General features: G+C 37.5%; 10 protein-coding genes across 20 annotated transcripts; 5 read left to right on the plus strand and 5 right to left on the minus strand.

Annotated features, from left to right (window-relative positions):
• The first annotated feature begins 2,205 nt into the window (after positions 1-2,205).
• On the plus strand, positions 2,206-38,298 carry qki2 (QKI, KH domain containing, RNA binding 2). 4 transcript variants are annotated; one of them, XM_039665181.2, is made up of 8 exons: positions 2,206-2,945; positions 15,490-15,629; positions 21,483-21,599; positions 26,697-26,840; positions 30,202-30,289; positions 31,238-31,525; positions 32,945-33,019; positions 37,616-38,298. In XM_039665181.2, exons 1-8 carry the CDS (start codon positions 2,804-2,806, stop codon positions 37,630-37,632), a joined length of 1,011 nt encoding a protein of 336 aa, XP_039521115.1. In that variant the 5' UTR covers positions 2,206-2,803; the 3' UTR covers positions 37,633-38,298. The 4 variants fall into 4 exon arrangements, with proteins under 4 accessions (XP_039521115.1, XP_039521116.1, XP_039521117.1 ...); XM_039665182.2 differs by having other exon boundaries at positions 31,241-31,525; XM_039665183.2 differs by lacking the exons at positions 32,945-33,019; positions 37,616-38,298 and adding an exon at positions 32,244-32,418.
• An 8,834-nt stretch (positions 38,299-47,132) lies between these two features.
• On the plus strand, positions 47,133-51,759 carry timm23a (translocase of inner mitochondrial membrane 23 homolog a (yeast)). The gene is made up of 7 exons (XM_039665192.2): positions 47,133-47,503; positions 47,636-47,694; positions 48,106-48,199; positions 48,286-48,370; positions 49,126-49,184; positions 49,926-50,036; positions 51,248-51,759. The coding sequence occupies exons 1-7, from the start codon at positions 47,395-47,397 to the stop codon at positions 51,358-51,360; spliced, it is 630 nt and encodes a 209-aa protein (XP_039521126.2). The 5' UTR covers positions 47,133-47,394; the 3' UTR covers positions 51,361-51,759.
• A 664-nt stretch (positions 51,760-52,423) lies between these two features.
• On the minus strand, positions 52,424-55,272 carry LOC120474691 (chymotrypsin-like elastase family member 2A). Its single transcript, XM_039665191.2, has 6 exons — positions 54,871-55,272; positions 54,501-54,610; positions 54,324-54,418; positions 53,910-54,190; positions 53,546-53,709; positions 52,424-53,458 (listed from the first exon to the last, which is right to left on the minus strand). The coding sequence occupies exons 1-6, from the start codon at positions 54,989-54,991 to the stop codon at positions 53,279-53,281; spliced, it is 951 nt and encodes a 316-aa protein (XP_039521125.2). The 5' UTR covers positions 54,992-55,272; the 3' UTR covers positions 52,424-53,278.
• A 1,558-nt stretch (positions 55,273-56,830) lies between these two features.
• LOC120474689 (uncharacterized) lies at positions 56,831-64,217 on the minus strand. 5 transcript variants are annotated; one of them, XM_039665188.2, is made up of 3 exons: positions 64,126-64,217; positions 61,978-62,074; positions 56,831-60,132 (listed from the first exon to the last, which is right to left on the minus strand). In XM_039665188.2, exon 3 carries the CDS (start codon positions 60,117-60,119, stop codon positions 58,716-58,718), a length of 1,404 nt encoding a protein of 467 aa, XP_039521122.2. In that variant the 5' UTR covers positions 60,120-60,132; positions 61,978-62,074; positions 64,126-64,217; the 3' UTR covers positions 56,831-58,715. The 5 variants fall into 5 exon arrangements, with proteins under 5 accessions (XP_039521122.2, XP_039521120.2, XP_039521119.2 ...); XM_039665186.2 differs by lacking the exon at positions 64,126-64,217 and having other exon boundaries at positions 56,831-60,129; positions 61,978-62,613; XM_039665185.2 differs by lacking the exon at positions 64,126-64,217 and having other exon boundaries at positions 61,978-62,611.
• syt15 (synaptotagmin XV) lies at positions 64,167-71,383 on the plus strand. Its single transcript, XM_039665190.2, has 8 exons — positions 64,167-64,334; positions 65,578-65,767; positions 66,680-66,822; positions 66,930-67,225; positions 68,491-68,661; positions 69,178-69,289; positions 69,370-69,549; positions 71,111-71,383. The coding sequence occupies exons 1-8, from the start codon at positions 64,328-64,330 to the stop codon at positions 71,257-71,259; spliced, it is 1,248 nt and encodes a 415-aa protein (XP_039521124.2). The 5' UTR covers positions 64,167-64,327; the 3' UTR covers positions 71,260-71,383.
• A 1,482-nt stretch (positions 71,384-72,865) lies between these two features.
• On the minus strand, positions 72,866-77,761 carry LOC120474711 (rap1 GTPase-GDP dissociation stimulator 1). Of its 2 annotated transcripts, XM_089122314.1 has the most exons (5): positions 77,247-77,761; positions 77,069-77,173; positions 74,506-74,628; positions 74,249-74,374; positions 72,866-73,341 (listed from the first exon to the last, which is right to left on the minus strand). In XM_089122314.1, the coding sequence occupies exons 1-5, from the start codon at positions 77,290-77,292 to the stop codon at positions 72,866-72,868; spliced, it is 876 nt and encodes a 291-aa protein (XP_088978440.1). In that variant the 5' UTR covers positions 77,293-77,761. The 2 variants fall into 2 exon arrangements, with proteins under 2 accessions (XP_088978440.1, XP_088978441.1); XM_089122315.1 differs by lacking the exon at positions 77,247-77,761 and having other exon boundaries at positions 74,506-74,653.
• Positions 77,762-78,553: 792 nt separating this feature from the next.
• Positions 78,554-82,146, minus strand: LOC120474708 (uncharacterized). The gene is made up of 4 exons (XM_039665251.2): positions 81,996-82,146; positions 80,045-80,731; positions 79,583-79,712; positions 78,554-79,492 (listed from the first exon to the last, which is right to left on the minus strand). Exons 2-4 carry the CDS (start codon positions 80,676-80,678, stop codon positions 79,081-79,083), a joined length of 1,176 nt encoding a protein of 391 aa, XP_039521185.1. The 5' UTR covers positions 80,679-80,731; positions 81,996-82,146; the 3' UTR covers positions 78,554-79,080.
• A 6,594-nt stretch (positions 82,147-88,740) lies between these two features.
• LOC120474699 (neurotrypsin) lies at positions 88,741-126,758 on the plus strand. Its single transcript, XM_039665212.2, has 14 exons — positions 88,741-88,880; positions 92,594-92,636; positions 102,625-102,867; positions 104,269-104,407; positions 105,385-105,563; positions 107,834-107,981; positions 111,486-111,664; positions 112,050-112,191; positions 112,483-112,694; positions 118,198-118,339; positions 118,447-118,728; positions 120,004-120,126; positions 122,501-122,781; positions 124,128-126,758. Exons 1-14 carry the CDS (start codon positions 88,821-88,823, stop codon positions 124,460-124,462), a joined length of 2,508 nt encoding a protein of 835 aa, XP_039521146.2. The 5' UTR covers positions 88,741-88,820; the 3' UTR covers positions 124,463-126,758.
• On the minus strand, positions 114,442-117,187 carry LOC120474710 (cannabinoid receptor 2). The gene is made up of 2 exons (XM_039665253.2): positions 117,124-117,187; positions 114,442-117,046 (listed from the first exon to the last, which is right to left on the minus strand). The coding sequence occupies exon 2, from the start codon at positions 117,021-117,023 to the stop codon at positions 116,079-116,081; it is 945 nt and encodes a 314-aa protein (XP_039521187.2). The 5' UTR covers positions 117,024-117,046; positions 117,124-117,187; the 3' UTR covers positions 114,442-116,078.
• A 2,215-nt stretch (positions 126,759-128,973) lies between the features above and the next one.
• Positions 128,974-196,437, plus strand: ndst2b (N-deacetylase/N-sulfotransferase (heparan glucosaminyl) 2b). Of its 3 annotated transcripts, none has more exons than XM_039665209.2 (14): positions 128,974-129,146; positions 181,868-183,276; positions 185,958-186,045; positions 186,143-186,297; positions 186,434-186,619; positions 187,807-187,935; positions 188,031-188,213; positions 188,987-189,083; positions 189,388-189,511; positions 189,943-190,117; positions 192,219-192,389; positions 193,519-193,628; positions 194,673-194,775; positions 195,631-196,437. In XM_039665209.2, exons 2-14 carry the CDS (start codon positions 182,242-182,244, stop codon positions 195,754-195,756), a joined length of 2,682 nt encoding a protein of 893 aa, XP_039521143.2. In that variant the 5' UTR covers positions 128,974-129,146; positions 181,868-182,241; the 3' UTR covers positions 195,757-196,437. The 3 variants fall into 3 exon arrangements, with proteins under 3 accessions (XP_039521143.2, XP_039521145.2, XP_039521144.2); XM_039665211.2 differs by lacking the exon at positions 128,974-129,146 and adding an exon at positions 129,200-129,326; XM_039665210.2 differs by lacking the exon at positions 128,974-129,146 and adding an exon at positions 180,780-180,796.
• The last annotated feature ends 48,041 nt before the right edge of the window (positions 196,438-244,478 follow it).

The raw sequence follows: 244,478 nt of genomic DNA on the forward strand, positions 1-244,478 counted from the left end.
TCTCTATTTATTTAGCCGTTGTGCTGTGGTGATGGGAGGCCCTGGGGATTGTCTGACTCCCATGCTAAATAGCCTACATTCCAATCCCTTGATGCCCAGGCTAATACCATCCTCACTTTCATCTCCACGGCCTGGCAAATTAGCACCCATCTGACTCCCCGTAGTGAAAAATAAGGGTATAAAGGGTCGCATATAGCATCCCGGAAGAATGTTCTGACCACTGGAATATCTGTTATATACTCATCCACACTGTGACTTGACAGTTTTCTGCTAGGAAATGTTTTAGCCATAAACCGTGATCCTCAAAAAATCCTGTTTGTTAAAAGGATTTATCTAAAAAAATAAAATAAAATAAAAAACTCAATTTTTCCAGTTTCATATACTTAAAACAAGAAAAAAAAAAGTCCAATAAAATAAACGGGGGAAAGAAATTTTTCTTTCTTGTTTTAAGTATAAATGTTGCGATGTGGTATATACATATTTTGTCTTGAGGAAATTGATCTTTGGGGTATTTGGGGTATTTTTAGTAAAAAAAAATATATGCTGATTACATTTAAAAAATAAATATTTGTTTAAAGCGTGTGCGTATAGTTTAGCATGCTAACCCATGCCACTCTTCACGATCACTCAGTGTACAATCACAAAGGCAGCAGGAACACTAACCTTTTCTCCTGTCTTTGGATCTGTTTCTTTTTGCATTTACCATATTGCTCAAAATGTCACATGGCACAAATCGGATCCCAGGTCAGCATTTCATCATCAAACTGTTCCCTGTAGGAGGGCCTCTCACTCTGGCCTTTTGCTGCTGTGAGAGCAATAGCTGAAGTCTGTGTTCATCTACATAAGAATGCTGCCCACTTCACAGAGGAAAGAGGAGGGCCGTGCAAACTGATGAAAACTTTTCCTGTTCCCCCAAGCCCTTTCATTCCTCTCTTTCCTTTTTCTTAAGACTTGGCTGAGATGTTACACACACACACACACAGAAATAAACCTTCTTAAAATGTGGCGTTTGAACATAACACATGCTTATAAAACAAGGTCAGTGAGATAACTGAGCTAGTCAAACTTGATTTTTAAGACCATGATATCCACCATGCTTCCACCAAGATAATGTTATCTCTGAGACAGTCAATGCTTAAATATTTAGTAATGCATTGGAATGCAGAAAAATACCCACTTTTTCCCTCATGTCATCACTTCGGGGTTATTGAGTGTGTTATGAGGGCAGAATGTATGAAAATGTAGTAGGGCCTAAGGTTTAGGATAGGGCCGTCAAACGATTAATCACGATTAATCGCATCCAAAATAAAAGTTTGTGTTTACATAATATATATGTGTGCACTGTGTATAATTATTTTATATATATAAATACACACATCCTTATATATATTTAAGAAATATTTTCATGTATATACTGTATATAGATTTAGCCTGTAGCCTATATAATTTATATTATATATAAATAGAAATATTTTATATATAATTCATATTTTTCTTAAATATACATGAATGTGTGTGTATTTATATATAAACAAAATAATTATACACAGTACACACACATATATTATGTAAACACAAACTTTTATTTTGGATGCGATTAATCGCGATTAATCGTTTGACGGCCCTAGTTTAGGATTATAAAGTGCATCTTGGCTAGTTGTCTTGTCAACATATCTCAGTAACTTAGCTAAGCTTATTAACATTCTCACTATGTTATGAAAACGTTTTTTTCTTAATGTTTTCTGAACATTCAAAAATAAAGTTTTTTTTGAGCTAACATTTTGATGACGTTATGAAAGACCAGATCAATTTAAATAAATGTCATATTAACATACTGGAAGAACGTGTGGTCATAACTTTAAGAGAACATTGTCAGGAATGTCCAAATACATATTTTGCATTTTCTCGCTATAGCACTAAACTGTATTTTGAATGGGAATGTTGTATTAAAAAAGTGTAACAACTAGGCTCTAGTCCCTGGCTGGCTGCCCATATACAAAGACTCTGTAGAAATCATAATGATTTTAATGAAAGAAAAGCGTTGTGAATGGGAGCTCCTCCTAAACCTCAAGTACACTGTGTGTGTACAAGTTTGAGAGAGAGAGAGAGAGAGAGAGAGAGAGAGAGAGAGAGAGAGAGAGAGAGAGAGAGAGAGAGAGAGAGATTGTGCTGGTTTCTTCTCTCATTGGCGACTTCGCACGATGGCAATGTTGAGCAGTGTAGGGTTGATGATCATGTGACTGACAGACAGTTTTGGGAGAGAACGGCACTGACTGAACACAGAAACATCAGGCGAGACTAAAGGAGTTTCCACAGCGCGAGAGATAGAGCCTACAAGTTATCATTGCCACTGCTTTAAACCCGTTTTTCAAGAGCTCTGAAACACAGCGACGGTCGGTGAAAAAGTCCTGGGAGGAGAAGAAGCTGTTTTCAACAGCCAGGATAGAGGTTTGGTGTGTGGTGTCTATTAGAACACACTCTGTTGAAGAGGAGAGGCGAACAAATCTCAGCGGGCATGCGGGAGTTTTTGGAGTTATTTGACTGCAAACATTCTACGAACAAATAAGAACTTTCGCGCAGATTCGTTTCGTTAATTGCGTCATCATTTTTTAACGGATGATTGAGGGCGATACAAAGTTGGAACTTTGTGTTTGAAAAGTAGTCGCAACATCGGGTCAAAAGTTTGGAATAAAGCGGAAAACAAATCAAACCCCTCCGTTTGCGTTTTTGGTGGGGGGCTGTCGTGTTTTTCCAAAGCTTAGCGCATTTTTTATAGCTTTTTTTGGGAGCCAATATTTTAAACATGGTTGGGGAAATGGAAACGAAGGAGAAGCCTAAGCCGACTCCTGATTATCTGATGCAGCTCATGAATGACAAGAAACTGATGAGCAGCCTGCCAAACTTCTGTGGTATTTTCAACCATCTCGAGCGACTGTTAGATGAAGGTGAGAGTTCTGGTATTTTATTAAAAGAATGAATGAATGTGTTTGGAAGAATGATGTAGGCATGCTAAAAATGTCAGTGTTGTTTCCGTTTCAGTTCATCTTTTAATCACTTTTATTCATTCCAGTGATTCGAGTTTTTTATTCGTTATCTGATTAATTTAGTTAACGTTAGCCTCTACACTTAGCAAGTCAATATGTTGTTACGCCAATGGGTGGCGACAAGTGCATATTATTATTCGCGAGTCTTTGAATCATTCACTCCCGATTCGTTGAAAGCATCAAGTTTTATGATACTTTATTAAAATCTCTGTGCTTGCTAATCTATGAGTTTTGCCACCTATGCTGCAAAAATATTGAGAGAGTCAAAACAGTAGGCTAATTTCGACACATAATTTTACTCTTCTTTATTGTGAACAAGATTAACTCTGTGTCGCTTCATTAACTTTGTGTGAAGGAATTATTCTTCACAGCTCATACTTTAAAGGCAAGCTATTGGCTTGCCTTGTGGTTTAGTCAGTATTTGAAACCAGGAAAGCAGTCAAAAGAAAGGGACTTTGATGAACGAAAGATATCTCTCCAATGAAGTAAACGACAGCCATTTATTTGAGGACATATAGGGCTGTCAAACGATTAATCGCGATTAATTGATTAATTGCAAAATACAAGTTTGTGTTTACATAATATATGTAGGGGCGCTGTGTATAATTATTATATATATAATACAAACAGAAACACATGCTTGTATATATTTAAGAAATATTTTCATGTATATACTCTATGTAGATTTATATATAATTTATATTATATATAAATATAAATATTTTATATACAAGTATACATGCATGTGTGTGTATTTATATATATATATATATATATATACACAAAATAATTATACACAGTGTAAACACAAACTTTTATTTTGGATGCGATTAATCGTTTGACAGCTCTACTTATTTAAAAAATAAAAAATAAAATGATTTGTTCATGAACTAAAGAACACATTTGCTTCACCACAGAAAGTTATTCATTCTTTCAGACTGTAACAATAATGGTAATGACCATGTTTTGATTTTTAACAGGCTTCAGGAAAATATTAGACCGTATAATTTCTTGCCTAAACGACCATAGATTTTTTTAGATATAGAGTTTCCTCAGTTACATGACCTGGAAATGTCTTTAATCACATCCAAACACACTGAGATATTTTGCAGCACGCTTATTAAATCAGCACAAATGCATTCAATTACAAAATGTCAGCTGGATGTACTCGGATTTGGGGAACTGATGGCTGTAATCGAGACTAACCTATTGTTTGCTTTGTGAATTTAGAGGTATGGCTATTTTTAACTCGTACTACAGTGGCACGACATCTGTCTAGCCTCTCCAGACCAGGATGGTATTGTAAAATAAGTTTTGTACTTAAAGTGAAAAGCTTGCGTTTGCTCCGAGTTGACCCTTCTTTCAAATTCAAATGCTGCAGAACGCATGCAACCGTTTTCCTCTGAGAATGCAGGGGAAGCTAAGGATGTGATAACAGAACCACTTCTCTCTTTCTCCCTCTCATTCTAATCAGCCCATGGCCCTGTTTTATTTCATTCCCAGTGTATTGCTGATAATCCAGTGTAATAATGTAAATGTTATCACTGCAATACTTTCATGGAGAGAAAGGTGATCTGTTAGATAGATTTGTGTAGCCTATAGAGAATCTTGCAAACCACATTAGAGTGGATTTCGCCTGTCTGATTCATTGGTACAGTGAAATCTCTTTAGATTCATTATAGCTCACCCATAGCTTGTGGCATATTGAAGTATGTGTCATAAATGACCTCACAAAACACGAGTTTTCAGTTCCTCTGTTTAGAGCTAATTTAGCCTTATCTATTCTCTTCAGTTGAGCATATCACAAACGGGTTGGCACTCTTGAAATGTTGATTGTCAGGTGGAATTGCAAAGTTTAGCTTTCTTTGATCTAGCTTTCTTCTCACAATCACAGTTTCTGAATCACCCACTACATTTTGTATAGCTTTAGTGCCTCATATATTTTCCTTGAATGAGGATCCCAGTTCTGTCAGGTTATTTTAAAGAGGTTACTGTATAATAAGCTTGGTATTTTGCTTGAGCATAGGCTATTTTTTTCCACGCACTCATTAGATTTTATGATGCCAGAGAACTCCTGTAGTTTTCAAATGTGTTATTTTTTTTACCTAAAATTTAAGGCTTCCTAACAGTTTTTTAGTTGCTCTTATAGGTTTATCTTTGTATTATTTAAAATGTACTGTTTATAGCTGTTGTTCTTATGTGTATTACTTGTTGTGTTCTAGATTAAGACAACAAGTTAAAACATCATATTTTTATAACCCATTATTTAATATTGTGCATTGTGGTGTGTTATTGGTTCTGAGAATTGTAAATCTCCAGTGTTGGTTTTCCAAGTGTTGCTCTTTTTCTTCTCACTTCTTTTGTGTTCCCTCTGAGGAACATATTCTGCTGGTATGCAGCTAATTTAATTATTTGAGTAATTATGCCATCATTGAAGGAAAATATCTGGGAGTGAATCCAGAAGCAGTGTTAAACCTTTCTTTGAAAACACTGGCTTTTCTTTATCTGATTTAGATATAAAAAGAGACTTCGGAGCCCCAGGGGGCCTACTAGTGATTCAAAGATGAAACTGTTGCAAAATGTGCTTTTTTTTTTTTTATTTATCCCCCACTGGAACTGTTCTGTTGCCACTTGTTGTTGCGTAATATAAATGACATTGGGCTTGTGTTAAGAACATTGCTCAAATGTGATTTTTGGAGGTACAAAATATGGCCAAAAAAAGTATTTTCACTTTTTTCAATAAATGGAGCGAAAATAGATAGATGGTTCAGAAAACCACCCTCCACAGGAGGTCAAATAAATTGTATTTTAAAGGTTTTATTAGAACCCCCATATCGTTTAAAACGCCAGATTTTTTTTCTATCAACAAAAGTTAAACTAATCTTGAAATTAAACAGGCAATATGTGTAAAATAAGTTACATATATATATAAAAAAAGACACTATCAATATTCTATCAAAAATACACTTTAAAGAAACATTGAAATGAAATAGACAAAATGTATATTGTTACCACACTAAAAAAGTTGATATTAAGTACAATCAGCTTGGATGTTTAAGTCATTCCAACTTAAATTTCATTTAGCATGACAACATGCTGTCATAACTTATTGATTATATATTTTTTACAGTGCATCCCAAAGTTTGCATCGCTTTTATAAAGTGCCTTGAACAATGTGATTTCATTTTATTTTTTCTGAAACGGTATCTTTTAATGCTTGTCACTTAAGTTAAGAAGTAAGAGGATACTTTATAAAGACAGTCCACTTCGTGTATACAGACAGGAGCCATCTTTGGAAACAGTCTTGACCAATCAAACCATGAACGACGTGCTGAGTGATCTGAACTGTATGAACGGGGATCGACTTATCGAGACTATTTTCTAAGATGGCTCCTGTCTGTATACACGAAGTCTTTATAAAGTATCTTCTTATTAAACGGTCTGTACACTTACAAAGTTCTCAATGCTTCGTTTTGCATGTGTGGAGCCACATTATGTTACTGTGTCAGTGTGGGGCTATTTTGAGCCTTGTTAGTGGTATAAACTAGCGATTTCTTTTTACTTAGTAAATGCCCCCAGTAGCGTTATACGCTAAACAGTTTTTAGAGATAAAACTCTTTACATTCGATTATCATGAAAACAAATCTGACTTGGTACCAATGTTTTATTAGACCAAAGGTTAATTTTCCAACAGAGTTCTCCTTTTAGTTTTCTCAATGTCTTCATAGCATCATGTATTTCCTAAAGGGGTGAAAGTTGATCCATGCAAATGTGATAGGAAAGTTTGAATTCTCACTAGTGCCTCTTGACCTCTGGTTATCCTCTCATTATGGTCTTCTCGGTTAAACTGTAAAGTGTGTTGCTCTGGTCACCCCGTCCAAACGTAGACTGGCACACGAGCAGTGAAGAGACGCCTCTCTGACCTATATGCATCATATGACCGTGACAAGGGCACACACAGAGTGGAGTAGAGCAAAGATCACATGATTCTTCATGAGTCTGTCATCACTTCATGACTGGTAGAAGTGCTGAATGTTCCACAGATAGAGATCAAGTGAATGTGTGTGTGTGTACCTGGTAGCCTATTAATGTGTGTTCTAGGAAACATTTTTTTCACTGTGTCCATGTATCTATTATTTAACAAAGTTCATAATTGTTCCATATATTCATGCTCCCCTAAAATGCCTTTCAGTATGAAAGTGTGTAAGAGAGTGTAGTTATCTGACCTTTTCGACTCAGAATACATGTGACACACATGGTCTTTGATTTTGACTGCATTAAGCTATTACCTTCTTAGCCAGATCCCATGACACAGAGAGAGCGAGATGCTGAAAGTCCCAGGGGACCAGGGTTTGGGATGAGGGCACACCGACTAGACCGCTTCCCTCAAATTACTGGAAAGTGCAGTCAGGACAGATGTGTCAAAATTAACGTGCACTAAAGGATACTTCTGAAAGACTTTCCTGTTGGGAACTGGTAAATGAAAAAGGCTTAAATCACTAAACCCAATGAAAAGCTCCATCACAGTGTCACACCAGATATTATAGCAATAGAAAATATTGCAATTAGAAAACGTTTTATTAACCCTTATGCTGCATTAGGGACATTTTTGGTCTTTTGCAGTTTAATTTCTTTGACCATTTTGGCTGTTTTAATGCAAATGGTATGAAATTTGGCAAAATTGTGACTTTTTGGATACATGTAAAAAATGTGATCCCATTTTGCAAAATATGTATAACACACACTGTGTAGATCAAATAGTAACACTCAGCACCATAAAGACCAAAAATGGCCCATTGAAACCCATTAAAATGTTGTTTAAATCTGAGGCTGTCAGTAATACATGAAACATGATTTTTGCACAAACATCCTTTCATTTTGAAGCAAAAGCATTATATTTGCATTATATAGTGTATTCCACCAGATGACGTCACTACATATTTATTCCCTATGGGTGGAAATGCACCTTATTTTAGGCAATAGGCAATGTTTAATAGGTGGCCATTTTTAGTCTCTAACGCGCTAAGTGGGATTTTTTGCAAAGTGGGACCGTGATGATCCAAATCTAAAGTTTTCTCTTTGCATTTAGTTTATTGAAAATAATTGAATTTTTGTGTTTTTTCCTCTTATACAAATCGATGGTTTCGCAAACAAAACTGGTAATTAAAGGGTTAAAATCCTGAAATTGAATACATTTTTGGTAGTTATGATGTGGACTGATGCTGGTTAAAAGATTTAACTTGGTAAAAGTGGAAAATAATAATAATATATAATATTTTAGGCAATGTTTAATATGTGGCCATTTTTGGTCCTTAATGCACTCAACGGTGTTAAAAATCTAATGCAGCACAAGGGTTAATAAAGCAATAATTTATTATTACATTTTCACTACTGTTTAAAAGTCTGGGATTTTTTAAAAATACTTTTATTCAGCAAGGATGCATTAATTCCACAAAAATAACTATAATAATCAAATATAAAAATATATTTCACATAAATGCTGTTCTTTTGATATTTCTATTCATCAAAGAATCCTGAGATTTTATGGTTTTATTTCAGTTAGCCTAATAGCTGTATTGATTTGCATTGAGAGATGATCTTATGGAAAGTGCCCCATGCCAATCTCTAGGTATGTGATGATGATGTGGGGCTATTTTAATTCCAAAGGCCAAAGGGAACTTTATCAGGATGCATTGTATCCTGTATACATGAAATAACTGGCCTTTAAAAATAAAAATCTCTCCTGATTTATGCCCCCTTTATTTAAAGGAAGAACATTTATTTATTTACGATACGTTATTCATTCACAAAGAAAATCGGTGTCCTTAAAGGTTGGAGTTTTCCTCCTTTTTTAAAATTAAGGCATTAAGATTCATTTCCAAAAGATGATTTTTTTTATTCTTTTAAGTCAACTTTAGCATGGGTGTATGTTCACTTATGCTAAGCACTGTATATGTTTTGTCCCAACATATTGGTAATTTGTTGTTTAAGCACTGATCCCATTCCGACCCATTCCACTATTTTCGAGTGGAAACATTTAATTTTTGTCTCAAATCTGTGAAAAGAACAGCATTTTACTTCTTTGACAGCACTGACTGGAGACAAAAACCTTACTGACCTCAAACTTTTGAACGGTAGTTGATATTTTATTATATTTATATTTTTCAAGACATGATTTTATCCATCAGGAATTTATTGGATCATAAAAAGTGGTCACTTTGACTAGTGGTTTAAAAATAAGAGGGTTTAGAGATTTCCGCCGAAAAAGGAAATTGTTCAGCACAAGTTCTTACATTTAGATTAAAGATGACAAAAACAAATGTTTTTCTGTGGAATAAAAATCATAATTTGCCTCAATTGTTTCTCTTTTCCCAGAGAAAGCTAAATAAATACTCATCCACAAAGGGATTTCACAGATCTGGCTTTTGCTAGGGAGTTTTAGAGGTGAATCTCAAACAATATTGGGGAAAAATGTTTTAAATGATGTTTAAATATGACTAGATCTGACTCCCTGACCACCAGACAGTTTTTCACAATGGCTTTTCTGGGTGAAACTGCTTTGTTTGGCAGTGGCAGACATGGCCTTGAGCTATAAAGTGACAGTCTTAATGCCGTTTTCAGGTCAAATCTTAGCTTCTTTGTCAATCCTCGTGTCTTGTGTCCTTGCGTGAAGGTGCTTTTCAGTTGTTTGTTTTTCTTTGTCTCCATTTTGGCCGTTTTCTTTGATAAGATAAATGTTGATTATCAAGCGTGTCAGTGATCTCATCAGTCTCCTGCTCTTTCCTGGCAGCTTAGCTTGCATCTGTAAATACTCAATACTTATCTCACCCTTAACTGCCGGTTTGCCTTGCAGTCGTCCTGACACCACCAGACAATTCCTCTGTCTCTCTCAACCTAAACTCAATCAGCAATCATCCAATCACAATAGCATGTTCCTGCTGACCAACACAATCACAGTGATAAGCGCAAGCTGCACATTCAAATTTCCTGATTGCTAGGAGAATCAAGATGACCTTGATTGGAAATTCTTGTCATATACAAACATGTACTCACCCTTGTGTAGTTCCAAATCTCTTTTCTTATAGTCAAAAAAAGCATTTGATTTATATCAATCATCTTAATTTATTTCAAACATTACAAAATTCAGTTTATATTTATGTTTTGAAGTCATTTTGATAGTTTTGATGAGCAGATTAGTCTATATTCTCAGAAAATCCTTCACTCCTCTGTACCTTTTGAGTGAAATATGGTGCTTTTCAGTGCTTCACATGTCAGGTTGGATGTCAATGACATCATCAGAGCTCATCATTGACATCATGCTTGATTTAAGACTGAGCTATTTGGCAGAATGCATGATTTTCGGTGAAACATTACTCAAATTTGAGTCTGTTCGTCATGCATGGCTATCACAATTAAATAATGACAGATTTGTTTATGCATGGAGGAGATGTCAACACAGCAAGCATTCAAAATGCTGTTAATTCATTTATGTACGTTGGATTTTTAAGTCATTAATTGTTGGTGAATGACTAGTTGCAGTTGAAATAGATCTGCTTTCAACACAGGTATTTGTTCTGAAGCTGAAGTCAGTATTTAGTTTGAAGATAAATTGTCAGAGCAAAGGGAATATTGTTCTTTCATGTACACATTTGTTTTTACACTGTCACAGCCTGACAATGGCAGTAAATGTGGTGTCTGCTCTCTGTGTGAAAACGGAGTCGTCGGACAGTTTCCTGGCAGGCGACGATTATCCAGATGGTTTCACGGTTTGCGGTCTACTCTTTCATCCCTCTTGCAACCTTTTCTAGTTTTTTTTTTCTTTTTACCTTTATCATGTTTCCTCTGTTCATCTCAGCGTCTCTCATCTCTCCCACACTGCCACAGATGGTCAATTCGCTGCCTGCGTTTTAGAGACTGAAATAATCTGTTTCTGTTCCAAAGTCTTAAAACTCTCTGGTGCCTGACGTGCATTTTACCGTTGAGGGGTTACATTAAATATTAATTAAATACAATTATTTAATTTAAGACTACATACGTGTGACATGCCTAATATTATTAGGCGCAATAAGTGTGTAATCACGATTTCAACTCTTCTGCAGTTTATATGGCCAAATACACATGAAATTATGTCAGAATGCCCATCTTGGTGTGTTTTCACTTAAACACAGTCAGTTATGTCAGAGTAAACAGTTACATAGAAGGAAAGTGAGCATTTAACCATATTGGAGCCATGCAGCTCTTAAAGTGACAGCAGCCTAATAAACTTTTTTCAATCTGTGTGCTTAATGTTAATAAAACAACAATAGACAAAGAAAAAAAATAACTCACTGATCTTGATGGTTTAACTTTTGTTGCTTTAATAAGAATCAGTGTATATTTAATTCATACAGAGAAGAGTAGGCTGTTTTATTTTTATATTTGATTATTCAATTTCTGTTGTTTTATAAGAACAAGCCTTAACCCCCCTTGGTTTATACTGACATTAAAATGACACTTACTTTTATAATGCTACTGTAAAATATTGCTGTTTACTTTCGGAAGTTGAAGGGATGCTTTCTTCTCACAAAAAAAAAAGTATATTGGTTAGGTTAAATCATTTTCAGTTTTTAAATAATTTATTTTACGCACTTAATGCATTATCGTATCACACATCAAATATCAAAATATTTAACACATCATTGCATATCACATTTTTCTTTAATATTGTGCAGCTCTAATTTTGATATTTCAAAATATATTTTCATTTATTCATGTGAATTTTCAGCATCATTACTCCAGTCTTCTGTGTCGCATGATCCTTCAGAAATCATTTTAATATGCTGATTTGGTGCTCAAAAAAGATTTATTATTATTATCAATTTTAAAAAACATGCTGCTTAATATTTTTGTGGAAACTGGACCCACTCATTCATTCATAAAAAGTAAGTACTTGTGTACTTGGTTGATATTTCTGTTAAGTATTTGAATTGACAACCTTCCATAAATCATATATTCATAGTGTTATCTTTCTTGTTATCTCCACTTCTGTTGTTTTGTGTGTGTGTGTATGTGCACACATCTTTTCAAACCTTATGTAATGGGACACACTATGAAGTAGTGTTTGGTTGAGTAAACACTTTGTCTTTATCCAGCGTCCAGCATGGTCTGGAGACCGCCAGCTCTCACAGGCAACAACACTTTTGTTCACTAAACGACCAAGGAATGTGTCTGACATCTCACATTAAATCATGCTTGTGTTTCTGCCAGCATGTATCTCTGCTTTCCAATTCTTTGGTTTAAAAAGTCAAAAGTTCCAGAAAGTGTAAAAACTGCATCCAAATTTGCCTGTTTGAAAATATGATATAGGTGTAAACTTTCCATGGCTGACACTGAAAGTGTGAAAAAAAAATACCAAAGTTGTCAGAAGAAGTCATTTAAACCAGACGCGTGACAGTGTGCCATTAGTAAATAACAGCAACTGAATAGGTTATCCGTAGCGATGTGTGTTTAGAGTGCAGGATCTGCTAGCTTTATGGAGGTGATATTTATGTCGCAGTGATGTACTAGTTGTTGCTCGCTCACAGCCATACCAGACCAAGTGTATCATACTGTAGTATTGGACAGACTCATATGACCGCAAACAAACTGTAATCAGAGTCGTCTTGCTCTCTCTCTCTCTCTCTCTCACACACACACACACACACACACACACACACACACATAAATGATGGTCTGCAGTAGGAAGGACTATCTCACCGTCTGTGTATGTTGTGGTTGGCAGTGTTGACCAATCGCATCTAATGTTTGTTTTTAGTGCACTTGAAGCTTGTGCTAATAACAGCCAAACTGGGGGTGGAAAATGATACGTCTTATGTCACCTCAGCTGTTCTTCAGACAAAATACATATGGTTAAAACAGATAGTATTTATTTTTATATTTTGCATTTCTATACAATCTCAACCAAATAGTGATTGTTTCCATATAGGTTCTAAATGTTTTCACATTGATATTTACCAATTGAACACAAATAAGACTGATTTTCATTTTAAAGGAGTAGTTAACTTAAAAAAAAAAAACTTTTGCTGATAATTTACTCACCCCCATATCATCCAAGATGTCCATGTCTTTCTTTCGTCAGTCGAAAAGAAATTGAGGTTTTTAATGAAAACATTGCAGGATTTTTCTTCATATAATGGGCTTCAGTGGGAACCAAACGGTTCAAGGTCCAAAAGACAGTTTCAGTGCAAACTGCAAACTGTTCAAAAGGCTTTAAACGATTCCAGACGATGAATAAGGGTCTCATCAAGGGAAACTATTGGTCATTTAATAAATAAATAACAAAGTTTAAGTTTTATAAGCTCAAATGGTCACCTTGCTCTGTTCTGTGATGAGTGTTCATGACTCTCCTGTTCTAACTCGTTAATCAAAGTGAACAAATCTTTTTCCAAGTCAATTTGTTCATTTCGTTCGTTGAAGGAATCAAATGACATGAAAAAAGATTTGTATATTATCAAACAAATCATTGAGTTTTTTTTTTTTTTTTTTTTTTTTTTTAATGGACAATGGACAAAACTGATTCCCGGAATTAGACTCCCTGTTAAAGCCATTTGTTTTTTTCCTGAATTTTAAAAACATAAAGGCCTGGTTCCACAGACGGGGCTTAGATTAAGCCAGGATTAGGCCTTAGTTAAATTGGGACATTTAAGTAGCTTTTATAAATGAAAAAAAAAACATTACTGATGTGCATCTTGAGAGAGACAAATCATATTTTAATTATTATTATTCATATAATAATCATATTTTAAGATATGCCTGTGCAAGTTTCTTTCGGTTAAGACAGCTCAGACATGCATTTTTGTTCGAGACTAGTTTAAGCCTGATCTGTGAAACCGGTCACTAATAACAGCCCAGGTTCTGTCATCATTTACTCAGCCTCACGTTGTTCCAAATGCATAAGACTTTCGTCATCTTTAGATCACAAATGAAGATATTTTTAAATATTCTCTCATGATTTTTGTCCATCGATTAAAAGTCCCTTCAAACAGAGAGATTTAATGCATCAAAAAGTTCATCCATATCCAAATGAATTGAGCTTTTAATGTAAGTAATCTGAAGAGACACGATCACTTTATATAATATAAGAAACAGATCTCATTTAGGTCATGTCGGTTCTGAAGATCAATGGAAGTCTTGTGAGGGCGAGTAAATGATGGCAGAAATTTAATTTTTGTGTGAACTATCCTATCCCTTGAACTTAAAGGGGTAAACATTAAAATTGAGATATCCACAATGTTGCTTTTTATTACTGCCAGCAGAATTATAGTGAATAATGTATTTATCGCCCACCCCTTGTGATTCATGGGATAAGTCATACTTAGTCCAAAGTGTCGAGACTGTTGGAATGTTAAGCCGCAGTCACACAAAACCCAATATAAACTTCTGACTGACTGTTTAATCCCCTTTCAACACTCAATGTAAAGTGACCTATTATACCAATTTCATGAGTAAGTCCCAGAATGTGTAAATTAATCGGCTTTGAGCAGTTAGAGCTGATGTTTGGATTTGTGCTTCATTGTGGGACCTCAAATGGATGGTTTTACTCTGACGGTTTATTTCATCAGCTTTATTCTGAATGATAGCATATGAACAGATGAAACCAGTCCTAATGTGACAGTGCAGTCTGGATCCATTTAAACATAATAAATCAGAAAACGCTGTCTCTCATGGCAAGGATCGGAAACATGGCTAGATGGGGCAGTGCCAAGAGCATGTGTTGCATGTAATTGAGTGTAAATGTGCTTACATGCCTGCGTTCACTTATGTAAGGCATCCTGTTAGTTCTTCGGGAGGGGGTGGTGGTGGTGTTGCTGGAGTTCAGAAGACCACATCCCGCTGAGTACTGTTGAGTTATTGCTTATGAGATCTTGTTGAGGTTCTCTGCTTTACTCTGGGAAGCTCCTATGGGAGCCCAACAAGCTACAGCTAGATCAGGGTTATATTTAGGTCATTTTAATCTGTAGGCCTGGGCCATGCTTTGATGTTGTCATTTTGAACCATATTGTGCATCGGTGTAAATCCATTCGAATATACGGCTGCTTCTTCCCAATATCCTCTAAAGAGCTTTAGTTAAAATTATAATATTGCTTTAGTTATTGCTTGAGTCTTTTAAGCTAGTCTCTTTGGAATTTCTTCAGTTTGGACCTGCAAGCATTCAAAAGGCTGGTGTCTTACTCTTACTCACTCTTTGTGAATGCACATCATGTTGCGCTAGCTCCTCCATGGCTGGCTGGGCTCTCATGCCCTTTGGGAGTTGTTTTTATATTTAAATAGTTGCATAAACTCGTCAAGACTTCTGCAAGTCATTTTTAACAAAAAAACGACTTTTCTTTGTTTTTAAAGATATACAAAAATAATGGAGTTATTTTTTATACCAAATAATGGAGTTTTTAATGTGTCTGTTTGACAGAAATTGGACGGGTACGGAAGGACATGTACAATGACACAATGAACGGCACAGATAAAAGGACTTCCGAGCTCCCAGATGCTGTGGGGCCCATTGCACAACTCCAAGAGAAACTTTATGTGCCTGTAAAAGAATTCCCAGACGTAAGTATTACTTCAATGCTATTGTAACTTAAATCAGGTTTTTAGAAATGTTTAGTTAGTAGCAACAGTGTCAGGAAAAAGTAAAGAAATGAGCTTGTTAGTGGGGCAGTACCCGTATGCCATCTTACCCTAAAGAGCACATACCTTAATGCTGGGTTCAGACTACACTATAGCAGGCAGATTTTGGCCGGATCCATTTGAGGTGTCGCGGTGATTCATAAATGACACGCGTCACATCTGTAAGCAAGCACAGAAGCTCTCAAAAGCCATAATCAATGCCGTGTTGTAATGATGGCGCTTAAAGAAGTTAGGGCACTTTTAAAAAAACTTTTGCTGATAATTTACTCACCCCCATGTCATCCAAGATGTCCATGTCTTTCTTTCTTCAGTCGAAAAGAAATTAAGGTTTTTGATGAAAACATTCCAGGATTTTCTCCATATAATGGACTTCAATGGGAACCAAACGGTTCAAGGTCCAAAAGAGAGTTTCAGTGCAGCTTCAAAGGGCTTTAAACAACACCAGCCAATGAATAAGGGTCTTTTCAAGCGAAACAATCGGTCATTTAAAAAATAAATAAAAGTTTAAGTTTTATAAGCACAAATGCTCGCCTTGCTCTGTTCTGTAATGAGTGTTCGTGAGTGACTCTCCTGTTCAAACTCGTTCATCAAAATGAACAAATTTTTTTTCGAGTCATGACTCGAAGGGTCCTAGATAAGACCCTTATTTATCGTCTGGTGTCGTTTAAAGTCCTTTGAAGCTGCACTGAAACACTCTTTTGGACCTTGAACCATTTGGTTTCCAATGAAGTCCATTATATGGAGAAAATCCTGGAATGTTTTCATCAAAAACCTTAATCACACAGTGACAGTGTACAGTCATAACAGTCAAAAATATTGTGTTGTCTAAACCTGGGATAAGATACTACTAGGTACTAATATGCACACATAATATACTAATAGGCAGTCTTTAGGGGTAGATAAGAAACAATTCTGTCTCATTAAGGCTACTGCACAGAAACAATCTGTTGTACCCCTAAAGATTTATTTCTGACAGTGTATGTTTTCTACAGAATCAACACATTTATGCCAATGGTTTGTAAAGGCAGCAAGTAAAAAGTAGAAAACCATTTCTGACAATAATATCTCCCGTAAATGCTGCACAAAGTCCTTGCTGTTTTTTTTTCCAAACTGTTGACTGTTGAGTTGCAGTTTACAGTTGAATCTCCATCAGTGTGGGCATGGTCATGCAACATTAAGATCAATAAAGCTGCTTTGCTGAAGATTATTATTTTGATAAGATTGCCACTTCATGGTATTACTGGAAAAGTAATGTACCGAAACATTTTTACCTCCTGAAAATGTTTATGAGGGATTAATATGCACCCTGATGAGTGCATGTAAATAAAGAGAGAAACATGGTGTTAACACGTTTTTTTATTTATTTATTTTTTTTTAGATTACTCAAATGCTGGAAAATTGGTAGTTTGTCCATGAAAGCACAAGTCTATAATCAAAGGTGGATTTTTTTGCACATTGATTGTTTTACTTTAGACGTCGACTCAGGGGAGCATGAGAAGCGTGCAGCAGATTGATCCAATTAACTCATCTCTACCAGGACAGCAATAATCAAATGGTAATAATTAGCATGGTAAATATTGCTTAATACGGCAATCCTAGGCATTGTTTTACTCGCAGCCCGTGTTTCTAATTTGAATACATCGTGACTTCCAAATCTCGATGCAAGGGCAGCTTTCACACTCTCCTCAGAAAACATAATTTATGCAGAAACGGTCATCAGGCCCGAGAGTGGATTACGCGAGGAGTCCAATCTGAAACATTTGGCTATGAACTGAACAAAGTGTTGGGATGTACGTTTTCACAGTGGGCGATTATCTGGCTCGTTTGATCTTGAACAGGTTTAGGGTTGAGTCTGAGTTTAAGGAGATGTTAAGTAGACAGAGGAGTGTTTCTGTCTGTCGGCTCACGATTCTGCCATTTTACAGAGCTGATAAGAGTGATAGTGGGGTCAGGGTTAATCGAGTTTGAATGAGAGATGCGTTGCTGGGGCTTCTCTCTTATCTCTCGTTTAGTTATAATTAACCTCTGTGCATTGTCCTCTATATTAGGGTGAAGCCCAACCAACGACTGACAGCACTTGAGCGAGTGCGCAAAAGTAACTTGTTTGAAAAGTTATGTAGAGAAATTGGATCTCACAAAATGTAAAATTTCATTGTGGTGCGGTTCTTGTTTCAAGTAAACACATTTTGAAGAAAGAAAAGCTTTTGGATAGATTAGCCTGATGGATGACAAAACACAGGAACTTACAATTTGATGTCTGGTGTCTAGTGTATTAAAATGTGATACATTTTGACAACCTGCTCAGAATTTCCCATTGCTGAGTGACTTATTGAGGTCACAAATTCATAAAGCAACAATGTCATTTGGAGTAGCACACCACCAGCATCAATAGGTCTGGTTCATGTTCACATTTCAACATAACTGTAAATCAGCTAGAGTCGGCTTCAGGGATAGTTCACCCAAAAATGAAAATTCTGTCAGTATTTACTCACCCTCATGTTGTTCCAACCCCGTAAGACTTTCGGTCATCTTCAGAACACAAATTAAGATATTTTTGATTAAATCTGAGAGCTGGATCAGTCCTGCATACTAGTCCATAGGCTTCTTGAGGGATTGAAACTTCCCGGCCTCAAAGTTATTAAACACATTGTTAAAATAGTCCAAGTGACTTCAGTGGCTCAATCTTAACTCTATCAAGAGATGAGAACACTTTTTGTGCGCAAAACCCCCCCAAAATAATGACTTTATTTCAACTATTCATTTACTTCTCTCTAGGCCTGGAGCCAGGTTACTAGTTTAATAACGTAAAATTCTGTTATTATACGTTATCACACACATGACCAGCTTCGGCCAATAGTGAGCCTACGTGTGACGTTGCTCTACGCTATCACACTATGTTAACTGACTAGAGGTGCATAGAGTAGGATGTGAATAGTTGAAATAAAGTCGTTATTTTTGTAGTGTTCTCGTCGATTGATAGAGTCAAGATTGAGCCACTGTAGTCACTTGGACTATTTTAACAATGTCTTTAATAACTTTTCGAGGCCGGCAAGTTTCAATCCCCTAAGAAGCCTATGGACTAGTATGGAAGAGTGATCCAGCTCTCAGATTTCATCAAAAATATCTTAATTTGTGTTTCGAAGATGAACAAAGGTCTTACGGGGTTGGAACAACATGAGGGTGAGTAAATACTGACAGAATTTTCATTTTTGGGTGAACTATCCCTTTAAATCAACATTCAATTCCATTTCCAGTGTTCACATCACAGAAAACCTAATGTTTGCAAGGTTTTAAACAAATGTACATGATTCAATGAAACAACATGCAGGTCCCAGGCACTCAATAAATGGATAATGAGGAGAAGGCGAAGGTTAAAAAGCCTTTATTGAAATGCTAAATTTCATTATAAAAAAAAGTTAAGTTAAAAAAAGTTAAAAGTTATAATGAAATAAGCCATTTTCAATAAAGGCTTTTTAACCTTTGCCTTCTCCTCCTTATCCATTTATTGAGTGCCTGGGACCTGCATGTTGTTTCATTGGATCCTTTCCCTATCCTAAGAGCACCTATCACAGATATACTTCACCTGAGCGCCTGGTTGAATCTCTTCATAAATGTACATGATTAACATAAGATACTGTTCTTTTTGTTGCTGTAGTTGCTTTGCCTCTACCTTACACTTTGTTGCCTGTTGTCTTTTAAAGATCAGTTGGGGCCCAACAAATCTTATCTTATTTGCGACCATCAATCATCAGGCTTGTTTTGAGAGTGACTTCGCTCCCCTGTAATAGAACCAGAATTCCGATAATCCCGCAGGAACCTGTCAGGGTTACCACCATCAGTGCCAAGTGCGGGTGAGAGACATGCAGGTCACTGGCCTTTCTGTCCTCCATCGCCTTCTGGAGAGAATGATCTAGAACATTATCCCTGCCTGCATAGCCTGTGTGAAAACAAATGTGGACTTTGATGAGGAGATGGGAGGGGTGGGGAATGATGATTAGATTTCTATTCTGCATGCGCTCACTGTTTCTATGTAAAGACCATTCAGAATGATTCTCAGGCCGTCGCCTCAGTCTGTCATCCGCTTCCCACTCTTTTCTCTCTAGCTGTCGACTGGTAATGAGGTTTTTCCAATGCTCCATTGTTGTTCATTAAGAGCCTTGAACTTGTTAAAAATCACACAAAAAAGACACCGGTTACTTTTTGTTCGGATTCTCTGACTTACTTTGTTTTCTTAAAGCTATAGTCTACCCAAAAAAATATATTTTCTTTATTTTTCCCCAATGTCCACTTATAATGTTGGTATTGGTAAAGCATATTTTTGTGCTGTTAAACAAAAATATATCCACCCTTTATCCAACTCTTCGAAATGAATAGTCTTTTTTGTGTGTGTATTGGCTGTTGTCTCTTTGTTTTGGAAATTACGGTTACGTAGACCAGCGGTGACTCATCTCACTGTTACACGGCTTACCAATCAGAATGACTGGAAGGTAGCAAGAAACATCTTGACTGACAAAAACTAAGTTCACGAAGTCAACAGTTGCACAAACATTGGCTAAAAATGACAATAACACAAGGACACAGACAGACAGACAGTGCCATCCACACAGTAGTGTGATGAGCTCAACTCTAAATATACAGCACAGAGAGCCAACGACCCCCAGCAGCTGTGAGCGGCCCGTGAAGACATGAGCTTTAAAAGGAAGAGAATGCATTGTGACCCTGAGAGAGATGCAGCTGCCTGGCTTATCACTCAACCCTTGTGACAGATAAGGTTAAATGCTAAAAGAGCGGCACTGCCATGGCCCACAAATGCCAAAAAGCACAATGTTCTGGCCTCGTGACTGTTAAAGGGGCAGCGCAATAAATCACGAATCATAGCTTTACCAATCATTTAGTATGCTTGCCTGGTGGTTTCCCTACGAAGACGGCGAAAAACATCATTTATAATGTTTACGGTATTCGATTGATTGCGGAAACGGTTCAAACTAACTTGGTTTTTGAAAATATTATGTCAACGTAAGAATATAAAATCATTGTTGCTTGTTCATAGTCCCACATGTCAGGGTTGTTTTGTTTGACTTTTGAAGTAGAAATCAATTGGAACATGAACTTGGATGGGACTAAAAAACAAACAAGCAAGCACTTTTGCGTACGTCCTGTACCTTCTAAGTCATATTGGCTGTTAAATATGTTAGGTATTTGTGTTTATATGACTCTTTGACCCCTCTGTTAGGTTAAATTTGTTCCATGTGACTTGTGTCAGTGCAGGAATAGGGTGGAGCACGAACGGTTAAGGCTTCCCCGTGGCAAATGGTACATTCCAAAACCCCATTTGGTCTCTAGATGTCCCCCTTTCAATAAAAGGGGATTAAGCATTCCTCACATTCTGCTAGGGTTTAAAAAGTCCCTTTGATTAAATTATACAATTATGTTACCATGCTGCAGTTTACGTCGAGCTCTGCCAAAACTTCCATATGGGTGAACCATTAAGCTGAGGGGATGATGGTCCGTGTTTTGTAACCTTGAGGATGTGACTCTGGCTGCCTCTGCCTCTCTAGTTTTTAGAGGTTTTTTAGGAAGTTTTTAAAAGTTAAATAGTTTTATAATGACTAAAATATCAGAGCTATGCGGATTAAAAATGAAAAATGAATTCAGTCACGGCGAGACTGCAAAACAGATCCGTTTCGGCTTTTCAGCACTGGGATGCTCATACCAGATGTGTAAAATGCAGATGTTTTCCACTGAAAGAATTCTCCTTTTTATGTCTCTTCACAGTTTAATTTTGTGGGAAGAATCCTGGGGCCCCGGGGCCTGACGGCCAAACAATTGGAGGCAGAGACGGGCTGTAAGATTATGGTGCGAGGCAAAGGCTCCATGAGAGACAAGAAGAAGGTAATTTTACTTTTTCTGTTTTGTTTCTTTTTACTGTTTCAATACCTTTTTATTTTTAAAATATTTCTTGTCTTTTTCTTCCCTTTTTACATTTTTGTTCTTTTTTTCCACTGTAATAAAATATATGATCAATAGGTAATGACATGTTTTCACATTAATTAACTATTTATTATTTAATTTTTACATTTTTGTAAGTTATACAAGATTAAAATATTATAAAGACTCAAACATCCAAGTTGATTGTACTTAGATATTTGTCAGCAATTTATTTTAACTTTCTTTCTTTCTTTTTTTCTTTGGAAGAGCTTGTGAGCCGTGTTTTGACTGCATGTTTTATAGTGACGGAGACCATATATTATCTTTGCGACAGCGCATAACTAATAGATACCAAATGGGAGGAGACAAATCCAGGCAATTCCATTTTAATGGAATTCCTGACGGAGTCTGCATGGCCTTCCTAACTGTAGAACTGAGGCAGGCGATCTGCCTCCAAGGCTGCCTGACACAGAGGAAAAATGACTCGCATTAAAATGAAAATGAGTGCTATTAGAGGAGAATGCTATGTTTTTCAAGCTCAAATGATACAGTTTCACTTCCTTGCAGTGTCTCATCCTACACCATTTAGTCCAAGTTTTTAGGTTAGAGGAAGTATAGACATGTTGCAAATATCCAGTTCTTTAAACTCAAGAATCAAGAAAAGAACAAATAAAAAAAAACAACAAATAATGCTAATGTAAGGGTTCTTCCATAAAATTTTCAGGAGACATTCATGGGAGTCAACAAAGTGTCATTGAATTGACTGCAACACTTAAGTACTGACCACATATTGTGCATAAGAAAGAGAGAAAACAAAACACTAACTAATAATGGGACATCAGCACATTACTGCGTTCTGGGTCTCACAAACTCAAATAAACATAAAAGTCACATTTACCATAAATCAATAATGAAAACACACTTAAATACACTTAAAACACACAAAACAATTTAAACGCATTCAAATTAACACACGACCCCAACACATATTGTCCCAAAAACTACATTTCCCATAATTCCCAACCGAATATATAAAAGACACCAGGAAAGGCTGTGCCCTTTTAATTCCAAGCCTTTGTTCCATGCTGCAGTCATGGATTCCCGGCGGAACCACGGTTTAAGATGTACAGTACACATTCAAACAAACTTAAAATGTCAAACCCATATCTTGGTTGTGGTTTCATTTACTCATTAGCTTGCACTTTAGAAATAATGGTTATTGGCTTTGTCGCTCTTTGAGGTTTAATGCGCACACAACGTAGGTCCTCTAGTTCCAGTGTTTGGGTAAATATTATTTAATGAAACAGAACAAACAAAATATCAATTTTGCATACAAAAAATTAAATACAAAGTAAACTAGAACCATTCAAATGTAATGTTCATTCAGTGTGGCCTTAGCCATCACAGCTACAAAATGTTGTTGTGCTTTAATGGCATTGCATTGGTGCTTTTCTAAAGTGCTTGATGTCATCCTGTTTGATTTCAATGTGGTATACAAACACTAGCAACTACCGTTTTCAGTTCAGGCCTGTTTCCCACTCCCACACACCAAGCCTGTAGTAGTGATCCACAGATGGATCATAAAATGTCTCCTTTTTACATAATAGAAATCACTTGTTTCATCAGTTTGAGATTTTTGAGGATACACCATCTGTGTTTATTCCCCACAGTGCAACTTCTACTTCCTACACAGGCATGCACATAAAACATTAACAGCATACACAGTAAAATATTGGGTTAGACGCATTGATGAGATTCAGATTGATGGGGAATTAATGGAACACAATAAGCTGAGATGCCTCTGGCAAAGTGCCGTTCTCTCACTGTATTGCACAACCTATGTCTATCACACCAGAGATGCTTATAAAGGCTGTTTCGTTCTGTGGGTCAAGACGGAAAAACAGACTGGTGGCTCAGCATTCTTTGCCAGACTTGTGTTGCACATCTAGGAAGTGCAGAACACACAATTGAAATGGAAAGTTTAAACCTCAGCTGTTTCCTCAAGTTTGACATAATTGTTTTATGACAGCAGTGCAAAAAGCTGTTGTCATAATAGCACGACAAAATTAAATCTGTGAAGTTTTTGAGTATTGTGCTAAAATGAATGTTAGATTGTAAAACCATCAAGCCCTCTAGTGTTCTTCAAACTTATTTTCTGTAACACAGAAGCTACTCTGACAGCAGAGCGAAACCTGTGCATAAATCTTGTGAAAGATTAAGGCAATCAAGGAAGCGAGAAAAATAAGAAAAGTTACAGCCAGGGGCAAACAAGTCATGCGTCAAATGGAGATGCCATCTGCATCTGTTCTCTTTCTCCAAATTAGATTTACTGTCACATTTCCTGGAATAAACAAATAATAGGGTTAGGTTTTTTGGCTGTGAAAGGTGTTTGTAATTAAAGCAATTTATCCATATGTTAAAATGTTGTTGGTTATTTACTCACCTTCATGTCATTCCAAACCTGTTTGACTTTCTTTTTTTTGTGGAACACAAAAGTATAAGCTAAGCTTTCCTTCAATTTAACTAAGTGGATGGGTACCAGGAACTGCCAGGTTCCAAAACAAGCAAAAAAAAAAAATTTAAGTAGTGTTACGCTTCAAGCCATTTGATTATCTTTATGTGGGGAACATTATGGCTTCATTTTATGGAAAAGAGCAACTTGAATATACTAATTTTGAAGTAAATGATGGCAGATATATATTTTTGTCAATTATTACTATAGAGCAGTGGTTCCCAATCCTGAACTGGGTGTGTCAGATAAAGGAGACGTATAAAATGTGCAGAGCTGTAGGTCCTCAGGACTTGGATTGAGAACCACTGCTATAGAGTATCACAGTCCCGCCAACAGCCCGAGAGAGCGTTGGTGCCGGAAGTAAATTTCCCATTCATTTCTCCCATTGACATTTTGTAAAATCCATATCTAAAGAGTATTAGAGCATGTCTGAGGATAATCAGCTACGGCTGAACTCATAAGCATACAACATATCATTTCGAGTGAAACAAACGAAGAGAAAATCCAAAAAAAGTCAAGGGTAAAAGCCTGTGTACATATTTTCATTTCCGAGCAAAGGAACTATTCCTCCCATAAACCACCGCGCCTCACTTAAAGGGATAGTTCACCCAAAAATGAAAATTCTTTCATCATTTACTCACCCTCAAGTTGTTCCAAACCTCTATGTGTTTATTTGTGCCGCTGAACACAAAGGAAGATATTTGGAAGAATGTTTTAATCAAACATATCTCATTCCCCATTGACTTCCATAGTAGGAAAAAATACATACTATGGTAGTCAATAGGGAATGAGATCTGTTTGAATAAAACATTCTTCCAAATATCTTCCTTTGTGTACAGCAGAACAAATAAACACACAGAGGTTTGGAACAACATGAGGTTGAGTAAACGATGATAGAATTTTCATTTTTGGGTTGAACTATCCCTTTAAGTCGACTGAAGCCACTGTGAAAGAGCCTTTTGAGTGACTTCCAAATCTGACGACGGCCACGTGAACTTTTTCCTCCAGTGAATTTTATACAGTGAATGTGCAGGGAAACTCCTTTTCCTTGATTTACTGAAGCTTTTGGCTTATATCTCAAATGTCAATGGAGAAATTGTATCGAATTTTTACTTCCGGCACCGGCTGTGAGCGGGACAATGATGCTCTATAGCAATCTGCTATGTTTATAATTTCACATGACATGACTGAATAGCCTGTTTAGGCTGTACGCTGTAATTCGAATCATGCAAAAACAAAATAAAGATTCTAAGTTTGAACAGACCAAATGCACCATTAGGTTCTCAATCCTATGAAAGCTTGCTAAAATCATGTTGATGTGAACTTTCTGTAATTACAGCTTGTGATGGATTGGTCTTTTATGTTCACTGTTGATCTATCTATAGCTGTTATTAACTTTTATTAACTTTTTTACACTGTTATGCACAAAACTGCCCAGCCACCAAAAGTAGGACAGAAGAAGATGTCTATGCATTGTGCTGCTGCTTAGACTTTTTCAGAGTCAAAATTACAGTTATTTTTAGCACATAACCAGCTGTGCTCAAGATTGCAGCCTTATCGGATGCACATATTTGATCATCTAATTACTCTATATTTTAAGGAGGTGGCAGCCACTCATTAGCAAATACAACGCCACCAACTGGGATCTGAGGCTGGCGTCACCCGGTCAAGGATAAGGCTGGGCCGTCTACGTCTTTGTTACTCTCATTCAAACTTTTCCCTTGAGGCCATGGTGATGTCTGTGATTGCTTGAAGTGGGAATCTCAGAAGGCAGCGAGCGAGTTCACAGTAATGGATTGTTCTGTAGGCCTGAGCGGAGTCGTAAACATAAGCCCCGCTGTGATGAAAAACCCTGCTGGAGACAATGCATTCAATAAGGCTCAACGCCCCATTTCTATGGCAACAGGATTGTCACTGCTGTTGGCGGTCTGAATCCTGCGATAAACCGACAGTCACTAACTGTTGCAAAGTGTCTGTTGATGTTTTAGGTTATTTCCATGTTTAGCTGTACAGTTGGAATAAGAGTCTGGAAAAGTTTCCTTAGAAACTGTGGCACTGCGTATTCACAGGAAGCGGTCTGTGCACTCATAGGCAATTGATCCAAAGTCTTACAAACGCCCCTGGCAAATACTTTCGAAAAATGTCTTTTTGGAAATGTGGCCTGGCCGGTTGTGCACGTTCTCCGACACGTCTTCCAGTTGCTCTTATGTGGGCGAATCAAGTCATTTGCCAATCTCACCCCACCCCTTTTCTCACTATCATTTCCTGACTTATTTTTTAGCCTTTTTGTTATTTTAAAATCCTCCCTTGCTATTCACAAGTTTGAAACCTCTTGTCTGTCTGTCTGAAGAATTTTCTCCCTTGCAATTCATGAGTTTGAAACCATATGTCTATGTGTCAGTTAGTTACAGATTTAAATTTTGCTTGCATTCAAATTCGAATTGCAATTCTGTGTTCTGTTTGACATATCAATTCAAATTCGGGAATTAAAAAAAAAAAATCTTAATTCAGCTTTGTTCTCAAACGGTTCTTCTGTTTCATTTGAACAGGAAGAGCAAAACAGAGGAAAGCCCAACTGGGAACACCTGAACGAAGACCTGCATGTCCTCATCACTGTGGAAGACTCTCAGAACCGTGCTGAGATCAAACTCAAGAGAGCCGTCGAGGAGGTCAAGAAGCTGCTAGTCCCTGCGGTGAGTATTTTGTCCCTTTGATCTCCTGACCTTGTGTGAATTTATTGAGAAGAGGTTTAAAAAAATGTTTTGAGTGGAAAAATCACATTGATTTGCAAACAAGACTTGGGCACTGCTAAATATATTTACTCTGAGGAGAACACTCATAATCGAAAGAGCTGCGCTCAGCAGGTTTTCTGTTTCACGGCTAGTGTCTCTCCATCCTCAGACAGGTAAATGTGAGCAGGGAGCAGAAACAGAGGAGTTGCTTTCCTCCATGAGAATAAATTTGGAGACATTGAGCACACATGACTCACAAAGGTGAGCACCGTGTGCAGTTTTTAATAGGCTTAATTACCTTTGCTTATAAATTAATGAGGAGCTCAGGACTGAAGGGTCAAGACTCAAAAGATCCCCACAGGGGACCAACAGAAGTCTCAGCATTGCCCTGGGACGCAGAGCTGAATGCCAATTAACCTTTGGGTCTAAAGGAAGTGACAGCAGGTTAGGAAAAAGTGCCATTAGAGGCCTAGTGAGATTTGAGAGAAATGTTCTTTTTCTGTCGTGTTTTTCACAAGTTTTTTTTTTTCCATTCATGAAATAGCTATGAGGTCAGACATTGAAATATAGCAATATTATTGCATCAGAGACAATTTTAATCGTGAAATCAGAATTGGTCATGTTTGCTTCATTACCATTTCCATGTCGTCTGAAACGATTTTGCTTTGTCGCGTAACAAAATGTAACTTTTTTTCAGTCAATGACTGATATTATTCTTGTTCAATACCTGTAAAATGGGCTGAATAGTTTTTTTTTCTCAGTTATTGTTCCATTTCACTCAAAAATGATTTTGAACAGATCGTTTAAACAATGATTAAAACAGAAGAAGGCTCATTCAAATATGAATAAATACTATAATAGTATTTAAATAGTAATGAAATAGTACTTTTGCAAATGTTATTTTGTTAACTTTAGAGAGCAATACAGAAAAAGCATGTCTTGAGTCTGTGGTATTTCTTGTGAAAAGCAGCTATTTAATGTAGAAGACGGAATAGAATTAGAGATTAGAATTCAGGAATATTGTGTAATTGTGGATTGTAATCCCTCCTCTGCTGTCAAAGAGAGAGGGTTTCTGGACTCCCTGTGGTGCTACTATGGAAACGCTCTTGGGGATGCACTGATCCTTGATTGACAGTTGTGCCCTTTCCCTGCAATGGAATCCTGAATGAAGAATAAGCTCTTTATAAAGTTTAGCACTGTTTACTCCAGGGTGCTCTCGTTTTAAAGGTAAACCCACTGCGTTTGTGTTTGTCTTCATCAAACCATCCAGGGGAAGTGTTCAGCTTTTTTTTTCTTATTGGCACTGGATACTCATTTAAAGCTGTGAGAAATTTGTAGTTGGTTTTTGTAATTAAGTAGTGTTAAAAGATAATGTTTTGATTTATTTATTTTAAATTCAATTTGATCTGTTTTGGTTTTAGGCAAGTCAGTGTCATGCATTTCTTCACCATTTTCATATTTCAAAAATGTCGAATGTTTCACTGCCAGTGTAGATAAAAGTTACTGTGGTGTTTGTTTTCTAGCTCAAGGCCCAAAACATATGGAAGGCATCTCTTCCTCTCAGAGACTAGAATCTCTAGTCTTTCTGTCTCACTTGGGAGAAAAATGAGTCTCTGCAATTATATACCAAGATATAAAAGAATCCCCATAGCAACAAATCACTCTCTAAGCAAATTCATACCATTCATTTCTTTCTTGAATTGAATGGTGACTAAACTAAAGCTTTGCATCCAGTATGTATATATTTTTTAGAACCTAAATATATGTATCAGTGACCATACATTAACAGTTTGTGCTAATATTGTGTATTTACCATAGTAACTGTAGTTTCTGTAGTCTTAAACTGAAATACCACTTTATTTTACTTTCTGCTATTTCCTATATTTTTGATGATTGTGGTGGCTCAAACCAACCATTGTATAATGAAAAACTATAGTATGAATGGGGGATATACATTGTTTATCTTGTGTTTAGTTTTATTCTTACAATGTATGTGTATGTTAAGTAAAGTGGGACGGTAGGCCTACTTGTGTGTGTTTCAACCATTTTTGAGAAATTAGCTCGGTTGACTTGTGCTCTTCCACCATTTTAGCTAAAAGCGAGAGAGAAGTTAATTTCTCAAGAATAATTGAAATTGTTCAGCAATTTTTGTAAAATTATAATTCTATGTATTATGTATTATCTATATAATTTATTTTCACTAACATACAGTCGGAATAGTGGTTGATATTCACTAGCTTCGGTCAGTTGGCTGGCAGATCTCAGCAAAGCAAGCAGAGAGAAGTGTGGTACACACACACACACACACACACACATTCTCACACTGATCCCACTTTGAAAAGCTCCGCTTTTCTTTCGCTTCTCTGGTTGCTGACATAGTTCATATTATTCTGTGGACTGTCTGCCATGCCCCTCCCTGACCTGCTCTGAACACAGACTTTACTATCTGAGAGCTTGACGAAAAGTTAGTTGCTGATCTTTTCACTTATTTAGGCTTGAATTTGTATACAGTTACTGTCAATAGATCAATAGATCAGTGCATTTATGGCTGTTATACATGTCATGCACAGATAAATAATTAGGTGGAAAACAAGTGTAGACAATAGAATATTGTCCACAATATTTGAAGGCCTCATAACTAAAAATTATATATATATAAAATTTATTTATTTATGTAAGATTTTATTAATTTACATGACTTTTCCAGGTCTATAAACACATTATTTAAAATTAGGCTATACAAGTTTAAGACTCTGGGAATCCTGGTTCTTCAAAAAAAAAAAAAAAAAACTTAAGCGGGTAAACCAAAACAAGAAATTGTAGTTTGTAATTATTTAAATACTTTTGTCTTATTTTAATAATTGTAAGTCATCTTGTGGCCCCCAAACCCTTTGGAAGTTTGCCGAGGCCCTCTGATTGAGAACCAGTGGTTTATATATGAACCACTCCATCATTAATCGACTAAAAAGTGTCCACTTCAGGGGAAGTAAACTATGCAGAGGGGGAAACGGCTTGTAGGATGAGCCGATGGAAAACGGGCATGCACAGAGGCGTGGATCGCAGCATTCGCTGCTGAGAGTAATGCTATCTGTTTTTTTAACCTCTTGCTCTTTGGGGCTGGCTTGTTTTAACAGTGGCAGAGTAAATCATCCGCTAGCTGTTGGCAAGTGTGAAACGTTAGCTTACCCACGCCACTTCACTGCCTGCTTCTCTGCCTACCTCTCAAACATTCTAGTAGACAAGTCATGTAGAATCCAGCTTTTTAAAGTAAGTTAAACAATATAAAATAATTCTAAACAACTTTTTTCGTGTGTATGTGCAGGCTGAAGGTGAAGACAGCTTGAAAAAAATGCAGCTGATGGAGCTGGCCATTCTCAACGGCACATACAGAGACGCCAATATCAAGTCGCGTAAGAATGACATCATCAAACATCAACCTGTTTATCTGTCCAGATTCTCTTCCCCTCTATATTAAACTCATTTCCTTTCAGAGTTTTACTTTTTTGCAATACAACTCACCTCTATTGGGTTCTTTATCTTTGTTTACAGTGCTTGCAAGATATTGGAGCACCATATTGATATTCCTTAAACATTATGATTAGAGTTTTGTTAAAAATCACTCTTTTCTTGTAATTAATTCAACTCGAGCCACTTAGTGTACATCTTACACTGTACATCATTTCAGTTTTAGATCTATTTTGGGGTTTTGTGAACTTGATTTAAAAAGAATGTTTGAATATTGACTTAAATAATAATAACCTAAACCAGGGATGAGCAGCTTCGGTCCTGGAGGACCACTGTCCTGTTCCAACCCTAATCAAACACACCTGAACAAGCTAATCAATAGCTGTGTCCCATTTCGAGTTATTTTAAATTGTCTGAAAAACAAAACAGGGTTAAAAAAAATCCGCAAAATCCTGGCGCACAATCAATTCTAGAGTAGGCAAGGCCGACAAAGATCCATCTGTTTTATCCTTCATTGCACGGGAAACAAAGGACACATTTGAAGGAGCCTTCGAATTGGGACCGCCTTTGTCGTGCCACCGTGACCCAATCAGCCTTCGAAAGATGCAGCCTCTGAATAGGTTATATCTTCAGGAATGCTAGAAAGCAGGCATGCGAGTTTTTTTATCAGGGTTGGAGCTAAATTCTGCAGGACAGTGGCCCTCCAGGACCAAAGTTGCCCATCTCTAATTTTTTGTTGCCATGTGGATGAATGAATACGCAAACTTGTTGTGTGAATATATTTGCATAAGTTTGCTTTTTGAAATGTGAAACAAGGTAGATTGATTAGCACCTGAGTTTCTTTTCCCCTCACCTCTTTGTGTATTTGCTCTTGTGCATCTCGTTCTGTTTAGCAGCCTTAGCCTTCTCCCTGGCCGCCTCAGCACAAGCTCCCCGCATTATCACCGGCCCCTCCCCGGGGATGCCCACTGGGGCTCTGCGTAACCCTGCACCCAACGCACCCACCCTCATGCCCCTCATCCGACAGATCCAGACCTCTGCCCTCATGCCCACGGGCACGCCGCACCACCTCTTACCCCAGACCCCCGAGTCAGGCATCATCTATGCACCCTACGATTACCCCTACACCCTAGCCCCAGCCTCCATTCTTGAATATCCTATTGACTCCAGTGGTGTTTTAGGTAAGAGATTTGATCATTTGTCTTTATACAGATGATGCAATTACCATGTTTTGGAGTTATGACTGGTATGATATACACAAAATGCATGGTATTTGTCAACGGTTATTCTGTTTCATTGGTTTATATTAATAATAAGGTAACACTTTATATAATACTTTGAAACATTTTAAGGAACTCTTAGTATTAATGTAATTAATGTCTAATAATGGCTGGATAAAAGCACTTAATTACATTTTCCGATTTCCCATGATGTAATATTCATGGATTATAAGTTGTTAACATAGCATTATCTAACTCTTTACGTATGAGCTAATTAATCAATAACACTTTTTCTATGACAGTGACAATGAATGAAGAACTCACTATTTGTATATAGTCTATTAATGTATTACCCTGGGTAAATAAACTATAAATTAGTAGTTTGCAAATTATATTATTGCTTTGTATCTCTGTACTTGTAAAGAATTACCAATAATAATACATTTTATGTTAATATATAATTTTATTTTATATAAAAAATACATAACATTTTATATTTAAGTATATATATATATATATATATATATATAGAATATATATATATATATATATATATATATATATATTTTATTTTACATATTATATTCTGTATGTCCAACCCTGTTTGGTGTACACAGTTTGTCCTCATTTGCTCAGAGATCCAGTAGACTAACTCCAGCGTTCTGTCTTGTCCTTGTAGGTATGGCTTTCCCGACAAAAGGCTAGTAATGCTCAGGGGTTTTACACAGTCTTCAGCCCATACGAGTGTTAAAAATGCTTTGCTTTACAGCTGCCTTGGAACAAAAGAGCAAACGAAGAAACTGATTTTTATAAGAAACAAAAGACTAAAGATCATTACTACTCATGTTTACACTGGTCATAACTGTTTTGTTGACTTATTCATAGATTAAACAATTGATATTTTCAGATAAATACTGATAATTAAGCCTTATTACATTCCTCTGTTTGAAAGTAATCTATATTTGTTTAGCTTGTAATATATGCATCACTTAAAAAAATTTCTCCTGCAACTGTATCTTAGATATTTAGAGAGTGATCAGTATTATTGCTAATATAACGTGCTTGTGTAAAACATTCTCCATGAAAGCCTGTAGTGAATTCATTATATCTGAAGGGTCTTGTGTAGTGAGAGGAATACAAGGGCTCTATAGTTTAAATTAGTCAGAGCATTAAGCAGCATTTGTGTTTTTATGGAAATACTTATGGACATTGAGAAGGGGAACAACATATGATGTGATTTCACAATGGAGAAAAGGTCACTTGTGCCTTGTAATTTGGACTCAATTTTGTGAAACAATTTTGTGTGAAATGTCGTTTTAATGTATTTTGATGAATAATCTGTTAATTCTTGTTTTGTTGGCAATGTTGCGCTCTGAGCAGGTGCAGTGACTACTAAAGTACGAAGGCAGGATATGCGCGTCCATCCTTACCAAAGGGTAGTGACCGCAGAACGAGGTTAGTTTAGCTCCAGTGTTCAAACTGTGCTCTGTGTGTGTGTGTGTGTGTGTGTACTTTTTCTTCTTCGGTATGCTGATTACACTCTTTTTCATTGCATCTCACTCAATACAAAGAGATGAACTGTTTTAGCAACTTCTAACCTGCCAAACAAAAGCATCATTTGAGATTTCAATGTTGCTGTTGTCGGGTATAGTACATGCCAGTCATGCTGTGCAGGGTTTGTTTACTACCTAAACCTGCCAGACTAGAAATGCATTGAAACTGAAGGTGTTATCATCTTACTTTTATTATATGTTGAGCATGTTCTTGGGGTCACTGAAGCAAAGGTTAAAAATAGAATACTTGAACAAACAAAAATATTCTAACTGATTTACAAGGGGTCAAAACATTCCAAACTCAGAGATTTCAGCTCTGTTCCAAACTCTAGTGAGCTACCTTCAAAAAGAGCATCCTAACAACCACGGAACACTGTTAATGTATTTGGAACACTCTGCTTAAGCAACACGTAACATAAATTGCATTCTACACAAGAGACTCGACTTGCAATTGATTCCAATAGTTTGCAGTTAGCATGTTGCTAAGCTAACAGTACAAAGGGTGTTGTTTTGATTTGAACATTGGGGGTGTTGACGTGTGAACTGTTTTAGTGGGTTCTCAGAGAATGCTCCCTTATGATATTTATTTATTTAATTTAGCAAAATTGTCTTTTGTAGTATCTTCCCTATAATCCACACATGCAAATTTGGTTGATAACGTAACTGCAATAAAGAAATAGACTATAGTTAACAATTACTTGTTTACATAGGATGTGTTTTTATATTTAAGCATCTGGAACGTTATCAGTTTGACAGAATTTTCTACTTTAAAATGCCATGGGAAGTCAAATTAACTTTCCATTTTCTTATATTGAAATGATTTATTTCCCATTCCTTAACAGTTCATCAGGCTCATAATGATTACAGCTATGTCTTCTCTTGGAATATCTGAAGGCCAGGTTTTTCCTGTCCGTCGTCATTAGAACAGAACACATTTTACATGGGGAAAACTGCTTGTTTGGTCAGTAACTCAAGAACGTCCATACTTTAAACTTGTACTTGCCCTAATGAAATGTATCATATAGATTTTTTGTAATTGTTTAACTATAGCATTTGTTACGATAAGACTAGAATTACATGCGAGACCACTGATGGCTCCTAAATGTTGACTTTTTTTCTGTTTTTATTCATCTACAAATAGGAAACCCCCCCAAAAAATGGTGATAAATTCTAGTATGGGTGGTCATGAGTAGTTTAAAAAACTTTATAATTTATGCAACTTGACTGTTTTCTCCTGTCTTTTTAGTTTATGTAGCAGTTTTAGATCATGTTTGACTTTCTCCATAGCGTTTTAAAGTTGTTAATTCTCAAAAGAATACAAATGGACTGCACATTTTATCATCGGTGTTGCGATAGGAACAGTTCGCGTAACACAGTATTAGGTGATTTACTGCAACGACACAATGCATTCTGGGATTGCCTTTTCCGTGAAGGATACATACCATTCCGCCTTATGCTAAAATGAGTCAAAACGAGGCTATCTTTTGTCCTCACATTGCGAATGTCCTTAAAGTCAATATATTACTTTGCTCATAACAAGGCAGCTCACCAGGCTTTGGAACAGACTATTGGTATGATCTGATAACTTCAGCACTTACATGCATTGCATATTGAGACAAACATGACCTGAAGTTTAGTTGTGGACGTATGTAGATGAAAAACTAGTGTGATACTGTTAGAACCACTTTGGGTTCACAGAACCTACATGGAGCAAAACTGACTGTCCACTGCACTCCTTACACTGATGACGTTGTGATGGCCTTCAGGCTCATAGTCAATGAAGGGTAATGGAGCTCACCTGTTTGTTTGCTTCGGTTTATTCTTCATTTGTCATTCCTTTAATATTCTTTCATAGTTTTAGTGTATTTGAAGATCATTTTATGCCTCTTGAATACAGTGTCCCATTTAATTCTACTTTCCAATCCAGATCCTTTTTTGGCAGCTTACAAAGAGTTTTTCTGAATAATGGAACAACTTTACAAGATTTAGGTTTTGGAGGAAGATCTAAGAAGTCTCACATAATGAAACATAATCTTATTTATCATGTTTCAACCTGGCCAGACAAGTATAAATAATGTTTAAAAGATAGGTGCAATTAGAATTTTCCCCAATTTATGATACAGATGTATACTTTATCATATTAATTGAGAAACTTCAAACTACTGAATATTATTTCAGTATCTCATCGCAGTATTTCTTCTGTAAAGATGCCTTTTTTCGTCTTAAGAATCTTTCCTCAACTTACATATTTTATTTATACATTTTAGTGCAGTTTTTTATGTTCAGATCAGTTGATAATTGTATTTTAAGTTAAAAGTAGGGCTGTCAAACGATTAATTGCGATTCATCGCATTCCAAAATTAAAGTTTTTGTTTGCATAATATATGTGGGTGCACTGTGTATAATTATTTTGTATATATATACATATATAAATACACACACATGCATGTATATTTAAGAAAAAAATATTTATATAAAAATATTTATATTTATATAAAGTATATATATATATATATATATATATATATATACAGTATATACATGAAAAATATTTCTTAAATATATACAAGCATGTGTTTACTTATATATATATATATATATATATATATATATATATATATATAATTATACACAGTGCACCCACATAAATTATGTAAACACAAACTTTTATTTTGTATGCAATTAATCGCGATTAATCGTTTGACAGCCCTAGTTAAAAGTAATCATTTCTGGCCCGGGTCACTGAGCATATTCGTGATGTAAAATCTTTCAAATGCCGTAATATGGAATAAACTGGATCTAAGGGAATTACAGCACCAGCTTTTAAAGATTGCTGTAATGAAACAACTCATATTGCAAACATGTGGATGTGCCAAAACTGTACATATAATAACTATGACTCCTGAAAAAAACTTTAAATGTGAGAATCTACTGATCAATATAAGTGAATTTCACTCCCATAAGACTTTAACATGTCATAATTTAATAGACCAATACAACTGACCAGTTTAATGCATAACAATTGTGAAATTGCACAAAAAGTCAAATCTACCTTGTCTGTCTTACTGCCCACAGCCACAGAAAGATCTGATCATTTGTAAAAGATTTCCTTGGATGAAATATTCCTAGCACTTGGCTTGGACAGTGTCACATGAGATAGACTAGACAGTTATGGAGGTTAAGACTTGTTTGAGAGTGGAAGTCATCATATGCACTACGTTTTGAAAGTAGTTGCTCTGTGCATTATAAAGGTGCTTATGATTCCTTAAACTCTCCATTCAAGAAATTCCTCATCATAAAAATATGGCACAAGTATTTTGCACTGAAGAGTTTAAAATCACCAGCTCCTAGTCTGCGCTACTCGGACAGAGCAAAGTGAAACAAGAAAAAAACGCAAAAAACCTCATGAGATGTTAGGTTGTTTATCAAAGCGGGACGGTTACACACCGTGCCTGCCTGTTAGCACAAGAACAACAGATGAACTGACGAAATATTCCATTTTTGGTTTGTTTGTTTCTTTGTTGTTTTGCAGTAAGCTTCTTTTTGAATTTTGTCAAATGTATGGAAAACCGGTTATCGTGTGTGATCTTTTAAAGATGAGTTTATGAAAGCAATATGTTGAACTATAAAGCAAGAACATTTATGAAATTCTATTGTATTTGTAAATGAATAGGGAATTTATAAACATGTAAGCTTAGAGAACAATGCCATGTTATTTTTCCATAAGGGGTACATTTCATTTTTAGGATGTCATACCTGTGACAGTCTTGATACTGTCTTATAAGGTTTTAGGCTCAGCTTGCGAAACAAGTAGACTGTGTTCATTGTGTTTGTAGTGTTGTTTTAGCCCCTAAATTTCAGCCAATGTGCTTTAGTATCATTCTGTTTGATTAGCATTCTGTATATTTTTTTTTTGTAAATAGTCCAATTTTAAAGGCAATAAACTTTGAGTTAAAAAAACACAAACTTTTTGTGCTGTCTAGAAATCTTTTGATTAGCCTGTCACTCTCTGATTTTACTTCTCTCGTCACATCTTTGTAACTACTCATGAATCCATATCATTATCACTAGCAGCTTTGTGGCTTTTGTATTGAAGCAGCACTCTAATGCTTAATAGCAGTCAGAGGATCCTTGCATCTCTTAATCCGGGATTGATATCGGTTTTTCCCAACACCCAAACTCTGTTGACTGCTACTAACTATTAAGTGCTGTTAGTTTAATTCGTAATGACTGTAATTGATTTGCCTTTTTGCTTCTTTAACCATTTTCACCCGAGGGATGGGTTCTGGAGTTAAATCATGAGGCTTTCATGATTTTGCCGTGTTAATGTAGACTTTGAGCAGTTTTCTCTTAGTAATTAGTAATGTCATATTGTCATCCAACCGTCACTAGCTGAAACTAATCTCCTTCTCTATCTTTTTTCTTTTGTGTCCTTTTTATGTCCTTTTTTTTTTCGTTTCCCCTCTGTCTGTCCATTTTTTTTTCTCTAACAACCCAGCCGCCACCGGCAACTAACCAATGACCCTCTGAACTCTTCACCCAATGATGACCTGACCATTGCCTGCCTGCTGACCAGTTCTCTGGCTCTCGTCCTTCGCTTCTATGTTTTGGCAGCCTGCTGGTGAGCCCAGAAGCAGCTTTAATTCGCTTAACACAGCCGAGAAGCCGTGATGGCCCCCACGGCACCACCCGCAGAACCGAATCACTTCCCTTCTCAAACTGAGGACCTCCTTGGTCAGGTGACCTGGGCTTCCCAGCCTGCACTGAAGTGGCATAAAGCAATAACACTGTCTGGGCGACACCTAAAATCCTAATGTTAGCCTTTCACACTCACACACTAAATAAACACACATCTTTATTTGATTCTAAAAAATGAATCATTGAGCATATTGTTTAACTGCAGTTCTCATACCATCCTGAAGAGTTAAACCCTGCAGTTTACTTTAAAACTGTCTTAGAGGTCCAAATGTCCGTAAGGGATGTAAAAGCCATGCTTGCCTACCAGCGTTTTCTTCAGAGAGCTGTCGAAAAGCATTCAGTCAGATGAGGAAGTGTACAAACACAACATCAATTAATATCTTTTTGATACGAGGGTGCTGCACAGGAAATGATTATATATATTTTTCACAGGTGATCCTTTTTTATATTAAAAAAAAAAACAGTATTGTCAAAATGTGATGAACAAACAATGCTTATTTCCTTATGACATATTTAGAGACCAAAACGGTGTCTTTTTTAAATAAAAACAAACAAACAAGTGCCTTATTTTACACTATCATCAATTATCAACAAGTATGAATGTCCATCAATGTGTTATATGCCAACATATCAGGTATTTCTGTTCAATTCCTCTTTATCGGTGATCATGAAAACAAGAGGTGTACTGAACAATGTTGCAGGCGTTACACTCAAAAACTAGTGTTATATGTGCGTTTAATATCTTTACGAATAATGGTTAATAGAATTTTACCCTGTCACACTACATTTGGTACTTCTTGAGATCTTTACGCTCACAATCTGATTGTTTGTGAAAATATATGTGTATGTTTATAGAGCATCACTACATCTGTTATACAGCAATGAAGCACATCGATATGAAACTATTACTTTTCACTCAGCTTATATCTCAAGGAGCAGTTTTTAATTCAGCAGGTTGAAATAGATAATGGTTTGGGGTTAATTAGTCATTTTATTCGTTTTGAAGAATTTAAATGTTCGAGAAGTTGTGTGCAGACATGTCACATTTCCTTCCTATGCAAATGATTTTCAGTTTTATTAAAACGGCCGAATAAATGTCCTTCAGTTGGTCTTCCAGTACCATTTCAGAAACTAAAAGCCTATTAACAAATTATGATTACATTTTGTTTTTTTGGTTATCATAACTGGATTTTGAGAAGATGCATCTCCTTTTTAAAAAAAAATAATATTGGTTTTATTTATGCAGAGCAAATGCAATACTTTTTAGATGTTTGCATTTGTAATCATGTTGCATGTCATTTTTTTTATATTACTATTAATCTGGATATTGGTAAAGGAAAAATCCTGCAAATATATTTAACGGATGGAATTTGTTTTTACGACCAGGAACTGGAGTTTTTTGTGTGTTTTTTGGTTTAGTGTTTGCCTTCCATGCAGTATTACTATAGACCATGTTGACATGTGTGAGCATGTTTACTGATGTTTGTGTGAGTGAGTATTTGTGTATTGTATATGCCAATGAACTGCAACTCGCCATTCAAGCTTATTATTATTGTCTTTTCTTTTTCTTTTTTTTTTGGTTGCAAACCCAAGCAGCTCCCTGCATTGGAAAATATACAGTCCTATTTATAACCATTGTAACATTTTATAATGTATTTTTCTATCATATTTTGTATGTGAGAAATAACATTAAATCACATTTCCAGATATGAACAGTATGCCTTATTACAAAAATTGATATGAGAGACATATTTTTTTTCCATGATGATATAAATTCCATAGGTGGTGGAAATGGAAAACCCCATTCGATGAACAATATTATTTGGTTCCAGCTATTTGCTGGGGTGTTTGGTTTGTCATTGTTGCTTTGCCTCTGTGCCTTCTCATGTAAATTGTAAGCTATTAACTATCTCTAGTTATATAATTTGATTAATCTTTTCTTGCCGATTGTACTAACATTTGATGATTTCTTTACATTAACCCTGTCAATAATTTCTTTTGTCTGCTTTGAATCTTTAGAACAGGATTTGTGTGAAATTAAGCAAAAGAGTGTGTTACTGACTGAAAATGCTGGACTAAACTCTGTAATGAGAAGCAATAGCGGAATATTAAAATCATAGTTTTAAAAAAGAAACTAACTTGGTCGCTCTTTCTCTTGTGCTTTTTTTTTTTTTTACATGTGCCAGAACACTTTGCCTACTAATCTGATTCAGGTCCGCTGTAGATAATGGAGAAGATCTGGGTTCAAACTTCTCTGTACTGTTTAATTGATCATCCTGAACAAAGCTGCATTTAACAGGAAAGTGACAGGATGATTATGGGGCAGAAAAAAAACGTCAAATCTGTATAAATGGTACGGTTGCTTGAGTTGGACGAACACCCACCTCTTTTTCACACAGTTTTATTATTCTCTCTTTCTCAACACTCCATTATGTGTGCTTGTTTTTGCATTGTAGCCATCTGTTGAGCTGCTTTGGAAAGTCATATGTCACCAAGAAAAGCCACAGATATATTACCGGTAATTGTCTTTCAAAAGGAGTCCATTGAAACATAATTCAAGTAAAACTTTCTAGATTCATTGAAATGTGTAAGAAAACAAAAGAAGCTAACATCATCTTTTGTAAAATAACAAATAGGCTAGTCCAATAACACCCACTAACTGGAATATTTTTCAGCTCATCTGCACCCCTGTCTAACTATAGTAGCAAACATCAGGCTTATAAAATGTATGTTTTAAATCACTTCCTCATTTTAAAAGTGAATATCCTCAGAGAAATCACAGAGGTCATAAAACTTTCTATACGTCATTGGTTCAATGTTGAGAGGAATTGGAGTCGTGAAGGAAATCTGAATAACCTTCTAAAAACGGTTTTTCAATTGTCTGAATCTTCGCACATTGTTTTAATGAGCTGCTGTTGTGTGTAATGGTCTGTGTTTAGCTGATAAAGCTAATCAGACATTTTTAGTTCCCACAAGACCTCATCACTGCACCCAAGAGTCCTAGTAACTAGCTTTTGTTCCCTTTTCAGTTTATAGCAAAGTCGCCAACCATTAAACAAATCTGGTCATATCCAAAAGAACAGCAACAGAGCTTAATCTGTGACTGTCACGGTCTGTGACAACAAATATTGGTTTAAAAGAATAGTGTAGCGGCCTACTCTAAAAGGAACAATGTAATATTTGTTTGTCCTCATTTTATTCTGAACTCAAATGGTATTATTTTTCCTTGGAAAATAATTTAAAGAATCATAATTCTGTTGTTTTCTAACGACCACAGTTCATATCGAGCTATTAGAGCTATTAATGGTTCACAATCACAACTTGGGGACTGAATGCTATAATGTTTTCTAAAGCTTTTTTGGAGAGAAACTGACCGAAAGACAAAGCTTTGTTGCAGAGCCGGCCCGAGCCTTTTGGGGGCTAAGTAGAATAAATCAAAAAGTTTTAACAGTCTCAAAACATATAAAATAAATTATTTGCTAAAATTATGACAAAACTGAGAAATTAGAAATATAAGAGCAAAGCTTCAACAAAGATCTACTTAGGCCTACTATTGTTGAAAACTAAAATATAACTATTTCTCAACTGTCTCAATACAGTGTAACTGTCCTCAAAATCTGTATTATTATAACAAACTTTGTTGGATAGTACGTGACAGAATCCAACAAAGTCTGTCACTATAATACCGGCAATAATGTTCTGGCGCTCGTTGTATGTGTGTATGTTATGTATTTTTCCCCTCGGGACTTGCCGTAGATGGGTCGTGAGCACTTGCTACTGGAGTCGCGGGTTTTTGGAGTTAATGAAGTGGAGAAGAGTTCAAACTTCTTACTTCTATGTTCATTATTTATTCAAACTGCTACCCTTACACCTTGAAGGTTAAGTTCCCTTGCGGGCTATTTTCTCCAACTTAAACCGAGACCGTGACAAGGCGCAGTTGCGCACGAATTGTCTGTGCACGCGCGAGGTGTCTAGAAGATTATGCCTTTCTCTCACGACCCTCGCCAGTCGCCATTGTGTTTTTCATTTGTTAAAAGTAGCATACTTGAGATGACGTATAAAGGTGAGTAAATTCCCTAATGAAACGATTTTCATTTTAGTTCTATACTGTTCCCTTTATAACACAAAAAATGGACGAGCACTGAGAGGGAGAAAATTAAATGTATCGAAAAGGAGAGAGCGCGATTAATTCGCTCCCACTGAAGGCAAACTGTTCATTAAACGCCATACGTTTTGTGTTAAATGGTTCCTGCCTTTCTTAAATTACTAGCTGCAATGTTAGGTAATCACTCCCTCTTTCCTTTTTTTCCCTCTCATCCTCGCTCCATCTCTAACCTGCAATTAAAACTTCAATTTCTTGTCTGATCCTACCTCCTTAACTTTACAGCGTTGCTTACCTCATCAAAACTCATATAAGTAATGGAGTGTAATGCAGCAGATGAGTGGAATGAATAACAGTTTTGCTGAGGGCCAAAGAGGAAAGATGAACTGGGTAAGTCCCTGTATAGAGCCTAGAGAGAGACACAGTATCCTCTTGACTCGTACTCTGACTTCCCCCTCAGAGGCTGTGATGACCTTTACAACCTTTATGCCCAAAAAACAAACTCGGAACTCTCTGTCCCAACTTACCAAATGAAAATAGAACCCTTTACTTCCCTCCTTCCTTCCTTCCTTCCTTGTCAATCTACCGTTCTTATTGGATGCCGATGGCAGGCCAAACCCACAGTCAGTTTAAGGAAGAGGCGACAGATTCCTTTTGTAGATAAAACGAATAGGGATGTTGCAATGCAACTCAATATGGTGTCTGTAAAAAAAAAGAAGTAGAAGGTGGTGTGATTTCCATTTTGCTAGCTTCAACCACACACCCTCCCTAAAACATCCCAGTAATATCTGTCAGATACTGAACTATGCTTTATTGGTTGTTTAAAAAAAAAAAAAAAATCCTACCGCAGTTCCGCAGTACCCAATTAGACTAAGATTATTAATGGAGTTTTTAGCCTGATTTCCGCTAAAGAAGCTATTGAAACAAAATTAGGCAATAGGGAGTCTCACTACAGCATAAAAAATGAAAAGCTTTGCAACCTTTCTAACACCTGTAGACCAGTGGTTCTTGGAAAACTTCCAAGGGGGCTGCAGAATTACCTAAAATTACATAAATTCATTATTTATTATTAATATATTAAAACAACCTAAAATAAATAAATAACACTGTCAATATGTAACAAATATTGTTTTTATTGAATAAGTTCTTAAACCTCTGGGTTCACAATTAATGAATGTACACTGACACTCAGTTTTAATAATTTAGTCATAGATTTAATCATTTATAATGTCATTAGGTGAGCTTTGAATATTGAGTATTGTACACCACTCAAAAATGAACCTCTAAATAATGTTTCATAAATATCATGTTTTTACTATTAATAATTTTGTCATTGTTTATCAGCTTTCGACTCACACTCCTTCTATTTAGCTTTGAATGATGTCTTTGAATGATTTCATCAGCTTCCCTCACAGTTTTGTTGAACCAAGGGGGGTGTCAGCATATGTGAGGGTCTTCTAGGAAACAAACCGCACTTGATCTTAAACAATGACGACCACAAAGACATGTCCAGCATGAGGATATGGAGAGGGTGGGGAATGTCCTCCCAACGGGCTCAGCCAGAACAAATCTCAAGGAACACTTCCTTCTGCTCTATTAAAGATCTGTTTCCACAGACACTTCCATCAGTGTTTATGTAAGAGAGGAAGTCATCGCTGTTTACCTAGCTTGTGTAATTGTTTCTATTCATAGCTAAAGATCTGAGAAATATCAGAGGTGGTGATGGTGGGGTGCATATAAAGGACGCTGCAAATTAAACAGGATGACACAACAGATGTTACGCCACAGCGGAGTCGCACAGTAGGGCGCAGTTACACGCTTCCATCCAGTGAGTTTTCCAAGAAAAGAGTTTACTTGCACATGGTGTGTTTGAACTTGTAGGTTGCTTCTCTGTCTTCTATTGGTGTCCCCGTTCCTCTTCCTCTCGTTCTGTGGGGTCCCCCCTCCCCACCCTTCCTGTCTGCTCTCATGGGATGGGGCTTGGGGTCTGGCTCAGTCCTGGCCCCCCACACTGGCTCCACAAGGCTGGACGTTGTCCAGACTGGTGGGAGAGGACAGCAGAACTTGGCAGGCCACAGTGGAGAACATTCGCAGCCAAGCCAAAGTCCTAAAACACTGCCAGAGAATAACGTGGAGCTTGAAATGAGAAGAGCTATGCCAAGGGACAACTATGCCTCTCGGCTTTTAATTTGTATATCTGGGATATTATACGGCTGATGTAAATCTATTGCGAGTGTCAGCTGGGCTTTAACTAAACAAATCCACATTAAGGGGGGGACTGATGAGTTTGGGTGGATTCCAAGTTTCCAGAGACTTTAAAACAGGTGATCCTGTTTAACTCTTGAGTTGTTCGATATATAACATAACACATTATACTCGTAATACTTTTACATACAAAGTTTGAAATAATGATATGTTTTTGAAAGAAGTCTCTGCAATTATTTGATCAAAAATACCGTAAAAAAAATATATACATTTTTACGTTTAGGTATTTTGAAATTTTGATTTGGTAGGTTTTAGCACTTTGTCCACTGTGTGAACACACACAAATTTCATGGACATGATTCAAAAGGTTAAATGGTCCTGAAAGAAAAAAAAAATCACACTTGTATTGTTGAGGGTCAAAATGACCGCATTGGAAATGAATGGGAGACAAATTTTATCTAGTGGAAGCGTTTGGTTCTGCAGCCAAACCAAATTTGACTGAAAGCTAATTTTTTGGGATGTCAACTTCAAATTTGGAACAGTTTGTTTAGATTTATGGCGTATCCCATATTTCTTATAAAATTAAGTTATATTTTTGTGCATTTGTTCATAACAATAAATGTAAAATTATATAACTTTTTTCAATCCCATGGGGTTAATAAAATTGTGGAAACTGATATTTAAAAGTTTTAAGTACTTTTAAAAAAGAAAAAAAAGAAATGAATACTTTTATTCAGCAAATACCTATTACATTTAAATTTACAGTGTTACAAAAATATTTCTATTTCACAGAAATGTTGTTCATTAAACTTTATTAATCAAAAATGTATCATGCTTTCCACAAAATATTAAGCATAAGCGGTTTTCAACATTGATAAATTTAGCACAAATAAGAGCAAATCAGCATTCTAGAACGATTTCTGAAAGATCATGTGACAGTGATGCCTGGATTAATGGCTAATGGAAATTCAAAACTAAATAAATCTGTTGAATCTCAGACAGCAACAGTATGTGCCCTGCTTGTTTACTCTTTATGAGAAAAAAGTGTGATGGCTTTTATGTCTTCATCTGAAAGGTTTCAGAGGACCCCTTTGAACCCCCACCCCCTCTTATCCTCCCCTCTCATCTCCTCAAAACTAGTTTAAGGAAAAGAGGCTTTCATATCTCCATGGAAACACACCCCCTTTGGGGTCCTTGTGGAGTTTTTTTGTGTGCAGGCTACTCAACATTTGTTGTGTTTGAGTTTAGCCACAAAAACTCTCAATATGAGAGGCCGACAACAAAGTGTGATGATAAAACACAAGCGTGATGAAAAGATAATCTGTGAGATGCATTCATTATGACATCACTGTCATTTCCCAGTGCAACCAGTTCCTCGGGGTGCCTGTCTCTTTTGGACTGCCTCTGGTTCTCTCAGCACTGTGGGCTGTCTATAGTAGTCCTTCCACTGACTGTGAATGGTCTTTTTGTTGGGGAACAGTGAGCCATTTCTGCTCCCACAGAAAGCCCTGGGTAATTTAGTGTGGATGCCAGGAAGTCTGAGCTCACAGAATGACAACAATGGCAAACGTTATTGCTCCACCTCAAGGGGTGGAAAAGAAAGAGACAGGAAAAAAATTAGCAATGGTGATAGAATTCTGCTTCAGCATCCTCCCACCCAGCAAATTCCTCTTAAATCTCATCAGGCTAGGAGGATCAGAAGACAACCTTTATGGTGCTCAACAACCATTTGTGCTTTCAAGCATGCATTGCGGGACATGCTTTATTGTGGCACATGATTCGGTGTGAGGTAGATGTTTCCCCCCACACAAACTAACAAATCAACTGAAAGGAAGAAGAAGAAAAAAAACTATCCAGCTGAAGAAGAAGTTGAAGAAAAAAAGAAAAGTTAATGTAACTCCATCAGAGGCCTTTTGAAATTTGTCCTTGTCTGCCATCTAGTGGGAAAACATCATCAGTGGTTTCTGAGATTTTTCTCCAATCATGTCAAACACAAAGTCTATTTATGTCCGTCAAATATTTTTAAATAAATATTTTAAAATAAAATAAACTATCAATCTGAACAATTATGACTGTTACACATAAAATCAACATCAGATACAAAAGTAGCTTTAAATAATGAACAGGATTTCATAGCACTCAATCAGAATGCATTACTGTTTTAACTTGTTTTAAACAGTTTAAACTGTTTTAACATATATATACATTAATCTCTGATACAGCAAAAAAAAAAAAAAAATTACTACACTAAAAATGGTTGTTTTAACCCATATTTGGGTCAAATATTGTAAAAGACATATTTGTTTTAAATTTTTGTTGGTTTAATTTTTTTTTAATTCACAGACAATGCTTAAGCTAGTCCGAGATGTTTGAGCTGATTTAACTGAAAGCAACGGTAGCAAAGGTTTTTATTTCTAAGGCACGTTTATAAAACTACTTAAATGCCCTAATCAAACTAAGGCATAATACTGGCTTAATCTAAGCATTGTCTGTGAAACCAGGGCTAAATGTTTAAATCCAACGGTTGGGTCCATAAAACAACCCAGCATAATATAAATCTGACAGCTATGTCTTACTTTCATTTTTCTTCACTAACTTTTTTATTTTATTTATTTATTTAAACATTAAAAAAAAAAAATCATTGTCATTGTAATGAATTTTAGTTGAGTTTGTTTTTAATTACAGAATCTTTCTTCTGAAATGAAAAACAAAAATCACCCTTTACTTGCGCAACAAAACAAAATGTCGCAAAATGTCGTACAGCAAACTGGTAAATTCACTGACAGCTCATTTCAAGTCTCTTAAACACAAATATCGCATACTTTCCATGTTTATATTGCATTCGGTACTTTAGATATACAAAATATGCAAACCAATATTTATTTAATTTTAACGGTACACCTACATATATTACTGTTTTGTTGAAATCTTCGAGCTTTTATTACAGTCTATGGAGCGATCACACGAATAATTTTACGGCAGTGTTACGTCAGCAGTGTCCTTACACTTTACGGCAGGGCAGCATGTGGAGGTCAGAGATGCAGAGACTCACGACCAGAAATTGAAAACTCCCTAATTATCCAACACCAACACTTGACAACAATTTTGCACAGTGACATCTATGTGGAATTTTCAACAAATGATATACAACACAACCTGTCGGTAAAGAAAATCGTTTAGTGTGCCTAACGTTAGCGTTCATCGGTTTTACCGGGTCGGTAAGGAAGAGGCAGGATCATCGAGGCGGTTTTCTCTGAATCATCTCTAAAGAAATGGATAATAATAACACGCCGGAATCAGGAGGATTTAAAGGGGGACTCGGGAGTCTTTTCGGTGGAGGAACCCCGGAGTATTCAAATACTGAGCTCGCAGGAGTACCATGTAAGTTACGTGATAAGTGTCTAAGCTTTAACGTTAGTCTTTAACAGTCCGATTCACTTTAAGGTCAAGTGATTTGCTACTAGAATCTATATATTTATGATAATGTATGTATTTGTTATCTATCATTCTCAGTGACTGGGATGAGCCCTCTCTCGCCGTACCTCAATGTTGACCCTCGTTACCTTGTCCAGGTGAGTGTGAATGAGACCACAGCTACATTTCAGGTCTATTTAAGTTTGCGTGGTGTATGTGTGACGTGTGTTCTGATTTTACGAAGTCTAGGGCATGTTAGAGTTATAAAGGATTGAACTGGGTCAAACTGGAAACTTGTCATTGTAGGTTGTTTAATGGTACAAACAATTAATTAAACAGCAATGGACAATTGTAGCATACATAACGATCAGAACATTGTATTGGCCTTGATTGATTGATAAAATGCAGATATTTATTGTAAGACCTGACATTATTTCTTGAATGTAGATTTAACTTTATATTAAAATCTTCTGTGGTTGTATTGTGTTTCCTTTATGATATTGGAGTTATAGTAATACACAAAACATTACAATTAAGGTGCTTTTATGGTGCTTGTCTTGCTCTGTTAGGACACAGATGAGTTCATCTTGCCAACTGGGGCAAATAAAACACGAGGCCGCTTTGAGCTGGCCTTCTTCACCATCGGGGGATGCTGTATAACAGGTGAGGCCTGTCTCTTCACAGTCTTTGATCAGTCTTATCATGTCTTTAATCTGCACTCTTTTTAACTTTTGCTCGTTACTTTGAAGGCGCTGCTTTTGGGACAGTTAATGGTCTTCGTATGGGCCTTATGGAAACTAGAGACATGCCATGGTCTAAACCCAGAAACGTACAGTAAGTGTCTGTTCTTTTGTAATAACTTTGATTAGAAATTATTTAAGTCACTGCATAATTTCATGCTGATAGGATGATGCTTAATTATGAAAGATAAGATGTTTACAAATTTGCTGCAATGCAGTGTACATGCTAAAACAGGGAAAAAAAGATTTAGAGCAACATAATTTTGGAGGGTTAAAATCATTGACGGAGTGCTTTTCATTAGTTAGTGTTTTGACTGTCAGTCTCTTGGTTTAAAAAAAAAACTAACAAAAAAAAACAAACAATTTTACACGTAATGCTAGCCTGGATGCCAGCCGAACCCTGCCCAGAACATTTTTTGGTCGGGAAGTTCGGTCTGGACTCGATCCATTGAGGAGTAATTATGATTGGTTCAGAAATTGTCAGGCCAATCAAATTGCCAGGGCGGGCTTTACATGATGAAATACATGATCTGCGGTTACGTAATCATCACGTCATCAAAGAGCGCTTGGGTTGAACTGGTTTCCCTCAAAGTTGACTGCAGCTGGAGAATTGAGATGTATAGATTCCGCTATTGCGTCTGTTGTAAAAGAAATCGGCATGGCTTTAATTTTAAAAGATGAACAGAGAACTGCAATCAAGGCAGTTGTTGATCGGAAAGATTCACTAAACATTCACTAAACGTCAACATTCACTAAAACTGTTTATCCATTATTTATTACCCATTGAATCCTATTGTAATATTGACCTTTGTAATGTTTTTTTTTTTTTTTTTAATTAATTGTTTTCAGGATTTTGAACATGGTCACACGACAAGGGGCATCATGGGCCAACACACTAGGATCTGTGGGTAAGAATTGCATTGAATTCAAACAGATTGTGTAAAAGAATATCTCAACCTGTTTTGTCATTAGTTAAAGGGCCTTTTTGCACCTGGTCACTTCATTATTTTTTTGTTTTCTGATTGGATAGCTATCCAATCGGGAATAGACCAGGTTGCACTCTGAAACGATTTTGAGACGGATTTAAATCCGATCATTCAAACCACTTCAGGAGGGCGTTCCAAATGAAACTGGACAAGTGTAAATTCTTCTGGTTGTTGAACCTACAGTCAATTTTACAATCACAAAATGTTAAAAAATATATGCATGAGAGCACATTTGGCATTATGAAGACCCACAAATATTCCCCCCAGTATACTGTATAATACTAGTATGTATTATGTAGTAGTATTTAGTACTGACACTAAAACTCAAAATACAAAAATATTGTATATATTGTTACACCCCTAGAGACTAAATGATCTGACCAGTGCTGATGGTGTACTTTTTCCTTTTGTGGTATTTGATCTTGAAATTATTTTATGATAAATAATGATCAAATCTGTTGCTTTTGTGAACTCCATTAAATGTGAACTCCGTTAAATTTGCATATAATGCAGGAATTGAAGATAGGCTTTATATTCACCTTGCGAAGGGAAATCTATGTGGCCAGGTGTAAATAGAACTGTTTTACCATAATACAGCTATCCAATCAGTAAAAACGGATAGCTATATGATAAATAAAAATGCATTTTGTTTTTTCTCTACAGCTCTTTTGTATAGTGTGTTTGGTGTGGCCATTGAGAAGGCCAGAGGCGCAGAGGATGACATCAACACAGTGGCAGCTGGAACGTTAACAGGAATGCTTTTTAAATCTACAGGTAAGGAAAAGTCACATTGACTTCAGTGCTCAATATTGCCCCTTCAGTGTCCACCCAAAAATGAAAATTCTGTAATTACTCACCCTCTTGTTGTTCCAACCCCGTAAGACTTTTGTTCATCTTCAGAACACAAATTAAGATATTTTTGATCAAATCTGCAAGCTGTCTCACTAGGTCACGATAACAAATTTTGCTGGACTATTCATTTTCCAAGAAATTATTGTGATAAACGATAATATTGTCGTTCTGAGACTATTTACGTCTAAAATAATGATAATGTGAATGCGAATCGTTTTATTCTCCCGCAACCCGAACACACAGAGTGAGTGCATTACCGCCCGTGCTCATCCATCAAATCTAGTGCCGTACTGAACTCTATTGCGTTGGGAGTGCACGTCTCTAGATCAAGGGCCCGGCCCAAGGATAGTGTCAGGAAATATCGGCCCCAGTCTTGGGTCAAGTTCGGGCTGGGGCAGAGAATCTAAGCTCTAGTTCACGCTAAGGAACAGAGAGTTGTCATCCACTCTCTTTGGTAGAGAGAGAGAGAGAAGGAAAACAAAAAGGCATGCAAATGGAAATTATTGCGGTCCGAAAGATTATCGAGCTAATTTTTTTTTATCGTGCGAGTAATTGATTTATCGCGACAGGCTTATGTCTCACTCCTTCATAAGCTGCTAAGTTAGTGCATCTGCCGGCCCAGAAAGGTTAGTTAGACATCGTTATTACAAGTGACTACAGTGGCTCAGCATAAAGTTTATCAAGCGATGAGAATATTTTTTGTGTGCAAAAAACCCGACTTTATTCATTTTCACAACTATTAATTTTCTTCCATGTGGGCGTCTGGTGTGAGTTCACGAGAGCACTACGATGCATGCGTGAGAACTGAGAAGATGACACAGATGGGTCTCGATGTAGTGCTTAAAATGGTTCTGAAGTGTGCATTTCTTGGATGTACTAATCTTGAGAAATCAACGAGAAAACGTAAAAATCCCTTTCCAATGCTCCAAAATAAATTTCTTACTTTTCACACTTTCCCATCAAATGATTGTGAGTGTCAACTTACCAGTTCTCACGGATGCGTCGTCAAATGAATAGTTAGAATAAAGTCGTTATTTTTGGGTGAACTAACCCTTTAATCTATTGAACGTAATATTTGTTAATATTATAATAATCTATTACATACTGTATATTTTTATATTTATTGTGTTCAGGTGGACTCAAAGGAGCTGCTAGAGGAGGTCTCATTGGTTTAGCCATGTCAGGGCTGTATGCTCTTTACAACAACTGGGATCACCTGAAGGGGTCAACACCTTCGCATTACTGAGAATGACTGAGAGCTCAAACCATGGACTTATTTTGACTCTGAACCCATTCTTAGTCTTTTCACCCCTTTTCGGAGATGCTTCAAATATCTTTTTTAAAGAAACCCTTGGACCACCACATGTGCACAGATTTCTTCAGAGTTACAGTAGGTGTAATATTTAAATGGAAGAGCCAGACTGCCTCCAGCTGTGTGGACTAGCTGTGAGTTTGCTGGTGACATCTCAGTCATAGAGTTGTTTAAGTACATGTCTTTGTTGGTGTAAATTGCACAGATGAACTCTGTATCCTTTAATTATGTGGTTTAATCTGTTCTCATTGTAGATTGATGCACTTTATCAGTGCTGATTAAACTGTCCGCTTCCTCTCTTCAACCATCTAAAATAAAATGCTAGTTTCCACACTTTGAGGTTCTTAATTTGTATTTTCAACATGACATCATGACTTTTGCGTAAACATATACGCCACTTTCGAGTCAGGTGGCGTGTTCTCTACGCATTTTGAGCTATCCGCGTGTATGCGTATATGTCTACGCCATTAACGTCCGCGTCATTCCGCGTGTCCGTACACGCAGTCAAATCTCCAGTCATTAATGCCATTAACCCCAGTGACGGTTAAGTTTAGGGATGGGGTTGAGGTAAGTCATATCTTTTTTTTACCTAGGATGGTAAGGGAACAGTCATAAATGCCATTAACCCCAGTGACGGTTAGGTTTAGGGACGGGGTTGAGGTAAGTCATATATTTATATAACGTTAAGTCAATGGCGTTCATAAACACGCTGAAAGGCGATTATGCGTCTTGATAGCATGCCAAAAATGGAAATACGAATTGGCGTGTCATACACGCGCTACTTCATGAGATCAGTCTGGTATTTTAGTGGTATTAAAAGTTGTATAATACAATGGATGCATGAATGGCCAGTCTTTCATACTGGGAATACTGCAGTCACATAGCTCTAAACATTTAGTACATTTTGTTTTTCAATGTACTAAAATGTCACAGACTTCATAGAAATGAATTGACAGGGGTCTTGTTTTCCAAATGGTTTATTCGTAAGCAGGTCAACATTTATTTTTACTACGCTCAATGTGTAGAGTACTCAGGAATGGTAATTATAATATTACAGAATGAATGTCCTTTATTATGACCTTATATGCTATAGTATTCATTCACATGTTTGCGAGTTAAAGCATTTTAAGAATTCATTACAGTATTCTTTCTCGAAATTATCCTAGGAGTAGTATTGTACCACTAAGTCCCTCTCCCTGTAGTTTGAATAATTGAGTGTTAGATGCATGTTGCAATAATTAAATCTCCTTCTCAGAATAATGATTATAAATAAATGTAGCATCTTAAAGTGTAAAATATAAATATCCATTCTGTGTGGAAATTACCTAGCCTGTTAGGTGAAAAGCATTTGAGTATTATAGGGAGACTTGTTCTTATCACTACTTGATGTTAACCGTCAAAGCACCTTAGGGACTGAATACTGGACTACCCAAGAGAGGGCAAATGTACATGTCATTCTTTACAGAAAAAAACAAGGCCAACTGAACTGATGAATGTATTGTAGAATAGCCAGGACCTGTTTTACAGAAAATGTTGCTTGGCTTGCTGAACACAATGTGGAGATCAATGTGATTTAGCTGGAAGCAGTTCAAACTTTGCAGTTCATGTACTATAGCAAAGCCCAGGAGAATCTCGCATGCATAGCGGTGAAACGACCCACAAACCAGTGCAAACTACCCTAACTTGGTGGCTGGTGGTTGCAATGATGCACACCAGCTCTCAGTGCACGGACCACAAATGGATAAGCAGGTCCATGGGCCAGACCCAGACCGGGACATGGCACTAAATCAGTTGCTTTCACAACTCTTCTTGTACCTACAAATGTGGGCAAATAATTCTTGAAAGTGGGAATTCAGTGCAAGAAGAAGTCCCTTATGCGTGTAGCCTCTATCCATGGGATGTAGGCTGCGGTGCGAGTGAAGACGCTGGGCTTGTTCTCCACCGTGCATCCAATAGGACCGAAGCTCACAATGCCGTGTACCTCCCAGCGGTCACGCCCCACCTGGCACAGCAGCGGGCCACCAGAGTCACCCTTTTGGAAGAAAAGCCACAGAGAAGGTGTGAATAGAGTTGAATATGGGGCACCATGATAAATTTCCCAATTAATTAGTTTTCTCACCTGGCATGCAGCTGGAGTCCCCTCTGTATCACGGAACCCAGCGCAAATCATGGAGTCTCGGACGCGGTCACCCCAGAACTTCTTCTGCCGGCAGGTCTTGTAGTCAATGACTGGGAGCCGAGCTTGATTCAGTGCCTCAGCAAGTGACACATTTTCTTTCCCGCCTAAGAAGAGATGCCAAACCCATATTCTGGTTAAGAGGATCACCTCATTGATATCAACATCAAATTGCTCTTGTTTTCGCCCTTAGGGGCATAAAATTAACCAGTTTTTTATGGTAGTGAGTGAGGGTGCTACTCTGCACTTATTATACTTTATGAGCCAATGATGGCATTGCACAAAAGGCTTATGATACATATTTTACCTCGTGTGTCCCCCCATCCAGTCACCCAGCAGTAGTGCCCTGGTTTAAGGTCGATCTGCTTGCGCGGCAGGCAGGCATAGCGGATGAAGTTAGTGGTCGGGATGTCCGTGCCAGCTTTAACCAATGCGATGTCATAGTCTAGCTCACTGTGGGCTGGATAACGGAAGTGCTCATGCCTGTAGATCCTCTTCACTGGGAAAGTACGCTCAGCGGACTCTGATCTTTTCAGTTGATGCTTACCCAAAACAATACGCCAGCTACTAGCATCCTCTGCTTTTCCCCTGGTCAACAAGAGGGATACAAAAAGTGGTTGGTTGATTATGATATCTAAGGGGAAAACAACCAGAAAAGTTGCCAAGCAGAAGAGTGCTCCTAGTTCTACCCTGCTAGTGATAAACTTATGCTTTGCCTTACTTCTGGAAGCAATGAGCAGCAGTAAGAACCCAGTTCTTATGGATCAGAGTCCCTCCACACACATGAACATAATGTTTACTGCCTCTGGGACGAACCTATTAAAATAGACACAAGCATCAGTGACTTCCTCTTTTGCTACACCTTGAGTCATGCTGTGTCATTTGTAGGATAATTTACCTGTAGTGAGACCTGCCACGGCCAGGAATGGGGTCTCGCTTCATTGCCCGACACGATACGCTCGACTGTGTTTGGTTTGAAATGAGGCAGGCCACAGTCCTTCGGCCAGTCTAAGGACAGAACAACACTTAAGTCAATGTCAGTTAAAGTACCATGTAGACAAGAAAACATGAGGTACACAGGATTTATGTGGAAGCGAATGAAAGGTGTTGTACCAGGAGAGGAAAGAAGGAAAGGAAATCCATATTTGGATCTTTGAGAAAGACATAGAAATAAGTATAAATTCAGTTTTTTTTTCTTCTTCTCAAGATAGCACCACTTGAAATGCACTTGAAAGATGTCAGTGGTTAGAGTTCGTTTCATTTCTCACCAAGGTGAAGGACTTTGTGCTGTTGAAGGCGACTTGGGTTGAATGCATGGGTGGATGCTCTGTCCAGCGCCAGACCCAGCAGCATTAGCAACAGTGGAAAAAATGGGCTGCTTACTTCCATGATCTACAGTAAACGGTGTGTTGCGCTCTGGTGATTACCCATTTATACCATGCCTAGTGCAGAGGCCATTCTTTGTGGACTCCCCACCCCTGTCATTGGGACAAAGCACTTTCACAATACCCCTCCCAATCCTGGATTGTTCTGGTGGGGTAGCTGGGGGTTTTCTGAACACGCTAGCCCCAGGGGATCATGGGAGTCCCATCAGCACTTTCAGCTACAGCCTGTCCCTTGCCACTGTGCAAAACAACTCTCCCAGAATAGATTGCCAGTAGCCTCCTTACAGTCACGCCATGCTAATAGCTGTTTGGATGGGCCTTCACATGACCTGCTGCTGACTTCCAAAACCCTGCAGTTTTCAAGAGTAAAACCCTGACAAATATTTAACAAGATCATGACCGATCCATGTGTCATTTATATATTCATTTCATTAAATATTAGCAGAACCTGTTCTTAGCAGGCACTCGTTTATCCAAAGTGAGTCCACCCATTACAGAAACAATCCCCTCGGAGCAAGACTTGCTCAAGGGTACAATGGTGATTGTTTATAGCCTAAATTTTGCGGATAGACACCACTTTTCAGCTGGACCTTAAACCATCACTTAATTTACGTAATAGACTTTACAGTTAGTCTTATCCTTAGCCTATAGCTTTAGCTAAACTTCCATGAGTTCAAGTTAGTAAAGGATGGAAGATTTATATAGTATAGTTTGCATGGTTTGGTAGCAATATGAACATGTTTCTCATGTTACCAGCAGGGGGCATTATAGAAACAAAATAGAGATATACAATAAGGCCTGTGAAAATTGTTTATTCTGGTGGAGCAGATTTTAAGACAGGAGATGCTGAGAATACTATATATTCAGGCTGAATGGAGTTTTATTATTCTTGTTTAGGATGTGTCCCTGCTCACCTGTTCTATTTATTCCAAAAAGGGATCACCTGCTCAGGGACAGGACAGTTAATACCAGGGAATGTGCCAGCTCATCCAATTGGTCAAAGTTACAATGAAAGAGCGATGGAAATGTCCAGGGCAGTCTACTGAAACACAGTTCACCAAGTTTAGCAGGACCTTCTGACATGTTCCCATGTCTCTCTCTTTTCCATGATCTTCACAAACAACGAGAAATCCCATTGCCAGTAAGCCAACAAGTAATCTCGAAATTAATTAATCAAAATAAAAGACACTGAATATTATTTGCCAAATGTTTTATTGTTGCTCATACTTTTCAAGACATTCACTATTATCAATCTTAAAACACATTATTGTAGTTTTTGCTGTAGAAAGCCTATATAGAAAGCTTGTTTTCATCATACTGTATGGTGTTGATTCAGTAATATCTATATTATGTTGAATCACAATGCTCTGGTCCAAAAAAAGAGAAAAAGAAAACATTGCTTTGGCAAAGAAAAACAAAAGCAGTTTGTGAAGCACATACTGTTAATTTGGTCAGAGATTCTAGATACACATTTACATACACACAATAAGGTCCGTCCATGCTATTTAAATGAACATAATCTAAACATTACAGACACATCGCTCTAATTACAATCCCTAACTTTCACAAAAATCATGACTGATTCTGTATATGCTATAGTTTTGATATAGCACATGTGATCATGATGTACATAAAAAATAGTAAAACTCTTACTCATTGTGAAATGAAGCAAGTAAACTTGAATATTTTAACATTATAATGAACAAACCATTTTATGATATTACATGACAAAAAAGTATGATTTATGAACATTAAATTAAATTATAAAATTATGAGAAAATGTCAAATTATCTGTCTTTGCACAGGTTCTGAATAGGACACAACCACAGTTTAAAAAAAAAAATTAAATTGTGACGTGAAAATAGCGGAAAAAAGTTTTTCAGGTCAGATTTTGGCACCAAATTCCAAGTGTTCATGTTTTAATTTTATGATTTATTGAGATTGTCCCTGAGCATAGAACTGGGTCTTAGTTTCAGCTCATAGTGTACTATAGAAGTGTGGGAACATTGACCTTGATAATGTATTTACTAATCATCAGTAGGTTTTAGATTTATATTTATGCATTTGGCAGATGCTTTTATCCAAAGCGACTTACATTCCATTTCAAGGTACACATTTTACAATCTTATCATCAGTTCTTGTTTTCCCTGGTAAATCGAACCCATGCCCTTGGCATTGCAAGCGCCAATGCTCTACTGTTTTGAGCTACAGGAAGGTTTGATAAGAACCTAGCTTTACACACCCACAAACCTCATGAGCATTGGAATGTTTTTCACTTTTTGTTATACTGGTTGAAACTCTCTTTACATTCTGATAGCTATCAATAACAGAAGTCTAAATATTAAAAAAATACATTTAGTTTCTGTGGAAGCCTCGAAAACCAAAAAGTTTTGTCCAATCTTACCAGTTAAACCCAAATAAATGTACATTATAATAATTACCTGAACTTTGCTGCAACACTATCAATAACATAATAAATCTGCTGCAGTCAGGTGGTTCAAGATAAATTAACGCCGTTTCGTGGCGCTTTGCAAACTCTGCTCTGGCTTTGCGTGTTCATGTGTTTTGGAGGAGTCGTGGCTTTGGAGACGCTCTGAAGAGAGGGTGGGATCTTATGCTTTCAGAGCTACAGTAGCTTGCTATTGCTAGCCTCTCCGTAATTGTCTACTCTACCTTTCATATTTTTAGCACTGTGCATTGTTTCTGGCCTAGAGCCCACTCTAACCCACTAGACCCAAAACATTACCAATCACCATTTACATCAAGACATACGACAACAACAACAAAAAAGAGAGCGAGAGCTGTAGCTTGTATTTGACTTAAAACGGTTTAACACCATGAATCTGTGAGATCAGGAAACAAAGAGATCTAAATCCATCTTAATCATAGACTATAGAACTAGCCTTCGGATCTTGCTCCAGGAAGCCTTTCAGGGTGTCCGAGAGCTCCGCTAACTTGAATGTATAGTAACCCATTCTCAGCCCAAGATGTCATCTAATTGACGCTTTTGACCATTAGTTAACATCCGACACTTTAGGGTACCCTTTAACGTCAGTTAGATGACGCTATCCTAGGGCGCCATCTAACTGATGCTTTACCTTTAGCGTCAGTTAGATGACGCGGGTAGGTTTAGGTCTGGGGAAGGGTTAGGATTAGATAGCGTCATCTAACTGACGTTAAAGGTTACCCTAAAACGTCGGATGTTGACGTATGGTCAAAAGCGTCAGTTAGATGACGTCTTGGGATGAGAATGGGCCCTAGCTGATGCTCATTAACATGCTATTTTTATTTTTTTTTTCAAAACCCAACAAGCACAATAGACACATTTAGCCAATAATTAGCGGTTTAAAGGTTGCTAATACTCAGTGCTCACCAAGATCATAATTATGGTATTTTTCGCCAAAAAAAGGGCATCCAAAAGATACATTAAAGGTCAAGACAGGGACAAGGCCATGTGTGGAAACATACCGTTATCTGTAAACTTTAATCAGTAGTTCTGTGCAACATGAGCTTTCAGTGTTTCTCTGAACATTACCACATTACTGATCCAATAGTGGGGCTTCTAAGCAGACAAGGCTTTTGAATATTTAGATATATTATTTGAAGGACATTAGCCATTTTCCATCCATTTCCACCTTGCAGCAAAAGTTGTACCGTTTTCTATACCTTACGCCTAACCGAGGCACCCACATACCGATAAGGCAAGCTCAGGCCCTGCACTAGTTGCTTTAGTCTCCCACAGTACTGGGGTTAGTGCAACATGCAGAACTGCGCAGTGTTTTTATAACGCTTTCACTCTTCTTTCGTCGTGTGGGCTGCAGTGCCAGGCTGCTGGTATTGTCCGTGGAGTCTTCCATTTGAGCAGCCACAGCTGCAGCGGCTGCAGTCTCTTTGATCTGAATTTCCAGATGCCTTTGGATTGCCAGGCCAAGCTCTTCAGGGTCCACAGCTGCACCATACACCTCCCAGGTCATACCCTCAGCATCCCATTCCACCTCCTTTACAGGGGTCCTATGACACATGTGCTCTATTGTCAAAGGTGCATCCGAGGTAGAATCCGCTCTCAAACTAATTTCAGGAAACATGTGAGAAAGAGGGGAAACAAGGGAATCAGACATGGTCTGCACACCAATATCTCTGATCTCATGGTCAGATGTCATGGTCGTGGCATCTTTGACTGTCCTGTTAAGACTAGTCTGACCTGTCCGGTCAAGTCTAAGGCAGGAGGAGTTCTGTCCCCTTAACTCGGATCCACAGCAATGGCCCGTACTCCGGCTGTCAAGTCTGGTCTCGCTGACAGATGACACAAGTGGTGGAAAACCCAGCAAGCCTGAATGAAGAAGTGATCTTTGTCCTGCACAGGGGTTTCCTGCACAAGGTGGCCGAGATATCACATGTCCAGAGCATGGAATAACACTGCAAGCATTTCTCAAACAGGCAGTGTTCGTCACGTGACCAGAACACGTAGATCTATGGCATGCAGTTAGAGGATTGCCTTCACAGTTGCTCTGAGCATGGTCTTTTGTATTCACTCCCTGTGGTGTGAAGCTGTTGCTCAGACCTGAAGAACTCATTCTGCAAGCCACTCTGCAACAGCTGCATCCTGTCATGTTATTTGTAGGTCCATAACATCGACAACATGCCTCCCTGCAAACCAGACCCTTCATCCTTAAATCTCTATTTGTGGATGGCGAGTGTGGAACACAATTCACACCACTATGGACCTGATTTTGCCCCAGGAATAGATCCTGCGTTGGAGTCCTTCTGGGGGAGTCCTCCATCAAGCTCCAGGATCTTGCAGTTCCTCCATGCCAGATTACAGTCTCAGGGGTACTGTTGCCACTGCACAAGCTCCCCTGTTCATGGTCACAAACGTTCACAGGAACTCCAGCCGCTGGTCCACCAAGACTGATAGGCCTTTGACTGCATGCTGAACTGCTGACACTCTTCCGCAAATTCTGACGATACCATGCCAGCTCCATTCGTTGAGGAGGTCCACTCACCATTTCTATTGAGCTTTTCGATAAAGAAATGGTTGGCAGCTCATGGTCCTCCACTGCTTCGCCATCAACAGATCCAAGGCTGATGCTTGGGAGGTAGATCTCAGATGTAGGTCGTTGTCCTTCCTCCATAGTGAAATATCTACTGGTAAAGAAAGACAGACAATGACACAACTCAGTATGAAAAGTATAATTAATATCAATGATTTAAAACGTATTTATTTACACTATATATTTTAAACTATTATACATTTCTTAAGATGGAAAACGCACACCAATTCTTCCTCTCATTAGTTGTCTACTAGAAACTTTACAATACATTGAATTTCTGATGAATCTGCATGACCCTTAAACCTTTACTTTTACGGTATAAAGCTGAGATTTCTTTTCTCCTTACTAAATTAAAGTTGATGTCTAGGTCTCTCCCAAGAGAATAGGCCAGATTACAGATGGATGAGCCCAATTTAAGTCTTAAGATCATTAGCTGCAACATGGATTTCAGCTTCTCTCAGAAGGACATTAATCCACATGGGGCTCCAGTACAGGTGGTCAATTCCACACCACATGGTCCAAAAAGGACAGGGGGTTGAATGTTGCAAACTGCCCTATACTCCATGGTATATTGAACCTCAAATCATTACTGTGAGAGAATTTCTCATTTCTGGGAACTCTCGAGAGCACAGAGTGAATGTGTGTCAGGTCTGTTCATGTTTACATCACACTTTATCCACTTTAGCTACTAGCCCCGACTTTTGGGTCTGTCACTCCCTACTGTCAGCACAAACACACAGCTGAATCCAAAATACAACACACCCACACTCTAATCTCTGAAGCCTATTCAAGGCACACGTTAATTCAGAATTATTTGTTAATTGCTATTTGGCTGCCACTGTTTTAAAGCAACTTGCAGTAGACTAAATGCAGGCAATGTTCTTTGAAGCAACTGGTGGTTAAGTGCCTCGAAGGCACTTCAGAAATATCAGGAGTAAACTCAAGGCCATGTGTGACTAATAGTTGAATCATACCATATAAATGTAACTTCCAAGGATGCCCACAGAACCTGCATATGCAGAACTTGGAAGAAAGCTCAGCAGATTTCTGCAGAATTGGAACATGCAACATTCACAAAAGTTAATTCTCTGATCCCTTGTGTTTTTGCACTAGATCTATAATTCAGATAACATGTTCTCATGAAAAGTTGTCTGATTCTGTGGGAGCAAAAGATCTAAAGCCCATTTGTGTTCAGCATCTAGCTCATAAACTAAATCAAATCCACAAATTTTAATAGATAACACATACAATAATAAAGTATAGGCTTACACTTTTGTTTTGTATCTGTAGGGTGGCACTATTGCGCAACAAGTGTTCTATACCTTTAAAAATATGTAATATTGTTATTACAGTTATCTCACAGTATTTAATACTGATCATCATCAGTGTGTTTTAATAATAATAACAACAACACTAAAGCAGACCAGGAAAATAACCTGTACAAATGACTGTGAATCTAGTATAATGGCGGATGTTATCTCTCCTCAGTTATCATGGGAAAACAAAATACTTATCTTCCAACTGCATCTAAAAATAACAGACAAGGTGTTCACTGTTAACCCTCCTCTTCCACCTCAACCCACAAGCTAACCTCCACCCATCCGTCACAAGCTTCAGACTGGGAAACACTCTTACACACATGCAAATATAAACACTGAATGAACCTCTCATCCCATACAAGAAAATCAAACAAGAAAGATCTCACCTTTTGGGTTTGCTAGCAAGTATACATGGTCCAATCAAGGCCCTGAGTCACCTTTTGTCTTTTCTTCCTTGTCACCTTCACTCACCCCCCTTATTTAAAAACCATTCCTTGCACACTGAGCAGCACTTCCTTTATAAGACATAGCTGTTTCCCTCATGGCCACAGGTAAATCAACAACCTCCCTCCTTCCCTCCACACACACACACACACACACACACACGCACATGTACATACCTCCCACTTCCTCCTGTCGTCTCCTTCCCCTCAGTCCAGACAGCTTCCGCCTCCTTCACTTCTTTTCTCTCCTCCACTTGTGCTCTCTCGCTCCGCTCTAAGTGAACAGGACAGAGTGGGTGTGTTGCTGGATAATCAGTTGTTGTCAGCTGATTACACACCACACACTCCCTCTCTGAGAGGAAATCCATGGTGGAGGGGGGAGGAGGTGCAAAGACACACAGACAGAAATGGTGGGTAGCCAAGAAGCACTGTATGCCCAATGGAGGGGGGAGGGGGGTTTAGAGGAGGAACATGTGATTGTTAGAAAAGGAAATCAGATATCATTGCGAATCAATATAATAAATACTCTTTGTTACACATAAAATGTTCATTCTCTCACTCACACATAGCTCCTGCCTCTTACTCATCCAGTCTTTCTCTTCCTGTTGCTATAGAAACAGCCATGCTCAATAGGAGCCCGATGAATTTTCATCATGCCTTTTTTAAGTTGTCATGGGAACAATGAAAACAGTCTCTTGTGGTGCTGGGAAACTATTATGATATATGTCTGTGACTCATCTATCTGATTCACCTGTTCATATACTTGTCATTGCAATCTCACAGATTACCTGTTCCATAATAATTCTAGTTCAAAAGTAAAGCAAAATCATTACACATTTTAACACATTTTTAATTGCCCTATGACAAATGTGAATGTTTTTTCCCCTCTAGAACCTGTTGCAGTAAGGACATTTTGTTGGTATAATAACACAGATGCTGTCTATTTGTTGTTATTTTAAATTAGTTTTGTCAGGTGTTTTTCCACTGGCATCTTAAATCCATTTGACCAAAAAGCCTGACCTAAATTTAATGTTAAATTAAGCAAGACAAAATAAAACATAACAAAACTTTCCTGTTAAACTTTCTCTTTTTCTGCAAAACACAAAGGAATAACACTGTAAAATTATCTTGTGTGTGTGTGTGTTTGTATGTTTGTTCCACAGAAGACCGAAAGCGCAGGTCTTAAATGACACAAAGGTAAGTAATAATAATAATAACAATTAAAACAAATATGTTAACTATCCCTTAAAATTGTTCAATATATTTATTCCTTACAGACATTTTTAATACAGTAAATATCCATAGTAGATATTTTGCTGCTTGTTTAATTTTTCATTTACATTTTGTCTTGATCAGTATTTTTAATTTGTTTGCTAAAATCCATTTGTTAGGACTACATAAAAAAATCTAGTTGAAATAAAGTCAAACTGGTCTGGGTTCCCAGTATGCTTTGCATGGGGCTAGACTACATGTCTCTATAGCTGGTTCCAAAATCGCAGACTCTCTTGAGTACTTATTTTTAATAAGTACTTACTTTGTGAGCATTAAGAAAAGTAGTAATAATGTGATATTGACGTACTACATTTGCCATATTGTCATTATCATGTGACCTACTCCCATTCACAAATCCTCTCCCGTGGCCTCATGGAACAGTAAATGTCCATCGTCAGCACACTTAAAATTCTAGCCAGAAGCAGGTTAACTGGGTACTTTTTGCTTCGGACATACATTTTTTTTTGTCACATAATGTTTATAGCGCGATTTTGGATGCAAGAGTAGTGCTAACATGCACTGTTGCCAGCTAGTTATATATTCATACATTATATATTCACTTGAACACATCAAAATTGATTGTAATTTACTCAATTAGATTTCTTCTCGTTTATAGCAAGTTTTTATTGCAATCTAATGTCTTGTTAACTACATTTAGATGTGGGAACAGCAGATGTGTTGCCTGATCACAGCCTTGATAAACTTCCCCTGTTTTCCAAGAGTTATTCATTAACACTTAGTGAATGCAAACTAGGCTCTTGTGGACACTGGACACCATAACAACATTTAATCTGTAGTTATTAAACCACAGTCTATGAGCCCTGTGGTGGTTCCATAAAGTAAGAGTAGTAAGATCCACATGTTAAAATAAAAAATACAAACTAGCTTTAAACAATTGCCTCAATAGCTCTTTAGGTTGGACGTCCATGTAGCTTGCTTGTATGCTCACTGCACTGCATCAAGGCTTTGTGTTTGTTTGGAAATAAATACTGCAACTGGCAGAGCACATATCGGTCACCTGCTTAAACCAGTGTACGGTGTTGATTAACTAACCTGGGAAGCCTCAGGGAGACTGTAGTACTCTCCTGTAGGGTGACCAGGCTGTCAGAAGCCACAGCTTACTCTCAATGGGGCATCAGGAAGAGTGCCAGTGAGACGGCCTCTGGGCAAAATGGGAAACCACTGATTGGTGATTGTATTGGAGAGAGCAAGGCACTTTATTCAGTTAGGAGTTAGACAGAGACTGTGGTCATCCATGGCTGGTGAGTAGAGGATTATTGGAAACAATTGTACAAACCATATACTTGAGACCTATTTTACATAGATATAATACTATGTGATAGTGGATCTTTAAGACAAACACACATTGTTTGTTTTACCAGGCTGCAAATATTTGATCAGCTCTGTCATCTAATGTGACTTAAAATAAGTTTCGCCAGACACGTTAGCCTATGTTAGTTGCACCGAATGCTTTTTTTTTCTAAACATGATGGTCTAGTGCTGTCATAGCGACATGTATTTCTGTTTGTTAATATGATATGCCATTAGACGCTGCTCAACATATGGTTGACCACTACTAACGCTGAATGACCACTAAAAACTGCACAATAAAAATCTTCATGTGCTATTGAACAATTATTGACCGATGAGGCTTTAGAATGTGCAATATGTACACTTAAATGAATATATAGTTTACCCTTTTAGCCTACAGATACCAGTTGGTATCATAAATGCCAAATGCTTATTTATTTAAATGGATAGTTAACTCAAAAATTAAGATTGAACACACACACAAAAAATATGTTTTGAAGACTGTCCTAAGTCAGTGGGGTCCAAACCAACATTAACTTTCATTTTATGGAGACAAAATATCTTATTATATGTTCCACAGAAGAAGGCAATACAGATTTGGAATGACATGAGGTTGAGTATAAATGATGACATGATTTTAATTTTGGGTCACTATGATGACTTAACATTTAAAAACATTTAAAACAAGGTTTGCAGCACTGACTAGATTTAAAAGTAACCAAACAAGCTTAACATTATATTATATTATATACCAAAATGTCACTTCAATATATTTTACATTGTAATAAGTAATTATTCCATGTAAGTTTTACTATTAATTCCTGAACGATGAGCTGTATAAAATCAACTACTTTACCTGTTACAAAGTTCTGGTTCGCCTGCACTGGATTCCTTAAGGTGGCTGCAGTAACTCCCTTACAGTAAAGGTGAAAACAGGTTGTTTTTCTAGAAATACTGTGCTTCTTGAGCAGCAGAAACACAATGATCTCCACCTCTTGCATGCAGGTCTCCACTAACGTGTGTTGACACAAGACACTTGACACGTCTATTTAAAAGGCATGAGAGAAAGAGACTGTCCAATGGTGTCACACAGCAGGTTTAGTTAATGCAAAGCCATGTTCTCTGTTGAATGAAACACTGAGTGAGAGGTGAGGGTGACCGTCAGCTGAGTTTATTCTGTGTCTGTGTCATTAGATCCACTTGTAGCACTGGCGTTTGGACTGTCTGGAGCATTTCTGTTCCTGTTGCTGTTCGGCCTATCAGTCTATCTACTGTGGAGGAAGAGACAAACTCAAATACTCTACAGGGGACTGATTCCTACCACCCCCACAATCCCACGATGCACTGCTCCGGTGCTTCAGACAACAGAGAGCAGCAGCTATGGGTAAATAACAGTTGTTGCTTGTCTAGAAATGACAATAATATGTAAAATTTATACTGTATCATTCATTTACTTTTACAATTATTTATTTAGCTGACGCTTTTATCCAAAGCGACTTACAATTGCTATATATGTCAGATGTCGCACACCTCTGGAGCAACTAGGGGTTTAAGGAGTAGTTCACTTTCAAAAAACTTTTGCTGATTATTTACTCATCCCCATGTCATCCAAGATGTCCATGTCATCCTTTCTTCAGTCGAAAAGAAATTAAGGTTTTTGATGAAAACATTCCAGGATTTTTCTTTATATAATGGACTTCAATGGGAACCAAACGGTTCAAGGTCCAAAAGACAGTTTCAGTGCAAACTGCAAACTGTTCAAAGGGCTTTAAACGATTTCAGACGATGAATAAGGGTCTTATCAAGCGAAACGATCGCTCATTAAAAAAAAAACAACAACAAAGTTTAAGTTTTATAAGCTCAAATGGTCGCTCTGTTCTGTGATCTGCATTCGTTCGTGACTCTCCTATTTAAACTCATTTATCAAAATGAACGAATCTTTTTTTGTGTCACTTAGTTCATTCAACAAACGAAATGAACGAGTTGACTCGGGAAAAGATTTGTTCATTTTGATAAACGAGTTTAAATAGGAGAGTCACGAACGAACGCACATGACAAAACAGAGCAAGGCGACCATTTGAGCTTATAAAACTTAAACTTTGTTAATTTTTTTGAAATGAGCGATCGTTTCGCTTGATAAGACCCTTATTCATCGACTGAAATCGTTTAAAGCCATTTGACCACCCCCTGGTCATATATATTCACATTTAAAAAAAGAATATGTGACATTTGGCACCGAACATTTCCTATGCAATGTGGATTTAAGTGCATTCGTATAACCTTTGAACTTTCACAGTTCAGGTGAAGTTCCTTTCTTCGTGCCTCCTCAATTCAAGAGAACATCCCAATTAAACGAGGGGAAAGAGGGAAGAGGGTGTGCGGAGGCATGGGAACTCCATCCGGATCTGCACACCCAGCGAGGCTCTCTAACAGTAGGGAGTATGTCAGGACTGGAATCAAGTTGATTTGATGTCAGAAATTATGATAAAAAGATAGTATACGAATAATCTTTTGACTGTCTCTCGTTCTGCTCTGTGGTTTTTGAGGTTGGTTTCCCCTGGGCTGCATAAGGCCAGACCTGTACCAGCTCCCAGAGGAACCCAGTGAATGGGCCCTTCCCGACGGCTCGGCGGTTCGCCTGTGGTTTGCTCTGCGGTACCAGCAGGAGAGAGAGCAGCTGGTGGTGTCTCTGCTCCGAGCCGCTAACCTGCCGGTTCAGTGCCAGAGTAACTCCACTCTGGTCAAACTGCAGCTGTTGCCATCTGACGACCGACGACACCGGCAGGCCAAAGCACGGCGGAAAGGATGTCATCCGCAGTTCAACGACACCTTTGTGTTTCAGGTAGAGAGTCTCTTCTGATAAACATCAGCAATATAAGATCTCTCTGGATGTATACAACAGCAAAATCTTCCTAATTCTATGGAGATTCAAGTGCTTTGGACGAATGTTTCATGATTTGTATATGGATTGGTTTTCAAAAACATTTCTGTTCTAAAAAATGGAGAAACTTCTTGAAAATGGAGAAGACATTTCATAGTAGATGTCTCCATCTATGGGCCATTGCTAGCAGGTTTCCAGAGTCACTATAGAGCACTTAGACTAGGAATGTTCTGGGTTCTGGGTTTAGCTGTTGATTTTACCACACATTAATTTCAACTTAATCCCCAATTTGTTAAAAAAATAAATTAATAAATAATAATTATAATAATAAAAGAAAAAATAAATTAAGATAAGCATTTATGTATAATATATATATATATATATATATATATATATATATATATATATATATATATTTTTTTTTACAAATTGGGGATTAAATTGAAATTAAAGTCTGGTAAAGTCAACAGCTAAACTTACTTGTATTGATGTATAATCTGTAAAGGTATTCATAATGTAAGTGATATCTTTTTATAAATAATTGCAAAAATGGATTATATTTGGAGAAATTCATGGTTACATCTTAAAAAATTGGTTGTTTGTAATGTGTTATAGTTATATGTGGCAAAGTATTGTAATGAATAATAACTGTTTATAATTATTCATAGGACCATATAACACATTATACGGTGTATTACAAAGCATTACTAATGCATTAAAACGTTTATAATGCATTAAACATAAAGGCTTTCAGTAAAGTGTTACCAGATTTTTCTCTGTTTTTTAAAGAAAGCTCATATGCTCATCAAGGCTACATTTATTTGATCAGAATTTGTGTAAAATATTACAATTTAAAATAAAAATATTTTCTTTCATTTTAAAATGCAATTTATTTCTGTGATGGAAAACAGAATCAGCCGCTATCAACCCAGTCTTCAGTGTCACACGATCCTTCAGAAATCATTCTGATATGCTGAATATCAACATGAAAAATGTTGAAAATAGTTCAGTTAATATTTTTGTGGAAACCGAAAAAAAATTTCAGGATTTTTTGATGGATAGAAAGTTCAAAAGAACAACATTAATTTGAAATAAAAAAGCTTTTGTAACATTATAAATGTTTTTCTTGTCCCTTTTGACCAAATTAATCTTGCTGGGGGAAAGAAACACACTCAAACTTTAGAACTTTATGGTCAAAATAAACTGATTCCTATGCCTTTTAACAGGTATCTAATGGCTGTGTTGACCAGTGCTCTCTAAATATGAGCATGTACACTGTGGATCATCAGAAGAAGCACCATCTAGTGGGTCACGTACTGATCCCCCTCAGACATGCTGAAATAAAGGAGGCAGCGGGCGAAGTGCAATGGAGGGATCTGGACAATGAAAGTGATCAGGTATGATACTTTAAGAGATCTTAAGATATTAAAGGAATAGTTCCCCCCCAAAATAAAAAATGTGTCATCATTTACTCACACTCAAGTTGTTCTAAACATGTGTGAGTTTCTTTCACAAAAGAAGATATTTTGTAGAAGCCAATGGGGAAGTCAATGGGGAACAGAAACTATTAGGGTATCCACATTCTTAAAAAAATATATTTTTGTGTTCAACGGAAGAAAGAAATTTACAGGAAGCAATTTGTGGGTGAGTAAATAATGACAGAATTTATATTGTTGGGTGAACTATATGTACATTCTGTCATCATTTACTAACCCTCAAGTCTTTCCAAACCTGAAAAACTTCCATCTATGGAACACAGTAGAAAGAAAACCATTCAGGTTTGGAATGAAATACAGTAAGGGTGAAAAACAGAACTTTCATTATATGGCGAACCATGGCTTTGATATGATTTCTGAGCATTTTGTGGGAAAGTATGCTGTATTGAATGTGTGTTTTTTTCTCTGCTGTTGTAGTCCCTCTCAAAAAATGGTGACATCCAGGTGTCTTTGAACTACAATCAGTCCCTACACCGCCTCACTGTGGTTGTTTTACGAGCACGAGGGTTGCAGTGTTCCAGTGATGCAGGTGACAAACAGAGCAGTAAAGAATACAACTCAGTTGCAAGTCTCTGCACCTTTAACTCACGTGTAAAATGAATGGTACAGGTGTGTGTGCCCAGGTTTCTCTAAAGATGCATAATCAAGTGGCAAGAAACAAATGGACTTCTGTAGCAAAAGGAAATTATCCATCCTTTAATGAGAGGCTTACCTTCCGACTCCTCCCCATTCAGCTCGACACAGCCTTTCTGACACTACAGCTTCAGCAGCCCAGCACAAAAGACCCTGGTAAATGTCAAGCAATCATTTCCAAGGCCACAGGGCATCACTCACCTGCACTATCCTGCTATTATTAAAGGGATAGTTGTTCCAATGTATGAATTTCTGTCTTCTGCTAAACAAAAAAGAAGATATTTTGAAGAATTTTGGTAACCAGACAACTTTCTGGTTACCAACATTTGTTAAACATTCTGATGAACAGAAGAAAGAAACTCATACAGGTTTGGAACAACATGAGAGTGAGTAAATGATGACACAATTTTCATCCCTTTAATACAGAAATAACACAATGCAAAACAAAACAATCTATTAATATAATTTATATTACAGTAATTAGCATAATATAATTTACATTTTATTCATTCAAATGAAAATATTGGGGGAACAGATGTAAATGTTCAAAAATGAAACGCTATACGCTGATTTCACGCAGCCACCATTTTGAAATGGCTCCGGTGGGAAGAAAACCGGAAGTGTTGCCTAAAAACGGTAAACCACTGGCAGCTGTGGTTGCCAGCATCATACCGTAACTATACGGCGTGTTACTGTTTTTGTGTTAAAGCATGTAGCTGTTAAATTAAAGTTTTATACTCTATCTGACAATACAGTATTTAGCTGTTAATTTCAAAAACAGTAACACACCGTATTTTTACGGTATGATGCTGGCAACCACAGCTGCCAGTAGTTTACCGTATTTTTTACAGTTAGAGTCACGAATGCGATGGCGTATAATTGTTTTGTTTAATGTAGAAATTTGTTATTCTAAAAATGTACCTAAATGTATTTTTATATATATTCAGAACGTTAAAAAAAAAGAAGCAGGAACGAACTATGTACATATCCTACATTGGATATTAACATCCAATAGTGTAAATCTTGGCAGTAGCTTCAGGTTGGTAGTCCAAGGCATTGTTGTCTATCTGTACTTCCGGGATCCTTCCCACCGGAGCCTCGCTTTCGATTTCAAAATGGCGGCTACAAACGAAATCAGCGGTTAGGAAAATCAAGGTTATCATTGTTAACTAAAACTAAAACCATAAGAAGGATTTTTTGTGAATTGATATATTAGATGAAAAACTTCAATAATAAATCAATAATAAATGAAGCACTAAAATTACTAAGTGAAGAACTAAAACTAAACTATAACTAAAACTTAATAAAAAAAAATTAAACCTAAATGGTAATAAAAAAAAAAAAAAAAAAAAAACGAATTAATGACAAAAGCACATAACTACAAATTAAACCTAAACTGAAAATATGAACTCATGAAAATATGAAAAACTCAAATTATTATTAAAATAAATAGTTAAATAATTGAAATTGTTATACTGGGGTGGCGCCTTGCATGGCTGACACCGCCGTCGGTGTATGAATGGGTGTGAAGCAAAATGTAAAGTGCTTTGGTGGCCATTGGGTCTGTGAAAGCACTGTATAAATGAAGTCCATTTACCATTACTGATAATATATGTAATTAAAAATTAAAGACATACAACTATTTTTGATGCACCATTAAAAATGTCTGTCACCTATGTATCTTTACTGAGTCACTCTATTTTGTCTTCAATGCCAGTGTCGTTGGGGATTGTGGTCATTGGGCCGTTCATGTATGCAAGGGGCAGAGAACTGGAACACTGGAACGACATGGTCAGCAAACCACAGGAGCTGGTCAGGCAATGGCACCCACTGGGATCCGCTGACACAGTACAGGGCCCTCACTGAACAACATCCACTCAATGCCAACCTCACTCACTCTCTTTGAAAAGAATGACTTATTTAAGGGGGAAGTGTTTTTTCAGAACAAGGCTGATGTCAAAAAATCAAATGGATTAAAAAAAATTTAAAAGAAAAGGTTTATTGATAGCATCAATTTGCGAATGTTTGCTTGTAATGACGTCAATTAAAAATAATAACAGTCCCATCAGAACATTTGTGTGTTGATGCAGGAGGTAAAATTACAATCCAGTTGTACCACAGGGTTCCCACACTTTCACACCTCGACCTTTCCAGTTGTTAATGATGAGGATAAGGATTTTGTTTAAAAGCCATTCTCCAAACCTCTTGTCCCCCACAGGGATCACTATTGAATCACTCAGTTTGATTGATTCATTGAAAAGAGCCAATTCAAAAGAACAAACTGGACATACACAACGGTTCAAAAGATTGGGGTCAGTATGTTTAAAAAAAGAAGGAATTAATACTTTCAGCCAAGAAAGATGCATTAAAGTGACAGTATTGACATTTGTAATGTAACCAAAGCTTTCTATTTGAAATAATTTAGACTCTTTTAGACTTTCTATTAATCAAAAAATTCTTAAATAATAACAATAATATGAGTTTCCACCATTTTCAACGCTGACAGTTATTAGCATATTAGAATGATTTCTGAAGGATCATGTGACACTGAAGACTGGAGTGATGATGCTGAAAATTCATCCATCACAGGAATAAAATACATTTTAAAACATATTCAAATAGAAAAGAGTTTATTATTAATTATTTTAGTATATTTATTATTATTTTAAATTGTAATAATATCAAATAATCAAATATATGCACACTTGATGAGACCTCTATCAGAGAAATTTCAAAATCTTACCAACTCTTTGAACAGTAGTGTAGCTTGAGCAGGTTTGACTCTACACAAATGCAAAATCTAGTCACACAATATTAATATTGCCTTAATATTTCAACTTTTTCATTGTCTGTGGGAACCCTACATGCAGTGTGAAATCCACCACCCCCGCTGGGCCTACAATGCATGCAATATAGGTATAGGCCATTTTAGTTTTATTTTACATTTATTGATGGACATTAACATTCTGCAGTTCTCAAACCTGAATACAATTTAAAACCCAATTATGTGTAACACTGATCAAATTAGTTACGTCTGCTTTCACCTGGACTCAAAACAAAATGTAAACATAAATCACCATTTTCATCTATAAATCTATTTCCCTTGGTGCATTCCCAAGTGTAGCTGCTCTGACCCTGAACACTGGGTCTGGATAATCCACTACTATAAGGCCTCTTATGGACTAATCACAGAGTTCAGAAAGGCTAGCAGATTGCAGCTCTGTGCCCACCTGTTGACATGCTCGACAGCCAGCAAGTAAGACTTAAACAGCCAGGACACAGCATGTCTTGTGATCTGGCACTCATTTGGTACCCTTAGCAATAGGAAACCAAGACCGGTAATATTCTGTGTTTTTTTTGTTGATTTCAGGTCCATTCTCTAATGCAAATGGGTGAAATGAGCTCCTTAAATGTCAGGACGTGGTTTACGCCAGATCACCTGTTTTAGGCACCTTTGCACTCCGATGAAGCCTCACATGAGGGAATGAAGCATGGCTGCCCTCAGATTCCTGTTTCTCGGTATGTTCTTCACTGAGCATTTGATAACTTTATAAAATTTGGGGCAGCTTCCCAAGTGGGCAAAGTTCGGTAAACGGTGTCCAGTCTGGTGGGCGTTTTTTGCGCCCCACAGCATTGTGGAGCATCTTTGAAGCACTTCTACTGCCACAGAGTACTGGCCGTTAGTCCACTGTTTCAGCCTGACCACCATCACAGCCGAAGAGAAGCCGAAACAGTAACGCGAGGTGCCGCGGAACACACGTTCCCCTTCACCGAAATATGCCCCTTCCTCCCAGGAAAGCATTGAGCCGTCCTCTTCACCCATGTTTGACAGGTTACAGAGGGCCATAAGGCAAGAGCTCTGCAGTGCCTCATTCCCACTGTGCTGGAGAAGAACCGACACCAGTCGCGGGACAGCTCCGAGCCTCAGGAATCGCTCTTGCTGCAAGTCTGGTAAGAAAGTAATCACACTTACATCTCAAACTCCAGAGTCAGCATCAAGATATATGGTGCTAAGCTCTACTTAGGGGCTCCTCAACTCCCTGTTTTTCATCTTAGCCCCCCCTAAAAATCTGCAATGAAGTTGCCAGCGTCTTAAAGGGATACTCCACCCAAAAATGAAAATTCTGTCAACATTCCTCATTTACAAACCTGTAAGCATTCCGTTCTTCCACGGAACACGTGTTTGAAGAACATTGGGAACTCATTTGACACAGAGATTTCTCAACATTTTTTCTTTTGTGAAGAAAGACAGAAAGTCAGTGACATGAGGGTGAGTAAAAGATGACAGATTTTTTTTTGTTTCAGTGTCCCTTTAGAAATCTGGTGTGATCTCTCTTCTCATTCTCTGAAAAACACCAGCTGCCCTAAGCTATTCAGGGGTTATTTTTTACTCTGAAACCCGCCACTAAGTATTTTACAGTTTGTGTCAATGTTCACACACAGCTCTTGAAAGCCCCACTTCTCTATCTCTTATGTGAACACCATCTGTTCCAGTGTAATCATTACACTGAAAGGCAGGCAAAAAACAAAACAAAACACCATTTCCATTGAAAGCCATGCATTTTCAAACACTTTCAAAAGTGAAACTATTCAAAAATGTTAACTATTTTCTGAAACCACTCTTTCTTCTGAGCCACATCATCTCAGATTCAAGTTCAAGGCTGAAATCCTACAATTGCCTCTCATACACATCAATTGGGGTTCAATAGCTTTGTATTCTCGGATAGGCTGCTTCAAATGTAATTAAAATCTGAGTCTTACTTAATGAAATATGACTAATGCCCTTTCACATCAGTACTGCTTTTAAAATCTATGGTTTAAAAGAAAAAAAGTGCAAAAGTTCAGGTCCACTCACTGCTGTCATAGCAGATCCTGGCGATGGCCTGGCTAACGTGAAGGAGAAGGTCCTGGTCTTGGCTTAGCAGTAAGGTCACAAGGGCAGACACAATGCCCGTCTCAAAGCATTGCTCTCTCACAGGAGCTAAAGAAGACATTATAGAATAATAAACAGATTTTGAGCTCATCAACGTCAAGTAAACAGTTAGATAATAAAAACATTAACATAAACATGTTTATTAACACAAAAACAGTATACATAAAACATGTTCTTACCGTCTCTGGCCAGTTCAGCTACTAGCCTGGCAGTGTGAGTAGTAAGAGTGCTTTTCCTTCTTAAAATCTGAGCCATCACAGGGAGGATCCCGCTTTCTACCACCTGCTCGGATATGCCTTTCTCTAGGGCAGGGAAAACACGTTCATTCTAAACAATCGAGATACACAACTGTTCAAATGTTGACGGAGATTTGTTGGATGCACATCCAGGGCACAAAGCTCCTGTTCCACCACATCCCAAAGATGCTCTATTGGGTTGAGATCTGGTGACTGTGGGGGCCATTTTAGTACAGTGAACTCATTGTGATGTTCAAGAAACCAAGCTGAAATGATTCGAGCTTTGTGACATGATGCATTATCCTGCTGAAAGTAGCCATCAGAGGATGGGTAGATAGTGGCTATAAAGGGATGCGGACATGGTCAGAAACATTGCTCAGGTAGGCCGTGGCATTTAAACGATGCCCCATTGGCACTAAGGGGCCTAAAGTGTGCCAAGAAAACATCCCCCACACTAGGGTGTTATGTTTTTGTTTTTTTGTTTTTTGTACTATGGACCTTTCTTTTTGAGTCCTGAATAAATTAATATTATTATTATTATTATTATTATTACACCACCACCAGCAGCCTGCACAGTGGTAACAAGGCATGATGGATCCATGTTCTCATTCTGTTTACGCCAAATTCTGACTCTACCATCTGAATGTCTCAACAGAAATCGAGACTCATCAGACCAGGCAACATTTTTCCAGTCTTCAACTGTCCAATTTTGGTGAGCTCTTGCAAATTGTAGCCTCTTTTTCCTATTTGTAGTGGAGATGAGTGGTACCCGCCCGGTGGGGTCTTCTGCTGTTGTAGCCCATCCGCCTCAAGGTTGTGCGTGTTGTGGCTTCACAAATGCTTTGCTGCACACCTCGGTTGTAACGAGTGGTTATTTCAGTCAAAGTTGCTCTTCTATCAGCTTGAATCAGTTGGCCCATTCTCCTCTGACCTCTAGCATCAACAAGGCATTTTCGCCCACAGGACTGCCACAGACTAGATGTTTTTCCCTTTTCACACCATTCTTTGTAAACCCTAGAAATGGTTTTGCGTGAAAATCCCAGTAACTGAGCAGATTGTAAAATACTCAGACCGGCCCATCTGGCACCAACAACCATGCCACGCTCAAAATGGCTTAAATCACCTTTCTTTCCCATTCTGACATTCAGTTTGGAGTTCAGCCAGATTGTCTTGACCAGGACTACACCCCTAAATTCATTGAAGTAACTGCCATGTGATTGGTTGATTAGATAATTGCATTAATGAGAAATTGAACAGGTGTTCCTAATAATCCTTTAGCTGAGTGTACTTGCCAAATAATAACAATAAATTATGCATAATTGCTATATATTATGCATAATTGCAACTATGCTATAGTAAGTACATGTTGTTCAATAATGTTGCTCAGCACTTTAATGAAGAATTACACTGTAACAAACACCTTCAAATAAACTGTAACCAAAATTTATTTTAAAATTGCACTGACACAAACATTTTTATGGTATTGTATATATTACAAACCCAAGAAAAGAAAGAAAAGTCTGAAAAGTCTAAAAGACCAACAAATTGGATCAACTGTTTCCAACAAGCTAGGCCATCATCCAGTTGTCCTGCACTTTCGCACAAATGATGTTTCCACAAACTACAGATGTCGCTCACAGCTGGCTATCTGGATGCTTGCGTACAAGTGAACAGTCTGGCTAATCTTTCCTGTCACTCAATGGATCTCACAGAGACAAACACGGATTAGAGCGTCTCTGTTTTCGTACCTTTTCGTACCTTCTCATAGCCATCCTCATTGACATAGCAAGTATGGTTTATCACTTGTGCCCAAATGATTTGTGATAAGCATGGGATAATGCACAGTCAGCTAATCAATAATCGTAAAATAAATAATTTCAGCACATAATCTAACTGTACATTATCCTGCTTTTTACACATCAAACATTGATTTAAGTTTAAATTATTTGAATATGTGAGAAGAAAGAATATGTAGAGTGGTGCAAAAAACATGAAACTAGCATAGCTGTAAAATAAATGTTTGGAAACAATTTGAAGGTCCTCGCGCAAAATGCTGGGATTGGCCAATCAGAATCGAGTATTCCAAAAAAGAGGCATAATAACCTGTGATAGTAGCCTCACAGATACAGTATCTAAAGCCATAGAGTAATTACAGTACAGACTAAGCAGCTTTCAAACCTCACACAAAGTTCTGGCACGTTCTGCATCTAACTAGTTCAAACAAGCTCATAATAATAATTAACAACAGTTTAATTTTACTTTCTATGAAAGAAACTACTTTATGTATAAATAAATGTCACAAAATATTATTACGTACTGTATAATGCTCAGAGGGCATGGTTTTTGGTAAACAAGTCCCCAACTAGTACTATACAAGTCCACAGTGACTCCATGTGCACCATTACAACTACAGGTACATTCTTCATCCAGATCATGTCCCAAATATTTGACACCCAAATAAATAATCAAAATTTTTACAAATATAACAAAAACATGAAATACTCACTTCTTTCAATAGCAGCATTCAACATTGTCTCCAAATGGGGTTTTAGTTCCTCCTCGACAAGTTCTGTGCTCACACTGATAGCCTTTATTGCAACACTTAATGAATCTGAGAGGAAAAAGAAAATGTATATCAAAATATATATCTTCAAATAGTTTCTATTGTGTCTGATGTTACTTACCCTTGGGCGGGCTGGGCAGTGGACGACTGGCCCCCATCTTGTCCATATGTCTATGCGAGTTTGTGACGACCTGTTAAGTTCTTAGCACTTCCCGTGTCCCAGATTAGGACAGTCTAGACTGCGTTTCTCTTCTAAAATCTCACAAAGCTCCATCTCTAGCTTTGTATCTGTATATGTATGTCCTTTTTTGTGTCCCCCACCTGCTTTGTTTCTTTCCATGTATATACATGTATGTCTGCGACGTAAACTCCTCCCTCCCTCATTTATTTTCCTCCTCTCAATCCCTGTCTCTCCGTTGAAACCTTCACTAATGCACTCCAAATCCTCAAGTCAAACAAAGCCTCACAGTGGACAGGCCACCTATAGGTGACACTGTGAACTGCAGCTCACTCTCATCAAATGTCTCCTAGAGGGCAGAAGAGAGAGTGGAACAACAAACAGACAAACAATGTCATTGGCTGAGCCACAAAACTGACTCCAGGGTGAGGATTTTCTCTTTATGCTCACCAGGGATTCAGAAAAGCTATTTTATGGGGGAAATCTTTTGAGGAAACAAAATATATCAAAGCAGTTGACCTGAACATAATTGAAAACAAAACAATTAGCTATTAATATTTGAGGGGATGTATAAAACCAATAAATTATAACATGCTACCTGGCTGCTTCTGGATTTTGTCCCATCATGTATTGTTGTTCAATGAAAATCGTAAAACTGATTAATTCTCAAAAACCCCACACAATTTAAAGGTGCTCTAAGCGATGTCGGGTGACGTGACTTCTTGTTGACGTTTAAAGTATTTTCAAACAAAACGGAGGCTAGATAGGCCCTCCCTCCTCCTCATCTGTGCACTGACCCCCGAAACCCCACCCCCAGGACCTTCTTGTCAGTTATTGGCTGGAACAGTTTGTTATGTTTCGTGGAGCGGGTTGCCGCAGTTTGTTTTTGTTGCCATTTGTGGAGCCTGGGTTGTCTGCATAGACCGTGTTTGTTTACAGTGTGTTTAGGGGACAGGCAGCTAGCGGATAGTTAGATGTTTGCTGTGTGTGACAAAAAAAATGTTTGGGCCTAAAAAACGTGTGACATCGCTTAGAGCACCTTTAAAGTATCATTCGGCCCATAGCACAAAGGGTGCGAGATAAGTAAGAAGACTCCAAATTTTAATACTTTTGTTCAAATCCTTAACACTAATTATGAGCAATAGAAATTGCAATTAATATATTTGATATTGTACATTTCAGCCCTTTGCATTAGAATGAATCCTTTGCTCTGTGAAGCAATAACAAAAAATGATGAAAATACAAATTACTTAAAAAAGGTAATGCTTTTAATACAAGCATATGATGAGCAATCTGCAAAACTTACGGAGTACAGGCTATAGTCGTTCACATACACAATCATACACACAGAAAAAGGGAAATAAATAGTCCGAAAATCAAACAATGTCCAAGAGAAGATATGTTCTTAGTCAAACTAAATTGCTCAGAGATTGTAAGATTAAGTACAACAGAATTAAAGAACATTTAAGAGATAAAATACAACATAGTGCTAAAAAAATGCTTGCATGCTACTTTAATAGCACCCATTTTTTGTGAACATGTTTTTTTACCACAAACAACAAAAAAGGTCGAGAGCGACGTGATTGGTAAAGTATAAATCAAAACATCTGCCGTACACCCTCTCTCAGACACATATTTTCTTGATTGACTATAGTGAGAAAATTGAAAATAATCAGTCTTCAGAGAAGTCTAACATTTATAAAACTAACATTTTCTATGAAAAAATGTTTGCACTCAGAATTCACAGTGTCTCTGTGTCCCTCTCAGGCACGGGACGTTACGCAAGACCCGCATTGGTGGGGTTGAGTCCACTGGATATGGTTTCGTATCCTACAGAGACTAGCGTTAACACGCTGCTCTCCATCTCTGTGGACTGTTGAACCTCTGGAACAACAGAATCCAGCCGCATCTGTTTCCCTTTCTTACGTCCCCTTTTGCCCTTTTCTTTAGGTTTGCCATCTTCCGTGGCAGCTTTGGGCTTGCGGTTGCGTTTCCGAATCCTTCTCGCTGGAAGTTCGGGTTTGGGGTCCGTATTCCCAGAGAGGATTCGGATCTGTCGGTCGATGACGTTATCTATGATATCGAGAGCCACGTCCATCATGCCGTTACCAAGCCCATGTGTAACATTGGAGAACAAGCGGGTATTCATGGGGTCGTTAAAAATCTTCCTCATCTCCTCGAGGTAGTTCCTGTTTAACAGTAAAAGAACAACCAAAATAACTTTTTGAATAAAAGCAGAACCATTTATTGCTCTTTCTACGGGCCTACTAGTACTTTACCTTGTCTCAATGATTTTTGACCAGTGCTGCACCTGGTTTGTTTCAGGTAGCAACTGTTTAGCCATATTCTCATAATCGACATACTGCAGTGCAAAATCCTTCATGTCTTTGCAAAGGGCCGCTGTGTCACCTGAAAATAATTCAAATGCATGTAGTTATGTATACTTACTGTAGTAATCTAGTATCTATATTCATTTCATCTTGTGTATAAAAGGAATGAAAATTTGGTCATTATTTACTCACCAACATGTTGTTCCAAACTTGACTTACTATTTAATCTGCGGAATATAAAAGATGGTATTTTGATAGTTTTAGTATTTTTTTTTCCCATACAATGAAAGTCAATGGGCAAAAAAAACACTAAAACTATCAACATATCTTCTTATGTTCTGCAGGAGAAAGAAAGTCATACAGGTTTGGAACAACATGATTTGGTCTAAGAAGTATACGGTCCAGACTTACCTTCAGTTAGTTTGGAAAATGAACTGGACACTGCTGTATTGGTGCTTGGTGACAGTCCAAAGACATTTAGGGACTCTAAGAGTGTTTTCTTACTGGCCGGACCTCGACTCACTCTTGTGTAGGCAGCCAGAGAGCGGAGAGACATCTTCTCAGGCGGTTCCAATCTCCTCTTCACCTCGTCATACTGGATCTGGTACTTGCGAGCCTTTGAGCTCTTCATGTTGGGGTCCAGCAGGGAGGCTACCTCTGCAAAAGGGACCTGCAGAGAGTTCGCTGCACCATCTTGAGACGTTGAGGCATTCTGGCCTTCTGATGGACCTTGTGTTGATACATGGCCTTGGGTCGGAATATGAGCCTGTGTTTCCACATGGCATTGCTGTGGGGCCTGCAGATGTGGAGCAGGCTGGATGTGTGACTGAGTCTGGATGTGAGTTGGCATGTGGATGTGCGACGGGACTGTGTGCGGTACAGTGTGACAGGAGACTTCTTGAGGAACCACGTGCTGTGAGATGATCTGTGCGATGTTTGGAGGTTGCGGCTGATACATGGTTATAATGGGGTTACTGACAGAGACGTGGACGATGTCGCTGTTCTGGGGAACAGCGGACATGTGCATACCTGCAGACGGATCCATCCTTTCCCTCTCACCAGCACAATGATCATTAGCTTATCAAGGCAACTTTGTATCTAACAAAAAAGAAAATATTAAAAACGTGTGGTTTAATAAACCGACATATTATGTATACTTTTCAAACAGGTCAACATAAAACACTTAAGTAATGTGATGTGAAATTATAGAATATTCAGTCAGACTAAATGAAGGGCAGACATTAACATCAATCGATTTGATTGAGAAAAGTGGGGTTGAAAAATAACTGAAAAGGAAAGTTTTTCAGAGGTGGAGCAAAGTTTCTCGTTTTTGATTAAATTTTATGAATGCAAACAATTTAGGAACATGTATTAGGAAAGTAAACTAAATAGTCAACTTTCATTCATGTTGACTTAAAAAAATTATTTTCTTTTAAATTTGCCAATTTCATAGCCTTTTTGGTAGTATATTCAGACATTGCTTTTTGCTGGCTACATTTTTTAACAACATTAGTTGCTGGATAAAAATAATTACATATTACACAAATGTCTATGATATTCTTCTAATATGTAATAATTTATTAATGTGAATTAATTCGTAGTTATGTTTATGTTAATATGGGTTTTTCTAAATCCTTCAAAATCTTGTAAATTGTAAGCAATGCAGAATTGTTTCTTTTTGCATTCCAAAAATTCAATAAATTTTTTTTATTTGATGCTAAATTTGTTTTGCATGCTTTGTCCAAACCAAAACAAAAACAAAAAAACTCTTGCTGCAAAAAAGAGAGATCCACCGAACAAAGACAATTTCTCATGACCTTACGGTTACATTGATGTTTTAAAACTTGATAAAACATTATCATATATTTCGTCAAATATAGAGGTGAGATTTAGGAACATGACCCACATTACTTTTTTTTTTTTTTTTTTTTTGACAGCGTCACCTCTGCGCGTCGTGCGCGAGACGGCTGAACTTTGAAGCGCGCGTGCTTGTGAGCGCGCGACGGTATGTCTTTTCCACACACTCTTGAACATTATAACTACCCGGTAAATAAAACCGGGCTGCAACACATATATCTGATAAAGTATGAGCATGTGATATAATGTAGCGTTTACTTAACATAAAGAGAAAGCATAAAGTTATACACATGAAGCCTGCATAAGTCATTGTTGACTTTGAGGAATGATAATCTTCTTGTTTTGATCAACAGTAGGACAGGCCAAAGCCACCATCATGATTGAAACTTGATATTCCACCGTATTCATGTTCTCAAAAGCGTCCAAACCACCGTTTTATTCGGACTGTTCTGGTCACGAACGCTAACCTTGAATCAGACAAGTTACTGACAGCATTCTTACTTACCGCTCAATGGTTAGAGTCGTATTTAAACCTTACTGATCCTAGAACAGTCCATGGCGAACCGCTCGAAGGTCTCCTTCTTCACCGATCCTATTTCGGCGGGTTGCAAATCAGCAGACGGGACACAGACGCCATAGCTGCCAAAGCTCGTACGCTCATTGGCCAATGTTCCTGTCAATCATGTTCTCTGGAAGCGCTTATTCGTGGAGACCTGTGTAAGTCATGTTAAGTCAGAGAAAAGAGGCGGAATATCCGGAGCTTAGAATTGTAGGACGTGAACAATGCTTCCAGGACGGTGTCTCCTAATGTTTTTGACAAAAGCAAGCGGTGAATTTGAATTGTTTTATATTTATTATACAGAAGTGATGAAATACGATCAAGTCAAGGACACTGTGGATTTATAATTTGCATTAAACATTAAAAAAACATCATGTTTAAATCATAGGTCACTTCTTTGCACAGCAGTGTTATCAATCACAGCTTGGTTTTCTTAAATGTAATAGGAACTTTACTGAAGAAACTAATTCTTGGTCACTGGATATGTTATTTGTTATACAGTTCCCTACTTCTTTTCTCCACTAGAGCGCAGTATTTCTTGTCAAATTGGGCCCATCCCAATGCTGCAATGTTTATTTGCTTTTTCAGCTAGTTGGACAATTAGTCTTAAGTGCTAATTATTAAAGCCAAACCCATTATCTTGATAATCTTGCTAGTGGAAGAAAGATTTAGGAGACAGCTAGAGGACATATAAATGAGAGTTTTTGTTAAAGATGTTTCCATGGGAAGAGAGGTGATGTCTCTCCATTTTTTGTTGTTGCCTCCTGACACAGAGCATTCACATATCTGCCCATTATCAATTGGTCACAAATGAAGTCTCAGCACAGGAGGCGCAAGGGGACCAGAGATGGAGAGACGGATGTAATATGTGCTGGAAAAGCACAAATATCTCCTCCTTCAGCAACCTCTGCATCAGGCGTGTCAGGTCAGATTGACATATAAATCAAAGGTCTGCCAGGACTCATTACTTTTGGTCTTTTTATGTGCTCAGGCTATAAATCATGCATGTTTAAATGCATCAAATTAAAGACTTTGTGTGCATTTTTGAAGCTGATGGTTTAGCTTATTTCAGAGGAGGGCTTTGTTATTTTTCTCTGATCAGCAGACAAAAGCCCTCTGGTGATCTTGTGAGTGGATGCAAAAAGATTTTGAATACGCTGCAAAAATGATTCGCAATGTTTGTTGCCTGTCTGTCTGTCTAATCATATTTAACTGGTTATTTGCCTTAGTAATGAAGCAAATCAGTTTCATTCTGAGTCATTCTAAACTTTCTCATTGCCAAACCAGATTGATACTTGGTACATTAGTAATGTGGTTAAGATCCTCCATTAACAAAAGAACAACCCTTCATGAGGCTGCTCGCATCTTCGACAGCATGTGCCACTTCAAACGCTATCTTACAACAGCATCCAGAGTGCCTGCGGCAGCCAATGCTAAACGTTCTGCTGTTCTCTCGCTGCCAAACTCCAGGGGAGGATACAGATAGAGGAAGCAAGGGTGTCTAAGTATTTTAGCATTCAACTATAAATATTTAACTGAATAAGGAAGTCTATATCATGTTGGAAATTTGAAATGAAATTCAGAAATGTAGAACACACTTGTAAGGTTTGTATTCTCTTTTTGTGTATGACAGTTAAATTAACATGCTAAATGTGACGATAAACATAACAGACAGATTGACTACAGATTATGTCAAAAAAAAAAAAAAAAAAAACTTGATGCTTGAGAAATGGTGCATTGAAATTGTTAATACAAATATCTATCTAGCACAATCTCACCTGCTCATGGTGTGTGATTTGTCCCTTGAACTCATTGGTTGTAATAACTGCTTGTCTTGTTGTCATTTACTCAACAACTAACAATGAGCAGCACGTTTGTTACATTATTTATCAAATCGTATAGCCTGACATAATAGCCTGATTTTTTATTTTATTTATAAGTGGAGCATCTAATTGAACCTTTAGAGAAAATCTAAACAAAAGTTTTTTATGAGGCTTTTATAGCTCATACACTCTAAAAAATGCTGGGTTGTTTTAAACCAAATTTGGGTCGAATATGTATCTTAAATGGGTCGTAAATATGCTCATTGTTTATTCAGGTTAGCTCAACTCAAGTCCATAACATTTACAGATGTTAATGTTGAAATTAATACATGCTTTAGAAGTATTTTTCATTGTTACACTAATGTAACATTAAAAAATCTTATTTTAAAGTGTTACCGCTCAACCTGATGTTGCCCCAAACTCATATTGCTTAATTTCTTCTGTGGAATATTAAAGGAAATGTTCAGCACAATATTAATGCTGCTCTTTTACATAAAAAAATAATGTGTTAACAAAACATTGTAGTTTATACAAGATAAAAGATCAGTGAATTATATACACATACAAAAGAAAGAAAGATGTACATGGAGCACACACAAAATAAACAAAAACAAATAAAAACATGAATAAAAAAAATTATATATATATATATATATATATATATATATATATATAAATATTAATCTAGTGCTATTTTACATTGAAAGTGGATGGTGACCATAGGCTGCCAACTTTTTAAAATATCAAAAATAAGTCTCAATTATATAGATATACAGTAAGTGCATAACTTCGAATACAGTGCTTGAGTCATATAGCACTTTAATATTGATTGTTTTTTGGAGCATTACAGCCCTCAGTCACACATTTCACCATTTGTCTTCCATGGAAGAAACACTACAAAACAAAAGTGTCAACAAATATTCATATTTGTGTGAACAATTACCTTATCTGTTAACAATATATGCAGAACAAGAAAAGGCTTAATCCGTTCTTCTTTCTCATCTGTTTCCAGCTGAATGTGGATTGGCTGCTGTAAAAGCGGTTAATGGTTAACTGAGAGATGATGCCTCTGGTTATAAAGAAGTTATGATAGACAGACAGAACCCTCAAATCTGTGAGGGGATATGGATTTTTCTGTGGCTGTGTAAAAAAGGAAACACTTTACAAAGCATTATGACTCACTAGAGTGTATTTGTTGCCAATATAAAACATGGGCCAAAAAAAGGGCCATGGTGAAAATGTAGTCTATTTAGTATAGTTGTTTAATGGTCATTACCATTTGAGTCAATTAGAAAAAAAATGCACAAATATTATAGATAAAGAAACAGAATAGCCCTCCCCTTTGTTTACTGTGGGTAAACTTGCAAAAAAGTCAGTGCTGTTCCACTCAATGGTAATGGCTTCAAACATTTCATAGTTGAAAAATGTCTCCCTGTTAGTTTGTACTGTAAGACCAAATATTCAAATCTGGACTCTGACCAGGACAAAACATGACCCTGATGGACTTGTTCTTGGTTGTTTTTGCAATTTGGGCAGGAGCTTTGTCTTGTTGCAAAACCGTTCATCTGACCATTCCTCTTTAGATAACAGCTTTCCAATGTGGGAAGCAAAGCCATTCTGCAATATTCTCTTCCACTCCAAAAGCATTAAAGGACTTCACAGTGAAGTAGCTCACCAATACTTGCAGCTAAAAAGGTTTTCCCACACAATGACTCTTCCTCCATGGACGCTTCACTGTGGTCTAGAGATGCTATTATTATTATATTTATTGCCAGATATTCTCTGGAGCATCACCATGCAGCTCGTGTTTTGCCCAGTAGTGTGCTTTCTGTGCTATTTCTTTTAAAATTGTCCTTTTAAATGTCATTACCATACAACGCCACTTTCAAGTTATTACTTTCTCTTTCTACCCCCCTCCCCTCCCTCATGGCCCAATTTTTCCAGAGCGCACAAAGACAATTGTCTCTTAAAAACGCTTAAATATGCTGTGAGTGTTGGAGGTACTGCTGGCAGTTTAACCATTGTGTTGCCATGACAACACCGCATCCATCAAAGTGGTGCACCAGTAAAATTCTCGTTTCCCCCATTACAACCACAGATCATCATGTAGCAGGTGTCCCTGTGCCACAGAGATATTACACGACTGTACAACGCGTCAGTGCCAATGATCAGGTCATGAGTGTGGCGGGAGAAAGGGAGGATTGAGAGGGTAATGTATGCATGCTTGTGTGGGTGCGAAGACTCCGTGGGTGACTTTGCATGCCAGCATCAGAAGGTCACTCATGCTGGGCTTCCCAGCTGTATAGCTTTATTATTATGAGCAAACATGAATCAAGTAAATCTATTATGCTCTGCTCTATTTGTTTTTATAGAGAGTAATTTAACTCATGCTATCCTATAGTGTGCATGGCTGTTTCATCTAATATAATGCATCAATGCATTCCGTAAATATTCTTGGACTTTTATGATTTCCATGGAGTTATAGTTTTTTTTTCTTGGTCTCCATGTGAAATAATGCTTAGATGGAACTTTCTAAATTGTTCAGTTTTCTGGAAATATCCATAAACTTTTTCGACTAGTGGGTGCATTAATCACGATTAGGCTATTTGTGAGGAGAATAATCTTTTCTTTCCATCCGAAACCCACACAAAGAATTAATTGCTTTAATTTTTCTCCCCTCTAAATCTTAGCTGCAGTTTATAATGTTCCCTCTGCTGATTTTATTCAAAATCCCTCTAGGTCTTTTTCTTTTTGAAGATTCAGACCTCATAGTCACCCCTCTACTGTTGCATGGAAAACAAACATTTGTTGAGAGAAATCATTTTCCTATGTTTATGCACATTTAGAGGGTAAATGTACAACAATGCAAAAAAATAGAACCTCCTAAAAATATTTTTCTAAAGCAAATTGGCTAGAGGTTATTAATTAAAGATTAATTACATTCAGTTTAACTTTATTTATATAGCACTTTTAGCAAAAGAGTCTTAAAGTCATTGGGACACAAACTCCATGCATAAAAACTCTTAAAATTCAGAGAGAATTAAAAATGTCGTGAGTCTTCATGTTTACCTGAAGGAGTAGTTATTTAAAGATGCTGTAACTTAAGTGTTATTTTTAACACTCAAAATGTCCCTATTCCTGATAGGTCATGTGTTCTGAGAAATCACACATCCTTAGGCTCGGTGAACGGCAAACCAAGTAAAATGACACATGCTATAAGCTTTTTATAAGTTTAAATGTAAGTTTAAAAGTCTAAAAAGTTGAAAGGGGTTATCGGATGCAAATTTTACTTTATGGTGTTTGCATAATGTGTTTGCAGTGTGTGGACACAACCACCATACAATGAAAAGAAATCCATACTCCTTTTTTTAATCCTCAAAAAGCCTAAACACTTTCAATAATCAAGCCATTTGGATTTTCTGAACAATATGATGTCATATTGCTCATGCTCCGCTCACGACCACTGACGGGCTGTCCCGTATTAGCATATTTCCGCCCATTTGTATACGAGCAGGTTGCCAAGGCACCACTTTACTTGTCTCAAGTCGACACCATAGATATACAAATATGTTATGTTATTATGTATATCTATATGGTCAACATGCCACATGGAGGAGAGGGGTGGGGTGGGGTGAGCAGTTGCTCATTATCATTTAAAGAGGCATGCACCCAGATGGGTCACAGAGCTGTTTTTATGAAGGTAAAAATTGTGTTGTTTTACTCAACCATTGTGGAAGTTAACCAAAGTATATTACAAACTTTACATGAAGACCCTAAGGAATCATACCAACTTGTGGAAAATGGGCATCCAATGACCCCTTTAACATCCAGCTTTGCTGTCCATGGAACATGGCATTCATGAGAGTATAATAATACGCATGCTAAAATAATAGATATAGTATGAGTTGTATAGTATGTATAGTACTATATAGTATGTAGCCTAGTATGAAAGTAATCTGGACATAGGCCTACTACATTCGCTATGTAGTCAGTATCACATGACCAACCAGCGTCACTTGCTTCACTGCCATTCCTCTCCTGTGGCCTCATGGGACAGTAAAGTGTCCATCATTTGCCGGATCTCGCCGGAAGAAGGTAATCGGGGAACTTTTTGCCTATACTCTTTTATGAGTAGGCTATTATGAATTTGGACATACTTTTTTTTGTCGCTTACTGTTTTTCACCCACTAAATGGTAGTATGCGATTTCAGATTCAGCCTTTGAGAGAAGTAATTTGTCTGAATCGGACCGTTTCAATGAATCAGTTGATCCGATTCACAAAATCTGCTCACAACTCAGACTGACTCGGTTCTAAAGTTCAACTCACTCAACATTGTATATAACAATCAAGAGTTAGGCCTTGGTTACACATTGTGAAGCCTAGGCTACTTCATAATTATACCTATTTTGTAGAAAATTAAATAGCCTAGCATTGCCTAACTAAACAAAACATATTTATTTATTTATAGCTGTAGGCTATATTTACACATTATCATTATACGGATATTATTAGAGTTACGGGCAGTATTTTAATTGTTCATTTAGGCACATATCTCACAAATTGCTTTCACTTCTTTGTTAATTATCATTATTATGATTGTGTTGCCAGGTTGGCACTAAGGCAGCAGTGACGCCCAGTTTGTTGGCTGCTGGTTCATCAGTGCGGCGCGCGCGTGGTGCGTGAGCGCTTGGAGTCGTAGGGCTGCGCGTGGGTCGCTACGAGGGGTGTGTGCGTCTGTGACACTACTCCACAACACCGATTAGACATTACATATCAACCTACGGCGGGGCACGGAACATCGCATCCCTCACACTGGAAACCCTTAAACGGCATCCGTGCTGTTGTGCCATTCAAACCGTTTGAGCAGCGCTCCATCGCGAATACACCCTGCTCCGGAGGTGGCTTCTAACACCGTACAATGACACTGACCCATAGCCGCAGATAGGGATGGATCCAAGAGTGTGGAGGATGCTCGCGCTGCTCGGGGTGTTTGCAGTCTTTCTGGAGGTAAGATGCACCTTTAGGACTGTTCAGTATAATATATCTTGGGACAAAAGCCGAATAGCTTTATTCCATTTTTGCGTGTTCTTATTTGTATTGCTTTTAGCCGGTAACATTAATGCTGCATGATTTCAAAGTGCTCCTTTTTTGGTCAAATCTAGTTGCATTTAATATTTTTCATTGTGCAATAAAGCACTAACATGCTGTTTAATAGATTCAAGCAAAGCCACCTCCCTCTAATAGAGGATAAGACATGCTTTAGGGAGGAAATATCGCGGAAACGATACACCGTAGACATGGAGAATTATTATACGTTTTAATTGAGTTATCATTTTTGGTTTCTTTATTAAATGCGTAAAGACCAGTGTTCGCAAATTACAATGATTCCGTGGAAAAAAATACGGCACATTGACCCATATTCTGCTTTAACACTAATGAGTTTGATGAGTGTGCTAGAACAAAAATGATTGACCCACACACGTCCATTACATTTCATTTCAAGAATTCAGTATAAAAAGTGTTTGAAAAGCACGAAGGATTTTTGTTTTGGTTCTATAGCATATCTACACATAGGAGTCTCAAAACTCAGCTCAGCACAGAAGACAAAGAAACATCCAAGACTGAATGCTTTGAACAAGACTTTTTGTTTGTATTAACATCTGCAAAACCAGAATGGATTTTTTTTTCTTCAGCACATGCATCAGTGTTATTCAACAGCTAGATAATTGTACCTTCATCTCAGTTCACACTCACTACAGAGCTGGACTATCTTAACATCTGTTTGGGCGGTGAAACAACAGCACTTTGGGAAGGAATTAATGAGTAATATGACTGCCGTGCTCCATTAGAGACTTCATGCTCCTCTTGGTTATGAAGATTTTACAGCACAAACAAATCTGTTGAAAGGCTTTGCTCCTGAGATGGTGTAATACACTGGATTGATTTTATATAATATATTGCAATTAGACTCCTGAGATACAGAGCAGCAGCCCGCACACTGGATCAGGGCTATATGCTACACATCAAGGTTGTTGTGTGCAGCTGTCAGTAAGACACACCTGGTCATATGTTCACACATCTGTGTTATACTCCATTACCACAGTCTGTTCCTTGTATAATTGTCATCTGAGATTTAAAAAACAAAGATGCTGCTTAAATCAAGGGCTTTTTGATGTGTGTTTTGCTCTTTCAGGGAAAGGAACATATAAGGACAATGTCAGTCTGGCCTCAGTTGCTGCTGTGGAATGTGAATGACCGATGCAATTATGTCCGTAACTGACCGGAGTGTGTTGATATGAGCATAAATATCTTGAGCTTGTTATCTATAATGCAATTATCCCTGCTGGTGGTGCTAAACCCCCAGATCAGTTTATTGGTCGTAAATTAATGAAGTAAATCAATACCATGTTTTCATCATGCAGACGTGTTAAAATGATTGTGCAGTGCAGCATAGAAGCAAAAGGGTTTAGTTTCTTTCCAAACATTTTTATTTATTTATTATTTACTCACCCTCATGTCTTTATGGAAATCAAAAGTTTAACAGGATGACTGGTCTGCTCTCTTCCATGCAACGAAAAGGCGGTCAAGCTCAAAAATTCATCATAAAAGTGGTCCATGACTCATGCTGTATATTCTATGTAAGACTTCTGAAGCCATTTCATAGCTTTGTGTGAGAACTGGACAGGAATTTAAGTCACTGAAAATCTTGCATTGAAATTATTGCTTGGGAACCATCATTCACTGTCGTTGTATGGAGAGAAAAAAGGCAGCTTGGACTTTCTGCTATAAATAACTCCTTTTGTTCACTCAGAGAAAAGAAAATCATACTAGTTTTGAAAGACATGAGGGTGAGTAAATGATGACAGAATTGTTATTTTTAAACTCTTAGAAGAAAAGGTTCTATATAGAACCTTAAAAGCTTCTATCAGTGCTATATGTATTTGGAACCCTTTTTAAGGGTTCTTTAGGAAAAAGGTTCTAAATGGAACCTTTTGGGTTCATTCATTATCATTTGTTTTGTCCTTTCCGGGTTTAAATATTTCATATTATTCACAAACATCAAGACCCTAAAATGTATTTATGAATCCATGTGAATGATCATAAAGTTCAAGATATGGGGGTTAGAAAATGTATATATTTATATCATTTTATATTTAATCAATATCACACGAAGATTGCCTTTTCAGGTTTTCTCCTCCAAAAACTAGCATGATTAAAATGTGATCTTAAGTTACTTCAACAGCTTAAAAAAAACAATTTTATTACAACTACAGAATGTTGCAGAATAATGAAATATATGAATGAATAATAGCCTATAAAGAACCTTTGTGCCAAAAGGGTTCTTTCTTATCATTATAGAACCTTTTGTAGCATAAAAGGTTCTTTGGAGTTGTGTAAAGAACCCTATGCTTCATATATAGAACCCCAATGAACCCTTTTTTTTCTAAGAGTGATAGGTGAACAATTCCTTTATATATATTTTTTTTGAAAAACTGGTATAATATATAAAATAAATGTTTACTTAAAATATTCTTAAGGGTCAGTGATGGATGCTAGGTCAAATTTAGGATTGCAAGCTGCATGGTTTCTGGTCCTTAGTGAGAAATCAGTCGGGAGAACATGTCCAATTGGTTCTGGAAAACGCAACCCTTTATAGCTGTTTTCCTGCTTCACTGAAATCTCTCATTGCATTTCAAGTCACAGAAGCAGCTTTAGTTCCTTCTTGCAGCCACAATGATGCTCTATCAGCAATCCTCTGATTTCTAGGGTATACTCAACCTTGACAGCTGCCCACATTTTAGCTGAATGCTTTGAAAACCCAGTGCCACATTTGGTCATTGTATTAGCTCGCTGTTCAACTTAATATTGAGGAGTTGATGTATATCAGGACAATTAAAGCGTAATGTTGTAGCATTGTTTGCAGAGTCATCTAAAGTCTTTGTGAAACTGTTTGTAGAAAATAGGGCTAGGCAATCAAGTATTCACCAAAATGTTAAAATAATATTGTGAAGATTTTAATGCATTTTATTTGACTGTTAGTGTATCATCATACTATAGTTTCATGATTCTTCTTTGTCTCATGACTTATGAATATGAGAGCATTAAGTTGTTTAACTAGTATTTCTGATTTGCATTAGCTTGATTCAGGATGTTTGATTCATTCCCACGAATCCAGTAAAAATCATGTTCATTTTTGTGAAACATCCATTCAAAATGCATTAATTTGCGCCATATGGTGGTATTGTTTTCAAATGATAAAATCATTTAAAGGAAATGTACATGCTGCTGTTTATCACTGTTTTCTAAAAATATAAATGAACATGATTAAATATCAGTTTTGTGTTTAGTGAAAAAATGCATTGACTTATTAAAACCACTTATAGTGTGGAAAGTCAATTTTTCGCATTTACGTACCCAGTCCTCTTACCCAGATTAAGATGATAACTCATCTCCTAATTGCTCTTCAGACGCAGTGCAGAACCAGAAAATGCAGAAATAAAATATTAACAGATATTATCTTCGTTCCTTGTCAAGAGAGACTCTCACAGCTTCCTCTGAGCCAGGCAGAAACAGATCACACCGCTGTTCAAATGTGTGTCACGTCTAAAAAGATAAAACTTCACGTTTCTAGAAAAACAGACACTTTAGCGTACCGAACAAATCAATTCATATAGTTCTGTCAGCTTTCTGCATTTTAACTTGGTTTCCTTTTTCTGCAGGTGAATGGTGATGACAGCTACCTGAATGCAGTGCAGAATACAGGTGAGCCGATATGTGTTTAATTACACCTGCTATTAACATTCATTTCGGAAGATCCAATACATGTAAAGAGAGTCCAAAAAGCTTTTGTGATGATCCTTTAACCACATTCAGTGGTGGTCAAAATGGAGGTGACCCAACTGCATGTGAAGTGTAAATACTAACCAGTCCTAATGTGTCTGCGGCCACATTAAAGAACTGCCTATTCATCACCACTGTGCTAAAATACGAGTTTTAAACTTTGTTTCTGAATTAAATGAAAACATTTGCTAAAGCATAAGTGAGGATTATATGCAGTGACAGACTTTTTGATTTGCATAAATGCTAAATGAAAATGAATAAACATTGATCATAAAGCATCATGAGTTCATGTATTAACGGTGTATATAGTATATAACAACTCAACATTTTATTGGTGACTGACAAGAATTAAATTGAGGTGTTTGAGAATGTGGTGTGCAAATATTGCTGAACTTTATCAACATACAGTACCATACATTTTATTTGTGATATCATTTGTCATGAAATCAGAGACCCTCCATTCAGAAACTCATTTGAGGTGCATGGAAAAAAAAAAAACAGGGATAAATAGTTGTCATCTGGCAACTTGTGATTGGATCACACCAAACATATGTTAATTCCAGGTGTAAACAGGGCATTAAAGAGACACTTCACCCAAAAATGAAAATTCTATCATTAATTACTCACCCTCATGTCGTTCCGAACCCATAAGACATTCGTTCATCTTCGGAGCACAATTGAAGATCTTCTTGATGAAATTGAGTGCTTTCTGTCCCTCCATTGACAGCAACTACCACTTTGACGCTTCAAAAAGTTAATAAAGAGATTGTAAAACTAATCCATATGAATTGAGATCTCATCTATTAAAACTCAATTGTTTTATTAGATGAAAAGATTGAATGTAGGCGTTTATTCACATTTTATTCACAATAAACGTTCATCAGCAAACATAACATCCGAACCTGCCTGATGCATGATAAAAAACCTCTTGCTGAAGCGTAGCTTGCCGAAGCCTGATTGGTTCTCGCTGAAGCTCAAATGTGCTGCATAACACATGAGACTGAACCTCATTGGTTCTTGCTGAAGCTCCAACATGCTGCGTAACACGAGAATGAACCTGATTGGTTCTTGCACGTCAAGTGAACATGCTTGAGCTTCTGTCTACCACAACTGATGTGTGAGTTGATGAATGTTTACACATAAATAAAAGCCTAAATTCAATCTGTTTATCATATAAAGTGATCGAGTTTGTACTAAACCACTCAATTTGTATGCATTAGTTTTATCTTTATGAACATTTTGAAGCGTCAAAGTTTTAGTTTGCGTAGCTGTCAATGGAGGGACCGAAAGTTCTCCGATTTCATCAAAAAGATGTGAAGATGAACAAAAGTTTAGAACTTAGAGTGTGAGCCATATACATGATTTGATCCTTGTGTTAGTTGATTCAGGTGTAAAATCATACATACAGTAGTGCAAGATGAGTCATCCATCTTTTTATTTGATTTTCCCAGCAAATAAGGAAATTTGAAATCTAAGTATCCGCTAAAGGTTGCTAAGGAGTACACTAGCATATACTGTAGATGGCTTCAAAGTACTAAAAGCCACAAAACGCAATTTTCATTTCATGGTCTATAAAGAAGACGCTGGCACACTTTCGTGTTTCATACAGAAATGTATGAAAAATTAAAAACAAATGCTTGTTTAGAGCTACATTCCACTATATCTCATTCTCTTAGTTCTGGCTGTGTTAGTAATGAGCCGGTGAAGATGGATTTGTGATGGGATGTGTTATATAAATAATTCATCAATTCCTCCAGAGCTCCAAAATGTGACATTTACACCACATCACTGTGCGCTGGTCGCTGGATATCGCCAGTGTGGCTGTTTAATAAGGGCATCAACCCTGTGATGGTGTCCCATCTATCTGAGCTGTGTCAGATTTTCTCCCTCATCTCGCTCTCATGTACTTTGACAGCGTGAAATTCCCCAGTACCAATCCTGAAGTGCTAATGACTGTCAGTGCTTTGATGTCACTGCATCAGGATAGATAAACAGCCTTCCCCGGACCAGCCAATCAGACGTCTTCACGGTGCCAGGAAGGAACGGAAAGGGCTTAGATTGAGCGATATAGTTTTCTCTTCTCATTGAAAACATAAACTGTGCCCAAAGCATCCTTTATACATCAAAAAAAAAAAAATGGGTCAGCTTATGATCTTATAGTATCATTGAAAGTTGCAAGGCTAGGTAGCATGCCACAGTGGACCAAATAAATAAAATAAGTTATTTTGATATGAGTTATATCTTTTGAAACAGTGTGCAAAATTGCAAGCAAAGTCTTTGTGGAATGTCTTAAGCTCTGTACATGAAACAGTGGCCATGAGAGAACTCATTTCTGATTTATTTTGCAAAAAAGAAAGAAAAGAAAATGTTAATGTGCATTCCCTGACTTTCTTATGTTGCTTTATTTCACCCATTGGTGCCCCACCATGCATCTGGCCCCACATTCGCTTAAGACGCCAAAGCACGTTATGCGAACCGTGTCAAATATTCATTGTGGTGGGGAAATGGATTATTTGGGCTGGGAGAATGAGCTCTCCTATGGTGCAGAGCTGAGAGCGTGTGTGTCCAAGTACACCATACGGATGCTTTGCGTAAATGACTTGATTTCTGCTGCCATTCGTTCTGCCAGTGTGCTTCCATTAGCTTAGAGCTGCACAGAGGGTGTCAGTGGCTGAAGGTGAATGAATCCCAGCCAAAGAGCTCTAATACAATGCTCTGCAATACATATTTGTCTTCTAATTTTTTTACTTTCAATGATTGTTTTGCATATGTTTGCACCCACTGTTAACTGCGTATTGGTCTAGAAGTTCTATTCTGTCTAAGCTATTTTATCGGATTGTTCCGATTGTAAAAATAATTGTGCCCAAGCTTTGATTGAATCACTAATGTCCTCCAATTTTGAGGTAATTTTTTGAATAAATCCTTTTGCAATACAACTTCAAAACATCACAGAAAAGACTCTCGCAGCTTCTCTCTTCTGTGCATCTGTGCCAGTCTTTGCTTTCTCAAACGGCTTTGATGTTTCATCCCCCACCTTATGTGTCAGATCCTCATGTGTTTGTGTTAGAATGGAGAAGAATATCAGTATAAGATGATTTCTCTAGAGTTGATATTTCAAAGAATGGCTTATTCAATGAGCGGGATGTGTTAGTTTATCAGATTCGTGGTAGAGCATGCGTCCTACATGCATCTCTCTCTGTTTTCCCGTCGCGTCCCCTCCCCCGACCTTCATGTCGTAGGAGTTATTAGCACCTGGAGATCAGGCTTTTTTTCTTGCACCGCAATGAAATGGAATTAAAATGTCTGAGCCTGTGCTGAATAAGCATGGCCCACTCCTGGCGGTGGTCTTGATGCCCAGACGCCTCTGTTTTACACTCTTTTATTACCTGACCTTCCCTGTCATTCCTGTTAAATATCTCTCTGCTTCTTTTTAGCACGAAATGCGCTCATCCATCACGCTGAAGATGTCTATCTAATCTGTTCTTTGTTATAAAAGGATCCAAATGTCAGCTTAATGTATCAGTCTTACAGGGATAGTTCACCAAGAATGAAAATTCTATCATTATTTACTTACCCTTTTGTCATTCCAGTTGTGTGAAACACAATTGTTTTTGACAGATTTCTTTAAAATGTCAGTTTATCATTATAGGGGCTGTCAATGATAAACACACCCTTTTGCAGTGGACAGGATGGATGTCGGTTACATTTCAGTGATTAGTTAGTGTTTCTTAATGTGATGACATCAAAACTGCACAATAACCACACTTGATTTTAAGAGTTGCAAGGTGAAGATAATCAGCGAATAATGAATAACGACTTTTATATATTACATTCATGGACTAAATTGTATTTACTAAATGAAAATTGCTTGGTTTGGTTGTCCCTGCGGTTGCTAGGATGTTCTGGGTGGTTATGAAGTAGTTATTTACTGGACAAAGAACCAAGTCAAACAGTCCCTACGCTATCTCACGACCAATTCGTACGAATTCGTACGAGTGATTAAAAAGTGGCTAATTCGTACTAATTCATACGACCTCACTCGTACGAATTCGTACGATTTGTCCAAACCCACGTGATGGGTAGGTTTAGGGCCGGGGTCAGGGCTAGGTCATTCGTACGAATTCATACGAATTGGCCAATTCGTAAAATATGTACGATTTAGCAAAAATCGTACAAATTCGTATGAGTGAGGTCGTACGAATTGTTACGAATTAGCCACCTCGTAAAATTCATACGAATTCCCGCGAGATCAGTTTGACAGTGCACACCAAGCTTCTATGATATTGTTTTCCATAGACTGGACTCATATTCCTCCTTCAAGTCAGTACGATTTTTCCTTTTAAAGAAATTAGTAATTTTATCTCAGCCAAGGGGGCATTATATTGATATTATATTGATCATAACATAGCAGTAAAGACATTTATAATGTTATAAAATATTTCTAGTTCAAATAAATAATGCTCTTTTGAACTGCTGTGCATTCATCACAAAAATATTAAGCAGCAACAATGATACCTACGTATAAGAAATATTTCTTGAGCAGCAATATCAGCATATTTCTGAAGGATCATGTGACACTGAAGACTGGAGTGATGATGTAGTAATGGAATATAATGGGATACACTTTGAAATAGACAACGGTATTTTAAATTGTTACATTGTTTCACAATATTACAGTTTTTATGGTCAAATACATTCAGCCTTGGATAGACTTTTATAAAGAAATCATACTCATTCCTAGTTTTTAAACAGTATAAGTTTTTTTTAAAGCATAAACACTATTAGATTATGCTTAAAACAGGATAGTTACTTGCTAATGGTGTAAGATTAAAGGGTTAGTTCACCCCAAAATGAAAACTCACCCTCATGTTGTTCCCCGTAAGACTTTCGTTCATCTTTGGAACACAAATTAAGATATTTTTGATTAAATCTGAGAGCTGGATCACTCCTCCATAGGCTTATTAAGGGATCGAAACTTGCCGGCCCAAAAGTTATTAAAGACATTGTTAAAATAGTCAAAGTGACTACAGTGGCTCAATCATTAAGTTTATCAAGCGACGAGAAACAAACAAAAATAATGACTTTATTCAACTATTAATTTTCTTCTCCGATGGCCTCGAGATTTCACATAGTGGAACTGCGCAACGATTCTGTGTTGTGCGTCACACACAGGCTCACTATTGGCCGACGCTAGTCACGTGTGTGATGTACAACACAGAACCATTGTGCAGTTTTTCTTCATGAAATCTTGAGGTCAACAGAAAAGGAAATGAATAGTTGAAGAAAAGTCATTATTTTAGTTAGTTTTTTGTGCACAAAAATTCTCGACGCTTGATAAACTTATGATTGAGCCACTGCAGTCACTTGGACTATTTTAACAATATCTTTAATAACGTTTGGGCTGGCAAGTTTCAATCCCTTAAGAAGCCTATGGAGGAGTGATCCAGCTCTCAGATTTAATCAAAAATATCTTAATTTGTGTTCTGAAGATGAACGAAAGTCTTCTGGGGAACAACATGAGGGTGAGTAATTACTGACAGCGTTTTCATTTTGGGGTGAACTAATCAAGGAAATATTCTCTTAAAGCGAGTCTTTTTATCTGACACAATTTTGCTTCTCAAGAAAAAATGAATCTTGTTTCAAGGATGTTTAGATACTTTATCGTAAAACAAGACAAAATGTTAATTAAGAACAAAATGAATGTAAAAAGCAATCAAAAACTTTTTGTTCTGTCACTCTCTACGGTGTAAATCATTTTCAGTTGGTTCCAGACACTTTATCGACAGCATTATGGCGTTTCCTGCCCACACATCTTTATGCATCCAATTAAGCAGAAACGCAGTCAACGATTTCCCTGAGGTTGGCACAACTCTTTCTGAGAGCGCTCTCAGTCATCCTGTTTTAATATGTCTAATTCGGCCCTGCCCTGATTGCAGTGAGTCTGTCTGAGCTTGCAGATGGAGACATTAATCTACTGCTGCTCTTCACACACACACACACACTGTTCCTTTGTAATATATGTTTTTCTGATATCACTCGAATACAGCCTTGCTCTGAAAAGTGCAGTCGCATGAGTGTGCAGACAAAGAAGACTGCAGACGTGCCAGTCGTGACTGTGATTAACAGCCTGTTCTTCCCACTGCCAGTGATGTGTTTTCAAAGGCAAATGGAAGGTGGAGGACCCTTCATATCTACAGAGCTGGGAATGACATTCTGCTGAGTCATGGAGTGCTGGATTCTGGGACTTAAGGAATTGTGGGTTAACAGGGGATTATGGGAAGTGAAAGATCACAGCCTCTCCATCCTTCTCTGACTGTCTTTGGGTCCAACTCACAACGAAGTTCATCAAAAACCGCATACAAACATGGAAAATCTGCTGAAATCTCTTGGAGGCTTTTTGTGCAAAATCTGCAGTATTTCACAGTCCATATGGACCTCACCATCATGAGTTCTTCCCATAGTTTTGCTCTCCTCCCCACCATGTGTTCAGTCATCCAGCGTGAGATGCATTGTGTTTTCATCAGCACAGCACCAAACTCCAACACTCAAGCCCTTTAGCGAAGTAAAGTTGTGTTCAAACTGTTCGAAAGTTTAGAACAGCACTTCTAATAATCTTCCCTACATGTTATCTAGCCATTCACAGTGTGTGTGATGTCGTTCTGTGCGAAATGCAATTTGATCCTGATTTTCACAGCACTGCAACAACATAAATTGCGTTAACGTAATCAAGTTTGAGTTCTGGAAAAAGACCAGCTATGATTTTCTATCCAGCTAGCTATGATCCAGCCATAATCGTGTGTGAGGAGGACTTCTGTTTACTTCAGTCATTCATTTTTCCAATCTTTTCTTCATTTTTTTTGTTGTTTTTTTCCCCCTTATGTACTCAAACATATTGTTCCAAATCAGTTCTTTGTAAAGCTGTTTTAAAGCAAAATGCATCTTGAGAAACACAGCTGTATAAAAATAACTGTTTTTTTTTTTTGCATTTGTCCATTCACTTTCTGTTTTTGTTGTGTTGCATTGAGTAGCCCCTCCCACAGTGAAATCTCATTGGTTTAAAATCCTGGTCTATATTATACATCGAATACTCAGTTTTCCACTCAGTTTCAGTATTAACCAACTGCAGAACCACAGAACCATACGTTATAGCAGTGTGAGGATGACAGCGCCAGCCTTTGAACAGTCTGATGCCGGAAATTGATCACTTCATTCTGTGAAAATTTATACACCTGGGTTCAACCATTTCTCAGCAATAATCACATGGGGAAGTAATAAAGACCATGAACAGGTAATCAATATGAAAATAAACATATTATGTGATCAAGCAAACTTCAATAAGTAAACTTCAGCAATAATTAAAGGAAGTACACACATTAACATCAACCAATTCCCCTTCCTTTCCCACCATACTTGGTATCTGATGCAACACAGCACAGGTATAAAAAGTATGAGAAAAGTCCGTTCCAGTCTTTTGCCCAAATCAAGATGGCCGCCACCATGCTGCTCCAGGTGACTATCAACAGTCAGTAGCAAACTTTAAATGTCCTCAGGGTTAGTGCTCAGTCACCAGTATAGTTGAAGATATCTTTGTGTGGTTAACCCATCTCTCATGTCGCTGGTACACTAAGAAGGCTAAGGAGGGTTTACAAAGAGCTGAGGGTAGCTCTGTGACAAGGACAAAACATAATTCTTATCTTTTATAGCCTACTATCTGATTATATATAAATATATCTTTTCAATTAAATCGTTTGAAAAAGTCTTTATAATAACGTTGTTTTAATCATGGAAGTAGCGCAATCCGCAATGCCTTGCCGCGCCCACTTCCGGCATCAGACTGTTTTGGTCCTCACGCTGCTATGACGTTCTGCGGTTCTGCAGTTAGACCTATCTCCTCAGTTTGGCTGTGATTGTGTCACATCACGCATACATTTTAGTTCAATTTGGACAGACTAATCATTTGTCACTGGAAGCTTGTCAGTTCATACCTGCTGGGACATATTGTAAGTGACTAAAATTGCTAGACTTGGCAGATGTCTATTCATGAATAAAGCCTTGATAATTTCAGGTTTATGGACTTCTGCATTGCTGTGTGGTTGCTTTGTCAAAATTGGTATGGCAGCTCGATTCAATATCACATTTAGATGGCTTTTTTGCATCTGGCATTTGTAGTGTAAACAACACCAATCCATTCTGATGCTGCATATCATCCAACCGCCTACTCATCCTGTCAATCAAATACTGCTTTGAAACAAGGTTTCGTTATTTAAAAAAATTACCATCTGATCTTAAAGTATTTGAGATGTAACCATGACATAGTGATTGATATGTAGTCTTGAGACTAGGCCTAAGCTGTTTTCCTTAACACGAGGTGCAAGTTTGCAATAATTGTGCCTTTAAATCCAGTACGGGTGGTGTTGCTCTTGCTGGTGAGTCTCAAGTAGGGCAGGTCAGGGAGAGTTCTGCTCCCCGTTGCTTTGTTGGCTGCTCATCTTGGCTTCTCAGCACCTGCTCAGAGCACAGCCTTGTCTAATCCCTCGTCCTTTATGCTCGGAAAGGAGGCTGTATAAGGGATCCAGATGTCCAACTTCTCCCTCTTTTCAATCTCCAGCCCTGGGGCTGAGGAATCAATGCTCATGGCTTGAAGGCCAAGGTGGGTGTTCTGGAGAGATAAACAAAAGGGCCGCTGTTAGATATAAGATGTTGGCAGGAAAGCCATACTGAAAAGCCACATCTGCAGAGCTCTACATTGGCAATTTATACAACAGGGATTATTATTTTGGACTCTAATGAGAGAAAGGGGATTGCCAGCACTATTGGAACTAAACTTGAAAGCAGTTCCAAAATAAATGACAGAATGTTATATATACATATATATATATATATATATATATATATATATATATATACAGTATACTGTATATATATATATATATATATATATATACAGTATACTGTATATATATATACATAATTTTAATTTATTTTGGATTGACTAATGTTTGGCTTATTTTTGAGCTCATATTTTTCAGGACTTGACTACTTCAATGAAAAGTACATTTTATGTGTGCTTTTCCAATTATAACAGGAAATTTTTTGATTCTGTTTGTAAAAAAAGATATGTGTATTTATGTGTGACTTCTAATATACATGCATATAAATACTTTGTGCTTCCTTTCAATAACTTAGTGCACGGTGTACTTTTGACTATTTTGTGGTCTAAACAGAAAAATGCAAATGAAATGCATAGATACTGTATATAAACAAATGCTGGGTTGTTTTAACCCAATTTTGGGTAAAATATGGACAAACCCAGCCATTGGGTTACATTTTTAAATTACATTTTTAAACCAATGGGCTGGGTTTGTCCTTATTTTACCCAAAATTGGGTTAAAACAACCCAGCATTTTTTAGAGTGTATATGGAATATGTTTTTTTTTTCAGAATGTCAAGTCATTTTCTTTTCATTAAAATTTCAATATTGTTCAATGCTAATTCAAATAAGTGTGAAATATATATGATCCATATTAAAATCTATATCTATTAATAATACGTAATAGTAGTAATATTGTATTTAATATTAAAGATATTATATTATTAATATTTTATCCATAGAAATATTCCTAAAATATGTAACTTATCTGTTAAGCATCCCAGCAAGATGATGGACATAAGCAGAGACAAATTTTTCTTTCCTTCAACTCCTGCTGCTCTCGAGTGAGAAATTTTCTTGGTTTGCTCATATCATGTACAGTAGATGCACAGGATATTGACTACTGTCTCAACAAACAGATCAGATTTCATCACTTTGAAAAATGGCGTGCGAACAGTGAGCCTTAAAGATGGGATTTGAAAACTAAATCGGATTTGTGTGAAGTATAAAATCCCTTTTCCTTGTTTTTTTCCCCCCCAGTTCCTCTGTCCTGCTCCGAGGGCTTCACTGAGCTGGGCTATTACAATGGCACCGTTTCTCAGACCGACTCAGGTTCACCCTGTCTGAAGTGGACTGAATTCCCAGATTATGTGCAGCAGTATCCGGGCAGGGGTCTGGGAGAGCACAATTTTTGTCGAAATCCTGACCGTGAGTCTAACCCATGGTGCTTTTTCAGACAGAGCTCAGGGGCCATTGGTTGGGCCTACTGCGACTGCCACCAAGGTGAGCCCTACAGTGTGTACAATGAATGGTCTGCTATGTTCCATTAGTGAGTTTAAAATATATCTTAAGGAGGTGTCCCATTAGCCAAATCGAAAACAACCCACATTTGCTTTTTCAAAAATCTCACCCTCACCCCCTGTAAATATGATATTAAGAGCAATCTACGTTTCCTAGATTGCCGTGTGTAATGTGTTTTGGCAAATCCATTTGAAATTTGACATAACAACAACAGAAAAAGCAGCAATTTAGGGTCATTTTACCCCATGACTTCATGCACAGGAATATTTTTGCATAGCTTTAATGAGAATTTTTTTCCCTCCCGCGGTTTTATTTCAGAAGAAATACATAATCAGTGGTTGCAATATGTGGCTTTGCGTCTGCTAAAGAAAAAGTTTGGGACAGATCCATTTACTCATCAGGGAGTTTAGTCAAAGTTTCGAGAAACATGACTGAAAATCAGCTAGTGGGACGTCAGCCTTTGATGTCAGTACATTTTAACATTCTTCAGCTGATAAATATGTGTTTTTACTACCTCTTTGAATACTGTTGTCTTCCCTTTCGGCCTCTCTTGGAAGACTGTTGTGTTTTGCAGCGACTTTATATTTAGAAATAAGTGGTTTACGTTCTTGAGAATAATATTCTATCTCAATTTGTATCTCAGGAAAATTATATATGGTAAAAAAACAACAACAACAACAAAAATAAACGTTGCATTCTGTGTGCAGTGGAGACAAATGGTGGCTGTGACTTTGCCAAGTACGATGTGTTCCTGGATCAACATTCTGTTCCTGTTATCAAGCAATCAAATTTACTGTTAGGTTTAGGGCTGGGATTAGAGGCATGAATAAATTGATAAGAACAACATTCGTGTTTAGAATTTGCCTCTGATTTTAGGAGTTCATGCTGAGGGATCTGAATAAACTATTCACACCACTAACACTGTACAGTATGTCTCCATAAAGAAGCTGTTAATTTCCATTTCCAAATTCAGTTATATAAAAGATATATTTGTATATAAATACAGAATGAACAATGCTATTTTGAGCAGTTTTATAAAGAAAAACAAAAAATCATCTAAATCTTGAAAATTTTGTTATCCTCCCTATAAAGAATAAAATGGCCTTGATCGCTTTTAGGTAAGATTTTATAACTTTGTTAATTCTTATAAAATTCTAGAAAACAGATAGGAATGAGAAAACTGGTTGTAAGTAGGTTTAAATATTACACAATTGGTTGTGAATCAATTTCTAACTATTCCCCAGAACACTTAATTTGCGAACAAATTCAGATCAATATGCTAAAAAATAGTTCTGCATGGATTTCCTTTAGAATCTTTCAGTTATTTCCTACAATTATTATTATTTTATAATATATGTGTGTATATATATCTTACCTGTTCAGGAGCGGTCAGGTTAGCGGGAGGTTCGTCCTCAAATAGCGGCCGACTAGAGGTCTACCTGAACGGCCAGTGGGGGTCAATTTGTGACACGCATTGGACAGACCGTGATGCCAGTGTGGTTTGCCGACAGCTTGGACTGAGGTATGTTTACGTCTAATTAAGGTTGTCAGTTACTATTTTAACCAGTTTAAGTATGATTCAGAAACCCTTGTTATTAGCGACACCGGTGGCCGTTAAGTGAACTGCAGTCAGCTCGTGCTCGCACTCGCACACGTGTTACACGAGACTGGAGATGATTCGATGCCTTGATATACTCATGCAAATCTCTTTTTTTTTCTTTTCTTAGAAGTAAAAAGAAGTTGGAAATTCCTTTACAGCGATATGCTGTTAATGAACATCCAGGTTCTGCTGAAAGTGGCATTTAGATGAACGTAACAAATTAACATGACAAAAATGATAGTGGTGAGAAAACAGCAGTTAGGAAAGCATCTGATCAAATCGATGTGGATATGTTTGCATGATCAATTCACCAACATCACGACAGATGAGTTAATTAAAATGACGTATAAAGTATGTTTGAGACTATAGACTATAGATCTGGCTATTGTGAGACTATGTTTTGAATGAATCCCTTTTCTTTGCATGACGGTCTCGTTTTTATAGTTTGGTGTTCACACATTGGCAATGGCAATACAAAAAGTGATGAATACATTTTTACACAGCCCATTTAATTTAGTACAATTAATTAAAGATAATGTGAAAATTATGCATTGACTGCCACAGTAAGGTAATGTCTTTTAATAATATACTAATTGTTTTTTTCCTCAACAAATATTGAAATACGTGATTATTTGCAATTAATTTGATTAATTAGTCAAAATTATTTAATACATTATAGCCCTACGTTTGCCTGTGTGGTCAAAGTATAGTTACTCATTTACATATTTAAAATGTAGAATTGAAATGTATATGCATCTTCATATTTACTATATTTATTTTTGATTTAGCCTTTATAAAATGAGTGGGTTTAAAGCCTTATGTTACTGAACAGTGGAGGAAATAACTTGGTGTTTCTCTCTCTCGCACTCTCTCTTTATAATTCTTTTCGTTTGTTGTAGTGAGATTGGCACAGCTCTCCAGCACTCATATTTTGGCCCTGGCTCCGGGCTTTTTCACTACGCCCGCCTTGGCTGCCGTGGTGATGAGAAATCCCTGCTGGAGTGCCGGAGCAGGAAGTTTGTTACTAGTGACTGTAACCATGGGAACGAGGCCGGAGTGCTGTGCGCACCACCTGAAGGTCAGTGTGCTTTCTGTGGGAGTGAAGCTAATGACCTTTTAAGTGACTAGTGCTGTAAACATTCCTGCATCTAGATGCACTCACAGCTGCCATCAACATGTTTAAAGGGATAGTTCACTTTGAAATTAATTTTTGATGTGTTTTAGCTTACCTCAAGGGCATCCAAGATGTAGGTGTCTTTGTTTCCACAGTTTTTTCGTATTTTGATATTTTTAGGTCAAACCGTTGGACGTGGCTGTGGTTACAAGGGGTAAAAACGATATAAATACTGTTTGTTTTCTCACACAAACTGCTCGTTTCGTGTCTTAGCCCATCAATGTGTACTTAAATTTACGAGTCATAAAATAATTTTTAATTTGGACTTTTCTGTGCCTGCTCTTTGAGGTGGTGACCATAGACGTGCATTATATGACTGACAGACAAGAACGGTTTGACCTAAAAATATCAAAAAAAAAAAAAAAAAAAATGTGGAAACAAAGACACCTACATCTTGGATGCCCTTGAGGTAAGCTAAAACATATCAAAAATGTATTTCAAAGTGAACTATCCCTTTAAATAGGATACAAAGGGTTACTCAAAGTCTGGTTCTGAGAATTCAGCTAACACCTCCATGTGTGCACGGTAAGTGTACACGGCATACGACAAAGAAGATTGCTCCCATTATAATCAACAAAGCGGTCTGCGAGTGCTTATAATGCGAGCATCCTTTTGTGTCGTACTTCAGCTTTTTGTTTGCTTGCAGTGCAGACTGCCGAATTAAATGACATTCAGTGGCAGATTTATTCCCAAAAGTTTTTACTCAACTTTTTTTAATTACCTTGACATAAAACATTAGCATATGCAAATACTATCATCTCTGATTGATGAAATTCCCCTGACATGTTCACTTGTTAAATATTTGGACTTTTATTTTGGACATTTAGAGTGAACTAATTAATGTTCTTTTTAATATAAAACCAAATGAAAATTACTATTTGTTCACTGATCACCCTGAATGAGTGTCTCGGATCTAAAATTAATCTTAAGAAAAAACCACAGGGTGTGTGATAGAACATCATGCAGACAATTATGTTATCTTTGAATTGTCGTTTTTGCAGCTTCTTTGTCCATTCATATTGACTTACTAAATTGGCGCTATAGCTGAAGTTAGAAATTTTAATGATATTTCATATTTTAGTGGGGGCTTATGCAATCAAAAGAGCCATTCTTTTGTAGAAAGAAACAAAGGGGGTAAAAAAAAAAACGAGAAAATAGGTTGGAAAGCAAATCAATGGCATCTGAACTGATGATTGCCTGCTGAGAGCTTTATTGAAGACACAGTCGAGGACACATGGACAGATGCTGTGCTGGGTTACCAGGGCAGCAAAACATGTTTTTTAGCCCTTGAATGGGTGCATATAATGACTTGCTGATATGAATTATTATTATTATTATATACGGTAGCCTATTAAATTTTATAGCCTATTAAAACTGCACATATATTTGATAGTTGTAGTGATCTGGGTTGTTTCAGGACCCAGATTTAAAATTTTAAAACACACTACCAGTTGTTTATTGTACATAATTATTATGATACAATAGTGAAACCCAACAATATGCAAATGCAAATGGATCGGTACATTTTTTTAAATGTTTTTTTTTTTTTTTTTTAAAGGCTTTTTCTTACCAATTTTGCATTTATTTGAACAAAAATACAGTAAAAGATTATTATTATTATTACAATTTAAAGTCACTGTTTTCTATCTTAATATATTTTAAAGCTGAATTTCAACATCATTATTCCAGTTTTTAGTGTCACTCAAGAAACATATTTTTCAGGATTCTTTTATAAATTGAAATGTAAAAGAACAGTAGGCCTATTAATTTTTAAAAAAGAAATCTTTTTTAACATTATAAATGTCTTTACTCTCACTTTTGATCTGTTTAATGCACCCTTGCTTGATGAAAGGTTTCATTTCTTTAAAAAGCAAATCTTACTAACCAAAAATCAATAGAAGATTTCTCCATAACCAGTATTTAATGTAACCTGGGTTATTTTCCTTTAATTTGGTTTTTGGACTTTAATCTGCATTATTATAGTTGTTTATTATAGTCTTTTTCCCCACTGCCTTCTGCAACCCTATTAGAAATGACCGGCAACCTATCAGTTAAGAACCGCTGGGTTATACCACAGAGACAGTGAGAGTATTGCATGCAGAGCAGTCTGGGTGTCACTACATTTATTGATGTGTTTGTGGCTTTGGGTCATGATTCCTGGTTTGCTCGCTCAGGTAATGGACCGCCGCTGCGACTGGTTGGTGGGGAGGAGGACTTTGAGGGACGAGTTGAGGTCTTCCATGATGGGCGCTGGGGGACCATTTGTGATGATCAGTGGGATGACATGGATGCTGAGGTGGTCTGCAGGCAGCTTGGATTGGGGTGAGTCCAATATACAGCTAATACATCAAATACTTACCGTACACACCCCTGTCATGAATATACAGTGGATGGGTTCAGATTAATACATCATGCTTGTAACTCCTACCTTTACTAACTGCCTTTTGCAAACATTTTTTAAGGTTTTAAAGGTGACCTTTTATGCTTTTTTATAGGGATGCACGATATATCGGCCAGCATATCGGTATCGGCCGATAAATGTTCATTTTTAATGTTATCGTTATCAGCCTGGTAAGAAAATGTGGCCGATATATTAAAACCAATAAATAATGTATTATTCCCTTCAGCTGTGACACTTGTTGAGAACTGTTTATGTTTCTGAATTTCTTGAAATATGATTGAAATCTCTTCAAAAAATGAAAATCTGGTTCGGGACATCATGAGAAACGCAAATCTGTCATATCGGCCATACAACACTATAATGAGAACATCATTATAATTGTGTGCTTGGGACGTGGATTTAATTGTGAGACTTTTGTTTTTGTAATCAGGCTCTCAAAATTAGATACAAATTTTGATTGAAGTTTATCGGCCGATATATCGGTTATCGGCTTTCAAATATAAAGAATTATCGGTTCTCGGTATCGGCCAAAATTTTCATATCGGTGCATCCCTACTTTTTTACATGTTCAACTTTCTTTGGTGTTCTGTTGGTATTTGAGCATGAAAAGTTCCAAAGCACAATCCAAGGGGAGTTAGTCCCTGTATGAGTAAGCACTGTTTCTGAACTCCCTGAAAGGCCTCGGTTGTAGTTGTAGAGTTTTCTTCCAGAAATATACATATCACAGTATTTCCCATTTCAGACTGATCTCATGAAATGGTGTGTGTATGACACGCCAATTTCTATTTCCATTTTTGCCGTGCTATCAACACGCTTTTCAGCGTGTTAATTTAATAAACGCAGTTGACTTAACGTTACATTACTGTATATATAGAGTAAATATATGACCTACCCCCAACCCCGTCCCTAAACCTATACCCGTCACTGGGGTTAATACCATTTATGAGTCTTCCCCTACCATCCTAGGAAAAAAATATCGCTCCCCAGATGTAGATCTACATTTTGCTTGGTTTCGCTTAGACATTTAACAGCGTGTACATACACGCGGAATCACTCAGACATTTAACGGCGTAGACATACACGCGGATAGCTCAAAATTCGTATAGATAACATGTTTACACAAAAGTCATGATGTCATGTTGCCCATTTAAATAATCCACACATGCATACGCAAAAAAAGGGGCGGGGCCTGGTTGAGTTGCGTTTTCGCCGCAATGAGACGCTGTTTTTTCCACCCTGAAACTGATTAAGTAAAACTGATGCCATTGTTAGTGTTTTCAAACTTGCTGCTATGGTGACATTTCCGCTCAAAGTTTTTGACCATTCACAACACACTGTTCCTGCACACCAATCAGAGCACAGAGAAAAGAACTAAACAGGATGTTACTGACGGACTGTAAAGAGAGGTGCTGCAACAATGAAAAATATGTGAAAAATATTGTTTTTTGAGCATTCAAGCATGAAAACCTGTTCTAGTATTCCCAAAAACAAAATCAATACTGTGAACGGGCACAAAATGGCCTCTTTAAACAATCAGTAGCACTGTTTTTTTTTTTTTTTCACAACACACAAAACTTAGGAACTCTTGTGAGGTATTTTCATCCCTGTGTGCTCTTATCTCGATGAGAGGAGGATTGAATTATTTATTTTGCGCTGTTGTATTATTTGCTCTCTTACACCATCTCATGATGTTGCAGCAGTTGTAGAGAATAAAGACTGTGAGATGGCACATGAGCACAGACTTGCTCCGCTGCTGCAGAGATGATATGCATGACTTCAGTTACTGCAGCATTAAAGCAATGGAATGATGAGTTTGTCGGTTATAGTTACAACAAAAAAGTGTGTTCGCTTTCAAACTGAATGTGTAGTAAGATAGCCTGGCTAACATCAGACCACGTCTCACTGAGATTGAGAAGTAGTCTGGGAACCACATGTTCATTTTCTCGTATTTGAGGTGAGGTTTACGAATGCACAAAGCCGTTTATTGGGTGCTACGAATGACTATCAAATGCGGCCGTTTCAATTATAACAAATGACATATGTAGAGCCACAGAAATTAGACGAGGAAGAAGAATTACATGTACACGATGGCATATGTATCTAAGGCTGCATCGAAAGGTAACTTTGCGTCTGCTGCCATGTTTGATCCATAGGTATAAACAAACTGCTTCGGTGTGTCTTGCTGCTCCCTGCCCGTTCTGTGATTGGTCCCCTCGCTGAGGCGAAAATCTAGTCCATGGTATCCAGACTGCCTAACAACGTGAATAAAATCACACTGCGCAAAGGCAGCATGGGGAAACTCGGGCTAGTAGTAAGAAGCATTTTAACTGTTTAGTGCTTCTCAGGGCCTCTTGGTTTCCCTCTGAAACTAAGCAGGCTTGAGTCTGGTCAGCACCTGGATGAGAGAACACACAACACTGCTGGTGAAGAGGTGTTAGTGAGGCTCCAGTGTATTAATGTGTGGATAGTGTTCAGCAAAAAGGCACCATCCTTCTGATAAGATGTTAAATTGAGGTCCTGACTGTTTGTGGTCAGTAAAAATCCCCATGGTGTTTCTTGAAAAAAAAAAAGAGTTGGGCTGTAATTCTGACATCTTTACCCTCAGCCTCTATCCATCATGGCCTCTTAATCAACCCCAAATACACGCACAGGCTGACTACATCACTTTTTGGATTACCCCTTACTAACTCTGTAAAGCACTTTTATTATTTATTATATATTTTTTTTAACGAATTACATTTACCATTTAAATATATTGAGATTGACTTAAAGGAGTAGTTCACTTTTTAAAAAAAACTTTTGCTGATAATTTACTCACCCCCATGTCATCCAAAATATCCATGTCATTCTTTCTTCAGTCGAAAAGAAATGAAGGTTTTTAATGAAAACATTCCAGGATTTTTCTCCATATAATAGACTTCAGTGGGAACCAAACAGTTCAAGTTCCAAAAGACAGTTTCAGTGCAAACTGCAAACTGTTCAAAGGGCTTTAAATGATTTCAGATGATGAATAAGGGTCTTATCAAGCGAAATGATCGCTCATTTAAAAAAAATAATAAAAAAGTTTACGTTTTATAATCTAAAATGGTCGTCTTGCTCTGTTCTGTGATGCGCATTCGTGACTCTCCTATTCGATCTCATTCATCAAAATGGACGAATCTTTTTCCGTGTCATTTGGTTCATTCAACGAATGAAATGAACGAATTGACTCTGGGAAAAGATTCGAATTGACTCGAGAAAAATCCCGGAATGTTTTCATCAAAAACCTTAATTTCTTTTCAACTGAAGAAAGAAAGACATGGACATCTTGGATGACATGATGGGGGTGAGTAAATTATTAGCAAAACATTTTTTTTTTAAACTGAACTACTTTAAGCTTGTGAAGTCTACTTACTGTTTGACCGTTTGTCTTTGTGTGTGTCTAGGGGGATCCCCAAAGCCTGGTCATGGGCTCATTTCGGGCAGGGCAGTGGGCCGATCCAATTGGATGCAGTGCAGTGCACAGGCAATGAGCTCTCTCTGGACGAGTGCCGTCACAGCGGATGGGAACAACACAACTGTGACCATATGGAAGATGCTGGGGTGTCATGCAACCCCTATTCAGGTCTCGTCCTTGACATAGACACACACATACAAACACGTACACCCCTACATACCTGATTCTGATTGGTCAGCTGCCCCTAGTTAACTTTTTTACATACTGTAGCTGTGCTAGTTTTATATATTTTGTATCACTCCATGGTTTCTCTCTTCTCGCATTAAAAAATAATTTCAACTCAATATTTAATGTCTACTTAATTATTTATCTGGTAAGTAGCCGTGTAAATGGGATTGTGTACAACAAACAAAATGAACCCTATTAGGATGAAACAAGACGCCTTCTCTTCGGTAAACTGTACTTTGTCACTTTCCATTGGCCATACAGAAACTGTCCAGAGATGAAATGTGTGTATATAGTGTGAGTGTGTTTTTTTTTAATATGTATTCAGATGGCGTGGTGAGACTGGTAGACGGTGATAACCCATGGGAAGGTCGTCTGGAAGTATATCACTCCGGGGACTGGGGCACAGTGTGCGATGACAGCTGGACGGAGCAGCATGCGCAGGTGGTCTGCAGACAGCTGGGATTCAGGTGCTGTTCTTTAATTCTCCAGCAGTTGTGAATATACAGTATAGACACAAACCTTCAGTGCTCAACAAATCCCTAAAGTTAGGAAAACCCTTATTATGACTGTTAGGATTTGTTGTGCAAATGGCTGTAGGGGATTAGTAGTTAAAAATTCTCTCAGAAGTGTCCTACTCAACAATAGTCCAATGTGGGTGTCCACATTCTCTATATGTTCTATATGCATACATAAAGAATTTTGTGGGAGATTTTCAAGTGGCTATTGGGGATTTATCATGAGTGTGTATGTCCATGTAGGGGCGGTGCGGAGGTCGCCCCCTCTGGTGCGTTTGGAGAAGGAACGGGGCTGATTCTGCTGGACGATGTGGAGTGTGAGGGGAGTGAGAGCTCTCTGCTGGAGTGCAAACATAGCGTGTGGGGTCGACACGATTGCTCTCATAGCGAAGATGTTGGAATACGCTGCCACAGGGTAGAGAACAATGAGGTCCCGCTGGCTCCAGAAAGTACTGGTGAGTTATCTTGACTATACTGAAATACGCTTCAGTGTGCATGAGTAGGGCTTTGTGTGAGGTACAGATGTGTTTTGCTGATAGACTTCTCTGTCTGTGCCGTTTTGAACCCCTTCTGAAATTCACAGGGGATTTAAATGTCATTTGTTGACAGAGGCCAGGAATAAAGGCGGCCATTGTAGTTTACCAAGCACTCGCTTTTATTGATAAAAACTTCCATTTGAATTTCAATAATGTATTGTGTAGCACTTGGCGACCACAGCACTACCTTTGACATTTTACTGTGTAATATTAGACAAACATGATATTTTTTTTTTTATATCTCCAAACAAACACCATTTCAATTTAAACTCCATTATTGTATAACATCACTGCTCTTTTTGCTCCCAGCCTGTGACATTTTGGATATGTTTGAAATATAAGGTACGAAAGACAAGATTGATGTTAGAACAATTTTGAATGTTCCGTCAGTGTTGCTGTGATAAAATATGACAAAGTTGGTCAGAATGAGAAGATTCATGATTTTATTGGATCTAAAAGGTCATACAATGTCTCTTTTTATAATAAAAAAAATGTTAGAGCCTTTGTAACATTTGAGTTTCCACCTTGAAAAAAATGAATTGGTACTATAATTGGGACTTTATTTTTTAAATAACGGATACTTTCTACATTACCCTCTAAAAGCTTGGGCTCAGTAATTTAGATTTTTTTTAAAGAAATTAATACTTGTATTTAGCAAGGACACATTCAATTGGCCAGTAGTGTCAGTAATAATATTTATTATGTTACTTATAATGTTAAAAGATTTCAATTTCAAATATAGCTGTTATTTTGAGCAGTCTAAGAATCCTGGAAAAAAATGTATCAAGGTTTCCCCAAATATATTCAGCAGATAATAATAAGATATATTTCTTGAGCGGCAAATCAGCATATGATGATTTCTGAAGGATCATGCGACACTAAAGACTTTTTCAGCTTAAAAAGGGAAAAAAAGTCGGTACACCAAAACCTAAAACGCCTTCTATGTCCCTTGCCAATAGAGAGTATTAAATATAACAATTTACTTGATGTCCACAGGTCTTTGGTCTTTTTACAAGACACTCACGTTGAGACATGTTCGAAAAGCAATTCTCAGCAGACTGAATATATTCCTCCTTGCTCTAAACCGGTCTGATAAAATAGACGCTTGATGTTGAAAATCACTCTCTTTACTACAAATACGACGTATGCGTCTGAATTGAGAATTAGTTAAAGAGTTTTAAAAGGAGCATTGTGAAAGATCTGAAATTTCTAACCATTACTGACACCAGTGGCTGTTAGAGAAACTACAGGCAGTCGTTCTCATGCTCGCCGGCCACAATAGATAAAGGTTTTTTATTTTTTGCTTACGAGGAGTTTCTGTGGGTATCTGGATTGTTTTGGAGGCTGGTCGCTTCTTTCAGTCCATTTGAAACACTACTGCTAGCGATTGGCATTGCTTATTAATGGCTGCCGTATGGATGTAAGTACGAGAATGCGCATGACGTCACATTTTGTGAATTTTCGCACCAACTCGGACCCGACACCTCCGCACACAATTGAGCCTACAGGCTGATAGGAGCAACCGTGGTGGACAGTCAAGGTGTGGTTTTCAATATGAAGGCTTACATTTTCAGACACTGACATTGTATTTATGTGTGTGCAGTCTGTTGAAAAAATTATTTTATTTGTTTGACTATTTAAGATTTTGACATGAACTGCACAACAATTTTTACTTTTGTAATGTGACACTTGTGAGTGTTTATAAGCACAATGAAGCGCAGGATTTTATTCCTTTTGGATTTGATTGGATTGTGAAAGCAGGGGTTGAAAAATAAGAGATGTTAAAGACGTTAGCTGAAAAGGAAAGATGCTTTCTGGAGTAATATGCACTGATGAATTGTGCACAGTGAGACCATGATTGTATATTAAGAAAGTAATTAAGGCCCATTTAGATGTCATGAGGAGACTATAAATAGCTAAAAGTCTCCCTGTAGTCAATCATTTTATCCCTTTAAAATTATCTTTGATTACCAAAATGACACATTTAACTGTTTTTCCCCTTGAAAAAAATTACCCATGCCTTAAAATAGCTTGAATGTATCTCAGCGATCAAACGTTGACGTGACTGGTTCCATATCGTCAGAAACATCAGCGATTTCACGTCTTGTTGTGGTTTAAGCTACACTAGTAACAGATCGGATGTGGTCAGTCTGGAATCAAATGAATTTATTCAGTCCTTTCTGTCTGTCAAGCGGTGTCATTATTTGTATTACGTTGTGGTTAGTTCATAAATGTACAAATGAAGACTCTATCTTAAAGATTTTCTTTTAAGTAAAAACCTTCACATAGCCCCTTTAATAACTCAGGATGGTAAGATGCAACAATGTGTTGCGATCAGTAGGTTTTCGAGACAAGCTTGTCTAAAGACTTGATAACGAACACATCTAAAAAGTTCATTGTTTCTTTCATTATTGTTGCAATGTTTTATTTTACAATTGCATTTTTATTTGTCATAACTGATACCATATCTCATAATATTCACCATTATACGGCGTAATTATTATGGCTTTATGTTTCACAATGTAACTTAATATCTCAAAATGCGACTTTTTAAGTTTAAATTTTATTCCAAACTTTATCCCGAGCAGAAACAGGCTTCCATGTTAAAGTGAATATTTACTGATGAAAAAAAAATAAAAAAATCAGCATAAAACGTAAATCATAAAAATGGACTTACAAGCTAATCTTGAATGTGTTTGTTTCCTGTCAGTCCTCAGATCTCTTCCTTCTTACCTTCTTTTTATTTTTTACTGATATTAAACTGCACAAAGCTGAATATACCATTTACACAGCCCAACCAAAAAAGTCGCTGTTTGGATTTGGATCATTATTGCAGTGATTATTATGTTTCTTGCATGTTATATGTTTGGCAACAGTTCGGAGTGTGTAGCTTTTCATTTGTAGCAAGACACATCATGACCAAAAATGTATGCACCTCTTGATGAAAATAACATCACCACATTTATTTCCAACAAACAGTTTATCAATATTTGGTCATTGACAATGCAAGAGTCAAGCACTCTGTAAAGTCTCCTCCAGCACATCCCAAAGACTTTCAATGTCTTCCCTCCCAACCATTCTTTCAGCTTGAGCCTGATTAATCTTGACATCGTCATCCTCTAATATGGTCATGATGTGTCCTCCTACATGGTTGATCAAGAAACGAAAAACTACACACCCCATCAATCAGGGTTAGAAGAACTGTTGCCACACATATAACATGCGTGCTAAAAACATCATTGCAATAATGATCCAATCATTGACTCATTTGCCCATTTAAATCCAAACAGGGACTAGCTGGTATTAGTTACTAGCTGGTGAACAACCACCTCTCCTTCTCATTAAACCATTTACTAATGATTTAAGTGCCGCACGTAGCTCACTGCTGCGCAGGGTGTATAGCAACGGGTTAATGCCTGAATTCAGCAGACATAGAGTACTGCAGAAAGCAAATGCCCTTTTTTGTGGTTTTGAAAGCTCTGTCGTAACTACATCTGTCATCATGAAGGAAAGGACAGGCAGCCAGCACACCAACAGAATCAGAATTATACAACTAAAAGTCTTTGCCAAATGGATGTCAATGCGCATGCGCGCTAGCCCTGGATGTTCATCATTCATGTTGGCTTCGTGTTGGTGGGCCCACCACACGATCAAGGCATAGGCTACCAGTATGAGGACGAGCACCACCAACACAAGACAGGCAAAGAATGCCAGGTAATTACGATCCACGTACGGAAAGAGATGGGACTCGGAGCACGATTCACAAGTCTGACAACTCCAGCCCATCAGAGGAAGGAGGGAAATGAGGGCAGCCAAGGGCCATAATGTCAGAATTCCCACCAAGGCTCTTGTACGCGTCAGCTGCATCTTGTAGGTAATAGGCTTGTAGATGGCGAGATAGCGGTCTACTGCCATCAAAAGCAGACTTCCAACCGAGCCCGTAAACGCCATGGTCACGCCACTCAGCTTAAGCAGATACTTTGTTCTCGGGGGAGAGTCGTCCTGTTTAAAAAGGTGGAAATCCAAGAAGGAGATGGTGAAACAGCAGCTGGCTATAGTGTCGGCTAGTGCCAAGCTGCCCATAAACTGGTATGACGGATGTCGCCTCAGGTTCCCAGAGCTGGCTATGACGACCAGAACAAGCACATTGACCAGGAGGCTGAAGGGTGCGATCACGAGACAGATCGTGCCGACGGCCACCTTCTCTGCGCTGCTTAGCACCATGTAGATATTTGTGCAGTTTGTCATTTTAGTGGTAAATCTGTTTAAATCTGTGGAAAAACGGTGTTCATTATCATTTTAGATTTACACAGTTTGCTTAATGTAGGCATTTTGTAGTATTACTCACCTGTACGAATCCGTTATAAAATGTGTTTGTTCCTTCTGTTGTCACTTCTAACCCATTATTGCATGTTGCACAGAAAGGAAGTAAGGGAGGAAAAAAGGCCAACATTGCCACTTCCTATGTGGTTTTGAAATCCGAGGCCAAGCATCTGCTAAATTTAAGCTTAACCAACTGCCTAGACATATTAATAATAATACTAATTATTATCATTATTATTAGTGTATATGTATTTAGAGCTAGACAGACACACAGATTTGAATCCATGTCAAGATGCCTCTTATGTGTTAAGTTATGTGGCGATTTAGTGTGGTTTTCAATATGAAGGCATACATTTTCTGACACTGATATTGTATTTATGTACATGCTGTTGAAAAATCTATTTTAGTTGTTTGACTATTTAAGATTTTGACATGAAATGGACAACAAATTTTACTTTTGTAATGTGACATTTTTGAGTGAAATATTTATAAGCACAATGAAGACATTGACAGATTGAAAGGAGGGGTTGAAAAATAAGAGATGTTAAAGACGTTAGCTGAAAAGGAAAGATGCTTTTTTTTCTGGAGTAAAATGCACTGATGAATTGTGTACAGTAAGACCATGATTGTATATTAAGAAAGTAATTAAGGCCCATTTAGATGTCATGAGGACACTATGAATTGCTTAAACCCCCCCCCCCTCCCTGTAGTCAATAGTTTTATCCCTTTAAAATGATCTTTGATTACCAAAATGACTAATTTATCCTTGAAAAAAATTACCCACGCCTTAAAATAGCTTGAATGTATCTCAGCGATCAAACATTGGCGTGACTGGTTGCAAAACATGTCGCGAAATCGCTGATGTTTCTGATGATGTGGTTTAAGCTACACCGCTAGTAACAGATCGGATGTGGTCAGTCTGGAATCAAATGAATTTATTCAATCATTTCTGTCTTTTATAAGCTTAAAATAAGCTTAAATTGAAAATTACTTCCTTCACTTGTGGGTATACATGTTTTTTTTTTCATGTTTTTTTTTTTTTAAAGATGCAGAGTATTTTAAGTGACAAGTGATTTTGCTTGCTTTTCTGTGGTTTCAGGACCTCTGGTACGATTGGCAGGTGGCGACAATAGAAAAGAGGGCAGAGTGGAGGTGTTTCTTAACGGAGAGTGGGGAAGTGTCTGTGATCAAGGCTGGAATGATGTCAATGCTGTTGTCGTCTGCAGACAGCTTGGATTCACGTAGGGAACCATTTGCAACATCTTATCTCTAAAGCATCTCATAATCAGTACCGTGGAATATGATTCATTATCATTCCTCAGTCATTTTAATTTACTTTCTATGGCAGTGGGGTGTCAAAAGCCAGACCGATGGGTTATTTCGGAGCAGGGAAGGGGACCATCCATCTGACCAATGTGAGGTGCACTGGGAAGGAGTCGTTCCTCGGAGAATGCCCTTCTAAAGGACAAGACAGCCACGCTTGTAAGCACGGACAGGATGCAGGTGTAGCGTGTGATTATTTGCCGGAGCCAGAGGCTGACATAGCAGTGGTGGGCACACACACCTGCGGTTTGAGAGCTGGTGCTGAGAGACGCAGCAAGAGAATTGTGGGTGGATACAAATCTCTCAGGTAATCACATTTTTACTGCTGTGGAATCAGTTCTACAACACATGTCGTGGATGTTTATCGAAATCGATTGCGTAGGCAAGTTTTTTTTAAGACATACTACACTCTTAGAAAAAGGTTCATTTAGGTTCTATACAGAACCCCATGGATTTTGACTCATTTTAAAGAACCATTCATGCCCAAAAAGGTTCTATTTAGGAGAAATGCCTTAAAATATTTCATAATTCTTTCATTTTTAATAGGTTATTTGATTTTTTTTTCTAGTGATGAAGTATGTTTACAAGTTGTTTAATTTATAAAATGTAATTAAAATAAAAAAATTAATTGAAACAAAATTAACTTAATCAAATCCAATAAATGATCCCATGATGAGAACCCCTAAAGGGTTCAATATGAAGCCCTTTAATGTTCTATATAGAACCTTTTCTTCAAAGAGTGTAGTTAAAGAGTTAAATGAAATTGTAAAAAATTATATTTCTTTCTCTCAGCTTTCCAGATCCCCTCATCTGCAATTGGTCAAATTTCACGAAATTGCAGTGTTGTTATTGATAACTAAAATGAAAAATATTAAAAATCACTTTTGGTCATTAAAAATAAATAAAATAACATTTAAAAGTCGAAATTGACGGAATTTTTTTGTAATACTAACATTACTAAAACTGAAATAAAAATGAATTAAAGCTAAATTGAAAATGAAAAAAAGCTAATTCAAAACGTGAATAAATACTATAGTAGTATTTAATACTATAACACTAAAATAACACTGTGCAACGCATTCTCATCCTAGGGCGTCATATAGTGACGCTTTTGACATTGCGTCTAAACCGACGCACATGGCTCCCTTTAGCGTCAATACTGTATAACACGCTTCGGTTATGGTAGATTTAGGTCTGGGGTAGGATTAGGGTTAGACCACTAGGAGGCGCCTTCTGGCCCATATATATCTGCGTCTCATATTGAGGGTGCCATGTGCATCGGATGTAGACGCAATGTCAAAAACATCAGTATATGATGCCTTGGGGATAAGCGAGTGTTGCTGTTTTTTAAAGTGCCACAAACCCTCAGTGTTTACACTTTTTGGGAAAGCTAACCTATAAATAGTTTATTTATGGTTGTCTCTTCAGATTAAGGTATAAGGTATAAAAAAAATACATGCTTCACTTTTGAATGATTTTTAATTGATAAAATACAATTCTGACACCCTACCTGTCGTCCCCAAATGAATATGACTGTGCCTATTTCTTGACCTCATCCAGTGTGTGTGTGTGTGTCCCGCAGGGGTGACTGGCCCTGGCAGGCGTCCCTGTGGCTCAGATCTCAGTCTAAAGGGAATCAGCCTCTGTGCGGAGCGACTCTCATCAACTCCTGTTGGCTGCTCACTGCTGCTCACTGCTTTAAACGGTAAGAGAGACACTTGCTGGACATCAGTGGTATTAGCTGCTATACCTGGGCTCTGCAGCTACAACCTCAAGGGCCAATTTCGACTCTGTAATCATTTTTTAACTGATTGATTTGAATTAAATCATTGAAACTGCAAAAATAAGAAACACTCTGCAATCATGAAAATTATAAAGCACAAATATTTGCACTGCGAAGTATAAAATATTTTCAGGACAAGGGAATGTTCATTTTTCTTCACTGGTTTACTTAATGATTTAATGTACAGTTCTACATGAAATAAAATCTCCCTATGTGGGTTTAATATATGGGATTTAACAGTTTAATTTTCTTTAGTTCCCAAATTTGTCTTAAAATTGCTCAAATTTGATAATTATGAAATCTGAAAAATGTTTCTCGCCCCTCAGATTTTTGGTCCGCAATAAATGTAGTTGAAGAACACTGGCGTAATTCAGATGTCTTCTGGCACAAATACATACAAAAAAGCTTTCATTTAAATACAAAAACTTTCTAAAGCTTTATGTACCAACACACAAATTACTATTTGTAATACCAAATATATGTATTTACACTACTGTTAATAAAAAAAAAATTATTTAAAAATAAAAAAAATTGCATTAAATTAATAAAAAGTAGGGCTGTCAAACGATTAATCGCAACCAAAATAAAAGTTTGTGTTTATATAATACATGTGGGTGCACTGTGTATAATTATTTTGTATATATATATATATATATATATACACATGCATGTATATTTAAGAAAAAAAAAATTATTTATAAATAAAATATTTATGTAAATTATATATAAATCTATATACAGTATATACATGAATGAAAATATTTCTTAAATGTATGCAAGCATGTGTGTGTATTTATATATATATATATATATATATATATGAAGAGTTCAGATGCAAAAGCCTCTAAATGCCACTTGAAATTTTCTTCTTTAATGATGATTTTTATCAAATTTGTATATTTAAGTTCAGTAATTTCACTTAAATAACAATTAATAGGTAATTATCATTGCCATTTAAGTGAAATTACTGAACTTAAATATACAAGCTTGATAAAAATCATCATTAAAGAAGAAAATTTCAAATGGCACTTAGAGGCTTTTGCATCTGAACTCTTCATATATATATATATATATATATATATATATATACAAAATAATTATACACAGTGCACCCACATATATTATGTAAACACAAACTTTTATTTTGGATGCGATTAATCGCGATTAATCGTTTGACAGCTCTAATAAATAGTGACAGTAAAGGCAAGGCACTTTTATTTATAGAGCACGTTTAAAACATCCACTGCTGACCAAAGTGCTGTACAATCACTTAAATACATAAATAGGCTACATAAACAAACAGGAAACACACACAAATTCATAAAAAGATGCGGTTAAATCATGCAGTCTGTGATGGACAGATTGATAACGACAGGAAATCCATTCGCCTTTCATTCATCAACCTCAAATATGGCTTATAGTTATCACTTGAACAACTGTACAAGTCTGCTTGCTCTAATGTTACCCGAGATAAATGTGCGCTATTAATAGACGCATAAGTGTTTGTTTGAGTGCGCTTACTGCATGACATACAGGCACCGGCACCATTGCCTTTAACTTAAAATACTCTGCCATTTTTGGTCATTCAGATAAGAGGAATGCAAACTGTGAAGGGTCTACTTTTATTTTTGTAAACTCAAAATAACAACCAAACGTTGTGCTTTTGTAAAATCAGTGGATACTTGCCTCACAGACATATGTCTATAGGAAAATTGAAATATCTACTTAATAAATATTCTCTATGTAATGCGTATGGCATCTAGGCGTGTCTACTAGCTACTACGGAGATGACGGGTCACCATCATCTGCGGCCAAAAACACCGAAAATATTATCAATAAATTATTAAATATGTTTAGACGGTCTCCTCCGGATTTTTTTTTTTACGATACACTCATAATCATTACTCTTGCCGGTGGGCCGTGGCAAAATTTGTGTTTATTTGAGCGCTGGTTAGGCTATGTAAATATAGCTTAGGCAATCAAATAAATGCACGATTAGTCGACTAATCGCTTTAACAAATTACTACTAGTCGACTAGAAAAATCTTTAGTCCAGGGCAGCCCTGATTAAAATAGAAAGCAGTAATTTAAAATTCTCATAATATTTCACAATATTAGTTTTTTTTTTGTAAAATACATTTTGCCTTGGTGAGCATAAGAGATTTTTTTCATTAACAATAAACAAATCTTTCTGACCACAAACGTTTGAGTGGTAGTGCATGAATTAATGTAGCAGTGGTAAAGATTGAAATGGCAGTACATCACCTGTAATATGAAGGAATGTCTTGATTCTACAGGTTTGGCAGTGATGCTTCACGCTACGTGGTGAAGCTCGGGGATTATCACACGCGGGAACAGGATGATTTTGAACGTGTGCTCTCTCCAGAGCGCATAGAGGTGCACAGGAAGTACCGAACGGAGAGCTGGGAGCATGACGTGGCTCTGATCCGGCTGAAGGGCGCCGAGGGGAAGTGTGTGGCCTTTAACCCTCATACTAACGCCGCCTGTCTGCCCGCACCTGGCAGCAAGTGGGGCAAGAGACCTGCATCTTGTGTCATCACTGGCTGGGGAATGACAGGTAATGTTGGGTTGTTCTTACATGGGCACAATATTGGCACACACACAAATGTATACACATACACTCAGAAATTTGTATTCTTTAAGATTTTTTGGTAACACATTATTTTGATGGTCCCTTTTGAACATTCTGTGAACTATTAAGTACTACTAAGTAATGTTGCGCTTATGAGTCAACTAACTCTCATTAGTAGACTGTCTGCAGTTAATATCTGCTAACTCTTTATTGTGATGCTCCCCAACTGATATTCTACTGACTATAAGTAACTTTGCAATTACATGTCAAACTTATTGTAACCCTAGCCCTACCAGTCTACTAATACTCTAATGATGTCTCTTATGCTCACCAAGGCCATATTTATTTGATACAAATACAGTTATATTGTGACGTATTATTATAATTTAAAACAATTGTTTTATATTTTTAATAGATTTTACAATGTAAATTATTCCTGTGATGGTAGAGCTAAATTTTCAGCATCATAACTCCAGTCTTCTCTTTAGCATCACATGATCCTTCAGAAATCCTTCAGTTCTAATATGCTGATTTGGTGTTTAAGAAACATTTCTTGGTCCTGTTTAAATTGTTAAATGGTATATATATATATATATATATATATATATATATTGTCTCATTGTGGACGATTTATCAATCCATGTTATAAAATGGATTATCTTTGTAACAAATATCTTTTGTTTGGAACAACATAAAGGACAGAAATGTCATTTTGGGGTAACTGTTCCTTTAAAGGAGTAGTTCACTTAAAAAAATTAAAAAAACTTTTGCTGATAATTTTCTCATCCCCATGTCATACAAGATTTCCATGTCTTTCATTCTTCAGTCGAAAAGAAATTAAGGATATTTCTCCATATAATACACAAATGGCTCAAGGACCAAAAGACAGTTTCAGTGCAAAATGCAAACTGTTCAAAGGGCTTGAATAAGGGTCTTATCTAGCGAAACGATCGGTCATTTAAAAAATAAATCAAAAAGTTTTAGTTTCATAAACTTTGCGCGTTCGTGATTCCTGTTCGAACTCCTTCATCAAAATGAACGAATCTTTTTTCGAGTCATTTCGTTTAAAATGAACAAATCGAAATGACTCGAAAAAAAGATTTGTTCATTTTGATGAACAAGTTCGAACAGGAGTCACGAACGCGCATCACAGAACAGAGCAAGGCGAGCATTTGTGCTTAAACTTAAACTTTTTTATTTATTTTTGAGAAAGACATGGACATCTTGGATGACATGGGGGGTGAGTAAATAAATTTTTTTTTTTAAAGTGAACTAATCCTTTAAATGTGCTGCAAATGGTGTCTTACCATTGTTTTCCCCATATTTTTCAGACACTGAGCATCCCAGCACTCTTCTTCAGGCCTGGGTTCCTCTTCTGCCCTCGTGGCAATGTAAGAAGCGCTATGGCGAGCGATTCACAAGCCACGACATGCTGTGTGCGGGCAGCATGACGTCTGACCTGAGAAAGCACGCTGACAGCTGCCAGGGCGACAGCGGGGGTCCGCTAGTGTGTCAGGGCGAGGCAGGGCGCTGGGTACTGACAGGGGTCATTTCCTGGGGTCACGGCTGCGGTGACCCCTCGTACCCAGGTGTGTATTCACGGGTCAGCCGTTACCTGCTCTGGATCGAACAGGTGACACACAGCACCGCCCCTCTTCAGCACTGAAGCACCACTCTCTCGGAAAACCACCTCAGAGACCCAGGACTCTATGAAAGGAAAAACAAGAGCCTAACACCTGCTATATGCTTTCAACACCCTGGATCTTAATTCCTCTGTATTCTAACTGTACAATTTGACATCTTTAGCATTTAGAGATTAGGAAGTCTAGAGTCTGGGAAGGTTATCATTCATCTAGGACACTGTAGAATGACCAGTGTGATGTTAAAGGGACAGTTCACCTCATCATTTACTCACCCTCTAGTTCCAAACCAGTATGAGGGTTAGTAAATGAGGATAATGTTTTCATTTTAGTGTGCGACGATATGTGATTCTACAAATATGTTTCTAGCGCCATCCAGAGGCTGCGGTGCATGTTAATGTATGTATTGTCTTTAAAAGCCATTTGATGCAGCTGCCCAGGCCTTCCGCATGGTATTGGTAGCAAAAGCTCTGCAAAAGCAGGTTTGATTTTTATTCTGTGGGGTGGAAGAAAACGGAATGGATTATTTTACTATTCTAATTTAACAGAAGGCTTGAACTGCACCTCTAATCTTCGTGGAAACATTTTCAGTGTTGTGGATTAGACGAGTAAAATGAATCACGTAGGCTCTCTTAGATAGCGGCAGTCGAAGTGATCTTTAAAGCCATGTGTCTTCTTGTATGTGTCATACATTTAATGCAGTTTTTAAATCATGTACAGCCAATTATGACATTTAACTTTTCAAATTGGCGTTCATTAACTGTCAATATTGATGAATTAACATACAGCTCTTGAAGATACAGTAAATGACTGTTTGTTTTGTTTTGTTTGTCTCAGTCTAAGTACAAGTTTTAGAATGGCATTTTAGAATCATAATAGCGAATAACCTAATGTGACTTTTCTCTTATTTGTTATGGTGATTTAATACGAGTGTCATTATGTAAAGGTAGTATGGCAATTGTTCATTCAAAGGGTGAAATCAAGAGGAGTTTCTCATTTCTAATGCGTAGAAAGTGCAAGTTTGTGACTGACTATATTTTGGTTGACAGTCAGTGTAATGAGATTTTTTTTTTTGTAGCATCTGTACTTTGTTCTGTGAACTGTGTGTTTTCATCCAGTGGGTGGCGATATTGTGTTTTATTTTTTTTACTCAATTCTTTTCTGTGCTGTATATAGATTCTAGATTATTTAGTCTGTTTCTTATTTTAAACCCTTTTTGACTGTTTCTTCACGAATTCCACCAGAATTCCAGAACAGAATACATGCAAAGAATGACAATTTTTTTTTGTATTTAATTTGAAGAGAAAAAAAGTAAGCAACAAGGGCTCTTTAAAATGCATCATTAAGAGAGGCAATAGGCAAATTTAGGCTACAGTATATAAGAAATGACATCACATATGATGGATGAGAATGTAAAAGCCAAGAGCTTCATATACATCCAATTATGTCGTGATTGCACATTTAGATGTGATAAATTTAAGTAGTTATTTCCAGTTGTGCAAAATATGGGCTGGGTGAAAATAATGTGAAATTTAACATTTCCAAAAATTGAAGGAAGTCTAAATCATGTTCCTTTTTAAGTGTGCTCTAGCGATGCAACAAATTGTCACAGAATCTCTCTATAAAACACTCAGTTTACTACGAGATCTGACATTACTTCTAAAAAGACAGTTATTAACTTTAAAAAGTTATATTCAGCCTGCTTCATAATTGATGCGTATTGTCATACAAATTATTCTAATAATCTGATATTGCCTGCTAAATTAGTTAACAGGCATATATTATTCATGTATTCTTAATGTTAGTGGAGCCATGCCTTCCGATGGGGCCGCATATTTTTATGGCATTTGATTGCTATAAAACCCAGGACTACACATTAAAGAAATAGGAACAGTTAAGATCTTAAAGCACTACTTCAGTTTTTTTTCTAAGAGGGTCTTGTTGGTATGTTCTGGAGATGCATCAAATGGAAACTGGACTGGATCAAGTGCTTCTCCTCTTTGAAGACTAACTTCTGTGTTTGGATGGTGCCTGCTTAGATCTTCAAAAGCCATTTTAGAAGTAAACTACACAGGCCTCGCTCTCAGAACCCTGCTTAAAGTGGCCAATCACTGCATCAGAGCTTCGGGACTCTTCATCAAGGGCCGTGATAAGGAGCTCATCTCCCTGACTTTGGAGAGTGTTGATATCTGTTGGATGTCATGCAAGCATCTGTTTGTACATTGATGATGTTCTCAGTCATTACCAAGTCTTTGAGTTTCTGTAACCCTCTGAATATTTTCATGTGTGACAAGTGCCAAAATAAAGTGACCTCTTCTTGTGGCTTTGGCTTTGTATTGCTTCTCATGGTTTAATTGTAGGCTATTTAGGTTTATTAAAATACATTTTTGAAGATTATTTTTACATTTCATATTGATTATTAATTTGAATTTGATTGTAATAAGACCTACTGTATTTTACCACTGCAATAAATGTTTTTGCACTTCAAAAAAAACATAAAAAACAAAAATAAAAACACACATATAAATATGGACCATTCTACAGAATTGGTGCAAACTGCTGTCCCACAATCAAGAAACACATTTAAAAAGCTTTCAAGTGTTCAAATTTTAAATATTTACTAAGATATTTTTTGAATCTCACAATAATTTTAATATATAATTATAATAAGTTTAATATATATATATATATATATATATATATATAATATTATCATTTATTGGATACTTTCAATTGGGAGGTGGCTGTCCTGAACCCTAACCCCTAAATTTCAACTTTAAATTTTATCATGAAATTTTATGTGAAAAAAAAAGTGTCCCGCACATCATGTCACTACCGAAACAGTTGTGTTTTAGTCCATTGGCTGAGAATGATTTTAACCACACCCCTACCATTTTGATCAGGAAATATTCCTGTGTCCCTCTCTCTCATAGCGTCTCTTTCATTGTAGGTACTGTCATTTTGAGGGAAATGTGGTCAAAAGTCTGAAAATCTGTGTGTAACTTTAAGGAACTTTTTTGGGTGTTAATCCATAAAATGTAGTTTTTATGTGTGTACAACTGTTATGGTAACTACATGCTGGCTATCATCTTTGAACTAGGCTCAAAAGTGTCTAAAATTGTCACTACCGAAACATGTGGGGAAGTTTCGGTTATGTCGTCAATGAAATTTTGTTTTTGTGTGTGTACAACTGTTCAGAACTGTGTTAACCGTATGCTGATTATTTAAGATATAGGCACAAAATAAACTAAAATTGTCATTACCGAAACAATCATGACCGAAACATGTCATCATTGTCAACACATTGACATGTCATCACCACTTTATCATTTATTTGGGGAAATAAAGAATTTTTTAGTACAGTAATGCAAATCGTTAGTATTTTAGTATGTTTTAGTAGTGTGTTAGTATGTGAGTTAAAATTCTGTAGTGTGATGTCACTACCAAAACATTACTGTCACTACTGAAAATGTGCCGTCACATGGGATGTTTTGTCTAAAATAAAGTATTTTGTATTATCAACTAAGAAGATGTTATCATAGTGTTTGGTTCAATGTATATTCAAACTAATGAATCCTTAATTTTGAAATCAGTATGATCAACTTAATGCATTTTACAAAGAAAGATTGTTTTCTACAACAAATTGTATAAATTACACTTGAAATATTGTTAAAATTGTATTTGTTAATGATTTACCTGTGAAAACTTTTTTTAAAGTCAAAAAATATATGTACAAGGTAGATGTTAACAAAATATTTATGTCAATAATAGCCTTCTTGTTAAATTATTTCAGTAGTGACAAATTTGGGGAGAGGAGAAATATTCCCAAACTTTCTGAAAATACAATAATTACAGTAACTGCAAAATGACTAGAAATGTACCTTGGATATTATACAGTTTGCATAGGCCTACATACAAAATTTGGAAAAATATATAGCCTATTTTTTTCCAAGACGTTTCCAACTCTGTCTTTGAACCAATTCTTAGAATAACACATAGGCCTAGGCCTATATATAGCCTGCGTATAAATGAACTGTGACATAGTTAATCTGGTTAATTTCTTCCTCTTTTCTTTTTTTTTTCTGGTTAGTAGAAGTTTTGAATGTCTGGTAACTTAACTTAAATTTAGTAGCCAAATTGGCTGGTGGATGAAAAAGTTATTTCAAACCCTGTATATATACTGTAGGCTATGATAGGCTATAGCCAATAGAAGATCATTGTACACAGCATATTGGACACAAAGTGTGAGTCATCAATATTTTTGGTCTGTTCTGGGAAAGCTACATGTGCTAAAAGTGAGTTTTTGTTAACTATAGGCCTATATGCAGTCATATATGATTTTATTTACATTTATTTATTTTAAATTTGGTTTTAATGGATCACTTAAACAGATTATTTTTCGAATAGACGAATAGAATGTTTAGTTAGCCAACGGTAAAGAACCTAATGTAGGTACCATAGAGGTGGGTACCCTAACATGACAGGGGTGTAGTGCATGGATGAAGAGCTTAGAAGTTCGTGCTGTTTTGTAAAGAACCCTCCCCGCGTGCCCGTCAGCTGCTCTACTCTCGCGCATTCGGCGCGCGCTGAAGATGGCGGAGCAGCGCGAGCCAGCGGCGCAGGATGCGCTCACGAGACATCAAAGTTCTTTCTGTGGCGTCCAGTTGATTCGGATTCTCGTGACCGCTCTCAAAGCGGGCATTTAAAACGGTAAGCGGATGCGTGCTGAGTGCTGTGTTCTATGCGTGTTCCAAGGTGCTGTTGGCTTTTTCTGGAAACACACACACGCTGGTTTGGCGTTGACTTCAGTTGCAATGTGGCAGTCCGCTAGATGCAGAACATCTCGCCTTCAGCCTTGAGTTATGCACAAGGACTTGTTCTATGAGAGTGGTATGTACTAGTGGATTGTTTGTTTTGAAGACAAATCAGTGATTGTTTGCAAAGTTGCAGTGTTGACATTTTGCTTGAGAACATCAAATTCTCTGCAGTCAGTCAGTAGCCAACAATAGGTGGAAGAGACCTGTCAAAATGTTTGTCTTTAGAACGGGGTTAGTTTATTTTTAGTTTGTGTTAAGCTTTTATATCTTAATGGAAATCAAGGTTCTGTTGCACAGTTGCGTGCTGAAATGGGGCTGTTTATTTATTTATCTGTTGCAGAGATTGACCGATATTGCTTTTTTATGACAGAAAAAAATTGTTATTAATTGTCTGATAAAATTAGGCTACATAACCGATATTTATTGTTGACAATGATGATTCGACCACAAAAATAGATATTAAGAATGTTTTAAATAATAACAAGCCTAATGATCTAGATATTAGCAAAAATATTTTTTGTTTTGCATTCATTTAGCAAAAGATACACTTTTCTTACTTGAGGATAATTAGCTGTTATTTAAGTCATTGTGTCATTTTCCAAAAATCATAAATTAAGTTTAAATAAATTGTTTGTAGTCTACTATAGATACTCAACATAATGGTGGCATTTATCAGTAGCCTGATAAAAGAACCAATAATTGATTAAATTGAAAATTGTGAGTATCGTTTACAAAATATTGTTTAAACCAAACAGTCTACCTCAATTATAAAGAATCTTTTAGCACAGTTATCTCCATGTAATTCAACGCGCAAACAAACCTGTTGATGATGCTAAAACATTCAACCTGGAATTGTTTGCTGTGAGCATTTGGGGTGTTGCCAGTGCAGTCTGTGATATTCTGCCAAGGTGTGTGGGAAGTTTCTCTTGATGTGTTTATTTTGTCTGTGTTTTGCACTTCAAAAAAAATGTTTTAGAGGGAATAGACAAGTTAATGATATTTGTTGTCATTCTAACATAAGACTAAATGACATATTTTAAAGCACAAGGGCCTGCTTTCTTTTGAGATGCTTGTTCTACGTTGTGAGGGAATAACTGGACTGTATTATTAGGAAAGCATGTTTTATTGCCTGTGAATACTCACGATGGCTGTGCATCCGAGATCTGAACACATCTATTTCTGTGATTTTATACCATAGATTATGAGACTAATAAAAATGAAGTCTAATTTAATGTGCCACTGATAAGATGTTTGCTGTTTAAAGTAAAACGAAACTGGAGTGGAAAGACACAAAAGACTATCGAAGTTTTGAAAGAAATGATTACTGTTGCTGCTGGTTGACTGATGGCACATTTGAATTGAAATTATGAAAATCGTTTTTAGACGTTTTAGCTTCGACTCGGTAATTACATTCGGCAGCTATTGAAGTAGGAGAAGAGAGAAATAAAAGAGCGTCCGCCTCCTTTGAAATGAACCTATTAATGCCTCTCATTTGACTGAGGAACCCAATGAGTGCTGGTCAGAGAGCTGAAGATGAATTCTACTCATTGAGTGCCTCATTGATGTCCTTGATGAGTCAGATATAATTAAACATTGTTGCTCGTGGCCTTTATTCTCCAGACTGTAATTTGCTTCACGAAGAGCTTAATCAGTGCTCAATAAAAATGGAGCCAAACCTGTTTATGTCCTCACTGTGTAAATAGACCTACCTCGACTGCGCACGGCAGCCACCTCCTTCAATCTGTCATACTCTGGATGCATATCAATGCACGTATACTCTTATAAATTACTTTATTATTTTTTGTAATGCACTGCCATGCACATGAATGTTAGTCATCAGCTACTTGTGTCCATTTGACGTCAAGTGCAATGTGCAGATTTGTATTCATTCACAATAGTTAAGTCAACAAAGCTGTTTGTTTCGTTGTTAATGGTGCAAAACCTGCTTTCGCATATGAAAGCTAATGCTTTGTGCAAACCAAGGCCAAGGGTTGTAGTCATTCATTGTTTGATTTAGCTCTTGACTTTTAAGAAGCATCTCATGATTAGTGGCTGATAAGTTCTGTTTTTATGATGTAACTAAAATCTCGCCAGTGTTGCTAAGAGCAGGACTAATTGCTATATTTAATAGAATTGAACAAAGTGAGGTGTGTTTGCATTTAATTAATTCCAAATGCAATATTGTAGTACCCTCAGTGCGCCGTGTTATTGGCTGATAATACTTTATGCAATGCTTTTTCATTGCTGTTTTGGAGTTTGTTTTGTGCGTGGTGGTGTTCTGTTTGTGGTGTGGAATGCTCCAATGCCTGCTTTCAGGCCTATAACCAATATCTATATAGTGTTCCTACTTCAGTTCCCAAAGACTGAGTTGCTCATTGTGTCCCTGAATTCTCAGAGCTTTGATTTCAATTTTAATGTATGAACTTTAAGACATGTTTGTTGGATTCTGTCTCTCTGTTCTTAAAGGCAGTTTAATTCACTATTGCAGTAATTAATTCCAAAATTTATCCATGCCTATGGAAGCATCACACATAGGCCGTTTCAAAATATAGAGTACATGATTATGCTGTCCCCTAAGATTTCTTTTAGTTAAATTATACAAATGTTAACACAATGCACATACTGCTTATTAACATACTTGTATGAAATAGGTTGGTTGAATTAAAAATGGACTATTTTGCCCAATGCATTTTGTGGTATGCATCAATGCATTAATGTCTAAAGGTGCATTCACACCATGTTGGAATTACCATAATTAGGTTTCGCCTTGTAAAAAGCGTTCACGTCGTAGAACTCGAAAACCCGACTTATACCGCCTGACTGCTGCAGATTCATTTTGCCGTTGATAATGTTGACATAGAAACACATAACTCCGAGTCTGAAGAATGTCAATCGTTGTCATTGCATAATTATGATAATTGCAACATGTGTGAACACGGTATAACTCCTGGGTGTTTTGCTGCTTTTGTGGACATTAGACATTAGCATGTTGCTAAGCTAACAAACAACATGATGTCATAAAATATTGATTTAATCTGAACTAGGCAAGGCAAGTTTATTTATATAGCACATTTCATATACTATGGCAATTCAACGTACTTTACAGAAAGGAATTAAAATAATCACAAAATAAAAGCAAAGAAATTTAAAACAGTTATAAAAGAAATTAAGAGTGAAAAGATGATGCCTAGATAAACTTCTTATCTGGCAAAACACCTGTGTATCATATTTTTCACAACTCATTTTTACTCTGAGATTTTCCCCATGGTGATTAAACTGTGTCTGATTAAACCATGGTGGAAACACTTATTCATAATAATATAATAAAATATAATAATCTAATCTAATCTAATATAATATAATATAATATAAATTTATATATAGTGATCAGTGGTCCGTGATGAATTGTGTAAAGTTAATCACTCAAATTTCACAGATTGCTTTATGTAACAAAGACCAGCTGTAATACAGTACCATTTATAAACAGAAGAAAAGTGGTAGAAATGAATAATTTATCATTTTGAAATTCGATGTAGTTATTTGGGTTATTGGTCACAGAGCTCTTGCTTCAGTGTTATGTGTTTGACTCAAACATGTGATGTCCCATGCCCGACTCACTGGTATGAGCTTCAGAAAATCATCCAGAAGGTCTTTACTAGTCTGTATTTTAGTTCCCTGTTGTTTTCTGTAGGATATATTTTACTGTTTAAATTGGGATCTCTTGGTATTGTAAAGCCATTGTGTTTGTGTGGTTAGTTACTTGTAAATAATCCATTTGTTTTCTTATCTGACCTGCAAACCCCTCATGATGGAGCCGTCATGAGAATCTATGCTAGAACATTCACCTTTAAACCAGCAGGTGAAAATGTCAGTTCAGTTTGGAGGATCAAGATGCTAACAATAGAAGGCATGCAGTGGTAGCGTCTTGAAGTCTCATAGACAAGAACGTCCTGTCCCCAGGCAATAGTCACCAAGCCTTGTTAGCCGACAGTTTTAGCTCTCTCCCGGAGAAGGAAGTTAGGAATGGATGGTAGCAATGTTGAAAAACCCGGTAGGGGGGGATGGTGGCGGGCTGCTCCACGGGGAGCCAAGAGCTGTCTGGTCAGGGATCAAATTCTCGCACTGTTGGCTTGCTCGCATCCATAATTCATGTGCTTTTTTACTTGCAGAGGAAAATGGAAAATGTGCTGTGCTTTTTCCTCCAACTCTCTCCTGCTCTCTCACTCTTGCATTTGCTTTTGTCTTTTCATTTGATCAAACTATTCTCTCTGACATGAAAGAGTCAAAGCAGGCTTTAAATCCATATAGATTTTTGGGTTTGTTGGATTTTCATATGCCCGTATTCATTCTTGTGGCTCTCTGCTGACTTATTTTCCTTCACATTGCACACTAACATGCTTTCATATTGGTTAGGGATTTTCAAAACTATAGATTTTCAAGATAGGCTATAGCTTGTGAGTTGCATGAGTGACCAGTGGACTAATCACCTGGCCCTGAATGCACAGGTAATTTCTTACGACTGTTTTTAACCTTCCATGGTGTTTAAAAACGCAATGTTTGTGGTGGGATGTTCAAAAAGAGCAAGCACAAGTAGCTCTTTTTACCCCAAGTACCTTGGAGTTTAGGTGTGTTTACATCACACCATGTCTGAATTACCGTAATTACTAAATTTCGATTTGTAAGTGTCTACATCCTCGTAGAACTCATAACTTCAACTTTCTGAGAGCTCTGCACTCAAAATGGCATGGCTTCAGCATTAAAATGTAATTAAGTTATTATTTCAAAATTTTTCTGTTTAATAATTCATATAGTTTGACTTAATGCAAGAATAATCTGAAGGTCTTACGGACGTGAACAGATCCAACTAGAATGTCAGGTTGTCATCTAGTAATCGCACCTCGATTGTTTGATTTTGCTTCATTCACACTGCCAGAGATTTTCCGGAATCTACTTTCACACACATCCCGTAAAGATCCCATAAAGGCCTAACGTCGGTATGTGACGTGTAACGTACGCGTCGAAGACATGTTGTAGGACAACAGCGGAAGTGTTTGCATTGCTTTGAACAACATGCCAGCTGATCAGGTATTAGATGTTGATATTCAAACTTTGTTGTTTATGTACAATATGTTTCGTTATTTTTTTTTTCAATTATGGCTTCTTTTCAACATGTGATTTCGATAAGGAATACACAGGGCGTGTTCCGGGACTGATTCCGGGAGGTCCTCATCCTGGCGTCAATCCTTGGACATATTTGCGTTAGGCACTAGAAATTTTACAGCAATTTCCCGGGATCAGCGCGCTGTGTGAAAGGGGCTTATATTTCCTGTTAGATGTTACATAGACATTTAGAAAATGTCTTTAAGATGTTTATGATGTAGAATGTATGTAAAACTGCTATTTCTGAGACGTTTTTCCATGTGAAGCGCACTTTAGCAGACATCTTAGAGACGTACCTGTGCTATCTGGGACATATATCTGGAATACAATTAGTTTTACACACAGATGAAAGCCAGGGCCTTATTTGCATCACTTATCTTTTTTTTTGAAGGGATTTATGGCATCAAGATGTTTAAGCTCCCACAAAATTAGATGTTATGTGTCCTAGAAACTACCTTGTCAGATGCAGAGTCTGCATTGAGCACAGCAGGGAATGTATTTTCCTCTCCAAAATCTGTTAACTCTGATAAATCCATTTTCATTCACTTCAATGGTTTTAAGTTGGCAGCGAAATCGTTTTTTCCCCTGCTTTTTATCAAATCGATTACCCATTCAGGCTTGTTTGACCAGCTGAAATAGCTAACATGGCCATCTGCTTATAATTGTCATAATAATGGTCACACACCGAATGTGAGAACTGGATGTGCGAGACTAATTCCAAGTTAGTGCGAGACTAACTTGGAAATACTGTAGTTGTATTTATATATATTTTTTTTTACAAAAGCTACGTATAAATTACAATCATGTCAATGTTTCATTTTAAAATGAATATTATTTTGATAAGCACATATCTGCTGCAGAAAACAAGATCATTGCATGCTTTGGTTTTCTCTGTGGCTCTCACAGCAGGTTCCGAGAAATGTTCACATTTGGAAGATGAAAATTGAGGGAGTATTTTGAAAGCCTACACAAACATCTTCCCTTAACAATATTGCTTGCTTATGCGACTAGTCAGTGGCAACATTTAGGTTTAAACGTCAATGAAATTAGTTACACACGGCAAGTAAACCCCAGCAGAGCGTCATAGTCAGAGATCAGACTGGATTGGGATCGCTAATGGAGACCGTACTGTATGTTATTTACTAAAAATGTTTTCCTCATAGACTTGCAGTTTACTTATATGCCTGATTAACTTATCAGTAAATAAATCTACTGTAGAACAGAATTCACTCTTCCTCTAACCCAGCTGAGTGGATTGATCTGACATCCCGGGTTACCTGTGAACATTTGACTTCCAATGCTCTCCAATTGTATTATTTTTACACTTAGTACACTTAAACAGTGTTGGGGAAGCTAACTTGAAACAAGCTGCAAATTTCTCAAAATGTAAAGCACTACAGTCAAACTATCATCATGAAACACTATAAAAAAAATAGTTAAGTTAACAACAAGCTGCTAAAAAAAACCAACACGATCTCATCAGCTTATTTGTAAGATGGTAAATTTGTACAATGATTTGTGTAAAAATGTACAGTTATTAGAAGAAAAGTATGAAGATCCACACCTAAACCTAACCTCCATAAGCAGATCGTACAAAATTGTGTGAATGAGAACATTCAAATTCATACGAATTAGCCACCAATTTGCCAATATCGAAATATGATAGTTAGGGCTGTCAAACGATTAATCGCGATTAATCGCATCCAAAAAAAAAAAAGTTTGTGTTTACATAATATTTGTTGGTGCACTGTATATAATTATTTTATATATTTAAATGCACACACACGCTTGTATATATTTAAGAAATAGTTTCAGGTATATAGATTTATCTATAATGTATATTATATATTTTATATATAAATCATATTTTTTCTTAAAAATACATGCATGTGTGTGTATTTATATATACAAAATAATTATAGCCTGCACATATTATTTAAACACAAACTTTTATGTTGGATGCGATTAATCGTTTGACAGCCCTAATGATAGTTATGATTTGCCATGAGAGTGTTGATGGAAGCATGGCTAACTATTGTGCGTTGAAGCTTTTTAGAGAGCAATATCCTTTAAAATATTTAACATTTGGATCTGATTTAGTTCTGCATTTAGAGCAGTCTTATCTTTCACAGAAAAAATGAGTTTCTCAAATAAGCTAATTGCATATAATAATTGGCTTCAATTTGAACTGATGAATTAGTATAAATCATCTATCTCGTAAACCTAGAAAGCAACTTACTTAGAAAGTGACTCAAATCAGTAAATCATTTTGAACCTGTTCATTTGCCATGTTTTCAATGAAAGGAAGTAAAAAGGATGATGCAAGTCTTTTTCTATTGCTTGCTATAGATGTGGATAATTGACCCCAATTGTATCCAGTTAGGTAGTTACCGAACAACGTCACTGCTCATTTGCATACATATGGATACTGCTTATCTTTGTTTATGGCCTGTGGTCAATTCGCCAACTCTCATTGAACCGAATGACTTCCAATGACTCATTCGCTGTCTATGTGAACACCCCTCGACATGGACGTATTCAGATGCTCTATTTTTGTTATTTCATTAACATTTGGATGTCATCTTTTGTTTAAAGCGCCCATTACAATGACCCATTTAGATCTGTTTTTCATTAACCGAATGGCCTTTCTGCATTCATCACTGTATGACACTCCGCCATCTACAAAAGCATTAGTTTATTTGTTTGGTTAGTCTGTGTGAATCTTCATTCCCTTAAAATGGCTGGGATTTAAATGACTGGAGGCTTTCTTCATGCCGGATTGCTTTCAGTCTTGCGTCATTTCCTTGTTATGTGCTTTGGACTGAAGGCACTTCAAAGACTGTCATCTTCATTCCATAAATGGAAATACCTCATTATGGTTTTTCATGTTTCTCAGCCATCATTTTTCTCACTCTGTTTTCTGTCAGAGAAATTTGTATAAATCAAGGATTAATCCATGATATATTGCAAAGGATGAAGCATTTGTTGTTGATTTTCTGTTTTTCCACAGTTAATCCAAATCGCTGTTATAAACGAAGATAGATGCACCCAGCCTCGTGGTCTATGTCAGTGCTGGTCACGTAATTCATTTACTCTCCGTTAGCCAGCACCAGAATCATAATTAGCTCAGTAATTCAGCATCAGGAGAGCTTGATCTTTGATGTCGTTTCTACATCATTGGACAGACTGATAACTCTAAAAATGTTAAACACTTTTTAAAATGTTATGATAGCACCATCTCCAATTTTTCTGATGTAACCAGAAGTCGAACATGCTCTTAAAATAACACGCTAAGAATTTTTGTTCTGGAACTCAAAAATATATATTAGGGTCAGTCAGTTCTCCCAGGGTGGCAAATCCTGTTTCACTGTGCCAGCTGCACTCCTGCATGTCTTCATCTCAAAGAGAAAGTTAACCCAGAAATAAATATTCTGTCATCATTTTCTCATTTCTCATTTCCTCATTTCTTTCTAGACCAGTATGTTTTTCTTTCTTCTGTGGAACACAAGTTTTTGAAGAAATGTCTGTTTCTGGAGCAATATATAAGTCAGATTTGTAATGACATGAGGGTGAGTATATTTCGATTTCCAATAGGGTCTGCCACTTAAAGGAGTAGTTCACTTTTCAAAAAACTTTTGCTGATAATTTACTCACCCCCATGTCATCCAAGATATCCATGTCTTTCTTTCTTCAGTCGAAAAGAAATTAAGGTTTTTGATGAAAACATTCCAGCATTTTTCTCCATTTCACTGGGCACCAAACGGTCCAAAAGACAGTTTCAATGGAAACTGCAAACTGTTCAAAGGGCTTTAAACGATTCCAGGCGATGAATAAGGGTCTTATCAAGCAAAACGATCGCTCATTTAATAAATAAGTAACAAAGTTTAAGTTTTATAAGCTCAACTAAATACTTTCTATTAAATTCAATTAAAACGTTAGTGACTCTCATGTTCGAACTCGTTCATCAAAATAAACAAATCTTTTTCTGCGTCAATTCGTTCGCTTCGTTCGTTGAATCAACCAAATGACTTGGAAAAAGATTTGTTCATTTTGATGAACTAATTCGAACATGAGTCACAAACGTGCGTCACAGAACAGAGCAAGACGAGCATTTGAGCTTATAAAACTTAAACTTTGTTATTTATTTATTAAATGAGCGATAGTTTCGCTTGATGAGACTCTTATTCATCATCTGGAATCGTTTAAAGCCCTTTGAACAGTTTGCAGTTTGCGCTGAAAGTGTCTTTTGGACCTTGAACCGTTTGGTTCCCATTGAAGTCCATTATATGGAGAAAAATCCTGGAATGTTTTCATCAAAAACATTAATTTCTTTTCGACTGAAGAAAGAAAGACATGGACATCTTGGATAACACGGGAGAGAGTAAATTATCAGCAAAAGTTTTTTCTAAAGTGAACTACTCCTTTAATAACTTAGTAATTGTCTTTTTTACAGGACTCTAATACAGTAGATCTCTTTCATGCAAACAGATGATATTTTGTTTTGCCGAGAACTTGAGCACGTGCCTAAGGGTCTGACCTCTGAACAGAGAGCAAACACTGATTATAGTGCTCCACAATACCGCTTTGCCTTGTTTTGAAGCAGTACTAGCCATTAATTACAAAGATGGAATGTATGAGGTGCATACATTTGCATAAATTTGCATATTTTATGCCATGGCAAAAAAAAAGTTGTACATGTAATTTGATGGATTGTTGAGCGTGCACACAGACCCAGGTTAAAGTGGAGTTCATTTTTAAAAGGTCACAAAATATTTATATTCTTAGCAAGCAAATGGTTTGGTGACTCACAGGCACCCATGAAGAAAGTTATCTGGTGAAAAAATAGAAAGAAACCCACACACACAAAAAAAGGCTCACTCCATTTTCACATTCAGCAGTGTTTGGCTGTGTAATAGGATACTCTACTTTTCTTTAGTCTTTCTGAATCCACAATGAGATTCGCTCTCTCGTGCTGCCTTTTGAGTAGCGGCATTAGCCGAGGGCTTTGTCGCTGCAGGATTGTGGGAAATGATATGCTTTGAATTCGAAGCAGGTGCTTTAGATTTTATTAAAAGGTCGGAGGAGGATAAATGCATTGTGGTCAACAGTTAGGTTAAAGGTTGTGTTCTCTGGTCACAATGGTTCCCCTATCATAATGGTTAAATGTGGAGGTTTGCAGCTGCGGGGCGTCCCACAGGGCCTCTAAATCCCCCTCGCCTGTACTTCGACTGAGCCGAGCATCTCTCAGAATACCAGTAATGCTCTGTCTGTCTCCTGGGGCGCAATCAACTGAAACTGGCCCGTAATCTCATAAAGAGAGTGAGAGAGAGTACTTCAAACCCAGCGTCATATTATGAAAATCTTCACCTGTGGTTTTTGGCATGGAGTCTCGCAGCCACGCTGTGCACGTGTCATAACAGCGGATACACCTTGTCATTCAGAGCTTTCAGCACTGTGAGAACAGAGTTCACTAGATAAATTATGCATGAGTTATGAACGTCCTCTGACTGTTGAAAAACAAGTTGTGCTTTCCAAAGAGATGTCTTGATTGTGTACTTCCCAACATTAACGATGTTGTCTAGGTCTTTGCCGCATCTGCTCCGGTTTGCCGTCTTTAGCCGTGTCCTCCTCCGCCCCACAGTAGTAATAACTCTTCTGCGAGCTGTAGTTGCTGTCAGTGACAGGATGGAAAGCTTGCCAGATTCAACCTCAGGCCTAGGTTATGGGAGGTCGTCCAAGAGCCGGTTTTCGATGGCATCTTTCCATAGGGCTCCACAAAGAAACTGATTAAAGGTTCTTCTGCACTGTGAGAAACAGGCGACAGGACTTGAGCTTAGGCCCGACAGCTGTTGTCAGCTGGTTTAATGAATTTCTTCAAGGCACAGAGGATAACTTTCTATGTTCTCTCTTTACTTTCAGCTTTTTTTTATGAGTATTTGAAGTTGATAATATAAGGAAGCATCTGCTATCCTTGGGGAAAAAAGTGGTCTTTAAACCAAGGCACTCAGAAAGACGGAGCAGGGCCCTTGCTATATAATATGTAATATATAATGTAAACACTTGTTATAAAATTACATGCATGTTATTATATTAATGTCTTTACATACTATGATTTTGACATTGTACATCATTTTAATGGCAGAGTCATATATACTTGCACATTAAATTTTAATTTTGCATTATACATTTTAAGCTGGATGGGTCAATTAAATATAATATTTAGCTGAAAGTTAGGTTTTTATCTTCAACATTAAAGTTAATAAAATTTTGTATTATGTACACTATATTGTATTTGTATTATACATCGCATTACCACTAGGCTCAATTTGGTAGGAAGCATGGAGTGTCTTTTCATTTTTATGCAGATGATACCCAAATCTATCTCCCTTTGAAACATAATAGCTACGTTTACATGGACACAATCGGAATGAAATCAATACGATTGATGAATCCGATCAAGTTGTTTAAATGAATGATAAATAAAGTAATCGGGTTGATGTGCGCGTTTATATGTCACAAGATTCAAATCGGAATTGATTTTTTGCCATACGCACACTGTTTAAACCCAATTTTGGGTAAAATATGGACAAACCCAGCCAATGGGTTACTTTTTTTTTTAACTCAAAAAAATATTTGAGTTTGTCCATATTTGACCAAAAATTGGGTTAAAACAACCCAGCATTTTTTAGCGTGTAACATATTAAAAGCGTAAATAAACTTAGGGAGTATACTCATTTTAATAGCATTAATTTTCCCAATAAGAGATAGTGGGTGGACAGACCAGGTCTGAAATTTCTCTTTACACTTCTCCAGTAAAGGGTTATAATTGTCCTTAAATAGTTTATCCATGACATTGCATTATAAGCAGTATCATTACCAATACTACCCAGTCTCATTATAAAACAGCCAATTTCACCATCATTTATTTTTTCGATTTGATTGATAGACATGTTTTGAAATTCATTAAACGCTGTTCATTGAATCCTTTCTGGATTTAATTAACTTCATTCCATTGTTTGAGTCTTGGAGATTGAATCAGCAAAGCCATGGTTAACCATCATCTTGGCCCTTAATATTGTGTGTCCTTTCACATGCGAACAAATTTAACACATGCCCCCAACACTGGTTCATCTATTCAGCCCTCTCTTGCTTTACTCTGGATCCCTCCTTTTCCTTCATGAATCAGAATGCTAACCGCTTTACCCCGGAGTTCAGCAGAGGTGTCTCGTATAGGATTTCCGCCAGGCTGCTTGACCCCATTAGGTTTCGTTTCTGGTGCCTAAGCTCACAAGGGAACACTAGCCACATTGATGCATACAGCGCGCATTGACTTATTGTTCACCGAGACTCCAGAGATTAACCTCTCAGTCCAACACGCCCGAGGAGGGGGTCTTATCTGAACCGTGAGAAAACTGGAAGCCATTGTTGGCTTCTCTTTAGTGGTGCGTTTTTTTCACGTTTTTTTTTATTTTGCAGCTTTTACATCTCTTTTTATTTGCGCAAGGCTCTGCAATTCTTCTGTAAGACTATAAAAAAACCCAGTGGGCAAGACCGCAATGTGTATTTAGTATTTAATTTATTGAATGTGAAATTTTTCCAGACCCTGCTGTGAATTATTAAATCTTAGCAGTCTGTTGTCTGGAGATCTTCTGAAATGTTATGTAGATTATATGTCTGGATGTTTAGTGAACTGGATGGCTTAAATAATACATTTTTGATGGCTCAGCCAATTAAAAAATCCCTGAATGCTTGCTACAGTATATTATCTGTACCTGTTCCCCAAAATCAAATAATGTTGTTAATGTGTAGCTCTTTGTCTTTCGTACGTGTAACTTATCTCAAAGATCTGAGAAGGTGTAGGTAACTCTATCTTGTTAGTCCTGACTGTGTTTTTACTGCATATTGCACCATTTGTCAAGATGAAAAGCCTCGTTGTTGACCAGATGAAGGAGTTGGAATAAGGTACCTGTCTAGATGGGAAAGGGCATAAAATGTCTTATTACACCACATTACTGTCATCTGTAGCTCTCAGGTCTGGTTCTTAACACAAGAGAATGATTTTCGGTGTATTGGCCTTGGATATAAGTGGTTTCCAAATGACAGGCCCGTTGCACTTCTCATGTTGCTGTATCGATACTAATACAGTTGGATTCTATTCTAAGAAATGTCAGTTTATCCCTGTCAGTGAGATATAACTTAACATTACCGTGTCTATTTAGCAATTCCAATTATTTTTGTTATATGGGTGGTTGACAGTTAAGCATGAAAAAATACAATATCTTTGTCAACAAGACATTAAAAACCATATAGTTTCTAACTTTTTAAAAAGAGTATAGTGCATGGTTTATTTTTTCAGTATCACATATTTTATGTTAAATATGATGTGACAAACCGAGATAATTTATAAATACAAGAAATGTTTCATTCTCATTTCCAATCGTTATTCAACTGAAATCAAGGTTCTAGGCATACTAATTATCCAACACAGTCTCATGAATGTGCGTATCTATGCCACGCCCACGAATGTCATTTCTCGTGGCATTTTTACGCCAAAAATGTTTTTTTGTGTGCATGCTACAGTACGCACTGAAAACCCCTTGGGTAGGTTTAGGGGGGAGGGGAGTGGGGAGTTAGTGCATATTATACGCTATAAAGTGCATATGATATGCACGCGAAAAACGCGTACCATATACATGCAAAAACTATTTTTGGCGTAAAGGCACAAGAAATGACATTCATACTATATACGAACTTTCATGAGATCTATTTTTGACAAATTCTAATTATCTCTAATTATTCTCTAATTATCACAATTCATATCTGTTCTTTTTTGTTTGTTCATTTGATGATCCAAACTAATTAAATTCATTTGACAGAAGATGACTCAATTTCCAACTCCTCACATTCCCTTTTTTCAGTCATCACTTTCTAATTTCTGAATGTTACACCAAATGATTTGCATATTTTGAAAATACAAATAACACACGTCAGTTTACAGTAACATACAGAAATTTTTTTTATTCCTTTCCTTTCAACCCCCCCCCCCCCCCCCCCGCCTACTTTTTAGTTATTTCTGTATTTGTCATTTTTAGTAAATCATTGCAGAAAAACAAGGCTGAATTGTGGATTGATGAGGGACTGTTTATGCATATTATTAGTATGTGTGTAGCTGAGTTTTATGATCATTCTAATATGCTGATTTGATGCTCAAAAAACTATTTTATTCTTCTATATTTGTGTCACTTGTCAATTGAATTTTATTTTCAGGATTGTACGGATAGAAAGTTCAAATGAACAGCATTTATTTAAAATGCATATCTTTTGTAACATTAATGTATTTTACAGCTGCTTTTGATCAAAATAAGGTGTCCTTGTAGAATAAAATAAAAAAATAAAATCTTACTGACCACCAAGCTTTTGAATGGTAATGTGTGTGTGTGTGTGTGTGTGTGTGTGTGTGTGTGTGTGTGTGTATATACAGTGTGCATATACTTTATACTGTGTATACTTTTAGTCTTATAGTTACTATTCTCATCGGTCTCCATGTCTTTCGTTGACATTGCATGTTTCCTATTTTCTGCATGGCTGGAAACTTGACTTGGAGATGAAGTTCAATGGTGCCAGCTGCCAAACCCTTAAATGCCCTGCAGTCCAGACAGCTGCCTCTAACCCACTTACTCCACTGATGTTCCCAAAACCACTTCAACTCAGAGACTCCTCAACGTTCATATCGCTCTCCGTAATATCACATCAGACTGACAGAACCACTAACCTGGACGTCAAACACAGTGGAGGGGAGAGTATTATTAAATTTGATGACTGCATATGACGACAACCTACCAGTCCTTTTGAACTGAAGGATCTCTTTCCTGGAGAATATTATAAGCAGAACTGGAATTTTTGGAATTTACCCTCAGCATTTACTGTAGCTATGCCATTTTAAGAAATGAAAATCTTACTTAAAGATTTCATGTCCTCAATTTCAGACATCGAAAACATGTTTTCTAGACACCATGCAGAGAAAAATGGCATATCAGAGTGGCTATTATTCCATTTCTCCATCTCCTTCCTACACGGTTCACACTGAAACCTGAAAGGTCACATCCCTCTTGTATTTCTGGATATTAAAATGAAGTGTCATGCAATACCATCTCCGACTTAGATAGCTGGGGGGTTTTGTCAAAGTTTGCCATAATAGATGCTGAAAACTGGGCTTTAGGCCATCAGGGAGATGGGGAACTTGTCAATAAAAGCTCTTCCCTGCTGTGAAATCCTGTCAGTATTTTGACACTCATGTTGCAATGTTCAGCTTCTTGCAATGCAACAGTCTCACTTCTATCATCGACCATAGATTTATTTTGCAAGTTGTCCCACATAAATAACACAATATTTGGCAATGAGTTCTTATTAGTTTTGGTTTTTTTTCTTTTTTTTTTCGATTTGCACAAAGAATGTTTGAATATTAGTTGTAGACTTGGTCTAGACGTGTGTGTGTGTGTTGTAGGGAGAAGTTATTGCATCATTGCACAATGCTTTATTGCAAAACGTGTTTTTTTCTATTATTTGAAAGTGTTGTCGTTTTGACTGAAACTTTCAAAAAGAAGTGAAATAAGCCTGGCTTTTGCAGGAACATGGCGTGTGAGAGTCGGCCTGACACCATTGGAATTTTGTTTGCTTTTGTGGTTTCCTTCAATTCAGTGTGTGTGAAACACTTTGATTTGTATTTTGCATTCATTTATATTCATGCATTTGGCAGAGTTACATTGCATTTCAAGCTACACATTTATATTCTTATCAGTTCTTGTATGATTTGGCTTGTATGAATGTATGATTATATGAAATGGCTCCCGTTCATTCTGTAACTCTTGTTTTGACTCTCCATAAAACCTTAATTGGAAAATTAGAAAGAATTGAAAGAATATTTCACCCAAAAAGTCTATTATCATACTCCACCCTGATGTCATTCCAAACCTGCATGACTTTCTCTCTTCTCCTGAACACAAAAGAAGTCGTTTTGTCCTTGCAATGAAAGTCAATGGTGTCCAAACAACATTGGAGCCCAATGATATTCAATGTTGTCATTGTGAACTAAAGGTGAACTTAAAACTAAACTACAAGCTATGAATACTAGTATATATAAAACATACTAAAATAACACTAATTGGCCAGAGATACTGAGACGTACTGTATTTCAAAATAAACAGGTTTGTAACCACGTGAAGGTGAGTAAACTATGACCGAATGGGTGAACTATCCCTTTAAGCTCATGCATGATTTAGCACATAAAACCATTACTGTCACCGCTATCCATATTTCACGTCTACAATGGCTCTGTAGCTGTTGACTCTGTCGTGTTAATATGAAATTCAGTCTCTGGCTGTCTTTCTCTGTCCATCTTCCTCTAGTGTCTCTTCTTCATCCAGCTGTTGAGTTAATTGGTTTTCCCTCCAGCCTATGAAGGAAAGTAATGAGAATGCGGTTGGTACGCCGGGACCCTCTGGCTGCAATCTACTGGTGAAAAACTTAATTTTTCAGTGCTGTTCCATCTCATTCCTCAGCTCACCGATTCCATCACGAAACCAATTCACACTGTTTCCTGTCCCCTCCCCTACCTCATTACTCCCCCCCTCTTTGCCTGATGTGTGTTTTCACGTCAACTTCTTTCCTTTGTCGCTTCCGTTAGCAATCAGAGCTGGGCTTTAATTAGAAGTACACAGTGTTTGATTGCTCGAACATGCATGGAATCGTTCAAAGTGTTATAATAATGATGCTCCGTTGCTGCTTGCCAACACCTACAACAGATGTTATCCCCCCTCCCGTTCCGGAGGCGGGCTTTTTTTTCCCAAGCGCAAACTTAAAAGAAAAACTAGATGAGCACCTCTTAACCCGGCAGAACACCTGAGGGTCTTCCTCCGCCTCGCCCGTCTGCACTGGGGCGTTGACAGCGGAACGTCCTTCCTTTGGAACTGAATGGGATTACATGCCTGCCAGTGTCGACAGGTCTCACATCAGTGGTAAACTGTTTCCTAATGAGACGCTAATTACAGCCTGATAAGGTCAAAGCCGCAAGGTCTCGTCGTAATTAGCAAAATATTCAGCATTTCAGTTCTCCGCGCACTTGTAGATAAATGAGAATATTAATATGGGCATTGAGGGGTATGATTTGCTCAAGGTGAGCTCAGCCTTTGACAAGACCAGCATACGAAATTGCGCTCGTAAAAATGCTCTGGTCGCATTCCACACAATAGCTGTTGACAAGCCGACAAATTAGATCTCTAAATTGCAGGCCTTTCTTGAATAAACAATTTTTTTAGAGCTGTAAATCATTGTAATGCCTGCACAATTGTTTTACTCACTTAGCAGTGTGTCTTGAATTAAAGAGAGCTCACCCAAAAAATGAGAAATTTGTCATCATTTTCTTACCCTCAAGTTGTTCCAAACCTTTATGAGTTTCTCTCTTTTGTTGAACACAAAAGATCATTTGAAGAATGTTGGTAACCAGACAGTTGTTGGACCCCATTGACTTCCATTGTAGGAAAGTCAGTGGTTGCTGTCAACTGTCTGGTTAAAAAAGTGTGTTTTGAAATAAAGAAACAGTCTGATCATTTAGATTTATGAATTGAAGGGATATATAGTTTACCCGATTATTATTATTAAATATTTTTTCAACATTTGTCATTAAAAACCTGTAAGACATTTTGAAAAAGTCAGTTATGGACAAAAACTGTTAAAACTGTTTAATTGTATGAATACAGATTAAATATATAAATACAGTATATCTGGCTTATAGTTAAAATGTCTGCTTTTGTGTTCCGCAGAAGAAAGTAGCCTAAATAATGACAGAAAATGTCATTTTTCCATTAGCAATTCTAGTAAACTGGCATCTATTTCTCAAAAATTGTAGATGTTTGATGTAACATGATATGGTTTGTTCTGAGAAAGGTTTGGAGATTTCACATAATTCAGGTCCTGGATATAATAAATCACATTCCATCTTCAAAACCTGACAAGGAAACATCTCATTTCCTTTGGCCTGCACTCTGTAGCACTGCTGGAAAATCACACACAAGTGCTGCTGAGCATCTTTTCCTTTTTTTTCCCCCTCCTCCCCCGTCTCCCTTTTTCCTCTTGGCTTAATACTTTAAAAAGCGAGAGACTTTGGCACCGCTTTGACAGGCCGACAAGTGAAATACCTTCATTGGAGGAGATAAAAGCAGTCTGGTGTCCAGCGCTTATAGAGGGAGGCGCAGAGATGAGCTTGTTTCGGAGTGCTTCAGCTTAGTCATGATGTGGGAGAAAAAAAAGACACACATTGAGCTTCTTGTGCTGAGTTTCAGGCCAAGCCTGCGAGGGTACCGTCTCTGGCAGCGCTTCATTTTCGCACCATTGCATCCAAGTTTGTGCGTGAGAGAGTTTGTGGGAGAGTGTGTGCCAATATGAAAGTCAAATGGGAATCCAGACCTCTCTAGCCATCCTCCCGAGCCCTGACCAGCGCTCTGCAGGGCAGTCTCGACTCGCATCAAAAGCTCTCCAACCAGCAATTTCTGTTGCGAGAATTACACAAGGATGAAATGTTTACTCAGACGTAAAACGGAATAGAGATGAAATGAAGCCAAATGACATTTGTTTCACTGTTTCGCGAGCTGTTTGCGGCCTGTTCTGTTTAGGGCTTTATGGATCTCCCTGGGATCTGGCGGTACGACCTTCAGCGGAGTGAGTAGTCTAATGGCCTGTGAAGGACAGTGGTCTGAAATGGGGAGGCAAGAAAGTGTGAACCTGGCGGGACAGCACATTTATCAAAAGCCCTAAACCTTGAATCTAAACGTAGTGTGCTCTGCTGGTGTCCTGAGGCCTATCACAGCATCAGCCATAACTGTCTAGAAAAGATGAATAGAGAAGATCAGCCTGTTGTAGGTTGCTGTGTGAATTAGGAAATATCTTCAATAATTTATTGATCCAGTCAGATTTCACTTTGTTTGTTCATTTGTAATGAAATGATTTGTGCAGTGTTTTCTAAATTATCAATGCATAAAATTTGATATTTGAAGTTGGATATTTTGAGAGACTTGCTCTCATATGTTCATAAGTTTTTGAACATATGTTCATAAGATCAAAAATATGAACATATGTTCATATTTTGCTCATATGTTCATAAGTTGATGGATGTCTTTTTAAAATGTCAAATACAAGGTAAAAAAAAGGATCCTAGTATGCCATTTGAAGGTAAAACACGTCCTGTAAGTTAAATTATTTAAATATTAGTTACATACAAAAGAGTATGCATTTAAATATTGTTATATATTGGTAAACCTATCTTTTGGGGGGATGCTTTAATTTTTGGAAAATTAATGTTTGATTCTGGGATTTCTAACTTTTCAGCTGATGTATGTTGCTATACAAAGTGCCTTAGGATTGATGGGATCCTCGTTCACTGCATTCACAAACCTTGTATGCATAGAGAATATAAACCTCTTATTCATGCAAAATTCAAAAGCATGCTTCGCTCTAGATCTGAGATAATAATTGCACATTCAATTATTTAAAGGTCTCTGGAAATGTATTTGCGTCTCTGGGAATACAGAACCACTCATTGAAAGAATCATCAGTAAGCATTAAATTCTACAGCAAGTCATTAATTAAACTGATTTTATGTGTTAGATGTGTTTTATGTGTTTATGTTAGATTTATTGCCTAAAGTTGTGGTATGCCACTTAATTTACACCTGATCTGAAATGCAGGCAAGTTGGATAAAGGCATGCACTTATTGAGATTCAGGTTTGGTGTCGAGGATGAGATCCGCTGACTGAACGGCTGCCATATGGAGGCACCATTTTGAAGTCACTTTAGCCCCGGAGCTCCATCAAGCCATCTTGTGTTTACGCCAACTTTAGCAGTCGTCATGGCAACCGCAGCAGAACATAATATGGATCTTTTCATCATATTTTCTCTCACAGCTTCAGTCTTGAGTTTTAATGTGCTGTTAGTAGCGCTAACTAAACTTTACTTTGCAATTACAAGCTAGTAAGTAGCCCACTGGAGTTGCCGACCGTTACTTAGCCTAGTTGTTGGGTTGTTAGACACCTGAAAGTCCTGAACATTTCCGAGAGGCGGCTTCCTATCGTAAAACAATCAAATCAATACACTAGTGGCATTTGAAAAGTACCATAAATAATGATGACACGGAAAACAATGAAGAATCTATTAAGCACACAAATGCATTAAACCAGCTCAAAGAGGCAATCTGTACTTCTCACTCTTACCACAGGCATTTGATAGCAAGACATGGTCTATTCTCAAAGTAGTGAATGGTAAGAGTGCGTGGTTACACACAGATTGGACCAGTGTTCTGCAATAAGGGGCCCGTTCAGACGGCAGCTTTGCCGTTGTGCCTCTCTGCTCTCATTAAGGGATCTGTCAGTCACGGCACCGCTGGAACTCCACACGTCTGCGTGGGATACCGCTCTCGCGCTCCTCATGATATCGCTGGGCGGAACAACACTCGGCATCATGAAGTGGGAAGCAGAATTAATGAATCGCGAACTTCTTTGAATTATAATGTTTAAAGAGGGTGGCCCTCTCTAATAAATCTTATGCTTCTGTGGCGGCAGGTAATTGAACGTCCCCTGGCCCCATTACCTGAGGTCACATGAATAGGAGGGCATGAATATGGATCAAATTGGAGAAATGGTTGTAGCGGTGCTCTTCTGACTGACAGGCGAGGACGGTGTCTTGAGATGCCGCCCTTGACCTGCATTTGCATTCTTATTTGACTGAGCGCGGCAGACGATGAAGGACGCTTGTGTTTTGAGTGCCGCAATTTCTGTTCATAATGAAGTGACTGATATGTGTGGGTGTTTCTTCAAGTACAGCCATTTTTCTTTGTCCCATGAGTTGATTTTTATTAAAAGTTATTTTTTTTTTTTCATTGTTATTTGTCAAGGTGAAAACCTTCTTGCAAAGTTTGCACCATGCCTTTATTGGTGATTTTTGCTACTTTGTAAATATTGTGGTTAACCTCTTGTAGATCCAGACTTTCAGTTGTAAATGTTCAGTTTCACACATAGTGTAATCATTTTGATACAAAATTGAAAGTATTTTTACTGTCATTCAAAATTTTGCACTGCATTTATTTAATAAAACATACAGTTAAAAACAAGAATATTGTGAAATATTAAAATACAACTGGATTAATATTTTGATATGCAGTTTATTCCTGAGTTCAAGAAATAATTCTTATTATCAATGTTGAAAACCGTTCACTGCTTAAAGGAGTAGTTCACTTTTCAAAAAACTTTTGCTGATAATTTACTCACCCTCATGTCATCCAAGTTGTCCATGTCAAATTCCTTCAGTCGAAAAGAAATTAAGGTTTTTGATGAAATCATTCCAGGATTTTTCTCCATATAATGGACTTTACTGGGAACCAAATGGTTCACGGTCCAAAAGACCGTTTCAGTGCAGACTGTTCAAAGGGTGTACAAATCTTTTTCCGAGTCAATTCGTTCGTTGAATGAACCAAATGACTCAGAAAAAGTTTCGTTCATTTTGATGAACGAGTTTGAACAGGTGAGTCACAAACGGAACACAGAACAGAGACCATTTGAGCTTATAAAACTTAAACTTTGTTATTTATTTATTAAATGAGCTATCGTTTCGCTTCATAAGACCCTTATTCATCATCTGGAATCGTTTAAAGCCCTTTGAACAGTTTGCAGTTTGCACTGAAACTGTCTTTTGGACCTTGAACCGTTTGGTTCCCAGTAAAGTCCATTATCTGGAGAAAAATCCTGGAATGTTTTCATCAAAAACCTTCATTTCTTTTCGACTGAAGAAAGAATGACATAGGGGAGACGCCCAACATTCAACCCGAAAATAGTCGCTCAGGTCAGCTGTCCTTTCTGTCTCCCTGTACCAAGTCAAGTCAAATGTATTTATACTTGACTTGTACCATAGGTGTCTTGCATTATGAAAACTGCAGTTTATTGCTCTGTTCACATCTGCAGTCTTCATGCCTCCCGGCACCACGACTCTGGCATGTCAACGCAGGCAAAACCCTAGGCATCTTTCACCTTGTGTTTTTTCAGAGCCAATATAAAGGTTTGATATCCTAAGTTATTGGAAGCATCTTAAGGACTGTTCTGAGAGTACATGTGTAAAATAGTTTATAGTTCACTTTCCAATGAAGATCTGCAAAGGTTATTTGGATTTTACTAAATTGACCAATTTTGACTAGAAATTGAAGTCATCCATGTTGAATTAAATTATTAATTTATTTAAAAACACAAATCTTACTAACCTCAAACATAACGGTTTCAATTCTGGCCCCTTTTCCACCACAAGTAACAAATTTGCTTCTAATAAGATTTTAAAAAGCTAGTGTACAAAGCATGTTTGATGTATATATGAGGACAATAATGGAAAAAAAATCAAGATGTATACAACTAATTTGATCAAATTATGTTTAAAGTTTGTTCTACAAGTTCACGGACTAAAAATATCTAAGAAACATTAGTAAATGATTAGAGTTGAGGTGGTTAGTTGAGGACAATGACAGTTTTGACAGACTGATCATTTTTCTCTTACCGAGACGAGGAAAGTATGGAAGCTTGTTTCCAACACAGAATAAAACAATTTAAAAGATAATTGTGACTTTATATCTCTCAATTCTGACTTGAATTGTGAGATAAACTTGCAATTGCGATTGTGAGATAAACTTGCAATTGCAGTCCAATTCTGACTTATAACATGCAAATCTGACTTTATATCACGCAAATCTGACTTTATAACTCAATTGTGAGTTTGTGTCATGTAAATCTCACTTTAATGTGCAATTGCAAGTTTATATCATGCAATTCTGAGAAAAAAGCTAGAAAAGGACAGTCATCTTCACTTGAGCTCATTTATTCTGAGCTTTTTTTTTATATCATCAGCACCTCACAGAATAAGGGGTAGGTTTACCTTGAGATCGACCTCTTTTATTTCTCACTTTTCAATGAAAAGTCTAGTTCACTGTCTTTGAATTCAATTGCTCTGCTGCAGTGTAAGAATTAGAATGGTGTTTTTTTTCTCATTCTTGAGGCTAATAGATTCTCTAGGTCAATCTCAAGGTGAATATCTATTTATCTGCTGGAGGCACATCTACTCATTTGGAATTGGCTGAGAGCTTTAACTCAAGTGATTGATAATGTGTGCATATAGCAGGCACTTGATGTAATGATGGCACACTATTCCTTGATTCTGATTGGTCAATGGCTGTGCTTTACTTACGATATAACACGGCTATGACCGCTTGACCCAATGGTTCGTTGTACTTTTCATTGTTGCCTTGGGGACATTTAATATTTAACAATATTATTGATCTGTGTTGTATTACTTTCATGTTATCACTGTGAAGCTGCTTTGATACAATCTGTATTGTAAAAAGCGCTATATAAATAAATGTGACTTGACTTATCACTGCTGCCTTAGAAACACCCTTAGCAACAACACGTATAAGCATAGAAAAAACGTAAGAATTAAAAAGGCTAAAATGTTAGTACATTTCGATTTACTATGACGATGGATAAGTTGTTTGAAGAACAATTTTTTAGAGATGTCTACAAATATGAATTTTTATCTATCAAAATGATCTATTTATCAAATATTTATTATTTATTATTATCTCTTGTTAGGCAGCATTTTAGCAACTAAATTAATAACATTAATAAAATAGATTAAAAATTGTTATCTATCAAAATATGTGCCCTTGTGTTTTTATTTAGGCTATAAATATTTAGTTTAGTGCAGAGAGAAAATAACGGAATAAACAAAAACAAAAATTAACTTTTTCTCATGCTGAGAGATACGCTATGCCTATTTGTGTGAGGAAAATTTTAAAAATATTGTGTTGTAAAAACTAAAAAGAATGAGACAGAGAACGGTTGTTGTTTTTATTTGAGCTTATGCATATTTGAGCTATGCATATTACACATTGGATCATTGTTGTCCATGGTCAGGGACTATTTTTTTAGCGGAAGGAATGCTTTTATTGATTTAACTTCATTTTTTACTTTTAATACTGTGTGGTAACCGTTTTATAAAAGCAATAAGGTACTCAAAGCAAGTGCTGTATCGTGAATAAGTAACGGCTGAAGGGGTTGCAGGTTGCACTCCACTTCGCATTGTGCCTAACAACGTTCTTCAGTCGTTACTTATTCACAAAACAGCACAGCCTCATAAAGCAGAATACTTTAGCAGTCAGTATAAACCCTTGCAGTTTAAAAAGATATTATCTGTACAAAATGGTAAATGATAGACAGATTTATAATGGTAAACATGAAAGCCCAATTCGGACGGGACTCATTTTCATGAAGGACGTTCCTGTTACTTTGTGTTTTTAATCCTGTCCAAACCTGCCATTTCTGTGTTTATCTCAAACAACTTCAATAAAAAAGCCAGGACAAGTTACCTACTGTTTTTTTGGCAAACTCAACTGGAACTCAAACATCGTTTAGAAAACTAGGCCAGTCTTAATGGAGCTTTGAACATTTAATTTAAGATTTTCGTTCACTTCCAGTTCTAAGCCTAATATTTATTACACACTGCATACCTTGCTGATAATGGAGGCGTCTTCTAATGTGTCCTTAGCAGAGATAGAGTCATCATCTGATGAAATATAATGAATTCCCTCATGATTTCTTTTCCTGCATCAATAGGCTCAGTATTAAGAGCTACTTAGCTTGAGTGTCTGAGCATGAACCTCTAGTTAGCAGAACTGTTTGCAGAGTAGCTACAGATTTATTATAGAGTGATATATTCCCGACTTTCTTCTGTAGAACACAAACGGAGAAATTCTGAGAAATTGAATAAAAGGCATGAAATACATTTATAATAAATGTCCATATGACTTTTGTATTCCAAGTCTCCTTTTGTGTTCCACAGAAGAAAGATGAACTATACTTTTGTCCAGAGATTGAGGCAACTTTTTGGTTTTTGTAGATTGTGATGGTTTGGATAAGCAGTGTATAGTCAATAGTGTCTAATTGTTACATTTATATGTGCTTGATCAGAGTTAAAATCACTAATCTTTTTATTGTTATTTATTTATTTAAATGTTTATATTTTTTCTAATTAACATTAAGAAATCACTTCATGAAACACAAACAGAACCAGAATAATTATATGTAGAATAGAATCAGATTCATTTCTAACATCAATGGCTCGTTTTTTTCCCCCCACCCTGCAGAAACAATGTAGAGATTTGAACGTCAGCAGGTTAAAAATAGCTCAGTGTAAAAGTGGTTTTCTGTAAGAACATATCCTCCACCACCGGGAGATGCGACTAATGGAACACATGCTAAAGCCGTCATGTTGGCATATTGGCGCTAATGGACTCGCTGTGTGTTCCGGTCTTCTTTGTTTGAGTGTCCTGCAATCTCTCATGACATTCAGAGATTTAGCTTTCAACAAATCATTACACACCACCTGTGCACATTGGTTGGTCCTCATCCTGCTCCAGCTACATTTTCACTAATATTTAATAGAACAAAACCAGCACATGATGCACTCTACTTTTACCTTTGCATTTTGTCTTTTTGAAGTATATTTAATCAGACTTAAATATTAAAATACCAAGCATGTGCCTGGTTGTGTGTGTTCCTCAGTATTTTGTCTTTGATTGCATGCTGCTGAATGAACCCATTATCTTCCTTACACAGTGTTGCACTGCAAAATAGTGCTGTCTACTTATTTTTTAAGTCATATTTGCGGACATTAGATGTTTATACATTATTCAGACTTTACAAAGTTGGACAGAACAGTTTGTCTCAACACACACAATACTCTCATTATGATAAACACCCATGTGGATTTTCATTTGCTGCATGGATGTTGAGATGTATGTGAGGAGTTTATTTTATGTGGGTCTTGCAAAATAAGACACATACTGTATTATAGCTAAATAAGACAATAAGCACAGAGGTTGACTTGACCAGCCATGTCTTGTGTGCACCAGAAGAAATCAGTGATGTTTAACATTTTTGCCTTCACTCTAAAAAATGTTGGGCTCTTTTAACCCAATGGCTGAAATACATTTGGTTATTTAGCATTTTTTGTAGCAATCTGATTAAATAATGCATCAACACTCTAAAAATGCTAGGTTGTTTTAACCCAACTTTGGGTTTGTCCATATTTGGGTTAAAACATCCTAGCATTTTTAGTGATGCATTATTGACTGCTACAGAAATGCTAAATTACCAAATTTATTTCAGATATCATATTATTATTGGACACTGTATCTGTAATGCAACAGTGTAGCAATGATTGTAATGTTTGGTGCATAATGGATTTTACAGACTTTTTTTTAAGTATGCAGTTGTGCACTCTAAAAATGCTGGGTTGTTTTAACCCAATTTTGGGTAAAATATGGACCCAGCCATTGGGTTAAAATGTATTTTAAAAATGTAACCCAATGGTTGGGTTTGTCCATATTTTACCCAAAATTGGGTTAAAACAACCCAGCATTTTTTAGAGTGTATATATAGTACAGTATATACTGCACAGTATACAGTAGGCGGCTAGTATGCCAGCCTTTGACGTTGAACGGGATATGGCTCAGTGGTTTCTGAGAGACGGCTTGTCAAGCTGTTGGCTGTTTTTATAATTGCTTCCTAAGACTCACTTCCAGTGCTTTTTAAAGGAGTAGTTCACCCGAAAATGAACATTTTGTCATCATTTACTCCCCCTCCATATTACTAAAGCAGAAAGTCTGTCCTTCTATTTTACATAAAGACAGTGGATGTTCATTTTTACTGTCAAGCTGCAAAATGGACAAAAGCACCAAATTTAACAACATGTGTCCCAACGCGTCAATTAAAAATATGACTAAGGCAAGATCATTAGTGAACAGTGCCTTCATAAATAATACTGTGTAGGGGGTCATAATGACATGAGGATGAGTAAAATAACTATTGCAGTAGTTTTATGGAACAATCAGACGTGTGTGTGTGTGTGTGAGTCTGTCTGAATCTCTAGTCTGGCCTGATAATGAGGGATGAATAAGGAGAAAGGGCAGAGAGGGAGGTAAAGAAAGTTTGGAAGATGTAGTTTTACTGCATGTTGCGGCTCATTCAGGCTGACAAGCCAGTACATGTTATTTTTATCTATTTTTTTCCTTTCACTGTGTTTGGCATGTATGTGCACACACACACTATCTCTCTCTCGCTCTCTCTACAGTGCATACGCAACATACAAACCCGGCTCTGACGTTCTTTATGGGTTTCATTTGCTTTTGCTTTATATCAGAGGTCTAATGTGTATTGTTTCTGGAAAATTAAGGGAAGAGAAAACCAGACAAAAGGAACATAAAGAGTGAAAGCTTTCTATAAAGTGTTTATGGTCCGACCTATAGCAATGCATCCTTCTTCAACATCGCTGCTCTGTTATAAACTTCATAATCAGATCCTGCCCAAAAATTTCCCCAGATTCTGTTACCATGAGCCTGAAGTGTGCCGTGAGGGATTATGTAAAAAGAATGGCCACTTGAATTCCTTACATTTTTCAGCATTTCTCAGGACTGGATGTCCCTGAGGTTGGATGCTGTTTTAACACTTTATATACACTGGACTGGGAAGCTTCCAGAAGGACTGTGGCATCTGTCAGTCTTCAGCTCTGACTGTATTTCCGGTGGCAGCACAGGGAATATGTAATCTATTCCTCTTGGAGCGCTAGTGGTGATTTGTAATGTTTCTATAATTCATTATTTTCCCTAAAATGCAGAGTATGTGATTTTATTCAGGATGAATTATACATGCATGGTGTTCTCCTGCTACATCTCCGGCTTAAAGCTGGATAAGATGAAATTATGTTTTTCTCTTTCCTCTCTTTTTTCCTTCCTTAACTCTGCACAATGGCTCTTTAGTCAAAAATACATTTAAAAGACAAGTCTTACTTATTGGCTTTGTAGTTAGTCTTTTTGACGTTTATATATAATCAGACTTAAATATTAAAATACTGTGTGTGTGTGTGTGTGTGTGTGTGAGAGAGAGAGAGAGAGTGTGTGTGGTTGTTCCTCAGTATTTTGTCTTTGATTGCATGCTGCTGAATGGACTCATTATCTTCACTGCAAAATAGTTTTGTCTGCACATTTGTTAGTCATATTTGTGGCCATTAGATACTGTATTTATACAATTTGTCTCGGCACAGAAAAAATACTCCCATTATGATAAACACCCATGTGGATGTTTATTTACTGCATCATGGACGTTGAGATTTTTTTTTTGTTTCTGGAAGAATTTTATTCAGGATGATATATGCTGACTGAGACCAAATGATGGGTTTCTCTTTCCTTGAGCTTAACTCTGTACTAAACTCTCTTTAGTCAAAAATAGAAACACTCACCTCACCTGACAAAGCTGGTGGTGAATACTTTATCAGGTTTTGTGTTACTTTATTGGTATAAAGGCAGCAGTTTTAAATCAGTTGTCACTGTTTTTTTTTAATCCTATTTACAAGAAGTGCTATTGATGCAAATGAAAGGGCTGTCAAGATTGACGTTTGTCTTCCTTTGAAGCTTCTGGAAAGCCATATGCTCTCCTTCAGTTGACACCGACAACCTCGCAGTTTGCGGTTCGCCCCTCTGTCCTGCTAATTCACGAGATATCTCACCCAAAAATTCTTTCATTTACTCAACCCTGATATTGCTCCAATTCTGTTAGACATTCTTTCTTCTGTGAAACACAGAAGAAGTGTTTTCTTGTCTATAATATGCAAGTCAATGTTGTGTGTACAAAAACAGTTAATCAAAATATATTTTGTTTTAAAAGGGAAGGCAATCTTCAAGGGTTACATCCGTTAGTTCACCCAAAAATGAAAATTCTGTAAGTATTTACTCACCCTCATGTTGTTCCAAACCTCTATGACAGATCTCATTCCCTATTGACTACCATAGTAAGTATTTTTTCCTACTATGGTAGTCAATGGGCAATGAGATCTGTTTGATTAAGGCCCCGTCCACACTACTGAGTTTTCGTTTAAAAACGGAGAATTAAAACGAATACGATCTCCGTCCACACCAGCGTTTTGTCTGCGTATTAGAATTGATCTCCGTCCACATTAAAACGACTGAAAACGCAGATCACGTGACCATTCACCAACACTGGGCATGCGCGCGCCGGTGTAAACAGTGTTTGGCGAATCAGGGAAGGAAACGTCATGACTGATGACACCCAATCATAGAGCCGAGCGTGAGCCTCTGCGTCATTGTTTGTAAACTCCTCCGTTTTGTCTCGTCCACACTAAAACGCCCTCCGGAGTTTCAAAACGCAAAACGCAGCTGCAGCGTTTCTAAACTTCTCCGTTTTAGGTCTTCGTTTTTCCCGTTTTAGTGTGGACGGGAGGTGCAAACGTAGCAAAAGGTCTCCGTTTTTAAACGAAAACGCAGTAGTGTGGACGGGGCCGAAAAACATTCTTCCAAATATCTTCCTTTGTGTACAGCAGAACAAATAAACACATAGAGGTTTGGAACAACATGGGTGAGTAAATACTGACAGAATTTTCATTTTTGGGTGAACTAACCCTTTAAGTTAATGCTGCTGTAGATGGTGACGCAAGTCCTCTAAATCTTAAAATTGAATTATTAAAAATTGCCATTACTGAGGAGTACCCGGAACCTATTTATGGTGCTTTCCATTTGTTGAAATTCCTATTTCCCAGTAGTAACTTTTAACTGGAGTCCCTCAAGGCGCAGTAAGACTGTGCAACTCTTCAGAATCCAATTTCAGAATCCAATATGGCTGCTCAGCTGCAGTGAAACCGTCTCAATCTCAATAGGGCACACAGTACTGTCCAACCTCAATTTATGGACATCATACTTTGGTGTTATTTGTGCAATAGGCCTATCACTTTTTAAAATTGTTTTTATTTCAAAAGAGCAAGCACAAAAAAGCTTTACCTGGTGTGTCCATTCGTTTTCTGACCTGTGTTCTGGAATGCAGTCAACCCGGGTGGGACATCATTCCCAACTCTGAAACTCCTCTTCTGAGGTAAATGAGGCACAGCTTTACACTAACACCCAGCTGTTTGGAGGCAGTATAAGATTTTTTCAAACATTTTGAAAAAATGTGCTCACTGAGGCTGCATTTATTTGATTAAAATACACTAATGTAAAATATTATGACAATTATATATTCAGATGGCAAAGTTGAATTTTCAGCAGCCATTATTCCAGTCTTCTGTATCACACGATCCTTCAGAAATCATTCTAACACACGGATTTGGTGCTCAAGAAACATTTCTTATTATTATCAACATACAGTTGTGCATCTTAAATGGTGACACAAGTTCTACTTTTTATAGCATTCAGCTAGACCTTCAGTCCTCCTCACTGGCCTTTTTCACACATCCTCAGCTGAATATAAGGCTCTTGTGCCAGTTTGTTTTTTGTTCCATGTTTACATATTTCAGAGGGCTATTAGATGTTTAGAGCTGTTAGTCTAGGGTAAAACCATTACCTCAGCTAACATCACTGCCCTACTTGCATTCAGCCTGAGGTTAACCTATGGCCGAAGCCCGAGTTCTGTTTACATCATTCTGTGGTCTCTGAGCTAAACTTAGCCGGCACAATCCATTGATTTCACCTCTAAAATCCTTCCAAATATTTGTAGAACGATCACTGCCGTTTTATAGTTGCTAAGTAGAGTGAAGGCAGAGCGAGAGGTGCACACAGCAATGTATAAAACATCTCTAACTGCCTTTTTTTCAATATCTCCTGGTGGCAAAAGTTTGGCCACTTTGGTAACCTTGACCTGTTTCATGTTTCTTCTGGTGGGATTCATTAGCCACATGTATGTTCCTTTGGTGGTACTGATGTGTTTAGTGGTAGTTGGTTGATTCACACATCACACAAACAGGTCTGTGTTCCTTGTGTTTCTTCTTGAAGCAAGCACCTCTATGATCTTGAAAAGACCTCGCATACACAGCCATCGTTACATGGTTCGATTTGCTGATCAGACTTAGTGTTCAAATCCAAATGTGTCGAACCGCGGTCATATTTATTGTAACGTGTGATATTGCATATATTTGTATTATATGTATGTAAATTTAATATTATATACAAAATGTTCTCCTTTTGGCGGTTGCTCTTGACTCTTACAAAAGATACATTAAACATTAAACCACTATGTTTGTCTGAGCCATCAGCTCTATGGTAAATGTATACAAAGCTGGCTAGATAAAAGTAATTGTGGTGTCTCACCCATGACATCCCTGCATAAAGCAGCGTTTACTGTAATGATTTTAAGGTTTCCTGGGCTGAGTGAAGTGGAGAATAGTGAGAGTGTATTTTGGGCAGAGCTTAACAGGTGAGCTAGATGTTCAAAAGCCCCAGAAAACTTAAATCTGTCCTTAGAGCATCCGCTTCAAAGACACACCAGTAGACTTTATTAAAGACTAATGTGCATGCTCTGGCCCTGAGACGTCAACAGAGGAAGTGATTTTGCTGTTTACCTTCAAGCTGGATTCCCCAGTAGACTTTATCACTTTCAGTGTGTTCTGGATTTGCTGAAAGAGCTGTTTATTCATCTGTCATTGTTTGTTCATCTTAATGTTGTTTAAAACCCACGTGAACCCATGTAATTCGCTTTTTCCCCCATGCAATTAAAGCATAGAGGGGGTGTGAATGTCTAAAAAAAGACAGAAGAACACATAAAAGTAATCCATATGATTTGTGCACTATTAATCTTCTGAAGATAAACCCTAAAAAAGATTAAAAACATTTATTACCAAATAAGAATTAAGCGCTGTGGCAGAGGGCAACATTATTTGGTACAGTATATTCATCTTCATAAGACTTAATTGGAATATAGTGCACAAGTCATTAGTAACTACATTTATGGTACTTTTTGTCCTTGAAAGGGCCTGCATGATTCATTATGACTTAATTGCGTGGAAGGAAGCAAAAAACTATTTTTAATTTTGTGTTCTATGGAAGAAAGTATGTCATAAATTCTTGAATAATTTAAAATTGATGTCATTTAAACCCTTAAAGGGGTCTTGACATTTTGACATCCAATTTTCCTTGATCTTTTGATATATGAAGTCATTGAACCATTGAAAGATCCTGCAAGTTTCATAGCTTAAACTGTCCTCCTCATTATAAATAAAGCATTTATTTAATCAGGCCCCAAAAACGGCTTGTTTTGATATCGCGGGGTCTGTGATATCACATGGGCAAATACATTTGCATATGACTGCCTGCAGAGCAAGACATCAACTAATAGTTATACATAATCATCACACCATAGGCCCATTACTTTAAAGGCTGACAGTTACCTCACTGGATGTGAGCGTTGCATTGCGATTCTGACATAAACCACACACTTGAGTTGACAATACATGAATATCAGTTGATGTCACCAACATCTCCTCACTGACGTCACTCGCTTCTAAAACTTGTCTGCCACCATCTTGAAAAGAGTAAAAGAACATTCACTTTGACATGTCTTGTTCAAATACCTTATACCTTATCAAATACCCTACCATTTCCAATGCTGGGATCCTTCTAAATTCTGTACAGAGGCGTAAACAAGTAAATGGTTTATTTTAATGGCGTCCCGGGTTGTTGGAGGATTATATGTTTGTTCAGACAGAGCATTTTGTTTTGTTCACAAATAAACTTTTGTTGACCGATGAAGTAGCCAACTGAACTGAATCTGACAGCAGCTGCATCACAAACCATAAGTAAATTATTTCATAAAGCTTTGTTTTTTGTAAATGATGGTGTTATGATGAATAATAATTAATTAATAATGTTTCCAAAACTATGTTATGTTAGCCAGTCTTGACATGTATATGTATATGTGTATGTATATATATGTATGTATGTGTGTGTGTGTTTGTGTGTTTGTATTGTGTGCAAAAAACTTTTAAGTGAACCTCAAGGAACATAATGATAATTTAAAAAAAATGTCAAGACCCCTTTAAAGATGTACAATTAGTTGGTATTTAATTAATGCATTTATTAAAGAAACGGCATTGTGAGTGTGTATGGCAAGAGCACTGCCACTGAGACATGATGATTAAACTCCTAGATGTCATAACAGATGGTTTCAGCCTTCTTGCATGTTTTCTGCAGAAGGAAGCTTGCACCTTAGACCAAAGGATAATGGTATGCCAGCTGCACCAGCTCGCTGTAGGTCCTCCTGCTGTGAATATGGAGATGGCAGGCAGCCTTGAGCACCCCTCATTTACACACACACACCCCGTTAGATAATCTCATGGGAGAGCCGGGCCTGTTTGATCCCATCCAACAAGGCACTGCAGGCAGGGGGTACAGAATAATCAACCAGCTCAGCTATCCCTCCATTCCCCACCTCTCCATCTCTTCCTCCTTTCATCCCTCTTCTTTTGTCAGTGCATGGTGATGGATAGGGCGCTCGTGGCAGAGTTCTAGCGATTTCTTTTCTTGTTTTTTATTTTTTTTATCAAGACTTAGTGCTGGAGATGTATCACAAACCAGAAGGATTTTAATGATTCCTTGATAGTCTTGTTATTTCAGGAAGCTAAATGTCTGCTTTGGGTAAATTAAATGTATGTATTTGTTCAGTGAGAATCTCTTTTCTCCAGGTTTTATATATTAAAGAGCTTATGATATAACAAAACAGTGTTTACAGCATATTTAATGTTTGCATAATCTACTCTACACTAACATATATAGATATATAGTGATTTATATATATATATATATATATATATATATATATATATATATATATATATATATGTGTGTATATAACGATTAATCGCATCCAAAATAAAAGTTTGTGTTTACATAATATAGGTGGGTGCACTGTGTATAATTATTTTGTGTATATATAAATACACATACATGCATGTAAAATATTATTTATATATAAAATATTTATATTTATATACAATATAAATTATATATAAAACTATATACATAAAAAAATTCTTAAATATATATACAAGCATGTGTGTGTATTTTTATATATATATACATAAAATAATTATCCACAGTGCACCCACCTATATTATGTAAACACAAACTTTTATTTTGAATGCGATTAATCGTTTAACAGCCCTAATATATATAATAAAACATATATAAAAAATATAGGCTAACCAATAATGGTAGACACTGGCCAGTATCTGGCCAGTCTCTACCATTATTGTTTAGCCTACATTTTTCAGTTTCTTGACTTCTATACTATGGATTTCCTCTGAAACGTGAAATTTACAACCACCTTTTAAATATTTACTGATGCCTCTTAAACAAAAAACTGGTTATTTTCAAGTCCATTTCCTCTCTATAACAGCCACTAATGCTCTATCGGTGAGAGAAAGCCGAAAGAATGAGCCTCCTCTTTGAGTCTTTCAGCATGTCATGAATATTTCAGCGTTTCATCCGATTCTAGAATGGCCCGATAGCCTTTCAGGGGAGCCGTTGTCTGCTGCTCACCATCCAAATTATGAAGCACTGATAGGTGTTTTTGAGTGAAGGTAGAAGTCAAAGAAGTCCTTGGGTATATTTTTGCAAGGAATAGGAATCATTTTGAGCAGAGCTATTCCTGTAGCGACGCTTCAAAACAGACATTCACACTTTGGCAGCGAACGTTCATTTACAGTTTCTGTGAAAGTTCTCAGTTAAAATTTCTCTCAAACAGTATTTATATATTACGAGTGTCACCCAGTCTGTCATTTAGATCTTTCATTTGACTTCTCTTTTGTAATCTTTGAATAGTGCTTTTGGATATGTTATTGTGTACCAGGATAGCAGGTCATTTGTTTAGTCAGGTGTGATCTCGCACACAGGAAGAGAACCAAGCTCATACTCTTTCCTTGAAGCAAAATGTCAGATTTTGCATTAAACACACTGAATTAATTCGTCCATGATGCTGAAGTGCTTTTCTGTGTTGTCATGGCAACAGACTCAACACTTGTTCCCATGACTTCAATAATGTGTTGGTAACCTAGCACTCATCCCCCATGACTGACTCTAATTGGTTAGATTTCAAGACATCAATAATTCTAATTTTCAAGAAGTATTCAAGCATTTGTCATTTGGGTGCTGTAATATTGACTATCTGTCAATAATGTAATATCAGATGGTATCTGATGTCATTTTATTTTTAAGGCACGCTATTAAATCTGGTCAAATTATCTAAAGCCTTCATATAGCTCAAACAGAGCATGCTAGCTTTGGATGTGCCCGATACGGAAAAAACATGTTTGAAAAGGACTCTAATCTGGGACATGGGGATGGAAAAAAAATATGAGATGGGGGAAAAATATATATATTTCAATGCTTTTGCATTCTCTCACACTTATATTGTTGGATAATTATAATGTATATTTGCAGGCATCAGACAGGAACGCATGGATGCTTCATTTGTGATCATACGTACTCTGTGTATAGGGAGTGACCACACATTTTACTACTGTAGATAAGAGATAGGATTGATTTAGATTAAGCCAGGATTGTCTTAGTTAAATTAGGACATTTAAGTTGCTTTTATAAACATGGCTTTGACCAAAACATTACTGGTGTGCATTTTGAGACAAAACCATAGAACTGACATAAGAAATGTCAGAGGAAGTTGCATTGTTAAAACCGGTCAAACATGTAGCCTATTTTAGTCTGGGACTAGCTTAAGCCTTGTCTGTGAAACCGCTCAGGATCTATTGCTCACCAAATCCTCCGACGTCGTCCTGTCAATCACCTTTCCTTCTTATCTCCACTTCACGAGATATTTGCCCAAATCCTTGAAGTATAAGAAGTAATAGTAATATAAGATTTTTAGTACACGTTATTTCGATGATCCACTTTCATTCTACTATCAATATTATAACTAACTTTGTAACAACATGTCATCTAACTCTCTTTAGTGTATTAGTACTGTAATAGACTGTTTGGTTAGGGTTTGGGTTAGTAGAATACAGTGTTGTGCCTGAAAGCTTTCATATTTTGGGCGAACGTGAACTGAACGTACTGCAGATGAACGTTACTGTGAACGCGTTCATTCTGGTGTCTGTGAATGCACGCTCTCTCAATTTAACTTCGTTAAGAACTTCCTTAACTTCGTTAACTTCTCAATTTAACTTGGTTAATAGGGTGCCAGATTTCTATAGAGCCTTCCAGGCGAAAACCCGGCTAAAACACATGTAAACAGGCCTTAATATTTAGCGAAAAAACACCCAATCTGGCAACACAAGACACCAGTAATAATAACAATAAATAAATAAAAAAGCTTGCAGCATATGGAAAAAAAGAACTATGAATGAACTACTTCATTTTTTTGAAGTATGAACTATGAACTACTTCATTTTAAAATGTGTCAACTGAACTTTGAACTAGTTCATGTAGAAAGTGAACTTTCCCAACACTGGTAGAATAAGTTGAAATGTAGTTGCAAAGTTACTTATAGTTTATAGAATGTCTAAAGTGGACCATCTAAAGTGTATTACCAATCTTTAAAGCCTGTAATGTCGCATTATGATATTATCCATCCTCTTTTAGAAAGCCTCTCCTAGATGTAGACCAAAGGCAGAGTGAGAGATCTACCATACGTTCATGCTGTGTTTGGATTGGAACTGGACAGGAGTGGGAGGACAGATTAATGTGGCCTTTTACACAGTACTCTGTGTGCTTGTGTTAATAAACACCCTCTGAACACTGGTGATTGTCAGGAAGGAGGACAGAGGTGGGGTGTATTTTGTTGTTTTCTTCCAGTTTGTCAACAGTCTTCACTAGTTTTCAGAGTATTGCTAATTAATTTACAAAACAAGACCATCAACATTCATTACTGTTGTAGCTGACATTTAATAATCCTTGCTGCAATTTAATGCTTAATAAAAGTATTATTTTAAGAAATGTTTTACTGGCCTTACTCTTTTGAATGTTTGTGTATCTAAATATGCTTTTACATTGTGTTGTACTTCCTTTTGGCAAACTCTGAGAGAGAAACACTGTATATTTTTATAGTTTTTACAGATATAAAGCACCCTGTCCACCTTCTTGGTAGGAAGCTATTGAGATTGTCCTGACCTCTGTGCCGTCTTGCAGATTTAAGATGACAGCAGTGGGATGCGTCTGCTTTTTGTTCGGTCACATCTCATAGCTGCTTCAGGAAGCTGCCTGTGTCTTTGTCATCCACGCTGTGATGTGGGTAAACAGAGGTGTTGAGGATGACATTTGTCTGAGGAGTTATGTGAAAATGAAAGTGGTCACGCAAGGTCTCCAAGGGAGTGCATGTGTCAGTGCAAACAGGCTCAGAGTCAGACTATAACAGGATTTGCAAACAACACTAAGGAAATTCCTTGTTCTTCTTTTATGAATAATTTTTCTTTCCAACGTTTCCATTTGAATTGAATTTTTTTTCTTGAAATTTTTCTTTTTCAGTTCTTGAAAAAAAACTTTTGCTGATAATTTACTCACCCCCATGTCATCGAAGATGTCCATGTCATTCTCTCTTCAGTCGAAAAGAAATGAAGGTTTTTGATGAAAACATTCCAGCATTTTTCTCCATATAATGGACTTCAATGGGAACCAAACGGTTCAAGGTCCAAAAGACAGTTTCAGTGCAAACTGCAAACTGTTCAAAGGGCGTTAAACGATTCCAGACGATGAATAAGGGTCTCATCAAGCGGAACGATCGCTCATTTAATAAATAAATAACAAAGTTTAAGTTTTATAAGCTCAAATGGTCGCCTTGTTCTGTGATACACGTTTGTGACTCTCCTGTTCGAACTCGTTCATCAAAATGAACAAATCTTTTTCCGAGTCAATTCGTTCAAAGAAGTTCTTAACTTAGTCGTCTTAGTAGTCTTTTGATTCCTCTGACTTACATTAGAATGTTTACCATTCAAAAGTAATTGACAGCGATTGTCATTGTAAAATTTGCATATTGTATTGAAATCATAAGCTACATTGATTCTCATGCACATTCATAAGAAAACTAGATTTTTGCTTTCTTTCAGAAAATGCAAATCTAGTTACTTCTACTCAAGTGGCACTGAGCATGAGCAGTAAAACATTATGTTCCCAGAAAATGCATACAAGCATATATATATATATATTATAGCAGTAAGTCACTTGAGGCAGTTTATTACAGTGACTTTACAAAGGCAAGGGGATGTTACCCCCTTAAAACCCCATCTTAAACATGTAATAAACTCCTAGACATGATTTTTTCTTTCATAAAATGACTGAAAAAGCAATATGACTAAGACGCCAGAGTGCTTTAGACTGCATTAATATAGTAAATTCAGCTGATGAGTTGTCAGGTTGGACTGAACTCACTCAATGAGATTCTAGAGATAGAACTGTTTTATAATGTGCATTATTTATACCCTCATATGAACAGCACGATTTGCTCTTTGGTTCCATCAATCACAGTTATGACTCCTCTGTACCCTGTGGTCAGAGATTTTTCCTCTGTATCTGAGGAGATGGAATTAAATGGTAGCTCAAGTTCATTCGAGCAGATCTTGGGTTTTGATTATTGGCTACGACATGGGACGAGTGGTTTTCTGTGAGTGGAAAAACACCTTTGGTAGATATCATATCCTTCTCTGGCCCTGTCTGGAGCCTGGCTTTTCCTTTGTCCAGGCATTTTAATTGACAGCATCTGGCTGTAGTCCCATTCCACCACTGCAGGAGTCTTCAGCCCAACCTCATACTGTCACATTGTTTCACAGGGATGTAATTAAGGCTTATCCTTTGCAATGACGGCAGAGAACCTTTTACCACAAAGGGGTTTTAGGTACTTTATAAATACGGGATATAAAATTCCTCCAGCGCCCAGTGGATGTCAAGGCAAGATGTCATAAATGTGATCAGAATTGACAGACTTTGCAGTTGACAGGTGCTAGATTTCCCTGTAAAGTTGGTTGTTGAAAAATGCCCGTAATTTTGAGATATTCCTTGGTGAATTTGTGTCATTTTGGAATAAACTGTGTATATTCTCGCCTGTCAAATTACGAATGAGTTTCACCATTGGGTAAAAAAAACTTATCGAAAACTTATTTTATATGAAGAAATATTTTTCTTGAAATATTGTTGCATTTCCATCATGAATAATACAATTGTAGGGCTTTTTACACTGAACTACCATCTTTCTAAACCCTTAGGAAAGGCCACTAGTGGTGGCAAATACTGTAACTGGAATTTGTTTCTGCTTTTGTACATTTCCAGTGATTGCCACAAGCAGTTTTTAATTATTTTATTCTTTCATTTACAAACTGTATTTCTCCAATCAGTGTTATTGATTGACCTCATAAATATGCAACGTTAAACTGGGGTTTACATATGCACAGTGTAAAATCTTAAAAACCTGAGATTAATTACTAACCCAGGGGGAAATAAGAACAGCGTGAAACAAGATAACACAGGATTATGTATGCATTACATTTATAGCATTTTATTTACAGACAGAGAGGAAAGTGCGATCAGGAAGTGACGTGACCCGTGAATTTGAACCTTTGAGACTGAACCAACATATCTTACAATATACACATACTACATGTCAACTAACTCTCATTAATTTGCACCTTCATGTAACAGCTCTCATTAATTAATAGTTTTTTGGGGGTTAGGGTTTGTAGATAGTCTAATGACTGGTAGTTGACATGTACAGTTAGTTGTAAATTTACTTATTCCACAAACGGGACTTTCTAAATAAAGTGTGATCAATTGAAAGTCGGTCCAAGGCAGTTGTGCTGGTTAATATGTTTGTGGAAATTTTTTGGATCTTTTGTAAAATTATAAATGTCTTTACTGTCAATTTATTGCAAGTAGGGGTGTCACGATTTCGATATTAAATCGAAATCGATCGAAATTAATTCAATGGTATCGAAATCGAAATAAAAAATGGTATCGTCGATACTGCCACGCCCCATGTCGCGTCCGTGATGGAAAGTTCGGATCGTTTTACTGACACTATTGTTCAATCTCGTTCATCAAAATTAACTAAACTTTTTTGCTAGTCATTTCAGGGGCTTTAAATGTTATACTATTAACATGCAAATTCCCCGAACATTAAGAAGATGTACATATTGAATGCAGTGAAAAATAATTTGCAGAGAACATAATTACTTTACCTCCCGAGTCTTTTGTTCATTTGTCGCGTGACAGAGGCAATGAACAGATCGTTTATGATGAATGACTCATTCATGATGAACGACTCATCACAGTGCGGAAAACAAAACACCTGTTGAAAGGCTGCGAGTCCTCTAACTGACACATATGGCAACTATAGAAGACCCATCAACGGAACTTGAACACCCTCCTGCTTCTCTGAAGTCGCCGGTGTGAAGGTATTTTGGATTTGCAGTACGGTATGTTGACAGCGTTCGCGTTGTCGACAAAACAGCCACAGTTTGCAAGCTCTGCTATGTGCGTGTACCATATTCGTCCTCTGGCAACACGATTAACATGGCTGCGCATCTCCGCAGACAGCACAAAAATATAGATTTGTCGGTCAAACCAACAACTGTACAAACTACTCTCCCGTCTTCATTTGGAATTAAACTTCCAAGTAACTCAACTCATGCAATTACAAGCGCCTTAGGAGTATTCATCGCTGCAGATATGAGACCTTTCGGTGGTGGAAAACTCCGGATTTAGGGCCGGTTCACATATCATGTCTTTTGCGCGCTCAAGTACGTTATTTCAAATGTAGGCGCACGGTATGCGGAGAAGCCTCTCGCTGCATCCTGCGGTGGACATCCAACCCGGCCCCATCCAAGTGTGACGTCAGAAGCTACCACGCCCATGCCCAAATTGGACACATTCTCGTTAATATTTAAAAACCGGAAGAAGAAGATTTTCAAGAGAAGACTAGAAGGTAACTGCGAAACAAAATGCACAAAACACACTTGCGGTTTTAGTATAAACACTGTTTAACATAATACGAATGAGCTGTATGAGAATGAGATTACCTGTTGTAAGCAGCTCTTAACACTTTATTAGTAGTTTGTAATGTGTGTGCGGCTGATCACTTGATTAGCATGCCTGCTCCGCAATTAGCGCGAAACCCCGCGATATGTAATAATAAATTGTCAAAATATCGACGTGATTCGAAGCAATAAGGTTTGATGATGTGTTTTTAGAGCTATGAATTATCTTCAACTTGCATATTTGGTCATTTAACTCCCCTGTGATGTCTCTTGGTGTATTTTGTATCAGTATACTCTCAACTGAGAATTTTATGTATACTACTATACTAACTGCATTATTAGCCTATTTCACCAATTTCATGTTGTTATTTGGATTAAGGGTAAATATAAAAATATATTATTTTAGTGTTTATGTGTGACGTTACATCCTGTAAATCTTATTCTGCTTGAAAAAGAATATGAGATATATTATTGTACATTTATATTTACTTTTTTCATAGGCAATCATAAATGCCCTGGCTGTCTCCTGGCTGGGATATCTCCTCACAGGAGGCTGAGCAGGTCTTCCTTTCTGGTCTGGATTATCATTGCAGGTCAGAGTGGATTATTCATTATTTTTGCACAATGCCCAGTGCACCCTTTTGTTACTGATAATTCTGTTACAGTAACACAACGGTGACTCGTCTCTGATAACTATTTCAGTGAAGTGGAAGATTTTAACTGACAAATTGACAAACAATTGGCTTTATGCACAGCTGCACTACTTCCTGAACTTAAGACAGCTCCTTGTTTCCTGTCTGCCATTATTTGCCAAATTGATTAATTCAGGTGTGTCTGATTATTGTTGCCATGACTACTGAGGTCAAGCACACCTGAATTAATCAATTTGACCAATAATGGCTGACAGGAAACAAGGAGCTGGCTGAAGTTCAGGAAGTAGTGCAGCTGGGCATAAAGCCCATTGAGGAAGAAAGAAAGGAGACCATTCAATTGTTGGCTGTTACTTTTACATTTACACATTTGGAGTTTGGAATTATGTCAGTAACATGAATATTCAATTTGACTTTCTCTCTCTACAACTCCAACATTTCATAACTGTTTAGTGTTAAATCAGAAATATAAATTTCAGTTGAACATGTTAAACTCATTTGTATTTCTCTCTCTCTCTCAGAGTTGAAGCCATTCCTGCAGCAACTGGTGGAAAACGGGATCTTTTTGGTGCTATTGTTATAGCATAAATAATTTTGTTCTTTCGTATAGCCTAATATGAATAAATACATATGTGTATATATAAATAAATTCATGCTTGAATTATTCTCGAGTTTTGCCTTCTGATATCTGGCCATATCATTTAGTGACTGCATGTGCTGATTCCATCGTTATTTTATCTAATAATGAGCAAATTAGTTAAACTTAAGGAGGTTAATCAATATACAGTATAATTCAAGAAACTAAGACTCACGCCACTTTTCAGTTGATTAAAGATTGATATACATTTAAATTGTTTTGTATAAATTTACATTTTTGTAAATGTCTCTGATGCATTTTGAATAAAAAAACACATAAAAACACATATTGAATATAAAAACACTCCTGAGATTAAATGTCTTTCGAACTAAAACAAGAGTCCTGTAACTGGGGTCCTAAAGCTGCAGCCTCCGATTGTGCAGGGATTTTTAGTATAGTTAATGTATTGCTTTGAACAACTGACATTGGTTATTTTAACAAAAAGATATCACACTTGCATAAATGGGTCATTGATGTATTAACACAAAATATTACATTAAAAAATTCATTTGTGACCAAGATATTTTGAACTATGATGATATTTTGATATGTTAAACTCATAAAACCAGTACAGAAGAGGAAGCGAGAGATTAACTGTTTTTTTTATGTATTAGAACATTGTGCAAAAGTTTATTTATTTCAGTAATTCAACATAGCTATATGCCGTAATCATCACATTTATAACACATAAAGGCTTGAAATATCTCACTTTGCATATAATGACTAATGAGTATATTATATATTAGTATCAGCTTTTAGTTGAATTACTGAAATAAATGAACTTTTGCACGATATTCAAATTTTTTCGAGTTTCACCATATTGGTTCTTTAATTTAAGGTTTACATAAATTCCATTCTGCTGTTCTATTATTTGATTTCAAAGTAATTTGCTATAACAGGCATTAACAGGTGAATTCTTAATTTGTAAAAATGCAATATTTCTATAACCACATAGAAAGCAATGTTTAAAAAAAATGTAAATTATTTTTAGAAGGGATAACTATAAGTGCAGTTTGGATCCCATATAATTAAGAAAGTGATAAAACTCGTTTTAGTTTAAGTATAGATGCTCCCTTATACGTTTATTATAGCAAAACCATGATTATTGATTACCATTTGTAACAGAAATACAAGAGAAATACAAATATATCGTTGTACGGTACATTGTTTACTTGTACTATATGTCATTAACTTACAAAACCAGTCAGCAATGCAGAGGTAACGTTAACGTATTGTCTAATACATCTGTTAAGGGAGTGATTGTGATTTAGACGATTCCAAGCCTGCCAAAGCGTCACAATTTAACTGCACCAATAATCTGTAGTGCCACATTTCTACACAAATAACCTCATCTTTATTATAAACCAATAACTATGATAACATCCATAAACATATTCCGACAGGAAGCAGCGGCATTTTGCGCATGCGTACACGAATCACAACAAATCGAGTCACGTGCCGTCTTTGGACATGGGCGAGGCTTCCGACGTCACACATGGATGGGCGTGGCTTATGACGACACACTTGGATGTGGGCCGGGTTGGATATCCACCGCAGGATGCAGCGAGCTGTAGTTGGGTATGCGCGCTCATAATGGAAGCGGTGCGGCGCGCTCTTCTTTTCCATGCGCGTCCGCGCCGCGTCGAGATAAAAACATCTCAACTTTTCAGAATACCGCAAGCGCACCATACGCACACAATAGGTCATGTGACAAGAACCAACTGAAGCGCAACCGCCCTGGCGCTTTGCAAAATGAAGAATGCGGCGCGCCCAGCGTTTTCTACGCGTTTTTAGGCGCTATATGTGAAACTGATAATAGCAGCTCTAAGCAAAACAACATATCCCTCTTTAGGAAGAACATAAAATAATGAAAAATACAGTCATCATTCTCAGGGGATAAAAAGTAGTTATTTGTGTGGTATATGTTTTTTTTATAACAGAACATAACTGTTCGGAAATAGTTTAAGATGCTTAATTATTCAGAGAAGACTAGTGTGGAGTCTATGTATATTGCTGTTTTATTGCTTTTGTTTGTTTTGTTGTGATTGTGAACATAAAGCTCATCTTCTGAGAAGACTGCAGTTACAAAAGCAAAGTAACCTGCCATTTAGTTTCTCTTAAGTTTCCAATTGACTTAATAAAGTTATTGTTACATTTATGATGTTACTTGTTTTTGTTATATTTTAAATTTGGCAATGGTGTAGTGTACATTGTGAACAAATTTATATTGCATAATACATAAATGTGTAGTCTAAAAATTGCATAGCAATCTGCGCTTTACATTTTTTTTTTAAATCGAGAATCGAATCGAATCGTGACCTTAGAATCGATAACTTAATCGAATCGAGGATTTGGAGAATCGTGACACCCCTAATTGCAAGTATTAAGTTCTTTCAAAAAAACAAAATTCTACTGACCCAAAACCTTTGAATGGTATTGTATTACCTTCACCACAGCTACGACAGGGTAAACGGTTTCAAGTGTGAAACTCCCATTTTAGTCAATTACTGTCTTGAATGATCTGCATTTCCTAGATGTGTAACCCATTGACCCTTAGATGAGCTCCAGTACCTGTTTGGCTTGAGCAATTCACTCGTAGCATGCTATAAAAAGCAGCGATTTGGCCTTTCCTCTGTCGCTTTGTCTTTTAAAGGAAATCAATTTCCCTCAACAGAAGCCTTGATATCTCGAACGGCAGAGAAAATCCCCCCATGGCTGCATGATCTTCCTATATACTCCAGCCTTTTTTGGGGAAAAAAAGATAACTTTCTGAAACTCTGTGTCTGTATGTTTTCATGTGCCCATGGCGCATTGATTGAAATTCTCCGAACGAGGATTAAAATGGATGCCATTAAAAGCCTTTGTAGGAGATTGATGTCTCTCTGTGTTTGTTGGTGTGCTTTTTGCTGTCTTTTGCACTTTTATTTTAAGTGCATTCAAAGGGAAGAGGAGATGGTGCTTGCCGCCCCTAAAGGTTTAATCACAGATAACATTTGAATTTGAAAGGCTGGTGAGAGGATATCATTTTCCCTTCTCAGAGGTTCAGCTCTTAGCTTTGGGCTCTTAGAGGTGGTTCATGGATTTAGTCGAAAGAGAGGGGCTTTGAGCGCATTTTTATGCCTTTGTGCTCAAGGCTGCTCACATTGCCACTAACACTTGACATTTTGAATGTTAACCAGTTCCAGTGAAAACAAATTATTATCAGCTTTTCCAAGCGTGTGTGTGGAGATTTACACAATGTTGGATACGCATGTTGGCATGTTCCCATGTTAGTGTTGATTGTAGTTATTTGTGGCAGCAAATTATTTTGCGACTTGTTGAATAGTTGTCTCCTAATGATGACATTGTTGTGATAATTACAGCTGAAGTAATATGTGAATTATACAGACTTTCAGAAATGTTTCCTATTTCAAGAGCCCACCCAAGGCTGTCTTTTAGCATCTGCAACCAAATTAGTCTGGGTGGTGCATATCAGAAATTTTATATGAGGACTAAAACGGTTTCCTTGGTTACCTCAATTAAACACAATGTTTGTGCGTGGGCGTCTATTTAATGCCAAGTGAAAATGACTAATCTTGCAAAACTAACTTGACTAACTTGTGGCAACTGGAACGTTTGAAACCCGTGTTGACATTGCATTCTTATATTTAAAACGAATGAGTAGATTCTCTCCAACCGTCTGTTTTGACTTCCTTTTTTAGGGAATTGGGTTGAAGCCTTAATTAAGGAGATCAAACATTAATCCTTCTCATAATTTGTACCCTTCTTGGAAGAGATTTACAAGTAGCTGTAAATCTTTGATTTACAATGCAAATTTACTGGCGGCCCATCTGCTTTATCTTTTCTAATATGTCTGTTGCCATAGAGGATTTATGAACTGTGTACTTTAATTTCCTTCTTTTTTTTTCTCCTTTCATCAAGTTTGTCCAGCTTCTTTTGTCCTTCGGCACAGTATTCATGGCATTTGACCATAGAAAATGAGAATTTCCTCTTGTTATGTGACAATCGTTAATGGAAAGGCTCTTGCTCTGACATTATTCAAGACAAAAAGTATTATAATGTCGCTCTATGTTGAGAATCCTTTTTTTTTTTTGGTCAATCCATTTAAATCAAATTCCGTTTATTTGTTTAACTCTAAATCTCTATTTCAAACCTACATGGACAAAATGCCATGCATTGCATGACTGAGTTTAGTATTTAATATTTGATTAACACACACACTGGTAACCAGCATGGGACTTTTTCAAGCAGTTAGCCATGAAATGTTATCTAGTTTAAGGCATACATACAGATCTGCTTATCTTTTTGTTCTTGTGTGATCTTTCCCCTTGGTTATCTGTCTTCTCTCTAGCTCTGTTTGAGAATTTTGAGGTGTCTCGATACCTAGCGCCTAATATGATGAAACCTGATATAATTGGCTGATTTAAAACACCCTGCATAGGTAGCAACTCTCGTGAGTCACTCATAGCTAAAATAATGCTAATCTAGTAAAGAGCATACAAGATTCATTTAAACCTTACTGTTGATTTTGTTAACATTTTAATATATTTCTGGCATGACACTCAGTCAGGCAGCAATTTTTCATGTTGGGAACGGGCATGTTCTGCTTGTGCTGTCTCTTGTGACTCTATTAGCAGAAAAATTCATAATGCACACTTATTGGGCGAAATAGTGCAGTTTGATATTATTAAAGTGTGATTTTTACATTAAAAATTATCATAATGTTGAAATATAAGGCCATAATTTACTTTTTAAATTTTGAACGCTCTATGAGACTTCATTGTATAAGCACCCACTGCTATGATTGGCTAACATCTTTGCATATGAAATAAGTGTGGGACTCTCTCGAAATCTTTAACTACATTTTTACTGTTCTTGCTGTCAAGATGAACTAATTGTGAAAAGTTTTTATATTTAGATCTGCTCCCATCAGTGATGAGCATTGCCGCCGATAACAGACATGTCTGTTGAGTGCATGTATGTAGTGATCTTGTCATTGCAACTCGATTTCTGCACTCTCATGAATGCTTTTAAGAACTAACAGTCCAAATACAACGACAATGTCTTGATCATAATGGAAGTTCTGTGATTCTCTTTCACACTCTTCTTCTCTTCTCTTTTCTCTCTCACTTTCCCTAAATCATTAAGCCTGATTATACTGGGTCGATGACTTGAATTGATTGACTGCTGATTTCTAACAGCTCCCCCTGGCTGTGAGGTGCTATAAATCAGATAACTCAAGCCATTCTAGCTAATAGAATATCTCAACTCAGGCTAAAAAAAAGATTACTGTTCTTCATCTGTCCGCTCCTGAGAGCCCAAACTGAACCTTGGAGAAATCAAACCCTTAATACAATATCCCAGAAATGGAGGGCGCAGGAGGGGTGGAGTGATTGATCCATCACCATGGAGATTTTGTAAAGGAGGAAGGGAAGCTAAAAGCAAGAAGATTGGAATTGATTTTAGTTCTTAATGCTGCGCTGAGCTTGATTTATATTCCTCTGATGGAATGATTACCTGCATCGCTTGTCTTTTGTTTGTCTGCATTAATGTGTTTATGAGGGACTGTTGAGTGGAGGGGAGAGATACTGTCAGTTGCTCCGTCTGTGAATGGGGGCTGACAGCTCTAATAGCTGTTTGTGTTTTTGTGTCTGTCTGAGGGAGTGCTCTCTAAAATGGATTTGACAGCCTGTCGGCTGCGCACGCCACTGTGGTCATCTTTTATTTGACTGACAGCTGTATCAAGGTGGGGAGGTAGAGAAGGGCAGGTGAATCATGGTAGGCCTTGACTCCTGTGTAGGTTCCACTGAAATATACATGACCTTGTGGCTACAAATCCACCGCAGGCTTGTTCTAACGTAGACCTGGGGAAGATGGCCGCCAGCATCGCCATCATGCCTGAGCCAGTATTGATTTAGATGCAATGTCTCGCGCAAGTATGAAACTGTGTTCCATTACCTGCACAGTTAGACAGGATGAGACGTATTTGGGAATCTGGCCATGTGGAAACTGAAGTCTTCCTGAGCATGATGTGCCATGTGATTGCAACCATTAGGGATGTCAAAATGCTCTTATTTTGGTCAATGCTAAAAAAATTGAAGGATACCAAGACAGAATCTTGAAATGAGACTCATTTTGGCACTCGACTACTGTCACAGCAGTCTGGTTTTATGTGCTGTCAAACCAGCTGTGATGAAAATATTGTTGTGTACACTCACTAATGATAGAGCATATACCGTAAATATACACTACCATACAAGAGTTTGGTGTCTGTAAGATTTTATAAATTGTTTTAGAAGAAATCTCATATGGTCGCCAAGGCTCAAAATTAACAGTAAAAATGTAATGGAGTAAAAAGAGTAGGCTAATATTGTGAAATATCATGAAAATTACTTTAATACATTAAAAAAATCATTTATTCCTGTAATGGCAAAAATGAATTCAGCATCACCTTCATTACCGAAATCGGCTTACTATAATGATAAACACTGAAAAAAGTGTTGTTGATGATAATATCATCCCCGGGGGGTGAAATGATACAGTCAGACATGGATATTGACTATGTAAGTTAAGTTGTTATGCTTGTGTTTTTGAGTTGTCTGAGTTTGGTTTCACATCAATAGCCTGGTAAAAGACTTCAGGGTAAGCAAAGCATTCCAGTGTTATGTTAAATGTGGTCCAACTATAAATACATCATGTATAAACCAACCAGCTTTGAGCTATTACAATCTATTTTCTTGTACTTACATGCGGACACATGTCCTTTTCTAAAAAAACCAAACATGCACACACTGTATCCTTCACATCTACATCCTCTGCATGCATGGGATTGGTGAATATAAGTTTTTTAAAGATTTTTTTGTGTGTGTGTGGGAAGACATCAACGTTAAACAGCGACCCATTTTACTACAAAAATATAACTTATTTCAGGCTAAAAAATTGAAACAATAGAAAATATTTGAAACTAATATTCAGCAGGAAAAAAAGTTTGATTTCATGACTATTTAACGTTGTCTCTCTCTTTCATACACTATTACACTCTCATCCCTTATGTTAGGCTTATCTTATCTGTAACGTGCTACTCTTTTCCATAAACACTTCAGAGATATCAAACAGGGGTGTCTTACTTAAATTACCTGATTACACTGTCTCACTTTTATATTAACACCTTATCTCTCGCTGAATCCTTTTCTTTCTCACACTTTTGGAAGTCTTATGATGAATAACCTGACTAATGGAGACCCATTTAACTCTAATCTTCCACTGTTAAATATTTATTATTGGTTAATGAGAGCGCTTATCTTGGCTTTTTGGAAGATAGAGAGATGGAATATTAAACTTTATCCTAATTCTGTAACATTTGCCATCTGCTTTTTTCCCATTCTGTCTTCTTTTTTTTCTTTCAAATGAATTATACTACCATTTATCCCACTGATTCAACAGACATATTTTTATTTAATAGGCTCTATGATGTGCTGAACCTCTATAAAATGATTTTTCGGCGAGTGTGTAGACTATTGTGTTCCTCCAAATCATGTATGTAGTCGGACCTGTGATTTAGTGCTTAAACACTACATTGAGCCATGGTACTAACCCTAACCCGTGCTTTACAATACATCATGAAAACAAGTACATTGTACTTACTTTTTGATGGTAACTAAGTACATACTTAAAGCCATTTAATATAAAGTGGGACCGAATTTTATTACAGCAAAAAAAAAAAAAAGTTCTCTTGTACCTTATTTCTAGAATGCCTCAAGTGTTTATGAATGGCTTCATCAGTTAAATGACTCGTCTCATTAATACTCAACCTCAATTGTGTGAATCTCGGCTCACAGGGCTCCTGCTGAATTCATTATCCTTATGTTACCTGTGGATCAAATATCAGCCAGAGGGCATGTGACACTTTGTCTTTATATAAAGCCAGTAAGACATTCCACGGAGCCGTTGGCTTCCAGCAGTCATAAGGAACAGTGTCCCGTAGAGCTGTTCTCCTGTTGGCCAGACACACTGGCAGAATAGAAACCCTATACTGCCTGGCCAGGATAATGATTTCCTAGTGTAAGGAAAGGAACCATAAGTCAACTCTGAAGTCAAACGGAATATGTGTGCTGAATCACTCGAAGTGTTTCTGAGTGCTGTGTGAAGAGAGCGTGTTAAGGACTCTTGAAGAATATCATCTGCTTATGCGTGTCGTGACGCGGGTGGCCCTCAGGCACCCCTCGGGCTGAGCTGATTCTGCCCTTCTGCGTTAGACTCTATAGAGCTGCACTACAAAGCTCTCGCTCCACGCTGTGGTCACAGGCTGCATTGCTTTTCTCAAAAAGCCTCTTTGACTAGACCATGTGCATCAAAAGCTTACATATGAAGTCAAGAAACATCCTCAGATGATAAGGCACCAGCATTGTGGTGGACTTTGTTCCTGTCATAGAGTTTCTTCTGCTAAGTTCTGTATCAATGTTATTCTTGGCAATTGGAAAGATCCATTTTCATGGTACAGTATATTATATTATAAAACTGCTAAGTCAGCTTATGTTTTATCTCTGAAATTCTTCACGCTCAGCCATTCTGCTTCCCCCCACCCCCCCGAGATTAATCATTGAAATGTGCCACATTAATGGAACTGGATCTCTGGTGCAGAAACTGCTTCACATCCAAAGCTTGTTCTGCACTTTTTAACTATTAGGCATTGAGAAATTTTTAAGTCATTACTTAATGGAAGCTTAATGCAATGATTCAAACACAGTGATATTTCCCTGTGTCCTTTTGAATACAGGACTTTTTTTTTAACTTATTCCAATAAAGGTAACGCTAGCAAAGGCTAATATTGCAGCGTTAAAGGCGATAATGCCAGTGGCATGGCTACTTGTTTGGGTTGTTGCTTGGCCTACTTAACTAGAACTCAATTTCTCACGGCATCAGGTTTCTCTGCAGTATCTACAGGTGAATGTTGGATCTACCAAACTTAATCACATTTGATATTGAACGACGCGACAGAGCTGAAAGCAGCTCATGATAAACAGACTATGCACTGAACATTTCATACTCGACGCCCTCTTCTTTTGTATGCACGTAGCACACGCACTAGCACTCTCACACATTTCTAGTCACACCTGAAAGCCTATATCCGAGGATCATGACTAAGGGATGGTGTGGGGTGGAGGAGTTATTTTGGGATCCCTGGGAAAAGGTCTCATGTAGACGGTAAGGGAGATTTGATGATGGGGACATTGAGTGTTAATGGGGCAGGGAGTGTGTTTTTGTGAGTATGTGTTTGTGTGTGTCATCTAATGGAAAATCAGCAGATGGTTTATCTTCATTACTCTCTCTGTGGAGATACTCTGTAGCCCCTTCTTGTATGTGTTGGCCCCTGGGATGGGGAGAAGCTCTACGACCTGAAATTTGAAAGGTTAAGAAAGTGCATGATGCAGTTCAGATAGCAGCAGTTTATTTTGTGTTATTTATGTGAGTGTTTTAAGTACAGGACAAATTTAATGCTGTAACCATGAATATAAACCTAGAGTCTAGAAATGTCGTCTCTTAATATCATTAAAGGATTAGTTCACCCAAAAAGGAATATTCTCGTCAATGAGTGTGTTTACATACACGCCTGAACACTGGTAATGGCTAATAATCTGACAGCGTGTAAAGTCACACATGGATTAAATGCATTAAAAAGTGCTCTTTATCAGATGAAGGCCATAAACTGTTTAAGAAAAAATATTTTTTACATCGATTTCGCTGTAATTTCTACCAGTCGTTTGATGTGTTCTAAAGCTGTATGAATAATGTATTGATCACTCCTTTCCATAGAACTCCAATGAATGGAGACTGGAGCATCATGGTGCTTTTTGTTTCCTTTTTGAAGCTGTAAAAGTCACTCGTCATTCATTGTAATTGCATTGGAAAGAGCAAACAGTATATTTCTCCCTTTGTCTCCCTCCCCCAAAAAGGAAAAAAGAAACACAGGTGCTTTCAGAACAATATGAGGGAGACAGATACATATGTCTTTAAATGCTGGGATCCACTACATGACTTCAAGTCTAAACATCATACTGCATTTTATGCAATATCTGTCAACTCTGACTACACAAAATCTACAGAATGGCTCTGACTTTAGGCAACTAGCTTCAACTTCTCCCTGACTGCGAATAGTGGCAAAAACACCTGAGAAAAAGTTGTGTAGTGTATTCCAGCCATAAAGTAAACAAATTTAGTTCTAATCCTTCTAACCTTTTAATCTTTTGTTTTCCCTCATTCTCATTTTTCTTTTAGGATGAACATGTGGTTCTGCTAGATGACTGTTCTCTGACACCTGGTTTGTTCAAGCAGATGCATGCTGAGGGTTTCAAGCCAAAGCAACAACACTCTAAAGAACAAACAGTTGAGCTGTGTTTTCACATGATGCCTCCAGCTGCTTAGGTGTAGGGTCATTATATGGACGGGAGGAGTACGATACAAAAACAGAGACACCGGAGTGGCGACTCCGTCGCAGGCTATGGGGGCCATGGTGACCTAGATTCAATGGTTGTTTCCTGGCAGGGCAAATTCATTGCCGTTTAATTCCTGCCCTGTTTTTATTGTACCTCCCTACCAGAGTGAGGCGCCACCCTCTCTCTGTCCCCGTCACCCACTTGGTCAAGACAGCTATGGCTGGAGTGAGGAAGTTGTCACGAGTAATCAGGCACCAAGGTCTCCACCGCCTGATCCTTGCACTCATTCTCTTCTGTCTACTCTCCATGGCCTACCTGGCTTATCACGTCACTGCTGGACCCAAGATCAAGGAGGCCCCTCTTCCGCTACCACTGGGGGACTGTGTAGCTACGTCGGTAGTTGGTGGCGGACAAAGGGCTCCACTGTTCCTGCCATCTCAGATCAGCCAGCGGCGACACTCGCCGAGAACAGCAGACACCTCTCGGACTGAGCCTGTGGTGTTACTCTTTGTGGAAAGCATCTACTCCCAACTCGGACAAGAGATTGTTGCCATCTTAGAGTCAAGTCGCTTTCATTACCGCACTGAAATTGCACCGGGGAAAGGGGACATGCCTCCTCTGGCTTGGCGAGGTCGTGGCCGATACACGCTCATCGTCTATGAGAACCTGCTCAAGTACGTCAACTTGGACTTGTGGAACCGCCAGTTATTGGATAAATACTGCCAAGACTATGGAGTGGGAATCATCGGCTTCTACCGGGCAAATGAAAACTCACCATCCAGCGCTCAGCTCAGAGGCTTCCCTCTGTTCTTGCGTTCAAACCTGCCACTTTGGGATTACAGAGTCAACCCTGTTGCACCCCTACTCTACATCACCAAACCCAATGAGCTGGAACCTGGCCCTCTACCTGCAGACAACTGGACCACCTTCCTGTCCAACCACAGCACCTATGAGCCTGTGCTGTTAGCTAGCCCCAGACCAGCAGAACCCAATCAGCTCCCAACACACTCACACCAACAGAGAACGCTGCTAGCTACGGTTGTGCAGGACCTAGGTCTTCACGATGGGATTCAGCGGGTGTTCTTTGGTGGAAGCTTGTCGTTTTGGCTGCACAAGCTGCTGTTTGTGGATGCTGTGGGGTATTTAACTGGCAGGAGGCTCAGCTTGTCACTGGACAGATTTTTGCTGGTGGACGTGGATGACATCTTTGTTGGGAAGGAGGGGACGCGCATGAAAGTGGCGGATGTTGAGGTAAGAGCCTTAAAATGTATTGGATAAATGTGCTTGATAAGACAAGCATCACTGTTACTATTGCTCATATTTTGCAGTAGGGCTACATGATTTGAGGGGGAAAATCGATTCACTGTATTTTTTTTCTGATAAAATGTACTATTTGCAAAATGCTCCAGGTTTGCTGTGCTACACAATTTGGCCAATAGTTTTCTGATTACATATAAATATGACTATCAAGTACATGAGAAAAATGACAATACTTATATTTATGACAGTCTTAATTTTCATTTTCAAAGGTTCAACCATTGAGTGTGATTTTTATTTTTACATTTTTTTATCATATTCACAAAAAGTTCTTGGCCCCCAGAATATTTTTGTATATGTTAACAGCCAATATATTTAAAGAAGCCTCTGCTTTAAAAAAGTAAAAAAAAAAAATAAAAAATAAAATTTTTTTAGCTTCATTTGTTTTTATCAACACTTGATTGTGGGTAAATTTCATTTGAAAAAAAATCAAATCAAAAAGCAGATAAAATCAGATTTTTGTCAAAGACTGCGTCTTGATCGTATTCAGAATGATGATCGAAAAATGGATTGAGTAGATTATCAGTACCTCTTCATGGGTTTGTCATTTTTCTTAGAAACGTTATGCAGTTTTAATGATTGCGTTATAGCTTGCTTGTGCACTAGCAACTTCTACCCGCTCCTTCTAGTTTGTGCAGATCGTCTAAGATTATGATTTTTTTTGTTCTGGCAAATGGAAACTATCAAAAACAATTGACTTTAAATGAGACAAAGAATTCAGCCAAATCTAGTGACCGGAATATCATAGAGACTTGGGGGTGGGAGTCAGTGTGCAGCCACCCACAACACGCTAGCAAAGGAAACCATAAAGGAAAACCTTGGAAAAACGAAAAAAAAACTAGTTTGTTGATATGAAATTGTCTGTTTTTGAAAGGGGTTGTTAGAGAATCAGACATCAATCAGTCCTGACCCAGTTTGTCTTCCATCAAAGGTATATTTTGTTTGAATAATCCAAGCTCTTTTTACTCTCAGAGCTTCTCTTTGACTGCCATCACACTCCCAGAGCTCCTCCATGACTGAAATGAAGCTAATGAATTAGCACGGTTAATACGGATCAGGGAGATGTATTCTCTCTGTCGTTGTTTGTAGAGAGCCCTGATTATTGTGCGAGAGGGAGTGCTTGTTTGTAATGCATTGGAGCATGGCATTCTTTTTCTTTCTCTGTCTCTCTCTCTCCCCCCCCTCTCTCTCTCTCATCTCCTCAGAGTGAAAGGAGGCTATTGCTGAAGGCTAGCATGGGGCTAATTAGACTGGCTCACTTTTTAATTTGAGCAGATAAGTTCTCATAGGGGTTTCTGTGCGGCCCAGCACACCAAAAGCAATGTCATGCCTGAGGTTTTCAGCTTCACATTTCTCTCTCATTTTTCTCTCTTATCCTTTTCTTTTATTATTTCTTCTCACCCTTTACCTTCATTGCCTTTCTTGTTTCTGCAAGACCTGCCCTCTTTTATACTCTTCTCCAACCTGCATCTGTAAAATAACAAAACAATATACTTGGTTGACTAGGACTGCCCAGGATTGTTTCTCTCTTCTGCTGAACACAAAAGAAGATATTTTAAAGAATGTGGTTAATTAGACAATTGACAGCAACCTTTGTATTGACTTTGGAAGAACAATGGAAGTCAGTGGGTGCCGTCAACTGTGATTAACAACATTCTTTAAAATGTACTCTTTTGAATTTAAAGTTTAGCTGTTTATGTTTGTTTGCCACATTTATACATTTAGAACTGATGTGCGGTCACAACTTTAAATGTGACCCACCCAGTCAGAAACTTTTTTTTGTCAATACACAGTAACATTAAAGGGGTCATGAACTGGCTTTTTAAATTTTATTATATTGTTGTCTGAGGTCAACTTATGACGTTCACTTGGTTCACTTCAAAATGAATAGGTTATGTATAATGAATAGGACTGTCTTCCACAACCAGGCACTGCACTATATTTTGTATTGCCCGGTAGCTCGATCTGGTTTGTCATCATGAGGTAGGCATCTATGTTATTTAGCTAAGCGTGAAATGCGCAAATCGGTGGGCGAGGCTAAACCGGCAGTTGATCTTCTTCTGCGGGGGTGGTGTTTTATCCTCTTTGATGTCATAGTTCCCCCACTTTTAAAAATGAGTCGTTTGCTGAGGCTCGTCTCAATGAAAGCTTTTATTGGACTAACAAGGCCGTTTTCAGTTCTGAAACTTACAGGATATTCTTATAATATGATGACCTCTTAGATGTCAAAAGCTCAAGGAAAATTTGATTTCTCAGTTCATCACCCCTTTAAATCTTATAAAAAGAGAGAAAATGACTTTATTTTTTTTATTTTTTTTTTTTAGTTGACTGGATTATCCAAATTAGTTTTAACACAAGGGTATTTACTGTCAACATTTTTTTTTTTAAATCCAGCAAAAATAACTGTTGTGCAAGATATCATCACTGTGACTCATATTGTGATACATTCATACTGTACCACCCACCATTAGTTGTAACCTACAATAGCTTCATAATATACCCAAAATAAAAATCCGCAGTAGCAGCTCATCGTGTCAAATGCACACTATAAAATGATGTATATTGAACCAGTTGAAATTATTATTATTTTTTTTTCTTCTTCATCTTCTCACTAGGCACTGCTTCACACACAGAATAAACTTCGTTCTCTGGTACCTAATTTCACCTTCAACCTGGGATTCTCTGGCAAGTTTTTTCATACAGGTACAGTATGATAAAGTTATTACATGAGTTAACCAGGTCAAATCTATCTCCACCTCCACACATGCATTCTTTGTCTCTATTTGGTCTCACTTTTCAGGGACAGATGAGGAAGATGAGGGTGACGACACGCTGCTCCGACACCGGCAGGAGTTCTGGTGGTTCCCACACATGTGGAGCCACATGCAACCTCATCTCTTCCACAACGTCAGCGTGCTCGCAGAACAGATGAGACTTAATAGACAGTTTGCACAGGTCCGAATCTGCCCTGATACAGTGCATCCCAAATAATATGCTGTTGAATTCTTGATTCTGATCGGTTTATTTGTTCCACAAGAATTTGTTTGATTTTGCATGACTAGAAAGTAATCCCAAGTTGTGTCTCGTTTAGGAGCATGGGATCCCCACAGACATGGGTTACGCTGTAGCCCCCCATCACTCAGGAGTTTACCCTGTGCACAGTCAGCTTTATGATGCCTGGAAGAGTGTATGGGGCATCAAGGTGACCAGCACAGAGGAGTATCCTCATCTCAGGCCTGCCCGCTACCGTAGGGGATTCATACACAACGGCATTCAGGTAGGAACCCAAGTTCACCTGACTCGGTCAAACATGTTTCTCATTCTCAGGGGGCGTTTACATAAGATGCTTGGTTGCATCTAGCAAAACAACTAGACTGAATGCAACAGATTGCAGCGCTACATTTGTTTTTTACTTGATACCAAAGACGTCAGAATGTGACGTCAGAACAGCGGACAATGTCAACAAGGGCAGGTATTGTCAATCATGTGATTTTGGGTATGGTGGCACACCTTAACCCAGAAGTTTTATATATTTTCCTGCAGTTGAATACTTTTTTTTAACGTAGTGGTAACACATCAAGGTGCAGTAGATGTCATATTCAACAACAATGCTTTTTACAGCATATATTATTCAAGATTAATGCAAATTCCTAAACACTGAAGTTTGAAATAAGATTTTTGTATTGTTTTTCTAAGAAGTCACTTGTGCTCACCAAGGCTGTATTTATTTGGTAATACAGTAAAAACAGTAGTATTGTGAAATATTATTACAACACTAAAATTTAAATGAACTGTTTTTTTTTTATTTTAATATATATTGTTTTAAAATGTATTTTATTTTTGTGATGGCAAGCTGTATTTCCAGAAGCCTGACGCTTTAGAAATCATTGTAATATGCTAATTTGGTGCACAATTATTAATAATGGTTCTTCTTATTATCAATCTTTAAAACTGTTTTTGCGGCTTAATATTTTTGTGGAAACATGATACTTTTTTAGAATAGAAAGTTCAATGCTTCAACAGCATTTATTGAAAAATATTTTGTAACATTATAAATGTCTTTACCACTTCTGATCTATTTAATGCATCTTTTCTGTATAAAAGTATTTGGGGAATAATGATTTCCACACAAATTTTACATTGATAACAACTTTTGGCCCGTGGTGCCTTTTGCTCTTTTTCTTTTTTTAAATACAATTTTAATTTTTTAAGTTAATAATAATGAACAAACATAAGGTAACAATGAACAATATTTTAATTTAAATGATCATTAACCTAGAATAAAGCTGTTAAAATTGTTCATTTTTAGTACCTGATACCTAATGCATTAACTAATATTAACAAATCAAGCCTTATTGTAATGTTACAAACGTATTTTTAATAAAGAAATGATTACCCAAGAATGCTCTTATTTCTGTTAGTGTAATTTGACTTTACTAAGTTGTGTGTGGCTTTGTGTATCAGGTTCTCCCCAGGCAGACATGTGGGCTTTTCACACACACCATCTTCTACAAAGATTACCCAGGAGGCCCTCAGGAGCTGGACAAAAGCATCCGTGGTGGTGAGCTGTTTCTTACGGTGCTGCTCAATCCGGTTAGTGTCACACCCACAAAGACACTCTAACCCAATAATTATGCAATAAATGTTTGTTTTTTGACCCACTTGTTCCCGTCCTCTCCCATGGCTAGGTTAGTATATTCATGACTCACCTGTCAAACTATGGCAACGACCGGCTGGGCCTGTACACCTTTGAGTCGTTGGTGAGGTTTGTGCAGTGCTGGACTCACCTGCGCCTGCAGACTCTGCCGCCTGTCAGACTCGCTCACAAATACTTCCAGATTTTCCCTGATGAGAGAGACCCCTTGTGGCAGGTTGGTGCACTTACATTTTCATGGTTATTAATGAATCTCTTATTTGTTGTGGAGGCTGTCAACTGTGCCAAAAATGACACATTTCACCCCAAAATCAGTAGTAAAGTGAGCAATATATAAAAAAAACTTTATTTTATAAATTGTAATATCTAATTTTAAATTACTTTTGTTTCACTTTTGTTCTAAACATAAAGTGGCTGTTTGGATTTAAATAGTCAAATAGTAGTAAATAGTAACTAAAAGGTTTGTGTATATATATATATATATATGTAAATACATAGACACACACACACATATATATATATATATATATATATTCTGTGTGTGTACATTGTACTTATAAATAAAGACAATACATTAAAATAATGTGGTAAGAAATACCAGTTTGCGATATAAAGCAGCATAACAAGCTGTTTTGTACAGCTAAAAATAACTGGAAGTAAATCACACTGGAAGACACCAGACACATTAAAATTACAAATGGCAGTGTCGACTTACCTGAAAAATAAGGTGGATATGCATGCATAAATGGGTGTGTGTACAGTATATATGTACACACACACACACACACACACACACATAGTATTTAACAAAAAAACTACTATGTTAGATGCGTACCTGTGGATCCTCTGTTAAAGATCCTTGAATTAAAATGCTGTTTACATAATGAACAGGGACATTTACTGTACTTTTTGTACTAAGTAATTTGTATTATTTGTCTCATATTCATTTATGCTCACATTATACTTACAAATACTTATCCTGATGAACAGAACCCATGTCATGACAAGAGACACAAAGACATCTGGTCCAAAGAGAAGACCTGTGACAGACTGCCCAAGTTTCTAGTGATTGGCCCTCAGAAGACCGGTAACACAAAATATCAAAATCTATTCTTCTTTTTTTTTTTGGTTAAAAATCAATTCTGTTTTGAACATAAATGTGAGTTTGTTTGCAGTAACATAAGTGTCTAACCAGTGTCTCTTTAAGTATGTTGAAGTCTTATAAACCATAAGAAACTAAATTACAATCCAGCGATTAGCCAGGCTTTATGATGTAGGACGCATTTGGCATACAAGTCACGGAACACAGAATGTTTCCAAGAAATGTGATTCATATTTGACTAAAACAGCTTGATGCGGCATTGTATTCTAGTGTCATGATCTTTCCGCAGGAACAACCGCACTGCACTCGTTTCTTGCCCTTCATCCTGCCATTACCAGCAGCTTCCCCAGCACAGTCACCTTTGAGGAGGTGCAGTTCTTCAGCGGACCAAACTATCAGCGAGGCATTGACTGGTAACCATGGAAACTCCATCCATGCCTCATGCTCTTTGTTTCATTTGCAAAGCTTCACTCACATTGCACTGACAGAACTCCTTTTTGGTTTAAATGTGTCCTAAATTTTATATTTTAGTGAGTACATTGTGCCTCAGAAAGCATGACTATTGTTATTAATGCTGATATGTTGGGTAAAAAAATGTCGCTGGTTAAAAAAACAAGCTATTACTTTTCAAAGTCATCAGACATGTGGTTTTGCAAGGTAGACAAAATAAATGGTCAAATGAGTTCTGTAAACTTTCGATAGGAATGCCTTAACAAACACTCAGAACACCTGCATAGGAATGTTTAAAACAAACATCATTATTCCCTTCTTAATATTTTACTGGTATAGGATTTGCCGTTTGCTTCATTGTGCAAGCTAATTCTGTCCCTGTGTCTTGTCTCAGGTATATGGATTTTTTCCCTGTACCCTCAAATGTGAGCACAGACTTCCTGTTTGAGAAGAGCGCAAACTATTTTGACACTGAAACTGCCCCGAAGAGAGCAGCTGCCCTCTTACCAAGAGCCAAAATCATCTCTATCCTCATCAACCCTGCTGACCGGGCGTATTCCTGGTATCAGGTGCGTTTGTGAACACAAGACACCAGAGGATCAAGGTTTAGCTGGTTAGTTAGCATGACTCGGTTAGCCCCTGCTGGTAGATGTCATGACTACATCGTCTGATGTAAAATTGACATATATTTTCATTGGAAACGGAAAAATTTCTGTCTGATGCCTTTGATGGGACATTGCCCTCAAGGCATCAATGCACGTCTGAATCCAATGTTAGCTTTACTTGAATTCTCCCGAGAAACCTTCATCTGATCGGTATTTGAAGGCAGCATAGATGTACCCCTCACTGCATTTGATATCCCTTAATCCTGTGCTTTCCCTTATGTGACAGTTGAGAGATAAAATAACGATGGCATCTGAAAGTTGCAGTTGGTGGTCCGTTTGTGTATATATATACGTTTTTGACCAACGTTTCCAAAAGTCTGTCCAAAATCACCTATAGTACATGTGCAAACGCAGCCTGCAAAGTGTTTGCCTGATAAGGCAGCGAGGCAACAAGTCAGATGGCAAAGCTTTCAGACACAGCTATTCATTTCTTCTGTCTCTAGAGTCATTAGTCACATGACATTTAAAGTTTAGATGATTGGTTAAAAAAACACCTTGCAACAGAACTTAATGCCTACCCATAAGGAAAGATGGTAGATTCACATCAAATCACATGCAACTGCAAGTGAGACAAATGGGAATGAGAAAGGCCCCAATATATATATATATATATATATATATACACACTACCGGTCAAAAGTTTTAGATCAGTAAGATTTTTTTATGTTTTTAAATGAAGTCTCTTCTGCTCACCAAGGCTGCTTTATTTGATGAAAAAAAATGACAAACAGTACCGTAATATTGTGAGATGTTATGACAATTTAAAATGACTGTTTTCTTTTTTAATATATTTTAAAATGTAATTTGAAAGCTGAATTTTCAACATCATTACTGTTGCTGATTACACATCAGTTTTCAGTGTCGCATGATCCTTCAGAAATCATTCCAATATGCTGATTTTATGCTCAAAAAACTAATTATTATTTTCAATGTTGAAAACAGTCATGTACCTTTTTTTCCCCCACAATTCTATGATGAATAAGAAAGTTCAAAAGAACAGCATTTATTTAAAATATAATCTTTTCTAACATTATAAATGTCTTTACTGTAACTTTTGATCAATTTAACTCATCCTTGATGAATAAAAGTATTTTCTAATTTCTTTCCCCAAAAAAAAAAAAAAAAAAAAATTCTTACTGACCCCAAACTTTTGAATGGTAGTGATTAATGTTACAAAAGCTTTCCATTTTAGATCAATTCTGTTCTTATGAACTTTCTATTCATCAAAGAATCCTGAAATAAAAATGTAAAAAACTTTTACAACATGGATAATATTCATAAATGTTTCTTGAGCATCATATTATAATGATTTCTGTAGGATAATGTGACACTGAAGACTGGAGTAATGATGCTGTAAATTCAGCTTTGATCACAGGAATAAATTACACTTCACTATACATTCACATAAAAAATGCTGTTTTAAATTGTAATAATATTTCACAATATTACTGTTTTTTTTTTTTTGTATTTTTTTATCAAATAATTGCAGCCTTGGTGAGCAGAAGAGTCTTCTTTTAAAAACATAAAAAATCTTACCGATCTAAAACTTTTCACCGGTGTGTGTGTGTGTGTGTATATATATATATATATATATATATATAGCACAGAAGAGAGGACTGTTCATTCACATTCCTGCTGGGATTGAGAATGGAACTGGCAACCTTTGGGTTACAAGTCAGACTCTCTAACCATTAGGCAACGACTGACCCCTGTAATAACATGAATACACTGGAGAGCTGCCCTTATAGTACAAAAAATATTACTAATCAAAACGAAAGCAACACTGACTGACTCTGTTTTTAATACTGTAAAGCGGTTCACTAACAGTATACTATGGTCACGTATTTCAATTTATTATTATTTTTTTTTTTACCTCTAAGCAAAGAACGAAAGAGCGTTTCGCAGGGCCATCATAGAGAGCGTTTTCCAGATATTATAGACATCCTCCTCCAGTGACACATTAGAAGTTTACTGTTTACAACTGCTGTCACTCTCTCTCCACCAGCATCAGAGGGCTCATCAGGATCCTGTGGCTCTAAACTACACGTTTCACGAGGTGATCTCCGCTGGGCCGTCCTCTCCCGCAGCTCTGCTGTCTCTGCACCGGCGCTGTCTTCAGCCTGGAGCCTACAGCAGTCACCTGGAGCGCTGGGTACATCACTACCAGCCCAGTCAGGTGTGTGTGTGTGCACGCACGCCTACAGCTGACTTCTAGTTTAACCACTATTGACCTAGCCAGGTGTGAACACAAAAGATTTACCTCTTATAAGAACTCTTTTCATCTTAGTCAGCAGTTATGTCATGCTATGATGTAACTGTCCTTCTTTTTAGTTCTGGAAGTCAATTGTGTTCAAAACATGTGTAAATAGATGATGCTAGCAGGGGTAAAACACACAACACTGGTTCAGCTGGATACTGTGAGTCACTGCACAGCACACATAAAAGCTGTTAACCTAAGTTTAAATGCATATCTTTTTAGCGGAAGGCAGGTACTTGAATGAATAAAATCTTAATTAATGAAAAATATAAAAAATCAATAAGATATTTTTGAGCTTGGCATAACTATAAAAATATGTTACATTTACATACAAAAGTTTGGAGTTGGTAAGATTTTTTTATTGTTTTTGCTCACTAAGGCTGTATTTATTTGTTCGAAAATACACTACAGTAATGAAAACAATTTCATTCATATTGTGAAATATTATTAGTTAAAAATAACTGTTTTCTGTTTTAATAAACTTTAAAATGTAATTTATTCCTGTGGTGGCAAAGCTAAATTTTCCACAGCCATTACTTTAGTCTTCAGATTAATTTTTAGAATTTTTATTTTTAGATTTTTTTGGGGTAAATGTTCAGAGGGAAAAAATAGAAACTTGATCAATGAATGAACATATTAATTTCTTCTTCTTCAAAAATAAAATAATAAATCTTACTGACCCCAATCTGTATTCATAAAATCTAGAAATGATTTCGATGAAAGAATCTTGATGCTTGTTTTGCATTTTTTAAGTTATCTTAAGACTACTAGTTGATAATCATGGTTCATTTATAAGTGTATTACTGTAATCTGTGTTAAATTATTCACATGAATGAAAACTTGAGTTGTCAGCATCTGTTATCAACAGCTTTATATTTATGTTGAGAAATAACCTAGAATATTCACACAAACAAGTAATGAATGCACACACACACACATTTGAGTCTTCAGTGAACCTGCACTCGTTCAAAAAACATCTGATAGCGTTCCTGAGCAGAAGTGTGGAGCTGCATGAGTGTGTGTGATGTGCGTTTTATCCTGTGAACAGCTGTTGATCGTGGATGGTGTGCAGCTGCGCTCCAGTCCTGCTCAGATGATGGATGGGATTCAGAAGTTCCTGGGAGTCACACCGTACTTCAACTACACACAGGCTCTGACGTACGAGCTCTCCTCCTAATTACACACCTTCTCAATCCAAGAGCGCTTACAGTAGTTCACTTTTAAAAAAAACTTTTGCTGATAATTTACTCACCCCCATGTCATCCAAAATGTCCTTGTCTTTCTTTCTTCAGTCGAAAAGAAATGAAGGTTTTTGATGAAAACATTCCAGCATTTTTCTCCATATAATGGACTTCAATGGGAACCAAACGGTTCAAAGTCCAAAAGACAGTTTCAGTGCAAACTGTTTAAAGGGCTTTAAACGATTCCAGACGATGAATAAGGGTCTTATCAAGTAAAACGATCGCTCATTTTAAAAACAAAATAACAAAGTTTAAGTTTTATAAGCTCAAATGGTCGCCTTGCTCTGTTCTGTGATGCGCGTTCGTGACTCTCCTGTTTGAACTCATTTATCAAAATGAATGAATCTTTTCCCGAGTCAATTTGTTCATTTCGTTCGTTGAATGAACCAAATGACACGAAAAAGATTCGTTGAACCGTTTGGTGCCCAGCAAAATGCATTATATGGAGAAAAATGCTGGAATGTTTTCATCAAAAACCTTCATTTCTTTTCGACTGAAGAAAGAATGTCATGGATATCTTGGATGACATGGGGGTGAGTAAATTATCAGCAAAAAAAAAAAAAAAAAAAACTGCTCCTTTAATAAAACTATATTTATTACAAAACTGATACAGTAGTTCCAGTCCTGGATGCTAATTGGTCACATTTTACTTAAAGATACACTATGTAACTTTTAGCCATTTAGTGGATAAAAATAAAACTGCATGCTTTTTTGTGGAAGATCATTGTTTTGGTGGTGTGTGGCTGTGCTGATAATACTGCGTACAAAACGTTCAAGATATATCCGGTTTAGATAGAAAGGATCTCAAGCTCAACCTTATGTATTACTGTTATAAATATAATGTAAAAACCTTAATACATTTTTATTTATTGCTGAAGTCTTGGAATGCATGTACATGAGTGTTTGTTTTCAAAAGTCTTACTATAGGAAAAGTGACCCTCTCTCTGCTCTCTGTTGAAAGGTTTGACGAGAGTAAAGGTTTCTGGTGTCAGAAACTGGAGGCAGGACGCACTCGCTGTCTGGGAAAGAGCAAAGGAAGGAAATATCCAGACATGAGCCTGGAGGTACAGCTCACTTCTCAATGTTAGAGCTCCAGATATGGAGATAAGATACTCGAACTGAACAGAAATAGACATCGCATTTCAATTATAGCCAAGCCAGTGAAGTTTATTTAGTCCTGTTTTCCTCTATAGTTCAGCAGCACAGTTGAGAAAGAGTCGGTTAGAAATCAAGTCAAAATAGAGCAGAATTCATCTCATAATTATGATGTACCAAAGTTTTTTTGTTTTTTTTTAATGGCACCAAATTTCCATGTCATATTTATGATTTTATATCAAGTTTGTCAATTTTTCATGTCTTGACTTTTTGTCAATTTACACCTTTTACCTCATAATTAAGAATTAGTATGCCATAATTGACTTAGTATCTCATCATTTTTACTTTTTATGCCATAATTGTTTTTATAATTTTCAGTCATAGACTTGGCGTCTCATAATTTTCATAATCTCATAATTAAGACTTAGCATTATAATTGACTTGTCACAATTATGATTTTGGAGAGTCAATCGACATACATTCGTACAGTTAGTCAATTATAAGATAATAATTCATAACAAAAAAGACAAAATGATGACTCAATTGAGATTTTCAAAATTGACATAAAAAGCCAAAATTATGACAGTCTTGAGAGTCTATTTTGATGCTGTCATAATGTTCCCGTTTTTAATGTAATTTTGACTTGCAGTATGTCACAATTATGATTTTATCTCGTGATTATGACTTAGTATCTTATAATTTTGACTTTTTATGTCATGATTATGGTTTACTGAAGCATGTTTTTTATTCTTATGTGATGGAAATGGGCTTCCATATATATATTTGTGTGTAACTCCCATTTTGTTTTCTTCCCATTCTTCCAGTCAAGGACGTTTCTGTCAGAGTATTACCGCGAGCAGAACGTGGAGTTACTCAGGATGTTTAAACGTCTGGGTCAGCCTCTGCCCGTTTGGCTCAGAGACGAACTGCACAACGCCAGCTGGAGCTGATAAGAACCTTCATGAGGAGAACCACAGCAGATCCCTGCTCCACATAGGAGAACTCGGGGCCCGTGTGCGGCAGGAGCCAAAAGAGGACTGACCCCTCTCGCCCTCCTTACTCCGCACAGGCTCTGACCGAGGAGACAGCCCGATCCCGCTGTCAGTCTGAATGAAGCCCTCAGAGTCAGAGTTGCCCTCAACCTCGTTATGGGAACTTGTAGTAGACCTTTATGGATTCACAGACATGGAAATGGGAGTGAATTGATTGGACGGCTTTAAAAAGACTTCTAGTGTGGTTTAAAATCCATTGTGAACTTGCTGTTTTGAAATGCAAATATAGTCTTCTAGGAAGAGAGGAAATTGCAGAAGATTGGGAACATTTTGTGGAAATACCCATGAAAGGCCGGGGCTATGAGAGGATTATTTAAATTTTATTCTCAAAAGTTTTTAACTCTGCCAAGCAGAGAAGTATTTAAATGTGCATCATAAATTTCAGCCATCTTGCTGCCTTTAAAAAAACAAACAAAAAAACAGTTACCGTTAAGTGATTTCTGTTTGCGGTCAACAAACATTGTGCAGCCCAAGGACCTAAGAAGAGAAGAACAGTATGCTGCAGACTTTTGCCAATGAGTGAATGTGAATTTTGTGTATGTGTAGCAACAGTTGGGTACATAAAATTATGAATTCACAGTAATGTGATCCCATTTTTTTTGTTCAGTTTGAGTACACACATTTACATTTAGTCATTTAGCAGACGCTTTTTATCCAAAGCGACTCACAACTGAGGACTAAACCAAGCGAGTCACCGTGAAGAGGCATAAACAACGCAAGTGTTCAAAATACAAAATTCAGACATTGCATGGGGTAGCCAGATAAGCAGGAATTTGAAAGAAAATGATTTTTTTTTAAGCTCCGTCTTAGCCAGTTTGAGCTGCAGGTGTTGTTCCTTCATCCATGCCGAGATATCAGCTAGACAGCTTGAGATTGGTGCAGGTACTGGTTGAAATGAGAGGCAGAGCTGGGTGTTATCAGCATAGCAATGGTAAGAGAATCCATGTGCCTGTATGATTGCTCCCAGTGATGTGGTGTAAATGGAGAGGAGGAGTGGACCAAGCACTGAACCCTGGGGAACTCCCGAGGTCAGCTGATGTGCTTTGGATACCTCGCCTCTCCATGCGACCCTGAAGGACCTACCTGTGAGATAGGACTCAAACCAGTGGAGGGAAGTTCCAGTGATGCCCAGTGATGAGAGGGTGGACAGAAGGATCTAATGATTCACAGTGTCGAATGCAGCAGACAGGTCCAGAAGGATAAGGACTGATGATTTGGAAGCAGCTTTAGCGATCTGCAGGGCTTCGGTGACCGACAGCAATGCAGTCTCAGATGAATGCCCTTGCTTGAAGCCTGATTGGTTGACATCCAGCTGATTGTTCAGGGACAGGAAAGAGGATACTTGGTTGAAAGCAAGTGTTTTTGCAATGAATGGTAAGAGAGAGACAGGTCTGTAGTTTGTTAAGAGTGATGTGTTCACTCAGTGTTGATTTTTTAAGCAGTGGAGTTACCCGAGCCTGCTTAAATGCTGTAGGGAAAATGCGTGATGAGTTTATGATGTGTGTGTGGGTTCTGGAAGAAGTGTAGGAGAGATTGCTTGGAGCAGATGTGATGGGATCAAGAGGGCAAGTGGTAGGATGACTGGAGAGGAGAAGCTTAGATACTTGTTCCTCAGTTAGTGGTGTGAAGGAGAAGAGAGGGTTGTTGGCTGGGGGTGTCTTGATTTGCGCCATTTCCTCTCCGCTGCCCTGAGTTCAGTCCGGTGTTCACGAAGAACCTCAGATAACCAGGGGTTGGAGGTAGTAACGCGTGCTGGCCTGGTGGAGAGAGGGCAGATGTTGTCTAAAGACGAGGTTAGAATGGAGCATAAAGTATCTGTTGCAGTATTCACGTCCAGGGATGAGAAATGCGAGGGTGAGGGAAGAGAGGATGACAGCAGAGGAAAGATGGGACAGAGAAAGTGCCTAAACCCTTTATGACCTGCCATAGAACAGTTCCAGCAGAGTATTATCTTTCTATTTTTACATGCTGTGCTGTCATTCTTTTGAGCATTTTCATATGCCATACATCAAAATAATCTTGAAGGCTATGTTTGTAATAAATAAATAGTAACTAGATAAATATCTCTCAAGAGTGCAATAAACAAAAAGAAATTCTACATATTTTATTCAATACAAAAACAATGATAAATGTCAGCCTCAAAGTTGTCAATGTGAAAAACGTGCATAAAACAATTTAAAACTATACTGTTTACATGAATTATTTTTTAGGATACACTCATTTAAAAAAGGGGTAAAAAAACATGTAAAATATTCAATTACATTTGTGGTCAAACAGATAACATTTTGCTTTTGAATATTGATTGAACATTGAATTGGTTAGAATATAAATTAAATAGACCCTGTCAGAACAATTAATAATAAAATAAATATAAAATACATAAATAAAGGCGATGAGCAGGCGAGAGTTCGGTGCGTCCGTGTACTTTCATTTTGACAACGTTGCGCACGCACGTGTGTGTGTGTGTGTGTGCTTGTATTTGCGAGTGTATAAACGAGAAAGAAATTATAGAATTAAGCAATGGTAAAAAGACAATAACGACAAGAAGGAACATATAGCAGATGGGAGTCAAGTGGGAGTCAACCCTATGAGATAGACGCATGGCCAAAAGACGCAGCTTTTGACGTCACTATATGCGACACACACTGGGGTCATAGTGCACAGGACGTGATCCTTCCATAGATCCGTCAATGGAAGACGTAACCACATGATATCTATGGATGTAACTATCAATCGCAGATCTACAGAACATGTGTGCAAAGACGTGCAATGCATTTTGTGATTATTTTTTTTTTTGTGAAATGCATTTTACGCAATTTGTACTGACTCATAGAGGGTGAAAACAACGCAGCATGAGCATGTTGGAGGCTTGATCTGATCATGTTACATCTCTGGTTTTGTATACAAAAAGAATGATTGAGCTAGCCATTTGGTTTCAGTTTCAATAGCCTGTCCGCCGGTGCTCCGGTCGGTCTTAAAGGGTTAATGTAGAGGGTTTTTTTTTATGTATAATTACTACATGCAGAGCTATACTGGCTACTGTATATACTATACGAAATTTTGAGTTTGAAACTCTGGATTCTGATAAAGGGCCATGGGACTTAGACCTGAGTGCAAAAATGGAGGCTCTAGACCCTTCCAGAGCTGAGATATCGAAACTCAAAATTTCGACCCGAAAAAAAAACGACAGTGTTACCCCTTTGGTTTTTTTTTTTCATTTTTGGGTGAAAAATTAAGTTTCTCCAATCTTCTCAAAACTCTGGATTATGATAGAGGGATGTGAGACTTTGACCTGAGTGCAAAAATGGATGATCTAGACCCTTCCAGAGCTGAGATATCGAAACTCAAAGTTTCGACCCGAAAAAAAAAACGACAGTGTTACCCCTTTCGTTTTTTTTCATTTTTTATGCGAAAAATTAAGTTTCTCCAATCTTCTCAAAACTCTGGATTATGATAGAGGGCTGTGAGACTTTGACCTGAGTGCAAAAATGGATGATCTAGACCCTTCCAGAGCTGAGATATCGAAACTCAAAATTTCGACCCGAAAAAAAAAAACGACAGTGTTACCCCTTTCGGTTTTTTTCATTTTTGGGCGAAAAATTAAGTTTCTCCAATCTTCTCAAAACTCTGGATTATGATAGAGGGCTGTGAGACTTTGACCTGAGTGCAAAAATGGAGGCTCTAGACCCTTCCAGAGCTGAGATATCGAAACTCAAAATTTCGACCCGAAAAAAAAAACGACAGTGTTACCCCTTTCGTTTTTTTTCCATTTTTGGGCGAAAAATTAAGTTTCTCCAATCTTCTCAAAACTCTAGATTATGATAGAGGGCTGTGAGACTTTGACCTGAGTGCAAAAATGGAGGCTCTAGACCCTTCCAGAGCTGAGATATCGAAATTCAAAATTTCGACCCGAAAAAAAAACGACAGTGTTACCCCTTTCGTTTTTTTTCATTTTTGGGCGAAAAATTAAGTTTCTCCAATCTTCTCAAAACTCTGGATTATGATAGAGGGCTGTGAGACTTTGACCTGAGTGCAAAAATGGAGGCTCTAGACCCTTCCAGAGCTGAGATATCGAAATTCAAAATTTCGACCCGAAAAAAAAACGACAGTGTTACCCCTTTCGTTTTTTTTCATTTTTGGGCGAAAAATTAAGTTTCTCCAATCTTCTCAAAACTCTGGATTATGATAGAGGGCTGTGAGACTTTGACCTGAGTGCAAAAATGGAGGCTCTAGACCCTTCCAGAGCTGAGATATCGAAACTCAAAATTTCGACCCGAAAAAAAAAACGACAGTGTTACCCCTTTCGTTTTTTTTTCCATTTTTGGGCGAAAAATTAAGTTTCTCCAATCTTCTCAAAACTCTGGATTATGATAGAGGGCTGTGAGACTTTGACCTGAGTGCAAAAATGGAGGCTCTAGACCCTTCCAGAGCTGAGATATCGAAATTCAAAATTTCGACCCGAAAAAAAAAACGACAGTGTTACCCCTTTCGTTTTTTTTCATTTTTGGGCGAAAAATTAAGTTTCTCCAATCTTCTCAAAACTCTGGATTATGATAGAGGGCTGTGAGACTTTGACCTGAGTGCAAAAATGGATGATCTAGACCCTTCCAGAGCTGAGATATCGAAACTCAAAATTTCGACCCAAAAAAAAAAAACGACAGTGTTACCCCTTTCGTTTTTTTTTTCATTTTTGGGCGAAAAATTAAGTTTCTCCAATCTTCTCAAAACTCTGGATTATGATAGAGGGCTGTGAGACTTTGACCTGAGTGCAAAAATGGAGGCTCTAGACCCTTCCAGAGCTGAGATATCGAATTTCAAAATTTCGACCCGAAAAAAAACCGACAGTGTTACCCCTTTCGTTTTTTTTCATTTTTGGGCGAAAAATTAAGTTTCTCCAATCTTCTCAAAACTCTGGATTATGATAGAGGGCTGTGAGACTTTGACCTGAGTGCAAAAATGGATGATCTAGACCCTTCCAGAGCTGAGATATCGAAACTCAAAATTTCAACCCGAAAAAAAACGACAGTGTTACCCCTTTCGTTTTTTTTCATTTTTGGGCAAAAAATTAAGTTTCTCCAATCTTCTCAAAACTCTGGATTATGATAGAGGGCTGTGAGACTTTGACCTGAGTGCAAAAATGGAGGCTCTAGACCCTTCCAGAGCTGAGATATCGAAACTCAAAATTTCGACCCGAAAAAAAAAAGCGACAGTGTTACCCCTTTCGTTTTTTTCCATTTTTGGGCGAAAAATTAAGTTTCTCCAATCTTCTCAAAACTCTGGATTATGATAGAGGGCTGTGAGACTTTGACCTGAGTGCAAAAATGGAGGCTCTAGACCCTTCCAGACCTGAGATATCGAAATTCAAAATTTCGACCCGAAAAAAAAACGACAGTGTTACCCCTTTCGTTTTTTTTTTCATTTTTGGGCGAAAAATTAAGTTTCTCCAATCTTCTCAAAACTCTGGATTATGATAGAGGGTTGTGAGACTTTGACCTGAGTGCAAAAATGGAGGCTCTAGACCCTTCCAGAGCTGAGATATCGAAATTCAAAATTTCGACCCGAAAAAAAAACGACAGTGTTACCCCTTTCGTTTTTTTTCATTTTTGGGCGAAAAATTAAGTTTCTCCAATCTTCTCAAAACTCTGGATTATGATAGAGGGCTGTGAGACTTTGACCTGAGTGCAAAAATGGAGGCTCTAGACCCTTCCAGAGCTGAGATATCGAAATTCAAAATTTCGACCCGAAAAAAAAAACGACAGTGTTACCCCTTTCGTTTTTTTTCATTTTTGGGCGAAAAATTAAGTTTCTCCAATCTTCTCAAAACTCTGGATTATGATAGAGGGCTGTGAGACTTTGACCTGAGTGCAAAAATGGAGGCTCTAGACCCTTCCAGAGCTGAGATATCGAAACTCAAAATTTCGACCCGAAAAAAAAAACGACAGTGTTACCCCTTTCGTTTTTTTTCATTTTTGGGCGAAAAATTAAGTTTCTCCAATCTTCTCAAAACTCTGGATTGTGATAGAGGGCTGTGAGACTTTGACCTGAGTGCAAAAATGGAGGCTCTAGACCCTTCCAGAGCTGAGATATCGAAACTCAAAATTTCGACCCGAAAAAAAAACGACAGTGTTACCCCTTTCGTTTTTTTTCATTTTTGGGCGAAAAATTAAGTTTCTCCAATCTTCTCAAAACTCTGGATTATGATAGAGGGCTGTGAGACTTTGACCTGAGTGCAAAAATTGATGATCTAGACCCTTCCAGAGCTGAGATATCGAAATTCAAAATTTCGACCCGAAAAAAAAACGACAGTGTTACCCCTTTCGTTTTTTTTTTCATTTTTGGGCGAAAAATTAAGTTTCTGCAATCTTCTCAAAACTCTGGATTATGATAGAGGGCTGTGAGACTTTGACCTGAGTGCAAAAATGGAGGCTCTAGACCCTTCCAGAGCTGAGATATCGAAATTCAAAATTTCGACCCGAAAAAAAAACGACAGTGTTACCCCTTTCGTTTTTTTTCATTTTTGGGCGAAAAATTAAGTTTCTCCAATCTTCTCAAAACTCTGGATTATGATAGAGGGCTGTGAGACTTTGACCTGAGTGCAAAAATGGAGGCTCTAGACCCTTCCAGAGCTGAGATATCGAAACTCAAAATTTCGACCCGAAAAAAAAACGACAGTGTTACCCCTTTCGTTTTTTTTCATTTTTGGGCGAAAAATTAAGTTTCTGCAATCTTCTCAAAACTCTGGATTATGATAGAGGGCTGTGAGACTTTGACCTGAGTGCAAAAATGGAGGCTCTAGACCCTTCCAGAGCTGAGATATCGAAATTCAAAATTTCGACCCGAAAAAAAAACGACAGTGTTACCCCTTTCGTTTTTTTTTCATTTTTGGGCGAAAAATTAAGTTTCTCCAATCTTCTCAAAACTCTGGATTATGATAGAGGGCTGTGAGACTTTGACCTGAGTGCAAAAATGGAGGCTCTAGACCCTTCCAGAGCTGAGATATCGAAATTCAAAATTTCGACCCGAAAAAAACGACAGTGTTACCCCTTTCGTTTTTTTTCATTTTTGGGCGAAAAATTAAGTTTCTCCAATCTTCTCAAAACTCTGGATTATGATAGAGGGCTGTGAGACTTTGACCTGAGTGCAAAAATGGAGGCTCTAGACCCTTCCAGAGCTGAGATATCAAAATTCAAAATTTCGACCAGAAAAAAAAACGACAGTGTTACCCCTTTCGTTTTTTTTTCATTTTTGGGCGAAAAATTAAGTTTCTCCAATCTTCTCAAAACTCTGGATTATGATAGAGGGCTGTGAGACTTTGACCTGAGTGCAAAAATGGAGGCTCTAGACCCTTCCAGAGCTGAGATATCGAAATTCAAAATTTCGACCCGAAAAAAAAACGACAGTGTTACCCCTTTCGTTTTTTTTCATTTTTGGGCGAAAAATTAAGTTTCTCCAATCTTCTCAAAACTCTGGATTATGATAGAGGGCTGTGAGACTTTGACCTGAGTGCAAAAATGGAGGCTCTAGACCCTTCCAGAGCTGAGATATCGAAACTCAAAATTTCGACCCGAAAAAAAAACGACAGTGTTACCCCTTTCGTTTTTTTTCATTTTTGGGCGAAAAATTAAGTTTCTGCAATCTTCTCAAAACTCTGGATTATGATAGAGGGCTGTGAGACTTTGACCTGAGTGCAAAAATGGAGGCTCTAGACCCTTCCAGAGCTGAGATATCGAAATTCAAAATTTCGACCCGAAAAAAAAACGACAGTGTTACCCCTTTCGTTTTTTTTTCATTTTTGGGCGAAAAATTAAGTTTCTCCAATCTTCTCAAAACTCTGGATTATGATAGAGGGCTGTGAGACTTTGACCTGAGTGCAAAAATGGAGGCTCTAGACCCTTCCAGAGCTGAGATATCGAAATTCAAAATTTCGACCCGAAAAAAAAACGACAGTGTTACCCCTTTCGTTTTTTTTCATTTTTGGGCGAAAAATTAAGTTTCTCCAATCTTCTCAAAACTCTGGATTATGATAGAGGGCTGTGAGACTTTGACCTGAGTGCAAAAATGGAGGCTCTAGACCCTTCCAGAGCTGAGATATCAAAATTCAAAATTTCGACCAGAAAAAAAAACGACAGTGTTACCCCTTTCGTTTTTTTTTCATTTTTGGGCGAAAAATTAAGTTTCTCCAATCTTCTCAAAACTCTGGATTATGATAGAGGGCTGTGAGACTTTGACCTGAGTGCAAAAATGGAGGCTCTAGACCCTTCCAGAGCTGAGATATCGAAACTCAAAATTTCGACCCGAAAAAAAAAACGACAGTGTTACCCCTTTCGTTTTTTTTCATTTTTGGGCGAAAAATTAAGTTTCTCCAATCTTCTCAAAACTCTGGATTATGATAGAGGGCTGTGAGACTTTGACCTGAGTGCAAAAATGGAGGCTCTAGACCCTTCCAGAGCTGAGATATCGAAATTCAAAATTTCGACCCGAAAAAAAAACGACAGTGTTACCCCTTTCGTTTTTTTTCATTTTTGGGCGAAAAATTAAGTTTCTCCAATCTTCTCAAAACTCTGGATTATGATAGAGGGCTGTGAGACTTTGACCTGAGTGCAAAAATGGAGGCTCTAGACCCTTCCAGAGCTGAGATATCGAAACTCAAAATTTCGACCCGAAAAAAAAAACGACAGTGTTACCCCTTTCGTTTTTTTCCATTTTTGGGCGAAAAATTAAGTTTCTCCAATCTTCTCAAAACTCTGGATTATGATAGAGGGCTGTGAGACTTTGACCTGAGTGCAAAAATGGATGATCTAGACCCTTCCAGAGCTGAGATATCGAAACTCAAAATTTCGACCCGAAAAAAAAAGCGACAGTGTTACCCCTTTCGTTTTTTTCCATTTTTGGGCGAAAAATTAAGTTTCTCCAATCTTCTCAAAACTCTGGATTATGATAGAGGGCTGTGAGACTTTGACCTGAGTGCAAAAATGGAGGCTCTAGACCCTTCCAGACCTGAGATATAGAAATTCAAAATTTCGACCCGAAAAAAAAACGACAGTGTTACCCCTTTCGTTTTTTTTTTTCATTTTTGGGCGAAAAATTAAGTTTCTCCAATCTTCTCAAAACTCTGGATTATGATAGAGGGTTGTGAGACTTTGACCTGAGTGCAAAAATGGAGGCTCTAGACCCTTCCAGAGCTGAGATATCGAAATTCAAAATTTCGACCCGACAAAAAAACAACAGTGTTACCCCTTTCGTTTTTTTTCATTTTTGGGCGAAAAATTAAGTTTCTCCAATCTTCTCAAAACTCTGGATTATGATAGAGGGCTGTGAGACTTTGACCTGAGTGCAAAAATGGAGGTTCTAGACCCTTCCAGAGCTGAGATATCGAAACTCAAAATTTCGACCCGAAAAAAAAAACGACAGTGTTACCCCTTTCGTTTTTTTTCATTTTTGGGCGAAAAATTAAGTTTCTCCAATCTTCTCAAAACTCTGGATTGTGATAGAGGGCTGTGAGACTTTGACCTGAGTGCAAAAATGGAGGCTCTAGACCCTTCCAGAGCTGAGATATCGAAACTCAAAATTTCGACCCGAAAAAAAAACGACAGTGTTACCCCTTTCGTTTTTTTTCATTTTTGGGCGAAAAATTAAGTTTCTCCAATCTTCTCAAAACTCTGGATTATGATAGAGGGCTGTGAGACTTTGACCTGAGTGCAAAAATTGATGATCTAGACCCTTCCAGAGCTGAGATATCGAAATTCAAAATTTCGACCCGAAAAAAAAACGACAGTGTTACCCCTTTCGTTTTTTTTTTTTCATTTTTGGGCGAAAAATTAAGTTTCTGCAATCTTCTCAAAACTCTGGATTATGATAGAGGGCTGTGAGACTTTGACCTGAGTGCAAAAATGGAGGCTCTAGACCCTTCCAGAGCTGAGATATCGAAATTCAAAATTTCGACCCGAAAAAAAAACGACAGTGTTACCCCTTTCGTTTTTTTTCATTTTTGGGCGAAAAATTAAGTTTCTCCAATCTTCTCAAAACTCTGGATTATGATAGAGGGCTGTGAGACTTTGACCTGAGTGCAAAAATGGAGGCTCTAGACCCTTCCAGAGCTGAGATATCGAAACTCAAAATTTCGACCCGAAAAAAAAACGACAGTGTTACCCCTTTCGTTTTTTTTCATTTTTGGGCGAAAAATTAAGTTTCTGCAATCTTCTCAAAACTCTGGATTATGATAGAGGGCTGTGAGACTTTGACCTGAGTGCAAAAATGGAGGCTCTAGACCCTTCCAGAGCTGAGATATCGAAATTCAAAATTTCGACCCGAAAAAAAAACGACAGTGTTACCCCTTTCGTTTTTTTTTCATTTTTGGGCGAAAAATTAAGTTTCTCCAATCTTCTCAAAACTCTGGATTATGATAGAGGGCTGTGAGACTTTGACCTGAGTGCAAAAATGGAGGCTCTAGACCCTTCCAGAGCTGAGATATCGAAATTCAAAATTTCGACCCGAAAAAAAAACGACAGTGTTACCCCTTTCGTTTTTTTTCATTTTTGGGCGAAAAATTAAGTTTCTCCAATCTTCTCAAAACTCTGGATTATGATAGAGGGCTGTGAGACTTTGACCTGAGTGCAAAAATGGAGGCTCTAGACCCTTCCAGAGCTGAGATATCAAAATTCAAAATTTCGACCAGAAAAAAAAACGACAGTGTTACCCCTTTCGTTTTTTTTTCATTTTTGGGCGAAAAATTAAGTTTCTCCAATCTTCTCAAAACTCTGGATTATGATAGAGGGCTGTGAGACTTTGACCTGAGTGCAAAAATGGAGGCTCTAGACCCTTCCAGAGCTGAGATATCGAAATTCAAAATTTCGACCAGAAAAAAAAACGACAGTGTTACCCCTTTCGTTTTTTTTTCATTTTTGGGCGAAAAATTAAGTTTCTCCAATCTTCTCAAAACTCTGGATTATGATAGAGGGCTGTGAGACTTTGACCTGAGTGCAAAAATGGAGGCTCTAGACCCTTCCAGAGCTGAGATATCGAAACTCAAAATTTCGACCCGAAAAAAAAAACGACAGTGTTACCCCTTTCGTTTTTTTTCATTTTTGGGCGAAAAATTAAGTTTCTCCAATCTTCTCAAAACTCTGGATTGTGATAGAGGGCTGTGAGACTTTGACCTGAGTGCAAAAATGGAGGCTCTAGACCCTTCCAGAGCTGAGATATCGAAACTCAAAATTTCGACCCGAAAAAAAAACGACAGTGTTACCCCTTTCGTTTTTTTTCATTTTTGGGCGAAAAATTAAGTTTCTCCAATCTTCTCAAAACTCTGGATTATGATAGAGGGCTGTGAGACTTTGACCTGAGTGCAAAAATTGATGATCTAGACCCTTCCAGAGCTGAGATATCGAAATTCAAAATTTCGACCCGAAAAAAAAACGACAGTGTTACCCCTTTCGTTTTTTTTTTCATTTTTGGGCGAAAAATTAAGTTTCTGCAATCTTCTCAAAACTCTGGATTATGATAGAGGGCTGTGAGACTTTGACCTGAGTGCAAAAATGGAGGCTCTAGACCCTTCCAGAGCTGAGATATCGAAATTCAAAATTTCGACCCGAAAAAAAAACGACAGTGTTACCCCTTTCGTTTTTTTTCATTTTTGGGCGAAAAATTAAGTTTCTCCAATCTTCTCAAAACTCTGGATTATGATAGAGGGCTGTGAGACTTTGACCTGAGTGCAAAAATGGAGGCTCTAGACCCTTCCAGAGCTGAGATATCGAAACTCAAAATTTCGACCCGAAAAAAAAACGACAGTGTTACCCCTTTCGTTTTTTTTCATTTTTGGGCGAAAAATTAAGTTTCTGCAATCTTCTCAAAACTCTGGATTATGATAGAGGGCTGTGAGACTTTGACCTGAGTGCAAAAATGGAGGCTCTAGACCCTTCCAGAGCTGAGATATCGAAATTCAAAATTTCGACCCGAAAAAAAAACGACAGTGTTACCCCTTTCGTTTTTTTTTCATTTTTGGGCGAAAAATTAAGTTTCTCCAATCTTCTCAAAACTCTGGATTATGATAGAGGGCTGTGAGACTTTGACCTGAGTGCAAAAATGGAGGCTCTAGACCCTTCCAGAGCTGAGATATCGAAATTCAAAATTTCGACCCGAAAAAAAAACGACAGTGTTACCCCTTTCGTTTTTTTTCATTTTTGGGCGAAAAATTAAGTTTCTCCAATCTTCTCAAAACTCTGGATTATGATAGAGGGCTGTGAGACTTTGACCTGAGTGCAAAAATGGAGGCTCTAGACCCTTCCAGAGCTGAGATATCAAAATTCAAAATTTCGACCAGAAAAAAAAACGACAGTGTTACCCCTTTCGTTTTTTTTTCATTTTTGGGCGAAAAATTAAGTTTCTCCAATCTTCTCAAAACTCTGGATTATGATAGAGGGCTGTGAGACTTTGACCTGAGTGCAAAAATGGAGGCTCTAGACCCTTCCAGAGCTGAGATATCGAAACTCAAAATTTCGACCCGAAAAAAAAACGACAGTGTTACCCCTATCGTTTTTTTTCATTTTTGGGCGAAAAATTAAGTTTCTCCAATCTTCTCAAAACTCTGGATTATGATAGAGGGCTGTGAGACTTTGACCTGAGTGCAAAAATGGAGGCTCTAGACCCTTCCAGAGCTGAGATATCGAAATTCAAAATTTCGACCCGAAAAAAAAACGACAGTGTTACCCCTTTCGTTTTTTTTCATTTTTGGGCGAAAAATTAAGTTTCTCCAATCTTCTCAAAACTCTGGATTATGATAGAGGGCTGTGAGACTTTGACCTGAGTGCAAAAATGGAGGCTCTAGACCCTTCCAGAGCTGAGATATCGAAACTCAAAATTTCGACCCGAAAAAAAAACGACAGTGTTACCCCTTTCGTTTTTTTCCATTTTTGGGCGAAAAATTAAGTTTCTCCAATCTCCTCAAAACTCTGGATTATGATAGAGGGCTGTGAGACTTTGACCTGAGTGCAAAAATGGATGATCTAGACCCTTCCAGAGCTGAGATATCGAAACTCAAAATTTCGACCCGAAAAAAAAAGCGACAGTGTTACCCCTTTCGTTTTTTTCCATTTTTGGGCGAAAAATTAAGTTTCTCCAATCTTCTCAAAACTCTGGATTATGATAGAGGGCTGTGAGACTTTGACCTGAGTGCAAAAATGGAGGCTCTAGACCCTTCCAGACCTGAGATATAGAAATTCAAAATTTCGACCCGAAAAAAAAACGACAGTGTTACCCCTTTCGTTTTTTTTTTTTCATTTTTGGGCGAAAAATTAAGTTTCTCCAATCTTCTCAAAACTCTGGATTATGATAGAGGGTTGTGAGACTTTGACCTGAGTGCAAAAATGGAGGCTCTAGACCCTTCCAGAGCTGAGATATCGAAATTCAAAATTTCGACCCGAAAAAAAAACAACAGTGTTACCCCTTTCGTTTTTTTTCATTTTTGGGCGAAAAATTAAGTTTCTCCAATCTTCTCAAAACTCTGGATTATGATAGAGGGCTGTGAGACTTTGACCTGAGTGCAAAAATGGAGGCTCTAGACCCTTCCAGAGCTGAGATATCGAAACTCAAAATTTCGACCCGAAAAAAAAAACGACAGTGTTACCCCTTTCGTTTTTTTTCATTTTTGGGCGAAAAATTAAGTTTCTCCAATCTTCTCAAAACTCTGGATTGTGATAGAGGGCTGTGAGACTTTGACCTGAGTGCAAAAATGGAGGCTCTAGACCCTTCCAGAGCTGAGATATCGAAACTCAAAATTTCGACCCGAAAAAAAAACGACAGTGTTACCCCTTTCGTTTTTTTTCATTTTTGGACGAAAAATTAAGTTTCTCCAATCTTCTCAAAACTCTGGATTATGATAGAGGGCTGTGAGACTTTGACCTGAGTGCAAAAATTGATGATCTAGACCCTTCCAGAGCTGAGATATCGAAATTCAAAATTTCGACCCGAAAAAAAAACGACAGTGTTACCCCTTTCGTTTTTTTTTTCATTTTTGGGCGAAAAATTAAGTTTCTGCAATCTTCTCAAAACTCTGGATTATGATAGAGGGCTGTGAGACTTTGACCTGAGTGCAAAAATGGAGGCTCTAGACCCTTCCAGAGCTGAGATATCGAAATTCAAAATTTCGACCCGAAAAAAAAACGACAGTGTTACCCCTTTCGTTTTTTTTCATTTTTGGGCGAAAAATTAAGTTTCTCCAATCTTCTCAAAACTCTGGATTATGATAGAGGGCTGTGAGACTTTGACCTGAGTGCAAAAATGGAGGCTCTAGACCCTTCCAGAGCTGAGATATCGAAACTCAAAATTTCGACCCGAAAAAAAAACGACAGTGTTACCCCTTTCGTTTTTTTTCATTTTTGGGCGAAAAATTAAGTTTCTGCAATCTTCTCAAAACTCTGGATTATGATAGAGGGCTGTGAGACTTTGACCTGAGTGCAAAAATGGAGGCTCTAGACCCTTCCAGAGCTGAGATATCGAAATTCAAAATTTCGACCCGAAAAAAAAACGACAGTGTTACCCCTTTCGTTTTTTTTTCATTTTTGGGCGAAAAGTTAAGTTTCTCCAATCTTCTTAAAACTCTGGATTATGATAGAGGGCTGTGAGACTTTGACCTGAGTGCAAAAATGGAGGCTCTAGACCCTTCCAGAGCTGAGATATCGAAATTCAAAATTTCGACCCGAAAAAAAAACGACAGTGTTACCCCTTTCGTTTTTTTTCATTTTTGGGCGAAAAATTAAGTTTCTCCAATCTTCTCAAAACTCTGGATTATGATAGAGGGCTGTGAGACTTTGACCTGAGTGCAAAAATGGAGGCTCTAGACCCTTCCAGAGCTGAGATATCAAAATTCAAAATTTCGACCAGAAAAAAAAACGACAGTGTTACCCCTTTCGTTTTTTTTTCATTTTTGGGCGAAAAATTAAGTTTCTCCAATCTTCTCAAAACTCTGGATTATGATAGAGGGCTGTGAGACTTTGACCTGAGTGCAAAAATGGAGGCTCTAGACCCTTCCAGAGCTGAGATATCGAAACTCAAAATTTCGACCCGAAAAAAAAAACGACAGTGTTACCCCTTTCGTTTTTTTTTCATTTTTGGGCGAAAAATTAAGTTTCTCCAATCTTCTCAAAACTCTGGATTATGATAGAGGGCTGTGAGACTTTGACCTGAGTGCAAAAATGGAGGCTCTAGACCCTTCCAGAGCTGAGATATCGAAATTCAAAATTTCGACCCGAAAAAAAAACGACAGTGTTACCCCTTTCGTTTTTTTTCATTTTTGGGCGAAAAATTAAGTTTCTCCAATCTTCTCAAAACTCTGGATTATGATAGAGGGCTGTGAGACTTTGACCTGAGTGCAAAAATGGAGGCTCTAGACCCTTCCAGAGCTGAGATATCGAAACTCAAAATTTCGACCCGAAAAAAAAACGACAGTGTTACCCCTTTCGTTTTTTTCCATTTTTGGGCGAAAAATTAAGTTTCTCCAATCTTCTCAAAACTCTGGATTATGATAGAGGGCTGTGAGACTTTGACCTGAGTGCAAAAATGGATGATCTAGACCCTTCCAGAGCTGAGATATCGAAACTCAAAATTTCGACCCGAAAAAAAAAGCGACAGTGTTACCCCTTTCGTTTTTTTCCATTTTTGGGCGAAAAATTAAGTTTCTCCAATCTTCTCAAAACTCTGGATTATGATAGAGGGCTGTGAGACTTTGACCTGAGTGCAAAAATGGAGGCTCTAGACCCTTCCAGACCTGAGATATAGAAATTCAAAATTTCGACCCGAAAAAAAAACGACAGTGTTACCCCTTTCGTTTTTTTTTTTCATTTTTGGGCGAAAAATTACGTTTCTCCAATCTTCTCAAAACTCTGGATTATGATAGAGGGCTGTGAGACTTTGACCTGAGTGCAAAAATGGAGGCTCTAGACCCTTCCAGAGCTGAGATATCGAAATTCAAAATTTCGACCCGAAAAAAAAACGACAGTGTTACCCCTTTGGTTTTTTTCATTTTTGGGCGAAAAATTAAGTTTCTCCAATCTTCTCAAAACTCTGGATTATGATAGAGGGCTGTGAGACTTTGACCTGAGTGCAAAAATGGAGGCTCTAGACCCTTCCAGAGCTGAGATATCAAAATTCAAAATTTCGACCAGAAAAAAAAACGACAGTGTTACCCCTTTCTTTTTTTTCCTTTTTGGGCGAAAAATTAAGTTTCTCCAATCTTCTCAAAACTCTGGATTATGATAGAGGGCTGTGAGACTTTGACCTGAGTGCAAAAATGGAGGCTCTAGACCCTTCCAGAGCTGAGATATCGAAACTCAAAATTTCGACCCGAAAAAAAAAACGACAGTGTTACCCCTTTCGTTTTTTTTCATTTTTGGGCGAAAAATTACGTTTCTCCAATCTTCTCAAAACTCTGGATTATGATAGAGGGCTGTAAGACTTTGACCTGAGTGCAAAAATGGATGATCTAGACCCTTCCAGAGCTGAGATATCGAAACTCAAAATTTCGACCCGAAAAAAAAACGACAGTGTTACCCCTTTCGTTTTTTTTCATTTTTGGGCGAAAAATTAAGTTTCTCCAATCTTCTCAAAACTCTGGATTATGATAGAGGGCTGTGAGACTTTGACCTGAGTGCAAAAATGGATGATCTAGACCCTTCCAGAGCTGAGATATCGAAACTCAAAATTTCGACCCGAAAAAAAAAAAACGACAGTGTTACCCCTTTCGTTTTTTTTCATTTTTGGGCGAAAAATTAAGTTTCTCCAATCTTCTCAAAACTCTGGATTATGATAGAGGGCTGTGAGACTTTGACCTGAGTGCAAAAATGGAGGCTCTAGACCCTTCCAGAGCTGAGATATCGAAACTCAAAATTTCGACCCGAAAAAAAAAACGACAGTGTTACCCCTTTCGTTTTTTTTCATTTTTGGGCAAAAAATTAAGTTTCTCCAATCTTCTCAAAACTCTGGATTATGATAGAGGGCTGTGAGACTTTGACCTGAGTGCAAAAATGGAGGCTCTAGACCCTTCCAGAGCTGAGATATCGAAAATCAAAATTTCGACCCGAAAAAAAAACGACAGTGTTACCCCTTTCGTTTTTTTTCATTTTTGGGCGAAAAATTAAGTTTCTGCAATCTTCTCAAAACTCTGGATTATGATAGAGGGCTGTGAGACTTTGACCTGAGTGCAAAAATGGAGGCTCTAGACCCTTCCAGAACTGAGATATCGAAATTCAAAATTTCGACCCGAAAAAAAAACGACAGTGTTACCCCTTTCGTTTTTTTTCATTTTTGGGCGAAAAATTAAGTTTCTCCAATCTTCTCAAAACTCTGGATTATGATAGAGGGCTGTGAGACTTTGACCTGAGTGCAAAAATGGAGGCTCTAGACCCTTCCAGAGCTGAGATATCGAAATTCAAAATTTCGACCCGAAAAAAAACCGACAGTGTTACCCCTTTCGTTTTTTTTCATTTTTGGGCGAAAAATTAAGTTTCTGCAATCTTCTCAAAACTCTGGATTATGATAGAGGGCTGTGAGACTTTGACCTGAGTGCAAAAATGGAGGCTCTAGACCCTTCCAGAGCTGAGATATCGAAATTCAAAATTTCGACCCGAAAAAAAAACAACAGTGTTACCCCTTTCGTTTTTTTTCATTTTTGGGCGAAAAATTAAGTTTCTCCAATCTTCTCAAAACTCTGGATTATGATAGAGGGCTGTGAGACTTTGACCTGAGTGCAAAAATGGAGGCTCTAGACCCTTCCAGAGCTGAGATATCGAAATTCAAAATTTCGACCCGAAAAAAAAAACGACAGTGTTACCCCTTTCGTTTTTTTTTTCATTTTTGGGCGAAAAATTAAGTTTCTCCAATCTTCTCAAAACTCTGGATTATGATAGAGGGCTGTGAGACTTTGACCTGAGTGCAAAAATGGAGGCTCTAGACCCTTCCAGAGCTGAGATATCGAAATTCAAAATTTCGACCCGAAAAAAAAACGACAGTGTTACCCCTTTCGTTTTTTTTCATTTTTGGGCGAAAAATTAAGTTTCTCCAATCTTCTCAAAACTCTGGATTATGATAGAGGGCTGTGAGACTTTGACCTGAGTGCAAAAATGGAGGCTCTAGACCCTTCCAGAGCTGAGATATCGAAATTCAAAATTTCGACCCGAAAAAAAAACGACAGTGTTACCCCTTTCGTTTTTTTTCATTTTTGGGCGAAAAATTAAGTTTCTCCAATCTTCTCAAAACTCTGGATTATGATAGAGGGCTGTGAGACTTTGACCTGAGTGCAAAAATGGAGGCTCTAGACCCTTCCAGAGCTGAGATATCGAAACTCAAAATTTCGACCCGAAAAAAAAACGACAGTGTTACCCCTTTCGTTTTTTTTCATTTTTGGACGAAAAATTAAGTTTCTCCAATCTTCTCAAAACTCTGGATTATGATAGAGGGCTGTGAGACTTTGACCTGAGTGCAAAAATTGATGATCTAGACCCTTCCAGAGCTGAGATATCGAAATTCAAAATTTCGACCCGAAAAAAAAACGACAGTGTTACCCCTTTCGTTTTTTTTTTCATTTTTGGGCGAAAAATTAAGTTTCTGCAATCTTCTCAAAACTCTGGATTATGATAGAGGGCTGTGAGACTTTGACCTGAGTGCAAAAATGGAGGCTCTAGACCCTTCCAGAGCTGAGATATCGAAATTCAAAATTTCGACCCGAAAAAAAAACGACAGTGTTACCCCTTTCGTTTTTTTTCATTTTTGGGCGAAAAATTAAGTTTCTCCAATCTTCTCAAAACTCTGGATTATGATAGAGGGCTGTGAGACTTTGACCTGAGTGCAAAAATGGAGGCTCTAGACCCTTCCAGAGCTGAGATATCGAAACTCAAAATTTCGACCCGAAAAAAAAACGACAGTGTTACCCCTTTCGTTTTTTTTCATTTTTGGGCGAAAAATTAAGTTTCTGCAATCTTCTCAAAACTCTGGATTATGATAGAGGGCTGTGAGACTTTGACCTGAGTGCAAAAATGGAGGCTCTAGACCCTTCCAGAGCTGAGATATCGAAATTCAAAATTTCGACCCGAAAAAAAAACGACAGTGTTACCCCTTTCGTTTTTTTTTCATTTTTGGGCGAAAAGTTAAGTTTCTCCAATCTTCTTAAAACTCTGGATTATGATAGAGGGCTGTGAGACTTTGACCTGAGTGCAAAAATGGAGGCTCTAGACCCTTCCAGAGCTGAGATATCGAAATTCAAAATTTCGACCCGAAAAAAAAACGACAGTGTTACCCCTTTCGTTTTTTTTCATTTTTGGGCGAAAAATTAAGTTTCTCCAATCTTCTCAAAACTCTGGATTATGATAGAGGGCTGTGAGACTTTGACCTGAGTGCAAAAATGGAGGCTCTAGACCCTTCCAGAGCTGAGATATCAAAATTCAAAATTTCGACCAGAAAAAAAAACGACAGTGTTACCCCTTTCGTTTTTTTTTCATTTTTGGGCGAAAAATTAAGTTTCTCCAATCTTCTCAAAACTCTGGATTATGATAGAGGGCTGTGAGACTTTGACCTGAGTGCAAAAATGGAGGCTCTAGACCCTTCCAGAGCTGAGATATCGAAACTCAAAATTTCGACCCGAAAAAAAAAACGACAGTGTTACCCCTTTCGTTTTTTTTTCATTTTTGGGCGAAAAATTAAGTTTCTCCAATCTTCTCAAAACTCTGGATTATGATAGAGGGCTGTGAGACTTTGACCTGAGTGCAAAAATGGAGGCTCTAGACCCTTCCAGAGCTGAGATATCGAAATTCAAAATTTCGACCCGAAAAAAAAACGACAGTGTTACCCCTTTCGTTTTTTTTCATTTTTGGGCGAAAAATTAAGTTTCTCCAATCTTCTCAAAACTCTGGATTATGATAGAGGGCTGTGAGACTTTGACCTGAGTGCAAAAATGGAGGCTCTAGACCCTTCCAGAGCTGAGATATCGAAACTCAAAATTTCGACCCGAAAAAAAAACGACAGTGTTACCCCTTTCGTTTTTTTCCATTTTTGGGCGAAAAATTAAGTTTCTCCAATCTTCTCAAAACTCTGGATTATGATAGAGGGCTGTGAGACTTTGACCTGAGTGCAAAAATGGATGATCTAGACCCTTCCAGAGCTGAGATATCGAAACTCAAAATTTCGACCCGAAAAAAAAAGCGACAGTGTTACCCCTTTCGTTTTTTTCCATTTTTGGGCGAAAAATTAAGTTTCTCCAATCTTCTCAAAACTCTGGATTATGATAGAGGGCTGTGAGACTTTGACCTGAGTGCAAAAATGGAGGCTCTAGACCCTTCCAGACCTGAGATATAGAAATTCAAAATTTCGACCCGAAAAAAAAACGACAGTGTTACCCCTTTCGTTTTTTTTTTTCATTTTTGGGCGAAAAATTACGTTTCTCCAATCTTCTCAAAACTCTGGATTATGATAGAGGGCTGTGAGACTTTGACCTGAGTGCAAAAATGGAGGCTCTAGACCCTTCCAGAGCTGAGATATCGAAATTCAAAATTTCGACCCGAAAAAAAAACGACAGTGTTACCCCTTTGGTTTTTTTCATTTTTGGGCGAAAAATTAAGTTTCTCCAATCTTCTCAAAACTCTGGATTATGATAGAGGGCTGTGAGACTTTGACCTGAGTGCAAAAATGGAGGCTCTAGACCCTTCCAGAGCTGAGATATCAAAATTCAAAATTTCGACCAGAAAAAAAAACGACAGTGTTACCCCTTTCTTTTTTTTCCTTTTTGGGCGAAAAATTAAGTTTCTCCAATCTTCTCAAAACTCTGGATTATGATAGAGGGCTGTGAGACTTTGACCTGAGTGCAAAAATGGAGGCTCTAGACCCTTCCAGAGCTGAGATATCGAAACTCAAAATTTCGACCCGAAAAAAAAAACGACAGTGTTACCCCTTTCGTTTTTTTTCATTTTTGGGCGAAAAATTACGTTTCTCCAATCTTCTCAAAACTCTGGATTATGATAGAGGGCTGTAAGACTTTGACCTGAGTGCAAAAATGGATGATCTAGACCCTTCCAGAGCTGAGATATCGAAACTCAAAATTTCGACCCGAAAAAAAAACGACAGTGTTACCCCTTTCGTTTTTTTTCATTTTTGGGCGAAAAATTAAGTTTCTCCAATCTTCTCAAAACTCTGGATTATGATAGAGGGCTGTGAGACTTTGACCTGAGTGCAAAAATGGATGATCTAGACCCTTCCAGAGCTGAGATATCGAAACTCAAAATTTCGACCCGAAAAAAAAAAAACGACAGTGTTACCCCTTTCGTTTTTTTTCATTTTTGGGCGAAAAATTAAGTTTCTCCAATCTTCTCAAAACTCTGGATTATGATAGAGGGCTGTGAGACTTTGACCTGAGTGCAAAAATGGAGGCTCTAGACCCTTCCAGAGCTGAGATATCGAAACTCAAAATTTCGACCCGAAAAAAAAAACGACAGTGTTACCCCTTTCGTTTTTTTTCATTTTTGGGCAAAAAATTAAGTTTCTCCAATCTTCTCAAAACTCTGGATTATGATAGAGGGCTGTGAGACTTTGACCTGAGTGCAAAAATGGAGGCTCTAGACCCTTCCAGAGCTGAGATATCGAAAATCAAAATTTCGACCCGAAAAAAAAACGACAGTGTTACCCCTTTCGTTTTTTTTCATTTTTGGGCGAAAAATTAAGTTTCTGCAATCTTCTCAAAACTCTGGATTATGATAGAGGGCTGTGAGACTTTGACCTGAGTGCAAAAATGGAGGCTCTAGACCCTTCCAGAACTGAGATATCGAAATTCAAAATTTCGACCCGAAAAAAAAACGACAGTGTTACCCCTTTCGTTTTTTTTCATTTTTGGGCGAAAAATTAAGTTTCTCCAATCTTCTCAAAACTCTGGATTATGATAGAGGGCTGTGAGACTTTGACCTGAGTGCAAAAATGGAGGCTCTAGACCCTTCCAGAGCTGAGATATCGAAATTCAAAATTTCGACCCGAAAAAAAACCGACAGTGTTACCCCTTTCGTTTTTTTTCATTTTTGGGCGAAAAATTAAGTTTCTGCAATCTTCTCAAAACTCTGGATTATGATAGAGGGCTGTGAGACTTTGACCTGAGTGCAAAAATGGAGGCTCTAGACCCTTCCAGAGCTGAGATATCGAAATTCAAAATTTCGACCCGAAAAAAAAACAACAGTGTTACCCCTTTCGTTTTTTTTCATTTTTGGGCGAAAAATTAAGTTTCTCCAATCTTCTCAAAACTCTGGATTATGATAGAGGGCTGTGAGACTTTGACCTGAGTGCAAAAATGGAGGCTCTAGACCCTTCCAGAGCTGAGATATCGAAATTCAAAATTTCGACCCGAAAAAAAAAACGACAGTGTTACCCCTTTCGTTTTTTTTTTCATTTTTGGGCGAAAAATTAAGTTTCTCCAATCTTCTCAAAACTCTGGATTATGATAGAGGGCTGTGAGACTTTGACCTGAGTGCAAAAATGGAGGCTCTAGACCCTTCCAGAGCTGAGATATCGAAATTCAAAATTTCGACCCGAAAAAAAAACGACAGTGTTACCCCTTTCGTTTTTTTTCATTTTTGGGCGAAAAATTAAGTTTCTCCAATCTTCTCAAAACTCTGGATTATGATAGAGGGCTGTGAGACTTTGACCTGAGTGCAAAAATGGAGGCTCTAGACCCTTCCAGAGCTGAGATATCGAAATTCAAAATTTCGACCCGAAAAAAAAACGACAGTGTTACCCCTTTCGTTTTTTTTCATTTTTGGGCGAAAAATTAAGTTTCTCCAATCTTCTCAAAACTCTGGATTATGATAGAGGGCTGTGAGACTTTGACCTGAGTGCAAAAATGGAGGCTCTAGACCCTTCCAGAGCTGAGATATCAAAACTCAAAATTTCGACCCGAAAAAAAAACGACAGTGTTACCCCTTTCGTTTTTTTCCATTTTTGGGCGAAAAATTAAGTTTCTCCAATCTTCTCAAAACTCTGGATTATGATAGAGGGCTGTGAGACTTTGACCTGAGTGCAAAAATGGATGATCTAGACCCTTCCAGAGCTGAGATATCGAAACTCAAAATTTCGACCCGAAAAAAAAAGCGACAGTGTTACCCCTTTCGTTTTTTTCCATTTTTGGGCGAAAAATTAAGTTTCTCCAATCTTCTCAAAACTCTGGATTATGATAGAGGGCTGTGAGACTTTGACCTGAGTGCAAAAATGGAGGCTCTAGACCCTTCCAGACCTGAGATATCGAAATTCAAAATTTCGACCCGAAAAAAAAACGACAGTGTTACCCCTTTCGTTTTTTTTTCATTTTTGGGCGAAAAATTAAGTTTCTCCAATCTTCTCAAAACTCTGGATTATGATAGAGGGTTGTGAGACTTTGACCTGAGTGCAAAAATGGAGGCTCTAGACCCTTCCAGAGCTGAGATATCGAAACTCACAATTTCGACCCGAAAAAAAAACGACAGTGTTACCCCTTTGGTTTTTTTTCATTTTTGGGCGAAAAATTAAGTTTCTCCAATCTTCTCAAAACTCTGGATTATGATAGAGGGCTGTGAGACTTTGACCTGAGTGCAAAAATGGAGGCTCTAGACCCTTCCAGAGCTGAGATATCGAAATTCAAAATTTCGACCCGAAAAAAAAACGACAGTGTTACCCCTTTCGTTTTTTTTCATTTTTGGGCGAAAAATTAAGTTTCTCCAATCTTCTCAAAACTCTGGATTATGATAGAGGGCTGTGAGACTTTGACCTGAGTGCAAAAATGGAGGCTCTAGACCCTTCCAGAGCTGAGATATCGAAACTCAAAATTTCGACCCGAAAAAAAAACGACAGTGTTACCCCTTTCATTTTTTTTCATTTTTGGGCGAAAAATTAAGTTTCTCCAATCTTCTCAAAACTCTGGATTATGATAGAGGGCTGTGAGACTTTGACCTGAGTGCAAAAATGGAGGCTCTAGACCCTTCCAGAGCTGAGATATCAAAATTCAAAATTTCGACCAGAAAAAAAAACGACAGTGTTACCCCTTTCGTTTTTTTTTCATTTTTGGGCGAAAAATTAAGTTTCTCCAATCTTCTCAAAACTCTGGATTATGATAGAGGGCTGTGAGACTTTGACCTGAGTGCAAAAATGGAGGCTCTAGACCCTTCCAGAGCTGAGATATCGAAACTCAAAATTTCGACCCGAAAAAAAAAACGACAGTGTTACCCCTTTCGTTTTTTTTCATTTTTGGGCGAAAAATTAAGTTTCTCCAATCTTCTCAAAACTCTGGATTATGATAGAGGGCTGTGAGACTTTGACCTGAGTGCAAAAATGGAGGCTCTAGACCCTTCCAGAGCTGAGATATCGAAACTCAAAATTTCGACCCGAAAAAAAAACGACAGTGTTACCCCTTTCGTTTTTTTCCATTTTTGGGCGAAAAATTAAGTTTCTCCAGTCTTCTCAAAACTCTGGATTATGATAGAGGGCTGTAAGTCTTTGACCTGAGTGCAAAAATGGATGATCTAGACCCTTCCAGAGCTGAGATATCGAAACTCAAAATTTCGACCCGAAAAAAAAACGACAGTGTTACCCCTTTCGTTTTTTTTCATTTTTGGGCGAAAAATTAAGTTTCTCCAATCTTCTCAAAACTCTGGATTATGATAGAGGGCTGTGAGACTTTGACCTGAGTGCAAAAATGGAGGCTCTAGACCCTTCCAGAGCTGAGATATCGAAACTCAAAATTTTGACCCGAAAAAAAAACGACAGTGTTACCCCTTTCATTTTTTTTCATTTTTGGGCGAAAAATTAAGTTTCTCCAATCTTCTCAAAACTCTGGATTATGATAGAGGGCTGTGAGACTTTGACCTGAGTGCAAAAATGGAGGCTCTAGACCCTTCCAGAGCTGAGATATCGAAACTCAAAATTTCAACCCGAAAAAAAAACGACAGTGTTACCCCTTTCGTTTTTTTTCATTTTTGGGCGAAAAATTAAGTTTCTCCAATCTTCTCAAAACTCTGGATTATGATAGAGGGCTGTGAGACTTTGACCTGAGTGCAAAAATGGAGGCTCTAGACCCTTCCAGAGCTGAGATATCGAAACTCAAAATTTTGACCCGAAAAAAAAACGACAGTGTTACCCCTTTCATTTTTTTTCATTTTTGGGCGAAAAATTAAGTTTCTCCAATCTTCTCAAAACTCTGGATTATGATAGAGGGCTGTGAGACTTTGACCTGAGTGCAAAAATGGAGGCTCTAGACCCTTCCAGAGCTGAGATATCGAAACTCAAAATTTCAACCCGAAAAAAAACGACAGTGTTACCCCTTTCGTTTTTTTTCATTTTTGGGCAAAAAATTAAGTTTCTCCAATCTTCTCAAAACTCTGGATTATGATAGAGGGCTGTGAGACTTTGACCTGAGTGCAAAAATGGAGGCTCTAGACCCTTCCAGAGCTGAGATATCGAAACTCAAAATTTCGACCCGAAAAAAAAACGACAGTGTTACCCCTTTCGTTTTTTTTCATTTTTGGGCGAAAAATTAAGTTTCTCCAATCTTCTCAAAACTCTGGATTATGATAGAGGGCTGTGAGACTTTGACCTGAGTGCAAAAATTGATGATCTAGACCCTTCCAGAGCTGAGATATCGAAATTCAAAATTTCGACCCGAAAAAAAACGACAGTGTTACCCCTTTCGTTTTTTTTCATTTTTGGGCGAAAAATTAAGTTTCTCCAATCTTCTCAAAACTCTGGATTATGATAGAGGGCTGTGAGACTTTGACCTGAGTGCAAAAATGGAGGCTCTAGACCCTTCCAGAGCTGAGATATCGAAACTCAAAATTTCGACCCGAAAAAAAAACGACAGTGTTACCCCTTTCGTTTTTTTTCATTTTTGGGCGAAAAATTAAGTTTCTCCAATCTTCTCAAAACTCTGGATTATGATAGAGGGCTGTGAGACTTTGACCTGAGTGCAAAAATGGAGGCTCTAGACCCTTCCAGAGCTGAGATATCGAAACTCAAAATTTCGACCCGAAAAAAAAACGACAGTGTTACCCCTTTCGTTTTTTTTCCATTTTTGGGCGAAAAATTAAGTTTCTCCAATCTTCTCAAAACTCTGGATTATGATAGAGGGCTGCGAGACTTTGACCTGAGTGCAAAAATGGATGATCTAGACCCTTCCAGAGCTGAGATATCGAAACTCAAAATTTCGACCCGAAAAAAAAAGCGACAGTGTTACCCCTTTCGTTTTTTTCCATTTTTGGGCGAAAAATTAAGTTTCTCCAATCTTCTCAAAACTCTGGATTATGATAGAGGGCTGTGAGACTTTGACCTGAGTGCAAAAATGGAGGCTCTAGACCCTTCCAGACCTGAGATATCGAAATTCAAAATTTCGACCCGAAAAAAAAACGACAGTGTTACCCCTTTCGTTTTTTTTTCATTTTTGGGCGAAAAATTAAGTTTCTCCAATCTTCTCAAAACTCTGGATTATGATAGAGGGTTGTGAGACTTTGACCTGAGTGCAAAAATGGAGGCTCTAGACCCTTCCAGAGCTGAGATATCGAAATTCAAAATTTCGACCCGAAAAAAAAACGACAGTGTTACCCCTTTCGTTTTTTTTCATTTTTGGGCGAAAAATTAAGTTTCTCCAATCTTCTCAAAACTCTGGATTATGATAGAGGGCTGTGAGACTTTGACCTGAGTGCAAAAATGGAGGCTCTAGACCCTTCCAGAGCTGAGATATCGAAATTCAAAATTTCGACCCGAAAAAAAAAACGACAGTGTTACCCCTTTCGTTTTTTTTTCATTTTTGGGCGAAAAATTAAGTTTCTCCAATCTTCTCAAAACTCTGGATTATGATAGAGGGCTGTGAGACTTTGACCTGAGTGCAAAAATGGAGGCTCTAGACCCTTCCAGAGCTGAGATATCGAAATTCAAAATTTCGACCCGAAAAAAAAACGACAGTGTTACCCCTTTCGTTTTTTTTCATTTTTGGGCGAAAAATTAAGTTTCTCCAATCTTCTCAAAACTCTGGATTATGATAGAGGGCTGTGAGACTTTGACCTGAGTGCAAAAATGGATGATCTAGACCCTTCCAGAGCTGAGATATCGAAACTCAAAATTTCGACCCGAAAAAAAAAAAACGACAGTGTTACCCCTTTCGTTTTTTTTCATTTTTGGGCGAAAAATTAAGTTTCTCCAATCTTCTCAAAACTCTGGATTATGATAGAGGGCTGTGAGACTTTGACCTGAGTGCAAAAATGGAGGCTCTAGACCCTTCCAGAGCTGAGATATCGAAACTCAAAATTTCGACCCGAAAAAAAAAACGACAGTGTTACCCCTTTCATTTTTTTTCATTTTTGGGCGAAAAATTAAGTTTCTCCAATCTTCTCAAAACTCTGGATTATGATAGAGGGCTGTGAGACTTTGACCTGAGTGCAAAAATGGAGGCTCTAGACCCTTCCAGAGCTGAGATATCGAAACTCAAAATTTCAACCCGAAAAAAAACGACAGTGTTACCCCTTTCGTTTTTTTTCATTTTTGGGCAAAAAATTAAGTTTCTCCAATCTTCTCAAAACTCTGGATTATGATAGAGGGCTGTGAGACTTTGACCTGAGTGCAAAAATGGAGGCTCTAGACCCTTCCAGAGCTGAGATATCGAAACTCAAAATTTCGACCCGAAAAAAAAACGACAGTGTTACCCCTTTCGTTTTTTTTCATTTTTGGGCGAAAAATTAAGTTTCTCCAATCTTCTCAAAACTCTGGATTATGATAGAGGGCTGTGAGACTTTGACCTGAGTGCAAAAATTGATGATCTAGACCCTTCCAGAGCTGAGATATCGAAATTCAAAATTTCGACCCGAAAAAAAAACGACAGTGTTACCCCTTTCGTTTTTTTTCATTTTTGGGCGAAAAATTAAGTTTCTGCAATCTTCTCAAAACTCTGGATTATGATAGAGGGCTGTGAGACTTTGACCTGAGTGCAAAAATGGAGGCTCTAGACCCTTCCAGAGCTGAGATATCGAAATTCAAAATTTCGACCCGAAAAAAAAACGACAGTGTTACCCCTTTCGTTTTTTTTCATTTTTGGGCGAAAAATTAAGTTTCTCCAATCTTCTCAAAACTCTGGATTATGATAGAGGGCTGTGAGACTTTGACCTGAGTGCAAAAATGGAGGCTCTAGACCCTTCCAGAGCTGAGATATCGAAATTCAAAATTTCGACCCGAAAAAAAAACGACAGTGTTACCCCTTTCGTTTTTTTTCATTTTTGGGCGAAAAATTAAGTTTCTCCAATCTTCTCAAAACTCTGGATTATGATAGAGGGCTGTGAGACTTTGACCTGAGTGCAAAAATGGAGGCTCTAGACCCTTCCAGAGCTGAGATATCGAAACTCAAAATTTCGACCCGAAAAAAAAAACGACAGTGTTACCCCTTTCGTTTTTTTTTCATTTTTGGGCGAAAAATTAAGTTTCTCCAATCTTCTCAAAACTCTGGATTATGATAGAGGGCTGTGAGACTTTGACCTGAGTGCAAAAATGGAGGCTCTAGACCCTTCCAGAGCTGAGATATCGAAATTCAAAATTTCGACCCGAAAAAAAAACGACAGTGTTACCCCTTTCGTTTTTTTTTCATTTTTGGGCGAAAAATTAAGTTTCTCCAATCTTCTCAAAACTCTGGATTATGATAGAGGGCTGTGAGACTTTGACCTGAGTGCAAAAATGGAGGCTCTAGACCCTTCCAGAGCTGAGATATCGAAACTCAAAATTTCGACCCGAAAAAAAACGACAGTGTTACCCCTTTCGTTTTTTTCCATTTTTGGGCGAAAAATTAAGTTTCTCCAATCTTCTCAAAACTCTGGATTATGATAGAGGGCTGTGAGACTTTGACCTGAGTGCAAAAATGGATGATCTAGACCCTTCCAGAGCTGAGATATCGAAACTCAAAATTTCGACCCGAAAAAAAAAGCGACAGTGTTACCCCTTTCGTTTTTTTCCATTTTTGGGCGAAAAATTAAGTTTCTCCAATCTTCTCAAAACTCTGGATTATGATAGAGGGCTGTGAGACTTTGACCTGAGTGCAAAAATGGAGGCTCTAGACCCTTCCAGACCTGAGATATAGAAATTCAAAATTTCGACCCGAAAAAAAAACGACAGTGTTACCCCTTTCGTTTTTTTTTTTCATTTTTGGGCGAAAAATTAAGTTTCTCCAATCTTCTCAAAACTCTGGATTATGATAGAGGGTTGTGAGACTTTGACCTGAGTGCAAAAATGGAGGCTCTAGACCCTTCCAGAGCTGAGATATCGAAATTCAAAATTTCGACCCGAAAAAAAAACAACAGTGTTACCCCTTTCGTTTTTTTTCATTTTTGGGCGAAAAATTAAGTTTCTCCAATCTTCTCAAAACTCTGGATTATGATAGAGGGCTGTGAGACTTTGACCTGAGTGCAAAAATGGAGGCTCTAGACCCTTCCAGAGCTGAGATATCGAAATTCAAAATTTCGACCCGAAAAAAAAAACGACAGTGTTACCCCTTTCGTTTTTTTTCATTTTTGGGCGAAAAATTAAGTTTCTCCAATCTTCTCAAAACTCTGGATTATGATAGAGGGCTGTGAGACTTTGACCTGAGTGCAAAAATGGAGGCTCTAGACCCTTCCAGAGCTGAGATATCAAAATTCAAAATTTCGACCAGAAAAAAAAACGACAGTGTTACCCCTTTCGTTTTTTTTTCATTTTTGGGCGAAAAATTAAGTTTCTCCAATCTTCTCAAAACTCTGGATTATGATAGAGGGCTGTGAGACTTTGACCTGAGTGCAAAAATGGAGGCTCTAGACCCTTCCAGAGCTGAGATATCGAAACTCAAAATTTCGACCCGAAAAAAAAAACGACAGTGTTACCCCTTTCGTTTTTTTTCATTTTTGGGCGAAAAATTACGTTTCTCCAATCTTCTCAAAACTCTGGATTATGATAGAGGGCTGTGAGACTTTGACCTGAGTGCAAAAATGGAGGCTCTAGACCCTTCCAGAGCTGAGATATCGAAACTCAAAATTTCGACCCGAAAAAAAAACGACAGTGTTACCCCTTTCGTTTTTTTCCATTTTTGGGCGAAAAATTAAGTTTCTCCAGTCTTCTCAAAACTCTGGATTATGATAGAGGGCTGTAAGACTTTGACCTGAGTGCAAAAATGGATGATCTAGACCCTTCCAGAGCTGAGATATCGAAACTCAAAATTTCGACCCGAAAAAAAAACGACAGTGTTACCCCTTTCGTTTTTTTTCATTTTTGGGCGAAAAATTAAGTTTCTCCAATCTTCTCAAAACTCTGGATTATGATAGAGGGCTGTGAGACTTTGACCTGAGTGCAAAAATGGAGGCTCTAGACCCTTCCAGAGCTGAGATATCGAAACTCAAAATTTCGACCCGAAAAAAAAACGACAGTGTTACCCCTTTCGTTTTTTTTCCATTTTTGGGCGAAAAATTAAGTTTCTCCAATCTTCTCAAAACTCTGGATTATGATAGAGGGCTGCGAGACTTTGACCTGAGTGCAAAAATGGATGATCTAGACCCTTCCAGAGCTGAGATATCGAAACTCAAAATTTCGACCCGAAAAAAAAAGCGACAGTGTTACCCCTTTCGTTTTTTTCCATTTTTGGGCGAAAAATTAAGTTTCTCCAATCTTCTCAAAACTCTGGATTATGATAGAGGGCTGTGAGACTTTGACCTGAGTGCAAAAATGGAGGCTCTAGACCCTTCCAGACCTGAGATATCGAAATTCAAAATTTCGACCCGAAAAAAAAACGACAGTGTTACCCCTTTCGTTTTTTTTTCCATTTTTGGGCGAAAAATTAAGTTTCTCCAATCTTCTCAAAACTCTGGATTATGATAGAGGGTTGTGAGACTTTGACCTGAGTGCAAAAATGGAGGCTCTAGACCCTTCCAGAGCTGAGATATCGAAATTCAAAATTTCGACCCGAAAAAAAAACGACAGTGTTACCCCTTTCGTTTTTTTTCATTTTTGGGCGAAAAATTAAGTTTCTCCAATCTTCTCAAAACTCTGGATTATGATAGAGGGCTGTGAGACTTTGACCTGAGTGCAAAAATGGAGGCTCTAGACCCTTCCAGAGCTGAGATATCGAAATTCAAAATTTCGACCCGAAAAAAAAACGACAGTGTTACCCCTTTCGTTTTTTTTCATTTTTGGGCGAAAAATTAAGTTTCTCCAATCTTCTCAAAACTCTGGATTATGATAGAGGGCTGCGAGACTTTGACCTGAGTGCAAAAATGGATGATCTAGACCCTTCCAGAGCTGAGATATCGAAACTCAAAATTTCGACCCGAAAAAAAAAGCGACAGTGTTACCCCTTTCGTTTTTTTCCATTTTTGGGCGAAAAATTAAGTTTCTCCAATCTTCTCAAAACTCTGGATTATGATAGAGGGCTGTGAGACTTTGACCTGAGTGCAAAAATGGAGGCTCTAGACCCTTCCAGACCTGAGATATCGAAATTCAAAATTTCGACCCGAAAAAAAAACGACAGTGTTACCCCTTTCGTTTTTTTTTCATTTTTGGGCGAAAAATTAAGTTTCTCCAATCTTCTCAAAACTCTGGATTATGATAGAGGGTTGTGAGACTTTGACCTGAGTGCAAAAATGGAGGCTCTAGACCCTTCCAGAGCTGAGATATCGAAATTCAAAATTTCGACCCGAAAAAAAAACGACAGTGTTACCCCTTTCGTTTTTTTTCATTTTTGGGCGAAAAATTAAGTTTCTCCAATCTTCTCAAAACTCTGGATTATGATAGAGGGCTGTGAGACTTTGACCTGAGTGCAAAAATGGAGGCTCTAGACCCTTCCAGAGCTGAGATATCGAAATTCAAAATTTCGACCCGAAAAAAAAAACGACAGTGTTACCCCTTTCGTTTTTTTTTCATTTTTGGGCGAAAAATTAAGTTTCTCCAATCTTCTCAAAACTCTGGATTATGATAGAGGGCTGTGAGACTTTGACCTGAGTGCAAAAATGGAGGCTCTAGACCCTTCCAGAGCTGAGATATCGAAATTCAAAATTTCGACCCGAAAAAAAAACGACAGTGTTACCCCTTTCGTTTTTTTTCATTTTTGGGCGAAAAATTAAGTTTCTCCAATCTTCTCAAAACTCTGGATTATGATAGAGGGCTGTGAGACTTTGACCTGAGTGCAAAAATGGATGATCTAGACCCTTCCAGAGCTGAGATATCGAAACTCAAAATTTCGACCCGAAAAAAAAAAAACGACAGTGTTACCCCTTTCGTTTTTTTTCATTTTTGGGCGAAAAATTAAGTTTCTCCAATCTTCTCAAAACTCTGGATTATGATAGAGGGCTGTGAGACTTTGACCTGAGTGCAAAAATGGAGGCTCTAGACCCTTCCAGAGCTGAGATATCGAAACTCAAAATTTCGACCCGAAAAAAAAAACGACAGTGTTACCCCTTTCATTTTTTTTCATTTTTGGGCGAAAAATTAAGTTTCTCCAATCTTCTCAAAACTCTGGATTATGATAGAGGGCTGTGAGACTTTGACCTGAGTGCAAAAATGGAGGCTCTAGACCCTTCCAGAGCTGAGATATCGAAACTCAAAATTTCAACCCGAAAAAAAACGACAGTGTTACCCCTTTCGTTTTTTTTCATTTTTGGGCAAAAAATTAAGTTTCTCCAATCTTCTCAAAACTCTGGATTATGATAGAGGGCTGTGAGACTTTGACCTGAGTGCAAAAATGGAGGCTCTAGACCCTTCCAGAGCTGAGATATCGAAACTCAAAATTTCGACCCGAAAAAAAAACGACAGTGTTACCCCTTTCGTTTTTTTTCATTTTTGGGCGAAAAATTAAGTTTCTCCAATCTTCTCAAAACTCTGGATTATGATAGAGGGCTGTGAGACTTTGACCTGAGTGCAAAAATTGATGATCTAGACCCTTCCAGAGCTGAGATATCGAAATTCAAAATTTCGACCCGAAAAAAAAACGACAGTGTTACCCCTTTCGTTTTTTTTCATTTTTGGGCGAAAAATTAAGTTTCTGCAATCTTCTCAAAACTCTGGATTATGATAGAGGGCTGTGAGACTTTGACCTGAGTGCAAAAATGGAGGCTCTAGACCCTTCCAGAGCTGAGATATCGAAATTCAAAATTTCGACCCGAAAAAAAAACGACAGTGTTACCCCTTTCGTTTTTTTTCATTTTTGGGCGAAAAATTAAGTTTCTCCAATCTTCTCAAAACTCTGGATTATGATAGAGGGCTGTGAGACTTTGACCTGAGTGCAAAAATGGAGGCTCTAGACCCTTCCAGAGCTGAGATATCGAAATTCAAAATTTCGACCCGAAAAAAAAACGACAGTGTTACCCCTTTCGTTTTTTTTCATTTTTGGGCGAAAAATTAAGTTTCTCCAATCTTCTCAAAACTCTGGATTATGATAGAGGGCTGTGAGACTTTGACCTGAGTGCAAAAATGGAGGCTCTAGACCCTTCCAGAGCTGAGATATCGAAACTCAAAATTTCGACCCGAAAAAAAAAACGACAGTGTTACCCCTTTCGTTTTTTTTTCATTTTTGGGCGAAAAATTAAGTTTCTCCAATCTTCTCAAAACTCTGGATTATGATAGAGGGCTGTGAGACTTTGACCTGAGTGCAAAAATGGAGGCTCTAGACCCTTCCAGAGCTGAGATATCGAAATTCAAAATTTCGACCCGAAAAAAAAACGACAGTGTTACCCCTTTCGTTTTTTTTTCATTTTTGGGCGAAAAATTAAGTTTCTCCAATCTTCTCAAAACTCTGGATTATGATAGAGGGCTGTGAGACTTTGACCTGAGTGCAAAAATGGAGGCTCTAGACCCTTCCAGAGCTGAGATATCGAAACTCAAAATTTCGACCCGAAAAAAAACGACAGTGTTACCCCTTTCGTTTTTTTCCATTTTTGGGCGAAAAATTAAGTTTCTCCAATCTTCTCAAAACTCTGGATTATGATAGAGGGCTGTGAGACTTTGACCTGAGTGCAAAAATGGATGATCTAGACCCTTCCAGAGCTGAGATATCGAAACTCAAAATTTCGACCCGAAAAAAAAAGCGACAGTGTTACCCCTTTCGTTTTTTTCCATTTTTGGGCGAAAAATTAAGTTTCTCCAATCTTCTCAAAACTCTGGATTATGATAGAGGGCTGTGAGACTTTGACCTGAGTGCAAAAATGGAGGCTCTAGACCCTTCCAGACCTGAGATATAGAAATTCAAAATTTCGACCCGAAAAAAAAACGACAGTGTTACCCCTTTCGTTTTTTTTTTTCATTTTTGGGCGAAAAATTAAGTTTCTCCAATCTTCTCAAAACTCTGGATTATGATAGAGGGTTGTGAGACTTTGACCTGAGTGCAAAAATGGAGGCTCTAGACCCTTCCAGAGCTGAGATATCGAAATTCAAAATTTCGACCCGAAAAAAAAACAACAGTGTTACCCCTTTCGTTTTTTTTCATTTTTGGGCGAAAAATTAAGTTTCTCCAATCTTCTCAAAACTCTGGATTATGATAGAGGGCTGTGAGACTTTGACCTGAGTGCAAAAATGGAGGCTCTAGACCCTTCCAGAGCTGAGATATCGAAATTCAAAATTTCGACCCGAAAAAAAAAACGACAGTGTTACCCCTTTCGTTTTTTTTCATTTTTGGGCGAAAAATTAAGTTTCTCCAATCTTCTCAAAACTCTGGATTATGATAGAGGGCTGTGAGACTTTGACCTGAGTGCAAAAATGGAGGCTCTAGACCCTTCCAGAGCTGAGATATCAAAATTCAAAATTTCGACCAGAAAAAAAAACGACAGTGTTACCCCTTTCGTTTTTTTTTCATTTTTGGGCGAAAAATTAAGTTTCTCCAATCTTCTCAAAACTCTGGATTATGATAGAGGGCTGTGAGACTTTGACCTGAGTGCAAAAATGGAGGCTCTAGACCCTTCCAGAGCTGAGATATCGAAACTCAAAATTTCGACCCGAAAAAAAAAACGACAGTGTTACCCCTTTCGTTTTTTTTCATTTTTGGGCGAAAAATTACGTTTCTCCAATCTTCTCAAAACTCTGGATTATGATAGAGGGCTGTGAGACTTTGACCTGAGTGCAAAAATGGAGGCTCTAGACCCTTCCAGAGCTGAGATATCGAAACTCAAAATTTCGACCCGAAAAAAAAACGACAGTGTTACCCCTTTCGTTTTTTTCCATTTTTGGGCGAAAAATTAAGTTTCTCCAGTCTTCTCAAAACTCTGGATTATGATAGAGGGCTGTAAGACTTTGACCTGAGTGCAAAAATGGATGATCTAGACCCTTCCAGAGCTGAGATATCGAAACTCAAAATTTCGACCCGAAAAAAAAACGACAGTGTTACCCCTTTCGTTTTTTTTCATTTTTGGGCGAAAAATTAAGTTTCTCCAATCTTCTCAAAACTCTGGATTATGATAGAGGGCTGTGAGACTTTGACCTGAGTGCAAAAATGGAGGCTCTAGACCCTTCCAGAGCTGAGATATCGAAACTCAAAATTTCGACCCGAAAAAAAAACGACAGTGTTACCCCTTTCGTTTTTTTTCCATTTTTGGGCGAAAAATTAAGTTTCTCCAATCTTCTCAAAACTCTGGATTATGATAGAGGGCTGCGAGACTTTGACCTGAGTGCAAAAATGGATGATCTAGACCCTTCCAGAGCTGAGATATCGAAACTCAAAATTTCGACCCGAAAAAAAAAGCGACAGTGTTACCCCTTTCGTTTTTTTCCATTTTTGGGCGAAAAATTAAGTTTCTCCAATCTTCTCAAAACTCTGGATTATGATAGAGGGCTGTGAGACTTTGACCTGAGTGCAAAAATGGAGGCTCTAGACCCTTCCAGACCTGAGATATCGAAATTCAAAATTTCGACCCGAAAAAAAAACGACAGTGTTACCCCTTTCGTTTTTTTTTCCATTTTTGGGCGAAAAATTAAGTTTCTCCAATCTTCTCAAAACTCTGGATTATGATAGAGGGTTGTGAGACTTTGACCTGAGTGCAAAAATGGAGGCTCTAGACCCTTCCAGAGCTGAGATATCGAAATTCAAAATTTCGACCCGAAAAAAAAACGACAGTGTTACCCCTTTCGTTTTTTTTCATTTTTGGGCGAAAAATTAAGTTTCTCCAATCTTCTCAAAACTCTGGATTATGATAGAGGGCTGTGAGACTTTGACCTGAGTGCAAAAATGGAGGCTCTAGACCCTTCCAGAGCTGAGATATCGAAATTCAAAATTTCGACCCGAAAAAAAAACGACAGTGTTACCCCTTTCGTTTTTTTTCATTTTTGGGCGAAAAATTAAGTTTCTCCAATCTTCTCAAAACTCTGGATTATGATAGAGGGCTGTGAGACTTTGACCTGAGTGCAAAAATGGAGGCTCTAGACCCTTCCAGAGCTGAGATATCGAAACTCAAAATTTCGACCCGAAAAAAAAACGACAGTGTTACCCCTTTCGTTTTTTTCCATTTTTGGGCGAAAAATTAAGTTTCTCCAATCTTCTCAAAACTCTGGATTATGATAGAGGGCTGTGAGACTTTGACCTGAGTGCAAAAATGGATGATCTAGACCCTTCCAGAGCTGAGATATCGAAACTCAAAATTTCGACCCGAAAAAAAAAGCGACAGTGTTACCCCTTTCGTTTTTTTCCATTTTTGGGCGAAAAATTAAGTTTCTCCAATCTTCTCAAAACTCTGGATTATGATAGAGGGCTGTGAGACTTTGACCTGAGTGCAAAAATGGAGGCTCTAGACCCTTCCAGACCTGAGATATCGAAATTCAAAATTTCGACCCGAAAAAAAAACGACAGTGTTACCCCTTTCGTTTTTTTTTCATTTTTGGGCGAAAAATTAAGTTTCTCCAATCTTCTCAAAACTCTGGATTATGATAGAGGGTTGTGAGACTTTGACCTGAGTGCAAAAATGGAGGCTCTAGACCCTTCCAGAGCTGAGATATCGAAACTCACAATTTCGACCCGAAAAAAAAACGACAGTGTTACCCCTTTGGTTTTTTTTCATTTTTGGGCGAAAAATTAAGTTTCTCCAATCTTCTCAAAACTCTGGATTATGATAGAGGGCTGTGAGACTTTGACCTGAGTGCAAAAATGGAGGCTCTAGACCCTTCCAGAGCTGAGATATCGAAATTCAAAATTTCGACCCGAAAAAAAAACGACAGTGTTACCCCTTTCGTTTTTTTTCATTTTTGGGCGAAAAATTAAGTTTCTCCAATCTTCTCAAAACTCTGGATTATGATAGAGGGCTGTGAGACTTTGACCTGAGTGCAAAAATGGAGGCTCTAGACCCTTCCAGAGCTGAGATATCGAAACTCAAAATTTCGACCCGAAAAAAAAACGACAGTGTTACCCCTTTCGTTTTTTTTCATTTTTGGGCGAAAAATTAAGTTTCTCCAATCTTCTCAAAACTCTGGATTATGATAGAGGGCTGTGAGACTTTGACCTGAGTGCAAAAATGGAGGCTCTAGACCCTTCCAGAGCTGAGATATCAAAATTCAAAATTTCGACCAGAAAAAAAAACGACAGTGTTACCCCTTTCGTTTTTTTTTCATTTTTGGGCGAAAAATTAAGTTTCTCCAATCTTCTCAAAACTCTGGATTATGATAGAGGGCTGTGAGACTTTGACCTGAGTGCAAAAATGGAGGCTCTAGACCCTTCCAGAGCTGAGATATCGAAACTCAAAATTTCGACCCGAAAAAAAAAACGACAGTGTTACCCCTTTCGTTTTTTTTCATTTTTGGGCGAAAAATTAAGTTTCTCCAATCTTCTCAAAACTCTGGATTATGATAGAGGGCTGTGAGACTTTGACCTGAGTGCAAAAATGGAGGCTCTAGACCCTTCCAGAGCTGAGATATCGAAACTCAAAATTTCGACCCGAAAAAAAAACGACAGTGTTACCCCTTTCGTTTTTTTTCATTTTTGGGCGAAAAATTAAGTTTCTCCAATCTTCTCAAAACTCTGGATTATGATAGAGGGCTGTGAGACTTTGACCTGAGTGCAAAAATGGATGATCTAGACCCTTCCAGAGCTGAGATATCGAAACTCAAAATTTCGACCCGAAAAAAAAAAAACGACAGTGTTACCCCTTTCGTTTTTTTTCATTTTTGGGCGAAAAATTAAGTTTCTCCAATCTTCTCAAAACTCTGGATTATGATAGAGGGCTGTGAGACTTTGACCTGAGTGCAAAAATGGAGGCTCTAGACCCTTCCAGAGCTGAGATATCGAAACTCAAAATTTCGACCCGAAAAAAAAAACGACAGTGTTACCCCTTTCATTTTTTTTCATTTTTGGGCGAAAAATTAAGTTTCTCCAATCTTCTCAAAACTCTGGATTATGATAGAGGGCTGTGAGACTTTGACCTGAGTGCAAAAATGGAGGCTCTAGACCCTTCCAGAGCTGAGATATCGAAACTCAAAATTTCAACCCGAAAAAAAACGACAGTGTTACCCCTTTCGTTTTTTTTCATTTTTGGGCAAAAAATTAAGTTTCTCCAATCTTCTCAAAACTCTGGATTATGATAGAGGGCTGTGAGACTTTGACCTGAGTGCAAAAATGGAGGCTCTAGACCCTTCCAGAGCTGAGATATCGAAACTCAAAATTTCGACCCGAAAAAAAAACGACAGTGTTACCCCTTTCGTTTTTTTTCATTTTTGGGCGAAAAATTAAGTTTCTCCAATCTTCTCAAAACTCTGGATTATGATAGAGGGCTGTGAGACTTTGACCTGAGTGCAAAAATTGATGATCTAGACCCTTCCAGAGCTGAGATATCGAAATTCAAAATTTCGACCCGAAAAAAAAACGACAGTGTTACCCCTTTCGTTTTTTTTCATTTTTGGGCGAAAAATTAAGTTTCTGCAATCTTCTCAAAACTCTGGATTATGATAGAGGGCTGTGAGACTTTGACCTGAGTGCAAAAATGGAGGCTCTAGACCCTTCCAGAGCTGAGATATCGAAATTCAAAATTTCGACCCGAAAAAAAAACGACAGTGTTACCCCTTTCGTTTTTTTTCATTTTTGGGCGAAAAATTAAGTTTCTCCAATCTTCTCAAAACTCTGGATTATGATAGAGGGCTGTGAGACTTTGACCTGAGTGCAAAAATGGAGGCTCTAGACCCTTCCAGAGCTGAGATATCGAAATTCAAAATTTCGACCCGAAAAAAAAACGACAGTGTTACCCCTTTCGTTTTTTTTCATTTTTGGGCGAAAAATTAAGTTTCTCCAATCTTCTCAAAACTCTGGATTATGATAGAGGGCTGTGAGACTTTGACCTGAGTGCAAAAATGGAGGCTCTAGACCCTTCCAGAGCTGAGATATCGAAACTCAAAATTTCGACCCGAAAAAAAAAACGACAGTGTTACCCCTTTCGTTTTTTTTTCATTTTTGGGCGAAAAATTAAGTTTCTCCAATCTTCTCAAAACTCTGGATTATGATAGAGGGCTGTGAGACTTTGACCTGAGTGCAAAAATGGAGGCTCTAGACCCTTCCAGAGCTGAGATATCGAAATTCAAAATTTCGACCCGAAAAAAAAACGACAGTGTTACCCCTTTCGTTTTTTTTCATTTTTGGGCGAAAAATTAAGTTTCTCCAATCTTCTCAAAACTCTGGATTATGATAGAGGGCTGTGAGACTTTGACCTGAGTGCAAAAATGGAGGCTCTAGACCCTTCCAGAGCTGAGATATCGAAACTCAAAATTTCGACCCGAAAAAAAAACGACAGTGTTACCCCTTTCGTTTTTTTCCATTTTTGGGCGAAAAATTAAGTTTCTCCAATCTTCTCAAAACTCTGGATTATGATAGAGGGCTGTGAGACTTTGACCTGAGTGCAAAAATGGATGATCTAGACCCTTCCAGAGCTGAGATATCGAAACTCAAAATTTCGACCCGAAAAAAAAAGCGACAGTGTTACCCCTTTCGTTTTTTTCCATTTTTGGGCGAAAAATTAAGTTTCTCCAATCTTCTCAAAACTCTGGATTATGATAGAGGGCTGTGAGACTTTGACCTGAGTGCAAAAATGGAGGCTCTAGACCCTTCCAGACCTGAGATATAGAAATTCAAAATTTCGACCCGAAAAAAAAACGACAGTGTTACCCCTTTCGTTTTTTTTTTTCATTTTTGGGCGAAAAATTAAGTTTCTCCAATCTTCTCAAAACTCTGGATTATGATAGAGGGTTGTGAGACTTTGACCTGAGTGCAAAAATGGAGGCTCTAGACCCTTCCAGAGCTGAGATATCGAAATTCAAAATTTCGACCCGAAAAAAAAACAACAGTGTTACCCCTTTCGTTTTTTTTCATTTTTGGGCGAAAAATTAAGTTTCTCCAATCTTCTCAAAACTCTGGATTATGATAGAGGGCTGTGAGACTTTGACCTGAGTGCAAAAATGGAGGCTCTAGACCCTTCCAGAGCTGAGATATCGAAATTAAAAAATTTCGACCCGAAAAAAAAAACGACAGTGTTACCCCTTTCGTTTTTTTTCATTTTTGGGCGAAAAATTAAGTTTCTCCAATCTTCTCAAAACTCTGGATTATGATAGAGGGCTGTGAGACTTTGACCTGAGTGCAAAAATGGAGGCTCTAGACCCTTCCAGAGCTGAGATATCAAAATTCAAAATTTCGACCAGAAAAAAAAACGACAGTGTTACCCCTTTCGTTTTTTTTTCATTTTTGGGCGAAAAATTAAGTTTCTCCAATCTTCTCAAAACTCTGGATTATGATAGAGGGCTGTGAGACTTTGACCTGAGTGCAAAAATGGAGGCTCTAGACCCTTCCAGAGCTGAGATATCGAAACTCAAAATTTCGACCCGAAAAAAAAAACGACAGTGTTACCCCTTTCGTTTTTTTTCATTTTTGGGCGAAAAATTACGTTTCTCCAATCTTCTCAAAACTCTGGATTATGATAGAGGGCTGTGAGACTTTGACCTGAGTGCAAAAATGGAGGCTCTAGACCCTTCCAGAGCTGAGATATCGAAACTCAAAATTTCGACCCGAAAAAAAAACGACAGTGTTACCCCTTTCGTTTTTTTCCATTTTTGGGCGAAAAATTAAGTTTCTCCAGTCTTCTCAAAACTCTGGATTATGATAGAGGGCTGTAAGACTTTGACCTGAGTGCAAAAATGGATGATCTAGACCCTTCCAGAGCTGAGATATCGAAACTCAAAATTTCGACCCGAAAAAAAAACGACAGTGTTACCCCTTTCGTTTTTTTTCATTTTTGGGCGAAAAATTAAGTTTCTCCAATCTTCTCAAAACTCTGGATTATGATAGAGGGCTGTGAGACTTTGACCTGAGTGCAAAAATGGAGGCTCTAGACCCTTCCAGAGCTGAGATATCGAAACTCAAAATTTCGACCCGAAAAAAAAACGACAGTGTTACCCCTTTCGTTTTTTTTCCATTTTTGGGCGAAAAATTAAGTTTCTCCAATCTTCTCAAAACTCTGGATTATGATAGAGGGCTGCGAGACTTTGACCTGAGTGCAAAAATGGATGATCTAGACCCTTCCAGAGCTGAGATATCGAAACTCAAAATTTCGACCCGAAAAAAAAAGCGACAGTGTTACCCCTTTCGTTTTTTTCCATTTTTGGGCGAAAAATTAAGTTTCTCCAATCTTCTCAAAACTCTGGATTATGATAGAGGGCTGTGAGACTTTGACCTGAGTGCAAAAATGGAGGCTCTAGACCCTTCCAGACCTGAGATATCGAAATTCAAAATTTCGACCCGAAAAAAAAACGACAGTGTTACCCCTTTCGTTTTTTTTTTCATTTTTGGGCGAAAAATTAAGTTTCTCCAATCTTCTCAAAACTCTGGATTATGATAGAGGGTTGTGAGACTTTGACCTGAGTGCAAAAATGGAGGCTCTAGACCCTTCCAGAGCTGAGATATCGAAATTCAAAATTTCGACCCGAAAAAAAAACGACAGTGTTACCCCTTTCGTTTTTTTTCATTTTTGGGCGAAAAATTAAGTTTCTCCAATCTTCTCAAAACTCTGGATTATGATAGAGGGCTGTGAGACTTTGACCTGAGTGCAAAAATGGAGGCTCTAGACCCTTCCAGAGCTGAGATATCGAAATTCAAAATTTCGACCCGAAAAAAAAAACGACAGTGTTACCCCTTTCGTTTTTTTTCATTTTTGGGCGAAAAATTAAGTTTCTCCAATCTTCTCAAAACTCTGGATTATGATAGAGGGCTGTGAGACTTTGACCTGAGTGCAAAAATGGAGGCTCTAGACCCTTCCAGAGCTGAGATATCGAAATTCAAAATTTCGACCCGAAAAAAAAACGACAGTGTTACCCCTTTCGTTTTTTTTCATTTTTGGGCGAAAAATTAAGTTTCTCCAATCTTCTCAAAACTCTGGATTATGATAGAGGGCTGTGAGACTTTGACCTGAGTGCAAAAATGGATGATCTAGACCCTTCCAGAGCTGAGATATCGAAACTCAAAATTTCGACCCGAAAAAAAAAAACGACAGTGTTACCCCTTTCGTTTTTTTTCATTTTTGGGCGAAAAATTAAGTTTCTCCAATCTTCTCAAAACTCTGGATTATGATAGAGGGCTGTGAGACTTTGACCTGAGTGCAAAAATGGAGGCTCTAGACCCTTCCAGAGCTGAGATATCGAAACTCAAAATTTCGACCCGAAAAAAAAACGACAGTGTTACCCCTTTCATTTTTTTTCATTTTTGGGCGAAAAATTAAGTTTCTCCAATCTTCTCAAAACTCTGGATTATGATAGAGGGCTGTGAGACTTTGACCTGAGTGCAAAAATGGAGGCTCTAGACCCTTCCAGAGCTGAGATATCGAAACTCAAAATTTCAACCCGAAAAAAAACGACAGTGCTACCCCTTTCGTTTTTTTTCATTTTTGGGCAAAAAATTAAGTTTCTCCAATCTTCTCAAAACTCTGGATTATGATAGAGGGCTGTGAGACTTTGACCTGAGTGCAAAAATGGAGGCTCTAGACCCTTCCAGAGCTGAGATATCGAAACTCAAAATTTCGACCCGAAAAAAAAACGACAGTGTTACCCCTTTCGTTTTTTTTCATTTTTGGGCGAAAAATTAAGTTTCTCCAATCTTCTCAAAACTCTGGATTATGATAGAGGGCTGTGAGACTTTGACCTGAGTGCAAAAATTGATGATCTAGACCCTTCCAGAGCTGAGATATCGAAATTCAAAATTTCGACCCGAAAAAAAAACGACAGTGTTACCCCTTTCGTTTTTTTTCATTTTTGGGCGAAAAATTAAGTTTCTGCAATCTTCTCAAAACTCTGGATTATGATAGAGGGCTGTGAGACTTTGACCTGAGTGCAAAAATGGAGGCTCTAGACCCTTCCAGAGCTGAGATATCGAAATTCAAAATTTCGACCCGAAAAAAAAACGACAGTGTTACCCCTTTCGTTTTTTTTCATTTTTGGGCGAAAAATTAAGTTTCTCCAATCTTCTCAAAACTCTGGATTATGATAGAGGGCTGTGAGACTTTGACCTGAGTGCAAAAATGGAGGCTCTAGACCCTTCCAGAGCTGAGATATCGAAATTCAAAATTTCGACCCGAAAAAAAAACGACAGTGTTACCCCTTTCGTTTTTTTTCATTTTTGGGCGAAAAATTAAGTTTCTCCAATCTTCTCAAAACTCTGGATTATGATAGAGGGCTGTGAGACTTTGACCTGAGTGCAAAAATGGAGGCTCTAGACCCTTCCAGAGCTGAGATATCGAAACTCAAAATTTCGACCCGAAAAAAAAACGACAGTGTTACCCCTTTCGTTTTTTTTCATTTTTGGGCGAAAAATTAAGTTTCTCCAATCTTCTCAAAACTCTGGATTATGATAGAGGGCTGTGAGACTTTGACCTGAGTGCAAAAATTGATGATCTAGACCCTTCCAGAGCTGAGATATCGAAACTCAAAATTTCGACCCGAAAAAAAAAGCGACAGTGTTACCCCTTTCGTTTTTTTCCATTTTTGGGCGAAAAATTAAGTTTCTCCAATCTTCTCAAAACTCTGGATTATGATAGAGGGCTGTGAGACTTTGACCTGAGTGCAAAAATGGAGGCTCTAGACCCTTCCAGACCTGAGATATAGAAATTCAAAATTTCGACCCGAAAAAAAAACGACAGTGTTACCCCTTTCGTTTTTTTTTTTCATTTTTGGGCGAAAAATTAAGTTTCTCCAATCTTCTCAAAACTCTGGATTATGATAGAGGGTTGTGAGACTTTGACCTGAGTGCAAAAATGGAGGCTCTAGACCCTTCCAGAGCTGAGATATCGAAATTCAAAATTTCGACCCGAAAAAAAACGACAGTGTTACCCCTTTCGTTTTTTTTCATTTTTGGGCGAAAAATTAAGTTTCTCCAATCTTCTCAAAACTCTGGATTATGATAGAGGGCTGTGAGACTTTGACCTGAGTGCAAAAATGGAGGCTCTAGACCCTTCCAGAGCTGAGATATCGAAACTCAAAATTTCGACCCGAAAAAAAAACGACAGTGTTACCCCTTTCGTTTTTTTCCATTTTTGGGCGAAAAATTAAGTTTCTCCAATCTTCTCAAAACTCTGGATTATGATAGAGGGCTGTGAGACTTTGACCTGAGTGCAAAAATGGATGATCTAGACCCTTCCAGAGCTGAGATATCGAAACTCAAAATTTCGACCCGAAAAAAAAAGCGACAGTGTTACCCCTTTCGTTTTTTTCCATTTTTGGGCGAAAAATTAAGTTTCTCCAATCTTCTCAAAACTCTGGATTATGATAGAGGGCTGTGAGACTTTGACCTGAGTGCAAAAATGGAGGCTCTAGACCCTTCCAGACCTGAGATATAGAAATTCAAAATTTCGACCCGAAAAAAAAACGACAGTGTTACCCCTTTCGTTTTTTTTTTTCATTTTTGGGCGAAAAATTAAGTTTCTCCAATCTTCTCAAAACTCTGGATTATGATAGAGGGTTGTGAGACTTTGACCTGAGTGCAAAAATGGAGGCTCTAGACCCTTCCAGAGCTGAGATATCGAAATTCAAAATTTCGACCCGAAAAAAAAACAACAGTGTTACCCCTTTCGTTTTTTTTCATTTTTGGGCGAAAAATTAAGTTTCTCCAATCTTCTCAAAACTCTGGATTATGATAGAGGGCTGTGAGACTTTGACCTGAGTGCAAAAATGGAGGCTCTAGACCCTTCCAGAGCTGAGATATCGAAACTCAAAATTTCGACCCGAAAAAAAAAACGACAGTGTTACCCCTTTCGTTTTTTTTCATTTTTGGGCGAAAAATTAAGTTTCTCCAATCTTCTCAAAACTCTGGATTGTGATAGAGGGCTGTGAGACTTTGACCTGAGTGCAAAAATGGAGGCTCTAGACCCTTCCAGAGCTGAGATATCGAAACTCAAAATTTCGACCCGAAAAAAAAACGACAGTGTTACCCCTTTCGTTTTTTTTCATTTTTGGGCGAAAAATTAAGTTTCTCCAATCTTCTCAAAACTCTGGATTATGATAGAGGGCTGTGAGACTTTGACCTGAGTGCAAAAATTGATGATCTAGACCCTTCCAGAGCTGAGATATCGAAATTCAAAATTTCGACCCGAAAAAAAAACGACAGTGTTACCCCTTTCGTTTTTTTTTTCATTTTTGGGCGAAAAATTAAGTTTCTGCAATCTTCTCAAAACTCTGGATTATGATAGAGGGCTGTGAGACTTTGACCTGAGTGCAAAAATGGAGGCTCTAGACCCTTCCAGAGCTGAGATATCGAAATTCAAAATTTCGACCCGAAAAAAAAACGACAGTGTTACCCCTTTCGTTTTTTTTCATTTTTGGGCGAAAAATTAAATTTCTCCAATCTTCTCAAAACTCTGGATTATGATAGAGGGCTGTGAGACTTTGACCTGAGTGCAAAAATGGAGGCTCTAGACCCTTCCAGAGCTGAGATATCGAAACTCAAAATTTCGACCCGAAAAAAAAACGACAGTGTTACCCCTTTCGTTTTTTTTCATTTTTGGGCGAAAAATTAAGTTTCTGCAATCTTCTCAAAACTCTGGATTATGATAGAGGGCTGTGAGACTTTGACCTGAGTGCAAAAATGGAGGCTCTAGACCCTTCCAGAGCTGAGATATCGAAATTCAAAATTTCGACCCGAAAAAAAAACGACAGTGTTACCCCTTTCGTTTTTTTTTCATTTTTGGGCGAAAAATTAAGTTTCTCCAATCTTCTCAAAACTCTGGATTATGATAGAGGGCTGTGAGACTTTGACCTGAGTGCAAAAATGGAGGCTCTAGACCCTTCCAGAGCTGAGATATCGAAATTCAAAATTTCGACCCGAAAAAAAAACGACAGTGTTACCCCTTTCGTTTTTTTCATTTTTGGGCGAAAAATTAAGTTTCTCCAATCTTCTCAAAACTCTGGATTATGATAGAGGGCTGTGAGACTTTGACCTGAGTGCAAAAATGGAGGCTCTAGACCCTTCCAGAGCTGAGATATCAAAATTCAAAATTTCGACCAGAAAAAAAAAACGACAGTGTTACCCCTTTCGTTTTTTTTTTCATTTTTGGGCGAAAAATTAAGTTTCTCCAATCTTCTCAAAACTCTGGATTATGATAGAGGGCTGTGAGACTTTGACCTGAGTGCAAAAATGGAGGCTCTAGACCCTTCCAGAGCTGAGATATCGAAACTCAAAATTTCGACCCGAAAAAAAAAACGACAGTGTTACCCCTTTCGTTTTTTTTTCATTTTTGGGCGAAAAATTAAGTTTCTCCAATCTTCTCAAAACTCTGGATTATGATAGAGGGCTGTGAGACTTTGACCTGAGTGCAAAAATGGAGGCTCTAGACCCTTCCAGAGCTGAGATATCGAAATTCAAAATTTCGACCCGAAAAAAAAACGACAGTGTTACCCCTTTCGTTTTTTTTCATTTTTGGGCGAAAAATTAAGTTTCTCCAATCTTCTCAAAACTCTGGATTATGATAGAGGGCTGTGAGACTTTGACCTGAGTGCAAAAATGGAGGCTCTAGACCCTTCCAGAGCTGAGATATCGAAACTCAAAATTTCGACCCGAAAAAAAAACGACAGTGTTACCCCTTTCGTTTTTTTCCATTTTTGGGCGAAAAATTAAGTTTCTCCAATCTTCTCAAAACTCTGGATTATGATAGAGGGCTGTGAGACTTTGACCTGAGTGCAAAAATGGATGATCTAGACCCTTCCAGAGCTGAGATATCGAAACTCAAAATTTCGACCCGAAAAAAAAAGCGACAGTGTTACCCCTTTCGTTTTTTTCCATTTTTGGGCGAAAAATTAAGTTTCTCCAATCTTCTCAAAACTCTGGATTATGATAGAGGGCTGTGAGACTTTGACCTGAGTGCAAAAATGGAGGCTCTAGACCCTTCCAGACCTGAGATATAGAAATTCAAAATTTCGACCCGAAAAAAAAAACGACAGTGTTACCCCTTTCGTTTTTTTTTTTCATTTTTGGGCGAAAAATTAAGTTTCTCCAATCTTCTCAAAACTCTGGATTATGATAGAGGGTTGTGAGACTTTGACCTGAGTGCAAAAATGGAGGCTCTAGACCCTTCCAGAGCTGAGATATCGAAATTCAAAATTTCGACCCGAAAAAAAACAACAGTGTTACCCCTTTCGTTTTTTTTCATTTTTGGGCGAAAAATTAAGTTTCTCCAATCTTCTCAAAACTCTGGATTATGATAGAGGGCTGTGAGACTTTGACCTGAGTGCAAAAATGGAGGCTCTAGACCCTTCCAGAGCTGAGATATCGAAATTCAAAATTTCGACCCGAAAAAAAAACGACAGTGTTACCCCTTTCGTTTTTTTTCATTTTTGGGCGAAAAATTAAGTTTCTCCAATCTTCTCAAAACTCTGGATTATGATAGAGGGCTGTGAGACTTTGACCTGAGTGCAAAAATGGAGGCTCTAGACCCTTCCAGAGCTGAGATATCAAAATTCAAAATTTCGACCAGAAAAAAAAACGACAGTGTTACCCCTTTCGTTTTTTTTTCATTTTTGGGCGAAAAATTAAGTTTCTCCAATCTTCTCAAAACTCTGGATTATGATAGAGGGCTGTGAGACTTTGACCTGAGTGCAAAAATGGAGGCTCTAGACCCTTCCAGAGCTGAGATATCGAAACTCAAAATTTCGACCCGAAAAAAAAAACGACAGTGTTACCCCTTTCGTTTTTTTTTCATTTTTGGGCGAAAAATTACGTTTCTCCAATCTTCTCAAAACTCTGGATTATGATAGAGGGCTGTGAGACTTTGACCTGAGTGCAAAAATGGAGGCTCTAGACCCTTCCAGAGCTGAGATATCGAAACTCAAAATTTCGACCCGAAAAAAAAACGACAGTGTTACCCCTTTCGTTTTTTTCCATTTTTGGGCGAAAAATTAAGTTTCTCCAGTCTTCTCAAAACTCTGGATTATGATAGAGGGCTGTAAGACTTTGACCTGAGTGCAAAAATGGATGATCTAGACCCTTCCAGAGCTGAGATATCGAAACTCAAAATTTCGACCCGAAAAAAAAACGACAGTGTTACCCCTTTCGTTTTTTTTCATTTTTGGGCGAAAAATTAAGTTTCTCCAATCTTCTCAAAACTCTGGATTATGATAGAGGGCTGTGAGACTTTGACCTGAGTGCAAAAATGGATGATCTA

Source organism: Pimephales promelas, chromosome 17 (genome assembly GCF_988280905.1).
Source record: "Pimephales promelas chromosome 17, fPimPro1.hap1.1, whole genome shotgun sequence".
NCBI lineage: Eukaryota > Metazoa > Chordata > Actinopteri > Cypriniformes > Leuciscidae > Pimephales > Pimephales promelas.

Excerpts from the sequence above, each read along its gene's own strand:
- qki2 (XM_039665181.2), top strand. The coding sequence starts at position 2,804 with ATGGTTGGGGAAATGGAAACGAAGGAGAAGCCTAAGCCGACTCCTGAT. Across the intron at positions 2,946-15,489 it reads CGAGCGACTGTTAGATGAAG|AAATTGGACGGGTACGGAAG; the intron begins GTGAGAGTTCTG and ends TCTGTTTGACAG. Across the intron at positions 26,841-30,201 it reads AGAAGCTGCTAGTCCCTGCG|GCTGAAGGTGAAGACAGCTT; the intron begins GTGAGTATTTTG and ends GTGTATGTGCAG.
- timm23a (XM_039665192.2), top strand. The coding sequence starts at position 47,395 with ATGGATAATAATAACACGCCGGAATCAGGAGGATTTAAAGGGGGACTC. Across the intron at positions 47,695-48,105 it reads ACCCTCGTTACCTTGTCCAG|GACACAGATGAGTTCATCTT; the intron begins GTGAGTGTGAAT and ends TTGCTCTGTTAG. Across the intron at positions 48,200-48,285 it reads CGGGGGATGCTGTATAACAG|GCGCTGCTTTTGGGACAGTT; the intron begins GTGAGGCCTGTC and ends GTTACTTTGAAG.
- LOC120474691 (XM_039665191.2), bottom strand. The coding sequence starts at position 54,991 with ATGGAAGTAAGCAGCCCATTTTTTCCACTGTTGCTAATGCTGCTGGGT. Across the intron at positions 54,611-54,870 it reads GCACAAAGTCCTTCACCTTG|ACTGGCCGAAGGACTGTGGC; the intron begins GTGAGAAATGAA and ends TTCTGTCCTTAG. Across the intron at positions 53,710-53,909 it reads TGGATGGGGGGACACACGAG|GCGGGAAAGAAAATGTGTCA; the intron begins GTAAAATATGTA and ends ATCTCTTCTTAG.
- LOC120474689 (XM_039665185.2), bottom strand. The coding sequence starts at position 62,168 with ATGGATTTCCTCTCAGAGAGGGAGTGTGTGGTGTGTAATCAGCTGACA. Across the intron at positions 60,133-61,977 it reads ACGACAGGAGGAAGTGGGAG|TAGATATTTCACTATGGAGG; the intron begins GTATGTACATGT and ends TTTCTTTACCAG.
- syt15 (XM_039665190.2), top strand. Across the intron at positions 66,823-66,929 it reads AGGCTCTCTAACAGTAGGGA|GTTGGTTTCCCCTGGGCTGC; the intron begins GTATGTCAGGAC and ends GTGGTTTTTGAG. Across the intron at positions 69,290-69,369 it reads GCAGTGTTCCAGTGATGCAG|GTGTGTGTGCCCAGGTTTCT; the intron begins GTGACAAACAGA and ends TGAATGGTACAG.
- LOC120474711 (XM_089122314.1), bottom strand. The coding sequence starts at position 77,292 with ATGGACAAGATGGGGGCCAGTCGTCCACTGCCCAGCCCGCCCAAGG. Across the intron at positions 77,174-77,246 it reads ACTGCCCAGCCCGCCCAAGG|ATTCATTAAGTGTTGCAATA; the intron begins GTAAGTAACATC and ends TTTTCCTCTCAG. Across the intron at positions 73,342-74,248 it reads CAGGATCTGCTATGACAGCA|ACTTGCAGCAAGAGCGATTC; the intron begins GTGAGTGGACCT and ends CTTTCTTACCAG.
- LOC120474708 (XM_039665251.2), bottom strand. The coding sequence starts at position 80,678 with ATGGATCCGTCTGCAGGTATGCACATGTCCGCTGTTCCCCAGAACAGC. Across the intron at positions 79,713-80,044 it reads ATTTTCCAAACTAACTGAAG|GTGACACAGCGGCCCTTTGC; the intron begins GTAAGTCTGGAC and ends AATTATTTTCAG. Across the intron at positions 79,493-79,582 it reads TCAAAAATCATTGAGACAAG|GAACTACCTCGAGGAGATGA; the intron begins GTAAAGTACTAG and ends ACTGTTAAACAG.
- LOC120474699 (XM_039665212.2), top strand. The coding sequence starts at position 88,821 with ATGGATCCAAGAGTGTGGAGGATGCTCGCGCTGCTCGGGGTGTTTGCA. Across the intron at positions 92,637-102,624 it reads GAATGCAGTGCAGAATACAG|TTCCTCTGTCCTGCTCCGAG; the intron begins GTGAGCCGATAT and ends TTTCCCCCCCAG. Across the intron at positions 118,340-118,446 it reads TGCAGACAGCTTGGATTCAC|TGGGGTGTCAAAAGCCAGAC; the intron begins GTAGGGAACCAT and ends TTTCTATGGCAG.
- LOC120474710 (XM_039665253.2), bottom strand. The coding sequence starts at position 117,023 with ATGACAAACTGCACAAATATCTACATGGTGCTAAGCAGCGCAGAGAAG.
- ndst2b (XM_039665209.2), top strand. The coding sequence starts at position 182,242 with ATGGCTGGAGTGAGGAAGTTGTCACGAGTAATCAGGCACCAAGGTCTC. Across the intron at positions 189,084-189,387 it reads GATTGGCCCTCAGAAGACCG|GAACAACCGCACTGCACTCG; the intron begins GTAACACAAAAT and ends ATCTTTCCGCAG. Across the intron at positions 192,390-193,518 it reads ATCACTACCAGCCCAGTCAG|CTGTTGATCGTGGATGGTGT; the intron begins GTGTGTGTGTGT and ends TCCTGTGAACAG.